The sequence below is a fragment of the Rhinolophus sinicus genome, chromosome 15 (assembly GCF_057876585.1).
Source record: "Rhinolophus sinicus isolate RSI-liver-muscle chromosome 15, RSI-T2T, whole genome shotgun sequence".
Taxonomy (NCBI): Eukaryota; Metazoa; Chordata; class Mammalia; order Chiroptera; family Rhinolophidae; genus Rhinolophus; species Rhinolophus sinicus.
This window is the reverse complement of record NC_142515.1, coordinates 111533549-111821906: the sequence shown is the minus strand read 5'-3', so window position 1 is coordinate 111821906 and position 288358 is coordinate 111533549. Positions and strand designations below refer to the sequence as shown.

The 288358-nt window shown below is 36.9% G+C and overlaps 4 protein-coding genes, 1 long non-coding RNA gene and 2 other non-coding genes across 15 annotated transcripts in view; 4 read left to right on the top strand and 3 right to left on the bottom strand.

Annotated features, from left to right (window-relative positions):
* Nucleotides 1–93716, bottom strand: part of LRBA (LPS responsive beige-like anchor protein) — a 561748-nt gene extending 468032 nt beyond the window's left edge. For both annotated transcript variants that reach the window (XM_019722880.3, XM_019722903.3), the window contains exons 1-17: nucleotides 93576–93716; nucleotides 92806–93229; nucleotides 38095–38326; nucleotides 37772–37872; nucleotides 33087–33182; nucleotides 28511–28632; nucleotides 28297–28423; nucleotides 27496–27615; nucleotides 25472–25618; nucleotides 23415–23612; nucleotides 23101–23234; nucleotides 21308–21416; nucleotides 20848–21000; nucleotides 16333–16501; nucleotides 14028–14107; nucleotides 12611–12673; nucleotides 10537–10634 (exon numbers count right to left, since the gene is read on the bottom strand). In XM_019722880.3, the coding sequence (XP_019578439.3) occupies nucleotides 10537–10634; nucleotides 12611–12673; nucleotides 14028–14107; nucleotides 16333–16501; nucleotides 20848–21000; nucleotides 21308–21416; nucleotides 23101–23234; nucleotides 23415–23612; nucleotides 25472–25618; nucleotides 27496–27615; nucleotides 28297–28423; nucleotides 28511–28632; nucleotides 33087–33182; nucleotides 37772–37872; nucleotides 38095–38326; nucleotides 92806–93021 (2165 nt within the window). In that variant the 5' untranslated portion in view covers nucleotides 93022–93229; nucleotides 93576–93716. The remainder of the gene's footprint in view (nucleotides 1–10536; nucleotides 10635–12610; nucleotides 12674–14027; nucleotides 14108–16332; nucleotides 16502–20847; nucleotides 21001–21307; nucleotides 21417–23100; nucleotides 23235–23414; nucleotides 23613–25471; nucleotides 25619–27495; nucleotides 27616–28296; nucleotides 28424–28510; nucleotides 28633–33086; nucleotides 33183–37771; nucleotides 37873–38094; nucleotides 38327–92805; nucleotides 93230–93575) is intronic.
* A 29245-nt stretch (nucleotides 93717–122961) lies between these two features.
* LOC109442603 (uncharacterized) lies at nucleotides 122962–137312 on the bottom strand. Of its 2 annotated transcripts, none has more exons than XR_002136639.3 (4): nucleotides 137165–137312; nucleotides 136510–136601; nucleotides 133207–133327; nucleotides 122962–123952 (listed from the first exon to the last, which is right to left on the bottom strand). It is a non-coding gene; the product is annotated as an uncharacterized LOC109442603 (long non-coding RNA). The 2 variants fall into 2 exon arrangements; XR_016019071.1 differs by having other exon boundaries at nucleotides 137135–137268.
* Nucleotides 137304–141568, top strand: RPS3A (ribosomal protein S3A). Its single transcript, XM_019722862.3, has 6 exons — nucleotides 137304–137462; nucleotides 138196–138299; nucleotides 138686–138873; nucleotides 140337–140545; nucleotides 141120–141229; nucleotides 141404–141568. Exons 1-6 carry the CDS (start codon nucleotides 137401–137403, stop codon nucleotides 141523–141525), a joined length of 795 nt encoding a protein of 264 aa, XP_019578421.1. The 5' UTR covers nucleotides 137304–137400; the 3' UTR covers nucleotides 141526–141568.
* LOC141572960 (small nucleolar RNA SNORD73) lies at nucleotides 139554–139622 on the top strand. The gene has a single exon (XR_012498549.1). It is a non-coding gene; the product is annotated as a small nucleolar RNA SNORD73 (small nucleolar RNA).
* LOC141572959 (small nucleolar RNA SNORD73) lies at nucleotides 140851–140922 on the top strand. The gene has a single exon (XR_012498548.2). It is a non-coding gene; the product is annotated as a small nucleolar RNA SNORD73 (small nucleolar RNA).
* A 4498-nt stretch (nucleotides 141569–146066) lies between the features above and the next one.
* On the bottom strand, nucleotides 146067–287976 carry SH3D19 (SH3 domain containing 19). 7 transcript variants are annotated; one of them, XM_088792576.1, is made up of 23 exons: nucleotides 287422–287500; nucleotides 225033–225114; nucleotides 224915–224954; nucleotides 193960–194000; nucleotides 189774–189814; nucleotides 188377–188419; nucleotides 186256–186394; nucleotides 185970–186123; nucleotides 184262–185263; nucleotides 175785–175892; nucleotides 173357–173469; nucleotides 169104–169165; nucleotides 167786–168050; nucleotides 165405–165473; nucleotides 165089–165229; nucleotides 161403–161475; nucleotides 160342–160472; nucleotides 158476–158534; nucleotides 156601–156803; nucleotides 156096–156148; nucleotides 153919–154105; nucleotides 153079–153176; nucleotides 146067–149616 (listed from the first exon to the last, which is right to left on the bottom strand). In XM_088792576.1, exons 5-23 carry the CDS (start codon nucleotides 189787–189789, stop codon nucleotides 149500–149502), a joined length of 3033 nt encoding a protein of 1010 aa, XP_088648702.1. In that variant the 5' UTR covers nucleotides 189790–189814; nucleotides 193960–194000; nucleotides 224915–224954; nucleotides 225033–225114; nucleotides 287422–287500; the 3' UTR covers nucleotides 146067–149499. The 7 variants fall into 7 exon arrangements, with proteins under 7 accessions (XP_088648702.1, XP_019578403.3, XP_074194548.2 ...); XM_019722844.3 differs by having other exon boundaries at nucleotides 153919–154108; nucleotides 287422–287496; XM_074338447.2 differs by lacking the exon at nucleotides 225033–225114 and having other exon boundaries at nucleotides 153919–154108; nucleotides 287422–287975.
* Nucleotides 256588–264339, top strand: PRSS48 (serine protease 48). The gene is given in 8 exon segments (XM_074338659.2): nucleotides 256588–256760; nucleotides 257658–257702; nucleotides 257864–258026; nucleotides 260197–260462; nucleotides 261619–261785; nucleotides 263871–264035; nucleotides 264038–264133; nucleotides 264136–264339. Coding segments are annotated over 8 exon segments (1149 nt in total). The 5' UTR covers nucleotides 256588–256717.
* Nucleotides 287977–288358: the final 382 nt, after the last annotated feature.

Here is a 288358-nt window from a genome sequence, read left to right as displayed (position 1 = left end):
ACAACTATTTGGTTCTTCCCCAATCCCTGGATTCCCATTTTTCAGTTGCTGCATTCCTTCATGCATCACAGTGCATTTAGGCTGAACTTAGACGAACTTATGAGCTGACGTTATTGAAAAACGATATCTTACACCATTGCCAAGGTTTGATAGCATCACTTCAAGAAAATGCCAAGTTGGTAACCACTTCCTTTCACAGTAAGCTCCCAGGAGACAAAGACTTTAGATTGTTTTTTGGAAAGGAAACCAAACAAAAGACATTCTCCAACCTCACTGGAAGGTTCCTGATCAGGTGTCTAAGTGCAAATGGAATCTACCCATCTACAGACATCAAAGATTCCTCAATGGCAAGAAAACCTGACACGAGAGGTAGACAGCTACCCCAAGGATTCACAGGTCCTGTATACCTATGGATTGATACTGAACTCAGAATCCATTTTGCTTGATTGTCTTTAACTGTGTACTCATATTAGTCATAATAATAGTTGTACTTATTCGAGATTTTTTTATGTAGTCCAACTGTTTTTGATTACTGAACATGTAAAACATAACTGTTACTACTCTTTTCATGGCTCATGTAAATGTTATTCTAGATGTCAAATACAGGAAACACAAATACAAAAACACAACGCAAAACTTGAATCATGATAGTTCACAGGATAGAAATGATCCAGAGTGTTTTCCTCTCCCGGCTATGAAGGCCATAGACCTGACTGCCTTCCACTTACCTGCCCTTCCCATTTTGGGAAAATTCAGCCTCAACTCAGACCCCATGGTTATGGGTCATGGTATTGCTCTATTCCCAGTGGTCAACAAGACAGCATGGATACTGAGACTTCCTAGGAATCGGCCTTCCTACAGTAGCAGTATGAGACCACATTATCTGACCAAAAGAATGGTCATCAATGCATCCTTTGGACTGATTTATGACCAAAAATGGGAACTGTCAATGATAAAAGGGGTTCTATGGAAAGTAACCTCACAGGCTGATCTGCTCATAAATTCCTAACTAGGAAGGTTAGGGTGGATAGTCACACCCCAGGCATGTAACTTCTACAGAAAAAGGTTTGTCTTTGCCTTACGTAAGTCCTGTCCATTGTTTCTGTGCATCTAGGTTAAGATGTCTTCGAAATAAACACCCTCAAGAAAGCACATAATCTTGTTAAGTATCTTGTAATCCAAGCCCCACTTTGCTTTCCCCTACACCTCTATGTAATATCCTTTACTTGCATCCTTAATTTCAAATTCATAAAAGAAATTATAAAACTATTATTCTGCATTTGAGATCTTATCCCCTAGAGTACGTCAGCAGTTTGGCTCAAATGAACTCTTATAAAAATTTTTCTTTAAAAATGAAAAAGATCTAAAATCAGTAATCTAAATTTCCACCCTAGGAAACTACAAAAAGTGGAGACAATTCAATCCAAAGTAGAAGAAAAGAAATAATAAGTATTAGCGTAGAAATCAACAAAATTGAAAATAGGAAATCAATAGAGAAAAATCAATAGAACCAAAAGATGGTTCTTTGTACAGATCAATAAAATCAGTAAGCTCTTAGCTTAAGGAAAAAAGAGAGCACACATCCTACCAATATCATCAATGAAAGAAGGGCAAAAAAAAAATAAAAAAATAAAAAAATAAAAAAGAAAGAAGGGCTACCACTACAGAACCCATGGACATACAAAGAATAATAAAGGAATACTACGACTCTATGCCCACAAATTCTATAACCTATATGAAATAGACAAAGTCTTTCAAAGATACAATCTGCTAAAACTCACAGAAGTAAAGATAGATTATTTGAATAGACTTATATTAAAGCTACTGAATCAATAATAACATTCCAAAGCAGATGGGTTCACTGGTGAATTCTACCAAACATTTAAGAAAGAAGTTATACCAATTCTCAAATATCCTTTGGAAGAAAGAAGCAAAAGGAAGACTTCCTAACTCATTTCATGAGGCACAATTACCCTACACCAAAACCAGGAAAAACATTACAAGAAAACTACAGACCAGTATTTCTCATTAACAAAGATGAAAAAATTCTCAAGAAAATATTAGCAAATCAAATTTTTAAAAAGTATTAAAATAATTGTATACCATGACCAAGTGAGATTTATCTCAGGTATGCAAGGATAGTTCAATTTTTGAAAATCAATTAATATAATCATATGAACAGATAAGAAAAATTAGTGATCCTATCAGTAGATGCAGAAAGAGCATTTGACAAAATCCAATACCCATTCACATTAAAAACTCTAAACTAGAAATAAAGAGGAACTCTCTCAACCTGGTAAAATCTACAAAAGAACCTACAGCTAATATTAGACTTAAGGGGAAGAAACTCAAAACTTTCCTGTCAAGATCAGGTACAAGACAAGAATGATCCCTCTTGCCACTCCTTTTCAACATCATACTAGAAATTCCTGCTAATGCAGTAAGCCAAGAAAAGGGAAAAGATGGTATGCAGATTGTGAAGGAACACATAAAACTGTGTGTGCTCACAGATGACATGACCGTCTACAAAAAAAATCTAAAAGAACTGACAAAAAATGCTGAAAAAGTGATTATAGTAAGGTTACAGAATACAAAGTTAATATACAACAGTAAGTTGCTTTCCTACATACCAACAATGAACAATGAAGGTGAAATAACACAATACCACTTACATTAGCACCCAAAAACTGAAATCCTTAGATATCCATCAACCAAAGTATGTACAAGATCTATGACAACTACAAAACTGATGAATACAACTCAAAGAAGAACTAAATAAATGAAAAGAAAAATCCATGTTCATGGATAAGAAGACTCAATATTCTCAAGATCCTTCCCAACTAGATCTGTAGATTCAATGCAATTCCAATGAAAATCCCAGTAAGTTACATTATGGATATAAACAACCCGTTCTGAAGTTTACATGGAGAGCAAAAGCCCAGAGAAGCCAACACGATATTGAAAAACATAGTTGTAAGACTGATGTTACCTGACTTTGACTTATTTATCAAGACTTACTATAAAGCTACAGTAATCAAAACAGTGTGATATTGGTGTAGAATACACAAAGAGATCTTTGGAACAGAATAGTCTAGAAATAGACCCATATAAATACAGTCAACTGACGTTTTATATGAGAGAAGCAAATGCAATATAATGAACCAAAGATACTCTTTTCAACAAATGATGCTGAAACATCTGGACATCCACACGCAAGTAAATTAACCCAAACACAGACTTTATACCCTTCATAAAATTAACTCAAAATGGACCTAAATGTAAAACGCAAAACTATAAAACTCCTAGAAGACAATGTACAAGAAAACTTACATGACCTTGGGTATTGTGATGCCTTTTTAGATACAATACCAAAGAACAATCCACAAAAGAAATAAATGATAAACTGGACTACATTAAAATTTAAAACTTCTGCTCTGCAAAAAGCAATACAAGGGGCCGACCCGGTGGCTCAGGCGGTTGGAGCTCCATGCTCCTAACTCCGAAGGCTGCCAGTTTGATTCCCACATGGGCCAGTGGGTTCTCAACCACAAGGTTGCCGGTTCAACTCCTTGAGTCCCACAAGGGATGGTGGGCTCCGCCCCCTGCAACTAAGATTGAACACGGCACCTTGAGCTGAGCTGCTTCCTGGATGGCTCAGACGGTTGGAGCGCGGGCTCTCAACCACAAGGTTGCCAGTTTGATTCCTTGAGTCCCGCAAGGGATGGTGGGCTGCGCCCCCTGCAACTAGCAATGGCAACTGGACCTGGAGTTGAGTTGTGCCCTCCACAACTAAGATTGAAAGGACAATTTGACTTGGAAAAAAGTCCTGGAAGTATACACTGTTCCCCAATAAAGTCCTGTTCCCCTTCCCCAATAAAATCTTTAAAAAAAAAGCAATACAAGTGAAAATGAAAGACAAGACACACACTGGGAGGAAACATTCACAAAAGACCCATCTGATAAAGGACTATTATCCAAAATACACAAAAAACTCTTAAAACTCAACAATAAGAACAATCTGATTTAAAAATGAGCCAAAGACCTTAATAGACACCTCATCGAAGAAGATATACAGTTGGCAAATAAGCATAGGAATAAATGCTCCATATCATATGTCATCTGGGAAAGACAAATTAAAACAAGAAGATACCACTACACACCTATAAGAATGGCCAAACTCCAGAAGACTGACAACATCAAATACTGGAGAAAATGTGGAGAATAGGAACTCTCCTTCATTGCAAATGGGAATACAAAATGGTACAGCCACTTTGGAAGACAGTTTGGTGGTTTCTTACAAAACTAAACATACTCTCATCATATAAGCCAGCAACCACACTCCTTGGTATTTACCCAAAGAAGTTGAAAACTTACGTCCACACAGAAACCTACACATGCATGTTTATAACAGCCCAAACGTGCAAGCAACTAAGATGTCCTTCAGTACAAAAATGGATAAACTGTGTACATCCAAATAATATTATTCAACCCTAAAAGAAATACGCTATCATGCCATGAAAAGACATGGAGGAATTTCAAATGAGGAATCTCAAATTTCAAATGAATACTACTAAGTAAAAGAAGCCACTATGAAAATGCAGTATGATTCCAACTACTACATGATATTCTGCAAAAGGCAGAACTATGGAGACAATAAAACTATGGAGACAGGGCTTGGGGGGCTGTGGGGAACAGATGAACAGGCAGAGCACGAAATACTTGTAGAGCAGTGAAAATACTCTACATGATACCCTAATTACAGATACATACCATCATACATTTGTCAAAATCCACAAAATGTACACCACCAAAAGTGAACCACAATGTAAACTACAAACTTTGTGCTATTATGATGTGTCAATGTAGGGTCATTAACTCTACCACTCTGGTTGGGGATGTTCACAATGGGAGGCTATACCTGTGTGAGGGCAGGGGGTACATGAGAAATCTCTGTACCTCCTTCTCAATTTTATTGTAAACATAAAACTGCTCTAAAAAAGGTGAAATCTTACAAAAATCTTGCTTGTCTCATGCTAGTTATTGTTTCTTTTACTGAAGACCAAGAAATGAGAACAAACTGGAATATTTAGAAACTATAGTAACTTTTCCATGCATAAACATATGCAATTGTATAACTGTATACAATTTAGCTGTATAGCTTGTATAAAGCTGGCTTTGAGAGACTTTTTTTGACTTATTACAAGCTTATCAGTGGCCTTTGGAGACTACCAACATTTTTTTTTAAACATCAATACAAAGAAATCACTGTTTAATGGCAGAACATATTTAAATTTGTAAATAATTCTCACCACGAAAAGCAAGAAAACAAAAACTGAGTAACAGGTAATGAATGATAATCAGAAATAATTACAAAAGAAAAAAAATTAAAGAGAAATAAAACCTGAAAACAAATTTCACATTCAATTCTCAAAAATTACATAGTAATCTAATTTAATGTTTTAAGAAATCTTTGAGGCCATTAAGCACCGATTTTAATATAAGCAAATTATAACAAAATTTGAGTACAATACAAAATTTGAGGACAAAGTTCAATTGATTCATTATAGCATTTCCTTCCTCATAAACATATAAATAAAAATCAGAAACTTTTATGATTATTTAAAATATTGCCAACTATCTTCCCTGCATAAAAATTTCAATGTTTAATAACTAAGTTTGAAAAAAAACATGAACAAAAAAGAAAAATGTTGATCTTCTAGTGAGCAACAGAAAAGGAAATACAGAAAAAGAAGTTTGATTCCTCTTAAAATATGAATTAAAAACATGCAGGTCCATAACACATTATGATCTCATAAAATATCTGAAACTAGTCATCTTTTAATTCAAATGATACTATGTACTACAACTGTAACAGTCAATCCTTAGGGCAACATTGATATGTTTATATTTTTCTTTTCTTCAATGATGTAAATCAAGTAAAATAAAAATTAAGTTGTTTGCAAAAGAAATATTAACATAAGTTTAATACTGATTTAAAAACCACACATTCTAGGATATTTCAACAGAGCAAAAGTCTACATCTGCTATAGCTTACATTAAAAAATATCTTTGGTTAAAATCACAATGGTTTCATCAAGAAGAACTCCAAATACAACTATCTAATCACTTTCAAATAATAAATGTTATAGCAACTCTGGATTCTGGTTTTCCATAAGTTATTGGCTTTTTGTCTGTTTAATAATTTGCCTTGTCTAACCTGCAGATTTTGTTTTCTCGATGAATGCAGTTTCTTCTTTCTCTGCTCATTTTTTTTTTTCTTTTTCTTTCCTTTTCTCCTTCCTCAGTGGAGCTAACTCCCAGTTCAGTTGGTGAGAAGTGTAGTTATAGTTAGTGAGAAGTGTAGTTTTACCAGTTTGGGGCTGGCAGCAAAAAGCAACAGTGAGTGTTACTTTCAGAGGGGCAGTCTTGATTCATTCAGAGTAAGGAATGAATACTCCAGTTTTTCAGCAAAAAGTTGCAGACTGAGTTATGAATGAAAGGGGAAAACCTGCAGCTTTGCTAGACAAGGTTGCAATCACAATGAAAGGTGAGGCCAGAAAGAAATTTAACAGAGAGATGGTAAAACTAAAAGTCACAGAAGGACTGAGGTAAGTTATCCTCACATACCTACCTAACTGAGAAAGTACATACATATTTACGGGAGAAATATTAAGTGAAAAGAAAAAAGGAAAAAAGAAAAAGAAAATAAGGGCTTTAAAACGTCTCAAATTTTGTGATAAAGAAAATTATAATGAAATTGCAGGTGGTAGAGAGCAAAAGAATATGTCTTCAAAGCAAGTACAAAAGCAAGTACAAAGCAAGTACAAGACATTGTATAATATTTAGCAAAGAAAGACTTGAATTGCCATAAATTTCTCATTAGAAACCATGGAGGCCAGCCGAGAGTGGGAAAATATTTTAAGGTACTAAAGGAAAAAACTAGAAACACAGAATTCTACATAAAGCAAAAATATCCTTGGGTGATGAAGGCCAAATAAAAATATTTTGGGAAACAAAACAAAGAAATTATGTTTGCAGGAGAACCGCTCAACAAGAAATGCTATAAAGTTCTTCAGGAATGAAGGAAGAGCAAAAGAAATTGTAAATATCGAAAAGAAAAAATTTTCTTCCCTTTAAGTCTTTAAACCACATATAACAAGTGAAACTACATAACATTGTCTAGAGAAGCTTATAATACATTAGATGTTAAAAGGAAAAATGGTGGAGGTTAACAAAAATCAGTACATTTGCAATGGTTCTCTATTTTATTTGAAGAGATAAAATATTAACCCTAAGTAGACTGTGCAATCTCTAGAACAACTGTTAAAAAAATTAGAAAGAAATTGACCAAAAACTGAATAGATTAATTTTAAAAGAATACTAAAAGAATTTAAATACAAAGAGCAGAGGAAAGGAGAAACACAGGAAAAAATTATACTGGGGCAAATAAGTAATAAAATGCTAGATGAAAATAAAACCAGTATCAATAATTACATTGAAAGTAAATAGTCTAAAAACAATAAAAAGACTGAGTTTCTCAGAGTACATTTTAAAAAAATAAAACTTCCGTCTACACTGAATGTACTACTCATTGTTTTCCACAGGAATGTGGAGAGAATGACACAATGTGCAGAGAATGACAGAGACACAGGGAGAGAAAGTGAGACAGAGAGATTAATTTATCTTAAGGAATGGGCTCACGCATTGCAGAGGCTTATCTAACCCATAATCTGCAGGGTAGATCAGTACTCTGGAGAGAGAGAAAAAAGTTGTAGTTCAAGTCCAAGGGAATTCTGTCAACAGAATTCCTTTTTGCTCGGAAGGCAAGTGTTGATTCTACTAAAGCCTTTAATTAATTTGATGAAGCCAACCCACATTATGGACAGAAACCAGTTTTCTTCAAAGTCCACCAACTTGAATATTGAACACATCCAAAAACCACTTTCACATAAATATCCAGAATAATGTTTGACTAAATATCAAGGAACTGTGATCCAGCCAAGTGTACATAAAATTAGCCATTAGACTCTGTCAACAAGAAATTCAATTAAACATAAAGACATAGCTATATTAAAAAGATGGAAAAAAGATAAACAATGCAAATCCACAGCAAAAGAAAGCTGGATTCGCTATATAAAGTCACAACAGATTTCACATCAAGAAACTTTTCCAGGGATAAAAAAGGAAGTAACAGTTATAAAAGCATCAATTTCCCAAAACATAACAGTCCTAAATACAGATGTACTTAATATCAGTTAAAATACAGGGAAACAAAAAATGAAAAAAAAAAAAAAAAAAAAAACTATAAAGAAAGAAAAATTTAAAATATATAATTATAGTCAGAGATTTCAATAATCATATCTCAATAAATGACAGAACACGTCATTTATTGACATGTAGATCAGACATCAGTAATGGCAAAGATTTAAAGAACCCTATTAAGTTAGCCTAACTGAGCCTTATGGAACACTCCATCAAACAACATCAGAAGACGTGTACTTTTCCAGTGTACATGGAAGTTTTACCCAGATACACCACATTCATAAAGCCAGCGTCAATAAATTTAGAAGGATTCAAGCCATACAAAGATGCTCATAGACCACAATGGAATTAGATTAAAACTCAAACATAAAAATATCTCTGGAACACACCTCTAAATAATACATGGATAAAACAAGAAATAAAAACAAAAAAATGAACATATTTTTAACTGAATAAAAATGAGATTAAACTAAAAGTGTTTAGGAAGAAATCTATAGCATTAAATGCCTATATTCAACAAAAAGAAAGGTCCCAAAACAATGACAAACAATAGATTTGTTCAACCTCTAACCAAATTGATCTGGCAAAAAAAAAAAAAAAGAAGATTATTAGTATCAGAAATGAGAGCAATGACATCAACAGGATGTTCAGATATTTAAATGGAAATAAAAACAACTTTAGACCAATAAATTTGACAATTTAGATGAAATAGAAGATTCCTTTATAGATACAAACTTACCAAAGCTCATGGAACAAGCAACAGGTAACCAAAATAGCCCTATATATGTTAAGGAAATTGAATTTGTAGCTAAAAACATCCCTATGAAGAAAATTCGAAACCTAGAGAACTTCACTGGTAAATTTTAACAAGGATTTAAAGAAAATAATAACTCTATACAAACTCTTCAAGAAAACTGAAGAGCAGGGAATACTCCTAAATCATTCTATGAGACAGCATTTACTCTAACATTTAAATCAGTAGATTTTGAGTAAAGCAGACTACTCTCCATAATGTCGGTGGGCCTTGTCCTATCAATTGAATGCCCTTAAAAAACAAAACTGACCTCCCTGGAGGAAGAGGGACTACTGCCAGCAGACTGCCTTTGAACTTGAATTGTAACATCAGCTCTTACCTGGGTCTCCAGCTTGCCAGCCTACCCTGCATATTTTGCACTTGTCAGCCTCCACAATTGCATGAACCAATTCCTTAAAATAAATTTCAGTATCTGCCACACACACACACACACACACACACACACACACACACACACGTCCTTTTAGTTCTGGTTTCTCTGGAGAACTTTGAAACTACACTCCTTAAGTATAATGTAAAAAGTCATCTTCTGTCTTACAAAGTGTTCGAGAATACCAAATAAAGGATTTGTAATAGAGGACTGATGTGGGAAATTTATTATAACTAGATCATCAAATTAGTTACTGTAGCTGATCATGCAGCAAAGTAGTTATTAAACTTTTGTGGCCCAAAAGCCTTCTCATTAAAACAAAAGTATTGTTTTGTTGCTGATGACTGTTAAGCACCGAATGTGTGCCACCTGTTCATATGTTGAAGCCCCAGTGTGGCTGTATTTGGAGGTGGGGCCTATAAGAAAGTGATTAATATTAAATGAGGCTATAAAATGGGTCCCTAATTCAATAGGCTTAGAGACCTTATAAAGAAGAGACAAGGGGCTTGATCTCTCTCTCTCTCTCCTTCAGTCTGTGCATACATCAAGAAGAGATCAAGTGAGAAGGCGGTACCTGCACCCTGAGGGAGAGCCTTCATAAGACACCAACCCTGCTGTCACCTTGATCTTGGATTTCCAGTAACGTGAGAAAATAAATTTCTGTTGTTTAATCCACCTGGTCTATGATATTTTGTTATGGCAGCCTGAGTACACTAATAAAATGGTGATTTGGACTTGTGGGTGGAGAAAGTGATATTAGAAAGAGGACAGAGATCTCTTGGATCACAAATGAATACTACTATTGTGGGACCTAAAGATAACGCTGCTGAACAATTCGACCTTAAGTTATCTGTATACCAGCCCTAACTACACAAAACAGTGGAATGATTCACCTAATCTCTCCTCAAGAATAGTAAGAGCCTCCACAATTAAAGATTTCTTCAAAAAAACATATGACAAAAAGGGATCTTATATTTTAACTCATCTTATCATATAAATTCATAAATACTTTTCATATCTAAGACTATCATTTCCCAACTAATCTCCACAATTAAACATATTAAAAACCTTGGTATGTTAAAACTCTTACCGTAACCCATTTCTTTGGTCAAAAGCAGGTATCATAGAGCTTGGATGTTCTGACATTAATGCAACAAGCAATTGTAGGACATCCATTAGATTGTCATCCTAAAATCATTTTAGAAAAAAATTTTAAAGTAAGGTAAAAACAACTTATTTGAATACTGAATACTTCTGAAACAATAGAAATTTCAACTTTAAAAAACTAAGTAGACATGTATACAATTATACTTGTTTTTAACAAATTGGTTTCTTACATATACATATTTGTTAGTATAACTAAAAATATACGTCACCAGTCAAATAACTTCTTAATCCAAGAAATAAAATGCCTCATATTATACTACATCAAGATTTTCTAAAACATATTCTATAGCTATAGTAGATATGACTTAACAGGATTCTTTTTGAAGGAAAACAAGAAATTCCGGGAAGGCGAGAACTATGTTGTTCTTTTTTATTACAGCATGACATAATAGAGAGCCTGAGCTAATAGAGGTTGTGAATATGGTGGTAGGATTGGGGGCGACCTATTACATATCATTTCTTAAACTTAACCCGAACAACTTTGTTCACTGAGTCTCTCAAGAAACTAGTTCCAAAAAAAAAAAGACTTTTGGGGCGATGATGACTGGATAGTTCTCATATGTTATCTTTCAGTATTAATGATAGAGATATCAAGTAATGATATAGATACTTTCAGTATTAATTATATAGATTATCAATAAATGTTTATTGAGTCAACATACTACTGTACGTCATGTAACTTGATTACATTTACAGAATAGCGCAGGAGCATTTATGAGCTCTAAAATAAAATTTCAGGAAAATTACTCACAACCTTTGTTGCATATTTCAGTATGTGTGCATGTCATTAGGGAAAACTTGTGCAATACTACCCCAAAGAGGGAAAGGGAAGCAGCAGTTAGCTTTTTCTGTTACCCTGCCTCTAAGGTTTTCATTCACGGCTTTTGATCTTTTGCTATGGTGGGTACTTAAGTACCTAATTCTCACTATAGTAAGTAAATGATCTAAGCTGGGGCACGTATGCTTTGGAAAAGTGTCATTTGAAGGACCAGAAAGATTCCTGAATTTAACAGATTCAGGGAACACAGAAGATTCCTATGACTTCCAGTTTCTCTTTTATACTTCAGTTCTTTAGGGTTGATAAAAAAAAAAAAAAAAAAAAAAATCACATATTAACAGCAGGTTACTAGGAAATCCAACTGAAAATCTTCAACTGTTACATTTACATTTCAAGGAAATCTAAAAATATAATAGAATACCCCATTCAACAGGAAAAAGAATTTACAATCATCAATGTTTGAATCAAATATGACCCAATCAAAAAATTTAATCCATTCTTTTCTGCCCCAATTAACAAAGATAGGTCCAAATATCTCTCATATATTAATGATTAAAGAAGGCACTATTTCATACTGTAACAGATATTTATTAACTCACAAGACATGAACTATAACACAAGAATGTAAATTATCATTTAAAATGTTGTGCTTTATATGAAATTCCAATTTCCAAAGTTTAACTATTTAAAACACATTTAATCAGATTATTTGGTTAGACTACATCTGGCATATGTTACATTTTCCCAGTGCTGCAAAATAAAGGGAAAAAATGCAGACATTTCAACCTCCTTTCAACCACGTAATTTTAAATCCCATTACAAATGAGTTGTTTAACTTAACAGTATTTGAACATGCAAAATCAACAGGAAAACTGTTATGCATTGAAAATTCTAATCACTCTTAGTCATATATTTTTAAATCTGTTTTTCCATTTTTTACACTGTTTCCTATAAATACACTGAAAGTATTCTTTGGTATACTTTATAATTAATTCAATGAGATATAATTTTTAACACTTTTTAAAGCCTTTCATGATATTTCTCAGAGCCCTCTTGTGGCAATAAAGGATATTTATATGAGGGTTGCAAAGATTTAATTCTAGATACATTTACTCCCCATTATAGTTCTATCATTAATGAAAGATTTAACTTTTAAAACAAAGAGCCCATAATACAGCTACAAGAAGTAAAACCCAAAAATATAAAATTCAAATGTTACCTCATGCATAGTGAGCAGGTAATTAAGAATGGACTGTAGTTCATCTTCCTTTACTCCAGAATCCTTTAAAAAACATAATACAAGTATCTTAAACTTACATATAAAGAAATTTTTAAAGGGAAACTATGCACATAGATTTATCAACTCGGTTAGTTGCTATAAATAGATAACATAACATAGAATCTAAATTTAAAACAAAAATTAGGGGAAGCACTAGAGACATGCAGTATTCAAGACTGTATAGAAGTCAAAAGAGGTCTGACATCAATATCCTGTTTTCGGCCCCTTATATAATATGATAACCTATCTTGTAAAGCTACGAATCCTGAAGTAAGCAAAAATAATTAATGAGAAATAAAAGTGTATTAGCCACACCTATCACTTCTCTAAATACAGAAAACAACTTTTCTACTTAATTTGTCTATTATATTTGGAAAATAAAATCAATAGTTTCTAAAATTACCAAGTTAAAATGTCAGGTGCTAAATATCAAATAGTAATTTCACTGGGAAAAACACTGGACTTTTAAATGTGAACTAAGTATGAAAATGTTCAACATACTGTATCAACTTATTAATCATAAAACAAAGATGCAATCTCAAAAAAGAATAGAGAATTGAGAAACAAAAAGAGCAGGAAAGAATAGAAAAACAGACAATTCAAGGGATAAACTTTTTAATAAATGGAAATAATGTATCTGAGTCTGAAAGATACTAAAAGTGAGGTCCACTTACCATAATAGTATGTGACAGCTAGTAATAAAGCATTAAATTGTAAAGAATAAGAAATAAAATAATATAGGAAAATATTGAATAAAGTATTGGCAACAAATACATTTTTATATTGCCAACTTATAAAACCAAAACATCTTCCTTAAAAAGTAACATTAAAATTTATAATACTCAACCTATAGTAGAATGAAATAGGACAAAATACAATCACTTCTAAAGGCTGACACACCTATCTGGTACATTTACACAGGAAAATTATTTCTCAAAATCTGAATGTCATGTACAAGGAGTCCCCTAAAAATAAAACCTCCTTGAGCAGCTTTGGTGACTACGGCATCAAGCAATGCCAAGAATAGTGGAAGTAATGGAAACTCAGTAAATATTTACTGCATGAAAGAATAAATACACTTGAGCTCCTACAGAAATTCATGTAATTTATATTACAACTATCAATCTCCAATTCTGCAATAATGTATATCCCCCTACATGCACAAGAAAGATGAAAAAAAAAAAACGAAAACATGTGTTTCTTTAAGAAATATGTTCAACAAGTTCTTTCAAAGTATTATATTTTCTAATGTGTAACCCTAGTAACAGAGCAAATAGTAAATAAACCAAGATTGTACTTTATCTGAAATTACAAGGTACAATACACACATGCGATAGGATAAGAAATATGAACTCACCCTCATCACTAATTGTTTAATGAACATCAATAAGAACGCTCTTAGAGAATGTATTTCTTTCTGATTAGGTCGTGGTCCATCTTTAAAAAGAAACAAAACATATATACACACACACTTAGTATTTCAAAGACCTCAAAGCTAAGTATAAAATTTTCATTCCCAAAAGTTTTTCCACTTATTTATAAGAAACATAAAGGTCAGTCTCTTAAAGAGTTTTATGCCTCTAGCAAGACAAGCATTCAATCTCATATGCAATTGTGTATGTAATGCTCCAAATGTACAAAATGAGTTATGCTGAATCAACCATGAAGAAGTTTGTTTCTGAATAATGTCAAAGGAGTTCCAACACATAAAAATGAGGTAATAAAATTTGTATTCATTAATAAAATGCAGTTATCTTTTGTTTTAAGAGACTCTGAGAATGTTACTATGGTAACATAGTAACAAGTTTACAAAGAAAAATACAAAGGAAAATCTAAACTTTTTATGTGAATTTATTAATAGCATGAAAAAACTTAACTCTTATCATTTTGTAAGCTAGCACAAAAATCTCAAAAAGTACAACTCAACAGCATCATTCGTGAAGAAGTGAAACAGTATGTTGACTACCTCTGGCATCTCGATCTCTTCTTGAGCAAGTCCTTGGTCACACATGGCTCACATTAAAGTCAATTTTCGTGTCTCAAACATGTAATTCCAAAGTAGAAAGCTTTTGAAACCAAACACCCATTGTTCCAAGATCCTAAGTTAGTACCTGTTTTCTGCAATTTTTCCCCAACTAATCACTATGTACAGCTAGTTCCTAGACCACCAAAGCATAGGACCACCATGACCTTGAACACATCAATGAAAATAGGAAGAAAATTGTTTAAAATTTGTTCCACATGACAACTCCTAGACAAAGAATAGGTTACAGAGTTAAATAGAATCACAAAGTTTGTCCAGCTCTCTCACTTGATGTATGAGACTTTCCCAAGGTCACTAATCAGTTATACAATCAAGATCAGAATTAACGCTAACACCCAGAACAGTGCACAATGCATCTGCAGGCATGAAACAGTCATCAGGAAATCGTGACCCGGTTCCAGATCTGCCACGACCTTGCCAGCCCCAACAGGTCATGTGACTTCTGCATGTCCTCACAGCTTCTACATTATAGACAGAATATTGTCTGAGAGTAAATCGAGTGTATTTGGAAAAGGATTTGAAAAGTATTGTAGAAACAGGAAACCTTATCTTTGTAAGTCACTGAACAGCCAAAGCTTTTGTGTAGACTCAGAACATATGTTGTTTAACTAACTCTCCACCATCTATTTCCTGATTTCAAGCAACAGCCCTCAATTTTTGTCAAGAGACGGAACACCCATCCTCACTCTCAGATCATATGTTTCAGAGGTGAGAGGGGCCTCCGTGTCTGGGCAATCTGATGAATACCTGCCACACATGATGCAATCAGAGCCAATAAGCAACAAAGACACTAAAAGAGACTGCTGCGGCTGGAAATGCCTGATACAGACAGATGCTCTTTTGCTGGATTTAAAGTTGTGAGGATGTGAAGGTAGAGTGACTGCTTGGAACTATAAAAATACATGAAAAGAGCCCACAGAGAAGAAATGGGAAACGAAGAGAGACAAACTGGGTCCAAGGGCCACAGTCTGAATCCTTGCACCAAGTGTCACTGAAACTGGCAGTTGATACGAGCTGATTAACTCCCTTTTATGATGTAAACCAGTTTGAAGCAGGTTTTACAGTACTTACAACCAAGAGCCACCATTTGTCAAAATTTTTACATTGATCCCTTCCACAAACTGTTGACATGATGAACACGATCCTTCTAGTAATTTAGTCCAGATTATACAGGAAAATAATTACTGAGAATTTGTAATTCCATTATACTATTTCTTAGAAGCAGATACTTCCTACTTCTGCAAGAAACCTCTCTCTCCCAAAAATACTGTTTTCAATGATCTCATGGTGACAATGGCCTCAGCATCAATTCTACTCACTAATACAGAATTTCTCATTTTCAGTGTCTTAAAACAAACATTCTAGTAATATTTGCTTCCCAAACAACTCATACCAGAAAAATCAGCATTCTTTTATGAAAATACAAAGTTATTAACTTCTGGCAACCACGATTTAGGACAAACTATAAAAATTATCAACAAGATTAAAATAAAATTTTGCCATGAGGAGATTTAGAAAAACTTCCAGAATACTCTAACAAGACTGGTTAAAACAAACAAACAATAAGAAATCCTGATTCGCCAACGTATAACATGATATATGAAAAGAGATGGCATACCTAATCCTTTGGGGGTGATGCCACTTCGATCCTGAGGGTTTACTGCCCAGTAGTAGAATTTCAGCGTATGCATGATGAGAAGCACTGTGCCAACTCTCCGAATGGCATTATATATGTTCACAGTACCAATGAACTCAGTGGACAGGTAAGTATAGAGTGTCAACTGGACCTAAAGAATCAAAATGAAGAGGTTAAATCAAAGAAATAGACCAGCATTTTATCCATTTGCAGTAATAACTCCAGGCTGACTTAAACCATAGTTGTTCCCAAAATTAAGATGCTAAGCTTGATAATAGCATCCGTGATAACAGATAACACATTTCACACAAAGACACACACTCCCTATAAAACTAAACCAGATAAATTCTTCTTTTACAGTACCATTATAAACAACCCCCAAATATATCCAATTTTTGCAGCACTATTCTATGAAAAAAACTGTTTGATTCTGATTTTGCAATCAGCAATTACTCATGAGCATGTGTAACTTCTTTATAATAAACTTACTATGGTACTTATACTATACATAGTTGTTTTAATAATCTATAGATTTTCTTTGTCTTGCAGAAAATTAGAAGCTAGAAGAACTTGAAAGAAAAAAAGAAGTAGGAACAGCTCAAAGGAAAGAAGTAGAAATAAGTTAAAAGAAACAAAACCATAGAAAAACATGTAAAGTCCATCTTAAGAAATACTTAATAGAAAACTAGAATTCTGTTATAATTGCTCATTACTACAAAGAATGTAATCGTGACATTGCAGTTTCTGAACATGTTTATCATCTCTGGGCCCCAGTTAGGGAATGATTCTACGAGTCTTATTTCTAAACACATAGTCTAAAAAAACACATGAGAACATATTAACTTCAAAACATAATCTCTTAATATGTAAGAAAAAGAAGATGTAAATGGTGCCGCAGCACATTTCATCTTAACACAAAATGTCAGTGAAATGTTGGCTCTAAAGCTCATCATCAACTATGTACTCTAGTACTTACACAGCCCAACGTAAGGACTGCTTTTCCCTACTCTCAGGTCGAAATCAAGAATTTTTCATTTCACTGCTAGTGGATATACTTCATAAACTGAATAACTTTAAGTAGGGCATGTATACTCTCCATGTAGCCCAAGTCCAAACTACTTCTTCCCCATATTTTGAGGGAATTTGAATTACCTTCCCTGCACTTTGAGGGCATTTTGATTTTCATCCTTTCAAGATACCCAGTGATTTCTTTAGAAAGAGAAAATCAGGTACCTATCATCCAGAAGCCCAATCAATACACAATTGAGGCTAAATGAACTAGAGAGTCAATCAGTAACCATAATGGTAAAGAGTGGCAGATTCTGAACCACTTAAAATTGAGGCTTAGAAGATGATTACCGTGTTTCCCCAAAAATAAGACCTAGCCACACAATCAGCTCTAATGCATCTTTTGGAGCAAAAATTAATATACGACCCGGTCTTATTTTACTATAAGATAGGGTATAATATAATATAATACCAGATATAACATAATACCAGGTCGTATATTAATTTTTGCTTCAAAAGACGCATTAGAGCTGACTGTCCGGCTAGGTCTTATTTTCGGGGAAACATGGTATTTAGAAAATTACATATACACTATAATCCGCTGACTTGCTAAAGATAACAGCTACTGCTGTTCAAATGGTTAGACCAAGTTTACTTGTCCTTAAGGCTATATGACACTTTCTATGACATGGTTCAAATTCTTAACTATGCTATTTCAGTCAACCAGAAAATATTTATATCCATCTATATGCATAGCACTGTATAATGGAAATACAATGGCATACACACTGAACTTCGGTAGCTGAATCCCAGTTAAGATAAAAAATACACACAAATTTAAATGAAAAGCCAAAGGTAATAAAGACACGTACAGAAACAAAGAAAGGTCAGGTGGCAATATGTAATTAATTATCAGTGGCAAAGATATTAAGTACTATGAACTCAGAAGCCAGAGAAATTATTATAAGATAAACTAAAATAGTCAAGAAAATCTTCAGTAGTAAAGTAGGTATTAAGGTAGGCTTTGAAGATGAGTAGTAAGATAGGTAGAAATAGGAAATTTCTAACAGAAAATAATGGTAAATGATACAAAAGGTTTCCCTACATCTAGAAAAATGGTTCTCAGTCTTGACTGTGCATTAAAATACCTGAAAAACATTTTTTTCAAAAGCACTAATACTTGTTCCACACCAATTAAATCAGAATCTAGGGTAAAGAGGATGGGATTCTGTTTTACTTTAAAAAAAAAAAAAAGACTCTCCTAATTCTATTGACAGCCAAGATTGAAAACACTGCTCTAGGTTAACATTTTGGTACCATTCTAGCCATTGAGGATAACCGAGCTTTTAAGATAGAAAGCCTAGAAATGAGAATTGGCATGAAAACTTAATGCTAGAAAACGGACTACTTTATACTGAAAACAATGGGAAACCATTAAAAGTTTGGAGGCTAAGAAATGACTTCCTGAGAGTGATATGTTAAAAACATACAGTAATTCTGGCCAAAAGTTGATAAATAAAAATAATGGAAAACTGGATAGGATTTAATAGCAACATACTGACATAAGAACAGAGGCCTCAAGCCTAAATTCTTTGAGGCAGGAATTAGCTCTGTCTTGTTCAACACTGTATCCATACACCTAGCATAAAGTTGCTACTCAACAAATAAAAGACTACTTGTACACAAGGAAATTCTTCTCTCTTGTGAGTTCATAAGACTGTCTCTGAGCAGATCAAACATAACTGGACATTATAAATCACTGTGAGCACCCTTTTCCAAAGCAAAGGGGATTCATACCTCCATACTCCCAAGGTCCGTAACTAGAAGTTAGTTTACCATGAAGATAATAAAGCTTGTACTTTATGCCCACTCTTCTATCAGGGTTCCTTCCAACACCCTAAACCTAATTTGGTATACATCATGTCATATTCTTTTTCTTAAAAAGCTCCTCCCTCTCCCAAATTGTATGACCTTCAAGTCGAACAAACTTTGGATCTGCCCTTTGTTATAACTACCTTCATAATAAACTAAAAGTAGATATAACTCCTCATGGATACACAAAGCAGATGGCTAAAACAGACGGAAAGTTTAACATTACCAAATCAACTGCAAATTCTAAACAGGAAATTAAAGAAAATTATTAACAAGGAAAAGGTAAGAAATACAGGGTAATAATACTAGGAACTTAAGGAAATGATATAATACAATTATAAAAACATTTCCCTACAACCAAATATTAATAAGAGGCTTTTTGACCACATCAAAAGAGACCCAAAGCCTTACAAATATACTGTTTAGTAAGACAAAGAAGTGTCTACTAAAAGGTTTAAAAAGTAACTTGAAACAATCATTGAAAAGATATAAGACTGAGGGTCATAGAGGAAAAAGAGGTCAAATTTTAACCCGGAGATAAAAGCTGCAACTTCCAGCTGCCTCCTTTGATTATTTCCAAATGGCAATCAGAGTCAGCAGCTGTTTTTCTCTTTAACATTTGAAAACTCCAGCTGAAAATAAGATACTATGACTCTAGAAAAGCAAAAAAGTCTGCAGACATTTTTTTCTGACAACTAAAATAAGTATGTGCTATTCTAACTTAAACAATGATAGACATTGCAAGTGGACCAAAAGGGACAGAGGAACGGGAGAGGAAATGAGTGGGTTTGAAATAACACATCTTCTAACAAAAACTGCAGATAAGAAAGATGCAATTATGCAATTTTATAAAAATTACTGCTTCAAGTTCTGCTTAACACTACCACTATTAATATTTTTTGACAATTAAATACATTAGGATTTATCAAAGGTTTTATTTATGTATTTTGTCATAAACTCACCTATGTTCACTTAGAATTAATTGGTTTCTTGTTATAGTAATAGTGTGCAAATATAATTGTACTCAATAATGTGAATTAATGTGAAATTTAAATGATTAAATGAGACCAGTATATCATAGAAATCTTTAAGAAAAGGTAACATTCCAGCAGGTTCCATAAGAATTAAACTCAGTAATTCATCACGTTGGTAGGGATATGTGTGCAAAGAGAGGGAGAGAGCACAGTGAGTTAAGGAATAAAAATATATACACATACATACATACATATATTTGCAATAGAACAGAACTACAGTTATAGAAAACATTATATTTATATTGAAACTGTCCAACTTTGATTTACATTTAGTGAATCAAAGTCTCTCTGAAACAAAATTTTATTTGACATAACCGAAAATAAAGACTATAGCTGTTTTTTAAAAATACTGGTATTGCTTTACAAAAAAAGATATACTGACTTGCAAATTTACCTAAAAAAAGAAATATGCTTAGTCAAAAAATGCAATCCACTTGCAAATTTACCTAAAAAAAGAAATATGCTTAGTCAAAAAATGAAATCTTACATAAAAACACATCTAAGGATAAAAGAAAATCCTCATATTATCACTGAAGTACAAAACCTTGGTAAAGATAATAAAACAAAATGAATGTATTTTTACCTTGGCTGGGGTATGAATCCATATAGCTGGGTTAAGAAGAATGTGATCACACAACTGCTTGAGCAGAGGCATCCCATTCTGCAGATTACTCAGATATTTTGCAAATGCAAGGCAAAGTTCAAGCACTGCTCTGCTGACATGGGATTTGGAAGACTGTGAAGAAAAGTATTTCAAAGGTCACGTACAACACAAGGCCAGGTAAGTAAAGTAAAGATGAACAATGTCAGAAAATAGTTGGCCCATAAACTATACTCAAAGTTAAATATGCCAGGAGACTGAGTACCATAGTTCTCTAATACAGCAATGGGGGCAAGGTAAAACAACAAAAGATTATTTTAATTTAGCTAATTTTACATGACCATGCGACACTTGCAGACAGACTATCTCGACCACTTAGGAGACCAAGTCCATGGCCTGCAGATAAAGAATCAAAAATGTGGAAAGTACTGCATACTTTTACCTTCTCAAGACTATATCCTATTACCAAAAAGCCCTTGCAGGCAAGCATCTGCTCCTGCATAGCAATTGAGTTCCGCAACAGCTCCATGATAAAAGCCAGCAGAGTTGAACTGCAATAAGAAAAAAGGCTATGGTTTGAAAAAACATATTGTATTAAAAAACAAGTGAGATAGATGTCATCTATCATTTATCTTAATAAAAAGTTCTCTATTTCAAGGAAATTGACATTCCACTAAAATTACCTCCAACATTATTTCAGGACTAGAATTTTAATGTAAGATTAGGATTTACTCAAAATTGGCCATATACTTTATCAAAAACATTGATAAGTGAATTACTTAGAAACGATATGACAAATATGCACAAAACAGAGAAAAATTAGCAATGTCCAAAAACAAGTAATAAGATAGCTAACATAAGTATATAAAGCCCTTAAAGAATGGATCTAACTTAAATCAGTAAGTATATTCAATTTTGGAGGGTTAGAGGGGCAAGATAGTTGGAGCGAACAGACTAAGGTAGAAATCCTCAATGTTAGGATTCCAGACTGGCCAGCTTTGAATGGAGAAGAGCATTCACAAAGGGGAAGACAAGAAACTACAGCTGAAGACAAACTTAGTCCCCAAACACTAAGTTATGAATTCTGTTCATTACTCCAATAGAAAAATCATAATTCAATAGTCAGTCAAGAAGACTTTGAAAATTAAAGAGCCACGCTCTTCCTATCCTCATAACTTTTAGAGGGACCCGAAATGAAATAAAATAAGGTCAGCTGTTATCTCCTCAAAGACTCTCAAAGATTCCCACAAAAAAAGAGAAAAATGACTATGTCAGCATCCTCCACAAAACTGCTTTCTTAACTGTCAGCAATTCCAATAAAGATGTGTAAAAGTTAAAAACAAATAAATAACCAAGTAAAAAATAACTATGCCCCATAACAAAGATTTTAGACCAGGATGTGGAACAAAAACAAACCAAAAAAAATGTAATATGCCAAGGATAATTTTAATTTTTTTTAAATGTAGTCAATAAACACTAGCTTTGATACTTCATTCCTTGGGGGGGAAAAAAAAAAAGTCATGCTGTTGCCTAACAGTAATCTGGAGAAAATTATTATGTCATTAATATGTATTACATATATACATTGGTAGTAGACAACAAGTTATGTATAAAAGCATAAATCAGAGAAAGATTTTTCAAAAGGGAGAATGGAAAACTCCTTTACTCAAATCAAAATTAAATATAATTATTTTTACCATTGTTTTACCAGAATATACAGCCATGAAAAATTAATTTATAAATCATCTCAAAAGTTTTATAACATCCTAGAATTCATAAGTCTCTGCCTTACTTAGACTCAACACTACAACAGAGGAGACAAATATGCCAAATATACAATACAATAAAAACGATTAAATCACCTATTACATATCATCAAAAGTTTTAGATTTCAATGCAATCAATAAGTATGAAGAGCTAAATTCCTGTAATAAATCACTGCCAAAAACAATTTTAAAAGCTTTTAATTAGAATGTGAGACAAAAATGTATTCATTTCTCATAAATCCATTATCACTATTTCTAACAATTAAAAAACTATTGTTTAGAGCTTCCATATTTCCTACTGACAAAGAATTTAAAATAATACATGGATTTGTGATAGCATAGTTCACAAATTTCTTTATATTCTCTCCTTTAACCCTACAACAAATTTAAAAGGAAAAAAAATATTGTGCAGCTCAACAGTGATGAAAGTAACTCACGTCAAATTAAAGAAAAAAACAAAGGCACTTACCAAATAGTCAAGTCAACCTCATCAGATAAGTATTGCCGATAATCTAACTGTGCAAAAAGCGGAAACAGCACTTGTACTCCTCCAATTGAATGCATAGCACTTTGGATAGAATGTGTTAAAACTGCCTTCACATCCTTATAAAACAGAACACAGTGAAAATTCCAATGATTTATTTTCCAAAACAATCCAAAATAAAGCATAACAGGAACAATAAAATGTTACATTGCATGTGTTTAACAGAAGTTACCAAATACACATCAGTAATACAGCAAAACCCACCATTAAAAATATTATTAAAAGAGTCTAGCTAGTACCTGAAGCATGAGTGCATGTGGAGAATGAACAAAAATTGAAGGGTTGTCCTTAGGGGATGATTCGAGACAGAGCTGGGCATCTGTAGCGCGTGGATTGTATGTGAATGCAATGGCACTAGACAGTTTGCCATCATACAATAAAAGTTTGTGATGCTCAGCAAGGAACAGGTCACTTTCTGCTTTGAATTTAAATGTACCCTAAGAATAAAAAGTAGAGCAGTTAAATATGGTATACCACAAAAAGAAAATCTAGATACAAATCACCACAGATAACAAAAATGTAAGGAGACATACCACTGATCACTTTCCTAACACTATCAAACAGGAGGAGCCCTGCACATTCCATTACTTCTGAAGTAAAATGAATTCATTTTAAGGATATAATGGGAAACAAGTCAAATTAAACTTAACATTAAAACTCTGCATTTAACAAAATGTAAAACTTAGAACATAGTTTGTCCCTTTTTTTCACTTTATTTTGTCTTTATTGTTATTTAAAAATTGTGGTAAAAAGCACATAAAACTTACCCTCTTAAATATTTTTAAGTGTACAGTACAGTGGTGTTAACTACTATATGCATACTGCTGCACAACATATCTCTAGAACTTTTTACATCTTGCAAAACTGAAACTCTATACCCATCCAACATCTCATTTCCACTTCCTCCCGTTCCCTGCCAACCACTATTCTACTTTCCAATCCTATGAGTTTGACTACTTTACATAACTCATTTAAGTGGAATCACAGAGTATTTGTCTTTTTGTGACTAGCATAACGTCCTTAAGATTCACCCTTCTTACAGCATGTAACAGAATTTCCTTCTTTTTTAAAGCTGAGTAATATTCCATGTATATACCACACTTTCTTTATTCATCCATCCATGGACAATTAGGTTGCTTCAACCTCTCGGCTATTATAAATAATGCTACAATGAACATGGGTACACAAATATTTTTCAGATCCTGCTTCCAATTATTTTGGATATATACACAGAAGATTGCTCAATCATATGGTAATTTTATATGTGTATACTTTATTGATGAATTATAATTTGAGTTGACTGTAAATCAACTCAATAAAGTTGATTTGTTTTCAAAGGAACACAGCAGACATTGTTTTCTCTCCCTGAAACCAATATAGCCTAACAACTTAACCTAAAGGTTCCCAAGTTTTCTTGATTCATGACACTCGTAGCTTCTCAGTAAATTTTTATGGTGCTCTAGACCAAAATAAATATTGAACACTTCTGTTTATCAGGTAGTTTGATCCAAACAAAGCACAGGTTGAAAGAAAAATAACACATTTGTTTCCTTCATTATTATATTAGCAAAATTACTTATTAATAGGGTGTCTATGCATCTTGGGCACTATAGAACTTCTCCAACTCTGGAATAGAATTTCATGCCTCATCTTCATTTCTTCCTGTTTCACATTCATTTCCACATGTTATTGCTTTCTATCACAGCAACTATTGAAAAATTAGCTGTGCAAAGATACACAGTTTCCCGATAATAGTTTCCCGAAAATAAGACTTAGCTGGACAGTCAACTCTAATGCATCTTCTGGAGCAAAAATTAATATAAAACCCAGTATTATATTATATGTTATATTATATCACATCATACTGTATTATATAAAACCCGGTCTTATAGTAAAACAAGACTGGATATTATATTATATCATATCATATTATATTATATAAGACCGGGTTTTATAGTAAAATAAGACCGGGTCTTATATTAATTTTTGCTCCAAAAGAGACATTAGAGCTGATTGTCCGGCTAGGTCTTATTTTCGGGGAAACATGGTACGACATCCTCGAAAGAAATGCAGCATGAACCAAAGTTGAAACTTAACCTAGTGCCCCACATATGACAAGTACACTACGTTTCCCCTTTGAAGTTAAAGTACCATCTGGACTCCTATGACTTCACGGTAGTGCCCCTGGTTACTATGACATTCAGTTGGTAACTCAAGGTAAGTTGCCCCATGCATCACCCACCTTTAAATCAAGCTCAACTAACACAGGTTAAGCAGTGAACAGCAAGTAAAGTACCTTGTATCCCAAGCCCAACTGATAAATAGCAAAAATCTGAGCTGCGTTAAGAGCTTCACTAAAAAGGTAAACTGCAGTCATCTGACCACAGAATACTCTGTTAGCATCTGCTGTTTCTGATGAGCCCAGGAAACATTTGTCAAAGGTCTGTGAAAGAAAACAGATTTTATTAGAGAAAAAAAGAAAAAATATCTCCTCCAGAAATGACAACCTATTTTTGGTATAAATGTTTTGTCCATTCTAAACTATAATCTGAATAGATTAAAATAATTCATTTAACATGACATTTCATTCACTCTCGTCTGGTGTAGAGATCAAGAAAGACATCACAGAAAAGGAAATAAGACATGTTTTCCATAGTACAATAAACAAAACTTAATGACAAAGTGAACATAGGAAAGGGAATCAGAGAAATCATTATGAAATCTGCAAGTTTATAATTGAGCAACGCAAGAACCAGATACAAGAGCAGGCTTTGGAGCAAGGAGAAAAACCATGAGTTAAGTTTAGGACCTAAATGACTCTCTCTTCTCTGTGAGCTAATATGGATGGACTCTCTCTTCTCTGTGAGCTAATATGGATGGAGCTAATGTGGAGGAAGAAGGAATTGCCAACAGGGTTCGTAAGTTTGGTGAGAAGTTAAAACTGTAAACACAGGTTTTTGCAGGCATCAAGATATTGATAATGAGTGAAGTCATGGGAGTAGATTAAATCCCTCAAAAGGAATGTGTAAATCCTGAAAGGCAGGTCTATGTTTTTTCTTATAACATAAAAAAAAAAAAAAAATCCTATTAACAACATCCAGGTTGCAAAGATCACATTTTAAAAATCCATGTGTACAACAAAAAGGGAAAGAAGTAAAGTTCTTCATATCTCTTTGAAAGTATCATTTTATACCTCGAAACCATCAGAAAGTTGAAAACTATGTATGTATTAACATTGGGGAATACAGAAAAGCTGTTAACACTTGGGTTCTGAAGACAAACCACCTAGGTCAAATCAGGGCTTCAGAGATGCTGATCTTGCCAAGTTACTAAAATGTCTGTACTTCAGTCTCATCAGGGAAAATGGAGATTATAATAGTATTTATCTTGCAAGGTTGGGTCTTTTGGAAAATAAAGGTATTTATTACAATAGCTGGAATACAAGAAGCACTCAATAAAGGAAGGAATAACAGGTTAAAATAATCCAATTATGAGAATAGTTTTTGAGCACTCCCCCAATGGATTTGTGAACAGTATCTAATTTAATTATCACATTAAACTTCTCTGATAGGTACTATTTTATACTCATATTTAGGTGGAGAAAACTTAGGTCTAATAGATCAGGTAAGGAGATATAGTCAGTAAGTGACAGAGCCGATATTCAAACCTAAGTCTATCTGTTATAACAACCTGAGCTCTTAAGGTTAGCATTGCACAATATGTAAATACACATATCATAGGATATAAAAGCAGGAGTTAATGGTGAATGGGTGATACAGTTTGCATTCATTTTCCTGATCTGCATTTTCTTAAATTTTCTATTAAACAATGTAATTAGTAGAGGGAAAAAAGAACATTTGAATTTAATCCTAACCTATGGAACTCTTTTTGAATCCTAAGAACATTATCATAGTAACCTATATCAGCTATAGATAACTATACAAACTAATTATATACAAAATTTATAAGGATGCATCATGTAAGTCAGTCATAAAAATGATCAGAACCCTGTAAGTTTACAAGTTTAATTTGATTAACAGACCTATGACATACCCTTTCAAGATATACCTAGAGTTACCAACAAATCCTTATCTCTACCCTATCCAGAATAATTTTATAACAAGGACTGAGTAATATCTTATGTGACATTAACGCAGTTCTATTCTATGAATACATTAACATACTAGCCAAACTATGATTACAAAACCCCACCACTATGGTATTCTAAAATTTGTATTAAATGTAAGATATATTTTTATTATTTGAAAAGTTCATGATTTTAAAATAACTTTTTCATTGTAACATTTTCAAACTACTTACATCACTGGTGTTGACAAACCATGTTATCTCTCCATAGGAAGCCAGCTCACCATTTACATAACATCGAAGCTCACTGTTCTTCCATCGGTTATAAATGTGCACTATAGTTACCATATACCACTAAATAAGCAAAAATAGTTTAAAGAGAGAGAGAGAGAGAATGATCCTGTGGTTAGTAACTCAACCACACTGATAACAAGTAAAAATGAAATGATAAATTACAATTAAAAATGACTACCTTTATTAAATTCAATATTCAACCTCTGGAACAATATTTATTCAATGGATAAGAACTTAATCATGAAGTTATTTTCCATCCAATGTTTTATTACAAAATTTTTTAATAAACCCAAAAAACTATAAAGTTTAGTACAAACACCCTCTTTCCTGCCACCTAGATTCCACAACTGTCAATATTTTGTCATATTAGTTGTTTCTATTCACCCATCTCTCTATATATGTGCATATACTCATTTTGTTGATAAACCATTTATTAATCCTCAAATTTTAAAGTACCAAAGAAAACACATATTACTACGACTACTACTACTAGTAACAGTACTAAAATAATTGCCATTGATATTTTCCCCTTGTATTTCCTTGAACTCTCTAAACTGAATACCACTCTTTTTATTATCCAAATTAGAGGTCAGCAATAATCCAGGGATTTATACTTCATTTTCTGAAGCAGTATAAACAGAGTTTTGATTTACCACATATTATGTCAATGACATTAAAATAAAGCATTCTGAAGCCTAATATAGCTTGTTAATATAATTATAACTCAGTAAGATCACATACCTTTTGTGGCTTGAAATCAAATTTCACACAGTGCTGAAAGCCTTTTCCTTTTGATTTTATTGACGTTATAATCAAACAACCCCCAACAAAGTGAGCAGAGTAACCCAGACCTTTGCTGGTTCTGAAACTATAAAGAATAGATTTTCGTTTTACTTTTAAATATTCTTTGCATTTTCAAAGTAAGAAAGTAACATTAAGGTACAGAACTACATACCAATACAAATATGGTTTATCCTTATCCACATTGATGTTATTTACAGGATCCATTCTAAGCCAGGTATGAAATGTAAAACCATTCTGGTATGGCCATTTGGCTATGGGAGGTAATGCAATAGCCTAAGGGGAAAAAACTCTGAGTTACTGACTCACATGAAAAACTTTATTACTGAAATCATGAAAATGAGATTCTATAACACTACGTATTATTCTGTCATGATTAAAATATCTAGAAGTCTCTTTATCTGGAAGATACTTTTAATAATTTCTAAATTTTCCAAAATACACAGTAATGATATTAATTTAAACAACAGAAACATTCCATGTGACCTGCTGGACACACTAATTTGTTTTATTTCTTACAATTAACATATCAAAGAGATTCCAATTAAAAGAGATACATGGTAATATCAAATTGGAACTTTGTTGCTGAAATGTTAAAGTAATAGAATACAGAAAGATGACTAAGAAATGAAAGTAAAAGGTAAGGGAGGGGCCGGCCCGGTGGCTCAGGCAGTTGGAGCTCCACGCTCCTAACTCTGAGAGGGCTGCCGGTTCGATTCCCACATGGGCCAGTGGGCTCTCAACCACAAGGTTGCCGGTTCAACTCCTCGAGTCCTTCAAGGGATGGTGGGCTCCGTCCCCTGCAACTAAGATTGAACACAGCACCATGAGCTGAGCTGCCACTGAGCTCCCAGATGGCTCAGTTGGTTGGAGTGCATCCTCTCAACCATAAGGTTGCAGATTCAATTCCTGGAGTCCCGCAAGGAATGGTGGGCTCCGCCCCCTGCAACTAGCAATGGCAACTGGACCTGGAGCTGAGCTGCGCCCTCCACAACTAAGACTGAAAGGACAACAACTTGAAGCTGAATGGCACCCTCCACAACTAAGATTGAAACGACAACAACTTGACTTGGAAAAAAAAGTCCTGGAAGTACAATGGTAAGGGAAAAGCTTGGAACGTGATTTTTTAACAGCAAATATAAAGCCAAAGAGGACTAGTTCGTAACACTTTTCAATTTTATTCAGAAGTCACTGTATAAATGACTTTACCAATTGATTTAAAATTTTATTTAAAAGATCATAGTAATGCAAAGGACCCAGGATAGCCAAAAATAATCTTGAAAAAGAAAAACAAAGTTGAAGGACTCATACTACCAAATACAAAACCTACAACACAAAGCTAGTATAATGAAGACTGTATAGCATTGGCATAAGAATAGAGATACAGAACAATGGAATAGAATTGAAATCCCAGAAATAAACCTTATATTTGTGGTCAATTGATTTTCAAGAGTATCAAGACAAGTCAATGAGGAAAGAACAATGTTTTCACTATTCAAATTCACTATTTCAAATGAGATAACTGGATATCTATTATACAAGCGAAGGATGAAGTTGACCACTTCCTTACATCATATACAAAAATTAACCCCAAATGGATCATAAATCTGAATGTAAATGCTAAAACTATGTATAATACTCTTACAAGAAAAAATAGGGGTAAGTCTTCATGATACCGGGGTTAGGAAAATCCTTAATTATGCCACCAAAAGTACAAACAACAACAAAATATATACATATATGAACTGATCTTTAAAATTTAAAATTTTTGTGCTTTAAAGGCTACCATCAAGAAAGTGAAAAGACAAGGCAAAAGAATAAAAGGATTTGCAAATCATGTATCTGATAAGGAACGTGCATCCAAAATATATAAAGAACTCTTACAATTCAATAATAAAAAGACAAATGTAATTTTAAAATGGACAAAATATCTGGAGACATGTCTCCCAAGACAGGCAAATTGCCAATAACGACATGAAAAGATGCTCAACATCATTAACCATTAACGAAATGCAAATCAAAACCACAATGAGATACTACTTCCACCCACTATGCTGGCTATAATAATTTTTTAAAAAGACATTAATAAGTGTCGCAAGCATGTGGAGAAAATTAAAACCCTCATAAATTGCTTCTGGGATAGTAAAATGATACAGCTGCTCTGGAAAACAAACAGGTTATACATGGTTATACATGGACAATATAACCCAGCAATTCCACTCGTAGGTACACACACACAAGAGAAATGACGACATATGTACACACAAAAACTTGTACACAAAACCCATTGCAACATTCCCAAAAAGTGGAATCAACTCAAATGACCACTAATTAATGAATGATTAAACAAAATGTGGTATATTCTTACATTAGAATATTCATCCTAAAATGGAATGAAGCACTGACACATGCTACAACATGGATGGACCATGAAAAAACAACACGCTAAATGACAAAACCAATCACAAAGGCCAGATATTGTATGATTCCATTTGTATGAATTGTCCAGAATAGATAAATCCATAGAGACAGAAAGTAAACCAGTGGTTTTCTAGGCCTGGGAGGTTGGGGGGAAATGGGAATGACTGTTAATGAATGGAAGGGGAATGGGGGAATTTGGGAGGTGATGACATTGTTCCAAAATTGATGGTGATTATGGTAGCACAACTCTGTGAACACTGAACCATTCAACTGTACACTCTAAATGAGTGAATTGTATGGTATATGTCAATCATAGCTCAATAAAACAATTTTAAAAAGATCATACACAAGCTTTTGCTTTATTGTTATTATAACTTACATACGCATTTCTGTATATATATGATATACATACTTACTCGTATATTCTTTTATTTGTATAAGATATTCCATAAAACATGAAAAACATCAGAGACAAATTTATGTAATAACACTACTGAGACTTCAAGAGGCTGACTTAAAACGAAAGTTGTATTAAGGGAAAAAAAAATAAAAGAATACATATTCAGAGTGTATATGTGTATATTTCACCAAGAAATGAGAGAAGATGTAAAAGCTTTATAAAAATAATTAATCCATGATTAGTTTAATTTCCCTTTAAAAACTATGTTTATTCCATTGTTGTTTCTTTGTTGCTTTCAGTTTTATATCCCACATAAGAGTGAAGTCATATAGTTCTTGACTTTTTTTGTCTGACTTATTTTGTTTAGCATAAGAATCTCAAGATCCATATATGTTGTCACAAATGGAAGTATTTCATCTTTTCTTATGGCCAAGTAGTATTCCATTGTGGAACAAGACAAAAAAACTCATAAACAGAGAAAACAGTTTAGTGGTTACCAGAGGGCAAGGGGTGGGGGGTGGTAAAAGAGGGTAAAAGGGAATCAAATATATGGTGATGGAAGGAAAACTGACGCTGGGTGGTGAACACACAATGTGATTTATAGATGATGTATTATAGAAATGTAACTTGAAACCTATATAATTTTACTAACCATGTCACCCCAAAAAATTCATTTCTTAAAAAATTAAAAAATAAGAAACTATGTTTAAGGAAAGAAATGAATCATTGAATATTTAAAACATCTATCCTCTGCAATTTCCAAAGTGTTTTACCTTTACAGTCCTACTTTCAAGATACATGCAAGTGGAACGGACACATTACAGTCTCAAAGAACTATAAATAATAAAATTATAATATGCATTCAAATAAGGTTAATCTCATGAGAATGCTTTTTTATGTTACAGACAATTGATAAGCTCAATTCCAACAGAGTCAAATTATTCTGGAAAGCTTCAAATCTAAAAAGCTTATGAAGGAGATACAAAGAAAAAAAACAACAACAACATGAGCAATAAAACTTTCCAAAGAAAGCCGTGTACTGTGTGTAAAACATTCACTTATCAAAATCCTTTTAAAACACTCTTCTTTCTACAGATATTCCCTGGCTACATCGGGTCTAACAAGCAAATAAGGTATTATGAGAACCAAAGTAAAAAGTGAATAAAAGGAAAGCTCAGAAAAAGGACAGGCTGAAATATCTTCAACAAAATGTTTGTTTCCTAACAGGCAGACCAACTTAATAAAGAGAAGGTCAAAAAGCTTCCATAAACACATTATATATAGCATATATATATATGTACAATATATATATATCATATATAGATATATATATGATATATACATAAATATTATGTCCTCCTATAATATTTTGAAACACTACAGATGTTACTACCATACGTAACTTTCTTACTTATAAACTGATCAACAGCTAACTGAATACTGAGAATACTGAGACTGATTAATATGCAAACTCACAAGTCAGGAAAACTTGCCTAGAAAGTTTAAATAGCTACTCTTCTTCTATACTCCAGGTGTAATAGAAACAGGAATAAGAAACTATGAGGTTAAATAAAGATGCGCAGAAAGATAAAAGTCAAAGTGTTACGCACAAATATCTGGAATGCAGAGATAAATCCATAAAACAATATGACTATGTTCAAAAGAATTGGGTTCTCATTCTACTGCTGCCCCAAGATGTGAGCTGGCAGCTTTTGTAACTTCTTTGCGCCTCTATTTCTTCACCTCTAAAACTGTTAGGAAAAAGTAACATGCACAATTGCTGTAAGGAGTAAGGTGGTCCAAAGTTTCCACCTAACACAGAACCTGTCAAGGCTGTTGACAGGGCTGTTCTTTGAGGAAGCAAAGGAAAAAAGAACTCCAAGCGATTTCGCTGTTAAGATTTACTTACTGCAGCGCTCTTTCCTGGAAAGTTGAAAAAGGCATCAGGACCATACTTCTGAGGCACATGCTTTAACACAGTAAGCAACTTCCCAGCATGTGGAGGCTATAAAAGTAACCAACAATTCATTAACTGTATTATTCACCATAAGACAAAAACACCTATTTTTAACATAGTCATCCCAAGAATAACCAAATAATGCTCTAAACTAAAAAGCATATAAAATAAATATAAAACCAAAGAAAGGTGATTTTCAACTATCTTAAAGAAATAAGCAACATACTCTATGCCATTTTTTTGTAATACTGTAAGACATATGAGGTGTTCGGTAAATATGAGCCAATATCGTCTGACACTTGAAACTCTTCACACTGCAGCAAAAATGATCTTTTACAAAATAAGTAAATAAAATTAGAAAGTAAATCAACCAACCACCCATCCCCTCTTCAAAACACTTTTTAATTTCACAAATAAATAATGCTTACTGTGTTTTACCTTTAAGGATACTTTAAAAACAATAAAGTATTTTAACCTTAAAACCACACCAGGGATTATTATTATCCCATTTTATAAAGGAGGAATTTGAGGCAGAGGAACATGTGTAAGGTGACACAGGTAGTAAGTGGCCAGGATGGGCTCAGAACTCAGTCTGACTCCAGAGCATGCATTTGACCACTACACTTTCACCTTTATATTATTCTATCTGTCCTGTAGCTTCCTATTGCCCTTAAAACAAAGATCAAACCTGCTAACACAGCTTACAAGACACTTTATCTACCTGGTAGCCTCTTTTGCATCTCAGTCTCCCCTTCTCTCTGTACTGCATCAACAATGCCTTCTCTGTAGTCTTCCCATAACAGAGCCTGAACACAAGCTATTCCCTTGTGTTTAAAATGTTCTAGCTAGGCCTACTTCCCTCCCCTCTTAACAAATCGTACCCATCCTTTAGAGCTCATCTTAATGGTCACTTCCTCAGGGCAGTCTTTCCTGCCCTCTGAAACTGGATCAAATCTCCCTATCAAATTTCATTCTACAATATACCCCTACTATTAGAGCATGTATAAAAGTTGTAACATTACATTTATTTGATTAATGCCTCTTTGACCCACAACCTCCTGTAATGCATTAAACAACCAACAGCTAAAATAAAAAAGCTCATTTACATTTACAAGGAAAAGGTAAAGGACAATCAGATATATATTATCATTTTAATCAGTTTACACGTAAATAAGGTAAAGTATAGTACATTCCTCTTTGTTAAAAGTTAAAAGTTCAAAACAGTGTCAAACTGCAAGTGAAATCACTGGCTTCCCTTCATCTTATGTAGGAACTATTCTAAGTTGTTACTGTCTAAAAGACTTTGGCAATTTTTCACCTAAACATTAAGTGGAAATCTTCACTCTTAAGTGATCAAGAAATTTTCAATTAGCCACACTGCTTATTATAAACGTGTAACAACGAGTAACTATAATCACACTGATTTTTCTAAATAAATTCCAAAATAAAATAAAAAATAACTGCTGTCAAAAATAAAAATATACTATTGTAGCATTTCCACCCAAAGAAATCACTCCTCTAAATTTCCTTTTCTATAAACCAATCAACAACAACAAAAAGACATTAGGACAAGCACTTTCCCTCCACACTCACTGCTGAGGGACTGCATACTAGGAAAGCCTTTCAGAAAATATTTACTCATGTTTCAGAGTCTTTAAAAATGTTCATGCCCATTGATACACATCAGAAAGGCAGAGGTTTAGATATAGGGATTTTTCACTGCGCTGAAGTGACAGCAAAAGCTAAATAAATGTAATGTCTGAGCAAGGCTGTTTCATTGAGAGTTCATTATTTGTTCCCTTTATTTCCTATCCTAATCCTATAAGCAACTACATTAACGTGTTTAATCTTTTTATATGCATTCTTTCAAAAATGTTTTTGTGTGATTGTACTTATTTAAACAATGTGAGATTAGATACATCATTTTTTCTTACTTTCTTCCCACTTTTTCCATGTATTCAAACTTACTCGCTGCATTGACTCTAACTGCCATGTAATAATCAATTCTATGCATTCAATCTATATTACCTATATACTCTCCTAACACTAATCACCCATGTTAACAATTCAATGCCATCACAAATATGCTTCAGTGAATATCCTCGTGTATTTCCTTACAGAATTATGTGAGAATTTCTTGAAATATGCAGTCAGGAGCTAATTACTAAGTCACTGGATATGGGTATGATTTATGTGACTAAGTGGTGCTAGACTACTCTCCAGGTTGGCTCAACTGGTGTTCCTTCCACCCAACAAGACACAGATTTAAAGTTACCCTCCCCCCCAATTATCCAACTTTATAATCCTTGATGTTAATAAATGGAACGTTGACATACCAATATTGTTTTAATTTGAACGTCTCTAATTATTAGTGATTTTATGTTTATTTGATTGTGGGAATCTCTATCTCTGTAAACAATGATCATATCCTTTGCTGTTTTCTTATGGTTGCCTATATTCACCAATAACAAAAATGTATTAATTATATATTCAGAATAAACAAATTATCTGAATATAATTCAAAACCAAAATCAAAGAAGTACACACGTCCTCTTCTGGACACGACACAGTAATAGGACCTAAACTTACCAACTCTATAAAACTGGGCAAAATGTATGAACCAAAACTGTTTTCAGACATGAAAAGAAGGTAGCTCAGGACTGTGATCCTTCAGAAAGGAAATAAAATGAGCCATGAGGTTACCCAGACTTTCTACCTGGAGTCATTTCTTTAGCACTGCACACAGACAGGGAAACTAAATACAACTTCAAAGTCTCATTGAGCTGATGAGGTAAAAACTGGAGTATGGGCGTCTGAGATAGTTAGAAGGTACAGGACAGAGTACTACGGATGAAAGAGCTATGCAGACAAGAAGCTGTGCAATGACTCTCAGGCTTAATACCAAACAGTTCACGTCTGCTTTAAAACTCAACAAGGTGAGGCCAAGGTATTAATGGCTATAAGTCAAAGAATTCCCAGAGCTAACATAGAGCCAGGAATTATTTAAGACCCTACCAAGCACCAGCAAGACCAGTTTATATTACCTTTTAACCCATGTCTGAGACTTAGGGTCACTCATATAGAGACCCTAGAAAAGTCAGGTGTGAATAAGGCTGAACTAGCTCTAGAGTATCAGCCAAACTAGACCTGACCACCCCCCCCCCCAAAAAAAAAAAACACTTTAAAACTAGCCTGGAAAGATAACGGTAATCCATAAGTAACTTATCTGCTTGCAAAACCAGTCTAACAATCTTAAAAGGACTATGACAAAATCCAGCACTAAACAAGGAATCACTCATTATATCTAACATCACTATGTCTAAAATCACTAGCATAAGAAGAAGGAAAATGTGACCTATAAGCGGAAGCAAAATCAATGGGTGAAAAACTGATCTAGAAAATAACAGAGATGGTAGAATTAATAGACAAGAACATTAAAAGCAACTATTAAAATATGCTAACTATTCCCAAAGACTTAAAAGAAAACATGAACATAATGAGGTAAAATGGAAGTTATTTTTTAAAAAAATGAACAGAAATGAAGTATATCTGAAATTTACAGAAATAAAAAAATGTTAAATTTTTAATGGATGAATGGAGTTAACACATTGCAGAAGAAAAGATAAGTTATGGTAAAAAGTGTAGAAAGAAAGCAGTCTAAAATGAAGCACAAAGAGAAAAGATTGGGAAGAAAGGTAAACAAATCTCAGTGACTATGGGACACTATCAAGAGGACGAATGTGAATGTAACTGGAGTCCCCAGGAGGGAAGAAGGGACCAAAAAAAATGATACCTGAAGAAATAATGGCCAAAATGTTTCCAAATTTGATTAAAATTATATTATAAACCCACAGATTCAAGAACTCTAAGAAGGATAAACACAAGGAAAACCATACCAATAAACATAAAATTCCTGAAAATCAGAGATAAAATCTTAAAAACAGCCAGAGAACCAGAGTTTGATTACAAACAAGCTAAAGAGTCTAACCATTTTAACACAGTATATGAGAGTGTATAATTGCAGAGCACAAATGTAAGTATGCTTACACACGGCTAAACTAAGGATCAGCTCGCTGAGCAGTTGCTATGGGCAATGATTTCTAAAGGACACTAAAAGAAGCTTAGATATGAAAACAAAAATAAGAGAAAATATTCACTAGTATTCCTCTAGGGAGTAAGCAGCTACATGGTAGAAAGAAACAGTTTGATAAAACAACTGGAGTTCAAAATAAGTTAACCACCACTACCATCCATGCAAAGGACCACTAAGTTTCATGTATGGAGGGTGGATCCAATTACCTGCAGAGCTTTCATTCACTGAGAGGGTTGCAGACATTTAAGGGCCACAGGTAAACTACTCAGATCAAGAGAAAGAGAAGCTAGGTGCTGCTATATAACACTTTTTTCTCGCCTTACCCTTTTCCTCAAAAAATGTTGAATGTATATTGAAGAATAATCACTTGAATAAGGAACGAAGTACCTGCAACACCCAATGCTCTTAGTCCACCCCTGTGTCGGATCATGGCAAAAGTATCTGTATAGCTCTAAATGTATTTTAGTTCATCTCTTCCCCTCAATTTGACATTTGATCCCTCTGTATACTTTCATATACCAAAGAGTATTTAGGATTTTTTTACCCATTGTCCTTTATCTCCTTGAAGTTTACTGAAGAATAGCTTTAGTTCTCGAACTGTCAAATTATAGCTAGCCAGCACTCCCAACATGTCAACTAAAAGATCTGGAAACAAAGAAAACAATAAAATCATTAAGCTACTTAGACTTCTTATAGGATTAAAATATACTGTGCTTTCTTAAGAGTTTGGACACTAAAGTTCCAGGTATAATACCTGTTAGATGCTCAAATATTTCTTAAATAAATATTACTAAATAAGAAATATACAGTAGTTAGGAATCATACTTTGTTTCTTCACATTCATTGTGCTATAGAAAAAAGTCATACCTGCTATCATGTTGTCAACTTTTTCAACTTTCCCAAGCACTTTTTCAACCAGGCCTACTTCAGTGCAGACTTGAAGATTTCGGATACTTTTCTTCAGAATGGCTGTAAACATGCTCCAGACTTCCGCTTGGCAAGTAATGTCACATTTTTCTAGGAGGTCCACCATGCAGATGATACTCTCACCTTCTTGGATAATGAAATTCATCTCCAAATCAAACTGCCCTCCTACCAACTTCAAAAAGGAAAAAAAAAAAAAAAAAAATACAAGCATTAGCACTTCTTCAATACAACTAGAGCACGCGCCTAAGCTTTAGATTGTCAATAACTACCCACACACATTCTTCCCTATCCCCTATAACATTAAAAGAGCCTTAAAAAAAAAATAAAGAAAAAAAACTCTAAAAATCTCAAATCTTTAAAATAGCACAAAGTCAAGCAAGATTTAGAATACAAAAATGGAAAATTTTTTAACAAATAAATATAAAATGTCTTAGGCAAATCCCTACCTACTGCCCTGATACCAATAAAGATCTAACTTAGCTCTATAGTTGCTTCTAATTCAATATTTCATTTATGAATTATGAACTCTGTGAACTACTCGCAGCAACCTAAAGGGCCTTTGCTACCTTTGTAAGGTATGGGCTCACAGCAAAACCGAAAAGCTGAAAGTGACTCAGAGTGGACACAAAACTTGGAGTTTATATTTGTCAAATTCCTGGTTTATTATGCTATCCATTTTGATCCCTCTCCTTACCTGTCAATAATCAGGACAGCTTAAACATAATTAGTCACACGCCCAAAGTAACTAATCAAGAAAATGCATGTCATTGATATGAGTAACCCCACCTTGCCATCTCACCCATAGCATCTTCCCAATTTTAACAAAGTCCAGTTGTTTAAACGAATTAAAATACTTTCACAATTACCTTTGCAGAGCTATCCTCTAAAACTAGTTTTTAAAAAGGTCACCTATACTTGTGTCTTTCTGAACACTTCTTGGTTTTTCATTATGCATTCCTAAACCCAAAAGTTAGGCAAGAATTAGGAGTGAACTTTACAAAACAAAATCCAACAGCACATAAAAGAATAACAGACATAACCAAATAGAGTTTACTCCAGAAAAACAAGGAAGGTTCACAATTAGGAAATCAATTAAAACTCCCTGCAGCCAGAGATGAATATATGTCCCAGGTTCTGCCAAAGACATATACTGGCATGAGAAAGAAAAAATGGAAAAATGAACATGAGGCGGTATGCGCATGTAAGGAGGTTACGAATTCCTGGCAAGCACAGTGGGAAAGGCTGTCGGTTCATCTAGGAAAGCTCTGGCAGAGGTTTTAGTGTACAAGTCTTTCATCATCAGTAACAAGCAACGTAAGAAAATGACAGCTGGATTTCTGCTAAAAGAGTCCCGTGGTGTGATTGGGCCAATTCTCCCAGCTACATGGTCCTGGCTATGCTTAGTTCCCTAGTCACACAAAAATTTTGTGAGCTACATAAAAACTCTAATATAAACTTTTTGGGGGTGGGGGGTGGGAGTGAATATTATTTGCTTGTTTCATCTTTTTTAATTCTTAAATAATTTCAAAGGTTACAAAGTTGCAAAATAGTATACAAGGTCTGACAATTAAGTTCGGGGCGAACTTGTTACAATTACGTTGCTAACCTCTTTTTGCTATCTGAGGGCTTATGCATTACGAATCCGTACCAACTGGACAGTTAAGCAAGTTTACTATTTGGAAGTGCTGACAAAAGCTGTGTGAAAAAGTTAGACGACCTGAACTTTTCGCCAACAATTCACGGCTCTTGCATCACAACAATGCACCAGCTCACACGGCACTGTCTGTGAGGGAGTTTTTAGCCAGTAAACAAATAACCGTGATGGAACACCCTCCCTACTCACCTGACCTGGCCTCCAGTGACTTCTTTCTTTACCCAAAGATAAAGAAAATATGGAAAGGAAGACCTTTTGATGACATTCAGTACATCAAGGGTAATACGATGATAGCTCTGATGGCCATTCCAGAAAAAGAGTTCCAAAATTGCTTTGAAAGATGGACTAGGCACTGGCATAGCTTCCCAAGGGGAGTACTTTGAAGGTGACCATAGTGATATTCAGCAATGAGGGATATAGCACTTTTTCTAGGATGAGTTCACGAACTTAATTGCCCAACCTTGTAGACCTCCTGTATGCCCTTTACCCAGCTTCCCCAATGTAAATATATTACATAAACATAGTACAATCATTAAAACCAGGAAATTAACATTGATACAACAGCATTAACAAATCTACAGATATTACTCAAATGTTGCCACTTGTCACACTAACATCCACTTTCTGATCCAGGATGAGTAGTATCCCTTAAGTCCTCTCCAAACGCAGACAGCTGCACAGGCATTCTTTGACTTTCACAATGGTGACACTATGAAGGAATATTTGCCAGCCATTTTATAAACTGTCTTCCAATCTCAATGTTTCCTTCATGTTTAGGTTCATGTTTACGCATTTTTGGTTAAAAAAAAAAAATACCACAGAAGTGATGTATATCCTTCTCAGTGTATCATTTCAGATGGTACCTCATACCAAAATTTCTCACAATTGGGGACATTAGCTGTGATCAACATGTTTAAGGTGGTATCTGTCAGAATTTTTCCTTTTTGAAGTTATTATATTTTCAAATTTTTTAAGCATCTTGTGGAGAATACCTTGAGACTATACAAATATCTTATTTCTCATCATACTTTTAAGAATCCATTAATGGATTTTACCTGCAATGGTTATTACTGTGGCATTGCTAAATAGTGATTTTATATTTCCATCATACTTTTTTTCTACAGTTATTAATGGGAAAAGACTTTCTTTGATAATAAAATACAGCAATCACACCTGAAAAGCCAGCATCATGCTCAAATAGGAAAATCTGAATGATTCTCATGAAAGTTAGCAACAAGACTAGGATGCATTTTCATCACGATCATTTGATAATATTCTGGAGATACACAAGTCACATTTAGTCAAAAGGCAGCAATGTGCATAAATATCAGAGTACAGGGATTTAAATTACAATTATTTTTACATGATATGATAAATATCTAGAAAAACAAAGAACTTGAGCGGAAAAATTACTATAAATAGAAAAGGTATTTGGTAATGAACTACTGACCCAGTTAACAATATGAATCAATCTCAAAAGAATTATGTTAAATAAAAGAAGCCAAACACAAATGACTACCTTAACCATTAGGAATTTATTCTGTAGGTATATTTAGGTAAGATGTTAGATAGAAGAACTTCATTTTAGTTTTCTTTTGAATAGAAAAATAGAATAAACAATCCCCCAAAGAAAACATAAGGTGATGGTTAGCAAAGTTGTGTGTAACTATATAATGGAATATTACGCAACCATTGAAAAGAATGAGGCAGATCCCTCTGACATGAAAAGATCTCTAAAATACACTGTTTAAGTGAGAAGATCAAAGTGGAAAAAAGTGTGAAAAGTAGGTGACAATTTGAGTGTAAAACATACATACAGACATATACTTAAGAATGGTAACACAAGAAACCTAATAGTGATTGCCTCTGAGCATTTGCGGAAAGAGAGCAAAGAGAGAGTTTTTAGTATATTACACCTTGGGACATCCTCCAAATAGATCTAAATAGATCAAAAACCTAGTTGCGGGCCGGCCCAGTGGCTCAGGTGGTTAGAGCTCCGTGCTCCTAACTCCAAAGGCTGCCGGTTTGATTCCCACTTGGGCCAGTGGGCTCTCAACCACAAGGTTGCCAGTTCAATTCCTCGAGTCCCGCAAGGGATGGTGGGCTCTGCCCCCTGCAACTAAGATTGAACACAGCACCTTGGGCTGAGCTGCCTCCCAGATGGCTCAGTTGTTGGTTGGAGCGCAGGCTCTCAACCACAAGGTTGCCAGTTCGATTCCTCGAGTCCCACAAGGGATGGTGGACTGTGCCCCCTGCAACTAGCAATGGCAACTGGACCTGGAGCTGAGCTGCGCCCTCCACAACTAAGACTGAAAGGACAACAACTTGACTTGGAAAAAAGTCCTGGAAGTACACACTGTTCCCCAATAAAGTACTGCTCCCCTTCCCCAATAAAATCTTAAAAAAAAAAAAAAACCTAGCTGCAACCAACTTAAAAGACCTTACCTTCACCTTAATATTACTTACATCAACATTTCATTTTGATCTGTGTTTATTACAATCAGTGGTTAACCACCCTTCCAAGAAGCTATAGCATTAATTTTTGTAAGTAATTTCCAAAAAACCCCAACTATTTCACCAGCTTTTAAACTGAGTTTATACTGTGAAAGCAGTACCCAGACAGCTGTTTAAAATACTTCTCAATTGCTGTAAATATAAAATATGCCTTTCAAGGAGAAAATTGATGGCAGAAATTGGTACCTACAGATGTGTGGCATATTTGATATACTATATGTATGCATATCTATTATACCTAAAAAGCATGCACAGGGTCTACAATGTGTCATGTTAACCCTTTTTAATAGTTATTTGAAACTGATCAACCTTCAAAACACAAATTTGCTTCCAATGACAGGGATCATAATCTAAGTCCCGGCATTGGCTAGTTATTATCTGAGCTGTAGTAATGGCTCTGTACTACAAAATGTAATCTTCCCAAATGTCACGGTAAGTTATGAATATCTGAGCAGCCTAATGCACTTTTACTACCCATGAAATGTGAAAATGTAATCTTATTACCTTTTTTATGGTTGTATTTTTTTTTTTAATAATGTAGCCTGGAAACTGATGAATAGTCTTTTTCTGCACTTTAGCATGATTTGGTCTCCTTTGCTACACAGAACATTTTTCAAAACTCTCCATTACAACATGTTTTAGTCTTGGCCTGAACTTCATAAACAATTTTTATAGCAACCTTCAGGGTGGCATTGCATGCTTCCTACAGGTTATAGTTTAAAGTACAGGTTTATGGAAATCTTAAAGATTATTCAAGAATCCAAATAAACCTTCACAAGTTTCACATTAGAACTTTAATTGGGTATGATGAGCATTTCCTTTTCAATGACTATATTAACAAAGTACACTGAAATTAGTAGTTAAACCTAAGTCACTTGTATTTTCAGAAAACCAAAATACACAGATAGACCAAAAATAATCTCTCTTCAAAAGATTTATGAAACTGGAAGTGCTGGAATACATAGCAAGTCCTAATACTTCAAACTGAAGCTATGTTTTCCCTGGAAACTTGCTAAATTTTTCCTCAAAGATGTGACAGGAATAAGGTATAACAGAAAAACTGCAAAGTACAATCACATCTTATGATTCTAACTAGATATTTGCTATTTCTTGTGATAAATCACTTTTTTCTCTGGACCTGTTCATTCATTTGTAAAATGAACAGCAAGCTTCTTTTATTTATGTGCATCCCTCATAAATGTATCTACTTTTTGTAAGTGCCAATCTCAAGGTATCCAATTTCTCGCTATGAATCCACTCCTGAGTGAATGTGACCCTATACTCATACATGTTTGCACTCACTAGAAACTTATTACTAGAGAGAAACTGAGGAAAAATTACAATGCTGTGGCATGGACTATAATGTCTCCTAATTTACATTTTCTTCTTCTTCCATAATAGTTTCTAATTTGGCACATGGGGTCCAGGCAAAAGATTTCACTTGCCAGCTTTCACTGAAGTCAACAACCACATGACCAAGTTCTGACCAAGGAGGACAGCAATATGTCCAACTTCTAGATACAACTCTTAAAAAAGGAAGGTAATATAACTAACTTCTCTTTGCAACTTTCCTTCTTCCTCTTACATAAGGTGCTGAAATAATGACAAGAGTTAGAGTAGCCATCTTAGAATCTATGCTGTAACTTTCATGTTGAAGATAATGGAGCAGAAAGATCTATGGATCCTGTCAATTACAGAACTGTCTCGGTAACCCTGGACCATTTAACTGCCCAAATTTGCACCTGAAGGAACAATACACTTCCACCTTAAGATCCTGTTATTTGGGGCCTCTCTATTGTATCTGCTTAAAACCTATATCCTAATATATATGCTAATGCTATTCATTGTATTTTCTCAGAAAATGAAAAATATGAATAACTATCGCAAGTGACACATCCCCATCACCATCTCTTACACTATAATAGCAGGTGTTAACTCATCAACAGTGTGTCTATTTTGAACTACTTTTAAAAGGTGGTGGTGAGCCCTGATCAACTTAGAAATAGCTCAGTCCTGAATTTTACACAACTGAATTTTTAGACTCCACATGTCATATTATAATACTTTCATTGTATATAAATAAAATACAGAATATTAAGAGATTAGATGTTATAATCTAATTAGTGTACAAGCCTCTCATTCAGCTCATTCCTAGCATTAAAGAAAATGCAGTAAGACTTTACCTTAGCCAGTTACTAGCAGAAAAGAAAGTTCAGTATGTCAGTAGCAACATAACCATCAGCCTTACATCAACCCTTTACTGAGAGAGTTAGCCAAAATAATATCTTACTCCTCAATCAACATCCATTGAAAGAAAGGCTATTTAGGCTTATAGATGTGTCACTCAGTAACTACAAGAGCAACGTACTACAATATACAATACTTAACAGTGCCAAGAAAGTAGTCACTGATTTAGAACATGAAATGTGCAAAAGTTTACTAAAACGTTCAATACAATTTCAATAAGAATTAAAATTTTCAATAAAATTTTACACATATTCTTATATCTCAGAAGTTCCTTCTAAGATGGTGACACTTGGTTTCAGCCTCATAGGGATTTTCTCAATCAGCCAAAGGCCTCTTTTGTATACCTCTAACATACATATTTACCGTGTTTCACCGAAAATAAGACCTACCCCAAAAATAAGCCACACTTAAGATCGTCAGCCAGACAGACGCATTTAGTACGTTATGACAATGTTCCAGAAAAAGATGAAATGACTGTATTTGAATCAATGTAGATTGTTGTACATGAAAAAATGAGACATCCCCTGAAAATACACCCTAATGCATCTTTCGGAGCAAAAATTAATATAAGACCCGGTCTTATTTTCGGGGAAATATGGTATAAGACCTAGTCTTATTTTGGGGGAAACACGGTATGCACCAGACTGTTACTGATGGTTATCTTGGTGATAGGGTTATAAAAGGGTTTCACTTTCAAAATCATACATTCATGACACATTTCAATTTTTCAAAATAAGTTATGTATTTTCTTTGAATCCAAAAGGAAAAAAATAACTTTAATATTCTCAATTGAATCACTGAACTGAATGTGGAAAACTGGACAGAAAAAAATAATGCTTCTTAGTTTGCACATTATTTTCAGAAATCAAATTGTTTGCATTCCCATCAAAACTCTAGCTCCTAGGCAACAAGGATGTAAAATGGAAACTAGATATACAACTGTAAAGAATGTTAAATGGAAATTAGATATACAGTATCAAGTATTATCTATGCAAGATAAGTAAAATATCATTGTTTACTTTTTAGGGTGATATCTTCATTTTAATGATAATAAAGTACTGTAATGGGTCACTCCCAAACTATAGTTTGACCAAGATCCATAACTATAGACAATAATACCTTGAGAGTTTTCAGAAACACCGTTCCTCTGAGGAACAGTCCTTAAGAGCATAGATTCTGGAGTCAGACTGTCTGGATTTGATTTCTGGTTCTACCAGATACCAAGTATATGGGCGTGGGAAGGACAGTTCACCCGTCTACCGGTCACTTCCTCATCTGTAAAATTAGGGTAATAATAGGACCCATCTCTTTAAAGTTGTTGTGAGGATTAAATGAAACAACATACCGCGTTTCCCCGAAAATAAGACCTAACCGTAAAACAAGCCCTACCATGATTTTTCAGGATGACATCCCCTGAACATAAGCCCTAATGCATCTTTTAGAGCAAAAATTAATAAGACCCCTGGTCTTATTTTGGGGGAAACATGGTAGATCTTAGATAATGCATAACCTCTTAGAGGAGAACTCACTCTTCCTTCTACCTACTGTTAAAATTCTCACTTTATGAATAGTAATGTCTTCACCTAATAGTCATGGTAAAGCAGCTGTATAGTCTGTCTCTTTCTTCCTAGTGAACTGTCCACAAGCTACAAATTGGCAAAGTTAAAAAAGCATATTCCACTTAAAACAAATTATCACCCTAATGTAATGCACTAACTTACCTATAACATCAGTGTAAGCTAAAGGTGACAGCTATTTCTGTTGTACTTTTATCATCCTAGTTTCTAAGTCACTTCTTTGTTATTTGATGATATAATCCATACTTAAATATTGAACCACAAAGTTTCACACTCCAGGTTTTTTTGTTTTGTTTTGTTTTTGCTCCTGTCATCTTTAACCATATGACTGTATTCCCTAAAACCATTCAACACTAAAAAGATACGTTTCATTCCCCAACACCTCATCATAACTCTCATACCACCATCCCTTTACTATTATTAATTTAATGGACACACGGCCTCTACTGACTATGATCTCCATGACCCTTCCCCCGTATCTTAGATACACCTCATTCCAAGGTGTACAAATGCCCTACCATTTTCACCTTTCAGAAGAGTGCTTTCTTCACCTACTCCACTTAATAACAATCTGACTCTCCACAGAGGTTACCACCACACAACCGCTCTCCGTTTAAAACTACTAGTTCTTTCACTCTGCACTGAACAGGAAGACAGAAAGAAGGGTTAAGGTTTTCATTTTTACCTCCTAAAATTTCATCAATATGTCCCTCCTTACCGTTTCCTACCATCACCAAACTAGTTGAGGACTCTTTCACTACACATACAACTATCAATACCGGTTTACTGAATTACATATCCATAAGACACAGAAGACTATATACATGGCTGTCACCATTGGTCACAGTCTAGGAAGACATGGGACAAAACTGGGAAGGAGGGAAAACTGGGGAAGGAGGACGCAGAAGAGAGCAAAGTTCAAAAAGAAAAGGAAAAAACAATAACCACATTTATAATTTTATACACGTGTTTATATAACATTTATGGTTTTACACAAAATTATGTATGCAACTATATGCATAAAGAAATGTTTATAACCCAAAGTAAATTTATTCCAAACTTTATACCTGAAGGCTTTTATGTATCCTATTTGCTCTATTCTTTACTATTAATGTTTTCTAGATTTAAAAAAAAAAAATCAAGCTGTTATTCCATTAAATTCAGTTCCTTTTTTTTTTAACTTAAGGAGCAAGTAATTAAGAGTGATATTGCTGTGGATTCTTCTATTAAGCTTCCGTTTATTAATCATGTTAAGATAACTGATCAGAGACTATTCCAGCCACTAAGTATGGAACAATGTATAAGCCAACATACCAACAGTCCCTATAAAAGAATGGTTCTTTGCATAATCCCACCGAAATCAAATCAATTTGGGAAAGGAAAAAAAAACACACTACATACTATATCCCCTCTGAAAAGTTCAGAATGAACATAAAGGCTTGAATAGGTTCTGAAGTAAAGACTCTCATTTAATCTCACTTGATCCAAATGATGAGAGAATTCTTATGCAAACTTAAAACTTATATTGTATAGAACACTTTTTGGGAAACAGAGTACATGCTATCAAACGACAACAACTGCAGCAAATTAAATATGGTCAATTATTTACTTGACTCAGACTTGAGCTGAGAGACTTTTACCTGCATCATTCTATCTCAATGACTTCAGAGCACCATCATGCCTATTTTTTTTTTTCTGGGGAGAGGGAGGGAAGTCCTTTGCCAATTGCACTCAATTGGTTAAAAAATGACTAAAAACGAAACCCTAATAACCCAAGTCACTTATGACAACCAACGAATGCAACAGACTCATATCCTCTCACGTCTTCTCCCCTGGCCTTCAGTTATTTGTGAATTTATTACTTTCACACTGTCAAGATTAAAAACATACACATTTTCTTCCCAATAAAGACACCATTGAACACACTAAGACATCTTGAATTTACATCTCAGCATAATGTTTTATATCATGTTATATAACATTATGATATAGTATTTCTGTTCAAGTTTCTGAATGTTTTTGGTCAGGCTAAGTAGATACCGACTTTATTGATAATTAAGAGAACACTTGTCCACAGCATCTATCAAGACCAAGGCAAAAACTATACAGCACGTAGTATATGTCTACACTGTACTCTCACCACTTTGTGTGCATTATTCTCCATTTGGCATCCCTTGTCTTCTACCCCCAGAAAAACAGTAATCTTGTCTTCTCCTCTGGACTCAATCTTCTTCCTCCAAGAGCAAAATCCCACCCAGATCTACACTCTATTAAAGTGCCCAAAGCTCCAATATTTTGTAGATAGATAGACAGATCAGTGTCTTCCACCCAAACTCATGATCTTTCCCACGAGGCTCTCCTCCACTTTGAGGAAAGAAGTGTCATTATGTTATAAAAGTAACTGTGCCTCCCTCAATAACTGACAGAACAATTAGACACAAAATCAGCAAGGACGAGAAGAACTCAACGCCGCCATCAGACAATAGGTACTTCTTATAGAAGACTCCACCCAACAACAGTAAAATACATATTGTTTTCAAGTGTCCATGGTATATATACCAAAACAGACTGTACGCTGGGACATAATACCAACGTCAAAAAATGTAAAGGAATTGAAATCATACAGAGTGAGTGCTCTGACCACAGTGGAGTAGAACTAGAAATCATTAACAGAAAGATAAAGATACTGGAAAAATATCTCCAAACACTTGGAAACTGAAAAATACACTTCAAAATAACTGATGGGTCAAAGAGAAACCTCAAGGGAACTAAAAAATTATCAAGAACTGAATCAAAATAAAAATACAACATATCAAAACTTGTGGGACATAGCTAAAACAGTGCTGAGAAGGAAATTTATAGTACTACATCTAAAATAAATAAAGAAGTCTCAAAATTCAACAACAAAAAAAACCAATTAGAATAAAAAGAACCAATGGTCAAAAGAACAGGCATTTCACTATAGAGGATACATAGATGACAAATAAGCACATGAAAAGTTGTTCAACATCATTAGCCATTAGAAAATTGCAAATTAAAACCACAATCAGATATCATTACACATCTATCAAAATGGCTTTAAAAAAGTGACAACACCAAAGGCTGGCAAGGACTCAGAAAAACAATCACTCATGTGTTGCTAGTAGAACTGTAAGGTGACAGTCACTCTGGAAAACAGTTTAGCAGTTTTTAAAAAGGCTAAATACATAACAAATATAGCCATTTAGAAAACACACTCCTGGCATTTTTTCCCCGAGAAATGAAAACGTATGTTCAAACAAAAACCTGTACTCAAATGCTTATAGCAGCTTTATTCATCACAGCCAAAAAATGGAAACAACTCAGATGTCCTTCAATAAGTAAATAAGTGGTTAAACTAACTGGCATACTCATACCATGGGAACAAACTAGTGATATACACAACAATCCAGATGAATCTCCAGACAGTTGTACCAAAACAAAACAAAACAAAAGGTCATATAGTATATGATTCCATTCATATGAGATTCTTGAACTGGCAAAATTACAGAACTGGAGAACAGACTGGAGATTGCCAGGGGTAAGGGGAGGTACAGAAGGAGGAAAGCAGTTGTGAATATAAAAGGGCAGTAGCAGGGATCATTGTGTGCTGGACATTTTCTGTATCCTGATTATCGGACTATATAGTTTGTAGCTTTTCCACTGAGGGGAAACTGAGAAAAGGGTACAAGGGATCTCTCCATGTTATTTCTTACAACTGCATGTTAATCTGCAATTGTTCCAAAATAAAAAGTTTGATTTTAAAAAATAACTGATATGAGATGTGACTTTGTTCATAGGAGTAATTGTTCCACTGATTATTTCCAATTGAAAAGAAAACTATATTAACCTAGGTAAATGTCTCATGGCAGGAAATGAGAGCCAAATTAAAGGACAAAAAAACACTGCCGAGCACAGCTTCTGAAACAGCCTAAAGAAATACAAGTCCTACTTTCTTTAACTGTCCCTTCCCTACCCACGCCAGAATGAACAAAAAAAGTGTTGGTGTATTTAATCATTTACCCTACACCTAAAAAAAGGTTTGCCATATGATATACCAAAAAAATGATTAAGCACATACTAATATCACATAGTTTCACTATATATTCTAACTGACTCAAATCAAATACTTGTATTATAGGATATGCAAATTTGAACCTTCAAACAGGAAATGAAATTTTCTAAATCTATTACATAACTTCAGATTCATGTGTGCACTGAAGGCTAATAAATCATTTAAAACTTCATATACAGAACCTTTTTAAATTTGCATTTATCTACAGTAAATACTGCCATGTTCTTTAATAGCTTGCTAGTTTAATCTAGCGAACTAGTGATTTATAGCAATGATATATTCTAAAAATCAGAAATCTGTCACTGGGTGACTACCAGTCAGAAGTCCACTGAACTTACATTACTCTAAGCAAAACATAGGATGTGAAAGAGATAGCAAAATGTCATGCATTCCATAATCGAATCAATTATTCCAGTATTTGAGTTTGATTATGTTTACGTATAACTGTTTAAAACTATAGAATCACACAGCTTATGAACGCTATTAAACGATCTAGCTCTATTATGTTATCATTCCCTCAATGCTTCCAAATTATTTTAAAATACATTGTTAAATTTCAGGGTATAATTTGAAGTCTCTGTAAGTTCTATTTTGAGAAATAACAAAATTTAGAATATATGAAAGATCTATGTTACTAACTCTTCTCCACAAAAGTGGACTTTTAGATCCTTATAATAATTACATGCCAATATTCTTTCATTTCATACCACTATTCTTAAGTAGGAAGATTCATCAGATGTGAAAATGAAACTATTCACAGAGAAATCAACTGGGAACAATCTAAACGTCCACTGTAATGGATACCTTTTTTGTGTGTACTGTACTCACACTTCCTTTAACCCTCCATTCCATTCATAGCATTCTTCAGGCAAAAAGGCACAGTACCTGCCTCCCAGGCCACGGACAGGACACTTAACTCAGGCCTGGCACATACAGTAATGCATTCTCCTGGTCACAGTGATTAATACAGGGGTGAAAAATGTAACCTGAATTGAGCCAATAAAAATCATACCAAATTTTTTTTTAATTGGGAGGTAGAAAAGAAGAACTTTTGGCCTTTTGGGTCAAAAGCTGAAAGGATATGTAAATTGGCAGCTTCAGTGAGACATCTTCCCTGGCATGTGTACAGAGAAACCCATCTGCACCATAAGTGGAAAAAGAATATTCTAACGACATCAACTCCCTAGTTCCAGGACCTAGTTCCAGAGCACCCTGGCTCTCACAACTCATTCAATGACCTATCCTGGTCCTACGGACCAATCAATCCTTTGTATACTTAAGCTAGTTTGATACAAGTTTCTATCTCTTGCAACAAAAAAGTCCAAAGTAATTGTAAAAATGGAATTAGCTGGGCAGCCATTTTTTAAAACGAAGTTTTCCATTTTCATTCATACTTCCCTACTAACAATCTAACTGTATTAGAGCTAATGCCTTCTTTTTACTTAAAAAAAATACTTTGTAACAATCCTATACCACCTGAATAAAATTCATATTCTGAATTTCAGCAGTTATTTTTTAAAAACTCAAAAATCAGAATGTCTTATAATCAATGGCATCATAAATTAAAATCAGTGCGTTTTTTTTCTTAATACTGCATAAAATAATGGCAAAGGTACATCTGATGACATCTTAGATTTTCAATTCCTCGACTCCCGCAAGGGATGGTGGGCAGCGCCTCCTGCAACTAAGATTGAACACGGCACCTTGAGCTGAGCTGCCGCTGAGCTCCCAGATGGCTCAGTTGGTTGGAGTGCATCCTCTCAACCACAAGGTTGCCAGTTCAATTCCTAGACTCCCCCAAACGATGGTGGGCTGCGCCCCCTGCAACTAGAAAACAGCAACTGGACCTGGAGCTGAGCTGCGCCCTCCACAACTAAGACTGAAAGGACAACAACTTGAAGCTGAACGGCACCCTCCACAACTAAGATTTAAAGGACAACAACTTGACTTGGAGAAAAGGCCTGGAAGTACACACTGTTCCCCAATAAAGTGCTGTTCCCCTTCCCCAATAAAATCTTAAAAAAAAAAAAAAGAAGTGTATTGGATACTCATACACTATTGTATTCCAACTAGACACTGTTCTTAATTCTTGGTAAAGTTCCAAATAAAGTAGGAATAGAAAATAAATAAGGAAACATAAACCTGAACTACACTTTAAACAAAATAGACCTAACAGACAAATACAGAACATTCCAACAGCAACGGAAAATACATTCTTCTCAAGTGCACACAGAACATTGTCCACGATAGATCATATGTTAGGCCACAGAACAAGTCTCAACAAATTTAAGAAGTCTGAAATCAAATCAAGTATCTTTTCCAGCAAATCAATCACTGGTGGAAAACTGGAAAATTAACAAACGTGGAGATTGTGCAATACACTCCTGAGCAACCAATGGATCAAAGAAGAAATCAAAAGAGAACTCAAAAAATATCTTGAGACAAACAAAAATGGAAACACAACATTCCAAAATGTATGGACTGCAGTAAACCTCTAAGAAATTTACAGCACTAAATTCCTTCATTAAGAAAATAGAAAGATCTCAAATATACAAACTAACTTTACACTTCAAAGAATTAGAAAAAGAACAAACTAAGCCCAAAGTTGGTAGAAAAAGGAACTAAAGATCAGAGCAGAAAGAAATGAAATGGAGGCTAGAAAGACAAAAGATCAATGAAACTAAGAGCTGATTTTTTTTGAAAAGATAAATACTGACAAACATTTAACTTGACTAAGAAAAAAGAGAAGACTCAAAATCAGAAGTGAAAGACAAGATATTACGACTGATACCAAAAAAATATAAAGGATCATACAAGATTACTACAATTATATGCCCACAAATCAGATAACCTAGAAGAAATAAATAAGTTCTTAGAAACATGCAATCCACCAAGACTAAATCATGAAGAAATAGAAAATTTGAATAGACCAATAACAAGTAAGGAGATTGAATCACTAATCAAAAATCTCTCAACAAAACCCTGGGACCAGATGGCTCCATTGGTGAATTCTACCAAACTTCTAATGATGAATTAATGCCAGTCGTTCTCAAACTCTTCCAAAAAACTGAAGAGGAGGGAACACTTCCAAACTCATTTACGAGGCCACCATTACCCTGACACCAAAGCCAGATGAGAACACTACAAAAAAAGAAAACTACAGGCCAGTATCCCTGGAGAACATAAACACAAAAATCCTGAACAAAATACTAGCAAAATGAATTCAACAGCACATTAAAAGGATTACACATCATGATTAAGTCGGATTTATACCTGGGATGCAAAGATGGTCCAACATATCAAATCAATAAATGTGATACCACATTAACAAAATGAGGAATAAAAATCACATGATCACCTCAGTAGATACAGAAAAAGTATTTGAAAAAATACAACATCCTTTCACTATAAAAAGTCCACAAATTAGGTATAGGAGGAATGTACCTCAACATAATAAAAATCGTATATGACAAGCCCAGAGCTACCATGTTTTCTCAAAAATAAGACCTAGCTGGACAATCAGCTCTAATGCGTCTTTTGGAGCAAAAATCATAGTAAAATAAGAATGGGTTTAATATAATATAATATAATATAATATAATATAATATAATATAATATAATATAATATAATATAATATAATGTAATACCGGGGATAATATAATACAATACAATACAATATAATACCGGGTCTTACATTAATTTTTGCTCCAAAAGACGCATTAGAGCTGATTGTACGGCTAGGTCTTATTTTCAGGGAAACACAGTAACATCATACTCAATGGTAAAAAGCTTTTTCTTTAAGATCAGGAACAAGACAAGAGTGTCCACTCATCACTTTTACTCAACATAGTACTGGAAGGCCTAGGCAGAGCAATGAGGCAAGACAAAATAGTAAAAGGCATCCAAATTGGAAAGGAATAAACAAAATTATCTGTTTGCAGATGCCATAATCCTATATAAAATTCTATAGACTCCTCCAAAATACTGTTGAAACTAAAAACGAATTAAAATTGAAGAATACAAAAATCAACATACAAACTGTTGAATTTTTATACACTAACAACTATTCGAAAAAGACATTAGGAAAATTCCATTTACAATAGCAATAAAAATAATAAACTAATTAGGAAGAAATTTAAGAAGGTAAAAGATCTGTACACTGAACTATGTAACACATTGATGAAAAACATCAAAGGCGGCGCAAATGAAAAGATATCTATTTATGTATTGGAAAGATATTATTAAAATACCCATTCTACTAGAAACAATCTACACAGATTCAGTGTAGTTTCTATTGAAATTGCAATGGCATTTTTCACAGAAATAAAAAAAAAAAATCCTAAAATTCAAACGGAACCACAAAAATAGCCAAAGCAATCTTAAGTACAACAAAGCTAGAGACACCATACTTCCTGACTTCAAACACCATTACAAGGTACATTAAATACTGTAATCAAAACAATATGGTACTAGCATAAAAACAGACACATAAACAAATGGAACAGAATAGAGTGCCCACAAATAAATCCATGCATATACAGTCAGCTGATCTCCAACAAAGGTGCTAAGAATACACAATAGGTAAAGAATAGTTTCTTCAACAAATGGGAAAACTGGATATCCATATGCTGAAAGTGAACCCTTATCTTACACCATAGATAAAAATCAACTCAAAATGGACTTAACACTTAAATGTTAAAACCTGAAACCGTAAAAGTTCTAGAAGAAAACCTAGGGACAAGCTACTTGACAATGGTCTTGGTAATAATATATTGGATTTGACACCAAAAGTACAGGCAACAGAAGCAAAAATAAACAAGACTACGTCAACTAAAAAGTATTTGCACAGCAAAGAAAACAATTAAAATGAAGAGGTAACCTACAAAATGGAGAAAATATTTGCAAACCATATTTCAGATAAGAAATTTCCAAATTATATTTTTTTAAAAAAAACCTACAACTCAGATAAAATAGGCTAAAGACTTGAAAAGACATTTCTCCAAAGAAGATAAACAGATTGCCAATAGTTATATGAAAAGATGCTCAAGTCACTTAACCATCAGGGAAATGCAAATCATAACCACAATGAGGTATCACTTCATGCCAGTAAAAATACTACTGTCCAAAAAAAAAAAAAGACAATAAGTATTAGCAAGGATGTGGAGAAATTGGAACCCTTGTGCACTGTGGGTAAAAATACAAAATGGTGCAGCCAATATGGAAAATATGAAAGTTCCTCAAAAGTTAAAAATAGAACTACCATATGACTTAGTAATCTCACTTCTGGCTATTTATCTAAAAAAATAGAAAGCAGGATCTAGAAAAGACACAGTAGTCCCCCTAATCTACAGGGGATGTGTCCTAAGATCCCCCCAGTGGATGCCTGAAACCACAGATAGTACTGAACCCTATGTAGACTGTTTTTTCCTATATATTCCTATGATAAAGTTTAATTTATAAATTAGGCACAGGAAAAGATTAATGATAAAATAGAACAATTATGAGAATATAGTGTAATATAAGTTGTGTGAATGTGGTCTCTCTCAAAATATCTTATTATACTGTACTCACCCTTTTTCTTTGTGTGATGATGTGATGATACAGTGCTTACATGATAAGATGAAGTGCGGTGTATGACCCAGGCATTATGACAGCGCATTAGGCTACTACAAGGGTTACTTGAACACAAGCAGTGCAATATCACAACAGTCGATCTGACAACTAACATGGCTATTAACAGATCGGTAGCCGTACACAGCATGGATATACTGGAAAATGGCATAATACATATCCCAGGTTCCGGGATGGAACGAGATTTCATCACAACAGCATGCAATTTAAAACTTAGGAACTGTTTATTTCTGGAATTTTCCATTTAATATTTTCAAAATCCAGATGACCACAGGTAACTGAAACTGTGGAAAGTGAAACTATTGATAAGGAGGACTATTGTATTAGCACTCCAATGTTCATTACAGCACTATTCAAAGAGCCAAGATGTGGAAACAATCTAAATGTCCACCAACAGATGAATGGATAAAGAAAATGTGGTATATAAATACAATGGAATGTAATTCAGCCTTAAAAAAGGAAAGGGGGATGGTAGGAAAAGGTAAAGGTGGGTCAAATATATGGTAATGGAAGGAGAACTGACTCTGGGTGGTGAACACACAATGCAATATACAGATGATGTATTATAGAAATGTACACTTGAAACCTATATAATTTTACTAACCATTGTCACCCAATAAATTTAGTAAAAATTTTAAAATATATAAAAATAAAAAAGGCAATCCTGCAATATGTGAAAACATGAATGAAACTTGAGGACAATATGCTAAGTGGAATAAACCAGTCACAGAAAGACAAATACTGTATGATTCCACTTATATGAGGTAGCTAAAATAGTCATAAAATCAGAGAGCAGAACAGTGGTTGGGGGAGAGCCAGGGACATGGGGGAGGGGGAAATGGATAGTTGCTAATGAATAGACAGTCTCAGTTATACAAGATAAATAAGTTCTAGAGAGCTTCTGTACAACATTGTGATTATAATTAACAATACTATATTGTATACTTAAAAAGTTAAGAGAATAGATCTCATGTTAAGTGTTCTTACCACAATAAAATAAAATTTAAAAAATAAGAAAAATGGGAAATAACCATGTGCAGCAAACATTAAAATATTCCTGAGACCACTTTTTTTCAATTCTGCACATATAAACTTAAAAATATACATTTAAGAAGAGGTGAAATATACAAATATTTTATATTTGTTTATAAAAACCTAGCAAAAGAAAATTCAAAGGATATGTAAGGTGCTAATAATAGTTATTTTTCAGGTTTTCTTTAGCAGCAACAGAATTAATTTTGGGGTGGGAGATGATTTGGCAGAGATAAGTGTGCTGAAAACATAACAGAGAGACGTGGGAGAAATATACATTTTTATTTTTGGTTGATGTATTACCTATATAAAATATTAAACAAATAAAAAAAGTCATATATTCGATAGCCCAAAAAATCCTGAAAAGATACCCTTCCACAGATCACTAACACTGGATCAGATACTAAAGCCAACTAAAGTATTAGTATCAGTAAAAATGGTCTTTAATACAAGATCCATCTTTATTTTCTGTTTTGTTTCAATATTATGTCGAGTGCTTTACCCCCAAAGAAAGGGAAAAGCAAAGTGAAGATTATGGTAGAAGATGAGCAGGGAAAAAGAATTTAATGGATCAGCTCTTACAAAATAAATGCATTAAAAGTAAAACATCCAAGTGGTGTTTTTGTAGCTCATTCTCATAAGCAGCCTTTCCTACTTGCTCTTACGTTGATATTTCAGTCTTAATTTTTCAAATTGGCTAACCAGCAAATCAAGATTCTTCTGATAGTGTAATACATCATAAAACCAGGAAGGTAAACAGTGCTAGAAGTTGAAATATTTAACAGAGGTAACAGATTTTTTCCCAGACAAGAGCACATTAAGAAGCCAATAAACCTGTATTTCCCAAAACACCTATTACTGTGTGTTGTCTATTAGCACAAACAAATGGAGGTACAAAGAATAGGGTTAAAATGAGATCGCTTAGGTAAGAATTAATATTTAAATGACTTCCTCAGTATCTTGCCATCAGAAATCCCAGGCTGAGGCCAGAGACAAGCTCATGGCCTTGAAATCTAAACAACATAGAAACATAAGCCTTCACCCAGCTCCTATGAGTTATTTGAGATCTACTATTCATTTAGCAAAACTAAAATACCAACTACAAACTGATTTTTAATAAAAGCCTAATTTACTTTGGATGAAAAAGAGTTAAAATTACTAATACACTAAGTACATAAAAGAATTTTCTCACCGAAAAAAAATTCCAATTTTGTTAAGAACTCTAATAGCACCACGTCATTACCACCATTATCAAGCTTCCCAAGAGCATTTTAACCATGTAATAATCCCACCACAAAAATCATCATGGCTCCTCATCACCTACAGAATAAATTTTCAATCACTTGGCCTACCCCACAAAGTCTCAAAAAGCCTCACTTCCCATTTTCTCCCCATACAATCTTACTGATCCAGCCAGTCCAGACTACTTGTTAAACCAAGGAACTTTAAAATTCTACTTCTTTGTTTTTGCTCTCCCTTCCTAAAACTCAAAGTTTAGCTCAATTCTCACCTCTACAAAAAGACATTGCCACATAAACCAAAAAGGAAGTAATGCTTCCCCACTCTATAAACTGTTAAAGCCTTGTCTATTGCAAAGCATACACATTTCACATTTACTGCTCTGGATTATTAGTTATCTCTACAAAATTCTTGTCCCCATCAGACAGTAAGCTCCTGAGAAGGAAAATTGTAGAAGGAACTATGAGTCAGGCACTATTTTCAAAGATTCTACCAATCCTATGAGGTTGATAGCATTGGTCCCAATTTAGAAAAAGATATAAAAACTAGATGGGAAAGATTAGACAGCTTGCCCAAAATAACAAACCTAAGAAGTGACAGAGTTAGGAATCAAAATGAAGTCTATCTGATTCTGATTCCATGCAAGATACTCTCTCTCAACACAGACAGACACACACACACACAGGCATACACTACTATAAAGCTCTATAGTACACAACATATTTTCAAAGGGTGCTCACTTATTTCATCTTTGTAGCAATCCTTAAAAGTGAGGTGTTTGTTATAGTTACTACCACCTTTCTCTGGAAAGCATGACTTTCATATTTCCTTCCTCTGGTTCTTTTGGGGAACTCTTCCCTTAATTCAATGTTGCCCTTGTAGGGATGTCAATCATGGTGTCCAATTTCACAGAGTGGCCTGAGACCCAGGTTAGGCAATCAGAATATCACGTACTGTCAGATATAGTGATTCTTTCTGTGGTAGCAGGACCGTGATGTAAGTCAGGCCAATTCTAAGCTTCTTTCATGATGTTAACAATTATTTCTACCTCATCCAGTCTAAGTTCACTTTTTCCAACTCAATACAACACAAATTTGATAAAAGCTCAACAACTCCAAAAGGAATATTTGGCACAAAGTTCACAACCCAGAAACATACTTGATTCCTCACGTCTTAATAAAATCGATATTCAAAAACTAAAAGAATTAGTAGAATGCTTTCAGTTTAGAGTACCAAGATCACAAAATACCATTCTCTTTCTAATCATAAGATATACTGAAATTTATTTAGCAAATAGCTACAGCAAGTGAAAAATTAAGAGCTCTAAATTTCATCTATTGTTTTATAAGGGTTACTGGCTTGGCTAACGAGGAAAGGGAAAAAGAATTTACATGTTATGAAAGAGAGATGCAATCTGAAGTTTAGGTTAAAGAAAGTCAAAATTAATGCATTTAAAGTATCGTTCATTTGAAGAATTACAGCAAATCAATGTATTATGTTAGCCAACAAGCATATTAGGGGAAAAAATAGAGAAATGTGATTACACTAAAATGGACAACAGATTTACATCATGCTGGCATAATGTACCTCCATACCATTATAATTACTGTGAAAATTAGAAGTTTATAACATATTTCTAGGTTCTCCTATGAGCATGTTACAAAACACCAATATTACAAAAGTGAAACAAATGAGCACCACCTCATGGGCATTTGAAGTAATATGTATAAAACCAGCCTTCACAATAGCTTTTAAAAGTCAGGCTATTTAGTAAAGGCTTGCTTTAAAAACTCACTTTTAAAATTTCAAATTTTGTACATACCTTGTTTCCCCAAAAACAAGACTGGGTCTTATAATAAGTTTTGCTCCAAAAGACGCATTAGGGCTTATGTTCTGGGGATGTCATCCTGAAAAATCATGCTAGGGCTTATTTTCCTGAGTAGGTCTTATTTTAGGGGAAACACGTTATATCCTAAAAGCTAGCAAATTGTTTAAATAAGCAGAAATAATATTTAAGTATTTAAAAAGCTTCAACAAATATTAAAAGCTAAAAAATGATTCTCAATGACAAATATTAAATAAACACTGTAGAAGAGTTAAATATATGCAGTCTCAAAATGGGAGGAAAAAATAAAACGATGTATCAGTATTTAACAAGATGAAACAGGTATTTAGATAGTTTTGGCAACTCTGAAAGTAAAATAAACTGACCCTTTCTTATAGTCACTAACAGATTTTCTATTAAAGAATTAAAAAGCCAGAAGAACTATCTAAAAAAAAAAAAAAAAGTTTCACATTTCCCCTAACGTTGTGCATTTAAACAAAAATAAGTACTTTAAGACTAAAGCAATTTTTGCTAGCTTCTCTGACGCCTTGTGTAAAATAAAAGTTCATTTTCTAAAAGCAATCAGTTGGAATATACTAACTTGACTACCTGACACCAAACAATGCAATTATTTCCTACCTGAAATTTCATCCAGTGGCAATATACCCTCACTGAAGCTTCAGTGTCGCATTCTCTCTTGGTTCAGATTACATGGACTCACTTTCTGTAAGCTAATAGTTTGATCAAGTATCTTCTTATAGTGTTAGAAGGAATGGCAAACTTAGAGGACAAAAATTATAATTTAAAAAAATATATATCAATGATTGGTCTTGTTATCAAGTCTAATCGTTTTGTGCTGCATGAATATTTTTCAAAAGAAGCAAAATGTATAAAATCAATACTTTAAATTATGTAGAGTGAAAACTTCTAATAATTCTGTTCTTATAATTGTGATAATTGTCCATGTGAATTTTTGCTAAATAAGCTATTATTCAATTCCCTTTAAGAAACCAATTTATTGTTATGAAAAATGGAAAATAAAGGTAAAGAATCTAACATCCTGTCTTTTCCTGTAGGTAACCAAATTATTGATTTTATAAAGTTCTTCATTATAGAAAATTCCAGCTCATGAAATGTGGAAAATGATAGATTTAAAACATTATCATTTGGAACTACTGATAAAATGATGGATTTAAGCAATGATTATTAATGAATGCTAACACGATTTTAATAGAAGGTGACCATTTCAAGGGAACTTGAAAAATACATGAATCAAGCTAACAATACCTAAACTCACTGGATTAGTAATCTCACACCCAATGAATCCTAGTATCACAGAAAGAGACACACCAGACTATATGTGCTTCCTAACGGGATACAATAGTAAGTACACAGCCTGTCTATAAGGAATTCTCCAACAAAAAAAACTTGAATCTGAATCTAATCAACCTTTGATCAATTCACAAAAAATAATCCAGACTGTGGAAAATTCTGTAGAAAATATGACCCAATTCTATAGAAAAAAGTAGATGGTAAGAAAAAAGGGAGGTGAGGGGAACCGAGAGACTAAAAAAGATTTAAGAGAACATATACCAAATGAATTGCATGCACATTATTTGATTCATGATTCAAATAACCTAACTATATTTAAAACAAAAACCTAATAGAACATGAGGAAATTTTGAACATTGAATATTTGATGAAATTTAGGAATTACTATGAATTGTTTTTTAAGAATGGTAAAGGTACTGTGGTTTAATTGATTTTTTTGAAGTCTTTATCTTTGTAAGGAATCACAGAAGACCAAAATAGCCAAATAGCTAAGCAACCCTAAAAAAAAAAAAAAAAGAACAACAAAACCAGAGGTATCACACCCCGACTTCAATTTATACTACAAAGTGACAACAATCAAAACAGCATGGTACTGGCAGAAAAACAGACACACAAACCAATGGAACAGAATTGAGTACTCAGAAATTATCCCACATATACACGGGCAAATAGTTTTTAACAGAGGAGCAAAAAATATACAGTGGAGAAAAGAAAGCCTCTTCAATAAATGGTGCTGGAAAAACTAGAAAGTCACGTGCAAAAGAATGAAACTAGACTGCTATTTGTCACCATACACAAAAATTATCTCAAAATGGATCAAAGACCTACTGTGTTCCCCAAAAATAAGACCTAGCCGGACCATCAGCTCTAATGCGTCTTTTGGAGCAAAAATTAATATAAGACCCAGTCTTATTTTACTATAATATAAGACGTGGTCTAATATAATAAATATGATATAATACAATATAATATAATATATATCATAAAATATAATATAATATAAAATAGAATAAACATATATGATGTAATATAAAAAATATAATACCGGGTCTTATATAAGACCGGGTATAATATAATACTGGGTCTTACATAATATAAGACCAAGTATAATGTAATATAACATAATATAATACCAGGTATAATACAATATAATATAATACCGAGTCTTATATTAATTTTTGCTCCAAAAAGTGCATTAGATCTGATGGTCCAGCTAGGTTTTATTTTCAGGGAAACACGGTACATATAATACCTGAAACAAAATATTAGGTTGGTGCAAAACTAATTTCAGTTTAGAAGGTTAAAAATGCAAAACCCTCAACTACTTTTGCACCAACCTAATACATACAAGAAAACATAGGTACTAAACTTATGGACCTTGGTGTTAGAGGAGATTTTTATTAATTTGACCACAAAGGCAAGGGAAGTAAAAGCAAAAATAAATGAATGGGACTACTTCACACTAAAGTGCTTCTACACAACAAAAGAAACCATCAACTAAACAAACATGCAACCAACCAAATGGGAGAAGATACTTGCAAACAACAGGTTTAATATCCAAAATATGTAAAAAACTCATACAACTCAACAACAACAAGAACAAAAGAAAACAAAACAACCCAATTAAATAGGCAGAGGACCTGAACAGACACTTCTCCCAAGACAACAAATGGCCAACAGCTATATGAAAAGATGCTCAACTTCACTGGCTTTTAGGGAAATGCAAGTCAATACCACAATGAGATAGCACCTCACACCTGTTACAATGGTGATTACTATCAACAAGACAAGTAACAAATGTTGGTGAGGTTGTGAAGAAAAATGAGAATTTAAAACTTCATCATCCAAAACGAGAGCACTAACTACATTTTTCCTGCCCACATAGAAATGTGACAGCTTCAATCAATCTTCAATAGCTCCAAATTAAAAATTAACCAGAAATGCTTTTAAGCATCAGCAATGAAGTTTAGAAGAACAGAAAACACAATCGTGTTCTATCAACAAACATTAATCAAGCAACAACTATGCACAAAATCAAATACAAGATTCACTCATTGATAAGGGATAATATTCATGCTACATGGGCAAAATTAACAATGAGATAATATGCAAAGTATTACAAAAAAAATTCATAGCACCAAAAACATATACTTTATTACTCATAGTACAGCGATGGCAAAAATTTTAAGTAACTTGAATTACTTAAGTAACTGAAGTAACTGAAGCAACTTGAAGTAACTGAAGACAGACCATACCTTAACATACTGTGTGTTCTTTACATCTACCTTATGTGGCGGACAATCAACAAAGGTATTTGAATAAATATATAAATGCATATATTTATGTAATGGTACAGTTAAACTTACACGCCGTCATGAGATTATGTAACAATATAAACCTTCTGGAGTGAAATCTAGCTATAAAATCCTCAAAAGTCTTAAGGAAAAATTTATACCATTTGATCCAGCAATAGGACTTCTAGAAAAATCTATCCCCATAAACCAAAATATTTAAAGGACTTTATACACAATAGTGAAGTTACGGTATTGTTCGTAACAAATAGCAACAAACTACTTCTATATCTAACAGTGGTGGCACTGTAATGTGTCAACTTGGGTAGGCTGAACTCTATTTCCCAGAACCATCTTTCCTGTCCATATCTAGGGTCGTCAACAGGAGAGATTCTTGGGGGAAACACGGAGGGTAGAACTGAGACAGCAGCCATTTTGTAGCTCACTGTTTTTGTTTTTGTTTTTTTACTTATCTGATGGCTCATTTCAATGGTGTGATACAGTGGCTGGGCCTACTGCTGCCCCGCCTTCCTCTAAATTTTCTTTCAGCTTCTTATACTTCTAGGCCAGATGTGTGTATTAAGTTTCATGACAAAGGAAACCAACTTCTGCAGGACACTCATACCATCAAGGTCAGAGGCAACAAGCAAGACCTTGCACGGGTTTTAGTCTGTCCTCATGGGCCCACCTTGCACTTGTGGACTCCAGCTTATTCTTGCTCTCCTTCACTTTACATCCATCTTCTCTTCCTGAATGTTTGCCTCATGAACTTCAAACTCCAGAATCAAACACGAAGAGAAGAGCCTTACAAAAACTGTTTAACAAGTTCCTATAATTAACGTGTAGTCGAATCTCTGTAACAAATCCACATTTAGAAAGTATTTGTGCGTGAGGCTTTTGTCAGATAATGTGAACCCCAAGAACATTCACAGGGGACTCACAAAGTTCATAAAAGAGGTATATATGCAGAAACATCAGCAGCTTGGGCACCAGCAGGGACAGGACAGAATGAGAAGAGGCCTTGGGACCCCCCAGAATTCTACTGGCAGGAAGCAAGCTGAGACTTCTCCTCAGTTGTAAAGATATGCCATCTTTCTGAAAAAGGAAACATGATGCAGATGCCAGAACAAAGAACCTAGAGGGCAAACAGAGAACACTAGAAAATTATTCCCAGCTTGAGACCTAACCGAAGAACTTTCAACATTTGCCTGGCTTGATTTCAGAACTACTATTGACCAGTGACTCCCTTTTAAACAAAAATGTGTGTAGTGGCTATTCAGTGCTAGTCCACCATTGTATGTTGGCGGGATGGGGGGCATATAACTTGTATCTAGTTTTATAGGTAAAAAGAGGTGGAGGAACTGTCCTCAAAAAGCTTTACTCAAGGAAGTACACCTACAGGGTCTTATCCATACTTGGACGTGAACTACATGATGAGATTCTGAACTATGTTGAGATATTGTAATGACGTAAGATGTAATGTGTGTTGTGTTTTAAGCCTCTCAATTTGTTATACTGCACAAACCTATTTAAACTGTTACATTAAAAAATAACTGAACAACATATCTCCCACTGGCCATGACAGAGTAACTAATACTCAATTTAACCTCTCACCATAAACAGCTAGAAAACTAAACAAAATATATAAAGCAACTCCTTTCAGACATCGGACAATAGGCAGAACTGGTCTGTTATCCCTAAGAGACGGGAAACAAAGTAAGACTACCCCTAACCTTACGCCTAGAGGCACTTTTTAAACTACTATAAGGGAAAGAGAACCCCAGCTGAGCACAGCAGTCTTGAAGAACTGAAAAGATGGCAGTCTCACTGAACTGAGGAGACAACAATCTCGTGAGTTAAAGGGACACAGATCAGAATTCAGGGAGACTGAGGTGGCTGGAATTCAAGGCATAGAGTATCAGAGAAGAATGTTACCTGAGAAATTGCTCCAGAAATCTAAATACCGTAGTGGTCCCCTTGAGTATCTGGATGAATACTACTAAGCTTCATAGACAGGCTTAAGGCGAGACTCAGAACACCACTAAGAGAACAAGTACTGGGGAGCTGTAAGCTAAAATGTTCTCCCAGATCACACACGGCTGGGGGCAGTCTTTCCAAAATAGAAAGATCCTGAACATGCAAGACTTTGACGAGAGACACATCAAAGGATCAAGCCTTAGGAGTATAGCTAAAGTCATCTTAAGGGCTACTCTACATGCACTACAGTCATCTTTAAAAGCAAACCTTGGCTCTGCTTTGAGGGAGTTGTACAGCAGAGTAATGAAAGCAGCAGCTAAAACACCGATGGAAACCCTGTCTTTTAAGCCAAACTAGAATAGGCTACAGAGGATTTTAGGAGTCCTGGAAAGCAGAAAGCTCTCTATGAACCCACACAACTCTCAGACTCATCCCTGAGCTATGCATGTGACAGACTCAAACGGGCAAAGCAAAATCTTTGATAAGTTAACTGATAAAGTCTCAGACTAACCCGAGCAGCACATGGACAGGACAGAAGCAAAGAAGCAAGGCAAACGTCTTGAAAACCAAACTGACATTGAAACCACCATATACTGAAAGCCAGACAGAATTTGTGTTCTGCTCTAACCAAGTTAATCACACACTAAAAAAAAACCATCAGCTTTCTCCAAGAAATAAAACAGGACTCAGGTCCTATCCATACTAACATTCACAAATTCTAGGATACAATCCAAAATTACCTGACATACAAGAGCCAGGAAAAGGTGATGAATTTCAAGAAAAATAACAATAAACAGATGCCAACACCTAGTGACTCAGATATTGGAATTATCAAAGATTTAAAACAGCGAACATAACTAAACTTCAGAAGGTAAAGAAATGTGAAATGAATGGGAAGATAGAGGTTCTCAGCAGAGAAATTTTAGAAGTGAAAAATCTATTGAAAAATATATTGAGTCTGGACAGGCTCATTAGCACAATGGAGATGACAGAGGAAACATTCAGTAAATAAGAAGATAAATCAATATAAATTACCTTAATCTGAAGAACAGAGAGAAGAAAAACTGATAAAAGGGAAAAGTCTCGGGACACATGAAACAATATCAAAAAGTCTGACATACACGTCCCTGGAAGCCCAAGAGAGGAGAGCAGAAAGAGACTAAGGCAAAAAATATTTCACTAAACTTGACTAGTTTGGTGAAACACATAAATTACTTTGAGTATGGCATCACTGGAGCTCAAACTTCACACAACTAACAGAATAGTGGCCCTCCAGGAAAGGGATACCTATAGACTCTAATATGATTTTTAAAAAAAAACAAAGTCATTGTATGACAACTTAAAAGCAAAAGGAATGCAAAGAATCCAAAGCTGGAGAATGCAATGCAAGCAAGGGATGGTTTGATCATTTCAGAAAGAGGATTGGCTTAAAAATGTCAAGATAAGAAAAGTAGTAGTTTCTGCCGAACAAGAAGCAGCAGATGAATTCCCAGACACCATTAAGAAAATCAGTAAGGAGGAAGGATATTATTAGCCTGAAGACGTTTTTAATTCCAATGAAAATGCCCTATTCTTGGGGTGGGGGGGATGCCACAAAGGAAATTCATTAGTACAGAAGAGAGGCATACACCAGGATTTAAGGCAGGAAAAGTAAAGTTGAACTGTACTGTTTTGTGCAAATGCAGCTGGGTTTATGATCATGACTGCTCTTATCTATAAAGCTGCATTGAAGGGAAAAGATAAACACCAGCTGCCAGTTTGGTTGTACAACAAGGTGTGGACAGTGAGAACGCTTTTTCTGGATTGGTTCCATGGATGCTTTGTCCCTGAAGTCAGGAGTACTTTGCCAGTAAGAAACTGCCTTTTCAAGTTCTTCTGATATTGGACAATGCCCCTGGCCACCCAGAACCCTGTGAGTTCAACACCAAGGGCACTGAAGTGGTCCACCTGCCCCCAAACACATCTCTAATTCAGCCTCTAGATCTGGAGGTCATAAGGACCTTTATTTCATTACACACAGTGCTCTATGGCAAGGATTGTCAACGCTATGGAAAAGAACCCCAAAATAGAGAAGAACCCCAAGAGTGTGGGAGGATTACACCACTGAAGATGCCATCATTGTTATAGAAAAAGCCATGAACACAATCAAGCCCAAAACAATAAATACCTGCTGGAGAAAACGGAGTCCAGATGTTGTGCATGACTTCACAGGATTTATAACAGAATCACTCAAGGAAATCATGAAAGAGATTGTGAATATGATAATTTAAAAAAAATAGGGTGAAGGGTTTCAAGATTTGGGTCTTGGAGAAATTCACTAGCTAATAGACACCACACCCCAGGGATTAACGAAAGACAACTTGATGGAGATGAGTGCTTCCGAACCAGTGCCAGAAGAAGGAAGACACATCGGAAGCAGTGCCAGAAAGCAACCTGGCATACACCATCTGGCACAAGTGTTCCAGTTATTCAAGGCTGCTTTTCACTTCCTTTATACCATGGAACCTTCTATGATATGGGCACTGAAATTAAAGCAAACACTGGAAGGAGGATTGGATACCATACAGAAACATGTTTAGAGAGATGAAACAGCAGAAAAGTCAAACAGAAATTACAACGTATTTTCATAAAGTTACACCGAGTGTGCCCGCCTCCCCTCCGCCCCATCCACCTTCTACACCTCTTCCCCCTGTACCTGCCGAGACAGCAAGACCAACTCGTCCTTTGGCTCCTCCCCCTCCTCAGCCTGCTCAACATGAAGACCACAAGGATGGAGACCTTTGCGATGATCCACTTAATAGTGAATAATCATCATGGAGTACGGTTAATAAACTTATGTTGTGTATGTCCGTGTCTGTGTGAAAATCTAATAACTGTACAGCAAGAACTGTGCGACACTTGTGTCGTCGTCATCGCCTTCATCATCATCGCCTAAGTATTCACTGTGTAGAACATCATGTTCAAGACCTGCATGGAAGTGAACAACCTATCCTTGCGCAGGCGTACAGTGAAGGATATTTAATATAAATGTGATGATGTGTTAGTTTCCTTATTTTATAACTTTGCTTTCAAAGAATTGCATTACTATACAAAATGTGTCTTTCTCTCATAGTTCAAGAAATTGTCAGCCTATCCTCATAGGCCTTTTTTTAATGTAACAATATTTACAATACTGTACTATGACTATGGTTGTATTACTGTATGCAATAAAAATTTTATAACGATTCACCCATTAGTGTACAGGCTAGGCTACTCTGACGCAATCACGTCAATTACACTAGACTATCATAAAGCAATCATATTGCTGCTGCTTCGTTATCAATGCATGAATCATTATACCCATAAATATGAATGTTTCACATTATCTTTTCATTTTTGATATCTAGTAACATCTATGTAACATAATAATACATGTAACATCTACAGTGTTTTGTATCATGTAAGAAAATACTAATGTGGGTGCTGACTGACGGATGATTCACCTTATAAACAGATGACAAATTTATGGTGTCGATATACAGTACAGTACCGTAAATGTACTTTCCTCATGATTTTCTTAATAACATTTTCTTTTATCTAGCTTACTTTATTGCAAGAATACATGTTTATACAATTATGCAACATACAAAATATATATTGATCCACTTTATGCTACTAGTAAAGCTTCCTGTCAACAGTGGGCTATTAGTAGTTACGTTTTTGGAAAGTCAAAAGTTTTACATGGATTTTCAACTGTGCAGGGAGTCACCACCCCTAACCCCTGTGTTGTTCAAAGCTCAACTGCATCGCTGTATCTTCTCAGTCTTGGACTGAGTATGGAGTTAAACTGCAAACAAATGCTGATTCTTTTTAATAGGTGGGCTTTTCGTGTGTGTGTGGTAGTGTTATACGCAAAGCAATTATAAAACTAATTTAGAAGTATTTTAGGACTGAGCAAATGAAATATGCAGATACTTCTGGAAGCCAGGGTTCTCACTGTGGATGAGATATACAAATAAGAAACGGGGGAGATAAGCAAGAGTCCTACAGGGATGGGCTGGATTTAGAGGTATCATTGTGAACTGACTCGTAAATTCTAAAATATGTATATGTCGTGTGTGTGTAACATGTAAGTATACAAAAAATTAGATATTAATGTGTATATAAGTACAGATATACTCATATTTACATATATAAATATTAATACATGCATGTTTCTTCTTCTGTCAATTGAAAAGAACCCAGAAGAAAAGGTGCCTTCAAAATCATGAGAACACCTAGCACCCAAATCTTGGTATCTAGAACCATTCCCCACAAAGCAACCTGGCTCATTCAAGGATAAGTGTAAGATTAGCCTGGAAAATATTACATCAGAATGTACAGAAGTACATCAAATTTAAGCATCAAAATAATTAAGGACAGTAATTAATTATAAAATAGGAATCTAAGAGTTTATATCTACAATAAATAGACAAATAGGGAGGACAGGTGATTCTTACTTATAGTAGAATGCCAAGAGCTGACTAGTAAATACGAAGGAAATGCTAGAATTTAAAAATTACCATTTTGCAACTATCATAAAGATTTGTTTAGGCAAAAATCATCCACAAATGCGACAACTAGGAGTAATTTTGCTGAGGAACAAGATAACTGCATTCTTTTAAAGTGTCTCCTCACAGATTGCTTATGAATCTGAAAAAAAGATATGCAGATATTTTTGAAACTTTTAACTTTGCAATTAACAAATCAGAAGTTTTTAAGAAGTGTAAGTGATAAGAAAGCATTGTTTCATAGTTTAATAATGTTTTCTTTCTTGACGGTACATAATGATGCAACTTATAATTAATAACATCTTAAAGAGTCCATGAAAAATAATAAGTGAATAGGCAAAAACTCAGTAAGTTTTCTTCATCCCACTAACAAGCTTTTAAGAGAAAACATAGAAGACCCATATCACACACTAAATTAAAACTACTTAGAGGTATAAGAAACTTGGTATTAGCAATGTGGTCTTCAAGCAATTGGGACTTTAAGTATTAACTGTTCCTTAAGTCTCACTCTATAATATATGTACTACTTAATTACAATTGTAAAAGTACATACGTACATTGTGAAATCAATGTACAGCTATTTAAAATATGTAATGTGCTTTTTAAATGGGCTCTAAACATTCAAAACAATAAAATGCCCCTTGAAAACTAGGCTTAGAGGGAACTAAAAATTGTTAGATTAATAGGTGACCATCCACAATTAAAATTGAATAAAGGACAAAAACAAGGGGATATATAAGATTGCAGTAAATCTGGGATTCAAATACAGTAAGTAGTAAAAATATAATTCAACTGTCACAGAAATCCCCATAAAAATATGATACATGCTAGGATTACCAGCGATTTCATGTTACTGTGTATTTGACAAAAAGAAAAGCGCACAGAATTAAAAATATAGGTTTCTTTTGTCTTTTGCATGATTTTTACTGCTGCATTTCTACTTCTGGAAGGAGCTAAAGAAAGATCACTAAGATGGGTCAAATAAATGACTACAGGACAGATAGTGAACAAAGAAGCCACAGAATGTAGGACAATGCTTATCAGTATAACCAAGTGACTCAGGAGACTATGAATGTAATGGAAGAAATTTAGGCAACTCACTGAGCTGGAAAAACAATCTGAAAACCCGCATTGTGACCTCTGTATTTACACAAATAACAGGTACATAATTGAAAAGTGGGAGAAAAAAACTGAGTACTAACTAATTTCCTAGAAATTATCCAGTCTGATGATCTTTCCACTTTCTTTAAAATTTTCCATTCCAACTTGCAGCTACCAAATGTGAATTCAGTGAACATCCTTTTTTTTTTTTAAATGCATTTATTTTGAACTATCAAATGTAGAAAAAGAACTAAAATAACATTGTTACATATGGTACCTCCAAGTAAGTCACAAATCATTCACCATAAGCTGGTCCAGCATTGTTCCTTCTAAGACGTCTAAATTTCTTCTAAGACATCAAAAATTCAATAATGTGAAAATATTTTTCTCTACTTTGTGTTTTAGTATAAAAATGTATTATTTGATTAAAAGAAAGTGATATGCAGAGAAAGAAAGTAGAATGATGGTTGGCTGGGGGTAAAGGGAGGTGCAGTTATCAATGTGTATAGATATTCAGTTTTGCAAGATGAAGAAGAGTTCTGGAAATGTATGGTGGTGATGGTTGTACAACAATATGAATGTACTTAATACCACTGAACAATATACTTAAAAATGGTTAATATGGTAAACTTTGTTACATAGATTTTACAATTTTAAAAACTGAGGGGAAAAAAAGAATAGTTGATAACGCAACAAGAGGTAAAAGAAATCCTATAGAAAGCAGACTAAAGAACCCAAAATCTAACAATCTCTAAATATTCAGCAAAAAGGTAAATTATACTAATTCAATAGTTCTCAAGAATATAATTATGTTATCAAAACAGAGTAACAAATATTCAAGCTAATAAGGTGAGTTCTTTCAAATATGGTTATTTTTGTTTTTAAATCTGGTGTTTAACAAAGTTGTCTTAGGTGCCTGCTGGGTACTGAGGAGACAGGGAGGGAAGGAGTAGGGGTGGGTATCTACTCTGCTGAGGAGGCCTGGCCACCTTTGGTGAACTCTATAATGAATTCGGGCTAGCAGTGGGAACAGAGGGTGACAGAGTAAAGCTCTGGCATGGACACCCCTATCCCTAGACATTTGACTGAAGCACTTGCCCCTAAGGTACTGCTGGCACACAAATCCTTCACCTCCTTGCTCAATTCTACACAGAAAGGTTATTTCTTATGGTTACATTTCACACCAATTTTGGAAACTTTTAGACCTTTAAAACTAGTATCTCCGGGGGGCTAGATGGCTCAGTTGGTTAGAGCACAAGCTCTTAACAACAAGGTTGCTGGTTCAATTCCCACATGGGATTGTAGGCTGCGCCCCCTGTAACTAAAGATTGAAAACGGCAACTGGATGTGGAGCTGAGCAGCGCCCTCCACAACTAGATTGAAGGACAACGACTTGGAGCTGATCGGCCCTGGAGAAACACACTGTTCCCCAATATTCCCCAATAAAATTTAAAAAAACAAAAAAACAAACAAACCAACAAAAAAACTAGTATCTAATGAAAAGAGCTCCTTTAAAACCTTTTGAGAAACATCAGTATGCTCTGCCTCAAAAGATGGGACACGTAAGGATGATCCTAGAGATAGAATTAAGAAATTAAGTAAGACAGAGGTAGTATGCAGCCAGGCTCCACAATGGCTCCCAATAATTCCCACCCCCTAGTATTCACGCCCTTGTACACATACTCTATCACTTACACACTGCTGGGGGGAATACAAAATGGTACTAGCAATTTGCAAAACAGTTTGATAAATTCTTAAAATGTTACCATGTTTCCCCAAAAATAAGACCTAGCCGGACCATCAGTTCTAAAGCATCTTTTGGAGCAAAAATTAATATAAGACCCGGTCTTATTTTAATATAGTATAAGACCAGGCATAATATAATATAATGTAATATAATACCAGGTCTTACATAATACAATATAAGACCGATATAATATAATACTGGGTCTTATATTAATTTTTGCTCCAAAAGATGGATTAGAGCTGATGGTCCGGCTAGGTCTTATTTCTGGGGAAACAAGATAAACATACACCTACCATATGATACAGCCATCCCACTCCTAGGTGTGTACCTAAAAGAAATGAAAGTTTCTGTCCCTACGAAGGCATATGTACAAATGTTCAGTGCAGCTTCATTTGTAGTGGAACTGGAAAAAATCTAGATGTCTTTCAACAGAGGAATGGATTGAAAAATTATAGTATATCCATATAATGAAATACTACTCAGCAGTAAAAAAGAATGGAATATTGATACTCATGACATGTATGAATCTCAAAATAATTATGCTAAGTGGAAAAATACCATAAAAATACATATTGTATTTATTTACATAAAATTCTAGAAAATGCAAACTAACCTAATTGTCCTGAAACAAAAGTAGACAGAAACATAATTGACCATCCACTTGTTCTCCTATATTACTTTTTCCCCTAAACTTGCCCTTTTTACCCACTTCAGATTTTCTGGAGCAGATACTTTTGTCTGTTGTTAATATATCCCAGCACTAAAAATGACCAGCACATAGCTGATACTCAGTAAATACACACTGAATTCCTCCTGCTAATCTTATTCCCTTTCGTCTCTTCCAATGTGTCACCGACCTACACATAGTTCTCTCCCTTAATGCTACCCTCAAGCCCTTAGTTACCTACTGGCTCTCCCACAAACATTTGTAGCTGTTTCCTAATTCAGTCTTTTAATTATTAATGAACTAAATAATAATAAAGGGAAGCACAGCTAATTAAGATACAACCGTATTTGATGAGCCTTACCTGTCAGATGGCAACTGAAATAGTTACTTTCTCTAAAACCAATCACGTGTTACATATATATGTATTATACATTTATAAATATATTATATATTTTTATATATATGGTATGTGTGCATAATTCTGTACCAGATTGATACCCTGATACCAGACAAAATAGCAATCCATTTTACACATAGTAAGTATATACTTAATGTAAATTACATTGACAGATGCTACAATGGGTAATCATGTTACCTAATTTGGTAAACTTTTCCCTGTTGTGGGGACAGAGTCCCAGAGAGCAGTTTCCAGGCTCTCAGCCTCACGTGGGGAGGTGCTGGCTGGGATGGTGAATGACCATCAACTGTGATTGGTTGGCATCAGCTGTAACTGGTTAGCCAATTGGCTACTGATGTAACTGCAGGGCTGTGTTAATTGGTTGGTTGGCAGGCAGAGAAGTGAATGGCAGATTGCGGATCGTGTGGCTACTACTGTGTGTGTCTCCAACCCAGCCGCCAGCAAGAATATAGTGGTATGACTCCCCTGTCTATGGCTCCGTGGGTGTTCCTTTTTGGCCTAGCCATATCCTGCGTTCTGATGTGGGGAGCAGAACCAAAGACCCCTCAGGTCGCCTCGCGTGACAAATGGCGCAGCGAGCAGGGTCTCCCACATGACACCTGTCTACACACATAATGCATAAAAATAATTCGGGGGAAGAGTAGGAAACCCACAGAAAAGAAGGGCTATGATACACGTAGCCAATTTAAAACAAATGAGGTTCGGGAGGGGGGGGCGAGGGGAAATGTGCTCACAATGAGGAATCATGCCTAGGTTTGAATCATGGCTCCACCTCTCAGCTGTGTTTTGGAATAGATACTATGGGACTAGTTGGGAAAACCACTTCATGAGTTTGTGAAGATTGAATGTATATAAAATGCTTAAAACTATGCCTGTCCAACAAGCGTTCAATAAATGCTAGCAATTATTGAATTTCATAAATATATTAATTTACTATTTAACAAATGAATTTCACTTAAAATAAATTATCAATTACATACCCAGAAATAAAAACACAAAGACTTGTATTAACTATCAGATTCCACCAAAAACATATGTGGAAAAAAATTATAAAATTCAAATATTTCTACCATTATCTTAAGAGATCAGAAAGTAAGGTTTTAATAACTCAGTGCACGTAAAATAATTTGATATGTTATGTAAGTATAGTTTAATTTAAATACAGTTTTATTATGACTAAAATCAAGAAGCTGCATTAGTGTCCTAAAAATCTAGGTATCCTTTAGTATGATACACTTTACATCACTTTTTGAGCAAATTTATGTTTTCTTATAAGAAGTTAGGAAATGACTACCCCCTTTTAAAAAATGCAATTTTGCTAGGATCAAAAGCAGTATGCATAAATGCTTTACAAAAGAAAAAAAAAAGATACCCAGGAATCTAAACCAGAATCCCTACTAACAAGTTCTAATGATTAAATATAGTCATCATTTAAGAAACAAATCTACTTCATGAAAATGAAAAACAACTCTTTCATAATATATGGACAGACAGCTATATATTTGCATCAGTTAGATGGACCTCATCCAAGTTCACAGACTTTTAAAAACCCAAGGCCATTAAGTCTAAATGGAGTTAAGTAAAACAAGCAAATCAGTGCCAAACCAAGAATCCTCCAGCTTTTAATATCAAAGCAAAGTATATATACAGTTGACTGAATTACAAAAAGGTATCCCCTTTGGGCTGAGATACTGCTAAAATACACCCCCTCTAGGAGCACTAAATACAAAAAAGACATCCCTTTAAAGTCTACAGAGGGCTGGCTTTCAGCCACCAGTAGCAATACTTTGGCCAAGCACACCCTGCACAACTATTACTTCAAGGCCCTAAATAAAAAGCGTAGCTGCTACGGACTGAATGTTTGGTGTCCCTCAAAATTCTTACGTGGAAGCCCTAACCCTCAATGTGGTGGTACTTGGAGGAGTGGCTTTTGACGGGTAATTAGGGTGGGAGTAAGTCATGAGTGTGGAACCCTCACGATGGGACTGACACTCTTACAAGAGAAAGAGCCTTGTCTACCATGTCAGGAGAGAGCCAAGAGGGCTACTTCATGTTAAAGTAGCTTCAGATTTTAAGAAGTGCTTTACCTACATTATCTCATCCAATCCTCACACAATGCCACAGGTCAGTTGGAAAGGTTTATTATCCCTATTTATTAATGAGGATATTGAGACAGAGTGATTAAGTGATTCAGATGAGGTCATGTTCAGTTTAGAAGTGTCAGAATTAGGTTTAAAACCAGTTATCTCTCCGCTGCATAAAGTTCATTTAAAATAAAAATGTATTAAAATCAAGTATCTGAAATTCTGTTACCTGGATGATACAAAAATATTCCATAAGGCAAAAGTCCCTAATTATTTTATGCTGAAAAGCTGCAAATGAGCAAAACTGCAGGCAGGTGGGAATTTTTTCCCCAGGACCCTCACCCAGATGATGGTTCTTTTTACTTTGAATTTGTAGCTGGGATTCTCAAAAAGCTACACATTACTGAGGGGCAAGAACTGGAGACTAGTTATTATCTGAATATTCAAGATACTTACTTTAACAAGATGTGTGGTCATGCCCATTTCTCTACCAAAAATACGCTTAAGATGGTTTCATTCATGCATGCATTAATTCATTCAACAAATATTTATTTAGTCCCTACCATGCCGCGCTTTTTCCAACCTCTAGAGAAGACATCTTAATGAAAGCCACAGGCCTCACTTCCTATACTGCTCCGGGACATAGCTCTAAGGCAGCTCAAACTTCCCTGAAGACAAGATGAGAGTGAACCACAAAGAACCACACTAGAGCCTGCCAATAAAACTAGCTAATTACATTCCACCTGTTAAAATCCAATTAAAGGGAAAAATAAGTCATACATAAGAACATTTTTGCAATCTAAATGACTTAATAGTTATGATTTGGTACGTATTAGGTTGGTGCAAAAGTAATTGTGTTTTTTGCAATTATTTGTAACCTTTTAAATCGCAATTACTATTATATCTAATATTCCAAAACAAATATGCAATTTCTTAACTGACATGCCATCTTCCACTAAAAAATTAAAATGGTAACCTGGTACAAATTTTCACACTAATCACAACTTCCCTTCATATGCTAGCATGCACATTTTCTTCTTTTTTGTGCCTTGACTTCAAACTGTGTGTATGTGTGTGTGAAACAGAGATTTGGTTTTAATATATTCGCACTTAAATGCAAAAGGGAGAAGTGGAAAAGGGAAGAAGTAAATGGAATCATAAAACTGGTGGAATAACTACATTGTACAAATTATAAAACCATTCTTGCTAGCAGCATCAAAAATCTTTAACACTTTATTTGCATACCTAGCTATTTATCTTACTCTTCAGAAAGTAAACTTATTTTTGGTAAATCTAAAAAAGCTTATGTTTTAAAGGATTTTCTTTTTAACAAACTCATGTTTACTTCTAAAATAAATCTTGTGAGATAAGCTCCAGGATGAAATTAATCAAATATAACTACTTTATGTTAGCTGGGTCTGCGTAAGTCACATTTTAAAGTGTTTTCATTTAGCATTATAGCCAAGACAAAATTTTAATGGACTACATGTTGAAAACTAGAATTCCACGTGACTTTAATGGACATAGTTTTATATTCTTCTGTTGTGGGAAAAAATGAGATACTCAAGAATGACAACTAAAAGTCTAAGTGATTCTTCACTAATCCAATTCCTAAACCAACATCAAAATTTTTCCAGTATGTTGAATACGTAAATTTTACAACTAAGTATATCTTAAATGTATAAAAGCACCTTTTTTTCTTACCAGTCACACAAGCATATTTACTTATTTACAACATGGAACTGAACATAGTCTGTTAATAGTGCTTTCAGGTAGCCAGAATCTAAAAATTATACATTAAAAAGAACTAAACTAGGTTAAATACAAGATAAAAGATAATGGTTTCAAATTTACTTCACAAGTAATTATAAAGACAATGAAGAGAAAAGCAAATCTCTTGTTTTTTGTCTTGTTTTGTTTTTTACTTACTAGGAAACAAGATGAACCTCTGAAAGTAATTTCAATCATATAAAGTTACTGTAAAAAAAAAACAAATAACAAACACTTCACATTTAGAAAATACCACCTCCATCTAAGTTTAGACTCAAACTCTAAAGACTACAATTTGTTTTATATAATTACAACCTCCACACAAATCAGATCAATTTTACAACCTTATGACTGAATAGATTTTATTATGAATGCCCAAAAGGACCAAGAGTAACATAAGAGTATTGGTTTTGCAATCTTTAACTCTTAGTCAAAGTTTTTTTGAGAAGTACAATAGCTGGATTAGAAACTAGAAGTTCTCAAATTTTAACTGAAGCTCTTTTTACATAAAAATCAACCTTGCATATCACCTTATCAGATACAAATTAAACTAGACAGAGAAAAATTATTTCCAAAACAGTGTTATCTCAGTGACCTGCACGCTATACATTACAGAATTACAAATGTAATATAATAATTTATTGTTTTCTTTCCTAATCTATGAGATTATTCATGACTGAGACCAAGCCTAATACGCATATAGACCTGAGATATTACAGACTTGGTCAACCTTCAGCCTCCTTCTTAACCAGCAGAGGATGCTAAAACATGGTATGAAATAGAATGCAGGCAGATTCGGTAAATCAGTAAGATGGTTAAAAGAAAGGGGGGGGTGGGGTGGACGTTATAGCAATTTTTTCTGAATAGGTGAAAGTCACCCAAGTCATGCTGATAATTTTTCTACACTAAGGGTAACAAACACATTAGAAAAACAAAGTAGAAATCTACTTACCTTGTAGTGACTGAGAAGAAAGATTTTACAGGCTTTTTACTTAAGCTAGAATGCCAAGGAAGCTTCCAATTTGAAAATACAGATTTCAAGGAAAAAAGGAGGCAGTCCAAGAAGGGTTAGTAGGAGGCGTGAATAACAGTCCTACTTGCCATAGGTAGAGGGAGAGAAAAGGTATCTTTGTGGAAATTTCCACCATCCTCTAAAGGATAGAAAAAATAATAGGATGTACCAATCAACTAACATTATACCCTGTGGGAGCAGAGAGCAGAGAGCAGAGAAGCTAGCTGAAAACATTCTCATTCAAGTCAAAATTTGACTGGCCTTAGGCAAAATTATTCTTAATATTTTGTTCCCCAGCAAATTTTCATGTCTTCAGATTTACATGGGAAGGGTTTTCTTCATCCATAGAATGAATGGACATTTCCAGATAGAAATTAATAATTTAAATTATGCAACAGTCCCAATGATTAGGGTCTCTTGGGACTATGATTTGCAATTAAGAATATTTTACCCCCACTTGAAAAATGACAAGAGCTAAAACAAAAACAGGCCAGTATAGGTATCAGAGCAACTGTGCTAATGTTTAAGGTTACTGAAGGTAAAGTACTTACAGAAGTATGCATATAAATTTCTATCAGATAGGACAAAAGCCAATTCAGTAAATTCACTCACCTTATTGAAAACTGTCCCTATAAAATCAAACCCAAATCAGTATGTTATCTTCAATTAGATTAAACTTCTATCTCAAATACTAAAGAAAAAAAACACAGTCAAACTCTCTGTATAAACACATAGTGACCCTAGACAATTTCAAATTCAAAATCATTTGAAGAGTAAAAAAACAAAATGCCACTGCTCTCAAAACCGAACAGCAGAGCCCACACTGGATCCTCTTACTGAGCACAGTACTATTGCATCCAACATACCACAGATACTCTCATCAGTTTCACATAAACTTTGACAGCTGACTTTAAAGTTCCTAGAAAACTGATCCCCAAAGTTTAGTCATCTTAAAGTATTACAATTTCAAAGAACAAATCATGGAGAGCTAAAGAAAACAAACATATAGAAGCCATATGTCATTGGTTAAAATGACATATTTAGACATGTAAAGAATTAAAGAATGTTGATAATGACTGAAGCTGGCTGATGGGTTCAAAAGAGTTCTCACACACTTTTACGTATGTTCAAAATTTTCCAAGTAAAATTATTTTCTTTTTATTGACTGACAACAGGTCAAATTTTAAATTCCAAAATGTGAGTTTTTGTTAGATGCTTATAAATGGTAAGGAGAGAAAAACAAGGTAACAATAAGTGGCGATTAGGTGTTTTAATAAATAACAATCCCTGTAAGATAGAATCAGCCCTAACTTACATTTTAAAAAATTGAGAATCTGAAGGGTAAATTTTTCTGAGACCATAAAAGAGCTTAAGTGAGATTCACGACCAAAGGAGGGAGGGAGAAATGGGGAGGAGAAGGGAAGGGAAAAAAAAGGAAGTCAATAGGATACTTAAAGGAAAGAAGGAAAAAAACACCATTGTACTAATACACAAAAGACAAAATTAGACAAAACAATTTCTAGAAAACACCAAAAGTTAAAAGATTCTTGTAAAATTATCCATAACGAGTATTCAAGGGATAAAAAAAAGACAAAAATACACTGTTCTTAAAAATATACAATTCTGTATCTGTAACTACTATTTTGTGTATTTTACTCTAGCTCCAACATACCAAATCCTGAAGAAATTCCATTTCTGCCATGAACCAGCTAAATACACACACACACACACACACACACACACACAACCAAAATTCCCCTAAATTTAAGTTAGTTATCTAACCACAAGTTTGAATACATTAAGAAAAGACTCTCAAAGTGTCTTAACATGTTTACAGTGGTATTTTATATTTGTAATACAGCAGACTTTGGTATATATATTCATTATATTTCAAGTTCACTGTACAAGTACATTACTCCAACCCTCCAATGTTACTGTGTGAAAATCTATTTTAAAGTATATAGACCTCAAAAAATGCTAGTTTCCCTCCTCACATCCTAACTGACAAAAATCTTGGTTCCTAAATTTGTATATAAAGTCAGAGTAGAAGAACACTAATTCTAGTACAGACCACTGATCTTCAGAAAGAAACAATCAGTTGAAAACTAGATATTAACAACTACTATGTGGCAACTTTATTCAGAAAAATCTATTATGGAAACCAATCAACTTCAAGGGAAGGTCGTTTGAATATTAGAGGTCCATTAACACATCTTGACAAATACTAAAGACACCATCTGATATTCTTTTCTACAACTGATTAATAAAAGCATCGTACTTTCCTATAAATGTGCTCAATGTAGTCACTATATAAAAGTCACAAAGAAGATGACTAAAATTCAACTTTCTTATAGGATCAATGTACAAGGTCATTTCAGTCTTGGAAGCTAAGCCAATTAAATCTTAACCATGACAGTAAAGAAGCAAACTCCAGCATCTTGCATAATGATTAACTGTCATTAATTCCATTCAATCTGAATAGCACATTCATTAAAGCCTCCCTTTTCCTAATATGCATTTTAGATTAGGTAAAGTGATGGGGAGGGATAGCTTCCATAAGGCAAATCTTGGTTATGTTAGGCAAGCTGTAAAAAAATCCATATACCTTCTCAAAGTCACTATCCAATTACATGATTGAAAGATGCCTTAAGCCACGACAGTTGACTCTTAACACGGACTTGAACTGCACGGGTCCACTTATATGTGAACTTTTTTCAATAAATACTCTAAATACATTTTCTCTTCTTTACGATTTTCTTGATAGCATTCTTTTCTCTAGCTTACTTTATTGTAAGAATACAGTATATAATACATACAACATATTAAAATATGTTTTATCAGTCAGGCTACCAATCAACAATAGGGTATTAGTAGTTAAGTTTTTGGGGAATCAAAGCTATACATGGATTTTTAACTGTGCTGCAGGGTTGGCACCCCTACACCTCGTGTTGTTCAAGGGTCGACTATATTTAACATTTAACGTTCTCTGCAATTATAAACCATATATGGCTTAGTGGTTAAGAGCTCAGTCTACATATTCTCTGAGTTTGAATCTCAGCAATATTACTTGCTCAGTGACTTGAGCAACAACTTATCCTCTCTGTGCCTCAGTTTCATCAATTCTAAAGTGAATATTATAATAGTATAATCTCTTCTGCTGTAACATGTATCTTTACTTTGAATTACCTCCTACAGAATTGCTGAGGAGGAGAAATAATGTAGAAATAGTGTGGAAGTCATGTTGGTTCATATGTAATTTATTCCAACAGAAATAAAGAGAAATCTTTAGCAATACATAAGTATCTTAAGAAAAAACCTGAATGTTTACAGGATTGCTTTCCTTTAATGCAAAGAGTACCTGATTTAATGACTGCAAGAACTAATGTGCTTTTTCCAGCATGTTAGGTATCTGACAATCTGCAAGTACAGATGAAGAAACGGCAAAGACATTTCCCCCTGCATTAAAACAATGAAGTAATGAAGAAAGCTACATCTTGCATCAGTACTGATAAAAATGTTGTTTATTAGAAGCTAAAAAAAAAACAAACAAACAAACAGGCCTACATCTCAAAGAAGGAAGCATAAGCTCCAGAGTTAGTCCCACAAAAGAGACTGTGATGCTAACATGAAAACACCAGCACATATTTAACCTTGCTAGTATTTTCATTAGGGTTACTACCGATTTTGTTAGTATTCTGGTTACCAAGTTCCACAGGTTTTGAATGGTGCATCCCAATCCTATTCCAACTACCCCCAACCCCTGTTATTTCATCCCTGGTATTTTTTGCAGAAGTCATTTTGGCACAAGTACCTATACCTATCTAGTAATTGTGAGAATCGTGAGAATTAAATTGTGTTAATACACACGTCAAAGAGAACGTGGCACACAATAAATCTTAGCTATTGCTAGTATCTATTATAACTCAAAATAATTAACTTCAACTGAAAAGCATCCCAATTATCAATATATTTTTCCCCTACCTCAAGAGCCATAGATCATCTCACCACCACTGTATATAAAATCTGACACCCTAAACCCCCCGCATCAAATACAAGACACCTGAAAATAGATTAAGAACCTTAAGTCCACCAAACGTCTTAGTAAACTAAAAAAATAACCCACTCACTTCTGGCTACAGGCAATACCTCATAATAAGGGAAATTAATCTGAAATGCTTTGGATTTTATGTCTGTTTGATGTCTATTAATTTTCACAGCAATTTGACCTAAGAAAATGAGTTGGTGATATTAATCATTTCATAGTTTGTTTATATAATTTTCTTGAATAATTAATCTTTTTCTCCATTGTAGATACCAATGAGATTCTTTAAATGAGTCCCTTGTTTCTAGAAAAGACGTTGACATCCCATTTCAAAGTGATTAAACTACTGTATTACTATCAGGATTAATTTTTTTGTTTTTTTCATTTAACATTAAATCAACACTTTTTTTAAAATGCTTCATATTAAAACATTTTTTTATACATGTATGTGTGTATTTATAAGCTCTAAGATGTAATGATTTTTATCCAAATTTTGAAGCTCAAAGATTATACAGACTGTATTCAACAAGGTATTACATATAGGATTTTAAGATATTTATATTACTTTATGAGAAAAGTGTTTTCACTAGAAACAAAATCCAAATACCTCACCAGAGGCCTAATTATGTAAAACTCCCATAGCTTTAAAAGATTTAGAGTCATGAGCCACTTAATGATGCAGTGCATCCCGAGAAATGTGTCAGTAGGCAATTTTGTCATTGTGCAAAATCAAGAATGTGCTTACAAAAACCTAGGTGGTATAACCTACCACACACCTCAGGCATATGGTATAAGAAAAAATGATTCTGCCTCTATCCTTCTATGTTTGTGGCTGAGACATCCCTGTAATAAAAGACAGATTAGTAGAAAAACAAAAGTTTAGTAACATGTATACCTCCTATACACATAGGAGAAACCCAGGAAAACTGAGTAACTCGCCAAAATGGCTGAAGGCACCACTTTAAATACAATCTTCAGCTGAAGACCAAAGGAAAAAAACGTTGGGAATGGGGAATCAGTTATGTGGTTACCAGGAAAAGCATGGGTATAAACAATACCAGGAAAAACAATGGGTATAAACAAATAAAAATGGGTAAGGTTGTTATGTAGATTTGTCTTCTTCAAGTCTTCCCCATGGATAAGAGGCACCCCCCTCTTCTTCATACAGACACCCTTAAAAATGAAAAGTTCCCTTACAAACGTAAATGTCTTTTAAAAGGGTAATTTTTACTTGGTTTTCAGAGTTTCTTCCATGTCTGCTGTTTCTTAAAATTAACCAGCCTAAGATAATCCTTACGCCAAAGAGACATATTGTGGGGTGACAAATCTTGTTTCTCTACAGCCCTAGGCTACAAACCTGTACAGCATGTTACTGTACTGAATACAGTAGGGAACTGGAACACAATGGTTATCCGTGTAATGCATTGAGCTACAACATTAAGACAGCTATGAGGTCACTAGGCAATAGGAATTTTTCAGCTCCATTATAATCTTATGGGAATACCCTCACATATGTGGTCTGCTGTTGACCAAAACATCATGTATAGCATGACTGCACTATTTAGTTTATAAATAAAAATTCCACACCAATGAAGTCATTCATCAAACAAAATCTTATTAGGCTATGAAAAAATCTTTTTCAGTTCTGAAGCAATACATTTATCTATAATAAGACATAACTAATTGAGACTTCATCAGTTTTTCATCTTTCCATAACATATATAGAAAATCCAGCGCTTCACTTCTCTCTAAAACTGCAATTTTTATAGAATATAAATTACTAAAAGACTGATGGGATAAGTCTGCTTAAAAGAACTCTGAGAAATAAATACAAAGACCCACATGCAACAGAGACAACAAAACTTAAGAGCATGAACATTAGATAGTTATATAACCTTAGAAGTCATCGGTTAAAAAAAAAAAAAAAAATCATTTGGTGTCCTCTACCAAAAGAATCCACTTTACAAAATTCCCAATTGCAATCTTCTAAAACTTCCAGAGACAGGAAATTCTCTACTTCACAAAGCATAATTCAATTACATATATTAATCTTGGACAATCCAACTAAATCTTTAAGGAATCAAAAAAAAAAAGAAAACACTAATTCACAGACAAAATCATCTTTAAAAATCTAAAACCAAGAGTGTTTTATGAAATTAGTCCGTTAGGATCCATATATTCTTAACAGCTTTTTTTTTTTTACTGTTGTCTTTATTTTGTTTTTTACTTTGTATTTTGTCCCAACAGCTTTTAAGCCAAAGACTCACTAGAAATCTACACACAAGTAGGTTTCTGAATGTATATCCCATTACATTAGAGCTAATGAACTAATATTTGAATAAGAGGAAAAAATTATTTTAAGAGCAGGTTATGCAACTATTTTGAAAATAAATTAATGATATTGCTCCTCTTAGAGTTAAAAGAGATACGGAGGTAACTCAAATTGGACAACGAAAAATACAAACTGCCTGACAATTATCTTCATAAGAAATAGTCAGAAAATAATAAAAGAAATGTGTACTGAGGTTTTAACAACATAACTTTGGCAGAAAATAAAAATAGATATCAGGCTTACTAATGATTATAATTTATTTGATGAAAAGATTAAGACGTTTTCATTTAACAAACATTTTTTAAGTATCGTTCACTGTGAAAAGTTCGAGAGGTACAAAGATAAATAAAACTATTATCTAAATATTCTGGACATTTATCTTTCAAGTACACAAAAACTATTAAAAACATTTTAAAGAATACAGGTGTGAAAGAGAGATACTTTATAATATAAAAAATATTTGGATTGGCACAAAAGTAATTATGGTTTAAAAGATTTTTAAAAAAATTGCAAAGACCGCAATTATTTTTGCACCAACCTAATAGATTAGTTCAGCTAGGTCAATATGAGAAAAAAGAAAAACTTAGTTTCCTTTTCTATTAATTCACAAACAGAAAAAAAAAAATTCTGATTTTTCAACTCCCAAATGATTTCTCGGTTTAAAAGGAACCAATTCTAATGGAAACAAGACTGTATACCGGAAGGAGCCTACATGATCAATACTATTAATTCTAAGAAACTATAAGGATTTTAAAATTTATCCAAATTTCTTTTAATTATCCACATTAATGAACAATCTAACAATATCTACTTGTGATCTATACAAATGTTCATATACTTTGAAATATTTATTTCTCTTCTAGAAATTTCAGTGCACAAAGATGCCTAGACACATTTTAATGACAAAAAAAAAAAAAAAAAAAACAAGAAAACATTAACTCAAAAATAATTCATCTCCTACATTGAAAACTACAAAACATTGATGAAATAAATTAAGGAAGACAAATTAAAAGACATTCTATATTCGTGGACTGGGAAACTCAATACTCCCCCAAAGTGATCTACAGATTCATTCAACCACCTCCTCATCAAAATCCCAGCCTGCTTTTTTACAGAAATTGACAAGCTGATCTTTAATTCACATGGAAATGTAAAGGACCTAAAACAGCCAAAATAATCTTGAAAAAGAAGACAAAAGTACATCCATCCCTATTCTAAAACTTACTACAAAGCTACAGTAATCAAGACAGTTTGGAAGTGGTATAAGAATACACTTATAAATCAATAGGAAAAAAAATAAGAATCTAGATAAATCCTTACCCTTATGTCAAGTGATTTTTGACAAAGGTGCCAAGGCAATTCAGTGGGAAACAATACCCTTTTCAACAAACAGCAGTGAGACAACTGGATATCCAAATACAAAATTATGAATTTAGACCCCTATCTTATTATTCTCTCACAGCATACAAAAAATTAACTTAAAATGAATCATAAGCCTAAATTTAAGAGCTAAAACTTTATGACATCTTGAACATAGGATGTGAAGTTCTAAAATGAGACTGTGATAATGCCTGCACAGCTCTGTAAACGTACTAAAAATCACTTAATTGTATACTTAAAACAAGTATACAATTAAAACAAGTATACATGAATTTCATGGAATATAAATTATACCACAATAAAGATGTTTAAAAATAAGTCACTTGTAAAAAATCACAATGGCGGTTAAACAAATTCCAAGAATTACACAGTATATTGCAGAGCTAATAAGGCTAATAGCTACATAGAAATTAAAAAATTGTAAGGTATGAATATGATGACTATAACTAAAATTACAAATATTACAATAGCAAATAGTTATAATAGCATTTAATGTGCTACAAATTATTTTACCTGCTTTACAAGTATTCATTCATTTAATCTTTACTACAATGTAGGTTCTCCCTACATTGGGGAAACTAAGACACTAAGAAGGTAAAAAAAACTTCTAAGAAGTTAAAAAAAAAAAAAAAAAAAACTTGTTCAAGATCACAACATGGCGTTGGGATAATGAACAGTATTTTTTCCTCTTCACATAAATATCTTTAACATTACTATTATATAATTATGAATTTGAAAAGGAGAACCGTGGACATCATTGTTTGCCTATCCAACATCCATCTACCCTTCCAATGTCTTAACCAGATTTTTGTGTATCCACCCCACCCCACACAGCCCAGGTAGTTCAGAGAAACTGACTCCATCCTTAGGTACAGCAGTTAGTCCTGGTTTCCTACAACCAATCCGTGTATTTCAATGTCTACAGTCATTGATTCAGTGGTCCAATCAGCACTCTTCTTTGGAAGACAGATGTTAGGACAGAGAGGCGCTCTCTCCCAAGAGATGCGAACAAAAATACATATGGCCCCAACTGCCACTGGCAGCCATACTACATCCATGAGAGGAACAGTAACAAATTGAAGCTGACATCACAGAAAGCAGAACAAAATGGAAAGAAACTGGTCTTTAATATTATTGTTACTGTAAGTCTTGCCCTACCTTTGGACTTCCAGATAAATGAATCTATAAATCCTTTTTACTGTGTTTAAAACTAGTTCAGGTTTCCTACTACTTATAACTTGAATTACCAACTGATATGGATGGAAGCCTATTAACAAGTATATTTCTAGAATGGATTACTCTTAACCCTTAAACTCATGAAAGCAGGTATTAAGGAGGGAATAATTCCAGATACACGTATCAGAATAAAAATATGTTCAATGATTATCTTTTCAATTAAGGTTCATATAAAAACTTGAAAAGTAACTACCTATGGATTTATGTCCCACACAGTACTTTTTAATATTTTAATGTTTTAAAATGTTATTTTCTAAGCTACAGATTTCCAATTCTTCCTGAAAAATCAAAAGATATTACACCATTAGGTCCATGTTACTGTAGCACAACAATCAGCTAGAATGGAATAGCAAGCAGCTGCTCCTTTAAGTCTACAAGTACACCCTCTGCACACAGTCAATACAAACGGAGCCTCTGTGTGATGTGCTCAACTCCTGTAGGTATGAAGATGCTGCACCATTAATATTTAGCAGGACCTATATCAAAAGCCATATAATCAGTACAGTAGTCCCACCTTATCCACAGGGAATGTGTCCCAAGACCCCCAGTGGATGACTGAAACCAAGGATAGTACCAAACCCTACATAAGAGGTCTGACAATTAAGTTCTCAAACTTTGTTACAACGATGTTGCTAACCTTTTTTTGATATCAGAAGGATTACTCATTATGAAATTGTACCAACTGGACAAATAGCTAACCAAGTTTACTATTTGAAAGTGCTGACAAGGCTGCGTGAAAAAGTTAGACGACCTGAACTTTTCGCCAACAATTCATGGCTCTTGCATCACGACAATGCACCAGCTCACATGGCACTGTCTGTGAGGGAGATTTTAGCCAGTAAACGAATAACTGTATTGGAACACGCTCCCTACTCACCTGATCTGGCCCCCAATGACTTTTTTCTTTATCCGAAGATAAAGGAAATATCGAAAGGAAGACATTTTGATGACATTCAGGACATCAAGGGTAATACGATAGCTCTGATGGCCATTCCAGAAAAAAAGTTCCACAATTGCTTTGAAGGGTGGACTAGGTGCTGGCATCGGTCCATAGCTTCCCAAGGGGAGTACTTCGAAGGTGACCGTAGTGATAGCCAGAAATGACGTATGTACAACTTTTTCTAGGATGAGTTCGCGAACTTAATTGTCCAACATCGTATGCTATATTTTTCCTATAACACTTTTTTAAACTACTTTTGCACTTTGAGGCCATTATTAAGTAAAATTAGGGTTACTTGAATACAAGCATTGCAATACTGACTAATAAAAGAGACAGCTACTAAACAACTAACAGTGGGAGGGGTTAAAACTTATGAATTGCTTATTTCTGGAATTTTCCATTTATTATTTTGGGACCACAATTGACTGCAGATAAACTGAAACTGCAGAAAGCAAAACTGGGGATAATGTGGGAATACTGTAATTAAAACTTATAATCCATCTTTTAAGGTTTAACATTGTAAGTAAAATCTGATACTTTTTAAGCAAAAAAAAAAATGTCATGAAAACATGTATCAGCCACCAGAGCATGAGAAACACTCTTCTTGAATTAAGCAGCACTGAAAACCTTTAAAATACCTGATGGAAAAAGCCTTAAACTCAGCATCAAGTTCCTGGAAACATGCCAATATATTTATTATTCTGGGTCCAAAAGTCTGACAAATAACGTTAGCATAAGACTAAAACAAAATAAAATGGTTTTAAATTGCAACTAGAAAAACGTAAAAGTTGACCAGAAATTTGAAGCACTTGAACACATAAGTGAACTATTAATCACAAACCTTACCTATAAAACAGATTTGCGAAACACATTACAAGGGTGGTCAATTTCAAAGGTATTTATAACAGAGTAAGGCCAAGATACTTTAGCAAAGTTGGGAGCAAAGTTGTACAGAAAGACCTCTGGAGTTATATGGCTCAACCACTAATTTGGACAATTCTGGGGAGAGGTTAATTTTAAACTTTATTATTTAAAGTAGGTAAAATGTAATCAGTAAAAAAGAATCAGTAAAACATAATCTTTTAATAAAATGCCTGAAAAATAGGAAAAAGTTGTAATAGCTATAAATAATAGTTTGAACTTTCTAATGAAAAATCCAGTGAAGACAGGATGAAAGAGGAGCACACATGAGGATTCAGTGATATCGGTAATATATTGCTTAAGCTAGATGGAAGGTTTACAGGGCTTATGTTGTCCTAGTATTTCATTACTTATTATAGTATTTCATGTTATTCTTCTGCCTGCATCCCATTTTTCATTTTAATTTTAATCCAATGTACTGACAATAAAAAAAGTTAATGATCAACTTTCTGCATTCACATTCTGAGTGAAAAAAAACAACTGAAGGACCAAATGTGTTTTGTATTGTTTTAATTTTAAGGTCTTCTTTAAGCCGTTTTTTCAAAGCTATCCGAAAGTTAAATAAGAAATGAAATGTAATCATGGAGGTTTCACCATCAACATTTAGCAGCACCAATGATTTCTGTGTCCTTACATTGGGGAAAGCTATACCTAAGCTATAAATACTTGCGTAGGGGAGCAAACAATTATACATCAAGTCAAGAGGCAGATATATTCCTGGAAAGGTGGCCAGTCTCAGAATCATCAAATTGTAGACCATCTATTTAAGCTGTCAGTGCCTGTTTCCTTTTCTAGAGAGTGAGATACAGGCATACTTAGGAGACATTGTGGGTTCAGTTCTAGACCACTGCAATAAAGTGGGTTGTAATCTTTTTGCCGGTGGAGGGTATTACCTTCAATTTGTAGAAAAGGCAACACCTGTGAAGCGCAATCAAGCAAAGCACAGTAACATGAGGTGTGCCCACATGAGGGAAGAATTAAAAAATATATGTACAACACCTGACCCATTCACACAGTAAATAGCAGTAACTTTTTAACATCACTTATTATTAATGCGATTCCCTTCCTTGAGATTAAAGGCTAGGGCTTACAACTATCAATTAGGAAATATTTAGGTGCAGCTGCATTAACATCCAGATGGATTAGCTCACCAGATTCCCAACATTTCGGTTCCCAAGGTTTTCTGAAGACTGGCCAAGACCCTAGATATCCACGAAGAAGTATGAAAAGTATGTACAGGAGAATGAAGAGAGAGGAACTAATCTAATCATCTCTGCAACTTGCTCTGCTCTACATGAGAAGAGAATGATGGTGATGAGGAGGTGTAACTGAACAGATTTTTCCCTCTCCTTCTAGCCAAACATCCATTACCCTGAAAAGCAGCTGTGAAGAACTTAACCAATAACCTTAAAATCTCTACCAGGCCTACAGTTCTGGGCAGCATATAAGCAAACCATTACTAGACAATTTGAATTTTCCTTAATGAGAAAACGTAAGTGACTCATGTTTGGTCATTCACAGGACATATTCTAAATAACAGAGGAGTTGGAATCCTCCTTCTGCCAGAGGAATGTTGTATTTCACACACAAAACAACCCATCATGGACTCTATCACTACCACAGATTTCTGTTTATCATCCAAGGCACAGGAGGTTTAGAAAAAGAAAAAAGGAAATCGAAAAGGAAAGTTTTCAAGTCTACGCTGAGGTAAAGGAATACGTCAATTTACCATTTATCTCCTTGAGATTCACAAACTTTTAAAGTCCCCAGACACACCAGATATCCAAAATGTTGATAATTGTTGCAATTGATGATCGATACCAGTGTTCCTTATACTAGTCTATTTTTGTGCACATTTGAACATTTCCATAACATATAGTTAAAAATATATGTGTATGACAAAAACAAAAAACAAAAAAAAAAACAGAGTAGAGAAATACCCTCTATTCAAAGATTTCATATTCCCAAAGTAAGTGAATTTCATCTAGCCACTTTCTCATTCTAGAAGTTGTATTGTAGGTGACTATTTAGTAAAGGTCTGGTGAAGGAAATAATTAACTGCCCTGAAATAAAATAAGTCTAACCTTGAAAACATAGAGGCAACAGTGAAAGGTGCTAAGCAATTATTACTACTGCTGATTAGTATTTGTTCTCATCTGTTATCTTCTAACAGGTGAGTAGGTGGTAGAGAGGAAAGTATTTTAAGATCCAATTTACTATGTATTGTTTACATTGATGGGCAACAGAGATTGGAATAAAGAAACCTAAAAAACCCCCTTAGAAATGATAATCATTTCTAAGAATGGAATAGAGGAAAAGGAAAAGTATTGCATATCTTTTAAAACTAACATTCACAGCTCCTAGTATAACCAGCAACTTCTAATGACCAAATATGCTTTACTGCTAGACATAAATTTACAAAAGAAATACTGATTATACTATATCTGCCACAATCCTCTTTTCAAATTGTCATTCAATTTTCACGATTTAACCCTAAATTCATCCCAAAATTTAACATTTGTTAGTTATGCCTTAAAATAAAACTAGTCAAAATTTAAAATAAACGCTAACTTTGCAGCAAATTAATCTTTCATCAGCCCTATGAACAAAACTTTCATGTTCAAAAATTATGGCAAACTTAGGCAAACTCCAACGAGTAGGTAGGACTACCATTTACATTATTTCTCAAGTCCAAAAAATATGGTCACCAGGACTTATTTAAAATGTCAAAGAGAAATGCAAACTTACTTATACATCCCAAGGGGGGTAAAATTACAGAATTAAACTCCAGTGGAAACCCCCAAAATACTTCCGTGGCAACAATTATTTTCTCAGCACAAACGTGATCTATGTGTTCACTTTCAGAAAAGCTGGAACATCTGAGTTTACATAATTCCCCTTAAATTAAAAAATACAAGAAATTGTTGCATTTAGGTCTGCAGAAATTTCTACCCACGGAAAAAGCGATCCTTAGTTTGAGTAAAGCACATGGCTACCCTTTAACATCTTGTTCCACAACCCACCGAGAATATATGCTTGTAAAATAGTTATCTACTTACCAGGTTAAAGACAGTTTCTACAATATCCCTATTGGATACTTCTCCAACTTCAACCAACCCCGTCAACACGGCAAATTTCATTCTGATGCCCCTGATGGGGAGCCCTGGTTTCAGGGACAATGCACCCTCTTCAGCAGAGGTTTCTTCTCCTTTCCCTCCACCTCCCCCGTCATCACCTGTTGGTGGCGGGGAAGGGACATTGTCTTCACTAGCCATCGCTAGTTCACAAGCAACTCGGAGTCACTCTGAATACAGCAATCGCTGCACTAGTGACAAGCACACGCAACGCAAAGCGAAAAGGGTCACTCTCCCAAGTTGTGGAGAACCCCCAAAAGCAGTTGAAGTGGAAAGTCCTTGGCGTCGCCCTCCTCTTGGAGAATATTTGTCCAATCTCTCTCCCCGAGGCTGACAACAACGCCAAACCCTATTGGAAGATTAGATAAACGTTAAATAGGCTAGGTTTTGTTTTAGGGTGTTTGGGGGGAGAGAGGGGAATAGTTATCGTCCGTCACATAAGTTACTAAAGGGCCCCCACTCCCAGCCACCCGCTCTCCCCGGCTCGAGGAGCTGGGTTCCGAGTGAAGGCGGGTTCAAGAGGCCCCTGAACAGGTTTACTCCTCCCCCACTCTCGCAGGTTCTAGGCGCAGGGCAACCTCTCCTCACAGGTGCACGAAAAGAGAAACTGTCGCTGGGAAAGGGGCGGGGGGGTGGGATCGGAGGAAAGGAGGGGGCCCCCAAGCTACACATCGAGGTAAAAAGTTACTCCTCACCCAGATACTCCGGACTCGTCCTCACCCCCCGCCAGGGAGCCGCGAGACGGAGGTGGCGGCGGAGATCCAGGGCAGGAAAAGGCGGGGGAAGGGGGCGGTGATTATTCTCAACGCTCGGCCCAGGGGGAGGAGTGGATCACCGCTCAGGCACCTGAGGTTCAACGGGGAGAGGAGGGCAGGTGTGTCGTGGCCAGAAAGGAGGGGATGCCCGGTGGAGATGGCGAGGAGAGGAGGGAGGAGAGAGAGGTCAGTGCACCTGGTCGCAGCCTCCAAGTTTCCCTAGTCCGCTCCCCGGGAGTCCGCGGCTGCACAAAACTCTTTGGCTTCCTGGTCCGCCCCACCCCTGCGCTCAACCTTTGCAAAAACAGCCGCTGCTGGTGCTACGGCCGCCGCGGCTGAGGCTGCTGGCGGTGCTGAGGATGCTACTGGCACAGCTCGCCCCGCCGCGGATCGCACGGCTGCCCCAGTGCCCACTGAAGCTGCTCCCCGCCGCCATGACAGCGCCACGGGCTGCCAGGCGCGGCGTGCGCCTGCGCGAGCGAAGGCGGAGGCCACCGCGCGGCGGGGTGGGGACGCGCGGGTGGCCTAGGGGGTCCGGGGAGGGCTTGGGCCCCGACTTGCTGGCAGGACAGCGTGTGAGGGCGGGCACCCGAGTAGGCGCGCTGCTCAAGTAGCACCAGGTGTGTCCCCAGCCCGGCGGGGAAAGACCTTTTTTCCTAGGAGCCGACTCTTCCCCTGCCTCCCACCCCCAACCTGGGAAGGTGCTTTGGCAAGTGCTGAGGCGGTGATTCTGATGCTCCTTCTGTTAGGTTCCCGTAGGGTCCCCCTGGCGCGGACGGAACCCGCCCCACGTTGCCAAGGTGTCTTCTTGGGTTTGGAGGACACCTGAGGGACCGCTACGAGCCAGCGAGGTGGCAGCGATGGAGCCAGCGAGGCTGTTGTCCTTGTCGAAGGGGCAGAGTGCCCACCGATGACTGCTGTCAGCTGCGGCCCGCCCGCCGCGTTCAGCGAAGACTTAGAAAAAGATTTCCACTGGGATGCCCCGACAGCTGCCACCGTTTGAAAGGGGGTGGGCGGGGGATGCTGTCCACGAGGAATGGAAAAGATTCCTTGCTTTGCAGCTGCCGCCCCACCAAACCTCTCCCACATTTTAAGGGAGGGAGGATTCCTGAGACAGCTGCTCCAAATAGCGTAGAGGCGGGGTTAATTTTGCCTGTAGATCTCTGAAGGGTTTGTTTTTCCCCCCCTCTCGTGATTTTCCAATGTGAAAGTTAGGTTCAACTCATTCTCAGATTAGTTTAAAAGGTAAATTAAGATTGAAACCAGCACAGATCATCATAATATGTCCTTCCCTTCCACCCCCACAATTAACAGTAAAGCATTCTTCCTGATGCATTAGTGAAAACCAAACAAATATAGAGAAAAGTGGCTTTTCACCCTTTCTGGTACTCTCTGACATTATAAGGCCTTCTGAAAAAATAATGTTTAAAAAACTCATAGTTCCCTAAAATGAAAGTGAAGCAAAAAGTGGGAGTCAAACAAAAGTTAGGAAGTACTATGGAGGAGTCAGAAGAAAAAAAATATTGGTTTGAGAGATGAAATAGTTTCCTAGAGAGTTATTTGCGATGGGCTTGAAAAGTCAACTGAATTTTAACTATCACATGGAAATTTGGGAAGAAGGAGGCAACACGAAAAGACAAGCAGAGTGTCTTTAGAAAAGTGTTACCTTTTTAAAATACTAAAATGAATTCAGCTGCACCAAATCTTATGTGGTTGCAAATGTTCGTTAAAGATTTGTTTTCAGTAAGTGGGTTTAAATACTGCAAAGATGAGGCAGACATTTTTCTTGTGGTCTGAATTCGTGGCTCGTGCATTGCCAGGGTAAGAAGCAACATCAGTGGCTTGCCATTCCTAAAACCCCTGAAAAAAAAAAAATTTAAACACCCCAGGTTTATATTTCACATGGTTAAATGAATAAGTCTGGAACAAGGGAGTGTGGTGTGCCTGCGGGAGAGAGACAACTTTCACTTGACCTTTAACACATCTGTAGGGAAGGAGGTAGGGAAGCAGTAAACAATGAGGCTTCTAATAGCATTTTTGTTTCCTCAGATTTAAGCAAATAGTCCAACCCTGAGTATGTTTATACATCCAGCTTATAAGTGCTAGTAAAGTATTTGTTAACTAAATAAATATCCTCCATTATGAAGGAGAAGATGATGGTAGTGAAAATGCCCTAAACACAGTGTGTCACAATTACTCAGTATAAATGATTTAGGGCTAAGGTTTGTGTCTATCATGAATTTGCCAACTTACTGTTAACACCGTTCTGGCAAAACAAAAGGGGACATAAGACAATTATACAAATATTTCCCCCAAAACTGTCAACTATATTTTATAATTTTTCAGAATTATTCAACATCCTGCTTTATTTCGCCCCTGGTTATAGTAAAATAGCAAAAACCAGAGTTTCACTGGAGAAAGAAGTATAAGGAAGGCCAAGGGGAAATTTTACTTCTAGCCAAGCCACAGTTTAGATACAATAGCTGTGTATTATTATTTATGTAAAAAGAATAGAACTGTGAAAGTGCTTCAGGGTACACTATACCTGTTAAGCACAGGTATAGTGCCTTCATGGCACAATACTTTGAATATTGCAGGTACTTCATGGCACAATACTTTGAATATTGCAGGTACACAAGACATACTATTTGGATTAAGTTAAAACTCTAAAGTGAACTTGCTTTAATTTTTCTGGCCTGAAAGCCCTCGCTTGAGTCTATACAACTACTATCAGAGGAAGGAAGATCTTGGTATATATGGTGATCTCAAAATGGAAAACAGTTTTACCATTTGTTAAATTTTGTTTATATTTCTCGATACTATAATGGAAGGTTTCTAGTCAAAAGTCTTCATATGAACTATCAACAGATGAGTTTATAGGACTGCCTTACTTGTATCCCTCTATCATACACTCGACTACTACCGTGTTTCCCCGAAAATAAGACCTAGCCAGACAATCAGCTCTAATTCGTCTTTTGGAGCAAAAATTAATATAAGATGTGGGGACAGAGGCCCAGAAAGCAGTTTCCAGGCTCTCGGCCTCACATAGAAAGGTGCTGGCTCAGGTAGTAAATGGCCATCAACTGTGATTGGATGGCCATCAGCTGTGGCTAGTTGGCCGTCAGCTGTAACCAGTGAGCCATTGGCCACTAATATAACTGCTGTGGCTACGCTAGCAGAAAATGGGGGCTAGCAAGAAGATGGTGGCTGAGCTAACAAGAGCGGATTGCAGAGAGGTGGATGCCACCAGAGAGAATATAGTAATATGACTCCCCTACTTATAGCTCCGTGGGTGTTCCTTTTTGGCCTCACCATATCCTGCGTTCTCTTGTGGGGAGCGGGACCAGAGACCCCGCAGGACGCCCTGCACGACATAAGACCCAATCTTATTTTACTATAATGTAAGACCAGGTATAATATAATATAATGTAATAAAATATAATATAGTTAATATAATCTAATACCGGGTCTTATTTTAATTTTTGCTCCAAAAGACGCATTAGAGCTGATTGTCTGGCTAAGTCTTATTTTCGGGGAAACACGGTATACAAAAATAAGGGGAATAAAGGAAGGAAAAGGAAGTCTCTTATAAAGCTAGAATCAAATTTTCTATCACTATCGAATTTGTATCTCTGACATCACTATCCTGACAGAATTAAGAACTGAAAGGCTTATCATAATTTTACTTGCCTTCAGCATATATTGAAACCATAGCAGGAAAAAAAAAAGTTGATTCAAAACAGGAAGGCTTGTGCATAACTCAGAGGAATTCAAGTGAAGAGAATGTAATTTTATAGTAAAATCAAGATTATTGATCTACAAACCCTCACCTATATTAAAAAAATAAAATTTTGATAACAAAGATGGGATGGATACTTCTTGACATTTTCCTAGGGTATGTATTAAATGATTAAACCTACATGATTTGCTGTGCAACTTAATGTATACCCCTGAATTTGGAGTTTTCTTCAAATTGTTATTTAGCATAGCTTATGTTATTTAGCATAAGGCTGGGAATTTGTGGCCCTAACTTGCAGCACCCTCTCTGTTAGGAAGTCAAACATTGCTTTCACTGTTCATTAAATTTTCCAAATGTTGAATAAAACTTCAAATGTGAGTAACCTTTATTAACAACATTTTGGGGGGCGTTAGACTCTGGAAATAATTAGAATTTAAGAGAAAAGACATTTCTTACTCTTACAGTTGGAAAATCAAAAGTTTAACATTAAAAGTTCATGTGATTATTCAATATCTAGCAATTCAAAATGATCCTTATCAATTTATTATATTTGGGGCACTTTTAAATTCTTTTTTTTTCTTGTGCATGTCACACAAAGGGTAGAGACATTGAGAGGGGCAACTTCATTTTCAACAAGTATGTTAACCAAGGCATAAAATACATATTAATGCAATATTTCATGTAGTTGACACGGACATAGAGTAGGTTGGTTGATTTGCCTTCTGTTTTCCCATCTCTATTTTGTTAAGTAGTGTGTAAATAGGTAGCCCATTTGCAGTATCTCTTACGATATAGTAAGATAGTAATTGTCATGTGACTTCAATGAAACATGCACCACCCCATCCCACTTTTGTAATCTATATAAGTGCATATCCCTAGAATGACTATTGGCACTGTCGGCTAAATTGTGAATCACTTGTCCATGGAGGTGTCTGAAAGGTCAATGTGTCCCCTCAAAATAGTAGGTTATCATTTGCGTCATCAAAATAGAAGTGGGAGTTCACATAAGAAATGAGACACGAGAAGATTGACTTCAAGCAAACAGAAAAAGAAACATTTTCTAGCCCTTACTGTCTGGGATTTAAACTTTGAATTGCTATTAGTACTCCCAAGTAGACAGAAAAAGATGACTTCTGTAATGTATAGGCTGGGGAGCGGGATGTGAAAGAATTGGGGAGATGTTTAAGGGTACAAACTTGCAACTAGTAGATAAATCCCGAAGATCTAATGCACAATATAGTAATTATAGTCAACAATACTGTATTATAAACTTCAGAATGGCTAAAAGACTAAATCTTAACTGTTCTCACCACAAAAAAAAAGAATGCTAATTATGTGACATGATAGAGATGTCAGCTAAATGCTACAATCATTGCAGTATTCAAATGTATCAAATCAATGTGTTGTACAGCTTAAACTTACACAGTATTATATGTCAATTATATCTCAAAAAAATAAGCTTCATGGAGAAAAGAATGCCTTGAAAGACAGGTATTCTGTCTTGAAAGACAAAGAGGATAGTATGATTTGAGAAAAATGTTCAAAACAAGTAGCAAAGTATACAAATTCCTAAAAGTAAAAAACAGCATGGGTTCCAGGGCCTATGGGACATCAAAGGGAAAACGTCCAATGTAGAATCACAAATGGAGTTGGAGATTAAAATGTATCACCCACCAGAAAGATCATCAGTGAAAGTGTGTAAAGTCAAAAGAGGAAAACAACTACAGACTCTGGGGTGTGTGGTAGGCAGCAGAATGCTCCCCTCCCCCGCCCCAAAGATGTCTACGTCCTAATCCCTGGAACCTGTGAATATATTACCTCACATGGAAAGAGGACTTTGCAGATCATTAAATCAAGATCTTAACATGGAAGATTATCCTGGATTATATAGGTGAACCCAATGTAATCACAGGGTCCTTACAAGTGAAAGAAAGGTTATAATCAGTGAGAAATTTTAAGGTGCTACACTGATGGCTTTGAAGATAGAGGAAGAGGCCCGTGGCTTCTGACCTCTAGAACTGTAACATAATAAATTTGTGTTGTTTAAAACTAAACACGAAAAGGAAAATATATTTCCACCTTTTTCATATATGCAGCTAGCCTCAAATACAGAAAATGACTTGGATCTGTAATTGCCTAGCTCTGTGGGTCTTATCCTTGGCCATGCTTTAGAATCACCTGGAACCTTTCATAAATCCCAATGCCCAGGACAATTAAATCAGAATCTTGAGTATGGCCCAGGCATCAGTATTTTTTACAGCTTACAGCTTCCCAGTTAATTCTAATGTAGAGCCAAGGTTTATAGCCACTGAACTAATTTATTTTTATTTGATTTCATAATACTCTTTTGATGGCATATATAATATTGTTAATGTTAATTAAAATAACTTGTGTAAAGATTTTCGTATCACTCATTTAGATTATTGGAAACAATCTACAGTGTCCCTAAACCTGGACAATCTAGATGACATATTTCTATTCCAAAAGCAACAGTCTTTAAATCAGGAGAGAAGAATTGAGAGTTCTGTGTAATGAAAAGACAGTTGCTAGATTTCATGTTAAAGGCAACATAGAAATAATGCCAACTTCAAAATGGTTTATTTCTAAAGTAAAATGTGGTTAGAAAATAAGAAGTTACTACTTAGGAAAATGTATTCTAATTTTCAGGGTCTAAATGAGATTACTGGAAGTTCTGTGATCAGCCACTGGAGGAAATAGCTGGGGGAAATTATTTTATGTTGTATAGTAAAATTAGAAAGTCTTTATTCCTCTGCTAAATCCAGTTTCTTAAAATGGGTGATTGCTAGACAGCTTAACTGTGTGTTTAAGCTTCAGAAAAACAAAATGTATTTTGCTTATGTCATTTTAACCAGTTGAGAAAAATCTAATATAGAAAGTAACACATAGCAGTACTGATCTAGTTCTAGTTCTGTGAGTCATAGTTGTAGAAGCTTAGAAGGCAAAAAAAACCCCAGCACTATTGCATTGAGGTATTGAGGGCCTGGAAAAATGAGGTAAGCCTAACTTAAGTGAGAACAAGTTTGCTAAGCCCCCTCCAGACTATAATACACATTTATTTCAGCCTCTCTGTTTTGTTCTTTACAGGTGGATGAGAATCAAGAATGGAATATAATTTCCTTTTTTTTTTTTTTTTTCAATTGTCCTTCAATCATTGTTAACGTAGGTGGTGGCATACAAAGTGAGCAGAACAAGTAAGCAAATAAAAATTTTTATTGTTGTTTTTTAGGTTCCCAAATATTTGACTGCTAGGAAACCAAAGTGAATTCACTTTTTCTTAGTACTAATAATTCTAAGTTGTGATAATTCAGACAAACTTGGTAAGTTTCACCTTTTCAATCAGAAGAATGAAAGAAGACCAGAGCCTTATCTTCTGAATTTTCAATTCCAAATCCAAAAATTAATACAACACCTGGCTGTGTGTGAAGAATGGATGGGGGCCCAGCAAAAATAAATGAGAGACCAGTCAGGATAACACTTAAATAACCTACACAAGATGGAGGCTGAAAAGGGGAAAGAAAAGGATTCCAGATATATTTTGACAATAGAACCAACAGAATTTGCTGATGTACTGGATGTGAAGAAATGAAGATGAGAAAAAGGGAACAATGAAAGATGCCTTCTAGATTTTTGACTTGAACAGCTGGTAGATATGCTATTGACTGAGATGGAGATGACTGGACTTGGGCTGGGGTAATTGTGAAAGCAAGAACTTGCCTCATTTGTTACTGACCTGACTCCTGCAGGCTTTTCCTCTGTGGTAGATGAGAAAAGAGACTCAAGGCCAAGTCTGGGGCTCTTTGGAATGTAAAGGGAGTTGAGAAGAGAAGGAACTAGCAAAGGAGATTGAGAAAGGGGAGGCTACTGACCTAGATGGAAAATAGGAGTGGGGAGTCACGGAAGCCAAGGGAGGAAAGCGACTCAAGAAGGAGGAAAATGATCAGGATATGACTGTGCTTACTCATGACTCTGGTTAATAAGATATCGGCTAATGGAAAAGTATGAGACATATCTGCACTGGTGGCTGCACCTGTGAAAGAAATCGCATTTGTTTTATAGCTGCATTCGAATGTTCAGTTCTTCCCACCCTTCTTTCCCCACCAAATTTCCGTTATCTGTCACAAAATTGATGATGGTACATTTGTTATCCCTCCCACTATATTTCTCGCTTTTACTTTAAATAACATTGAAGGTTCTTACGTAATTGGAAAAATAATGCATGTTAAGTGTAGAAAGTTTGGGAAATGCAGAAAAGTTCAAAAATGAAAAAGAAAAAAGTACGTATATACTATATACGCACCCACAATTGCAATACCCAGAGATACCATCTCTAACATTTGGTGTATGTATGTATTTCCACTAAATAAATGTGTAATCCAAATTGAAATCATGCTAAACATAGTACTTGTAACCTGCGTTTTTCACTTAGAAATACATCGTTACCATTTTCCATGTCACTAAATACTCTTTGAAACATGACCTTAACTGTATATTATTACATTACTGACTAGACCATAATTTAACCAATCTTTAATATTTTGCTATAATAAACATCATAAAACTGTGTACTAGTTAAGAGCATAGGCTTTGACACATATGGCTTATTCTACTTCCATGATTTACTGGTTGTATACTCTTGAGAATTTATTGAACAAATTACTGAGTTTCAGTTTCCTCATCTATAAAATAACTATAATAATAGTAACCTTTTAAGGATTACAGATAAAGTGCTCAGTGTAGCATCCAAATACACTTTGTGCTTAATAAATGTAAGCCATAATTACAATAATTAAAGCATATGTTATGACTGTATTATTAAAAATGACTATTTTTAATTTTTGAAAAAAATTATAAAAACTTTTCTGATCAATTTAGCTATTTACTATTCTGTTTTTCAGCTACTCTGGTTAGCATTTGGAACATCCATATAATCTTTGATTCAGTCACAAATTCCATTAGTTTCTTAGACCAAAAGAAGTAATTCTCGATAATGGGCTCTTTACCCACTCAGAACCATCAGGAATCCATGAAGCAAAACAATTTAACTAATTTTTTCAGAATCAGAATTTCAGATTCAATTCTCCCAAATCACATATAAAGTACTAATCTCTTAAAATATATCAAAAAAAAAATCTAGGACTAACTGGTACAAACTCCTGCTCTGCCGGCTCAGCTCCTACTGTTGCCTACTTCCTCTCTGCCACTTTTTTTTTTTTTTTTTTTTGTAGGTAGTGAAAGGAGAGAAGGCTAAACAAAGTTCATGTGGCATCTAGGAAAAGAATAGGGTTACAGAATTCCATCCTGCCTAACACAAACCCCCATCATCCTAAACCCTCCTCAAGCGCTCCCCAACTGCTCACCGACCGCACTAGTTTCCCAACCTCACCAGATCTTTTTCCTTCAGTGTCAACAAAGAACTATTCTGACTTGCTTTGTAATAAAATGAGTTCTCACATTTTAGTCACCTTTTTTATCACTGACAATTCTTCAGGATTCCTACACGTGAGCTATTTGAATCAAAACTTTTAGACAGGAGAGTTTTTGGACAAAAGCAGAAGCAGCCAGACACCCTCTCCACTCCCTAAAAAGACCTCTATTTTGTGGATTGTGGGGTGATCTCTTTCTGCTGGGTTCCTAGTGTGCCACAGAAACTAGAGAAAGTTCAAGTACTATGTTTACACAGCTTTTACTTCTATTTACAAAATCTTTTTGTGGAGTTTACAAAGTTTTTTCTTTCTTTCTTTCTTTCTTTTCACTGCCACACCTCTGGATCCAACTCTAACCATCAGCCGAAGAGCACTAAGGTCTGAAGTCAGTTTCTGATGGGGGAAGTGGGAGGGGTAGCCATCAAACTGGTTTGACTGCTTGAAGATGACTGATTACCCCAGTTTTAGAAAAAAAATGGAACATAAAAAACAACATCAGTCTTCAGATTTCTCAACACTAAAATGGCATTTGAGGGCTGTGAACAACTACGGATATACTCTGCACTTTTTATCCATTTTAGGACTGCCATGTAGACACAGCTTTAGAAAGCTGCATTATTCTCACCAACGTTACAGACGCTATTGTACCCTTATTCAAAATTTTTGTTTTCAATTATAGTTGACATTCTGTATTATTTTATATTAGTTTCAGGTGTACGGCATAGTGGTTAGACATTTATATAATTTATGAAGTGATCCCCCAATAAGTCCAGTGCCCACCAAACACTGTGCACAGTTATTACATCATCATTGACTATATCCCCCATACTGTACTTTACATCCCCGTGACTCTTCTGTTACTACCAATTTGTCCTTCTTAATTCCTTCACCTTTTCCACCCAGCCCTTCAACCTCCCTCCCACCTGGTAACCATCAGTTTGCTCTCTGTATCTATGAGTCCACTTCTGTTGTTTTTGTTTATTTGTCTATTTTGTTCTCTAGATTCCACATATAAGTGAGATCATGTAGTATTTGTCTCTCTCTGTCTGACTTATTTCACTTAGCATAATATCCTCTAGGTCCATCCATTTTGTCGCATCTATTGTACCCTCTTGGATTTAAAGAGGTATTATGTACCCAAGCACCTAAACTGATTGCTGGGTCACTTTGACAAGGAAGAAAATTAGTCATCTGTGTTAAATATAAAGTACTGAATCTGGGGGCCTGTGAGTCCATTCAATTTAACTGCTAGCATTTCGTTTCCGGATTTAGTAAAAACCAAAAGGAGTATACTTAAATAAACATTCTGTGTGTAGTTCCCTAAAGAATTCATTTCAAATAATGAAGAAAGGAGACTTTAATTCTATTTGAGGACAATTTCCTACATTCTTATTTAATGCCTCTGAGTTTTAATTTCATCCATAAAACAGGGCTAGTAATATCTACCAAATAGGATTGTTCTAAAGAGCAAATGAGAAAAGGACTGCCACTAGATACAGTAATCACTTTAAAAAGGAAGTTTTAATATTTATAATATAATGACCCAATAAAACAGGAGGAAAAAAACTATTTTTCTTTAAGAATCACACAAACTTTATAACCTAGTTTTTTCACTAAGCAATGGGGCATTAGTAATAAATGTAAATGCTATGAATGATTCTTATCTTCAGGGTCACTTTTAATTGTCCTTCCTTTTCACATCCAAATGTTTATCAACCCTACCTTTTTCTGCTTCGAGTTTTAGTTACTTGTCTACCAATCTCTTCCCTCCAAAAGACTGGACATTCCATGGGTCTTATCCCCCTTAAACCATCTAGTATGGTTTCTTGGATATAGTATATTTTCCATAAAAGTCTGTGATGAAATGAAAGAAGTTGAATATAGAACCTGTTGTAAGATCTGACTCTTTCCCATTAGCAGTCATATCCTGATTGGAGCCCATTTTTGTTCTCTGTCAATTGAAAAGGGACAAGAGGTAGGGGAGTATAGGTACCATCAGAATGAGTAAGAGAGGAAAGGGTTCCAAAAAAGAAGGAAGATTAAATTGTTGACTGACACAGGTAGGGAAGGATGAGGATTGATCAAAGCCCATTGGTTTTTCTAGTGGTTAGGAGTGAACTTCACTAGAACTGTCTCAGTTAAGTGGTAAGTAGGGGACACGGTTGTAAATTAAACGAGTCTTTAAAAGATTTAATCAAATGAAATGGATAATCCTTGATTGGATCCTGGACTGGGAAAAAAGAGCCATAAGGGACAACTGGGGAAAACTGAACATGTACTATATAATAAATAGTAGTATTGTAGCAACGTTAAATGTTTTAGAGTAATAATGGTACTATGGTTATGTAGTGATGGTTACTAATTCTTAGGAGATTCATGTTGAAGTATTTAGGGGTCAAGTATGATATCTGACTTCAGATGGTTCAGAAAAATATAGATACACCTTCAACCCTCAATATTAAGAGTTCCGCATTGTGTATTTAACCAACCTCAGATCAAAAATATTTTTAAAAAAATTTAATTTTTTGTTGTTGACATATACTATTAGGCTGGTGCAAAAGTAATTGCAGTTTAAAAGGTTAAAAATAATTGCAAAAACCATTTAATTACTTTTGCACCAATCTAATAGACCTATAATGGTTGTGTCTGTACTATACAGACTTTTTTCTTGTCATTATTCCCTAAACAATACAATATAACAACTATTTACATAGCATTTACATTGTACTAGGTATTATAAGTAATCTAGAGATGATTTAAACTATACAGGAGGATGTCCATAGGTTATATGCAAATACTACACCAGTTTATATAAGGGAGTCGAGCATCCTCAGATTTTGATATTTGAGCAGGTCCTAAAACCAATCTCCTGTGGATACTGAGGGACAACTGTAGACATATAAAGACAAAAGTAAAACAAATGTGATAAAATATTAACAATTGAAGACTAGGTGAAGGGTATATGGGTGTTTATTGTACTATTTTTTTAACTGTTCTGTAAGTTAGAAATTTTTCAAAATAAAAAAAATTGGGAGCTTTTTAAATAAGGAGAGCTAAAGCAAACAAAAAATCCCTGCCCCGTGAAAATTATACTCCAGTGGGAAAGCCAGGCAATATACCAGTAACACATAAATAATATAGAATCATTTACAGATTATAAATCCAGTGAAGAAAATAAATAGGGTGATATGATAGAGAGTAGGTGGGTAGATGGAAGGGCTATTTTGGATACTTGTTCAAAGAAAACAACTCTTTGGAGGTATCATCTCAGCTAAGACCCTCAAGATGAGCCAGCTGTGTCAAATTCCAGTAGCAAAAGTATTCCAGGATTCTAGGTTAAGGAAACAGCAATTGCAAAGGCAAATGTGTCATGAAATAAATTGGAGAGGTACAGGCAGGAGCCAGATTACAAAAGCCATAGGTCATTGTTAAGAGTTTGGATTTTAGCTAAAATTTAATGAGAGAATTGTGAATTGTACACCGTAAAAAGTGACTTTTATAGTTGAATTATATCCCAGTAAAAAGTTTTAATTGAAATAAAAATTAATGAGAATTCACTGAAGATTTTAAGCAGGACATGACATGACCGAATTTACCTTTAAAAGGTTCACTCTGGCTGGCTGCAACTTTCTTAAGTCACGTATCCTTACTGTCTTGTATGAAGGTTCCAAGTGTATCTGATATTCCCAATCATCTGTAAGTGCCCAAGTCATGGGATCAGTGTCCAATCTGTCTCTAGATTCTTCAGAGTGTCAAGCCCAGTGCCTTAGTCATGTTTTATTTTCAGAAAATATTTGCTAAATGTAATAATTACCAAAGGAAAAACCACATGTCAATGATAACTATATATTCTGTAAGTTTCATAAAACTTACATTTTTGGAGTCAAGAAATCAGTGTCCCAATATATATTCAATAAAGTTTATCATCAATTTCAAATATCATTGATCTAAAATATTCCAAGAAAGTTGCATCCAGTCATGGAATTGTTTATGGGTAACTTTATTTTGGTATATTTTGCCATATTTTTAACTTTCTTATAAATTAATTTTGATACTTTTATATTCAGAACAAGTGGCTGTTTTAAGCCCCTGAAATGTTCATCTCTTCTAGACTATAAAAATGAAAAAAAAATCAAGATCATTCATTTTAAAAACTGAGTGTACTTAATCCAAGAATGATTCCTGCCCAAATTTCAGTCTCTGTAGCACTCTTCCTCACCCCGCGGAAACCACTCATTTGTTTATTCGTCAATAAAATACTATCAGGCCAGGGCTGACAGTTACACAACTCTAGGGGCAGCACTCACACAGCACAGAAGAGTCACATAAATGGCTGCCCTTGGAGATGAGTGACACTAGGGCACTAAGCAGGTTTTGGTCCAGGCACTTTGTAAGCCCTGGAGGTAAAAAAAACACAGCAGTTCTTACATTATATCATAATTACATGTTTAAGCATCTATCTGTCTTCCCCAATATGTAAACCCTGTGAGGCCAGAAACCACATAGATTTCTGAAGGGGGTGATAACTAAGGAGTTTACCAAGAAGAGGGATAGAGTCAAAGAAGAGGAGTTTTGTCAGAAAAAAACACACACAAAAAACAGTGAGTGGGAAGGCAAGAGAGGCTTGTATTTGACAAGTTCTGTTTGGCTGGGGAAAAGAACAAAAGACAATGGAGAGAGACCCATCCTGGAGGGATTTGTGAGTCACAACAAAGAATCTAAACTTAATCCTAAAGACCAGGAGAACCAATGAAGAGCTTTAAGAAGGGAAGTGTCTTGATCAGATCTGTGCATTCCCAAAGCAGACACTGAATTAAAGGCAGGATCTGACTAAAGATAGAGAACCTCGTTTAGATGCTACAGCCTAAAACCAGGGGTACATAACTTGGGTCTATAGTAGACTGATCTAGGATGGGAAAAGAAAATCTTTATTTTTACTGATCTTCAAATTGAGGAATTCCTCTAGTTACAAATGTAGGCAATAAACCACAGTACTATTAACTCTATCTCCAACTTTACAACCAATAGAAATCAGATAATACATTCCAGTTACTATAGACATTTTCAAACATTGTTCATCCTCATTGCTACTGTGAAATCATAGTAATTACACCCACTGCTAGACCTTATTATTAATGAGTTAATAAAGAAATATATAAATTGCACTTGTATTCTAAATATTCTGATAACGGCACTACAATTATTGTTTCCTACTTTATACTGTGTTTCCCCGAAAATAAGATCTCACCGGAAAATAAGCCCTAGCATGATTTTTCAGGATGACATCCACTGAATATAAGTCCTAATGAGTCTTTTGGAGCAAAAATTAAATATAAGACCCGGTGCTATTTTCAGGGAAACACGGTACATGTAACAACATTCCTCCGAGAAGGATTCTTTGGCTTTACCAGTGGACAAAGGGAGCTGTGGCACAAAAAAGCCTTCAAATCCCTGCCTAGGCTCAAGTTCTACTGAAATACCTGTGATGCCTCTGAAGTACCAGGCTCCCCTATCTCACCTCCACCTATTTGCCCAATCTCTTCTTCTGCTTCAAATGCCAGTTCTTTTCTGCACCCTCAAACTAACAGCTTCAGACCTCACCTCAGGATTCCCTGCACCCACCCTCCCCCAATCCCACTCAGGTGTCCTTTTTATGTACTCTCATGACAACCTGTTTTTACCCCAAACACAGTACTTACGCCATGGGCTCGGCATCCCACAATTTAACATTTGAAGTTTTAAATCTCGCAAGTGGCCCTGAAACTCCGGGGCGTGTAATCTGTCAGTCTGCGGGGGCACGGACTAGGATAGTTACTGCTGAGTTGGAATCACTGAGCCAGTCAGAAGACTGACCACCCAGGGTCCATACTGCTGCGTGTTATTTACTGCACATAACAAAGCTATAAATGAAGTCATATTATCCCCATTTTACAGAGGAAGAATTTGATGAAATCACAAATTAGAGTAGAATTAGAGGATCTGGAGATTGTTCAACGTCTTTAGTCACATCTCTTTAGACCACTGTATTGTTTCTGACTCAGCCATAAGTAAGTGAGCTCCCTGAAGGCAAGAACTATGTCTTTAATCTTAGCACCGCTGGGCACATAGAGAACCTGATAATGACTATGTGCTCAATAAGCAGTTTCCTGATTCGTTAGTGGAGTCCTAAGAATTCAGCCTTCCCTCAGTGAAAGGGAATTTCCTGGAGGTCATGGCCTCAAAGGTGATGCCACTGAATTTCCAGTTCCTAGAAAAGTACCTGGATAATAAAAAGTAGAAGTATTTATTAATTCACTATTTGCCTAACTCTAATTAGCACTTGACACCTGACACACATTGTCTTGCATTGAAGGTTGTCTACAAATGTCTTTGCACAGGAAAATAATGTATAAAAGTATAACTAAGACCAATTTTATAGATAATAACTCTTTCACCTTTCAACTTTTATATTCTTTGGAATAACTTGAACATCAGTCACCTTGATTACTACAGAAAGTTTTTTCAAACTAATACTTTATTTTACAGATGAAAAAAATTGAGGCAAAAATAAGTATAACCAAGGGAAACTCTTAATGAAAACTTTTATTATATTAAACTGTAGGATTGACTTGTGCTTAAGAGTGTTTTTGAGAGGGATGTAATTGGTAGAATTTGAAGTCAAAGAAAGAAGGGAATGTCTTCTTTCATGTCTAGAATGTGTTAAATATATAAAAAAAAGTCCTATCTCAAAATGCTTCCCTTCCTGATGGATCCAGAAATAGACATATAAGATCCAAATGTGAAATGTACAAACTTCCTTGCCTTCTCCCTCATTAGCTTCAGCTGAACCGAGCTTGCTCAGAGAGTCACTAATAACTATGTGCCCCGTGTATATTTAGAAGCCACCTTGCAGAGAGGCATTTGTGTTTGCCACTAAGTGTAGCGTTTTAATCACATTTTATACTGTTTCTGACATATCACAAAAGCCCCGGCTTTGTGAAATTAAGCACTTTCACTTTTTTTTAAATAATGTATTTTCATGTGGTAAGGGATGACAAAAGCATTTGGTACTATGTCTTTATATGTTATGCAATAAAAGTAAATTTACTAATGCTTTTTAAAACAATTTATACAAATACGTGGATAAAATGTAACAGGAAAAACAGCTTCAGTTCCTCTCTCTGAAATTTGGGGATATGTTGACAAATGGGAACATTTTACAGAATCCTAACACATTCTGAGCCTACATAAGTGGTGTGATATAATGGGATCAAAATCATCTCCCCATCAATGTTCCATCAAACCTAAAAAGTCAACAATGGGATTAGTCAGTAAAGGTTTTCTTAGCATGCAAGCTTTTTAACTGTTAAATCACTCTGTTTGGGTGATGAACACACAATGGGATTTATAGATGATGTAATACAGAATTGTACACCTGAAATCTATGTAATTTTACTAACAATTGTCACCCCAATAAATTTAATTTAAAAAAAATCACTCTGTTAATTTTATCTGTGAATTTATTACTACTCCTGTCATCTAGAGGAAACCTTGGCCCTGAAGTAATGGCACATGTAACAGGTGAGTTTTTATGGAGAAACAGTTCTGCTAGAGAAAAAGGCCCACCTCTTCATATGTCAAAGTAGGACCCCAACATAGCCAGGAATGAATGCTTCACCATCTTTCTCTATACCTATTCCAATCACAAAAAAATAGTGACTTTGAGTTGGGAAAGAGGTAAATAAATTTAGCAAACAGTGTCAATCAAACCTCACACATATATCTTGCTAAGTGATGATTCTAAAAGACAAATCTCAAAACATCCCACCCATAGCACAAAAGAGGCAAAGATTTAGTTCAGATCTAAAGTATACTACAATCTTATAACTACATGAAATTAAATAAATTAAGAAAACATTTCCTAAATTTCTGAGTTAGGATGAAAGATCAAACGCATTCATTTTACTCTCTTTCCCAATACCACCAAAACTGAAAAAGTACAGGGAAAACAGATAGCAGCAGCAAATATTTGGAAGTTGAGAACAAAATAGACGAATGGTAACTGACCTTGGATTCAAGAAACCTGAATCCCAAGACATCAGGAAGACCGAAAAACAACTCAATTTATTCTACAGGATCTTCAAAAGACAGGGAAAGTGGCAACAACAGGAACTTCTGGAACTTGCAATTAGGAAGACTATGGTAAAAGCAGTTTGACCTCCCCTTTACAAGTGGGAAGCAGTTACTCTTTTTCAAGCTTTGTGGTAGATCACACATTTATTCTCTGAAGAAAGTAAAGCGTAAGATCTCTATACTATGAAAGTGCCTGGCACAAAGGAGGGGATAGGTCTTGTTACCCAAACAGTGGATTTATCAACTTTATGCATATTGAATGCTTATTGCAGAGACCCCCATCTCTATCCCCTCACTCAGTGCCCCAAATGCTAGCAACCAAGCACTTAAATACCTGGCAGGAGATTGGGCATCATTTTCCTGGTGAATCTAACTCAACAGTTAAACTTACCCACCCAAGTTACCCTACAGTGAAGTATACATAAGTCACTTTCACTCATCTTCAGTGAGTTTTTAAGTCCCTCATGCTTAATCTGGGAGTAAGTCCCCATGCATAACTGTAGGGTTTTAGAATCAAGGATTATCAGTTATTGAGGGGACCTTCTAAGGTGAACGATACAGATAAATGCAAACAGGAAAAGCAACCTGAATCAAAGGCTATTCGGGATGAAAAAACTTTAAAGAGAAATAAATGTCACTAATATCTTTAGAGTTAAAAATAAAAAAAAAATATGCAGCATCCACAAAAATGAACAGAATGTCATAGAACAGGAATTCTCAGAGAACAACAAGTCCTTAGGTATTAAAAGCTTGTTAGAAGAAGGAAAAAAAAATGTAAAAAGATGGGTTAGAAGATAAAGTTGAAGAAAGCATCCCTGAAAGCAGAACAGAAAAAAAAAAACACGAAAGGGGTGGGAAATAAGAGAAAAAAATTTTTTTAAATAGAAGAAAAAAAAGCAGAAAAAGAACAAATAGCAATCATCAAAATAATTCAAGAAAGATTATCAGACTTTAAGAACTTGAGTTTCAAGATTAAAAGAAGTGCCAAGGAACACCGATGAAGATGGATTCATAAGTCACTCATTGTGAAATTTCAGAATACCTGGACAAAGAAACAACTTGACTAGCTTTCAGGAATAAAAAGAAACAGGTTGGATACTCACAAAGGATAAAGAAATACAACAGTTTTGGACTTCTCAACAGCAGCACTGGAAGCAAGAAGAGAGGCTTTCAAGAATCAAGAGAATTACATTAAAAATGCTGAACAAAATGACCTCCAACCTAGATTCCTAGGCTCACAAATGATCAATCTGGTGAGAGGATTTAACCAATGTATTTTCAGACATTCAAGATCTCAAGACATTTATTTCCATGTATTTTTTCTTAAGAAGAAACTGGAAGATGTTCTTCACCAATATGGGAGAATCAACCAAGAAAGAGGAAGAAATGTAATACAGGGAGTTAGAGATCTAACAGAGGGGAAAGAAAATATCCCACATGACAGCTATGCCCCCACACATGTGGGGAGTCCAGGTGGGGCGGAATGACTCAAGAATCAGACACGGTCAACACTGTCATGACCAAGGTCCCCTTTGCCATTATGTCTTCTTTTAGCCTGAGGGTAGAGTAACTTCGTGAGACTGACCCAGGTACTTGCCTGTGTTTGGCTTGTCTTGACCAGGTATTGATGAAGTCCTGCTCTCCTCTTCACCTGAGAACAGTCATTTTACCCTCAAAGAATTCTGGCTTGACTTACTCCTAAGACCTTGTGGTAGGCCATCAGAGTGAAAAATAGAAACTAAAGAGCAGTCCTCTCTGTCTAACCAACTTCAGCTGTGTGACCTGTACCTGGTCCACACTACATCCACGTCAGATGGGTGGATGCTAATAAGCTCTGTTTCCCAGGATTTACTAAGGAAGAAACAAATTTGTAAACTCTCAGAGGAGCTGAAGCCAGACTATGATCCCGAGGCTCCGTTCAGCATATTTTTCTTGATAGCCTTCAACAAGTGATGACAATATTGCCTTTTCTTTATACAACGAGGTTTGTGATTGCTCCTCTCATTTTCAAAACTAAATAATATATTCTTTAGGGATATATACACAGATGGTGGAGCTCTGGGGAAAGCAAATGAATGAAGGACACAAAAGCAAAACAACAGTTGCCTCTTGGCAGAGAGAGGGAGATGTGATGGGAAGGGCACAGAGAGCACCGGTATTGCTAATGCTGTTTCTTTACCCAGGTGGTGAGTATACAACTTTACCATGAATATTTAAAACTATGCATATGTCGTTTATACACTGTTCTGTATAAACAAAATGGCATTTTATTAAAATGATTTAATGGCATTTTATTAAAAGAAGCTTCTATTTTTATCACCAACTTTGATTTCAGGTCTTAATCAAATCTGAGTGTTTATAAAACTTCATCTCTCCTGGTGCAACTATTTATTTCAAATAAAAACATTTCAGCAAAAAAAGAAAAACGTAATTTCTCCCATATTTATGGAACATTACATTACAAAGGAAATTAAATGATATAATACTGTTGCTACGTAAAAAAAACAGAAAGCAATTTCCTTCCAAACAAACAAGCAAAATGAAACACACTTTGTACTGGGTAAGTTTTCTTTCCCCCTGACTGGCAATATACTTCGTTATACTACAAATATAAAAAAATTAGGAATATTTGTTCAATATTTGTGATAATTCTATAAGTGGCTCTATAAGCTATTCAAATAAATATCAAATAAATTAATAATAACATTATTTAATTAGATAATTTGTTTCAAGTATATTAAAACCAGAAGATCTAATGTTGCCACTGATTTACCAATCTCAAGTACTATTTATCCTTTTTAAAACAAGGAAGTATACGAGGTCAATTAAGTTTGCAAACACATCCTAAAAAAAGTGCTACGTACCTCATTGCTGAATATCACTACGGTCACCTTCGAAGTACTCCCCTTGGGAAGCTATGCACCAACGCCAGTGTGTAGTCCACCCTTCAAAGCAATTTTGGAACTCTCTTTCTGGAATGGCCATCAGAGCTGTCGTCGTACTACCCTTGATGTCCTGAATGTCATCAAAATGTCCTCCTTTCAATATTTCCTTTCTCTTCAGGTACAGAAAGAAGTCATTGGGGGCCAGATCAGGTGAGTAGGGAGGGTATTCCAATACAGTTACTTGTTTACTAGCTAAAAACTCCCTCACAGACAGTGCCGTGTGAGCTGGTGCATTGTCGTGATGCAAGAGCCATGAATTGTTGGTGAAAAGTTCAGGTCATCTAACTTTTTCACGCAACCTTTTCAGCACTTCCAAACAGTAAACTTGGTTAACTGTCCAGTTGGTACAAATCCATAATGAATAATCCCTCTGATATCAAAAACGGTTAGCAACATTGTTGCAATAAGTTCACGAACTTAATTGGCAGAACTGGTACATTCAGATTTATTTATTAAAACAATTGTGGAGTCTTAAGTGAATCTACTCACCTTTGGTTTTGAGACTAGCTGATGAAATACAGTAATATTTTGATATCCCTGTTTTGGATTTTGGTTTGTTTTAATTTTAATGCCTGAATAATTGCTAAGGTCATTTAAAGGAATTTTACAAAGGTTCAGAAAACAGGAAAATATTTTTCTAGCTTAAATAACTATAGGCTATAGTTAAGAAAATTTTACTTTTCCTCTGGACACATTGCTTCAGGCAAATATCTACTTTTACCTATGCCCAGGGGTTGTCTGATTCATCACTCATTGAAATTGCGATTCGCCTCATACCTGAGAAATGCTAATTATATCTACTTTTTTCCTAATATGTACTGTAATTGCAAAGCAGGTACCAATCTAAAACTAAAAATAAGCCAATTGCTCTAGTTATCAATAGCCTAAGTACTTTCCATATAAATGCCCTTAATGGTAAAAAATGAGGTCTTGTTATTTAAATAATTAAACAAAAAGTTTATTGAGTACCAACTACGTGCCAAGCACTGTATTAGGCGCTTTTGATACATCAGTGTATAAACAGACAAAATCCTTGACCTCAAAGAGCTTAATTCTATTGGGGGCACAGAAAATTTAAAAAATATATAGGTAGATTATATATAGCATATAAGATGGTAAGAAGAAATGTGAAGGAAAATACAAATGGCAAGGAATGTGTACATCATGAAACTTGCAATTCTAAATAGGATGGTTGAGGACGGTCTCACTGAAAAAATGGTATTTGAGCAAAGCATTAGGTAATAAGAACATGAGACCTGAGATCTGAGAAAGAGCATTTGTGGCAGAGAGAACAGCAAGTGCAAAGGCTCTGAGATGGAGGTATGCCTGGTGAGTTTGTGAAGAAGGCCAGTTTGAGTACAGTGGAATCAGTGAAGATTGTTGTAGAAAATTAAGGGGCCAGATCGTGCATGGCCCTGCAGGCCACTGTGAAGAGCGTGATGGGAAGCCATGAGAGGATCTTGAGCAGACAGGACTGGCATAATTTTTTAAAGAGTCAGTCTGGCTGCTGGATTGAGAATAGGCTGAAGGCAGGGCAAAAGCGAAAGTACCAGGGCCAATGGGGAGAATCCCAGTAAGAGGTGATGACGGCTTTGAACAGGGTAGCAGCAGTGGCAGTGCGGAGAAGTGGTCAGATCTGAATCTAGTATATTTTGAAGGTAGAGATGATAGGTTTTGGATGTGGAATATGAATAAGAGAGAGGAGTTGAGGACAATTCTAAAGTGAGCTGGCAGAATTCAGTTGCCATTACTGAGATGGGGAAGGCCCCATTCTATCATGAATATGAGCCGCTGGGTTTATAAATGTTGTGAATTTATTTCTAAATAATGTTTCATTACTTATCAAAGAATTTTATGGTGAGAGATAATTATTTATAGATGAAAAGCAACTTGAATCAGAGTGTGATTTTTTATTTTTCATTCTGGAGGATCTGATAAATGGAAAACCATGCACAATGGTTCTTTTAAAAAGCACTTCTTCTACAATTAAGCGTGACTTGCAATCTTTGCTCTAGTTGAGCTGCTTAAGTCCTTGTTGTCTTATTCCGGTGATACATGCTGGTACTGTCTACATTGCACTTTAATTGTAGGAATTATCTCTTAGCCTCCCCATCTTCTGATTTTTAATTATCTTTAGAGAGTATTATATATAGAATTTCCACCATAATTACCCACTGTCCTACACTGGAAACTCCTAAACCTGTTCATTATGATGTAAATAAGATGACACTATGTTCTCCACTCCACTTCATAGGGTATATTTCACTGTAGTATCCTTTTTACAAATATTTATATATTTCTCTTCCTTTTTTGTTTCTTGAAAACTAAAATTATTTGTTTTCAGAGCTTTACTCTTATCTTTATAATGATTACTATGCTTGTATTTTACACTAGTATTCTTTAATGGAAAGGTATTGTTTAGTTCTATAAAGTGGGTTTTGTTTTGTTTTCAAGATTCTATAATTCTATTTTTACTGCCATGGTAAATAAGGGTCTGTTATATATTCTTTTTAACCTTAAAATTGATACGGAATCACATTTTAGAGTTGGTTGGAAGCTTGGAAGAAACCTGATTCAACTTAACGTCAAATTAAGCAGGTACCCAGGCCATTCATTTTAACCATTTCCGGTATTAGGGAGCCCCCTATACCACATAGCTGTCCATTTCATTGTTGAAGAGCTCTAATTTCTAGAAAGTTCTTTCTCAGAACTAATTCAAGTTGGTCTTTCTATAAATAATTCCCTGGAGCTACAAAAAGCAGAACTGCCTTGATTTAGATATTCAGTTATCTTCACAGGTCAGCCAGTGACTAGCCATGTGATGTCAGGTCAGAATCATAACCACTCTAAGCCTCACTCTTCTGATCTGTAAAGTGAGGGAGTTGGACAACTGAATACCTCTTCCAGCTCTCAAGTTCCAGGTTTCTCGTAGTTCTTCCATCGGAGCTTATGGTACCTGAGAGTAGCTATCAAATTCCTCCCTAAATTTACTTTTTTTCCACACTAATGCGCTGAGTTCAATCAAGGATTCTTTGTGTGACAGTTTTGAGTTCTTTCACAACCCTTATCACCCTTCTCTGGATAGACTTAGATTGTCAATACGTTTAAAGATAGCACCCAGAACTGAAGAAAATACATGTTCTTGATGTCGTCTGGGTACTGAATTCCATGGTACTAGTAGTTTATTGTCCTTGTATCAGTTATCTATTCCTACATAACAAATTACCTCAAAATTTAAGTTTAAAACAGCAACAAACATTTATTAACTCACAATTGTATGGGTCAGGAGTTCAGAAAGGGCTTGAGTGATTCTGGCTCAGGTCTCTCATGAAATTGCAGTAAAGTCATCGACCAGGGCTGTAGTCACCTTAAGTCTCAACTGTGGTAAAAGGATTTCTTTTAAACTCTTTCATGTGGTTGTTGGCAGGCTTAACTTTCTTAGGGGATATTGAATTTAGAGCCTCAATTCTTTATCACACCATGTGGGCCTCTCCATAGAACTGCTCCCATCATGATGCATCCTGACAGTTTTTGTTCACTATACAGCAAGTGATGGGAGGGAGTGGGGAGGAAGAGCGGGAAAGAGGAGAAACAGATGTGCCTTTTTTTTTTTTTTTAATAATATAATCTCAGAAGAAGTATCCCATCACCTCTGCAATATTCTTTTTATTAAAATTCTACTTATTAGAATTGAATCACCAGGTCCAGCCCACAGGACTACACAGATACATTGAACGTCAGGAGGCAAGAGACATTGGGAGCCTATCTTAAAGGCTACCTACTTCAATTGTGAACACCATCCTTCTATAACTGCAGCCTAAGATTGAATGGTGGTTTTGCACCAATGGTTCATGTTGCACTTGTGGTCAATTAAAACACAAAAAGTTGTTTTACACAGCCATTGATTTTGCACGTAGTTCTTTGAACCTTGAGGCAGGAATTATCTCTGACATTTTATTTCATTTATCTCTAATACCTTTTTTTTTTTTAAATTACCTCCTTTATCTTACAATTTAAAGGGTCACTAAGGGCCCTTTCAACCTGAGGACCCAAGCCTAGCAGGAACTGAATAGAGTTAATGTCTAGTCTACTTTCTATTTCTCTGAGTTACTTAAAGTCACAGTTATTTCTAACAACAAAAAATCTTACTGTTCTAAGTCAGCTTAAATAAGTTAATATTAGAGATAGTCTCCACTTGGAGATTTATCTTCTACTCGTTTGGTTTCTAATTGAAGTGTTAGCATACAAAGAGAATATACAAATTAAAAAATTATGACACAATCAATAATTTTTAGACTAAAAAGACAGCACAATTCATTACATTTTAAAATCAACAATATAAAAAATTTTTAGTATTACAAATCTTGTCTACTTCAGTTTCCAAATAATTTCTTTCTCTTTTATAGAGGGAAAAGAAAATCTAAAAAATAAATATGAATAAAGTGACATCTTTAAATGTAGCTGTGTTGTACTGGATTTGCTAAACACAAAACAAACATCTTTTGAACGGCTATTTTTAGTAGCACAGTACAGTTGTGTACTGTAAATTAAGGAAGTGCATTTCAAATCAAGAATCACTCATCTGACTCAGGAATCCAACCAAAATAAAATTGCATAGGTTTTTGATAAGCGGGAAAAGCAGAGGTTTCAAAAATCTTTTCCCCCTTTCAACAGGAAGAACCGTTTTATTAAGAATCAGAAGACCAGGCTCTGGACATAGCACTACCTCTATGGAACGACCTTACACCAGTCATCAATTCCTCTTTAGCTTGGTTATTGGTCTGTAAAAGGAAGTGGTTGAACAAAAGTTTCTTTCAGATTTCAAAGTTTCTGATTCTATGAATTTCCTACAGTTCTGACTCTCTTCTCTGATCATTCTAATCTAAAATTTTAAGGAATTGTAGAGAAGGGATGCATAGGCAAAATTAAATGTGCATCTGTGTCCTGGTCCATTGCTATACTTGGCAATTTTCATTCCTTTATTTTTTTCTTTTAAAAGACTTAATTTTTTAGAACAGTTTTAGGTTTATAATAAAATTGAGAGGAAAGTATAGAGATTTCCATGTACCCCCCACCCTCACATATGCATAGCCTCCTCCATTATCAACATCCGTCACCAGAATTGTTTTCCAAGGATGAACCTACATTAACACATCATAATTACCCACAGTCCATAGGTTACCTTAGTCTTGGTATTGTATATTTTATATACAATATAATAGAATTGTATTGTACAATTTTGTATAATAGAATTATACAAAAGCGTAATAGCATGTGAGTATATGTATCATTATAGTATCATATAGAGTAACTTCACTGCCCTAAAATCATTAATCTTTTAAAAAAAGAAATACTCTTTTTGGATTATGAAATGCATAGTCTTTATAAGAAATGCAAATATTTCAGAAATGTGTAACTTAGAAAATAAAAGTATACTATAACAACTCCTATTGGTAATTTCTGATAATTTTTGCACAAACCTCTAGATTTTAAGTGTACATTTTAACCTAGATATTAATTAGTTCTAACCTATTCTAAATATTTAATGAGCACCTATTATGTACTAGGATTATATGAAATTATATACTGACTTTACAAAAATGCAATATTATTCATCCAATACATCCTATTCAAACCACTTTCTTTTTTCACCTAATGAGAAATTAGAATACTCACGAGGAAACAAAATACGGTATTCGTTGTCCCATTAATGGATTATTGGGTTGTTTCCAATTTTCATTATTATGAATAAACTTCCAGTAAGTATTCTTGTGCTTTTATCTTTGCACACTTGTGAAAATATTTATCTAAAATAGATCCTTTGAAAAGAAATTAATGAATCAAAGGGTATACATATTTAAAATTATAATCAGCATCGCAAGTTACTATCCAAACCAATCATACCTTTTTATTCTCACAATAAGATTAGAGTGCTTCTTTCCAAATATTCTCTTCCACACTAAATATTCTCAATCTTTTAAATCTTTCCCAGTCTGGAAGGAGTGAAATTAATTCTTGTTGTTATATTAATGTACACTTCCTTAATTTTCAGTGAGGTTAAGCATCTTTTCATAATTCATTTGTGTTTCTTCCATGATCCATTTACTATGGAATTCTCATCTACATTTACTAAGGAATGGTGACAAACTTAATAAACAGCAAATTTAATTGGAACCTAAAGGTTCTAAAATGTCTCCCTTTTTAAGAGTCTTACTGAAACAGAAGACAGAGACTGCATTCTTTGGATGATAACTTACACTTGGGTTCTTTTTGAAATCTCTTTGAGGGTTTGGAAATAAATTGGTTTCAGCAGATAAAAATGAGAGCTAAGTTTGATTCTCTCCCCAGTCAGTGGCAATAGATGGGCTATTACTTTAATTGAACCCTTCACCTCCTCAAGGACATTTAGAGAGAATTCTAGTGGTAGTTGTTATTTCAATGCAGAGAACAGTACTTCAGGGGAAACAAATGTGTGCAAATCAAGGGGAAAATATTTGAGAGAGTAAAATGTGAATTTGGATGATTCATCATTGTGGATTATTAATATTTTTTATGTACTTCTTACTTTGGTTCTGAATATATTTCTAGAATTAAAAGTTTTGTTAAATAACAGAACATAAACAGGTAGAAAATTGAATTGCTTCCATATTGAGATTCTACATAATTTACATATCATTCAATTCACCTTTTTAGTAATTTTTAGTATATTCAGAATTATACACCATTATTTAATTTTAGAATATTTTTATCACCCCCCCAAAAAAAAAAAAATTCCACACTTACTTGGAGTCACTCGTTCTTCTGTCTTCCCCCAGCCCTGGCAAGATCAAAGTGTTTGCAAATTTGGTTCTTGGTGATGGCCCTCTTGCTGGCTTATAGATGTCCACCTTCTCACTGTCCTCACATAGCAGAATGAGGAAGCTCTAGTGTCTCTTCCCTTCTCTAAAAGGGCACCAGTCCCATCATGGAATCTCTACTCCCATGACTTTATCTAAACCTAATTACCTCTCAAAGGCTTCACCTCCTAATATCATCACATTGGAAGTAAGGGCTTCAACATATTAATTTGGGGGGAACACATTTAGTCCATAATAGGACCAGTAATATTCCATTGTATAGATATACCACATTTTGTTTATCCATTCATTAGTTAACAGGCATTTGGGCTGTTTACACTTTTTGGCTATTATGAATAATGCTACTATGAACCCTTGGATCCAAATTTTGTGTGGACACATATTTACAGTTCCCTTTGGTTTATACTTAGGAGTGGAACTGCTAGCTCATATAGTAACTATGTTTAACTACTTGAGGAACTGCCAATCTGATTTCCCAAATGGTTGCATCATTTTACAATCCTACCAGCATATGTGAGGGTTCCAATTTCTCCAAATTCTCACCAACATTTGTTGTTTTTTTTGTTTGTTTTTGTCTGTCTTTTTCATTATAATCATCAATCCTAGTGGGTATGAAGCGTTATCTCATTGTGGTTTTGATTTGTATTTCCCTAGAGACTAATGATGTTGATCATCTTTTCGTGCGCTTATTGGTCATTTGTGTATCTTTAGAGAAATGTCTATTTGAATCTTTTGCCCATTTTTAATTGGGTTGTCTTTTTATTACTAAGTGTAAGAACTCTTTATACATTCTGGATACATGTCTCTTATCAGATATGTGATTTACACATATTTTCTCCCATTCTTCGAGTTGTCTTTTTACTTCTTTGAAGCACAAAAGTTTTAAAATTTTGATGATAAATTGCTTTTTAAACAAGCCTTGGAGATCTGGATCAAGCATAATGTTTTCCTAACACATAATGAATAGTTTCCTAGAATTTTATAACAGGTAAAAAAGTAATTCAGGAGTATATTACAAGAAGAATTTAAAAAAAAAACACTAATTGATAATTAAAAGGAAAAGTATTTTGATGGGTAGGAAATTAAATTTCACATAGTTAATATATAAGAATAAAGGCTCTGTAATATATTTTGACTTCTTTTCCTATGTGTAAATGCACATAAAGCAGATTGCAAGAAGTTATTTTACAAACACAAGCCATAGAAAAATCTGTGATTACCCCTAAAACTGACTAAATTGAACTGAAGGGAAAACAGAGGTGATTGCTCAGGTTAATGGGGTGTTGTCTATAAATGACAAATGGCTATATTAAAGAAGTTATTAACCTAAAATAGTGAACTATCGCTAATGATATTTTAATTAAATAACAGTCACTCTTGAAGTAAATCTTTTTGGTTATTTTTTCCTCTCTTGTTGGAAACTATGGTAGTTAAACAAAAAAAAAAAAATTAATTCAATATGCATCTGAAACTTTTACAACAGTTCATGCAGAGCATTCAAAGTTAACAGCTTATAAATTCTCCTTACCTCAAGAAAACAGGCATAAAAAAGTATGAACCATTATTGTGGTCACTCCTGCTGAAATACTTCTCCAATGTACTTTGGGCTAGTCATTTCCTTTTTGTAAATACTTTTTATCATGCTGTAAGTAAACATGAAGACATGGAAAGTCAGAGAAGGAATGGATCAGGAATTCAGGTAGGCAAGTGAAGCTTAAAAAATGAGGGAGCTCTTGAAGGTAAGCTTGGAAGTAGTCTCTTCAATTTGTGTCTGTAACACAGGAAAGAAGGGCAATATGGAATCAGAAACCTATTCAAGCAATCTAGTCAAAAAAGTTCAGAATGTAAGCAAAGTAACAGATATAGGTACCGGCAGCAAGCAGGATCTTGACACCTGGGAACTTTGATATGCTTCTTGCTAAGGAAAGAATTAAATTCTCAAACCTGGCCTGAGTCTGCAACGGAGGTCAGTCACTAAAAAGGAGAAAATAGCAGCTTTTGACAGACATAAACTAATCCTGACAAGATACTGAGGGCTAGGTACCTGGGAGTTTCTAAAATTTTGAAGCCATGTGTATTCTCCAGAGGGTTCTCTACACTGAAAATTTAGGAGGAGTAGAAGAAAGCATTTTAGCAGCATCTAAGGAGAATCAGTGTTACCATGTGACACTAACATTCACTAGATCAGTTAGAATGTGGTAGCTGTAAATAATTAATAAAACCCAGTAATACTCAAGCAATAAGAAAATTTATTGTCATGTAACAAGGAAGTTCAGAGGTAGGGCAGGGTTGATAGATGCAGTTGCATAACCATGTCATGAAGGATCCAGGGTTCTTCCGTCCCTTTACTCTGTCATCCTTCAGACAGAGCTTCATCCTTCAGGTAACAGTTTCATCCTCAAGCAATAGAGAGATTACAGCAGAAAGCCTTGGCATCATAACCCAGGCATCTCAACATCCAGAGAAAGAAGACCACTCTTAGGAGTGAGGGAGTATTTCTAAGAACCCTGGCACAATTGGTCACATGCCGAATTTTGAACCAATTACTGGTAAGGGAATAGAATAATCATGATTGCTTTAGAGGAGTCATCTGAGGTGGATTAAATTTCAGTCAATTATTTACACTCAGTAAGATTTTTGCTTTTGTTGGGATTTCCTTAGTTTTCCCTAAAATGCCTATAAATTGTTATAAATTATAATTATTGAATGATATCAGTAAAGAGATACCAGTTAATGTTTTTGTTCTGTATGGTAAAGAACTTCCTCACCCCACCCCAACCCCCACAAGCCATGAAGCCATAACCAAGGTGTTGTTGTTATTGTGGTAAATAGATATATCTGAGTACTTGGCTTATAAAGTGATGAAAAATGTCTGAGAGATAAATGAATTCACATTAATTATGGCATACATATATGAAACAGTTTAATCACATGTAACTCAGTATGATTAAGGTTCAGAATTTATGGTATAAATACTTGCTATTGAACTCAAGGGAACATGGGCATTGTGACCTGTCCTGATCCCAGAAAGATATTTAAATTATAGAGTGACACTTCAGTTTATCTAGCATCACAATAAAGACTACAAGGACCAAGCAATTCAGGAGTGATGAGTAGTAGTTCATTGTCTTTAGATTACAACTGGCAGTCTTTCAGGTGAAGAATCTCAGTGTCCCTGTCGATCAGCAGGCATGGGTGAATCCTGACACAGATGTGACTCCTGAAAGAAGCAAAGAGGTTAAAGAAGTTCAAATCCCACCAAAGATCAGTATTTCCAGGCACCTAACCTCACCAGCAGATTCCTGGCAGGCCAAAGAAAGGTGTTGACAGAGCTGTGAACTACTAAATAGTGCAAAATTCCTGAATGAAAGCACCCAAAAGAATTTTTTTAAGGGAGGTTATGTTTTACATGTGTTAAAGGGAAAAATCTGTGCGTGTACAAATTATAAAGTAAAACAACAAAAAATAAGGATTGTAAGGATTTTCCCCCTTGATAATCAATCCTGATTTCATTAGATATGTGTTTGTTGCACTGGTTTTCAAACTTTTCTAATCATAACCCACAGTAAGACACATGTATGATGACCAAACATACATACATGCATAGTTTTTAAAAACTGAAACAAAAGCTCAAAAACGAATAAACTTTCTAAGTGCATGATAGTTTTTAATCGTATCTCATTTAAAAACACGTGCTGACTGACATCCCCCAATTAATTTCATGACCTACTGATGGCTCTGACCTGCAGACTGAAAAACATTGTTCTGAGGTGAATAAATAAGGAATCCCTGGTCCTCTTAACACAAATCGCGTCTCCTTAACAGTGGAAGGCAAGAGACCATCCCAAGGACAATGATGAGAAGTGGCTGGGCTGTTTGACTCCCAATTTTGAAGTCTTGGGTTTTAACTTCCCTTTAGGAGCTCACAATTAATGCTTCCACCACCAAACTCGACTCAAGGGGGCCTATTCCCCAGAATCGTTTTGCCTCTGGTCTAAGTTGGACAGAGCTTTTCTTTTCTTTCTTTTTTTTTAAACCTCCTATGACCTAGTTAAATCAGGCTGAAACATTTAAATAAGATTTTACCAAAGGTCAAGGGATAACAAGAAGAAAATTAACAAAAAGAGTAACATGAACCTAGATAATCTTTTGTTAAGATAAGGCTCATTCATCTTCAGCTTTGGGGCCTAGGCCTGTCTGTCACTGGGCTGTAGAGGTCATCTTTTCTTGTTCTTCCAGGAGAGCCTTGAAATAAACTCTCAAGAAAACAACAGAATGACTCACAGCCAAATACCTGCAGTTCCCCCTCCTGGCCCTCTTGCTCTGGTTTCCTGTTTCAGTTCCCACCTCTTCTGATACTTTGCACAGTAAAAACCCAACTCATTGGTGGAGGCCCTCACCCCCTACCTCAGGAGTATAACCTGAAGCTTTATCCTTCTCAGCCTATAATGCAACAGCTTAACATACTTAGAAGAGATGCACATAAATAAGTCTTTTTTGTGAGTCCCCAAAGGACTAATTAAAATAAATACGTTGAAACGTCCAGAAAGCAGTAAGCTTACCCTGGCCCTTCTGAAAGAAAAACTATGATAAGCTCAGATGGAATAGAGAATGACTAGTTTTGGCCAAAACACCATGCTTCTCAATTTTAATTGCCCCTCCTCCCCCCGCCCTTTTTCCTTAAGAGCACAGGTTTTGGAGTCAGGTATGAAGTCCAACTCTCCTTATCTTAAGGGACAACTTTCTTCTTCTTTCTGAACTCATTTACTCATCTATAAATGGACCTAAGTAGTACTCATCTTACAGGGTTGTAAAAAAAGATTAAGTGAGCTGATCAGTACAAATGTGTAAGTCACCTAGCAAATGATTAGTAAATGATAGCTGCTGCTTATCTTAGGTCAGTTAGAGATAGACTAAGAAAGTAAATACTGTCAACTCCTTGCTTAGCAAACAAAGAAACAAACAAAAAACATTTTAGGCTGCTCGACATTTCCTGGTCTGATGTTTTCCTTGAGAAGTTATAGATATTCCTGTATCTAGAAGAATACTGTTATGTATCTTCTGATATGCTAACTCCTGCTACAACAGAAATCTGATTGTATGTGCAGTGGATATAAAAGAAGACAAAAGGTCAAATACAGTCTTTCATGTTTCTTTCCATTCCTACCATGCCCAATTTAAGGCTTCAAGGGGCTTTAAATTGGACCTCATTACAAGAGGTCTGCCTCCAGTTCATCTCTCTCCAATTAATCTTGTGATGCCAGATGGATTTCCTAAAACAGAGTTCTGATTGTGTCACTTCACTGCTCAATAATTTACCATGGCTCCTCACAACCTACCAAAGGACTCTGAACTATATATTTTGGCATCTGGCATGCCATATGCAGTAAAAAGCTCTAAGTTGCTTTAAAAAAAATTTAAAAATCCATTTTTATTATTGAAGTCAGTTTGCTTTTTATATATATATTTAGAAAGGTTTATTTCTTAAACTGTATAGTAGGTACATGGGTTGCTGCTATTATTATTTTTGTTGTTGTAAAATACAAATAAAATTCACCATTAGTGTCATTTAGCATATTTACAATGTGTACAAATGTACATGTACAACCATCCCCACTGTCTTAATTCCTGAATATTTTCATCATCCCAAAAGAAAATCCTGCCATTTAACAGTTACTCCTCATTTCTCCCTACCCCCAGCCCTGGGGAACCACTAATCTGTTTTCCATCTTCAAGGATTTGGCAACTCTGGTTATTTCAATAAATGGAATCATACAGTATGTGACCTTTTGTGTCTGGATTTTCAGTTAGCATGATGTTTACAAGGTGTATCTATGTTGTAACATGTGCTATTTTTTATGGCTGAATAATACTCCTCTGTATGGATATGCCACCTTGTTTATCCATTTATCTATTATTGGACTATTTGGATTATTTCTACCTTTTGACTATTGTGAATAATGCTATGAGTATTTGTGAGCAAGCTTTTGTTTGAACGCATGTTTTCAATTCTTTTTTTAATTTATTGGGGTGACAATGGTCAACAAAACTACATAGGTTACAAGTGTACAATTCTGTAATACATCGTCTATATATTGCATTATGTGTTCACCACCCAGAGTCAGTTCTACTTCCATTACCATATATTTGACCCCCTTTATCCTCTTCTATTATCCCCTCTCCCCCCTTACCCTCTGGTGACCACTAACTTGTCTATGAGTTTATTTGCTTGTCCTATTCCTTTGTTGCCTTCAGTTTTATATGCCATATATGAATGAAGTCATATGGTTCTCAACTTTTTCTGTCTGATGTACTTCACTTAGCATAATGATCTCAAGATCCATCCATGTTGTGTTTTCAATTCTTTCGGTTATGAATCCAGCAGTGGAACTGCCAGGTCACATGGAAACCCTAGGTGCAACATTTTGGAAAACTGCCAATCTGTTTTACAGCCACTGCACAATTTTTCATTCCCACCAGCAGTGTATAAATGTTGATTTCTTCACATCCTCACCAACAATTGTGGTTATCTGACTTTTTGATTATAGCAATCTCAATGGGTATGAATATCACATCATAATTTTGATTTGCATTTCCCTAATGACTATTGATGGCATTCAGTTATACATGTGCTTGCTGGCCATTTGTATATCTCTTTATATGAGAAATGTCCACTCAGATCTTTTGCCCATTTAATTGGGTTATGTTTTCTTATTGAGTTATTTACATATTCAAGATACAAATCCCTTATCAAACATATGATGTGCAAATATTTTCTCCCATTCTGTGGATTTTATTTTCACTTTATTGATAGTATCACTTAAAGCAAAGTTTTAAATTTTGATGAAGCAGAATTTATCTTTTTCTTTCGTTTTTACTTGTGCTTTTAACCAACACATCGAAGAATCAATGAACAAATTTGAGGTCATGTGGATTTAACTCTATTTTTCTAGGTGTTTAATAATTTCAGCTGTAAAATTTAGCTGTAAAATTATTTCATTTCATTTTGACTATTGCCAGTGTATAAAAATATATAATTTTTGTATACTGACTTTGAATCTTGCAATATTACTGTACTAGTTTATGAGCGCTCATAATTTTGGGTGGATTTCTTTTAATTTTCCAAAAACAAGATCATATAATCTGTGATTATAATTTTACTTCTTTTCCAGTCTGGATGCCTTTTATTTTTTTCTTTTTTGCCCAATTTCCCCGCTAGACCCTCTGTATAATGTTGAATGGAAGCAGTGAGAGTGGAGATCCTGTCTTATTTCTGATCTTAGGGAGAAATCACCCAGTCTTTTACTATTAAGTATACTGTTAACTATGGAGTTGTCACAGATGTTCTTTATCAGGTTGGGGAAGTTTCCTATTATTCCTAGTTTGTTGTGTTTTTATCATGAAATTATTTTGGATTTGTCAATGTTTTTTTCTGCATCTATTAAGATGATCATGTGGTTTTTGTTTTTGTGTTGATATGGTATATTACATTTATTGATTTCAGGTATTACATCAATCTCACTTTCCTGAAATATATCCCATTTGGTCATGATGTATAATTTTTATATGTTACTGAATTTGATTTGCTAGTATTTTGTTGAGGATTTTGCTTCAGATCCATGAGGATTTTAGTTTTCTTTTTTGGGGGGTGCATCTTTGTCTAGTTTTGTTGTCAGGGTTATACCAACCTCATAGAATGAGTTGGGAAGTGTTTCCTCATCTTCCATTTTCTTTCAAGAGTTTGTGATGAATTCATATTAATTCTTCTTTAAAATGGATGGTAGAATTCACCAGCGAAACTATCTGGGCCTTGGCTTTTTTTGTGGGTGGGTAGACTTTTTTTATTACCAAGATATTTTTTTATGGGCCTATTAAGATTGTGTCTTCTTGAATCAGTTTTGGTAGCTCCAGTCTTTATAGCAATCTGTCCATTACACACAAATTATCTAATTTATTGGCATGCAGCTGTTCATAGTAATTCTTTCTAATCCTTTTAATTTCTGTAAAGTCAGCAATAATGTCCTCTATTTCATTTATGAGTCTAATAATGTGAGTCTTTTTTATTTTTTCTTGGTCAATCTGTTTGTCAGTTTTGTTGATGGTGTCAAAGGACCAGTTTTTGTTTTAAATTATTTTCTCTATTGTTTTTCTATTCTCTATTTCATTAATTTCCTCTAATTTTATGACTTCCTTCCTTATGGTTGCTTAAGATTTAGTTTGCTCTTCTTTTTCCAGTGTCATAAGGTGGAAGGTTAAGTTTCTGATTAAAGATCTTTCCTTTTTTTTTTCTTTTTTAATATAGGCATGTTCAGTTACCTTATAAGCACTGCTTAAGCTGCATTGTATAAGTTTTGGCATATTGTACTTTCATTTTAGTTCATCTCAAAGTATTTTCTACTACCCCTTTTGCTTTCTTCTTTGACCCTTTGGGTGTTTAGGAATATGTTGGTTACTTTCAACGTGCTTGTGAATTTCCTCAAATCCTTTCTGTTATTGATTTTTAATTTCATTCCACTCTTATTAGAGAACACACTTTGTATTATTCCTATCCTCTTAAGTGTTTAAGGTTTGTTTCATGGCTTTAGCATGTGGTCTATCATGGAGAATCTCCCATGTACACTTGAGAAAATTGTGTATTCTGCTGTTGTTGGGTGGAATGCTTTTAAATGTCCATTAGATCTAGTTGGGTTACAGCATTGTTCAATTCTTATATTTCCTTATTGGTTGTCTCTCAAGTGGTTCTATCCATTTTCAAAGAGGAGTATTGAAGTATCCACCTATTATTGTACAGCTATCTGTTTCTCCCTTCATTTCTGTTTTTGCTTGAAGCATTTTGATGATCTGTTATTAGATGTTTACAATTGTTATAGCTTCCTGATAGATTGACTGACCCTTTGTCATTATGAAATATCCCTCTTTACCTCCAATAGCATTTTTTGTTAACAGACTTTAAGTCTATTTTGTCTGATATTAGTACAGTCACTCTAGCTTTTTTTTGTTGTTTGCATGATATACCCTTTTCCATTCTTTGACTTTCTATTTGTATCTTTGAATCTAAAGTTTAGACAGTATATAATTGGCTCTTTTTTTTTTAATCCAAATACCTGCCTTTTGATTGGATTGGTTAATCCATTCACATATGTTATTGAATTGGATTTACACTTGCCATTTTAATTTTTGTTATTTATATGTCTCATGTGTTTTTTTGTTCCTCTTTTATTTTTAGTGCACAAAAAAGGAGTGTGTGTGTTTCAAGAGAGATAACCTAAGTTGTTCCCTAGACAGTATATTCTGGGTTTCCAACCCAATGTTTAATGCAGTATTACAGATACTAAGTGATAAACACAGCAGTTTTGCCCAGTATTTCTTAAAACATGTACCCCAGACCAGCAGAATCAACGTCATCTGGAAATATTAGAGGAAAAAAAAGTTAATCTCTGTGATCGAACTTGAGTTTGAATCTCAGCTCCTCGCCTACATCTCTGTGATTTGGGGCAAATCTCTAAACTACTGAGTCTTGTTTCCTCATTTAATAATCCTATCCTACAGCACTGCTGTGAGGATTAAAAGAGATTAAGTGAGATAATGTGAATAATTCTATTAGAACAGGACTTCCATAACATTTTCTTTCCCATTGCCATAATAGAAGTGTGTCCCTTTTTCTCAATGTTTTCAGTGTAACTACTAGGGACCTAAACACTTAAACTACTTTTCATTTCAACAATTATTAGAAAGGAAAAATGCAGACAAAGAAATAGGAATAGAAAACATGAGGTTATTTGGTAGCTTAACAAAGAAAAAGAGAAATGCAGTCTGAGCTCATCTTTCAAGGAGCTCAGAAAAATTAGGTGACCATTTAAATATTACCCTGGATGCTGGTATATGCTCAAGGCCCAAAATTAGTTTTTTCCTTTTCTTTTTTCTTTTTTAATCACTGTTCTGTGTATTTTTTACTGAGAGCGGCAATAATCCTGTGAGGTGGATAGGGCAGGCATTGCTATCTGCATTTTACAGGGGCCTGTAGCTCAGAGGGATTAAGTAATTTGCCAGTGATTACAAAACTAGTTGGAGGGGAAGCTGGTATTGAAGCCATGCCAATTAATTGCAAATTATACATACATAGTATCAAAGTTTTTGAGAAGGTCTCAAAATAAAGGACCTTTATTTTGTCTTTATGCATCTAAATAATACTATTGAATAAATAAATATCTGATTTACAAGTAAAAATCTGTTGCAATGAATACCATTGCTGAGATCCCTTTTAAGAGGATCTCTATGCTATTTAAGAGGAGACTCTACACAATTTGCAATAATGGACTTTGGGAGCAGGGGGTAGGAAGTGTGTATGTGGATATTTATTCTGACCAAAAGTTTAAACAACATGCATCATGTTCTTGAACACTTTGTAATTTGACTTGGTTATGCCTGGACTTCATGGTAGTACATCCTCTGTTGTTTTACTGTCCTATTTGAAGGTGTCACTGAGTAGAATCCATATATAGATTAGGCAATGTGTAAGTGTACAGGCCCATATTACTTACTCTCCTTAGCATGCTAAGATTCTTGAAGGCACAGCCTATGTGTTTCCCCCATTTCATAGTGCCTACCACTAATGAATTACTAAATACGTGATTAAATGAATGTATTTTCTTTAAAATCATCCTTTGTTTACTCCCCATCATGTCAAAAGCACTTTTCTCTATATCTGACCCTTGATGTTGCTATTCTCTCCTGTTAATCAAAAATATTTCCACCCAAGCCCAGACTAAATTCTTTCCAGAACCAAGATCCTTTCTTCTCCAGACCACTAATTTATCCCCTAAGTGACAGATCAAACTTACTCTCAGGGACTATTGGGGTCCCTGGAACTCCTCACAGAAATTTGCCTATAGCCGTTTCCATTATTATACTCAGTTGTTATAAACCAAGCTTCTGATCTAAATCAGCACATTCAAGGTTCTTTCTGGTGCTTCCCGTCCAAGCTTTTTATTTCTGCAATCATGTATTCATTATAGTGTTATTTATTTATGTATTTACTTTTTTATTTAAAGAAAGGTAGTCTGCCACATGCAGCACCTCATTTGGATATGTATGGAGTCTCGGAAACTTGACTATCTTATGTTCTTCTACAAACGAGCCTTGAGAGCTTGCTTGGAGGTTCTGCAACAAATGGTGCCACTTGACAAGGTAAGGAGATTAAGACAGAGTGCAAATCAGCGTACTTAATAGACAAAGTTTTACTGGAGGAAAAAAGTCAGCTAAACTAAACAGTGTTTAGTTACACAATTGATTTCATTCTGTCAAAAGCTCCTTAGCTCATTACCAAATGATAACAGTTTGTTGACCTGTAACTGTTCTGATGACTGTGCTTTGGGAAGCACTAGTGTAGAGTACATTTCAATAATCCCATTTATAACAACTCTACAATAGAACTCATTATTATATACTATTTTTACCTTATGAATAGAAAAGGAGAAAAGCTATATTCCCAAAGAAAATGGGTAATGTGTTGTAAAGTAGTAATATTAATTAGCATTCATCCATCCATCCATCCATCCATCCATCCATCCATCCATCCATCCACTCAAGACTAGCATATAAAGAAAGATATTTAGGACATAGCCTACCTTATGCCCAGAGGGAGTAGGGTAGGTAAGCACCAATTAAAAAATATCATTTTAATACATATGATTATCCTTGATTCCTCTTCTTCCCACACAATTCACCAGCAAATTCCGTTGGTTGTTATCTTCAAAATACTGCCAGAAATCTCACTGCATCCCTCCACCCAGGGCAAGTGCATCTCACAACTCCAGAAGATATTATTTGCATCTTAGTCTCCATGAATGATGCCCTGTTTCCACCTCTCTCCACCTTCTGCACTTCCGCCTCTACCTCCCTACACCATGCTACCACTGTCTCTTTACCTTCTTGATTCTACTTTTTCTCTACTACATTGTATTCACCACATAGCAGCCAGAGTTATCACTCTGCTGCTCAAAATCTTCTAGTGGCTTCTCATCCCACACAGAAAAATATGCAGAGTCCATACAGTAACCTGCAAGCCCCACATTATTTGAAGTAGGCAGCAAGGTCATTGTCTAAACATGAAAAGGGATAGGACTGAGGTGGGGCTGGGAGGAACATGTGAGGGATTAAACAGTCAGTCATTGAGGGGCAAAGAAAGAGTGGCTGACAGGTAAAAGGACTGTCAGGGGCCCTAAAGATGCAATTGAGATGTGATGCTATTCATTTCTAATAGTTCCAGTCAGAAATGTGAACTTTTTTCTAATCATGCTATGAGGGTAAGGGTAAATGTAAGGATGAAGAAAAATGTATGTTTTTGCTGCAGAACAAATTATCCCAGCATTTAATGACTTAAAACAACAAACATTTCTCAAGATTCTATGTGTTCTGTCCTGGGCAAATTCAGTTGGATTAAATGGTCTAGGATGGCCTTATTCAAATGCCTACCTGATGGTTGGTAGGCTGTTGTTCTGGAGAGACCTCAGCTCCGTCTACTTATTCTGCTTCAAATGAGCTCTCATTCTCCAGCAGGCCATCTCAGCTTTCTCAAGTCAGTGAGCTCAGTGTTCTAAGGAGCAGAAAGAGAGAGCAAGCCCTGTGTGTACCAGCATTTTTTAAGCCACCACTCAAGTCATAGTTGCTAATGTCCCTTGACCAGAGCAAGTCACATGAACAAGCCTATAGTCAGTGTGAAAGGGGACTGCATAAGGTTATAGATACAAATAAGAATGAAACAACTAGGGGCAAATAGTACCATAGAAGGTAGCTTCATATTAAACTAGGCTTAGGGTTTTCAGAGCAGGGTTGGAGAAGGATAATGCTGCAAGGAAGTAGAGAATTTTGGTGAGAAAACCATGGGCTGCAGCTGAGAAGGAAAGAAAATGAGATCAGGATGTATTTATAGACTGGGAGAAAATGATGTTAATTTTGGAAACCATTCCTGTGTGTGTGTGTGTGTGTGTGTGTGTGTGTGTGTGTGTGTGTGTTCCCAAATCAACAAGCAATTCTGACACTATCTACCCATAGATCGTGATTCACGTCTACGAGACTGCTGCTCCCCTTCAGATGCCAATCTCGAGTCCAGGTTATCACCTATGCTTCTGATCGATCAGCTATAGTGGAGGTCCCAATGACCCCCCCTCCTTGGGTTTGACTAATTTTCTAGAGCCACTCACAGAACTCAGAGAAACATTTTACTTACCAGATGACTGACTTAAAAAGGAACAGCCAGATAGAAGAGATGCATAAGGCAAAGTATGGAGAAGGGGCATGGAGCTTCTAACCCTTTGAGCACACAGCATTTCCATGTGTTCACCAACCCGGAATTATAGCTGGGTTGGAACCACATGAGTTTTCCAGGAAGCCTAAAGCCAAAAGCTCTATTATTAGGTTGGTACAAAAGTAACCGTGGTTTAAAAGGTTAAAAATAATTGCAAAAACTGCAATTACTTTTGCACCAACCTAATAAATGCCTGTAGGACTCTAGCAGGATATATATATTCTTTCTGGGAGAGAGTATCTTCATCCTAGACCTCAAACAAAATGACCACTACACTAATATGCAACTAGGGGCTCAATATAAGTAGACTTTTGTGAGGGAGAACCAGCACAAAAATAGACAATAGAAAAACTGGAAGAGACTTCAGATACTATTATTATTATACAGTAACTGTAAAAGAATTCTGCTGACTGGGTTTAAATCTATCTGGGTTTAATGATGCCTGCAAAGAATAACTACAAAATGATATAAATGGAAAAAGAACTAAATGGAACATTTAGAAATAAAAAACACAGTAATCAAAATTCCAAAATCATTGAATGTATTCAATAGATTAGTCACAGATGAAAAGAAAATTAATGAAATATTGACACCTTACTAGGTCTGCTATATTCTGACATTTTTCTATTCCGTTTTATTCTATCTTAATTTTAAAATTATCAGATAGTTGAGACCTTTTACACCACCATGCTGTCTTTTGTTCAATATAATTAAATTAACACTGATGATTGCTCCACTTAATGTGTCAGGGAAATTTAATTTTTTTTAAATAAAAGCTTTTATTACAAAACAAAGTTGAGAATTGAAATATAGACCTTCGATAAATCCCTTTGGTGCTGGTGTTGCTAGAATGAACTAGATGCAGCTGACTTCATTAAGGCCTCCCATGTGGCTTTTTCATTCTTCAGCAGAAAGAAGAAACAGACTAGCAAGAAGGCAGATTTGGGTTTTATTCTGTAGTAGGTAATATGGGAGTCTATAACATTTTCCACTGGGAAAGTTTAAATTAGTGAACTGCCTGCCACCTATGAAGTAAACCTAGTCAAGGTTACTATAGGTATAGAATTAATACAGAGTTTATTAGACTCAATATTATATTTGGAAGGAATCATTAACTCCCCTGGTCACTAGTTTTCACCAGTCTGCAATCAGACAAGAAAAATAATGTCTGTAGTTTTTCATAAAGCTGATTTATTTATTTAAAAGGACCAACCTTTTAGAGGATATGTTCTTTATTTTTATTTTGGGGGTCAAAATAATAATTTTAAAATGATGCTGATAATAAATGGCAGTTGTTTTCTGCTTTTGTTTTATAACTTGGTGAAATTTAAAACTTTGTCCTGTTGTTTCCCAAAATTATTTTGAAAATCTGGATTGATCCATAAAGTTTGAAAACTGATGGAACACCACTGATATCATCTATCTCTTATGTGTTCATCCAACAAATATTCTGAGGGCCTACTATGTGCTAAGTGATGGGCATAAATATGAAAACGACTGTACTGTGTACCCTTGCACTCACAGTGAGAAAGGGACAAGTTTTATCAATAGTTACTAAGAAGTTAGTTAAGTAGTGCTACGTCTCCTGGGAGCAGGTCTGAGGGCAACCATGTTTGTCTGGAATCAACCTCTTACTGAAAGAAAAAATTGAAGCTGATCTGTCCTGAAAATGCACAGGTATTTGCCTGCTGATGAGGGAAAAGGAATGAAGACAAGAGAAAACCACCATGTTTCCCTAAAAGTAAGACCTAATCGGACGATCAGCTCTAATGCGTCTTTTGGAGCAAAAATTAATGTAAGCCCCCGTCTTGTATTATACTATATTATACTATACTATACTATACTATACTATACTATACTATACTATATTATATTATATAAGACCGGGTCTTATAGTAAAATAAGACCCGGTCTTATATTAATTTTTGCTCCAAAAGACACATTAGAGCTGATTGTCCGACCAGGTCTTATTTTCGGGGAAACACGGCATTTTGTTCAGGTAATTTTAAATAGTTCTGGATGGCTGGAGTTGGAGTACCTGGTAAAGGTTAAGATAATAGTGAGGATGAAAAGGGACAAGTAAGTAGGGCTTGATAAGAGTTTTTGTAGGCTTGGCTAAGGACTTTGATTTTTTTTTAATTGTGGTAAAAAAACCTAACATAAAGTTTACCCTCTTAACCATGTTTAAGTGTACAGTTCAATAGTGTTAAGTATTTTCATATTGTTGTGAAATGAGAACTTCAAATTTATCCTATAAGCAACTGAGATTAATGGAATTGTTGAAAGATTTTAGGATAGGACTGGAAATTCAGGAATATTGTTTTAGAAGGTGTGGGTAGTAGGAGGTGGAGGCTAGAAGAACTGGACAGGATTATAGGACTTAAAGGCTTGTGGGGCATTGAGTAGGAGTTTCTGGCTTGGTCACAGGGTTTTTTGCCAGAGGGCTAGTTAGAAAAGGGAACTCAACATACCACGGGCTGAGTACCACGCCTGTATGGGCCGGCTTCCAGAGGCTGCGCTTGGAGCTAGCGGACATCTAGCCAGGATGTATTTTGTGAAACCCCTACAATTAAGACAACATTTTTGATTAGTTGCAAAAACTGAAAAAATTTGGAGATTTCATGCACACAAAATGGCCAACTTTTCTTGAAAAAACCTGGGAACACCGGAACCACAGTCCCTCCGGGAAACAGTCAGCTGAGTTCAATTCACTTAAAAACAACTATATATAAATGTTTGAGAAACATTAATAAAGTATACAAATAAGAGTATAGCTCATGGGTGTTCACAAAGCGAACATATCCCACTAACCAGCACCCATCTCAACAAGCAGAACATGACTAGCATCTCCAAAGTAATACTTATTAAATCCTACTAAAAATCTTGTGAGGTAGATTATATTACTATCTCCATTTTAAATATGAGGCAACTGAAGTCTAGACAGATCACAAGGCTAAATATTGTTGAAAGTAGCATTTGAACTTGGGTCTCTTGATTCCAAATCCCATGCTCTCGAAAAGCAACACGTTTAAAGGTGAGATGGTGAGTTCAGCTTTGGAAAATGTTGAGTGGGCATCACCTTCCACGGAAACTTACTCCCGGGAGTCGGTGACCCGAAACCTATACCTCAGGCTGCCAGAGACCGCGCCACTGGAGCGCAGATTCCCACGGAGGAGCCTCCCTACACTTGAGGGCGCTGTCGCAGCTACAGTCGAGGGAAGACGTCTTTCTGTTGTCGCGATATTCTTCAGACCGAGAAAACGCAGAAGGTCAAAGGTTACGTAGACGGCGCTTCCCCGCCCCGTACGCCTAAGTTCTCGCGCGAGTTGTATTTCCGCCTTTTTGGCTCTCTGAGCAGCACCATGGCGGTCGGTAAGAATAAGCGCCTTACGAAAGGCGGCAAGAAAGGAGCCAAGAAAAAAGTGTAAGTGGCGACTCTCGTAGCCTCCCGCTTTTTGGAGTCCTGCTGGAGTCGGCGGGCGGGTTCTGGGTCGCGGCGTGGGCCGGATGGCGAGGATGCCAGTCGGATTGCACTGGCCGTGTCGGGTTGCTCAGCTCCGAACCGCTGCCTGGCAGACCTGGGTGCTGCGTCGCGGCGGCCGGCTGTCTTTCTTCTGGGCCGTGTGCGTGCCCTTGTTGAGCTGGAGTGCCGCCGCGACTCCTGGCGGGCGTGTGTCAGTGTTGTGGGCTCACGGGCCTCGTAAGTTGCACGGGTAATCGATGGCACTCCAAGAGCTGGAGTTGATGAAGCCACCCTTCTTATCCACCGAGGACCCCGCACCCCCCAGCTTGGGCCGGGTGGAACCCGAGAGCCCCAAGCAGCTACGCGAGGCCCTCTGAAGAGCCCCCATTACCAGTGTTTGTCTTCTGTACCAGTGAAGTTAAAGAAGCATGCATGCTATTTGGAGGCAGTGTAATGGAAGGACCGATTGGGGTGAGGAGTGTATACTTTGTGGCTTGGTTTAACGTGTCTGGCCTGTACAGTGAAAAACAGTGGGGAAAGGTAGATTTACATATGCGCCCGAGTTCACTGTTAAAGGAATAGTTTACTGCAGTGTTTATATGCCGTTTAGTGCTTTAAAGTCGTTCGAATGAGGAAAGTAAAGTCAGTATGTGACCTGCTGTAAAACTCAACCATTTTTTTATTTTAAATCCAGGGTTGACCCATTTTCTAAGAAAGATTGGTATGATGTGAAAGCACCGGCTATGTTCAATATAAGAAATATTGGGAAAACTCTAGTCACAAGAACACAAGGAACCAGTGAGTATCTTATTCTTGGTTTGTATTTTTCTTTAACTGAGATGTGTATGTATCTTGGTCTACTAATGATCTTGCGGTGGGAGACCAAGGAAATACCAGGTCTTGTTGCAGCTCTGGCCCCCGGTGGTGCTTGTGTTTGATACAACACTTGTAGAAGCAACGTGGTACTTTTATAATTAATAAGAAAGTTTGCATAGGTAATTTTGAGCTGATGAGCCCTATCAGTCTTTGGTGTCCATGGATTTGGTTAACGAATGTTAAGGTCTTTATATAATTCACCATTTACTTCTTTACTAAGTTCATCTTCATGCATGAACATCGTTTTGGTTGGTTTGACTTTGCTTATGTGGTTCCTAATTTTAACGAGACAATTTCTTGTTTCATAGAAATTGCATCTGATGGTCTCAAGGGTCGTGTTTTTGAAGTGAGCCTAGCTGATCTGCAGAATGATGAAGTTGCATTTAGGAAATTCAAGTTAATTACTGAGGACGTTCAGGGCAAAAACTGCCTGACTAATTTCCATGGCATGGATCTTACCCGGGACAAAATGTGCTCCATGGTCAAAAAATGGCAGGTGAGAACAAGGTTTCGTAGTGTACATGGTGCTGTGGCATGCGTGACCAAGGTGTAACGTCTTGTCACTGTATAATGACAAGGAGCGAATCGTGCCCTTGAGGTTTAGATTTAATTTTAAATCCTTGATGTTTTCTTGCTATAATTGAGTGCCGATTCTGGGATTGGCACTCTGAACTTGAGCAACAGCAGTGAGCAAACCATGATCTTCCTATTTATTTAAATTATTCAAGGTTTAACATTGGGTTCTCATCAAAGTAAGTTTTTGCTGCACAGATTTGTGGCTGACTGAAGAATGTCTAGATACAGGTTTGCCCTTTCGCCTTTCTTCAGACTATTTGGACCTCAAAGTCTTAACGAATTTTAAAATGGAAACAGTGGTTTGGGCTAATCTTGATTCCTCTGGCAATATAGGATAATAGGAGTAGCAGAGCCTGTGGTGTGAAGCTGAAACTTAGCTCCATTTTCCAATTGTGTTCTCTTTGGCAAGTAACTTGTAGCTTGCTAAGCCTTGGTTTCTATCTGTAAAATATATGTAAGAGTATCATCTCATGGAGTTACGAGGTAAAATAAAAAATCCATGTAAACATGCTTAGCACATTAATATGATTATTGCAGGAAATTGCATTGGTTCACATGTGTCCAGCTGATCATTCAGTTTTGGGATATTTTGTTTATGGAAGTGAATGATGACAAAATGTTTCAGTCCCAGATGATAAATACTGATAGTATTGTTACATTTCTGACATTCTCCTAAGGTTTTATGGTTGTATTTCTGGGACTGTGTTAATGTCTTTTTGCTGTAATTATATTCGCTTTTTTAAACTAAGATACAACATTTACAAAATGCAAAGGAGGCAGTTCAGTTTTTGTTGCTACATAAGATTTTTTTTTTTTAATTTAGGCAGTAATAATGACTAGTTACGGACTTTCTATTACGTTTTAGCTGTAAAATCGAGTATTAATCCTCGGCATGGCTTTAGTTGGAATGTAAAGGACATTGAAAAGTAATAAGCATTTCGTGTTATTACAACATCATCTATTCAAAACACATTTTTTTTAAAAGATGGAGTAAGTGTAGATGTCCATATTGTAGTTTTCCTCTTGTCTTGCAGGCGTACAGTAGATTGGGGGAAGGGCAGGATGTTAAAGACTGGCATGTATATGTAAAAGGTGTGGGGTGGGTGCTGTTGCCAGTGATATTGGGGATAGAAAAGTCACCTAGAGAGGAGTAAGGAAGACTGTTGAGAGGACTTACTTAATTGGATATGAAGCATAGTAACAATTTGGGGTAACTTAGTGCTACGTTAACTTCAAGGAAGTTAATTCTGTAAATTAGACGTGTAATTTATACCTTGTATGTGAAATGAGTACTTGACCGTCCTGCCTTTTTATATTAGAATTTGAGGGATAAAACTTGATTAAATTAAGACCTGGTATATCTGACAGTATCTTTTTCACTAGACCATGATTGAAGCTCATGTTGATGTCAAGACTACCGATGGTTATTTACTTCGTCTGTTCTGTGTTGGTTTTACTAAAAAACGCAACAATCAGATTCGGAAGACTTCTTATGCTCAGCATCAACAGGTCCGCCAAATCAGGAAGAAGATGATGGAAATCATGACCCGAGAGGTGCAGACAAATGACTTGAAAGAAGTGGTCAATAAATTGTAAGTATTTCTCCTCACACAACACAACCCTGAATCTCCCATTATCCCTTCGATGAGAGAAAGCATATGAGACGGGGGTGAGGTCAGACCTGTGCTTAAATCCTGTCTTTGAAACTATCTGGCTACATTCCTTAAAATAAAAGCATGCTGAGTGCTCAGTAAATGTTGATTTGGCTGCTTTATCCTTTTTTTTGGATAAAGTTATTTCGTGGCACTCAGGGATACTTGAAGCACAGGAAATGCTTTTGCCTTAATTAGAAAATGCACTGAATGGACAAAACCCTCCGCAATAAATAATGTATGGGAATGAGTGATGACAAAATGTTTCGGTCCCATATGACGTCCAGTGATAAAACTGTAAACATTTTTCTGATATTCCCATGCAGTAGGCTCAGAGGGTATAATGGAAAAGGCACGTAAGAGTTAGGCTCAGAAGGTTCAAATGCTAACTTTGCTACTAAGTAGCTGTATAGTTCAGATCATTTCATCCTCACCTGTAAAGCTATCATACCTGAGATTTGTGGGGTTTCATATATGTGTAGATTTATTCTAATCTATCATTACTGATTTGCAGGATTCCTGATAGCATTGGAAAAGACATTGAAAAGGCTTGCCAATCTATTTATCCTCTCCATGATGTCTTCGTTAGAAAGGTCAAAATGCTGAAGAAGCCCAAGTTTGAATGTAAGTGAGAAAAATCACAGGGTTCCTGAAAGAAAAAAAATGTGTGGCCAAATACATTATTTCCTTTTGGTTTAGGGGAGGCTGATGGTTTCTTTTTTTCTGTCTTGCCTATGTAGTGTTGAAGACCATTGTTGCAAGGTATGGTATGCCATAACAATATTTTCTTTGTTTTAGTGGGAAAACTCATGGAGCTTCATGGTGAAGGTAGCAGCTCTGGAAAAGCTACTGGGGATGAGACAGGTGCTAAAGTTGAACGAGCTGATGGATATGAGCCCCCAGTCCAAGAATCTGTTTAAAAATCCGACTTTTCATGGTGACAAATAAAACCCGTTGATGTTTTGTTTCTGACATTTTTTTTAAAAAGAATTGACAGCTTGGTGCATCAGATGGTCTGAATTGATAGTCATGAACTTTTCTGCTTTGTGTAGATTTTATCTGTTGCTCTAAGTAGTTGAGAAAGGGTAGCGAGTATTTTAAGCTGTAGTGAGCTATGGGTGTTCTGGTTGGTTAATAAAAGGAAACACTTTCTCAACATCGCTTAAGTTTTTAGATGGTTCTTAAACCACCTGGAAGGCTTGTTAAAACAGACTTGCGGGCTCTGCCTGCACAATGTCTGATTCAGTAGTTCTAGGGTGAAGCCTGAAATTTTCATTTTTGACAGTGTTTCAGGTGATGCTGATGCTCAGGGACCATACTTGGAGAACCACTGTGCTAGACTGACTGAATAATGGAAAGAGCCTAGTGGCTCTTAGCTTTTCGTTTTCAAATTCAAATGCTATCACTGTAAAATGCTCCACTGTGCACCTGCCCTGTAAAGCTGAATGTGGCTCGAGAAACTGGTTATTGGTCTGTTGATAAGGGGGCATTTAAAGCTGCTCACTATCCATTGTTTCCTCCAGTCACTCATTCTTTTCCATACCCTTTCTCTCCTCAAACCTCTTCATTCTCAGCTGATGACCTTGCTTATTATAATCATTAAGAAACTTTAAACCAGGCAGAAAAGATTCTCACAAACCCCTATGACTTCCATCTATACATGTATTCACATTTTCTGACTGCCTTGTCACTGGATGAATTGTGCCTAGGACAGCATTCCTATTTGAGCACTGGATTCCCTGCTCCTGCCTAATCAAGCTCATGGCTCCAGCAGTTACCTTTATATTCTACCTCAAATCCCTACAGCAAAGCCAAGAGTTAATCATATTTTTTTGTGTCTAATTTTACTTGCATCTGCCACTGGACTCAGCACCACCGCTAAGGAAGCTGTCGCTCTCTAGATTACTAGTGGCTTTGTTGCTAAGTCCAACGGTCTTTTCTTGGCCTTCTCTCATTTGACTTACATTACTGACTTTTGACATGATTGCCTCCTGTTTTTCTTAACTTCACAAATCTCACCTCAGCATTTTCCTGCTACATGACTGGCTACTCCTTCGCTAGTTCATCCTAAGACCTTAGTATTGGGCTCAGTCCTTGGACTTTTACCAGTGCTCACCTGAAGTGACCTGTACCCCTTTTGGGGGGAAAATGGGTCATGAGATGTCTCCTTTTCAGATGGGTTTTTTAGCCCATCTGTTGCTATCTAGTCATCAACAGTGACACCAGGGATTAGCAGGTCAGTTTAAGGGCTGCAACCCCCTTATGCCCCCTTCCCATCTCCACTAAGTTGGCCCAGTCTTGGAACCTGGAGAGAATGATGTCATTACCACAGCTTGGTCTTATCTGCTTTGAGTCTTAAGGATAATGTCCTTAATTAAATGTGTGAGATTCTAACCTCAGATTAATCTGGCTGAGTCGAGTCGTAAAAATTCTAGTTGGCTAAGAATGTGTCAGGCTGAGGAGTGAATTGTGAGAGGCAATCTGCTATAGAGCCTGAGTATCCAGGCAAGCTCTCCTTAGGTACGCCGAGAATACAATTTCTCTTTATCTGGGTCATTTCTCAGGGTTGTGTTTGCATCCTTGAGATTTGTAATGTCTTTCCCCAGAAAAGCAGCCTCGTTTCCACTTACTGTAATAGTGCTAAGCCTTAGTGTTCCTCTTCTGTGATGCAACCCATGTGTGATGGGTCCTTTACATCACTTGTGGAATTTGGGGGGCATGGGAAACCGACACAAAAGACCCTGGAATCTCATGTCTTCCATCAGCATCCATGCCACTGGCAGGCTAACTGTAAGCAAAGGGGTAAAAGATGAAGGGGCACAGTTCCTGACACTTTCCTCCCCAATTTGAAACAAATTTCAGATATCAATTCAATATTTCAGCATGTATCTCTAAAACGATTCGTTAAAAAGGTAATGCTATTAATACACCTGTAAACTTCTATAATTGCTTATTAAATATCCAGTCACCAATTCAGTGGTTAATTGTTGGGTATAATGTGATCAGCAATGCAAGTGTCAAGGTCAAGGAATTACTGCAGGTGTCATTAGCTCTTAGAAATCTTTGCAGTACTGTAATTGTTTTGAGTCAAAATGTAACTGGCTGAAACTGACACTACGAGTAGACTGATAAAACCAAATGTTGGTGAAGATGTGGAGTAACTGAAACTCAAACATCACTAGTGGAGTGTAAAATGGTACAACCACTTAGGGAAACCAATGGCTTTTATAAAATTAAACATTTTACCACTTAATTTTACTCTAAGGTAAATTTAGCCAAGAGAAATGAAATCCTATGTGCACAAAAAGACTTAAGAATGTTCATACCAGTCAATTCTATCTGAAAGCTGGAAAAATGTTCATACCAGCTTTATTCATAATAGCGAAAAACTGGATAAACCCAATAGAATAAACAAATTGTAGCATATTCATGTAATCAAATACTACTGAATAATAAAAGGGAATGAACTGTTACAACATGGATAAATCTCAAAAATTTATGTTGAGCAAAAGAAGCCAGAAGAGTAGATAATTATGCCATTCCATTTTTTAATTAAATTCTAGAACAGGCAAAAATGCATCTGCAGTGCTAGGAATCAAAACACTGATGGCCTCCGCATGGGAAGGGACGGGAGAAAAGGAGGACGTAACTGACTGGGGAGGTAGGAGCAACTTTCTGGGATGGTGGAAATATTCTGTTGACAGTTGTATGAGCATATAATTGTCAAAACTCAGAATTTAGTATCTACATTTCATGCAAATCATCCCAATTTTTAAATGTGGGTTAGTCAACTAGGTCATGAACTTGCATTTTTGTGTCTTGTAATCGGGTATGTTTTCCATGGCATGAACGCAGATATTCATACCTATTTAAGTCAAACCAAACCTAAGTACATTTTTTTTTTTCTGTCATGGGCTTCTTGGTTACCATGCTATTCAAGTCCTTGACTTCACATTACAGTTCTGCACGGTGACCTGGGCACCACCTACAGGAATCAAATCACCAGATCATGATGCCCAAATTGCAGGGGTCCGGGCCAGTATTCTAGGCATCTATGGCCCAATGGTAGTGAACCTCACTGCCCAATCGTAAAGACGAAAATCTTAACTTCCTGCAGCTGGATACCAGCTTAAGTGATTTATTAGCTGACTTTTTGGGGAACAGTGTGTAGGGTCTTCCCAGCCGCCCTATTTGTGAATGTGATCCTGATTCTTCCCTCAGCTTCTATGGTCTCATTACCCTTATTTACAAAGTAGATCCTCCTTGTGTCCATCCAGTAGAATATAGAGAAGCCGCCCATCCCCATCCAGCAGGAATAGCCCAACACACCTGCATAGAGGCAGTCCTCCCACTTGGTAATTAATCTTAGAGACGCACAGTGTCCTAGAGTCCTAGTTTCTTTTCCTCTCTGACCTTACCCCCAACTCGCTCACTGCAGTGGACAACTAGGCCTTCTCAGCCCACCCAAGCCCCTCTGACCAGCAACGATGCAGGCCTTTGCCTGCTTCCCCACACTCATCTTCCCCTAGAGTGCTCTGTATATACAGATGAATTGGGTAACTTTTTAATCACTGCATATTTATTTTTAATAGCTTTGACGTTTCATATATCAAGAGAATACACCTAGAATAGTATAATCTTAGTATGTATAGTACTGCGCTGAAGGATTATCCACAAGCTCAGAGATTCTTTGGAAGTAACAATTCTCTTCAAGCTGTTGGCCAACTGTGGGCCTGGGGAACAATGTGGTTGGTGGGCCTCAGTGATATTTGAGTTAGTGCTCTATCCAATAAACTTGGACATGATTGGAGAAATAAATGTAGCTGTTCATTTTGTTAATTGTAAAGAACTAAATATGGACTGATAATTTGGTATTAAAGATTGTCAGTCAATTTCTGTTAAAACAGACAGCTGGCAGAACTTTCCTTTTTTGAATTATGAATTTGAATAATTATGAGAAATATTTCCTTGAGTTATTGCTTAATTTGCAGTATTTGAAGATAAATAGGCAACCCACGGTATATATACAATGAAGATTTCTTTTTTAAAAAATTCACCCTGTTTGACGAAAGCATCCAAGGAGCTGGTTTGGGAAACAAGGGTATTTTGAAAACGCTTGAATACACTAACCATCATTTAACTTTCCCCAGGCTGTTGATTGACATTGGATCCTGAATTTCCCAGCCCCCACCCCGTCAGCTCTGCTCACTTCAAACTGGCCAGCCCCCATTAGCCAGATTGGCACGTTGCTAGTTTCTTGACAGGGATTTTGTACAACTGGTTTTGTAGACGGACAAGTTTGAAAGTCAGCAGGTTGTGTCTTCCAGGTTGTGACACCTAAAAAGGTGTGAAGTTTATACTACCCCCTAGATTCTCAATTCAATATACTCTGCAATGGCTAAGAGTAAAAATAAAGTGAAAAGTACCCAACCCCCCACCCCCCAAAAAAATCCAGAATGTGTTCCAGAATCTGAAATACAAATTTATTAGCTCAACAGTGCTTGAGTTAATCTATTAGACTCCAAAATACTAAACTGTGTTTTGTGCTACATGTATATGAAAAGCTAGGTTTAGGATTGCTCTGCGGTTACCAAGAGCACCGCCCTACTGTCACACCTTTTCAAGATCTGATGTTCCAAGCATTCAAATATCCCCTATTAAATAGAAAAGTCCCTACTAATGGATCAGTTCACTTTCGCATTTCTAGGTAACATTAATATATATTGTCCATAATAAAACTGAGAAGATGAGCAGGAGTTTTCTTGAAAGAAATTAGTTCAAGGTTTTAATTTATTCTCTGCAATTTGTTCTAATCCTGTATTATATCTGAAAAGCTACAACTTTTACAGGCCAATAAAAAAGATCAATTCTACCTGTTTAACTACTAAAGAGAAATGTATCACTTTAGCACAAGAAATGGGAAAAAATACTGAATGGGGAATAAGTAGAGCTAGGTTTTGCTTTAGGCTCTGCCATACCTGTATGGCCTTAGGCAAATCATTTAACCTCTGCTGGTAGAGCTCTGGTCTGCACTCTTCTGTAGTTTAACAAAGATGAGCTTGCCATTAGGTGAAAGGCCCCTAGGTGGTGCTGTTGTTCTGTTTGTATTTATTTTCCCTCTATAATTACAGTGAAGTAAAAAGGCATAGATTAGAAAATGATTTCCTATTAGTTCAGGAAAAAATTCACTATTAAGAGTTCATTCAATGACATTGTATTATGAATCATATGGCCAATGTGGATTTGACATTAATTAAAAGGAATAAACCAGTAATGATTATACCAAATATCCCTTTAAAATAGGCCCATCTATCCATCAATATTTCTCTAGGTATATTTATCTAAGTTTAAGAAACTAAATAAAAACTAAACAATTATTGTTGAGTACTGATGTATAACAAACCCTACAGAAAAAGGATATTTTGTTGTTTTCAAATGCTAGTTCTAACAATAAATGTTGATAAATGTACTGACTTTTTTCATTTGGAATGTTTCAGACTGTATTCAAAACATGATTTCCATGAGCACAGTGAAAGATATATTACATTACCCCTCCAGCCATGTAAACAAAGACATAGTCATGTAAACAAGGGCATCTTTTAACAAAACCTGTCACTTCAGTGTTCAAAAGGGTAATCAAAAGGGTAAGAATAATACATTAAATTACTTCTCTAGTTTTAATCCACCAAAGAAAAAGGATTCAGAGATTCTACTTTGAGGAGGCTTGGATGAATAAAGTCAGGTTTTCACCTAAAATTCCTGAAAGGAAAAAGAATACATTCCTATTGCTCCCCTATGAAATTCACTAAATATAAAAATTATGCTCAATCAATATATAGAGCAAGAAAGTACCTATGAAAATCCATACCAAGCTACATTTTGGCTTCTTGTCAGTTGAGCAGACAATAAATGACAAGCTAAAAATGTAGCATGATGAAGTGAAATGATATAAAAACCAAGTTTTGTTTCAATAAAGATTTTTGTTAACAAATTAAAGAAGAAAGATAGTAGATTTTGGTGGATCCAAGATGGTACTGCTGTGTATGTAAGTCATCCATCCATCCAACCATCCTTTATTGAGCCTATATGGTGGAAAGGCCTGGAGATATAAAGATACCATTTCCATTCACAAACATCTCAGTCTAGTATGAGAAAAAGACTGCGAAAAGTGCAGTTCAGTTTATTACAGTGTCAAGTAGATTTACAACTATTGCACTTATCATTCTGCTGACAGAAGGCCAAAATTTAAAAGGGATATTTTTCTCCAACAAAGCTAGGTTTTTCATGATCTTCGATATAAGATGTTAAAATTACACAAAAAAGTATTCCTCACGTTCTATTCCAGACACACACCCTGCTTACTGTTGTACAGCTTGCTGCAAATGGGAATTTAGTTGGGATAATGCTTTAAGTCATCCAATTCTCATGAAATTACTCCAGTAAAATTTGACAAGTTTTCTTTATACTGTCTTGACACAAAACATGTAGAAAAAACAGCCCCTATATCAATTATAACCATATAACTAAGAGATGACCTTTAATCAAGACTAAGTAAATATATCCTCCCTTGTAGAACCCCACGTGGGTTTTGGGACAATGGGAAACAATAATAAAAGCTAAAAAGTGGCCAGTATATGAAACATTTCAAAAATAGAAGAAAGTCGTGAACATTGTTGGGAAAGTTTTACATTTCCAATGAAATTCTATTCCATTGATCTGTTCGGAAGATTGTCTTCGACCTATTTGGCTTTTTCAGCCAATAAACTAATTGATTCAGTCCTATAAAGAACCACTTTTATTTTAAGTTGGCATGCATAACAATGGATATAGCAGGAAAGTGTTTTTTTTGTTTGTTTGTTTGATGAGCTGTGGGAAAACCCAAGAAAGTATCAGCCTTCAGTCTTCTTAAATTATTTTTCATTCTGATTATATTGGGAAGCAATGAGATGTGGGAGTTTGCATTGTTTTCCATCTTAATAGTTGCTCTGTATTCTGAGATATATGTGATTCATAATGTACCTTAAACAAGACATAGCTTTTAAATATTACCGGGGTAATGCAAAGAAAATGAATGTTTCTTTGGGTAACATTAATTGTCAAGAGAATGATTGCTGATTCAGAAAATGTGCTTTATAATAACCCTGTTAACATAAAGTATAAATGGAGGAAAGAAAGAAGTACAGCAGGTACATGAAAGGGTTAGTCATATTAGCAAGGCATTTCAGGATGGTTTTGTTCTTTTGACTAAGATGCATACAATCAATTGTAACCCGCTTCAAATCCTTGAGCAAAGGGGAAACAGAAACACAGGAGTACTTGGTGAGCATCAGCAGATTCACCCCATTCTTACAAAGACTCTGACCAGTCATAAATGACCCCCTCCTGAAGCAAGGATTTGCCCTGGTAAAAAGGATAATGTGCTCAAGCTGTTAGAATTATCAAAAATGAAATTTAGATTACTAACCATGTCCTGATAGTTACAGCATGTAGAATATCAAACGTCCTCTTTTTAAACTAAAGTAAAAAATGAAGAAGCACGGTTAATTTACTTTTGCGGATGAAAATAGATGTCCAAGTGCAACTTTTGCTTGGAGTTTCCCTGTGCTCGATGTCACCAGAACTTCCCGGGGGGGAAGTATTTCTCTGCCTTGCTAACCCTGCTTGATGTTTCCCTTGGTAGAATACTTGCTCATGAATTTCCACATGCACGTTTCTACTGTGAATGACATCTAATAATGACATCTAGATATTTTCTGCTTTCAGAAAATTCTAGAGTACAATGTACAGCATAGATATTTCTTTCAGTTTAAAAAAATAGTGCAAAAATGTATCTGATAGTCAAAGTGATAGTTCAAGTGAGTTCTTGTGCCAAGGAACACAGTCAAGCTTCACCTTTAGCTGACTTGTAAAACCTGAACGTAGTTTTGGGGAAATATTCCAGATTTTCCCATTAGTTCTCCACTCATCCAGTCGTCATCTACAGATTCCAGCTCTGTTATTATATCTCCAGCCTGTAAGAAAACAGGAATTGTAAAGAATTATTAGTTTCTGTTGAGTAAAAGTGTGGTAGGCAGCCCATCTGGAGAGGCATATATAATCTTCTCTTTAACTTATCATGATTTGCCGAGAGGATTAAATGATACATCACAAAGACGATCTATACCTAACGATGCCATTTACTTGTATGCCTCTTTTCCTCAAAGCCCATTCCTTTGCCAGTGTCACTCCTGTTGCACTTCTATTTTCCTGCTTGTATTTTGTGCCCCCCAAATTCACCATTCCTAATCCAAAATTCTTCTTTAATAACAATACCAACTATTATATATCTATATCAATACCAGCTATTTTATATATGTATACACACACACACACACACATACACATACAAAACACACACACGGTGCCAAAAAAATGTATACACATTTTAAGAACGGAAAAAACTGTATTAAAATTGTAATACTTAATATATACCGGTAACAAAAGACAAAAGATGAATACAAGTCATGTGTATACATTTTTTTGGCACCCCAGGTGTACGTGTGTGTGTGTGTGTACGCGTATAAAAACGATTAAAAAAACTGAAAATTACTCTGATGGTAACCACTTTGAGCACCTCTTGTAATTGCAGAAGTCAAATGTGACTTGTATTCATCTTTTGTTATTGGTATATATTGAGTATTATAATTTTAATACAGTTTTTGCTTTCTTAAAATGTGTATACATTTTTTTGTCACCCTCTGTATATACTGTATGTATTTGTGTGTGTGTGTGTGTGTGTGTGTGTGTGTGTGCGTGTGTGTGTATTTCCCCCATCTAATAATTATTTACTGAGTGCCCACTATGTTTCAGACACTGTTGTTCAGTTCATTACGGACACAGCAATGAATAAAAGATCTCATTCTAGAGTAGGGAAACAAATAAATATGCTGGCAGAGAAAGACAGACAGTGTGGGGTTGCCATCTCATTAGTGTGGTCAGGGAAGGGCCTGCTGAAGGTGATATTTAAGCAAAGACTTAGAGATAAGTGAGCCATGTGCTTACTGTAAGCCTTGTCCTATTCTATGTACTTTATAGGAATTAACTCATTATAAAATACAGCAGTCCTAGAGGTGGGTACTATTATTCTTCCCATTTTAGAGATATGTGTACAGATTTCCTTATTTTAAAGAAAAAGAAACTGAAGCTCAAAAGAGAGATTAAGTAACTTGCTCAGAGTCACATGTCTAGTTAGTGATAGGGACAGGATTCAAATCTAGTGTGATTTTAGGACCTGTATTTCTAACCATTAGGCTGTGGAGCCACCACATTTTTACAATGGACCTCTTTATTTACAACGGCTTTTACTAGAATTGCCTTTTCTCAACATCCTGAGCATTTTCAACTCTGCATTTGTTTTTCCACGTAATGGTATTGTCCTCTACCATTTGGTTTATTCCATTCCTCCTTGGACTCAGTATAAAATTTTCATTTTTTCCTGTCTTAAAGAGCTTCAGTCTGACTCAGAATACTGATTTTTCCTCATCAGGTTAGTCAAAGGGACTGTGTGTGAATAAAAATTCCTCAAAAGATCACATAATTTTTGAAGTTATCTCCTGAAACCATTTTGTTCTTTATTATTTCTAACAATTTCTTAGAATCTGGGTTTAAGATTCTATAATGGTCCAAAATGACCCTGGCTACTTTTAAGAATATCTTTATCAAGCTAAATGGATTTATTTGTAGCCCTAGTACATAGCCCTCTGGAAAAAATGGTTTGATTTAAGGCCTTTCTTATGGAAAATGGAAAGGAAAAATGCTGACTATCAAATGTCATTAATTTACTTTACTCTGCTAAAAACTGTAAAATTTCTGGCCATTCAAAGTTTCTATTATAAGTAAGTTCCTTCTGGTTTCTAAATTATAACATAATGGTTCACTAAAACTATTCTTCTCAGCTTTTACGTACATAGCATGACAGTTTTCTGAGGGCTAGGACAATTTTAAAAAAAGTTTTATCTAATATTCTGTGGATATTTAACAAAAATATTAATGATCAACGATACTGAAAGCAGTGCAGAATCCTTTAACTAAAAACACTGTAGAACTATCCTGCTTACAGTTAGTCATTTGTAAAATGAAGACCACTTATTTTCTGGAGGACACTGAATTCTAACTTAAATGAAGGCCAAAATAACATCCAAAAAGTTTGAATCCAGGTTGTTCACTTGAAGTAACAGTCTAAAGATAAAAGGAATGAATTTTGAGCCACTAACTCTCAAAAGACTAGAAAGGACTGACGCAACAGTTTCCAAACATTTGGGTTTTAGGTACCAAGAATTAAAAAAAAAAAAAGAAAGTGCTATAGGGTTACCAAATTATAATTTTCCGTAAGAAATATCATTTACTAACAATCATTTATTTTTTAATTTCATTAAATTTATTGGGGTGACATTGGTTAATAATATACAGGTTTCAAGTGCAGAATCCTATAATTCGTCATCTGTATATTGCATTGTGTGTTCACTAGTATTTTATAACAGAAATGACATTTTAATATGAAAACAAAAAAAATATTGTCAGAAGAAACAAAAACTCCATCACAAAATGGGAAAGTTAGCAACCTTATAACTGACATATCTCTCAGCATGCCCCAACTCATGACTCCCCAAAAGCCTGCACGTACCCAATATCACTTTGTTTTCCTTATTTTGTTTCCTCATTTTGTTGTGGGTGCCTTGTTTGGCACCCACTGCTTTAAGTCTCATCTTGTCCAATCACTCCTTGATGCTTTCATTCTCCCTATGGCATCCCCGCCCCTGATCAAACGATAGAGAATTTACTGCTATATGACACAGAACCTTCTGCGAGCAACGACTACTAAAACCACCCTCCATCCTCTGGCACAGTCTCAAAGTACTACCCTGGGCGCTTTCCTCTGACCATGGTCCAACTATGGATTGGGGAAATAGGATCATGGAATTTTTCCTTTAAAAAAAAAGGAAGTAAGATTAGGATTAAATTTTAGATGCTAAAAAACCCTTTGCAAAGTAGCTTAACTTTTGAGGTCCATTCCCCACAGCCGAGTCCATATCTGTGGACATAAGGCACTGGTGCAGTGGCCAGTTGTAGTAGGTACGAACTGATTTCTCCACTGATTTCAAAGACATGATAAGAGCAGGCTGCAAGGGCCATGTACGCGATCATCCTTTACTAGGGCCACCAGTGAAAACTCCAATATTACTGAGATCTGATGCTAAAAGGCCAAGGAATAAGGAATTTGGGGATTGTGGGGCTATCAAGCCAATAAGGTTTAAGTACCTAAACGCCTTATTGATAATTTACATTTGCCTCGTTCACTTTCTAATCTTGTCCTTTAGAGTTACGGTGTGAGATGTGTTCATTCTTGGCTAATGATCAATATTCCACCCTTCAATGGAAAACATTTCAAAATTTATACCTTCCTAATACAGTTACAAAAAGACACACATTCTGACCTTGAAGGAAAGTTCATCTTCATTCTCCCCATGGAAATCATATAAGGCTTTGGCCTTCCTCCCCTTCAGTGCTAAAGCAGACATACTTTTTGCCTCAGCTGTGGAGATACAAAAATTCAAATACATAGAAAGACATTGGACTAAAGCACAAATCAAACATATTAAGAAACCCCCTTATCATTCCCAGGGCAGAATATTTTCAATTAATTTTGAATTTATTTAATTTATAAAAAGATGAAAGATGTTCTCTTAGCAGGAAAAAAAGATAGAAAATAAATTTAGTGGACAAAATTAGCCATTATCAAGTGAAGGCATTTTTATCTTTTTTCCCCCTTAACTCCAAGAAAGTATATGAATAAGAGAGTTTATAAAACTTTATAAATCAACTCTTTCAAACTTAGGCAAACAATTTAAACTGAGCGTGGCCAGAGGGAAATGAAACACCCTGTTTCCCCGAAAATAAGACCTAGCCGGACCATCAGCTCTAATGCGTCTTTTGGAGCAAAAATTAATATAAGACCTGGTATCATATAATATCATATCATATATCATATCATATCTGGTATTATATTACATTACATTATATAAGACCCGGTCTTATTTTACTATAAGGTCTTATAGTATAGTATATCTATATAGTATATAGTATAGTATAATATAAAAGATATATAGTATATCTTTTACTATATGGTCTTATAGTAAAATAAGACCGGGTCTTATATTAATTTTTGAGCTGATGGTCCGGCTAGGTCTTATTTTCAAGGAAACACAGTATATATCATTTTAAAAGTCTCGGGCTTCCCCTTAGAGAGTAAGAGTCACTTCCTGTCGTTGTCATACCTGGGCAGGGCCGCACAAAGACTGCTGGGAAGATCCCCTCCTTGCCACGCATTCTGCCCTTGTACCAGTCGGAATCCAGACGCTGGAGGATCAGGATCCGGTCCCCCCTCTGGAAGGATAAGTCATCACCTGTCTCTGCCGTAAAACTGTGAAGAGCTTCACACCATTCTCCAGAAAGACTGTTATCCTGCTACAAATCAGAAATTTGATAAGAAATGGGAGATTTTATTTGAAATTGATTTCTACAAAGGTTGAAAAATAGTAGAAAAAAAGCTAAGGTGTCATAAGATTTCAAAGCCTGAAGGTTTCTTTAAATCACCTAATACTTTATGTTGCTATCAAGTTTTAGAAATAAAAACTTCCAATAACTTTTTTTCTCAAAATATAAATCTATATGACACATGTGATAGAATTTGTGGCTCTTCTGCTTTTAAAAGATATATAATATTTAAGCAAAACCTTCTTTCTAATTATGTCTATGACAGTTATATTTAAAAACCTAGGTAAAAACATACAATATTTATGTATAGTATTTATGACACTATGAACAAATTCTAGTAATATAATTTCCAGTGAAGCTCCTCTAAATTATGAAGGATCCAATGGGCATTCTATTAATTCTCAGGTCTTTACCTGATTCAGAGGCTATCAGATTCCATAGTATAGGGCTTCATTAATCCATACTTTTAATTTCATGAGGTAGTTATCGCTAAGGCTGGCAGAATAACTAAATGTGGTGGGCTAGTATGATGAAATGCTCTAACATATCAGAGGAAGGTTCTGCTCTATGAAGAGGTGTTTCTGCCAGGTCAGGATGAGAGCCCTATGTTTAAAAAGCTCAGGTAGGGAAGGAGAGGATAACGCTAAGAGCAAAGGCTTGAGCCAGACAGGCCTGGGTTCCACATCCAGCTCTGCCACTTCTTAGCTGACATGGGACAATATGATTATCTTTTCTGAGCCTCAGCTTCCTCTTAAGGTTGCTGTGAAGATTGTGAGATAATAATGCATGTAGAACACTTAACACAGTGCCCGGCACATCTTAAGTTCTCAACAACTGATGGCTCATAAAACAAAAACAAAAAAACAAGCAAACAAAACCTCCTAACCTTAGCCCTCTTGCTCCTGCACTAGGGTAAGCAACCCTAAAGAATGGTCCTTATCACTCCCAAGAAATAGGGGCAACGACTCATTTCCTTTGGAAATCTGTTACTTTTTTCCCTGTTTGACTTGATCAGTAGGTGGGGATGGAACAATTAAGAGACACACAGCCCAATCAATTTCCTGTTACATTCTGATAATGACTCCATGAGGCTCACTCTTTTAAAACAGCTCACAAAACACAATGGAAGTCACATTCCTGTTCAGTTTAAAAACTTCTCAAGTCATGTTACACATGCAAAAATGTTAATCCAGTTTTTTCTCTTTCCTGTTATAAAAAAATAACTCAAATGTTCCTTAAATATTTGACAAATGTATGAAGAAGTAGGAAAAATACCTACTAATCTATAGTGTTACCACATAGGGGCAACTGAATGTTAATAAATACATTTTCTTCTAGTCTTTTTATGTTATATATTCAATTTCCTTTGAGGCATGTTTTCCGCTCATGACATTTATTTTCTAAATCTAGTTTTCCCTGGCCTCAGAACATTCTACCAATAATGGTGACATTTAGGTTGTCTTCAATTTTTCCTATTATAATAACACCACTACGACTATCTTTGTGACTAAAACTTTATCTCATTTTATCCTTTCATAGGGTCAGAAAAAATAATAATTATTTGTAATCTCTTTTTTAACACTCACATAATTACTTTAGTGTTGAATTGTAGTCAATCTTTGTTAACTGGATAAATGGTATTGTATTGCTGCTTTACGAGGCATTTTCTTGATTACTAGTAAGGTTAAACATCTTAATATCTGCCACTTAATACTATCTCTTTTATTCTCCAATCATGTCTCTTTCCTTATTTTCTATCAGGGTTTGCATGTCTTTCTAATCCATTTGTATGAGTTCTATATGCAGAATAGATATTAACCACCTCTTTATTTCAAACATTTACTACACGAATTGAAAAGTGATTTTATAACATTTTCTTTGGAAAATTATGATTTTAATATTCCTCCCAGAGTTAAAAATGTGGCTTTCACTACAGTTATCTATTCAAGGAGCTTACCTGAGAATTTGCTCCACAATCTTCCTTTTTGGTCTTCGATGGTACATTTGTGCCTATGTTAAAAAAAAAAAAAGGTCAAAACTTCAGATGTAAAGACCATACAGTATTGGAGAAAAGCTATAGGAGAGAATGAAAAGTCTGGGATTCCAGACCAGTCTCTTCATATTTTGAAGAGACCAGACGCTACCCTCTCTGGGTTTATCTCCTTTTACTGTAAAGTGAAGGAGGATATCCATTGATTATATACTCTACAGTCCATTTCTGTTTAAAAGTCTATGATTCTTCCCCTGCCATTTCAGATATGAAGCTACTACTAATTACCTAAAACACCAAAAACAGCTCTTTGAGAGATTACCACAATAATGTCTATCCCACACAAATGACCATTTTAAAATCATTTCTTTTTCCCTTAAAAAATATGACAATTGGATTATTATGTAGCGTAAGTATTATCCTATTATTTGGTTTACTTGAATTAATAGAAAACAATATTCTCTATACTCACTTAAAACATTTGTACCAGAGGCGGGATGTTCCTCAATGAGCTCCACAAAGTTAAGGGGGAAAATCCCAGTTCTGTCTTGAAGTTCTCCTCTGGCCCATTCTTCATTCACATATTCTTTAAGAATAATAATTTCTCCCTCCGAGAAACTTAACTCATCCTTCTGGTCTCCAATATATTCAAACCGAGCAATACATCTCGGACCTCTGAACAAAGATCACATTTGTGCGTTACACTAGAGATTACGAACTTTCAGAATGTGTTAAAACCTTCATTCATTTTTTCAATAAATATTTACTCTGTTTACTATGGAACAAGTTATACTGGGCATAATTTAAACTTCTCCATGAAAAAGAATAAGCTACATTTCTAAATGATAGTCGTTACTTTTTAGATCTGAACCTAGTTACTCTGAAAGGCAAAAGTCAATATCACAGAGACATGCAGAATTCCATAAGCTGGTGGTCAGTTTACACTGTCATGTCTTCTGATTACCTTTACTTCATTACAGAATCTCCCCAGTCTCTATGTCCTTGCATTCCTGGGCCAGTCTGAACTCTCTCAATTACAGATGCACTGAGTTGAGGAGTGCTAAGCCTAGGGATCTCGGGGCAAGCCAGCAAACCCACGGGAGAATGTAAGGGCATCAGCTGGCAGTGGTGATGCTCAGCATATGTTGAATCAGTCAGCGAGTTGTATATAGGGATGAATGGTCTTCAAAACTAGAAGGTTCAAAGGAAACAAACTCGGCATATTATCTTACAATGCTTAGTCTTAGACCCAACCCTGTTGTTTTAAAAATGATTTTTGTATCTTCTTTAAAAAAGCTCATTTCTGAGAAGTAGAACAATCCTTAAATTATCTGCAATTTTGACTAAAATGAACATAAACGCAGAGATAAAACTGTGTCTAGAAGGCATGATTTAATACCAAATTTTCAACTTGAGGCTTTAGAAAGGAAGTTTCAGTAGCAATGGGCTAAGGAGATGGAATTGTCTGAAGAGAAAAGGTTGGTACTGACTCTAATCAAATTCTGATTTAAGTCAGGTCAATGGGTCAATGGCTGTGAAAGTCCACTTTAAATTCAACCTGCTGAAACATTAAATGCTGCTTAAAAACAGGAGAAAAACTGAAACAGTTGAAATAGAATTCAACTAATGCGGCATCAGAAGTTTTCTTATTTGTGGTAACCTTTGCATTTATTTTCTAACGTCCTCAGGGAGCATCTCCTTATGTCTGACCTATTCAAAGACAGGTTTACAGTCTTCAGCAGGTAGTGAATTCTATTAATTTGCTCATTTAACTGGAATATAAAGTTGCACTGAGGCAGCATTTTAAATCAAAGAGTTACAACGATGCATAAAAAGGTGTTCAGACATGAAGGCAGACTCCTCCCCCTTAACTCTTCCTTTACTGTCTTCTAGTTCCTCTTAAAAACAAAATAGTACAGAATATCTAGCAGTTTTTGTAGGGTTCTTATTTCTACAAGGTTGAAATATTTTCTGTGACAAAAATATCTGCACCTCCTAAAAATGTGTTGGTAGATAAACACCAGTGGGCCAAAATAAAATACAACGAAGGACAAAACCATCTGTGCTCAAGCTCAGACCAGGCTGTGGGAAGCGTCTGTTTGTCGCTGTCTTTATGTCCTGAATTGATATGGAGAATTGCCTACATCAGCGTCCATCAGCATGTTGCATTTTCATCAGAATTTCAATCCACTATGGCTTTTAACAAATAAAGGTTTCCTTGTAATTAAAAAAAGACACACTGAGAATCAATGACCACACATCTAAAGTGTTTAAACGTGGTAATTCTTTAAGATATAAATGCTTGCCTTTTTTGTATTTTGTGCAAAAGACCACAAATAAAACTTACTTAATACAATGAGATGAAACCGATTCTGTTTTCCCATTTCCTCCTTCTGGAACATCAATCTAGTAAAGACAATTGTATATTTTCAGATTTTAGTAAGATACATTTAAGGGTAGGTAATTAGGCAATGCATGATTAAAATTAACCAGTTTAGCTAGGTGGGAAACTGAGGAAGTGGTACCCTAGGGGCTAAAAGGTTAGAAATCCAGAACTTGGATTTTGGGGAAAAAAGTGTGTAACTTGTGATTCAGTCTTCCTTCAATAGCCAATCAATCCTTCTCTTATTTGCTGGAATAAGCACATTAATATCATCCTACCCCTGACTGAGTTTTCTCTATCCCATACCCTCTAAGATGGAAACTTCACATGAGGAGGACTTAGGATAAAAACTAGGCATCAGGCATTTGGGCATTATCGTTACTCAAAGTGCTGGAAGACTTCTGCAATACTATCCTGACCCCCAACTAAAACATTTTAATCACACTAGTGGGCTCTCTCCATTTTCATAACCCTGGAACTTTTTTTTCTCTTCAATGTGAATAGGGAAGAAAGGAATTAGTACTCGGTGAGTATCTACTAAGTGGCAAGCACTTTATATAATACCTCATTTACAAGGCTCAGTGGAGCTGGATTGTAATAAAATATTTGACCATAATGCATTCAGTCTGAAAACTACTGAAGGCATTGAGGTTTATATTAAATAAATCACTGCCCTTCTTGATGAATTCTAAAAGCTCCAAGTTTTAAAACAAGTTTTTTAAACTTGTAGGCTTAGAAATAATACTTATACCATAAGGTGGCAGATTCAGTGTAATTGATTTCAGTATGGTAATTGTGCTTTTAAAGTACTACTACCTTGGGCAGAAAAAAATCAGGAAGAGTGCTAAAATTAGCCTTATTAATATTAATTTAGAGAATGTGGTTGGATTGCTCCAAAGAATCAGGGTATATAAATACTGAACAATTGTTAAGGCCCACGTTTTATAATTCAAGAGAATCAAACTCATTTATACTTGAAAAATACAGGTTATATTTGTTTTCTAAGTTTCTGATATAATAGAAAATCATTTACTTCCCTGTGTCCCCAAATGGCTGTTAATGCTCAACTATTTAAGCTAGCTTTATTGATGTTTTGCAGTATCAGTAAGTTATACCAGAGACAGAGTCATCCTCTTCCTAATGATATGAAGTAGCAGTCTGATTTTATCCCCAGGTTTCATAGCCACCTGGGCTTAGCACTTAGGGCTGGACCATACAAGTCTGCTTTTACAAGGTAGGCTGTGAGGGTATATAAAATTCTGACAATTTAATATAATTTTTCCCCAATCAGATTTGAAATTATCATGTGAAAAACCATTAAGGGACCACTACCTCCAATAAAAGTACTTTAGTATTCCTACATCTATTTTTTAATTAAAGATGGAAATAATTGGGAATGGAAAGAATAAAAGAAACCAAAAATAAAATGTACTTCAAAGAAAAGGAGAACTGGTACCTTAGAAAACATTCCTTCAGGACAATCTAGTACCATTTCAGTCTTGTTTACTAAATGTTTCAAGGAATTAACATATATCCTTATGTGCTTACCAATCCTCTAAGAATGCTGATTCACCAGTTGACCTATAGTGTTTTCTCACTTTAGGATTTCAGATAGCATTTAGGAATTATGTTCTAATAGTTCATAATATAAGTAATCATTATTTAATTGAACAAACCTTTATTTTTTGAACTTTCCAAATACCAAATGAGTCAGTGGAAGACAGATAACTAGAATCCAAGAATCTAGGCTTCCGGTTACTTTTTCCCAACTGCCAGTTATGTGGAACTGATTGAATACATGACAAATTTAAACAAGCATGACCCACTTACAATTACTTTGACATAGTTGGCAGGAAACATGCCAGTCTGGTTTCTGCATTTCCCTCTGTACCAATCTGTACCTATTTTTTCCAGAAGATAAACAATTTCTCCAGAAGTGAGGTTCAAATCATCAACTTGTTCTGTAACATAAAATTATAATGATGTGTGATAAATTATCCTGGTTGCAGATTTGATTAAAGCAGAGCACAAAGTAGCATTTAGTTCTGTCCACTGAGGCAGAATGTTCTATAGATTCTGAAAAACAGATTTTCCTAATCAAATTGCCTTAAAAATATATCTTTTTTTAGATATTGCTGTTATGAGCTTCCTCTTTTAAGATCAAATTATATACATTTACCATGCATTGATTGATGGAAAACAGTTAAAAAAAAAACAAAAAACATTGTGTTGGACCATGATTCCTACTATGCCAATATAAACCTTACGCTGAGTATATATTTAACAATGAAAGGGTTTTATAGATATGGTATATTTTTATTATTCTCAATCATGCTTAAAAATCATTTCAATTTCAAAATATTAACTAAGACAATGCTACAGCTCTTTAGTAAGTAAATGTACTCACCCTAAAATAAAAATCAGTCTACCAAGTGGATAAAATGAGATTATTTTATAAATGAATCAGGAGTTTATTTGTAGCCTTGGATATAAAAGGTATTTAAAAATTGATTGAAAAAATTTATCTTTTCATCTCATAAGTAATAGCTGAGCAATGTGTGTAGGTTTTACAATTGTTAGGAGAAAAGAACTTCACTTATGTCAACTGTTTTGAAAGAGTTAAAAAGTTTGCAGCTGGTAGATAATTTGCTATTTGTTCATCTGTAAGGGAAACATGCCCCCTCTTCCCAATGAGTTTGAAAGGCAAGGCTATGCAGCTCAGCTTTCTGGGATGGTTGGGTACAATCGACCATTCCTAAAGGCAGGATGATTGATAAGACGACCTCTCCAGTCCAGGACTCTGCTGCACAGAGAATGAAGAAGGATGTCCTTGAGAGATGAAGCCAAGGAGGAGGCCTGCTCCTGGATCCCTTTACTATTTACGTCCTTACCTGCTGGAAAATCATGAAGAACGACAGCATGAGGAATGCTACAGTCAACAGGCTCCAGAGCTTGGCTTGGATCCTGAGGGGGGAAAACATGGCTGTAAATGAAGTGCGCAGGATAGTGCGAGATTTATAGCCACTCGGAGACCAATTTTTTTCTCTCATTAGAGTCCTCTTGACATTATGAGTACAAGATGCAAACTTGAGCCAAATAAGAGAATCATTATCAAGTTGAAAAGGCATGTGTCCTTGCCAAGTGAGGACAGAAATAACTCTCAATTATAATATCCTCTAGCATTTTTTTTAACCAAAGGAGTAAAACAAAAGAGAATTACTTAACTTTTTTTTTCTTTTTCCACCTATTATACCCTGAAGTAGTGGTTTTTGACCTCTTTGTCTTTCAAGGGTAGCTTTTTCCTAAAACAGTGGTCAGGATTAATTCTTAAGAACAGAAATTTTAAAGTTGTGTCTTCATTAAGATGAGCAAAGAAGAAAAGTACTGCAATTTATGCTCTTGCCTTTCATAATGAAAAGAGCCAGTGACTTCCACAAAAGCATAATTCACAAAAAGTAAAACCCATTTCATTTATTACCACTTAACTGAATGTTTTCTCGAATTTAAAAGCCAACATTACTTCCTCCTATGCATGGACTGGATTTCCTATTTAAACTCAATGGTTTATTCAACAGCAATTCTAAGTAAATTAGCAAAGAGAATTCAATATTCTCTCCCCAACTAGCCAACTGCCACAGATTGGCAAGAGAGGAGGGGAAAGTTGAAGAGTGACCTTTTCTTATTAACAAGCAGTTGTTATTCTTAGTTTCTTTATATCAACAGACAGGCTAATCCACATCATCTTCATCATCAAATCTGACTGAAGGATAATATTTGAGTTACAATTTAAAACTCTTCAACACGCGCAAATCTGCGAAATAAATGAAGGCAGATTTTTGTGCCTCTTTTTACCTCTTCACATCCTTTAGTGACTCTTGCCCCTGAATGGCTATTCCCACACTTCTATTCCTCTGCCCCTCCTCTAGCCATGATGCAGCCAGATGATCAGACTGCAGTGTGGATACCGGTACACGCTTCTCCATTTCCATCCTGCAGCACCTCTGCTCAGATCTACTCTGACTTCACCTGCTCTTTCAACCAAAATGCACCTGCGGAGGCACACTGCATTCTCTCAAGTTAGGCAAACGGAAATACCAATTTAGGTCAAGACAGTAATGGCGAATGGCAGTTCACCAAAGTAACACTGGCATTTTCTTAGGGGCTGTTGATTGCTTTTCCTTAAATAAATGAGCATCATGAGAATTTCAGGGACTGTGGAAAGGAATTGTGAAATATTTCAAGTCTGGAGGGACTTTTAAAAATGATAATTTACATAATTTAATATATGTGTGGTTTTCATCTTTTTTTCTTATTTACATCTGTGGAAAAAGGAATGACTATTCAATCCATGGTGTTAGGGTAGATGGTTATCCATTTGTTAGAGGCCTACCCCACAGCAAACACAAACATGAATCTCCAAATGGACCAACAATCTACACATAACCAGGCCTGAGAAGGCAGGAGAGGTGGGGTGATCGCTTGTGCCTCCCAGTTAGCTTCCCTTCTCTGCCCTCAGTGATGCACAACCGTGCCAATGATGCTCATCAACCTGGCCTGGCAAGTGTGAAGGGCAAGAAGAAAAGGCTCAACAGGGCTGGCCACAAGGGGTCAGTACAACTCAGACCACACCATTAGGCTGGGGATCTGGTAGGTAAATCTTACTTCAAAGCTCTTCCTAATATGACTCTAGTTGCTAATACAAATGAGTAATAGTGATAGCTAATAGTCATTGTTCACTCACTATATGCTACTGTGTTAAACACCTTATATGCATTAACTAGCTCATTTAATTTTTAAACATCTTTGAGATGTAATTTACGTATCATAAAGTCCACCCATTTAAAGAGCAGTTTTACTATACTCACAGACTTGTGCAACCATCACCACCATCTGAGTTTAGAAGTTTTCTTTTTATCACCCCGCCACCCCAAGAAAACCCCTACCCATTACAGTACTTCTCCATTTAACACCCCCTCCCTCACCCCCCAAGCCCAAGGCAACCATTTTCTACTTTCTGAATTTGCCTATTCTGACTTTTACATAAATGGAATCATACAATATATCAATTCTGAAAACAATTCTGTGAGGACATATTATACCTATTTCATTCACTTAAAACATGAAGTTTAGAGAGGTTAAGTAACAGCCTAAGGTGTGGAAGGGAAACTGAGACCCAGTTCCCTGAAGCCCAAACCTGTGCCCGCAACTGGCTACCAATTTTCCACTTTTCCCCCGATCTGCAGATTCAGCCTCAACTGATAATGTACAATATTTTCTGTTTACTCAGATAGCAAAAAGTATAACAAAGTTTTAGATATCTTTACCTTAAAAGTAGGCTTTCAAATAAGGTAAGTTTTATTTTTCTAAAAAATGTAATGCTAGCCTAAAATAGGCTTCATTTTAGTATTACCAGTAGTCGGCCAGCAGAGGCTAACTCTGCAAGTCTATGGTACAAGATGAGCGAGGTCATGCTTAACATGGAAAAAACTTTCGACTGTTGAAAAAGAACAACTTCTTTAAAAAAAAATAGCTTCTAATTTTTGTGGCTTCTAAAAGCTTTTTCCTAAAGAAAAGCTTTAGGCAGTTCAACTCTCATGGTCACCCATCAGTGGGTTCTGAGAGGCAGGAGAGCAGTGACAGATGGAGAATGCTGTGTCAAAACAAAGAGACAATGAAGACAGAAGAACTTGCCCCGTGAGAACTAAATTTAGAATTTTTAGTATCCTAGCTGCAACTAGCTTAACACACATCTTCTCTGCTCTCCCAATATACAAATTTTCGGTTTCTCAGTAACTTCAAAACATAAGGTACCTTATAAGGAGAAAGAATTGGACTAGATTATGAAAACAAGGATGAATGGTAAACCAAATACTTCATTTGGGTTAAATGATTGGTGGGTGTAATTTTCCAGGTTTGCTACATTAACTGATAGTGAAAATTTAACTGGATAACTTAAGCAGATCTTTTAAAAATATACCTGTATACATTTCGTTCAATGGCATTTTTCTTGCTCAACAAATGGCCTTCAATGATCACTGTATTCTCCCAGGCTCCACAAATTGCTTAGGCCTAAATTGTGACTCCAGGTTGTTGGATTACATTTCATTTCATTATTTTATGAGCTATAATCAGAGAATGAGGTTTACACGAAGCCTAAATCTTAAAGGGAAGTGCTTTTTTATGTCAGACTCAGCATTTATAGGGTCCCTTCTAAAATAATTATCCATTCTGCTAGGAAACTAATCTCTGGCACTTTACTAAACATCTTTACATTATTTGAAAAATAAATGGCCATCACAGTTGTAAATTAATGACTGAGCACTCTGGTTGCTGTAAGTCAGCATGATATGAAGAAAGCAAAACATGTGGTAGTCACTGTATATCAAGGTGATTAGTAGGGCAGTGGCAAGTCTCTTAGAGGTAATTTATTCTTAAAATGGAATAAAAATGCTACTGTAATTTTTACTCTGGTTAAAATAAACATGCTAATAAAAACCTGAGGATGAGGTACAATGAATAGCTCTACGAAACGTGCTGCCATGGCTGATATGAGGGCTGTACAATATTAATTTCTTACGTTTGCTCTGCTTCTAAGATGTTCATCAAGTGGGGTGATAATCTTCATCTGAGACAGGTGAACTCTGCCAGTGTCTTCTCCCTTTTGGCATTCCAAGTAATTGTTTCCCGCCGGCTTCAGCATCACAAGTACGTCCCCACGCTGTAAGGTACAATACCACTCTCTGAAGCAATTATTATTTAATAAAACATTATTACTTTTTCCACATTTTAATCTTTGGAGCCTAAAGCATTTAATAATGTGTAAAGCAGTAACAGAGGCCAGTTTTTTTTTTTTTTTTTTTATGTTCCTCAGTAAAGAAAGAGCTCTACTTTACCTTACAAGAGAGTTCTCCGGGGTTTTGCGAGACAATGTCTTCATTGGCAATTCCATGAGGCACAGACAGCTTAAACATAACCAATGAAAGGATTATTCACAATCAAATAACCTCCTCACAAATTGCTGGTCACTTGGGGATTTGGCACGAGAGCCAGCCCAAAGTGCAACCTCTCCAGCAAACACTTTAACTGGCTTCCTCATGCTCTAGATCCAGTGGGGCCTGCCATATCTCATAGATACTAAGAGTCACTGGGGGTGTGGAGTCTCTTTGACAACCAGAACCAGGAAGTTCTATTCTATAGGACAAGGTCCACCAAGCCCCTGGGTGTCTGAAGGATGAATACTCAGCACCTGACCTCACAGCTGTCAAGGCCCACCTTTAATTCAGGCTTCTCAATGGCTGTCTTCTGAAGGCTGACCAGGGAATCACGCCTCCTTCACAGTGCTCGATGGACTGCTTCCATTTGCCTTGAATCTCATCTTCTAGAATCTCTGATACCAAGCATCTACTTAAACCCACTTCATTGCCCAACCCCAGTCACTTACTGGCCCACTCAGCTCTGTCTGATCTTAGAATGGTTTTTACATCTGTACCCCACCCTGGCCAGGGACTCTGTTCCTTACTGTGGTAAATTTTGGATAATGAGTACAGGTCCGAGAGACTTTACAATACAAAAGACATACTGAGGAAATGTGATTACACAAGCTCACTTCCAACAAGGAAAGAGGGGCTGCTTGGGCCCTTCCATCACTCAGGAACAAAGATGGAGAGAGCAAGGGTATGACCCTATAAGGCTGGGTTGGGTGGTACTACTTCCCAGCATCTCTGTCGGAGTCCCAGGTCTTGCAAAGTACCAGATCCCTGGTGAGCATTTAATGGTAGGGTAGCCATGGAAAAAAGGAGGGATTTAAGGAATTATTTCATAACGAGACACACTACGCTAATACACCATTATGTTGAATTTATTAATTTGAGTTTTTCAAATGCTCTGTTGATACCACACAGCTATGCTAAGAACCATAGGCAAAATTTGGTTTCTCCTGAATGTGGCTCTTAACATGGAACGGCCAAAACAAGTATAGACTTTACAACTAGCAACACTATTTTCATAGTACGGCTTCATGGTTAAGAGCATAGGGCTCAGAGCCAGTTGATCTGTGTTCAAATCTTGGCTCCACCGTTCACTGGTTTGAACCCTGGACAAGGGGTATTTTCCTCATCTGTATACTACATGTAATAATAGCACCTACCTGACAGGGTTGGTGTGAGGAATAAATGAGTTACTTTAACATATATAAATTGCTTTGAACAACGCCTGTCCCATAATAAGTACTCAATACATCAGCTACTATTTTCATTTATTATTTTTAAGTAACCTATCCCAAAGAATACTCCTAGGTTTTAGCAATTAAGATTTTTATTAGGATAAACGAACATGAATATATACGAATATACTACCTCTTTCTTATTCTTCTATACCCTTCTCTTAGGAGGATTTTGAAAAATCCAAATGGCTTAAAGTGAAAACAATTTCTGGCTCAGTGATGGAAATGTAGCACAATGTAAAATTATTAATGCTGTTCTTGTTAAGAGCTACTATCATACAATTGTTTAAAAAATACAAAAGTCCTGCTCTCCTTATTTTTATTTGTTCTAAATTTTGTCAGGTTAACCTGACCAAAGTAGAGAGTGCACATTAACTCTGTTTATTTTTTTATTCTTTTTTTTAAAGGAGGGCGCGGCTCACAGTGGCCCATGCGGGGATTGAACCAGCAACCTTGGTGTTATTAGCACCACGCTCTAACCCACTGAGCTAACCGGCCACCCCCAATCTCAACTCTGTTTTTAAGCAAGGGAAATGGAGACAAAGGTTTAAGATCATATGATAAGAAAAGTATTCAAAGAGAACAAAATTATTATCTCAACTATCTCAATTATTGATGAAAACTTCTAACTGGTAGCTATTAAATGGACAGTGATAATTAGGTTTACAAAAGGGGAAAATGAAGGGAAAACCATTCATCTATTATTAATAAGACCTTTCTTTCTACTTCATTTAAAATTTTACTCTGTGGGCAAGGGATATAAACTATAAAATCTGCCAGTTACTCCCAGCAGTCTAATCTACTGGGTCAGGTGTTTCAGAGTTTGTTTGGTTAATCCCTATCTGCATTGCTTCCTTTCCTACATTTCTAATAAAGAAACCCTGATTTAAAGACCTAGGTTTTATTGTGGCCTCCTTATCTAAAGCACTCTTAGGGTCAAGGGTCAAGCCCACATTTGTCTCCTCATCTTTTTCTATGGAATAACGAATGGATCTTATATATACTTTAGGACAGACCTTTTGACCATGAACATTTTTAAAAAGCTAAATTTACCATGTATTTCTTGTAGAGACAGTGTCCTGGTTTAGGGCGAGGGGGTAGCACCGGATTTTGACTTTTAAAAACTTGACTCTTGGCTTTTGTGAGTCCGGATGCCAAGTTACTTTGTTTTTTCTGAAGATCCATGTCAGAAGAAGACCGATTAAAAGGCAGTTTTTTATTTGATGATGCGGTTGTAAAAATTCTGGGGGGAGGTGGTCTCTCAGGGGCCCCCTTGGGAGGAGGCTGTCGAGCTGGTGTGACTTTTCCATTTATAGGTCTGAAAGTCAATATAGAAGCTGTGAGTCAGTGTTTGAGTAATATCAGGTTTTGTTATGTCCGTACACACATGCACACGTGAGTGCACGCGCGTGCGCGCGCGCATACACACACACACACACACACACACACACACAGCTTTCTGCTAGTGTACTACAATATACACTGAAACATGCAGGGTATGCTATTTTTGAGCAAATGCCTGCTGCAATAAACATTATATTATTAGAGGAAAGGCCACGGTGTTTCTGCTTCCTCTTATCTTGCACTAGAGATTCATTAGTTCAATACAAACAAGCATTTACTCTCATGAGCTCTCTAAGGCCCCATTTACTCTTAAACACACCATGACTATTTCAGGAAACTAAGCACTTTCTACCAAAGTCTGAGATGAAAATCTTATAATAGAATATCAGATATATGTGACGTAGTCTAGTACATGATTATAGAAAAAAATGAAACTCCCCTAATAGTCATGTTATGGGAATTATTATTCCAGTTCTAACTTAGATTAATAAAGTTGTTTTGAAAATAGGATAGGACAACCATTACTGTGAAAGCCTTTCCTTAATCCTTATGATAAAAATAGTTTCTAATGTAGTAACATCTTCTGATGGCTTCGCAGATTTTGCTCATGTAGTCCTGGAATTCAGAAGGGCAAGTCACCTCTGAGCTAAAAAAGCCTATCTCCCAAAATGGGGGATGGGGGCAGAGGGAGGAAAGAAGGGAGAGATTCAGAGTTCATTCCAGAAGTAGAGTTGTTTCAGGTTCAGAAAGGAATCTGTTCACTTGAGGAAAAGTATCAGAGATCCACGCTCATGCTCTGCGAGTTTCTGGATTGTGCTAAAAGAAAGAAGGAGCAGAGATTTCTGCAACCTGCTGTCAAGAAGCAGACTGTAGGCTAGTGGTCTGGGTGAACTTGTGAGTTTATTGTACCTCTAAAAGAAGATTGAAGGACAACAACACTCAGTTTTGATGACAGAAAAGAGAGCCCAATCACTGAGTCATTACTTGTTCTCTAACTTACACTTTTGTAAAGTTTTCCCACACTTACCTTGGTGGCAGCCTTGGCGGTCCTCGCACAGGACCTCCTGTTTGACCAACATGGTCGGATTCCTGCAAGTGTCAGAGAATGGGTTTTAGTTAAGGTTAATCAGAAACAAGAGCTTGTCAAGAGGAATTTTGGACAGCTTTTTGGCTGGATCTACAAGTGGAAATGCAGCTGAGTTAGAGAAAGGAAAACAAGTTAGAAAGTTAGACAGTTTTTAGTCTTACTCATTATTCATTCGTTCCTACCTAAATTGTTCATGTCCCAATAACAAAGGAAGACAGAGGAGACTGGGCGTGGGCGGGCGTGTCTGCTATTGCGAACCATGGCCCAACCAACCGTCCTGCATGGTGATACATTCAGCAGATTCATGAGATATTAAGGATGATATCTAGATCATAATACTGGTTACACAGTAGCAATTTAAGCGGGCACTGTAGGGAATTAAAACATATATATAAGGCCTTTATTTATCCCATAATGACACATAAGATATGCACTGCTTCTAAGTTTAAACAGATAAAAAGTGATTAGTTTGTTTTGCTTAGAATAGGCAGATCTCTCATCACTGGATGATTTGTACATTGTGTGTTCAATGTACATTTGTACACTGAACTAGAATATGGTGGGAACATAAAAGCCTAAGGGATGGCCTGAAAGGAAGGTGTGTGAGGAGGAAGAGAAAAGGCCCAAGAAAGCAGAGAGCTTGTACCACTATAGCAAAGGGGCTGGATGTGCTAAGAAGAGTTTTGTAGGAAAGAGTATAGGGGGTAACGTGAAAAATAAAAGCTAGGTAGAGTCAGAATGTTTTAGCTTAATAGTAGATGAGAGAAATTGGATGTTTGGAGATCAATATGAAGATTTCTCTAGGGCAAGGGATTCAAACTGTGCTATTTAAATTGCTTTTCTGAACATGTTATAGGCCAAAGATTGGGAAATGAGTATAACGCATGGAAAATATTTTCAGATCGTCTGTTGAATAAAAAGTTAAAGGATTTCAAAGCCAAACCTGATTTTGTAGGAAAAAGTTCTCACTAAATTTTTAAAATTCTCATTGAGTCTCTCTCTCTCTCTCTCTCTCTCTCTCTCTCTCTCTCTCTCTGCATATCTTCTACTTTCTAAGCCTCGACCCTGACATCCACAAAACAATATTTCTCTAACACCCCATAAGGGGGGGAAAATGTCAGTCTTTTAAAATTACACTGCCTTTTTTTTGTGCAAAGGAGGTCTAACTATAGCTTGGGGATTTCTGTGGGTTAATTCAGACTGTTTTCTTCCTTCTCATCTCATAAATGAGTTAAAATTCACTTCCGTGGTTTTTAATTCAACCTGAATATTTGTAACGTTTCCTTAAATATCAAATGATTAATTGCCAATAACTGTGACTGTTGAAATATGTTTCAATGTTTTAAAATCCCATTTTTAAAAACAAATTAAGCTTGCCCTTAAAACTTGGTTGCACTAATGAGTTCAGTTAATGTAGTGAGGCGAGTCACCAGCTCATAAACCCTGCAATATTCCAGACTATAATCCATGCCTTGTAAATACGCTACTGCCTGTATTTCCCTCTGACAAATACTGCTATGATACTTGAAAAATTGATTTACTTCTTTGGCCACTTTTAAAATTAAAACAAACAGGAAAACACTCTAGCAGATAGGCAGAAACTTTTTGCTTTTCTCAAAATTATAGTTGTTAGATACCTTAATAATTAGGAGCAAATTTTTAAAAAGACAGATGTATAAATTTGACATGGAAAGTTACAGATGATGTACTGCAATAAATACATGCCATAGAATCCTAATTCTGCACCAAATACTAGCTGTAGTGTTCTCTGGGTGGTGCTATTTTATAACAATCAAATATTTTTTTCTCAATTTTCTACAATGAGCACATTCTAAATGGGGGGAAAAAAAGAAAAAGGCAGCATATGCAAATCCCCCATGAATGTGAGGCTCCTTTTGGAAGGCCCCCCTGTATCAGACACCCTTCAAATCCTGAGGATAGGGGACTGGGTCCTGCAGAAGCCATTGTCTTAGTACGTGCTCAAATGCAGGTTTACGCACAGGTTGGGCCAACTATCTTTGGAAGATTATTGATAAAGGATTTCTTCCTCTTCAATATTCCACATATAGCTGGGGCCTCTTTGCATCTGCTTTGTGTAGTTTTTATTTTTTATTTTTATTTCTCTAGCTCTGACATCCCTGAACTTTGGCTTTTGCTTTGTCTGGATAGGAATTTTAGTTCCTGGAAAAGTTGGTTTTTCTACTGTACTGTCCCTGTAGATGCCATCTTTTTGTTCATTTGTACTGGAATGGTTTCTTACATTCTAATTTCAAAATTAATTCCCCGTTTTTTGCTATATTTTCAAAAGATAGACATCTCTTTCAAGACCATGCTCTTGTCTGTTGGAATTACTGAGCAGCCTTTGCAGATGTTTCTTCTCTCCTTTCTCCAGGAACCGGTACCAAATCTATGTCCTGAATTCATTAGCTGACTTCTGTGCTATAGCTGGGATTCCTTACACACACAGGGAGGTGTCTTCTGACTCTCCTCCTGTACCAGCTGGCAGCCTCCTTGGGGGAGGCTCTGGGAGCTGTGGGTCCTTGTGGTGGGCAACAGGCGACACAGAAACATCTGTTCCTGCTGACAGAATGGTTCCAGTGGCCCCTCGTTTCAGTGAAGGAAGTGAGATTGTGCAACTACAGCCATGTGTCCTGAGGTGGAAAGTCGCTCAGCACTCACAGCAGGAGAAATAGCGGAGGGCTTTTTCCCTCCTCATCAGGAGACACAGTTGGCAAAGACCAAGCTCATTACACTGGAGAAATAATCCTGGAGATCCTAACCCACACCTGAAGCCTTTATGGCCTCTGGTCTAAAATCCACTCAGTAATTGTAATGCTCAAACAAAAGAAATTTCTCATAGATTTGACTTCCTGGCCCTGGAAATTTCTCTGTGTGACTTCAGCCGAATCATTTAACTTGTGGTCTGTTTCTCATCTTTTCTTCTGTCGGACCCAGTGTGTCTATTATGGTCTGTATTATAGCACAGCACAGAATGCCTTGACCCTCTCTCCCTTTGTAAACAGTGTAGGACGGAATTTTCCTCATGTTGTTCGCAACAATTATGAATATACTACTTCTCCAGATGTCTTACTGTATTCTAACGTCCTTCTCTTTTTTAAAATGGGAGAGTTGCTTTGTGAACTGCCTAACACCAAATGTAGCAATACCTAATATTTTAATAGTTTGATGGCTTACAAAGCCTATTACATGACTTACTGAACGATATGTACGCCTACTCATCACATCCTCACTCTCTTTTACAACCCTTTACAGTGGATGCCAGGAACCTTCTCAAGTAACTTTTCCTCCCTGCAAATTTGGGGTTTTCCTATTCAACAGTAGTATGGTGGGGGCCCTCACATATTCTTTTGCGATTTCTTGGCCCAGTTTTAATAAAAATTCATTATCAAGTACTTTGAAAATCCAAGTGATCACTAAATTTTAATTCAGCCCACAGGAAAGTCTCATTAACTTGGTATCGGCTAATTCAATTTAATGTCTTCTTCAAAGAAATGTCTCTTCAACTAGATGATTAGATGGTTTGCATGTAAAATAAGCATAGCTAATGCACAATGTAAAATTACTATAAAATTTGAACTGAAAATTTGGTGAAAGACTTTAAGAATTGGTGTTTTTTGAAACAAATCTTAAAGATAATCTATCATATGGGAATTTCAGAAAGTATGGGGAAATGCTATTAAGGTTGTAAATATATATATTTAAAGCTCTTTGACTACCATCTATTAACAAATACATGGTAAAGCACTATTTTTTAAATTTAAGAAATAACATTTCCCTAAATTTCCGATTAATGAATGCTTATGGTAATTATCTTAAAATAATGTCACTAATAGCTATTTTAAATAAAAATCGATAACTAAATTAAATCTACTTTCAAACATATTATAGGTTTTTAGAGATTTTCAGTAACTTATTATTAGTGCCATTTAAAGAACAATGTCAATATATTATTGGTATAGGACAAATTATTTTATGATGAAGTATAATGAGTTGTCCTATAGGGATTTTAAAAATATAGAACATCACATTAAACAAGTACATGGGGCTTAGAAACTGGTTTGTAATAAAAGTTTTTTTGTTTTTGTTTTTAAATAATTTAGACATAAGCTGAGTATTTAAAATTAGCGCATAGCTTGGTCTTCAACCTAGGACAATCTATAATGACCACTTACCAAGTTTCCCATTCTGTCAACATTACTGAGTTTTCCAGATACTGCACAGTAAGTATTTCCAATAGGCTTTGCAGTGGGGAGAGGAGGTGGACTTTGTGGAGCCTCATGTAAACCTGGAAAAATAGCAGTGATTCATCAACGATTTTTGGTCTTTGGGGATTCCCAAGGATGAAATGACTGCAGCTTGTTTCCTTAGAGAAATGGCTATCACAAAGAATGGCTAGCTTAGCAAATGAGAAAGAACTCCCACCGAACTTCAGAAAAAGTGATAGGTTAGTAGACATCAGTTAATTTTACTTAATGCTTTATAGAGAGTAAAAGTAATAGTAAATAATTACAACAACAGCCAACATTTTTGAGACGCTTCTATTAATATGTGCCAGGCTATTAAGTTAAGGCACTTTATTCATATACATTTCTCCAACCAACATCTATCTATGTGCTAGATCTACGCAGTCCACTAGCTAGTAGCCACATGTGACCATTTAAACTTAAATCTTAATTATTTAGAATTAAAATTTCAGTTTCTCAGTTGCACTAACCCCATTCCAATAGCCACATGTTGCTAGCACCTACCATATTGTACAGTGCAAATATGGAATATTTCCATCTTCGAAGAAAGTCCTATTGGGCAGCACTACACTAGATAATATCCTACCCATTTTACAGATGAAGAAACTAAGAAGAAAATATACCAGGTATTCAAGGTCTTAATGCTAGTAATTTTCAGAACCAGGGTTTTGAACCCAAGAGCCTGTGCTTAGTGTAATAAGCGTGCTGTTTCTTAATAGGTGGTGTATCCAAGCCCATCCATACAATTAAATGTGTTTTCTGATTCATTAGCTCCAGATTAATGGGCATCATTGCCCCTCAATTTAACAAACAATATCTTTACATCCCAAGTACATCCTTAACTCATTGATAGTGTACCCTCAACTTAAAAAGAAGAAAACAAAGATGACCAGATTTAATTACTGACAGCTAATTAAAACTGGTGTGCAAAATCACTTGGAATGTACAACTGTAACATACAAAAGGAAGCTAAAACTATCTTTTACACAGTGACTCAGGCATTTAAAGGAGATGAGAATTTTTCTCATTCTTTCAAAAGAACACTCTCTGCCCATTTCACATGAAAAACCTGTAACAAGAGGATGATTTGTCAGGTTGTTGTTTTATCCACGGACAACAAACACTCTCAAAAGCAGGAAAACAATGATTTAGAGACAGGCAAGTGTTTTTAGTGACAGGCAGTAGTAGCACTGCGCTACTCTGGGACTTAAGACACACACTGGAACATTCTAACTCAGTCGCTGCCTGGAAGACTTTCTCTGTGCTGCAGCTTCCTTATTCTTAACAAGGAAATAATGAATCATTTAGGATATAATATTGTCATGACAAACAACTAAGGGTGTGAAGTAGTAACAATATGAAAGTAGAGAGGAGATAGCTGACTGGCAGGAAGGGACATAAGGATTATTCTGTGTGTGGGGAGAGGTAGAGATTTTCAACTTCAAGTAACATGGTCAGCAGAGGTCTCAATGAAAAAAGCGGCATTTGAGCAAAACCTCGAAGGAATGGTAAAAGAGGGAGCCATGCAGGTGTCTGGGAAAGGAACATTCTAGCCATAAGAAACAGGTCCCCAGGGGAAGGAGCTGACAGGTTCAAAGAAGAACAAGCAGTTTTGCACCACAAAGCTTTTTTTTTCTTCCCTTGTCCATTCCAAATTCTTCAGACGCCAAAGGTCTTACTCAAGTTTTCCTCTACAGCATATATGTATTGCTTTGTAACTATAATAATACAATTCTGGGGAACTGGTTTTTTGATATAAATAGAAGTAACTTTCTAGAAACTGTCACTTCAGTTCTCTCCCATATAGCAGTATAGAGTTCATCTTCCTAATAATAGTTGGAGCTTTGTCAGGATAATAAATAAATAAAGATGCTTCCTCAATATACACTTTTCAGGATTTCAGGACTATTGATCCAATTTGTAAGTGTGCAGAAAAGAGTAAACATAACATAGCTATGGTTAGGTCAGACTGATTGCAATAATATACTTCCTATATATATATTGGAATAATATACTCTATACGATAGACATATGCAACTTTGTTTGCTACCAGTTTCAATTACTTTCCTACCATATCTTTACCAGAAGTACTAAGAAAGGATATTACAATTACTCTGAGTTTCAGTCTCCCTCTATTCTCTCTACCTAAAGACAGTGTTAAAGAGAAATGAAATCTAAATTTACTGCACTAATTGTCTAAAGAATTGTTAAAAACAATTTGCTTTTAAATTTCCTTCACTATGAATAATAATAATAAATGGCCAGTTGCACATAACTTCAAAAGTGGACATTGATAAATTTGCATATATTTCTCCCAGACTCTTGGAGAAGCAAATAAAGGCAGAGAAGTGCTTACATTTTCCTGGTTTGGCTGGAATTCGAATCACAGTGGGCTTCCTGGTGAGTGCTGGTTGAACCGCTCCTTCTTTTGTTGGTTCTGTTTTTGTGGGGAGCTGAAAGGGATCTAATGAAAAACACAGTTTATTTTGCATGTTTTAGTTAACATGGTCTCAAACAAAAAACCTCATTCATAATTAAAAATTCATATTTTTCATGCCCCAGGGAAAACTAGTCACGGGTAAACAAAATCTCAGTTTGCAGAGACAAAAACAAAGTCTGAGCTCATGAAAGGAAATATCTTGGTGCTCTGTAAATAATTTATATGGCCTTTCTTCCTCTCTGATGAGAGAGATCCAGGACAATCTTGAATTATGTAGAAGCTATCTTTCATGGGAGAGCAATCATTTCATAAATGTCTGCCTGAAAATGAGGGGCCATGGAAATGAGGAGACACTTTTCCCCGTCCTCCGAAGGCTCCCAGATCCTCCATGAGGGAAGGCCTCTCCCACACCTCTGTGCCCAGTGGAAAACTTACCCATGGGGCTCACCAAGGGCCGCCATCCTACCCAGCACTGTGCCTGGCACAGGTGGGTGGCTCAGCAGTCTTGTATTGAGTACTTTAGTAAAACTACACTTCAGTAACATGAAAACGAAAAATGTTTTATCCTGCAAATAATATAAGACATCTCCCTTCAAATATTTAAACTTGGGGCAAGGATACATGAGTCGGCATTTCTCCATCTTAACTGATTCATTAAAAATGGGCAACATATGCTTAGAAAAAGTATTTTAAACAAAAGCATAACCATCAAATTATTTTTTCCTGAAAGAAATGGTCTTTTTTTTTTTCCTTTAATGTTAATATTCTTTTCAATAGTTTGGGAAAATGACCATAATTTTTTTTTTTTTAAAGATGAGAAATCTGAAAATAAAATAGATTAGCAAAAGTAATACAAAATGCTGTACAATGGATACTCCATAGAGCACACAGGGTCTCATGAGGCTGCCTTTGCCTTTATTCAACAAGAAGCAGAGTGAGTATAAGCTGTAATTCTGCACCTGTTCTGTGAAGCTTGCCTGAGGGAGACACTCCCTGTAAAACAATGCCCGTGATGAATACCATTCATGTTCTGCCTGTTATGAGCTGCAGTTCAATAAGCACCTTTTGCTGACCAGCTCTTTGTAGGAGACGTGAAGAGCTGAGCTAAGGACAGGAAGGCCTGTCGGCCCCCTGATACTTCCCCTTCCCTCCCACCCAGCTCTCAGGCAACCCCACTGTCATATATCTACGAAAGGCAATACTCACTCGCTGGCCACTTGCTCATATATGTACGTGTATCATGTGCCAGTAACAGTGCTGGGTGGGGAGATATGACTGTCAAGTACAGTCCTATTTGAAGTTCATTATCTGCCACCTAGGAAGGCACCCAGATGACATGCCAGGTAAAATAATTATTATTAGCCTACTGAGAAAAAAAATTAGATGACCCCTCTATGGAAACCAATCAGTTCACAAATGAGGCAAGTCTTGTCTAAGTTCAGAAAACCAACTCGAAGCTATCAAAACAATATCAAACTTTTAAAAAAGACACTTGTAATAATATAATTTTCTTTCACTGTAACTTAAGTCCCCCCAAACAAACAAAGTTCCTCCTTTTAGGTCTAACCAAATCCTTTAATTCCTTATTTTGTTATAACATTATTTTTTACTTCCAAGGTAATGTTTATTGTAAAAATGGGAAACATTAAGAACTATATGCTAGACAATCTCCTGTAATCTCATCCCTTCCAAAATAACAATTACCTAAAATGTGGCGTATCTATCGATATTTTTTTCTATATTGCATGTATTATTAAGCAGGTATTTTGCAAAACAAAAACAGGATCATTTTATATCCATTTCTTTGCTAATCTGCCTTTTCACTTTTGTTTATTCAGTATTGGTTGGGTTCCTGCTACACATCAAACACTATTCTAGATGCTGGGGATACTTCCCAGTAAAGGAGGCAAAGAACTCTGTCTGCATGGCACTTCCATTCCAGCAGGGGGACAATAAACAATAAATGTAACAGATAAGTAATTCATGTTGTACAGTAAAAGATGAGACGTACTACTGAAAAAGGGAAAAGTAGAGCAAGGTAAGGAACTTCGGGTATGAGCAGAAGGGCACAGGTTGCAGCATGAAACAGGAGTACAGGTGGCGAGGGGCGGGGGGAGCCATGACCATCTTTCCAACAACTGGATTTGACATATTGTAATAGTTCTTCCACCTTGAATAATACACATCTGATCTGCAGGAAACAGTGGTGCCAATGGATAAGAAGGGGTAGGTACACTTGTATTAAAGCCCATTTTGCAAATATTATCCAAATCTGAACTCCCAGAATGGTTCATCTATTCTGAGTAACTCTAGCTAAAATGAAAGACTTTGAAGACCCCATGTAATCTTGGCAGATGTTTTATTCAAACACAGAAGTGTATCTTTCCTCAGTATGTATCCTTCCTTTCTGTTCTTTCTCTTCCCTGCCATTGCCTCTGTTCTGCCCCCTTGGTCCTTGTAGGAACCCAGTGACCTCCAAGGAGCCACCTTCCTTTCCCAGCTGCTGCAAAGACTTGACTATTCAGGGACTTGTCTGTCCTCCCTCCCCTGAATCTTGGTTGTAATAGCCCATTCTCTCAGGGTTCTGTTATCTGCTGGGAAAAGGACCAAAAATTCAAGAAAAGGATTTAGGCTCGTCATTGTTCATTGTCTTCTACCTTTCAAGTGGCATTTTTACGTTAACGGCTGCTTTTGGTACCTATATTCTGTTGGTAGTCAGGATAGTTTTTAGTTGATGATGTTTTGTGGGGGTGGGCGTGGAGGCGGAAGAAAATCTTGAGCATGGAATGGCTTCAATTGCTTGCCAATTCATACCAAATTCTGGGCCAGTATACCACCTACAGTCTTTCCCTCACATTCCAGGAGTGAGGGCCCGAACAAGGAGGACAGGGAAAGGAGAAAAGAGGCCAGTGAGTGCCCTTGAGGGGTGAGGCCGAAGGGGCGTCCCTGTGCTTGCTGTTGGCGGACTGGCCGCAGGGAGCCCTGCCACAACCTGCAAACTGTGACTGCATGAAAGGGTCCAGTCATTTTCTTTTTTTTTAAACCTGAAGGATTTAAATAGAAGGAGCATAGATACAACTTAAATATAAAGCATTACAAGTGTTCTCGCTACCCATTTTTTTCTTTCTTTTCTTCTTTTGTTTTTATTTTTAATATCATTAGTTGCTCTTTAATACCTAGCACGCATATCATGTGTAATTATTCCACTATACATGGCTGGAAAACATTTCTTTCTCAATGCAGTGAAATAAGGAAGCCTTAGTGTTCCAGCACTGTGGGCTGTTTGGCAGGAGTGGTTCTGTTTAAATGTCCTACCCTAGCTGTGTTCACTGAGTCAGTGAGCTTGGCACCTGCCTCCCTGTCTGCATGCTATCCTGGGCTGTGATCCAGACGAGGCTGCAGACGAGTGGGGAGGACAAATGGCATCGCTTCGGTGAGAAGGTGGAGCCAGAGGCCAGTGTTTCATCTTGAGGATGGTGTGCAAGTTTCTCCCTCGCCGCACAATATGAACTTGACTTTTCACGTCTTTTCATGAGAGGGGTATTTTTTCCAATACAAATGTGGGTGGCCAACATAAAAAGCAAGGATGGCACTTCATGTTTGGGAATTCCAGGCACTGCCAGGTGGGAAACTGCATTACTGGTACTATTAGAATGTTTCAAGTTCATAACCTTTGCTCCAGTAGTCCCACTTTTGGAGATTTATTCTTCAGAAATAAAAGCACTAGTAGAACTGAAAATCTTTACAAGAGTGTTTACTGCAGCATTTTTCACAGTGGCAAAAAAAAAAATATCCAAAAAATTAAAAACAAACAAAACAACTCAAACGTCCATCAACGGGAAATGCTGAATCAACTACGATGCACTCAGGCAGGTGAAAGGAAACAAGGACTAGACTTAGAGCTGCTGGCCTGAAGAGAAGTCCATAAATCTCATTTTTAAATGAAAAAAGCATTGCTTCTCAGCCTTTTGGCTAAGATCAAGTATAAATGAAAAAAGCAAGCTGCTGTGTAATGGGTATAGTATGATAAAATGCTTGTAAAAAGCAGGAAAAAGTACAAGTATACGTATATGTTTGTAAGCTTTGGTTTGGAATGTCCAAAGGCACAGAAGCGTACATACAGCACTGCCCACACTGTTTACTCTAGGGATTGGGATGGACTGGAGGGAGATTATTATTATTTTTGTTTTACTAAACATTTATACCATTCGACTTGCTAGAGCAAATATATGTTATTTTGTAACTGAAAAAAATCTAATAAAATAAATTCAATGACAAGAATAAGTTATAAGATAAAGATGAACTAATTAACACCCCTGCCAAACAAACCAAAACAAAAACGACTTAAAAACGGGGAAAAAAGTGAAAAGTCTTCTCCCTTTTGTTGCTTTTTGAAGGCAAGGATGGCCATAAAATTTCCCATAAAGTAACTAGAAAAATAAAAACTCTCTTTTTGATACTATTTCAGTGATTCCATTTAATAGGAAATAATGCAGATATGTATTTTTGAATTTGTCCAGTTCAGACCTATCTAGTTCATAATAATTAGCTTTTATTTGTAACCTTGAATAATATAACTTTAGAAAAATCCTATTATTTTTTTAAAATTTCTACTCATCATAAGGCTGAAGATCAGGACAGGATGTGCTGAGACAGAACGGCGAGAGGTAAATCTCAGTTTCTTTCATCTTTATTCTGCTATGTTCAGCTATTTGAAAAAATAGGTTACCCATTCTCTCCTGCCTACCCAGTTCTGTCATAAAAGACAACCTCTGTTAACAACTCTTTCTACATCTTTCCAAAGACATTGCATGTTTGTGTGTATGTGTGTGTTCTAACACCAACAGTAGCTAAAATACCATGACTCCTCTCTGTGCCTCACATTTTTCACCTACTAATATCTTGGAGGCTGGTCCACAGCAGGAGATAATAGGTGGTCTATCTCCTTTTGATTTACTGCACAATACACCGTATCTATTTCAGCAGTCCACTGAATGTTATCGCCAACATTTTGTGGTAGAAGTCCTTAATCTGGGGTCCAGGAATAGGCTCTGGAAATCACCTCCAATTGTGCATTCACGAGCTCAAGGGCTCTTTTCAAGGGTGGGAAAAGATTCACAGGCTAATCAGATTCTCACAACTGCAGTGCCGTAAGTCTCTCTATCACAGACTGTTTGTTCTTGCTTCTATAGAAAAACACAAAGCACTTCCAAAAGAATCTCCTATCTAAATGTAAGGAAAGTCAGTGGCATTTTCTCTACTTTTATTTGCAGTGTTTATTCTGCCCGCCTTCTAGCCCCTCACAACCCCCGCCAATTATTCTCCACCTGCTGCCAAACAAGCAGGCCCCTTCACACCTATATCCACATGCTCTTCATTAGTGGGCTGAGAAAAACATTGATGATAATGTAGTTTTCTGCCCATTACCTGTCTCTAATAATATGCTTGTCATCATAATTAGTTTCACCATCCTTGGCTTGCCTTTCTGTCATTTCTTTCCCTTGAGTTCTGTTAATAGCAGGAATTGGCTGCTAGACTATGACTCTGGTCTGTGTAATGGGGCTGACAGCGGAAGCATTCTGCCTTTTTTTTGACAACTGGGTATGATTTGTAAAGGTGTGAAGAATTGCTAGTACCTCTCAGCTCCATTACATTAACCTGGACGGCATTCTACCCACAAAATGAATCCAATATTAAATTGCTGTTTTATGAGTTTTCCTTTAATAATTTTTCTAATCTCTACAATGTTTTCATAACTTCAGTATTTTCTGATCTCTATTTCCTGAGATTAATACAGCAACTTCATTTAATGAAAACTGTTTTATTAGATTTCCTTTATTTTTGAGGGAAGAGAAAGAGAAGGAGAAACATATTTGTGAGTTTCTCTCCTTTCTCCTATGCTCCTCTGCCAGTTTCTGGTTGATGCCAGGATGATTAAGCAAGGTTTCACAAAGAGACCATAATCCTTTATTTATAAAGACAGTAAATGATACTGATATCCCATCAAAAAGGCACAAAGCCCAAATCAATAAATAAACAAAAACCCCTCTGCATGTTGAGGAATTCAGAGGTGACCCTGGGGGTCTCTAGAGGACAATAGTCAGGGAAGCAACAAGGTCCAATGAACATGCCAGTAAAATCGCTTGGGTAGCCACAAGATGGGTTTGAGGAAGAAGCAGGGACTCCACTGCAATAACCTGGGCATAAAGGCCTAACGTGGGGCAGCAGCAGGAAGGATGGAACTGAGACGAAGACTCAGGAACTATTCAGAAGGTAAAACCAGCAGGAGTTGGTTAACTACCTGGATGTAAAACACAGGAAGCAACAATCAGCGCAACCTAATGAGCACGTACCATGTTTCAGACAACGTGATAGGGCTTTCCTGCAGAATCACATGCAATCCTTGCAGTTCCTCTACGAGGAGTATTATTATCGTGTTTTATAGATGAGGAAACCGAGGCACTCACAGAGTTAAGTAAATTACCCACGGTCACATACCAATTACGTGGGAGACCTCGACCAGTCTGACTCCAAGTCCAAACAACCAGCCACTGTGCTACAGGTGTGAAGACTCAAGGATGATCTCTAGGACTCTTCTCTAGGGAAGGCTGGATGTGTGATGGTGTCGCTAAGTGAGGTGCAGAATACAGGAAGAGGAGCAGGTTTAGAAAGAAGAGAAAGCGTTTAGTTCAGTATAACTCCACAGCCAAGAGCAATGGTTAAAGTCTGGTAGGGCAAGCAAACTACACATTTCGCTACAAGACTGCCTCGATAATTACATGTTGTACAATGAAGCGGTAGAAATCAAAAAACAGAAAAGGCTGAGGATGAAGCATGAGACTGTATTTATGTTGAATGCATACCGTTGACCTTCCTTTTTTGGAGATGACTGTAATTATCTGCTTAATGACACAGAATAAATTCTCAGTAGTTATTAACCAAGTTGCCATCCCCACAGAATCTACGAGGTTCTACAAAAAGGAGGTATTTCTTTGGCCTGTACTGCTTCTACCCCTGAACAGCTTCCGGCTGTTGGATTTACTCATCCCTGTGCTATCCTGAGCCTTGTAACATCAAAAAGGTTTAAATAAGAACATGATAGGACAAAGACTTGAAAAGTTTTTAACATGTCGTTGGGTTTAAGGATTCATGAAATGGAGCAACATGATATAGTGAAAAATAAACTAGACTTAGAATAAAATATTGAGGTTGAATCCTGCCTTGAAAAATTGTAGTTTTGTAATACTGGGCAAGTTACCCATTGATACCTCTCAGCCTCATTTTCGTCATCTGCAAATTGAGGCTAACGATACCTTGCAGAGGGTTACTGTAAGTATTAGATGAAATAATGTGTGTCAGGTATCTAGCAGAGGGCTTGGAACCCTGCAGAAACTCAATATATTCTAACATTTTTCCTTCCACTCCTTATGGACAAGAGGCATGCTACAGCCAGTTACCATGTTGTATGCATGATAAATATTTAATAAATATGTTTGTTATCATTTAAAATACAACTGTGCTGTGCAGAATCTGGGTTTGAATCACAGAGCTTATACCATTTTGATACATGTTAACCATTCATAAGGTGACAACTAACCTTTTGAAAATATTATCAAGATTTTCTGTTCACCAACTCTACCCAAATAAGTAAACAGCAGTAAAAGGAATCTTATTAACGACAAGCAGAGCAGCTTAGTTTGACAAAGCAAAGATAAGCTTTACCGTCACACCCTCCATCTGAATGTTGTGAGGAAAAAAAAAATATTCCCTGCCTCTTGGGAAATTTAATTGTCCCGATGTTGGCAGGAAGCTTACATCTGTTATATTTTATTTACAAAACTTTGCATTCCCAAGGGAAGAGGTTCTGTGAAGATTTGGGGAAAAAAAATTTACAACATATGGCTGGGTCCTCATTCCTCGCACTGCTCTTGCCAGAGGCCTCCCCAGGCTGGTCCCTCTCCTGGCACTGCCAGCGGGCTGCTGCCATCCAAGGAGCCCCTCTGGGGTCCCTGCATGCCTTCCCATCTGTAAGAAGCTCCCCCGCACCTTTCTAAAGCCTGAATCTCCACCTGCTAGAGGAAGGGAGCCAGCCTCACGTCTCGTTTATTCCCTAGTCCCAATCCGCTCATTCCTGGCTCATATAGTAGTAATCAATGTGTGTGTCCCCCCTTTCTCTGTCTCCATCTCCCCATCCCATATCTTCCCTCCCCTTTGTTTCCATCTCCTGTCCAGCTCCGTGTTTCTTAATCTGTTTCTCTCTGCCTGTATGCACACATGTGCACACACATGCACATATATACCTCAATAATTTACCTACTAGAAACAAAAACAAGTGCCATTGAAGATATGCTATCATGAGTTTAGATTCCCCTCCACTTCTGATTTTTACTCACCCAGAACCATCTCTGGACCAACAGAGTCTTCACCCAGGTTCCCGGATGGGATGGGTAACACATCGTCACCGAAGCTGATGAGGTCCACGTCCTCCGGCGGCTTGCTTTGCACACCTGGAACTGGCGGGTTGGCTGAGGGTCCTTCGCTCAGTGACCTGAACGCTTTGGCGTGGGACACCACGGGGAGTCGGGGAGGAACAGTGACTGGTTTCAGCAAAGCTGCCCCACAGGTGGGGTTTTCTGAGGAAACTGATTTCTTGGGCAGCGGTGGCCGAGGAGCAGGAATTGGGACTATCTTCCCGCTGGCAGGGCTCTCAGCCACGGGCCCTCCTCCCAGAATCTCAGGATTAACATTTCGTATAAGGCCAGGATTTGGTTTCTTTGGCAATTCAGGTTTGGTTACTGGGATGCTCCCGGCTTCTCTCCGTGGAAAGTGTGGGGTGAGCCCTTCCCTGGAGGCCACCTTGAGTCTGTTTTCATTCCAGGAGTCCAATTCTCCGGAAGCTCTACTGGCAGCGGGTTTGGGAGCCACCGAGTGTTTCCCTGAGGAAACAGTAGACCGTGGGCGGAGTGCGCGGGGCGCAATCTCTGGTTTCTTGGGCAGCCCTGAGGTTTCTGTACTTGTGTGACTGTCAAAGGCTTTGACTCTGGAAACACTATTTTGGCTTTGTTCTGTGTTCATAGTGTCCATCCCTGCCTGACTCTGCAAGGTGCTGGTGCTGTCCAACAGGGACTGGGGCCGGCCCGGGGAGGGCGCCTCTTCTGGGGCCGCCGGGCTGGTTTTCTGGTGATTCTGCTCTTTAATGGGGGTGTCTCTGGCTATTGGTCTGAGGTTGCTTTTTGTTCTTGGTTTTGGCACCGGACATCTTGTAGCACCGGGGTTTTCTGGACAATTCCGCTTTTCAGAAATGTCACAGACTATGAAAGGCGCCACATTGGTTGGCGGATCGCTGGCTGAGACCGCTGGGGGGAGCTGAAGAGGTTTGAGAGGTGCCTGTAATGCTACCAGATCAAAACAAAAAGAAGTTGTAACGTTCTAGTTTAAAAGGGAAAATAAGAGAAGGCGCACAGATTTTTAAAAATATCCATGTAGAATAGCAAGAGATTTTGGTTTCCTTAATTAGTGAAAAAAGGTAATTCCAAAATCAGCGGGGAAATGTTTATACTCAATTTCCTACAGGAGGGTTCTTCAAGTTATACCTGTTCATATAGGAAATAGTCACTACACAACATTTCAAAACACCATTAAATTTCTCATTCTCAGGATACTTACCACGTGAACCACTTCTCTCATTGTCAAAAGTCTGACAATTCTTGCTTTACTCATCTGTCATCCTAATACAATACTTTTTAAGAGCCTAATAGGACCATCACCTTCAGCATCCTATCAAGTTGCAGTTGCTAAATATAACATCTTTCTCAATGGGAATAAAGGCCATCAATAGAAATACCAACCACGAGTTAAAAGGATGATATTTTTGTGATGTGAACTAGGGTGAACCCAAGAGACTCGGGCTGTGGCTTGTGAGAACGAGCTCTTATAATAATCACAGCAAACACAAATAAAGCAAGCGTACACGATCATACTGAGTGGGAAGCAGAGCTCAATGAATTACGTACAAATTGCAAATTATTGTAAAGGCTGGAGCCTACTGATTACTTCCCTAGAACTAGGTCAGAATTAGGGGAGACAAATTACTTGCATTACTTTGAGGCAGATGGTTGTCTATTTCTTCTGAAAAGTCAGTCTGAGTTGCAGAAGTACTAGTGTGCCTTGGACTGGCAGCAGCATTATTATTATTTGTGGTATTAACTTGAACTTGGTTGATTTCTCTTATGACTTGCTCATAAGATGGTGGGAGCTGCAAAATAGAGAATGATTTTAAACATCTATGGGCAATAGCCAACATGTTAATAGTCTCACTTTATCTGTTCTTATCTTTGAACTTCATTTTAAAAGTGAAATGCAAAGAGATAACATGGTACTTATTCACCTCAGCAGGAACCAGCTCACTGGGCCTCCAAGGACCTGCTGCAGAGGATGGGGGGAATCCCAGTCCTGGGGGTGGGGCTCCTGCAAACCACGAGGCCCGCCTCAGTGGCTCAGCTGCCACAATGGTGATCTCTGGGCGCCTAGCAGACAGAAGCCTCAGTGAGAATTTGCAGGTTGGTAACAAGCTATTGTCTATTTGCAAATGTTTACAGATTCATGAAAACAACTACCACCCAAAAAAAGTTACATAAGAACGACCATAGTCACAGAAATGACCTGTCTGGCGTGGCTGTCTCTAATAGTACAGCCAGGCCAGCTTCAAGGGATCAAGTGAGAGTGATCCTCTATGATTTTGGCCTCAAAAAGTTAGAGATGTACCCTAAGCACTCTTGGCTCTGCCTTGGTTGATAAGAATAAGGACTAAGTAAGGCCCATACAATCTCTTCATGCTAGGGCTCTGCTATCTAGTCTATAGCACAAACATAAATACCGAGGGTGCCAAAAAAACAAATGTATACACATTTTAAGAAAGGGGGAAAAAAAACGGTATTAAAATTGTAATACTCAATATATACCCATAATAAAAGATAAATACAAGTCATGTGTACACATTGTTTTGGCACCCCCATAAGGTAGAAAAGTGCACTGGTCAATTAGAATTGTTTATCTTTCTGTTATTATAAAGTATATACTCTGAAATGATACCATATAATTAGAATATCCTCTTTCTCCTCACTCTATCTCTGTCCCAATTCAAAGTGATTTTTAAGTGTTTAGTGTTAACACGTTGCGTACGGCGGGGTTTAAATCCCTCGTGAAGATTCTCGTGATCCGTACACAACGTGTTAATATTTTCACTTCTAGACTCTGATGTGTGTGTCTGTGTTCCTTGTCAGTTCTGTATACAAATGTGATGATTAATCTTGAATACTGAGGAGTCACAGTGATTTAGGCATGGCTTCTTTCATCATTTTCTGAACTTCATTCTATAGTTCAATGTACAAATCCTACCTTCAACCTGATTTCCTAACAAACACCAACTGTGTGACTCAGCAAATCAATCAACCTCTCTGAGCCTCAATTTTCTCATCTAACAAATAGGGATGACGATACCCTCTTCCTTTCTCTAGCACTCGATGGAAAATAAAAACAAAAAGCACTGCCATTTTCAAAATTGTGCATAAATACACACTCTCATGCTAACCTGTGAAACAGTAAAACCTGCTCACTGATTAAATGTGAATGGCATTACCTAAGAACCTCTGATTATTGCTTTTGTCTAACTAAATAATAAGAGTTACTAGTTAATAAATGTTAACCACTCTACATGCACCCATCCTTATGACAACCTTATGAGATAGGTACGGTTAGCGCCATTTTAAAGATGGGGATATTGAAGCTAAGAAAGGTTAAGTAGCTTGCCCAAGGTCACATGGTAAGACAGTCAAGTCAGGATTTGAACTTGGTAATGTCAAACTTCAAAGTCCTTGTTCTTCAGTCCCCTATATTATAGTGCAAGAAATTTGAAAGCAGGGACCATGTCTTATAAAACCCATCCATCTATTTATCTACCTGTCTACCTTTCTATCCATTCAACTTTCTATCTGCCTGTCTATTGGTCCTTTCTTCTACCTATCCGGTGACTCATTCCTCCCTCCTTCCCTCTTCTCTTTCTCCACCCACCCATCTAGCCATTTATTCATTTAGCTATCTATCCAGCCTGCCTGCATCGTTTCTTTTATCCTTTGATTCAATTTTCTATCCTGTCATCCATCCGTTTATCTACGCATATGTGACATTTACTAAGTAGCTATGAGACACAAAGCATTTCTTTGAAGCCGTTCCGACAATGCTTTACACATAGCAGTTGCTTAATAAACATTTTAAAATTGCTGTCAGTAAATAATTACTGTCAAAAGAACATTTTCAGGTTTGTATTGCTTCCTCTCTCAAGAAAAGTCTTCATCATTCAAACTTACAGATTAATTCAGGAAATGTACTGATGAAGCAGAATGCTATACTATACTGTTTATGAAAGAGAAAGATTTAATTTGCTAACTGATAACACACTTTTATTTCATTATTAACAGAACATATGCCCCTATTATAAATATAACCATACCTCCTATCTCGATGAAGCTCACTCTGAATAGAAGTCCGAGAAGCTATAAAAGAAAGAATAAACTGATATAGTATAAAATTAGCACATAAATAAAGGTTTAAATTTTATAGGGTATATTATTGGAAAAAATTAACTTGTACTTGACATCATATAGAATGTATGGATTTTAACATTCATAGTAGAAAAGCAAATCAAAATGATTTTTTCATATGGGGTAAAGTTAATTATAGTTATATATTTGAATTTCATAAGAAAACATAGATTTCAAAAACTCCCCAAAGCATATTCTGCAGTTCTGAAAATAATTTAAAGAATGAACAGAGAAAAGAAGACAGCTTTAAGTTGAAATTGCATGATAAAAGCATTACAACGACATGAAATATAACAATGGGCAGAAAAATGTTTTTAATACCTATTCTGATCCATGACTATACTTCTGTAATGTATGTTTATAACTCTATTGTAGAGGGAGTGAAGGTGGTCAAATTTTCATCTATTTTCTAACTTTTCTGGAATTTTAAAACCTTGTAAATTAAGAGATAATAAATGCAAAGAATGTTCAAATCATTTTTATAAACATGTTTGTAGCATATATTACTATGCATGCAGCACTGACTTTCCCTTCAAACCTCAAACTCAAAAATTAAATCATTTAATTTTTTTTTCAAAATTGATTTTAAAATTAAATTACATCTTAATTAGATGACCTGCAAAATATGTCACATATAGGGTCACATATTACACATATGTTCAATACAGAATATTATCCCTAGTTTCAAGGAACACATTCCAAAGATATCTTTTTAAAATTTTTTCAAATACTATAGTGTAATGAGTTATGCACAAAGGGAACTTGTTTCAGATATACACTATTTCTACCAGTTGCCTTCATATCTCTCCAATTCTCTATTTTCTCAATTCTTCTGATTTGAAAACGTTGCAGGTATGAATCTTTACTTTTCCCCTCCTATTAACTTCTTATTCTCTCTGAACAAGGAGACTAACAAAGCGAGGGAGGCGGGGATGGAGGTGGAAGGTGGGAATAGAATTTAGGTTGGCGTTGGAGCTGTGACGGCTGAATCTACTCTGGGTTGGCAAACTCAACCTTTGAAATCAAAAACCTTGGATCTCGATTTAGAGGATGTCCTGTATTCATATCACCAACTGGTTTGACTGTTAACATTTTTATCAAGAGTTACCCCAAGCTGAGGTGCATTTGGGCTACTGGAATAGGAGGACAGAGAGGGTAAAGTGGTACGTCTGATTTGTAAGAACAGTTTCATTAAGTCAGAGGCTCACTGAGTGTGCTGCCATCACATCAGCACCACCTCTACAGCCAGAATCAGCAGGCACAGCGCTTGCAAAAGACAGCATGTTATTTATTGTCACAAACGTACCTCTTCCACGGGGCATTTTTGCTGTGCACTATTCATGAGTGCTAAGGGAAAAAAAGAAGGGGTTACAGAAGAGGAAAGGGAGAAAAAAAAGAGTTGCCTATGCTCTAACAGGAATTCACGAGCAAGACTACGGGTATCTTGCCATGCCACTGTTTTTCTCCACTCCGCACACTTCAACAGAAAGGAAAAGTTGACGAATCATAGTTTCAGGGAGTAAAGAAGTACCTTGAGGCAAAGACATGTCTTGTTTGTACAGACCAGGATATCCACACACATAACCACAATAAAAAAAAAAAAAAATCTACCTATAGATCTTAACGACAGTGCAAAAAAGATCTAAAAACCATTTTGCAAAATCAATTTGCTACTTCAATAGGAATCAGTTTTAAGATAAGACTAACACTTAAAAGGCAATTCAGTAGTCCATTTTCTTTTAAATCAGGGGCTTTTCACTTGCTTCTGCCCCTTCACAAGGTCATTAGTAACAACCCCCACCTCACCGCCTCATTAGCAGAGTGGCCTTCCTGCTCTGAATGGAGCAGATGAGGGGTGAGCAGGTCTTCCGATCATACTTCCAGATCTCCACATCCTTGGAGAAGCACGGCTTTCCCCTCTCCTACTCTGATCCACCCCCCACACACACACACACATTCATTCATCTATGAAATCTCTTTTCTCTCTTGATCCTTTCAGAATGGCTGGCACTTTTTGTCAGTGGTGAGCAAGTTTAGCAGCTAGAAACACTTTAGCTTTTCATGGCAGATTTTCATGTAGTGAGTATGTCACACTCTTCCTGCTAATTTCTTAACTGCCCGCTCAATCTCATTCTCGCTTTCCCCGACTAAACAGATTTCATGTAGCTGCTGCCAGGAAATTGGAATGTGCTACCAATGCCCATACAGAGCAACATGCTCTTTGCAATCCCTACCGCAGCTGCTCATCTCGCATGCATCCTGGAGTCAGGCCACGGAACAAAGGCAGTATTTCCAGCTAAAGCTATATCGTTTCAAAGAATGATTTTCAAACTTTCCTAGTTCGTATGGTTAAATGCTAAGCACAAAACCAGTTCATACTCAGGTGTTTATAAAAGATTGAGATCTGGGTTTGCAGCATTAGCACAAATAAAGAATCCATGTAAGTGCTGACAGGATGACATGCATGAAAGGATCCTCCATGATCGTCCTCCCCCACCTTACAGACCAGGAGGCTGAGACACAGAGAGGTTAAATGAACTATCCCAGAGCACGCAGCCCAATACAGGAAGGGCTGGGAGCAGTTTGTTCCTGGAAGCGGTTTAACTCCTTGTGGGTCCAGGAGAGCTGGATGCTGGTCCTGATTCTAAATCATTCAAAAACATCCATTAAATGATGATCAGAAGAAATAAACAGGTAGAAAAGTTACATTATAAGCATTCTTGCTGTAACACTCACTACCTTACCAATGAAAATCACAAAAATAAAAAGATAACTCACTAACTACATTTGCTTGAGGTTGGGTATGAGCTACATCCATCTGACATGATACTAAGAACATCCATGGCCTTGGAGGCAGGAAGTGTAAGTTCACATCTCGGCTCCACCTTGTGAAGCCATTTAACCTCTCGGGACTCAGTGTCCCTACGCTCTGTAAAATGAGGTCAACACCTACCATGCAGGGCATTATTTTATAATATAGGTGAACAGCTCATGACTTACAGTAGGCAATGACTATGAGCTAAATCTGAATCTCAAAGAATAATTCTCTTTTAAAAGGTTAATGAAAGGAAAAGCATGAAATTCTAGACATATCCAGTTAGAACACTGTTAAGATCTTTATCCCAAGTAGCCTATGGCTCGTTAAGAATAAATGCAAAAAGAAAGACCTCAAGGCTTGACGGGAACCAGACTCATTATGAAAGAATTTAAAATACAACTATTTAAGGAATATCGCCTTAAAAAGGTAAAGTCTTTCTCCTTGCTAGTGTTAGATGACTTGAGTCTGGGATGGTAAAGCAAACATTTCAATGGGTTGGGTAAGAAAAATTGCTTACAACTTTTTCTTATAGAATGGGCAAAACGGAAAAAGATAAGGGACAACACAATTCTTCTTCATTCTGCACGTACATGGTATCACGTGAGGATCTGTTTGGCCTTCCTGTGTAAACATCAGCAGTAACTACAATCAACAAATAGTTCCTTAGTGTATACGAATCATACATATAAGAATTAAAAGACAACTTGGTTAGCGTTTTAAAGACAAGATTCCTCAGAGCCAGTTTTCTTTGTTTCGCCTCCTCCGTCCTCTCTGCTAGTGCTTCTTCACCCATTTCCTCTTCTCTCTGGCTCAGTCTGATCTCTCCACGGATTCCTTCCCTGCTGCCCACCAAGGCCTCCAAGCTTCCTCTTCCTAAACAGTCTGTGAACACGTTCAGATCTCTTCTCTGCCTGACCCTGGTTCCTTCGCAAGCTACAGCCCTTCCTTTTCCTGTTTACCACCCAAGGTCATAAAAGAGTAGCCTACCTCAGCTGTCCCAACGGCCACATATTCCTTTCATTGTTCACACTGAAGTGAGGCTTCCAAACATCAGTGTTCTGCTGAAACTGCTCTCTCAAAGGTCACCGCTGACCTCCTCAGAGCCACACACAGTGACCTATTCTCTGCCGCCTTTGCCTGACCTTGCTGAGGCAGCAAGAGCTATTTGTGGTTCACTCATTCTTTTCAAAAACCTTCTTTCCCTTGACCTCTAACACGCAGCAGTCGCCTAGTTTTTCTATTATACTGATCATGCTTTTTCAGCCGTTTTTGCCCACTCCTCCATAGCTGCCTTCTCCTTTAGCCTTGCAAGACACAGGGCCTCAGGGTAAAGGAGATCCATCCCGAAGGATCTGTGGGAAGTCGGGTACAGATTACAATCCCCAACAAAGAAGTCCTGAAACCAGAGAGGAAAGATGAGAAGCCAGAGAACAAAGACCGGGGCCAGCAGACAGGACTCAGTGAGAGGAGGCGCTCCTCGGCAGGGTTGCGTTTTTTGGGTCATGCCATCTTTTGCCCCGTGACACTTTAAAGGCACAGCCTGGCCCCAGACATCACTATTTCCCAAGATGCTGTCCTTTATTATCTTCTTTATTCTCTACACTTTCTCCCTAAATGTTTGACTACTCCCAAGATTTTGCCTATAATCTCAATTACCTCCAAACTATATCTCCAGGAATAAATTCTTGCCTAACTTCCAGACCCTAATTTCCTACTTAAATTCTCTCCCTACCCTTTCTCTCGCTCCACCCCAAGGACTCTAAGGCATGTAAAGCTATCATGAAATTTTCATTTTCATATCTGAATTCCCTTCAACATACACTGTGGCATTCCCACATTTTTATAATTTACCAACGACAACAACAAAAATGAAACACGGAGAAACGTGAAATATCTTTCTGTATCGCCAACTTACAAATTGTTCACTGAAATGAATTCAAATGCATGCTCTTCACAATCAGTGGATATCCTAAATTCATACTAAATAGTATAAATTATGTGTCTGAAAATAATATACATTCTTTTTTGGGTGGTGATCTCAGCTCAAATAATGTGAAACCCCTTCCTTATCTTTTTTTTTAAATAGGTAATCCATGTTCTATTTGGAAAGGGGATCTTTGCCGAACCTTTTATTAAAAAGGATGTTAAAACCCAAAAGTAAGTTTTATAACTTTAACCAAGAGGCAAAGTTAGTAAGTATGAATCTGCCATTCTGGAGAGAACTCTATTTCAGCACTTCTATTAATACGTGCAAGTGTGAGCTGAACTCCATAGGCATTTATACAATTAAATAAAAATACTGTGGAAGTAAATGAATAAAAAAGGACAGGGTTTGATAATTTTTTCAACCCATCAGATGTTTCTACCTATAGAAAATGGTTACATAAAATTTATATTAGATCACAGAAATTGACTAGATAACCCAAAAAAAATGTTTGACAGTTTAGTTCTATAAGAGAAAAATATCGTTCTGAACTGGCTTATCAATAAATGAAAGTTGAAAAGACGGTTGAAAAACTAGCTGCATGTCTGAAATGGTTTATTATTCCTTAGGAGAAGCTGCTCTTACTGGTTTCTTTGTAAGATTCATCAAGTACAATCACTTGCTAGAAATCTAAACCATCATTTAAAATTATTACAGAGGAAAACACAGAGCAGGAAGAAACAAACTTACATCTCTTGATTACCGCTCTAATGGATGACAAGGGTCCTTGGCTAGAAAAAGAAAGAAAGAAAACATATTAAACATTCATTAATCCTTTTGAAGAAGAATAATTTGTCATGCCAGGTCATTTCTGAGACTCAATATGGCATCAAGCAGCAAGTTTGATACATTAATTACTTGTCTATCCTCTTTACAAAACACAAATTAAAAATCTTTTCAAAATTGCCTTTGATATTTAAGACGTTCTATGGGAGGTTAGGAGGCTGGTGAAGTTTATCTGTAGCATAAATAAAATTTTGCCTTAACATCGCTTTTACAGCCACCTACACACTGCATCTTCCAGTGACGTCTGGACAATGCTTGAAGTCTGGTAGCAATTACAAGGTGCTCAGAACATTGGGCTCTCCCCTCACCCCATCTCTTTTGTGTTTGGCATTGGAATTCCTGTCTTCTGAGATCAAAATAGATCATTTTTTATAGTCAATTTGACTTAAGGACCAACAGCATTTTCTCTTAAGATTAGAATTGAAAACATCAGCATTTAGAAGTCTTCTGCTTACTTTGGTTTCTGTTCAATAGGTGGTCAGTCCTGGCTGCCTCTGACTGTGTGATCTTGGGCAAGTCACAGCCCTTTCCCAGCCTCTGTTCACTCATTGTACAGAACCCTCTAGGCTATAAAGGTTTATGTTACTAGTTTGTGGGGTTGTTTGTTTTTTTCTTTTATCCATACCAGCCGGACTAATTGTTTTTGGAATAATTTAGAAAAAATGTATAACCATTAAAGTTTAATGATATGATTTAGGGGGGGAAAAAAAGCTTCTTGCTTATTAAAATTCTTCACTTTTTCTATGAATTTTTAAATTTGTATTTATTTTCAATTTACACTCTTTTAAAATTTGTTTTTGAGATAATCTATAACTCCTCTTGGTGTTTCTTAGCTAGATACAACAGGAAGATACAATAGAATACCAGTGTATTTTATGGGAGGGACACTTTAAGAATACACTATTCTGCCAGACATGAAAAAAAAATTAAGCTCTAGGAGGTCTCCAATACCATGAAGCTAGAACCATAATTTAAAAATGTAAGCAATACTGATTTTTAAAAAATGCTCTTGATGGTTTTCTGTAAATGACTACTTGAAAAAAACAGTATAAGGTAATATATTAGAGGTAGCAGCGCTGAAACACAAATAGGTTGACTAAAGGTTTTAGGAGAAACTTCTTGGAGCAAATCTGGAGAGTCTCTGCATGTTACTACCGTGTCTGTTGACTCAGATACTATAATTAAAAGAGCCAAAATCAGTATTCAGAAGCAAGGACAAAAAAGCCAAAGTTCCCTACAGTGTGCCTAGGCAGGGCATGAGGGACGTCACTGAATGTCTACATCATAATCTCCGTGCTTATTACCATTGATTTGGTGTGATGTTATTACTTAAAGACACCCTTTGTTACCTTTGTGAAGGAGGAAAGTGTACTGACTGGGTGGAACATGGGGAGTATTTGGGTCAAACCCCCCCGACACCCCCAAAAAAGATATGTTGAACTCCTAACCCCTAGTACCTCAGAGTGTGACCCTATTTGGAAACGGGCATTACAGGTAACGTGTTGCCCCGGAAATAAGACCTAGCTGGACCATCAGCTCTAATGTGTCTTTTAGAGCAAACATTAATATTAGACCCAGACTTATTTTAATATAAGACCCAGTCTTATATTAATGTTTGCTCCAAAGAATGCATTAGAGTTGATGGTCTGGCTAGGTCTTATTTTCGGGGAAACACAGTATAATTTGTTAAGATGAGGCCATGCTGGAGTAGGGTGGCTCCTAATCAAGCATAACTGTCCTTAGAAAAAGGCCATGTGAGGACAGGGACACACAGGGAAAGTGCCATGTGACAATGAAGGCACAGCCTGGCGGAACGCAGCTGTAAGCCAACGAATGCTAAAGACTGCCCACAAGCCACCGAAGCTAAGACGAGGCAAGGAAGGATTCGCTATGGATTTCAGAGGAAGCATGACCCTGCTGACACCTTGATTTCAGACTTGTGGCCTCCAGAACTGTGAGACCATCAATTTCTGTTGTTTTAAGTTATCCAGTTTGTGGCACTGTGTTATGGCCGCCCCAAGAAACTAGTATGGGGGGGTCTTCAGGGGTGCTGAGCAGATGTGATAATTCATTGAGCTGTGTAACTTTGGGCACTTTCCTGTATGTTATACTTCGATAAAAAGTTGGGAGGGGTGGAAACCTTGGCACAAAATAGAATTTTGACTGAGGTCAGCCCAGGATCTACAGTTCTCAAGATTTGCAGTATCACGTTTAGACTAGATCTATACACCAAACCAACCAACTAACCGTCTTATATCTAAAGCCACATTTTCTAAACTCTATAAAGTTTTAAAGTTCTCCTTCAGAGGTTAACAGGTTTTATGGCAGGGAAAATAAAAAAGAAGGCCTGTGGTCAAATGCATCTCCATGAGAAGCAGTTTTGGGAGAGGCTGGAGTAGCCTCCTGGCTGTACAATGCATACAATTTCTGTATCTCAAATGTAGCTATGGATGTAAAAGCTGTGGTTTTGAAGATATCCTTCATCTCCATCTTTCTGCAGAGCCAAGGCTACAGGTGTCTTAAGAGAAAACCTCATGAGAGTCCTCCCTCAGCACAAGATCAGGTTCATGTCTCAGCTGGGAACCTTCAGGAAGGATGCCCACCCTGGGACAGTAACCATGGCCTCATGACCACTGCTCAGAGCAGGGGCTCTGGGGCCTGCTGGTGCAGAGAGCTGGTTCTGGAGTCCAGTCGTCCCTATCCCCCCCTGGTGCCTCCACTTGCTGGTTGGGGTGACACTGTGCAAATTATTTAGCTTCTCTAAGACCCCTTGATTCCTCAAGTATAAAAGCAAAGATAATTCAACTTCTTCATAAGGTTCTTATAAACCGTAAGAGGGAGTATCCATTAAAGCACTTTACACAGTGCACGGAACAAAGCGTGTGTTCAATAAATGTGAGATGTTATTATTAACGTTTGTTCATAATCTTCAGGGGCATCACAAAACCTCTGACAACACATATAACCCTTGACAGAGTCTCCCTTTGGGGTCTGATGTCATACAGATCACAGGCCTAACAGTTTGTTTTTAAAAGATGTTTTTCTTTAAGATTCACTTTGCTCTCCTCTGGTTTCTGCTGTTCAGAGGGAACCTGAGCTGAGGCCACTCTATGACAAAACACAAGACCGCAAAACTGCCTCTTCATGTGACTCGAAAACGTATAACCTATGTCCTGGCCCTTGGCAGTTACTCCAGATCGTCTGCCTTCCACTCTTCAAGCACTGCAATCCCATTAGCAGGGACTCTTATTCTCTCTCAATGGGGCAGATAAAACCTCTCCTGAAATGCGACAAAGACCCTTCCCGGAGGAAAATGAAGGGTTAGGGGAAATGGCTTGCAGATCCTGAGGAGGAGAACCAAAAGCTGGGGTCAGGACAGAACTGTCTCAGGTCTACCTGCCTGGTGACTTATCTTCCTCCAGGGCTCTGGGGCCCTCCAGCTGTTGAGTCCCATCCTCGCCTTTCCCCCTCTCTTACAACAAGCCCTCCTCGGTCTGTGCTGCAGGACCACTCACTCTCTACCACTGCATTTGCACAGAACCTAGGTTAGTAGTTAAGAAGGTGTTTTTAAGAATGGGAATTGCATTTTTGAAAAGTTTCTTAACCAAATGAATTTCTAATGATGAGATTTCAGCGATGAAGATGATGTAGAGAACAGCTTATTATGACGTGTGCCAAACACACGATCCACTGAACAAATGAAGAAAATGAGGCTTAGAGTTTAGGCATCGTGTCTGCAGTCACACAATTGGTAAGTGAATTCACTACTGTCTGACTAGAGCCTAGAAGTCTGTAATTCAGGTGCGGGTAGATGGGCAAATGTTTCTGGATGTTCCACAAAGTTCAATATGTAGGCAAGTACACCCACATATAAAGCTGGCCCCCCAAATTTCACAATAGCATCTCATGCCAGATTCTGCCATTGCAGAGAAACAACAGCTGCCAGGGATGACATTTTGAGGCTGTCAGAACCATAGCAACAATGCAGAACCACAGTGGTCATTCTGTACCCCACCTAAGAACATCCAACCTCTCTTTTCCCTTTGAATCATGTTTTAATTTATCATACGACAGATTCTAAAAACTATTTATTCAATTTTCCAAGCCATGGCTTGTTTCCAAGTGTAAAGTCATTACTACCCCCCGCCACCCCACCCTCTCTCTTTGGTGAGGAAAGAAACCTGTTTTCATAAACCAGTAACTAAAGTTGCTGGACCTGGCTTGTTTGGTACACGGATCAGAACAATGCTCGGACGTACCCATCGTCACCATCATCTCTGGTTTGGGAATTCCCTCTGTGTACGGAGGCAACTGAATATATTTTTAAAAACACGTTCTTTGTAGAAAAAAACAAAAGAAAACAGAAACTCTCAATAAAGGGCCTGAGCATACGATTAAAGCCCCAGTGAATAAAGCCACTAGCTCAGCAAGGAGGTAAGCTAACATGACCTGGAGGTGCAGCCCTTTGCTGAAGCTGAGACGCCTGCCAGTGAGTATAAACTTTATCCCCTTGTACCGTCTTCTCCAGGGGCTCTCAACATTTACACTGACTCACCTCCACTTCCCAAAAGAGAGTTTGAACCAGACTGTTGCGGTTTTTGCCTTTGCTCATACCTGCAGTCCTTGTTATACGGACAATACATGCCAGGCACAGGGACCCCCGAGAAAGCACAGGCTCTGAGCTCAGTGAGAAAGACAAGTCTTTCAGCTGCCTTGCTATTCATAGTCCATAGGGGCTGGCACAAGGTGCTATGGACGCAGAGAAGGTATACATTACTTACTCTTGAGTTCTGAGGAAAGACTTCCAACATGTGGCGTGTGTCTTGGCTGAGGACTGAAGAATGTGTCAGAGGAAAGGTTCTGACGAGGGAGCGTCAGGCAGCAGGCGCAAAAGATCAGGAGTGAGGAGACAGATGAGCACGGTTCGAGCAGAGCGTATGAAGAAGCCGTGCTAAGAGAACTCAAAGCCACGCCAGAGGATAAATGGGGACGTGTTATAGAGGGCAGCGTTGGCAGCTGGCATCACCAGCCAGGTTAAACACTAAGATTCCAGGGGTCAGGGATATGACAGCCAAGTGTTTTGGAAATGAGTGGGAATTTGTCTAGGACATATCCCTGGAACAAGCGCTGTCGGCTGCAGCTGGTCTGTATGCATTAGCCATGGCGTCTGTGGCACGCCTGCCTTTAACGAAGAATCTATGAATAAACCCTGGAGTGCTGATTTGTAATGTCTTGAATTGTGAGTAGATCCACATTATTAGAAACTAAATATATGGATAATAAGATTGACACACTAATATTTTATAAGATACATGATCAGTGGAGGTAGGAAAGAGAAGACAGACGGGAACAAGAGGAGGTTTCTGGAAGTGCCAGAGGGCACTAGGGAGAAATCTAGGGTGTCTTATTCACGCATGCATTTATTCACTTTGGGAGCTCTATGTAGCTGGCATTATACCCAAACTAGGCACACTAATCTAAATAATACACAATGTCTGCCTTCAAGAAGTATGCAGTCCTGTTGCCAAGATCAACAAATAAAAGGTAAAAACATAATGTGAAAAAAATCTTATACAAAGTATTATGGGAGCTTAGAACAGGGGTGTCTAAATTTAGCCCTGGGAGAGTTGAAGAAAACATAGAGCTGATACTTGAGTAGAACTACTGCAGGCTTTTTGTGCTGTTGATCTTTGTTAAGGCGGGCGGAGGAGGTTGTTGTGTAAGATAATTAGCAGTATGCTTGGCCTCTCCTTACTAGATACCAAAGACATACCTCCCCCAACACCCTGCCAGGTGTGACAACCAAAATGTCTCCATACGTTGCTAAATGTTGCTTGGAGGGAAAGCTCGCCCTCAGTTGAGAACCACTAAAGCTAGTGGCAACAAACACAGTACCGAGGATTTATATGGATGGGAAAGAAGCTGGCTTTGCCATTTCTAGTAGCCATGTGGATGGTGACAGTAGTGGGATAAAATCGGGGGCTGGATGTGAGGGAATAGGACAAAGGCAGTGATGAGGAGAGAAGAAGTAACAAAAATTCCCAGCACCAAGAACAGTTTTGGAAAAGTAGTACGATGGTGATACTACTATAGTTCTATGGTGATAATACTACGGTGAAAAAATGATTCTTTCAATGAAGAAACATAGAAAGTCAGTCATTCTATGAAAAGAACCTTTATAAGTCAGGGGTTTGGAAATCAAGGATTACCAACACTTTTTAAAAACGATACTTATTTCAGGACTACACTAAACAGAAGTCCTTAACTTTTCCAAAAAAAAATAAATCATCACATGTATTTTTATAAACAAAGCTTTGGACCAACCCTGATTTGCTTCTCAAAATAGAAAGCAATAATGTTATAGAATGTAACACACAAGTATTTTCATCTTGTGTGTGCATTAGTCAAACTTTTATCACCCAATATTACCTACTAAATTAAGGCAATAGTATGTAGTGTGAGAACGTTTGATGCCATTTTAATAGTGTCTAAAGCGTATCATCACAATATGCAAAACCAGATCTGATAAACTCTGTGGGGTATGGAAAAGAATAAGAACAAGTGTAGTTACTTGAAACTAATAAAAACAATTTTTTTTTTGTTCTAAAACTCTGATGAACCTCCATAGTTTACAATTTGGGTATGGCCAGGGGTGAATTCCTTCTTAAGAATTACAAAATAAAAATTAGTAAAAAGAAAAAAGAAGTGAGATCCAAGTGGAATGGCTTTTGCTAACGTTAAAAACTGTAATAAAATGACAAAATACTTCTATTAATACTCTGAAAGCTTTAGGGAAAAAAGTTATGAGTTCTGAGTTCACTTATTTTTTTCATCACCATGACAGCTCAGTTATAATCATTAAGATCTATAACATAGCATCAAGTTACATCAGGTATTTTTCTACTTAATCTTTTTCAAGGACAAATAAATCACGTGTGCCACCTTTACTTACACATTTCATTTCAGGACAAATAAAGCTAATACATATTTAAATGAGTTTCACGAACACATTCTAGCAATTATGAAATGTGTGAAATGAGTTCTATTTACAGTTCTATAGGTGAGCATGAAGAATGTGGAGGACAGGTAGAGAAAAAGCAAATAGGGTACTTTATGGACCTCCTGAGTACCATGACTGTAGTGGGAAGAAAGAGTCCAGAATCTGAAGCCAGCCAGAGACCTATCTTTCTGTCTGTGTGAGCTTGGCCAATTTCCATACTTGCTGATAAGGAATCATTTCCTTACCTGTAATAGGAGGATACTAATGCCTATCTTTTGACTTGTTACTAAAACTGAAAAATCTACATAAAATATGCAGCACAGTCCTTGGCACATAATAGAGTCTCAAAAATGTTAGTTATACTTCCTACCCTATTTTCCAATAAATAAATCTCTATACTCTATAATTATATGAGGCTGAAATATTGGGAGCTATCCTGCCAACACCAGTTGAGTTGCCTATAGTTATCATAACCCTACCTTATAAATTCAAATAATTGACCATTGGCATTTCAGTTGCAATTATTATTCACTACTTAAAACTGAATTTCATAATGCATATTTCTCATATACCACACCTCCTTCAACACCCAGGCAATAACAAAGTCAAGAGAAGAAAAAGACCAAGCTTTTATGAATACTGTATTATCTGTCCCCATTGAGAACACAGATCTCGGTTCCTTTAGGTCATCCTTCCTAAGATGTGTTTCACTAAATGGGCCTGGCGACCAGTAGCTCTGCAGAGTTTCAAATTTCTTCAGCTCTGTTAAGCAAGAAATTCCACAAACGTCTTCAAAGGTCCTGGAAGAGGCTTTCAACTCTACTGATAATAACTACAGTACATTTAAAATTAGAATATGTTGCCCTAGACTTCCAGATTCTTGAAGTCGTTTTTTTCCTTTTTCTTTTTTCCACACAGGCATGCCCTGACTTCCTAATTAGACTGCAAACTTCTAAAGGAGAAACTGTGTTCTGCTCATTTCTACACTACAACTCAGTGGGACTGTATCGTGTGCTCATTGAACTAATGTGAACTCAATCCTACTCACAGAGAGAATATAATTTGAATAGCACAGATGATTTTACCTACATAGGATCTATTTAATAAGCAAATCCCCAGGAATCGTTTTGCTGCTGGTTTCAATTCCCAGCTACATCTTGTTGTATTCACATCTTACCATAAGTGTTTGGGTCTAATGTTTTAAAAAACAGGTATTTTTCATATAAGACGTCAACTTGATGAGCATCTGATGCTCAATGAAGTATAGTACTCTCCTTTAATAGTAGATGGAAAACTGGCCAGGTTTCCCTTCCTTAGAGGTGGTGCATTAGACTCCAACATGGCACCTAATTTGGCAACAAATACTGTACTTTTTGTCAATTAGTGCAATTTCAGCAGTAACTCTGCCTATTCACAGTTTTGTGGGGGTTTTTTTTGGTATGCTATCTTGAGAATCTGTCTTTTTAGAAGTTAAACCTCTGGTAATTCCCAACGAATAAGCAGCACAAGTCTTCACGGGGGTGCTGCTAGATTTCAAACCAAGTGTATACTGCACAGTCACATGCAGTGATCTTCATCAGAGAGAACTGGTCCCCATGGGTTATGTTATATGATGCAGAGCAGGTACAATTTATTTTGAGAAGAGGTTTAGGACATAATGTCAAGTCAGCACCTAAGAAAGGTGGCATTTACTGCAACATGTGAAAACAGAATCTCTTCCAATATGAACACAAAAAACGTTGAAAACTACTAAGGGTCCAATGTATAACTGTGTTCAGTAGCATCTGTTGAGTGAATCCAGGAATTAATAACCAGAATAAGTCTTTCTTGGGGTTATATCTTAACTCCACAGTCAACTGAAAATCATCTAAGGAAGTTTACACAGAACATATAGGAAGACAAAAAAGAGCTAAAATCCAATTGTCTCTTTTCTGGATATATAGCAACACAGTATAATTCAATTTTTATAATTAGAAGCTATTTGTTAGTAAAAGACATCAAAAGAATAGTATAATTCTAATGGGGTATCCATTATATGCCAGGAGAAAGTGAGGGAATAAATAAAATGTTAGACAAATATATGGCAGTTTCCGTTTGAAGCACTCATTAACAGCCAGAGATTTGATTTTTCCAATTTTGTCTTATTAAGCTGATGATTTCTGTATTTTTTACCAAAAGGCACACATAAGAATGAATTTTAATTTTCCACCAAGAAATTCAATGCTTATGCTACACCAGGCATTATGCTAGGTACCAAAGAAACAAGATCCACTGGGACATGGAGTCTGCCCATAAAAGGCTCACAGTCTAGTGAGAAGCCTGCAGACAAAAGAGCTTACAATTTGTGTGTATGTCGCTTTTCTTAAAATTAGGATTTTCATGTACTTTTTACCTTGTATTCGAGGTGTTTTGGTGTATTATTCCCTCTACTAGACTATAGACTTCTTAGGCAATGTACATATTGGACTGGTGTTGAACGTAAAACTTCAATTTTTAAAAAACTGTCGCAAATTTTTTAAAAATTAAGTTAATTTGTAAAGTCCTCTTAGTATGTTCAGATGCCATACCACAAAATATTTTAGATCACATGTAAATAACAAGCCTCCTAAAAACAACTGATTCGTCCATTATATCCTATTTAACAATGACTATTAAAGAACATCAAAAGAAGTTCTTAAAACAATTACAGTAACAATAGAACACCCACACCCTTCTGTAAAACCTATCATCCTGGTTTTAAAAACTGTACGCAGCAGAGCTTCTGCCAAAAGAGGTTGGCACATCCCTTTGGACAGACACTTCCTTACAGATATTCAGGGAAAACCTGGCTCAGGGAAAACTCCTGCGACAGACAGGAGACTAGGATGGGATATTAGGACACAGGAAGCTTAGTGGAAATCCAAAGAGTCACTTGGTCACACTACACAAAGAAAGAAAAATTAAAGGTAAATGTTTCCTACATCACAGTCCATAAACACAGTCCTAACACAGACCCCATGGGCAGACTCCATGTCCCAGTGGATCTTGTTTATTTGGTACCTAGCGTAATGCCTGGTGTAGCATAAGCATTGAATTTCTTGGTGGAAAATTAAAATTCATTCTTAACAGATAAATGCATGTGTGCCTTTTGGTAAAAAATACAGAAATCATCAGCTTAATAAGACAAAATTGGAAAAAATCAAGTCTCTGGCTGTTAACGAGTGCTTCAAAGGGAAACTGCCATATATTTGTGTAACATTTTATTTATTCCCTCACTTTTATAGTAAGAAGTAAACACCAAGTAAAAGCCCTCTTACTCTGTCCAAGAATGAAAAAAATATTCCTGGAGAAAAGAGAAGGAGAAAACGTTTCTCATAACATAATCACCTACCTGAAAAAAATCAGCTTTACGGCATTAGTTTGCTTTTTACTAAATATGTGTATATAAATACTCCAATATGTGGGTTCTCAGAAAATCATATAACCTATTTTTTTCCCCTTGGTCCTATTATACAAAAGGATAGAAGATGGTGAGATATAAAAAATGGTAATGATAATACCTGCTACACTTGCTGCTGTAAACTTAGACGCATACCTGGTAATCCTTTTTGATGTCAAAGTTATAGAGAATACCGTGTTTCCCCGAAAATAAGACCTGGCCAGACAATCAGCTCTAATGCATCTTTTGGAGCATAAATTAATATAAGACCCGGTTTTATTTTACCATAGTAATAATATAATATAATATAGGTATAATATAATATAATGTAATATAATACCCGGTCTTATATTATAATATAAGTATTATAATATAAGACCCGGTCTTATTATATAAGACCGGGTCTTATATTAATTTTTGCTCCAAAATTAGACGCATTAGAGCTGATTGTCTGGCTAGGTCATATTTTCGGGGAAACACGGTAGCTCCTAATTCTAACATTTTGGGCTATAGTTTCAGTTATCTTTTTACTTTGTTACTGCATGAACAAACCTAACATGTAAAAAATAACTTGAAATTAACTCTGTCTTTGCAGACATTGAAAATCAAAGGAACATATATGTAGATAAGTTACAGACAGCATCTGACTAACAGATTACTTGAATTTGAAGTCATATTAAGGATACAGGAGAAGAGGGTAGGAAGAATGAAAGGAGAAAAGGAGGAGTTAGACTTCATACACAACCTGATAAGTCCATCAGAGTAAAAGTGAGGGGACCAATTACTTAGGGGAGGTACAATTAGTACAGACCAATATTTTTGGTCTTTGTTGTCACATCATTCCTAACTCATTGTGAATCATTCAGTATTAAAACCTAAGAGATAACCACATAGCATAGGTACCTGGCATCTGCTGATGATGTGGCAATCAAAATCAGCACCAAAATTCCAAAGTTTCCGAAGAAGCAGCTGATATTTGGAACTGCGCTAGTAACAAAGTGTTACAAGCAAAGGGCTCTGCGTGCATATGAACATCTGAAAAGATGCCTTCAGCTCAGCATGCGGTCGTTTTTAAATGAGACCAAATTCATCTCAATTAAACAGTGTAATATTCTCTTGTAAAGAATAAAACCTTAGTATTAATAAAAATGTGGAAAATCAGTGGGTTTAACAGAAGGCAGCAGGGAAACAAAAAAGGTGAGAAACATGATTTTGTGTTTCTCCATTTTTTATGGGTTTAAAATAAAACTGCAGTGAAGAATGATAGTTTGCTACTTATCACTGCAAAACCAAATAACATATTTTAAGCATCTGAAAGTGGTCAAAATATTAATTAAGTGACGCTTTCAACAAGTTAGAAATAAATTAGGTCAGTTTGAAACCCTGACTTTAAAATCTAAAAAAAGTGTAACTTTCAAATAAAATTTTGAAATAGTGAGGCAGATTTTTTAAGTTGGGTTTAAATGTTATTCATAAAAATGCATAAATTGTTTAAGTTACGAGACACTAAAATTTTCCTACACTGATAATTTTTTTTAAATCTTTTAAAGGTAAATACCATAGCCACCAGTTTCTTAAGCTTTGTAATCACTTGATCAAATGTTCCGTGTAGGCTAAGCCCTTCATTTTACCCGTTTAGAGCTTCCTACAGCATTACATTTCTATCTTTTAACCAAATCTCAGTGATGTCTAAGCCAGAATAAAATAGGCTCAATCAAGGGTGGGGGGTATAACAATAAAGTGATAAATACATACAAAACAGCAAAATCTAAGGCCTTTATTTTATTAATAAAAACAAATCAAATTTTAAAAATTCATTTAACCAAGCCCTTCAAAACCAGACATTTCTTACAAGAGTTTCTGTCATAAAGCCAAAGGCTTTGACCAAGAATGTAAAACGAAACACAGAAACAGCTGAGTTCATTTTAACAACACATGGATTTGTTCTCCTCTGGGAATTGGAAAAGAAATTTCAACAGTGGGTAGGCATGAAAACTTTTACTGCAAACCCTCAACAACTTCCCCATTATATAAGGAGTGCAAGCAGTGGCCCCAGCAGCCAGTATCTGTATTTTTCAAGGTCACTGGAAAACTTTTCCATTGAATATCAAGAAAACATCTGGTAACTAAAAGACTTTAAAGTCATTTAAAATTATGAGCACCAACAGTTACATGAAATTACCCAACAGGTATAATCAATTTCTAGGTTGGGAAGCCCAAAGAAAAGCAAGTTTTAGGAACATATTTGAGGATACCTTCATTTAGTGTATGACTGTTCATTTAAGCCTGTAGACATTGAGTACAACTGCCCCCCAAAAATAGTTCTATCTTTTCAGCATTTTAAAAAAGATTCCCAGAGGGCAAATTTGCCTTCCAAAGGCATCAAAAAGAAGCAGAAATGAGGGAAGCAAGAAGATGCAGGAGAGAATGTAGGACAGAATGAGAGGTACGGAGTCCAGATGAACAAGGAATAAAGTGCTATATCATGGATGAGAGGAGCAAGGTTTCCAAACGCTCTCCAGTGTGGACTCTGCCTGAGGAATGATGAAGCCCACGCTGGCACCATACTTTAAAATAGCCAGCGTGCCACTCAGGAGATTTATGTTGTCCCTGTCCCCATTCTCTCCTCTTCTGTCCGAAGAGGCATTTTATTCATCCATTCTTACCAATCCCGCTTGTGACCAGCTTCCCTCAAACCCCCCAGCTGTGAAATGGCCTGAGATGTAGTCTGGCAAAGCAACAGAGCATGACCAACTGATACTGGAATTTACTTTTATGAGGTAGATAAACAAGCCCCCAAACTGAATATTCAGTATGCTCCCAATCTTATTTTAAAATCTTACTTAAAAAAACATATACATACACACACAAATATATATATATATATATATATATATATATATATGTAAACACATATTTTATTTTATATTTATACAAGAAAAGTGAGAAGATATCTATCCAGTGATGTGCTTGAGCCAGCTCATGCTGGCTCAAGAGAACTGACAATTAAATTTTCAGAAACTTTGCAAGCCAGTTGTTAAATATAGCCGTTATTAAAAATTACATAAACATTAATTATATAAACTTACAATGAAATAAATCGCACAAAAACAAAGGCAGTAAATACTCAAAACTCATCATTTCCTAATTATTTTACCACCTTTACTACTATGTGTGCTCTTGAGATTATTAACATCTATCACGTTTGTGTGGTGGAAATACTACGTAATATGTGCTACTGTACATCTCTTCACGATTCATTATCAGTGGTGTCATGTTGGTAGCTTGAAATTGGCCCGGGATAAGACTATTTACATCACAAATTGACAAAATAGAGCTTGATTTATCAGTTTATTGATTGTCTCGACTTAAGAAAGTGATGGAGAAAATATTAATGATGCAGATTCAACTTAAAAGCATGTTGTTTATAACTGTTACAGTATGAATAGCACAAAAAAATAAAAAATCAAGGAAACATTCCTCCAGTATTTGAAAACTAGTATCTGAATCAGCAAAGTTGTTCATGTCATTGACAGAAGGAGTGAACATTTTGACATATGTTTTGGTTGTTTCACTTTCATCTTACTCATTAATATTAACAAAAATATCAACCAACATTCATATTGGAATTACACTAAGGGAGCTGGTTGTTAAACATTTATCAGCACATTACTGCATATGCCCGAAATGTTAACGATAGTTGGTTCTGAAAAGTACAGAATTATGATTTGTCATCTACCTGTCTCTGTATTTTCCAAGTTTTATATAATATCATTCATTTTATAATTTTAAGTTATTTTTAAAAAGATTTGCTATGCAAAAAACAAAACAAAATGTAACTGGTTTATGTCAAATTCATGACCTTTGAATAATTAAAATTACATTCAAACCAGCAGATAATCAATTACTTTCTGGAAATAGTAGGTCAAATCTACAAGCCATTAGAGGGGTGAAAATCCCCCAGAATCCTAGCATGAACAGCGACATACATACAACTTGAAACAGCTTACAAGAGGAAACGATCTACATACCCCACAACTCATATTACTCCAACATAAAATAAAAAACCAAGGAGTTTATAATCATATTAAATGCACATAAACATATAGAATTTAAAAAATCATTAATGTAACTATTATTTCCTCAGTGTCTTCTATGTTCCAAGGAGTCTCCTAAGTACTGACAAGAATACATAAGATGAGCCCCTGCATTCAAAGAGCTTACAGTTAAGTGGAGAAGACAGAAAAGCAAACAGGCAAGGTTTTGGTTTTTTTTAAATTTCTTTTTAAGCTGGCAATTTTCATACAGATTAGGAAATGTGGAACCACCCAAGGATGTCCGAGATCTTTTATTTTATAATGATACTCTTTTATTTTATAATGATACTATTTTTTGTATCACAAATATAGAACTAACCATGAATGTCAATTCAAATGGAATACAATTGAAAAAGAAAGTAAAACATAACCAAACTTTTAAAAAAATAAAACAGATTCTCACTGGCAAGACTGTGCAGATATGAATAGTAGTAACATTTACCTTCTGGCAGCAGCCAAAACCCGAGTCTCTCCTCCACTTCCAGCTAGTCCAGTGTTGGTGTTTTTGAAACTGGGTTGGCAGGCCAGTCCAGTTCTAATTCAAACTTCCAGTGGCACTCAATATTATGCTGCTCACACCTGCCACCAATGGCTATGTCACCTTATGAATGTCTATAAGATATGCTAATTGTTTCTTGGGCCACAGCCCTTCCTGTTATAAGACTTTGTAATAATAGAAATCAACTGAAATGGATGAATGGATGGACAGATGGATGAACAGATGGTAGGTAGGTAGACAGATAGGCAGATGGATAGATAAGACTTGTTTTTTTCTTAACCACCTTACTTTCAAAAAAGAAGATACATTATCTAGTAATTCCCTCTACCTGTAGGTCCACCTGTCTAGGTAACAAATACCATTCCTGTTTTATTGATGGAGTGGCAGAGAGATGAAAGCCTTTCTTAACACCCGAAACTGGTGTCATAAAGTTACACATTTTGCTTCCAGACAAATACTCTGACTGCTAAAACCAGGCCACTATTTTCCTAGGAGAGATACAAAATTCTTCCAGGCTGCACTGCACACAATCAGAGGATATTGGGGATTCTTCCAGGAATGTCAGAAGAGAAGATGGAGATAAAAGAGCAAAGAGAACTGTGTTGGTGGTGGGGTTAGAATCTAAGACGTGCTTCCAAGCTCTACTCCTAATTCCATCTCATTCTCACAAGCCACAACCCTGACACCGAGGGCCTCAGAAAGACTGGGTGAAATTCTCATGACAGGACAATCAACAACAGCAGCAAGAGCTCCCCCATCATCAAGAGTTTACCAGAAAGTCAGCTGATGTGGAACAGTCCTCGGTAGGAGGGGAGCAGGGCTACTGGCTGATTTTAGCTGCGTGAGAAAACAACAGTGTGTGAAGATAACCATCACACACATGCAAATCAGAATGCTTTTCTCTACCTCATTTACGTGTTTACTTTTCCAAGTAGCCTCACAAAGAAATACATTTCTTGAGGTCCTCAGATTTCTTGCTGTTTCTAGTTCACTTGGAAAGTGTCTCCGCACAAATTAGGAAACATTAACTGATGATCTTTCATCACTTCAGGGATTTATTCACAACATACAACATGTCCATAGTGTATGCAAATAAGTGTTTGGAAATTCATGGGTCTGCTGTATTTTGGGTGGTTTTAGGAGATCCTACATTAAAGAGGTTTTCTGTTGTTGTTGCCTTTTGTTGGTGGAAAAAGACCGAATGATAAAGGCTTCTACTGCTCACTAAGGCACAGATCTGATGGCAGTGTTCATAAGACAAGCAAAACATTTCCTTCTTCACACAGTGTATTATGTGGCAGGGATTTGATTTGTACGTAAATACTTTAAAGTACTATTCTGCTCTGTTTCGTCAATATATTCATGGTACCCTCACCTGTGTGGAAATAAATCCTGAAACAAGGCTATAGTCTTGGTTAGTCCTAAAGCCAGTGTAAGAATGTTAAGTACGAGGTGCAATCAAAAGATATGGTGAATGTTTAAATAAAAAGAATGTATTACAGTAAAAAACACACTGCCATTAATCCCCCTCAAAATACTCCCCCTCACTTCGTTCTTGCCACTTTCTGAAGCAGTTCTGGAAGTCCTCTTTTGCGAGTGTCTTTACTTCATCCTTCATCATGACAACGCTCCATGGTATACATTGCTTCTGATACGACAAGTTCTGTCAGATAAAAACATTATGGAGTGTCCTCATCCACCTTATTCACTGGACCTGGCACTGTGTGACTTCTGGCTCTTCCCCAAAGTCAAAATGACCAGGAAAGGTAAACATTTTGAATTGATTCAGGACATCAAGACAGCCACAACTAAAGACACTCACAAAAGAGGACTTCCAGAACTGCTTCAGAAAGTGGCAAGAACGATGGGATAAGTGTGTTTGAAGGGGGGGGATGGGGGAGTGGGAAGGGTATTTTAAGGGGGATTAATGGCACTATGTCTTTTACTGTAATAATTTTTTTAATTTAGACATTCATTGTATTTTTTGATCACACCCTGTATGTAATTTTCATTTCTAAATTATAATATTGTTATTGTTATCTCTTCTAGGGCATTATATTATCTTCTGAGGTTAAAAGCAACTGAAACACCTTTAAACTCAAATTAAAGAAAAGGGGTTTTAACGTTGAGCATACAAGGGTATCTCAGAACTTTCCACAAACAGGAGGTAGAGTTAACCTCATGCAGCGCTGGGCAACAGGGTGGCTTCTTGCACCAGATCTCATTCTTCCTCACTGTCTCTGAGACCACACTTTCTCTGCTTTCCTCTTCAAAGCTCCTGCTACAGGTGGACTCTCTCTCTGCTTGCTCATCAAGCATGTGTGGCCAGTGTTCATCAGAATATATGTCCCACCAAGCCCAAATCTAAATAATTTTCAAGCTCCAGAAACCCTGACTCTCAGCTGTATCTTTGAAGTTTTAAGGGAAAGGACTTGATTATCTCAGTGGAGAGGTCAGAAGTCCACCAGCTATGGCCAAACAGGGTAAGGCAGTGTGGAAACCTGGTCACAGGAGTCTATCCTTCAGCTGGGAGGCGGTTTTCAGAGAAGTAGGCAAGGGCTGGTTGCACTGCAATCGCCATTACTGCATGAGGTAAGATTTAGTAGGACTGCACCATCACCCCAGTGTGCAAAACTATGGAAACAAACCAAACACTGAAATGTAGGCCTACAGAGTCCACAAGAGGATCAACTACAGGTATTGTTTCCAGAGCTACTGCTAAACGCTTTGAAATTCAAGACCACCAGGAAGTCCTAACAATGTATACTGTGCTTTTTCCATGAGCATTTTTTACTTCTGAGTGGCCAGTCTTTTCCTACTTTGAGTGAGGGAACAAAGAAGACATCCTCCAGTATTCAGATTGAGAGGAAGTAAGGGTTTACTATGCTCAAAGGAATGCAATTAACTTCCCCAAAGGAAGTCCATCTGCTACATGGAATCTGCTGTGAAAATTCAGTGCTCGTAAAAAGAGAGGACCAAATCTATACCTTTTCTCTAAGTAGTCAAAGCCAGGATCTCGTGACTATGTCAGAAGCCTATAGGATCACTCCCCAGTCCCTGACAATCCCAGACCTAACCAGAACACACAGAGCAGACTCGTGTGGCAGTGTGCTCATCCATGCATGGACGGGTGACACGAATGTGTTAAGAACAGTTGCCATGTTGTGTTTATGCAGACGCCAGTTTACGTTCCTGCATAGATTCCTGCCACGACCAGGCCTTGGCTCCAGCAGAAAGAACCTTCAGGATCATGAATGATGCAACTGTACAGTTACTTATGACAAAACTAACAGATATCAAACAGACCTGTCAGAAAGAACTTCTGGGTTATAGATACTCGAAGAGCCCTGAGCTTGAAAAGCAGAGGTAACACGAAAACTCATTCCCAAGTGGGGTTAGTCTGCTTAACAGAGATCCAAAGCAACTGTGACGACTGATCAGTTTTAAGTGTCAGCTTGGCTAGGACACAGTCCCCAGTTATTCAATGAAATGCCAATTTATGCATTGCCATGAAGGTATTGTGTAGATGTGTTTCAAGTTCATTAGCTGACTTTAGGTTTGGGAGATAATCTTAGATAATCTGGGTGGGCTTGATTCAATCAGTTGAAAGGCCTTAAGAGCAAAACAGAGGCTTCCTTGATGAAGAAAAAATCCCGCCTGTGGATGGCAGCTTCAGTCCATGTGTGTAAGTTCCAGCCTGCCCTTCATGGTGATCTGTGTAGCCAGGCCCCACAATCACATAAGCCAATTACCTACAAGGCATTTCGTAACATATCTCTCCTACTGGTTCTGTTTCTATAGTTCAACTCTAACTGGTACAGCAAATAAACAATCATCATAATAACCCTAAGAGGTTTATTAGTACAGTGTTTCCCCAAAAATAAGACCTAGCCGGACCATCAGCTCTAATGCGTCTTTTGGAGCAAAAATTAACATAAGAGCCGGTCTTATTTTACTATTTACTATTTTATATTTACTATCTTACTAAAGACCGGGTATTATATTATATTAGACCTTGTCTTATATTATAGTAAAATAAGACTCCGGAATGCCCTAGGACAGGCCTCTGAAAGGCTCGGGGAAGAGAATCACCAGGGACTGTGTGGGGGTACAAGATCCCTTTGGGAAGTATTGTTTGGGTCCCGATATAAAAATTACAGAAATGGGTCATCGGTTATTTCTCTACTGGTTCATCCATAAGCAACACAGAGCAGCGGAAGATCTTTAAATAATGTGATACTAGTAAGAATGCAACCTGTACTGAGGCAATTTGGTAGTATGTACGAAAAGTCTGAAAAAATGTTTGATCCTTGAACTTTGATCTATTAATTTCACTGCTAGGAACTTATCACGAGGAGGTTATCAGTGATGGTCCATTAAAATGCCGGTATAAGAATCTTACCACAGCATTGTTTATAACAGGAAAAAATTGGAAATGACCTAAATGTCTGACGATAGCAAAATAAAGTTTAGTATACCTACATGATAGACCATTAAGAATCATATCATAGGAAAACGTTTATAAACTATTGTTTTGGGACAGCCAGATGGCTCATTTGGTTAGAGTGCGATCTCTGAACAGCAGGGTTGCCGGTTCAATTCCCGCATGGGATGGTGGGCTGCGCCCCCAGCAACTAAGATTGAAAACAGCGACTGGACTTGGAGCTGAGCTGCACCCTCCACAACTAGATTGAAGGACAATGACTTGAGGCTGACGGGCCCTGGAGAAACATATTGTTCCCCAATATTCCCCGATAAAATAAAAACAAAACTATTGTGAAAAAAGGCAGTTATATACACTACCACGTACAGTATGATCCCAATTATGTTTTTTTTTTAAAATACACCAAGTAGGCACAGAAAAAAGACGGAATAACCAATATACCAACAATAGTTATCATTCAGTGGTTGGACTATGAGTGATTGTTTTCTTTTCCTTTTTTTTTTAAATAAACTTTCTATAATAACACTAGATTGCTTTGTAATAAAAAATGTTATCCCGATTTATAAAAACTACTAAAATGGGAAAGTGTTCATGATATAATGTTAAATGAAAACAATAATTTAAAACAGTATATTCATGAACCTCTATGTTAAAATTATAGTATCTGTATGAAAAGATAAAAACCAGAAAGAAATACATCAAAATACAATAGTAATTAACTATGAGCAGGTGGGATTATAAATGATTTTTTTCTTTTATATACTTATTTTTTTCAAATTTTCTATCATGAACATATGCTACTTTATAACCAGAACAAATGGATATAATTTCATTTAAAATAAGAAAAGAACAATGGTGTTAAAGATAGGAATTTATCATATAGAAAAATTCTGAGGAGTGCAGTTCTGCTTATAAGGACTTTCCCTACTTGGAATTTCTCTTTAGAATCTGTAACCAAAAGGGAAACTACTGGGCAGTAGATGGTGATAAACCTTAAGCCCTGCTTGTCATCCCTTGATAGCATCCCTGGACTACCTGTCAGGCCGTGTGCCAGGGACAATATTATCTCCAAGAAACAGGTTAACAACTGAGAGGATGTTTGTATTCAAGACATAGTGTGTCTCTAAGGCATTCAGACAACCAGGCAATCAATACATTCCTCATATTCTTTTTTTTTCTTAATTACCAAATGGTACTGATTCTCAGTGCTACTTTCTAAAAGGAGAGGGAGTCACACACAAGTCCTTCTTTGGCATGCCTGCCTTATTTTTGCTGCATTTAGGAGACAGTACAGGGTGGGCAGGTTTACTCTGCAAGTCTGGAGAGACGCTCTACAACTGGAACGAGATCAGAAGTGACAAAAGCATGGCACCAGGGCAGAACTAAATGCTCTGATTTATTATCTAGAGGAGCGCCTAGTCAAAAAGGAAGCCAGCCCCCAACCCTAAAATTGTGTTTTTGAGACCAGGCCTGATTTCTGGTTTTGAGAAGCGTTTTATATGTAAAGGACAAGATTAAATTCTGACCAACAGCTGTTCTGTTAATGTGACAGGAGGTGACTGGGCTACTGAATGATTGGTAGCAATTCTGTCCACACTAAGATTTTTCAGGAATTAGTTCACTTCTGTGGTTTATAATCCTAATCAATACATTTAAAGAATGTGATATATGCTGTACCAGTAAGAGAAAACACTTTTTTTAAATTAAAGTCCAGTTGTGCAAAGATATTTATTAGCTGGGGTAAAACCATAACCTAGGAACAGAATGAAATCCACAGAGATGTATACAAAGTTTACTCAACTAAACGCTACTTAATAGATTTTGTAGAACTTGTGTAAATAAATCACTGCTTCTGACTTATACTGCAGAAAAGTAAAGAACTAACATAAAACACGACTAACCCAAGAGAAAGAGAGGAAAGAATTAGGATGAAAAAATTTAAGGGCCAGGAGTTCCATGTGCTCCCTGGGCTGCTGAGAAACGGGTGGCCACATAGGCCCATCTTGAGAACAAGTAATAAAAAGAGAACCAGCTGCTGCTGCAAAGTTAACTCCTGCTGATAGTTTAATTTGAAATACCTTCAGAGAAGCCCCCACATGAAATATTAAGTACCACACTAAGCTGGTAGTGATAAGGCCAGCTGATAAAACTTTTCAATTACCCAACTGATATACCACATAAATGCTTAATTTTCATTCCCATCACACCAGGGGGAAATGCTAAAGTCACATTTCTTAAAACTACAATAAAGCAACTTTATACACACACACACACACACATATATAATACATACATATGTATACACACACATACATATATATATATATATATATATATATATATATATATATATATATATATGTATTCTCTGTAGACTGACATAAAATGTTAATCGTTCCAAATCTCTTATGGCAAAAGGCCTTTTTTCTGACAAAACCTGTATACACTTTAATTTTCACCTCGTTTATAGCATTACAGATGCTTCAGCAAAAGTAATGTTTCTCTTATAGCTTAGGAAACATAATGCCAGAAAGTAATTACACATAAGCTATAGCTTATAGAGGTACAAGAATCAAAACATATGGGCAGGGAAATGCTACAGAATTACAGTAGTTAAACTAAGCCCAGCAGAGCGTGACATTTTAATAGACAAATTTAGAAAGAAGAGTAAAAACAAGTTAAATCTTTGGCTTTTAGCTAATCTGTTTAAACCATAATGTGCCGATGGTAAAGTATCAAAATAAAACCCTCAACATTTTCTTTTTTTTTGAAGATTTTACTGGGGACTACTAGGGAACAATGTGTTTCTCCAGGGCCCATCAGCTCCAAGTCATTGTCCTTCAATCTAGTTGTGGAGGGTGCAGCTCAGCTCCAAGTCCAGTTGTGGTTTTCAATCCTTAGTTGCAGGGGGCACAGCCCACCATCCCATGTGGGAATTGAATCGGCAACGTTGTGGCTGAGAGCTCGCGCTCTAACCAACTAAGCCATCTGGCCTCCCCTCAACATTTTTATAACAATAACAGGGTGTCAAGGCAAGAACAGAGACTCCTTCAAATTTTAATGATCAAGTGGTTGCTATAAGTTTTCACATCACTGGTTATTAATTCTTGGTGTACTGAACTATGTGCTGCAAATATTCTGCCAGTTTAGTCTGAGTACTGCCCTGTGTAGGGGGACATTTCAGGCCACTTTATGGGGAGGTGGGTGTGAAATGGGCCCTACTAAACCTGGAGTGGCACCAAACCACCATGAAACAATCTGAGACTTGAGAATAGAAACATACGGCATATAAAATTTTAAAAGTTAAAATAACTGTGAATGAGAATAGGAGTTCAATAGAAAGTTGAGGAAAAAGGTCTATCTTGGAAGAACCAATAGAAGTTTTCTTACACGTGTATGTATACACAAAGAATGTCTACAAAGATGTTTATTGCAACATCATTTCTATTATGAACTGGAAACAACTCATGTTATCAATAAAAGAACTGGTTAAACAAATAACTACACTAGAAAATTCTATGTAGCAGTTTAAAAAAAATAATGACGTATAAAGTGACATGGTACTACTATCTAAAATATAAGTGAAAAAGGCAAGCTGGTATAAATATATATATATATATATGTATATATATGAATATATACACAAACATATATACATATAAACCTACACACTACACACACATATGTCCCCATTTATTTTAAATATTATTTGAACACACACACACACACACACACACACACACACACACACACAGAAAGCAGATTAGGATAGGCATTGAATCACCAGACTCTTAATAATAGTTGCCTATGGAATAAAGGCAGGTACTACATATTTCTGTACTACTAAAAAATGCTTTCATGTGTTACCTGCATAAGTCTTAAGTGCTAAAGTGGGATAAAAATCCACAAAGCAACACATGGTGCTTTGAGTAAAGGGAACTACAAGAGTAGCACTGAGGAGAGGCAAAATGGGAACAGTATTTAATCATGTTTTTCTCTGAAGATTCTTGATTACTTTCTTTTTATTTTCTTCTTCCAGAAATAAAGAAAATTTCACTCAATTTATGTCCATGTCCTATAAAACCATCTTTATCGGTGCCATAGGACTTCCAAGGTCTTTTTGGAAGCCTTTTAAATTATGAAAATTTTCAGGATTTAAAAAAATGTAGATAATACTGCAAAGCCTATCACTTAGCTTAAGAAATAAAGCAGTATAGATACACTTAAAGTTCCCTATGCACTGTTCCCTGACCCATTCCTTTGATAATCAATATCCTAAATTCACTACTTACCACTTTCATGCATCTTCTTATACTTTTATAAAAAGAGTATGCTATACATATAAAAATACATAAATATACATATATATGTAACCATAAACATATACAATAAGCAACATATTGTGTTTTGCCTATGATAAAGACTCTGCAAACTTTTTTTTTTTAATCTGGAGTTCACAAGCTTTTTCTATAAACGGTCAGGGAGTTAAGTGTTTTCAGCTTTGAGGGCCATATGGTTTCTATGGTAACTAGTCAACTCTGTTGCTGTATTGCAAAAGCGGACAGACAATATGCAAAGAAATGGGCATGGCTAAGTTACTATAAAAAAAATTTTTTTATTGGTGAATATTGGGGAACAGTGTGTTTTTCCAGGGTGTCAAGTCATTGATTTATAAAACTTTATTTACAAAAACAGGTGGCAGGCTAGATTTGGCCCTTTTGTTGACCTCCGCTTTATATAAATGGTGTAATAGTGTACCTATCCTTCTAAAACCTGCTTTTTATCATCCACAATTATGTTTCTGAGATTTATCTACGTTATCATATGTACCTGTAGTTCCCTTAATTCAAATAGTGCTACTGTCGACAGTCTCATACATGGTTCCTTTGAGACATCTGAAAGAATTTTTCTAGGCTATATAATACCTGCTGAGTTGGATGGTATGCCCATTACCAGATAATACTCAATTGCTACCTAAATACAATTGAGCAATATCTGGTAAAGCTGAAATGATAATGATAAATATGATGTATCAAATTATTCTCATACAGACTTGTTATTGTCAATCTTCGAGATTTCTAGGCCAACTCAATGGAAGTGAAATGGCATCTCTTTGTCATGTTGCTACACATCTTAATAGTAGCAAGATAAATAATCTTTTTACATATTAGTTGGCTACTTAGTGTCATCCTTTGAGTTCTCTGCACCTATTTTACTGAGCTATTTGTCTTTTTCTTTCTGGTGTATAATTTTTTTTTTATGTTGGACCCTAACCTTGGTTGCCTAAGTGCAATGCAGTCATGACTTGTCTTTTCACCTGCTTTCGATGTCTTTATGTATGCAAGTTTTAGACTTTTTTCACATAGTCAAATTCATCCATCTTTTTCTTTGTGGTATGTATTTGTTGAGCCTTAAGAACTCTTTCCCTACCCCAAAGTCATAAAGATAGTTTCATATATTTCTTCAAAATGTTTCAGTTTTACTTTTGTACTCTTATAGCTTTAGATTCTACCTCACATGATAAAATAAAACAAATTCTATCTGGATTTTTATACATATAGATAATCAGTTGTTTCTGCACCATTTCTTGGCATGTCCACTTTCATCTGCAATGCCGCCTCTATCGTAGCACATGAAACAGGACTGTATGAGCCCATCTCTGTCTGTTCTGTTCCATTGACCTATTTCTCTGTCTGGCGACAAAATACTGTCTTAATTACTTGTAAGAGTTCTCCTCTCTCTCTCTTGATCTTCAAAAATGCCTTGGCTATTCTTGCTCTTCCTTATAAATTTTAAAATCTCTGTGCTGAATTTAAAAAAAATTTTGTGATTTTTACTGAAGTTTCATTGAATTTTATAAATTTGTGATTTTTACTGAAGTTTCATTGAATTTTATAAATAGGTATCAAAGGTGATTATAACACGGTTTCAAGAAGGCTTTAGAAAGACTAAGACTCAAATGATAATTTTTGAGAAACAGATTTAGAGATTTCTGTTTTGCTGTCTTCTTTTTTTGCTGCTGTAACTGATTTCCTTATAGTAGGTAAAACATTTAAGACAAAGTAGCTGGTTTTGCAACTTGCCTAAGTCATTGGGAGGTATTATTCAGAGCTAGTGGGTTGGTAAAAAGAGCTCCTAATTTTCCACTTTTGGCACCAATTGCCACAGGGCTTAACTTTATTATCTTTAGCTCCTATTTCCCTCTCAATTAGTTTCCCAAACTGCCATTCCATAGTAGATTTTTTTTCTAGATGTTATTAATAGCTATGTCTGGAAAAGGAAGTTATAAATTCAAACCAAAAACATGTAAGTCCTATATAGTAAATCTCTGACTTGGAGTTTTATAATGTACTTTAGTATATCACAGTAAAGAAATATCTCTAATTTTGTTATAATTTACCATTTCACAAACTTTTTGGTACACAAATGTTTATTTCTTGCATACTGATTAAAATCCTACAGAAGAATGTTCCACTGGACATCAATTTGGGAAATTGTGTATTTAAACTAATAAGGAAAAGACAAGAAGAATTCAGACATTTTTGACCTCCACATTAGTCAGTCATCAATAAGCAAAATTTTTAAACGCCAACATCAGAACAAACTAATCAAAAAGCACCCAGCAAGACTTTTAAAAATGCTTAAGTATTGTTTTTCAGTTCTGGGTCTTAGCATTGGCCTATACCTGATAAAACTTTTCCTTTAACTTGACAAGAGTTATGCTTGCCTTCTTATTTCAGCACTAAAATGAAAGAACAGGCAGACGTCCCTGATTTATTGATCTCTCACTGTGAAAGCTATAGCAGTGTTTGGTCTTATAAAAACACAAACAAAAGAAATGCATTTCTCTTATCCTTGCTGGGCTTTTGAGCCCATCATTGTTGCTGCTGAGTGGCCTAAAGAGAATCAACAATCATATCAAAATTAAGTTGACTTTTGGTTTGTATTTTCTTCTTTCTGCCCTGTTGATGCAGCAGGTATTAATCTGTTTATTGTACTGCTGCCTTGGTGGGGAATCCCTGCTCAGCTGAGGATGGCAAGGAAAGCACAGATCACTGCCAATCCCAGCAGATACCTGGATAGAAAACAATGGCCTGTCCTGGGAAAATAACTGTCCTTTTTTTGTAGGGTATTACTTCTTGCTGTTGCTGTTAACAAGCATACTTAAAACAGTCATGGACAATCTTTTGAGAGCTGGGATCTTCCAAATTTCCAAGGTAAAAATATTGGCATTTCCCTTTATCTCTTGGAATTACACTTGGCATTTATTCAACACACATTTATTAGGTGCTTATTGTAGACCAGGTGCTATACTGAGTGCTAGGGTTGGTTACTAAGACTAGTAGCATAGCCCTTGACATCCTGACAGTGTAAATCAGAGGTGAAAGAATAAACTATTTTCTGAATACACGTACCCTCAAGAGTACCAAAGCATTGCCGGAAGCACAGCCATGAAGACTTGGATCTGACTTTAGAGTACATAGGCTCTCAGAGATTGGGAGTGTAAACCCAAAACAATGTCTTTTTCTTGTTTTCTGTTGTATCCTGAGCCTGGATTAGGGCCTCTCAACAAATATTTATCAGCTGTTGAATGTGCAAAGGGCCAGAGTCACGTGTGAATCTTTGTTTTATTCCCAGCATTGGCTTGTCTAGCTTTTCCTTGACAGCCTTCCCTCAGAGTGGTCCATCCTATCTCTGACTAGCCCTGTCAGGAAATCTTTACTCACATTCTGCAGAAATCTACCCCTCTCAGTGTTCTACCCACAGATTCACATTCTGCCCTGTAGGACTCCAGGAAACAACAAAACAGTTCCCTCCACGGCTACTTTGTATTTTGGAAATTTCAAGTCTACAGAAATGTTGAAGGACAGTACAATCAATACACATATACTTTTCATCTATTCACCAATGATTAATATTTTCCCATATATGCTGTTTTATTTTTCGATATTTGTTGTTGTTGCTTCTTCTCATCAATCATTTGAGAGTATGTTGCAAACATAAGACTACATCATACATAAAACTTCTCCTAAGAATAAGGACATTTTCCCACATAACATCATTCCTATTATACATCTAAAAAAAGTAAAAATAATATTAATAAAATATTCTCTAAAATAAAATTCATATAACAATTTTCTTAATTATCCCCAAAGTATTTTGTTGTAAATTTGGATTTTAAAATTCCAGATTAAAAAGAAATTCACAGTCTCTTTTAATCTAGAATATTTTCCTAGCCATTTTGTATTTTCAAGGCCTTATGGACCAGAATTGGACACAACATCAAAAGTGTGGTCTAGAGCTGTTACCTTTCTTATACTGTACACTATAGTTCTTTCAATGTAATTAAATCAAAGTTAACATGGCATTATCTTTTTCTGCCAGGACAACTACTACATAAGTGACATCTGCGTGTACAGCTAACGTATCATCTGGAGGCACATATTGACAGGTTGTCTCACTAATGATGATATATATAAGTTGATGACTTGATTAAGAATGTGCTCAGCAGGTCTCTTCATTGAAAAAGTACATTTTCCCCGTAAATGAATAATACATTTAAAGACAGTATGAATATCTCTTCCTGCAACAATTTTTTACCCAAGTTTTAGGAGCCATGAATGATCCTTGTGTGAATCAACCATTACATTGAGCATCCCTGTATTATGATTTTCTGTTTCTGTTATTTCTTCTACATGGATTCTTAAAAAACCCAATGTGTTAGAATCCATTATCATTTAGAATTTTTTTATACTCAAATTACGCCCTATTTGGCTAGTGGGGTCCTCCTGAAGCTGCCTCCTAAGCCTTTTAGACATGACTCCATTATTGGAACATTTCCTATCTGTTTGTCACATCAGAAGTCCAGATTCACTCGCATTCTCTCCCGTTCCCCAGACCTGGAATCAGCCCCTCCTCCAAGGATCCCTGTTTTCTCTTAGTGGGAAATATAGCATTTATGAGGACTAATTTTGCTAATCTCTTCTACATGCCAGCTTCCCGCATGTTTGAAGCCAGTTATTTCTGTCCCATACACTTCCCAAAACGACCACACCTAGATGAAATTCACCCAGTTCCTTACATAGTCTCCCTGTGACTTAGCTTTGATTTCTACTCTACTCTTCTCTTTCATTTTCCATGTCCCACCTCAGCTGCTGTCTTCTATTCCAGTGGTTCCCAGCCTGGCTATACATCACAATCACTGGGGGACTTCTTCCATACATAGACTCCCCCACTCACTTCATACTTACTGAATGAGACTCTCTGGGGATGAGCACGGGGCTGTTTTTTGTTTGTTTGTTTTTAAGTTCCCCAAGTGATATCAACGACTGCATGCTTTGAATTTTCAACGCCTTATGGACCAGAATTGGACACAACATCAAAAGTGTGGTCTAGAGCTGTTACCTTTCTTATACTGTACACTATAGTTCTTTCAATGTAATTAAATCAAAGTTAACATTTTTGGGGAGGTGGAGGCAATGACATAAAAATTTTCACTCATGATGAATTTATAAAGAATTAGATACTCAGGATTTCTTCAAACATATTGCTAAGTCACATCTCCCCCATCTCCTTATGTTCCATTGGTCTTTCAGATCTAAGTGTAAGGATTTACATTTGTTCCAATAAAAACTATATTGCTTGATTCAATCAAACCTTCAGTATGTCAAAGGTCTTATGGATCCTGATTGTATCATCCTAAGTATTTTTTACCCTTTCAACTTTCTGTCATTCACAGTTAAGTATGCTATCAAAGTGCTCTCTTACATTGTTTTTATTCCATTATTTTTTTTAAGTATAGAAAACATCAATCTCACAAACTTTTCTATGATTGTGTTAGTAGTCACATAACTACTGTGTTTCCCCGAAAATAAGACCTAGTCGGACAATCAGCTCTAATGCATCTTTTGGAGCAAAAATGAATATAAGACCCGGTCTTAATAAGACCGGGTATGATAGATATGATATGATATGATATAATATAATACCAGGTCATATTAATTTTTACTCCGAAAGATGCATTAGAGCTGATTGTCTGGTTAGGACTTATTTTCGGGTAAACACGATATATGTGAAAGCTATTTGTCAAAACTCATAGAGTCATACACAAAAAGAGTGAATTTTAATGTATATGAATTATACCTAGAAAAAAAAATCAGCCTTATATTCTAAATATTCAGTTATATTTTTCTCCCAATTTCTACAAAATGTATTGTTATTCAACTAATGGAGTTTTCACAGATTTTCTATTTTTATTTATTTGAGATCAATGCATTCTAGGGTTTGATACCTTGCAAAAGCATCAGTGTTTGATTTATCAGGCCAATCAATCCAATGAATGCATTGTCATCATTTTATCAGTTCCTACAACACAAAATGTGAAGCAAGTGATGGAATGTGAAATAAGGAAAAAATAATATTAGAAAAATTACAATCCTTCACAGAACTGGGTTAAAAAAATTGAATTCTTGCATAGAAGTGCAAGTTAGACAATTTTCTACCTATAAGCTTGACAAGGATTTTTTTAAAAATACACTTCAGTACTGGTAAAGATCTTGTGAAACACTCTCAGACAGTTTGCGTAAGAGGTTTAAGTGATATATAACCTTCCTGGCCATTTGAAATTATCTAACAAGAACTTAAAAAATTCAATTGTAATACAGATATACTGATAAAAGAAATCCAGAAGCAATTATACCAAATTTTTAGCAGTAGCCATCTCAAATTGATGGAAAACAGGCTATGTTTTTTCAATGCTTTGTATTTTAAAAAATATTTTCTTTCTTTCTTTTCTTTTCTTTTCTAATTAGTTTCAGATGTCCAAAACAATGCAATAGTTAGATATTTCACCTTTCACAAAGTGATAACTGCCCCCCCAATCTATTGCCCCACTGACATCGTATATATCTATTACAATTCCATTGACTCTATTCCCTAAGCTATACTCCATATCCTGTGACTATATATAAATATTAAATTATAGATGACATACAATATTATTCAACTTCAGCTTCAAAAAAATATTCTTAAAAATTTCTACAATGAGCCCATGTCAGTTTTATAATTAGGAAAAAAGCAATACATATTTATAAGAATACTGGTTCAAGGGGGGGGAGAGAAATAAACCACAAAAGGGAGGACATAGGGATAAACTAATTTTTTTGTACAGATTTACCTGTCATTGATAGGAATTCTCAAAATAAAAATGTCTTCCAAGTAGTCAATAGTTTTATAAAGAATTTTTGTTCAGAGAATGACTATTTCCCTTCTAAATCTTCTCTGAATGCCATAGAAGGCTCGAATATACACTCACTCTAAAAGGGACACTTGCATTGCCTCCAAACAATATTTTACAAATGAGAAGCTTTACACAGAATTATTAAATACTATAAATTCATACCTTGAAGAACGATGCTCTGGCTTATTTTGTTCGTTGCAATCTGTAAAGAAAGAAGATGATTACATGTCAAAGTGCTCTTTAGAAGCCCTGGAAAGTTCTTAAACACTAGCTGCCATACCATGAGATTTCACAAGGACTGTTCACAAGGTTGCTGTGTCTTCCCCTGCATAAAGTTCTTCATCAGAGTTGAGAGGTTTTGTCTGACAGAGAAGGTAGAAAGGATACAAAGAAGGACAGGCATATAGATTTTATGGTTAGTTAAAATAATCTACTTGGAAAAGATATCATTACATGCATTATTTCTTTCTCAGAGATATTTGCTGTTTTGAACACTTTGCTAAAACCAAAACAAAATTTAGCTAAGGAAAGAAAGTAAGGAGGCTGAAAAGCCACGAATTACTCAGCTCCAAAAAATCATTCCATGAATCATGGTTGGCAAAAGCATCTAACAGAATGGGGAGGGGAAAAATGAGCAGTCAGCTACAGCAACATCTGCAAATACACTAAGACCCGTACTGTCTCATCCTTAACCCTCCATCACCCAGAACATTCCAGAACATGGATCACAATGTTTCAAAGATAATTAGGTCTTATGTGCTATATGGCAGTGGTTTCCAACCAGGGGTGATTTTGCAACCCCTCCCTCAGAGAACATTTGGCAATGTCTGAAGACATTTTTGGTTGTCACAATTGGGGAGGAAGGAGCTACTAGCATTTGGCAGGTACAGACTGGGGATGCTGCTCAACATTCTACAATAAAGAATTATCTTGCCAAAATGTCAACAGTGAGGTTGAGACGCCCTGTTATAGGGTGAGAGAAGAGAATGTGGCTGCTTCAAGTTTTCAAAAGTGCCATTTTAGACTGCTGTGAAATGCTGTTAATCAACCTGAAGACTATTATATACAAGAGAAAGAAACGAAAAATGCAAAGGCTGTGTTTTTTTTGACTCTGAACTTTTTTTTTTTTTTCAATAAATGTTTAAAAATAAATAAGACGAAGTAAATAGGTCTCAGTGTTATGGAAAAAGTAACAAAAAGCAATGTGTAAGCCATGATAAAATCCTATGCAATGACTCTTTTAAAAAAATAGTATGCAATGTTGTCAAAATATGGTTTTCTAATGTATCTTCTAAATTAACACTAACATGACAGAATTTAATCCCAAAACAAAGATTAGACAGGAATTCTTTTTCTCCCCTTTAATTGTTTTGCTGGTGGAGCAGCATACAGATAATGAAAATACACTGTAAAACTTCTGGAAAGAATTATGGCAGGAGAGGAATCAGATTTACATAGTTAAATGTATAGATCAATTCTTTCTGAATGGGTTCATAATAAAAAAGAAATGTTTCTTAAACCAAAGAGTTAGTACACATGAAGACACTGTCCTCTGAAAGACTAACGAGGAGGAGGATTAAAACATGTTTAGATAAAATGCTCTCCAAAGTGCACATTGTTAATATGTTTCTGGGTCCAATTTCTCTATACAGTGACTTAGTTACTGCTCCTTTTAAAACGTTTGTTTTAATTTAACTTTGTTTTACTCTGCCATTAAATAAAAATATCATGGTTTTTCATTTGTTGAGTCCTAAAAATTTAAAGTCACAGCAACACAATGCACATTTTTATCATTTTTTTCAATCGTTCCTCTTCAGCTTTTAGCCTGCTAGTTGTGCTACAAAAAGTAAAGTATAATGTTTCAAAGTACAGCTAGAAACTGGGTGCACATCAGCCATCTTCATATAACAAAGCAACGTCCCTTACCTGTGGCTAAAGATGAACTCAAAGGCTGCCCGTAATACAATATGCTGTGGCTGTGATTCTAGTTTCCTATAGTTTATTTAGGCACGCAATCTGAACTCCCCCACTAATCTCCCTAGTGGTACAATACATAAAAGGAGGGAGAAACAGAGTCACAATGCATGTAAACAAGACTCAGCATCAGAGGGCTTCCCTCTAGAGCCTGTTCTGATTGGCAGATGTGCTATGACCAGTCTGCACAGCTGGAATGCGGCCATGCAGGAAGCGAATGGCTTGTAGTTTTCCTTCATTCTTGTTAAAACAGGGAACTTGACAGTCATTTTTATACTTTGTTGTGAGAAAACACAAATGCCACCCTGCAGTACTTTTCTATCGAGCTAATAATTAAAATTCAAGAAAATAAGTTGATAATCTGTTGAAGGACATTTTAACCATTTCCTCCCAAATTCACTCAGTGTTATAAGTGTTACATTTCTATGTAAATATGCATCCAGTATTTGTCACATGTTACTCCTAAGTACCATATATTTGATAATTTGAAGGTATGGGCAAATTATCCATTACAATATTCCCCCACCCCCACCTCGACATTAGAAAACAAACTAAAATACATGTTCTTGCTGTGATTTTTTTTTCTCAAAATACACAAATAATTGGATTTCACATTTTGCCATAAGCCATCTTTTAGCTTGAATACAAATAAATACGTAGTGTGTGTATGTTATATATCTGTATAACTACACATATTTTCATATATTAATTTTAAGCAAAGTAATTTTCATGACAGTCAAGAATATTATGCAATTGTCAGGAAATACATTACTGGTAATGCTGAATTTCTGGCAAAATAATAAGTGGTTATTATTTTGGCCCAAAAGCCAAGACTGAACAAAACATAACACTGAGAATAGATTCGAGACCTGGATCTTGCCAATAACAATAAAACATTTGGATAACATCCCCTTAAGAAAAACAAGAACAGATCTACAGTAAAATGTTAATTTCATCTTGACTATATAGAGTGCTGTATACATATGGATTTAATTTATTTCAAATCAAATACTCTTTGGCACATCCCCTCAAATTATTTTCAGTTTCTAATTTTTAAATAATTAGGAAAAAATATACTTGCAAAGGCTTCCTGAACTTTTACGTACTTAGAAACCATACAAATAACTTACTAGCCCAAAGTCTCAAAAAAGTTTTTAAAACTAAGAATGCCCTAACTCTAAAATTTAGTTGTCAAATGTTACACATTTACTGTGGATAATGATCTAACTCCAGGGGCCCACCAAGCTGAGCATTATAATTTAGGTCACTCAAAGATCAGCAGCACATTCTCAATGTGAGAGTCAGCATGGCTGGATGGCTATTATCAAAGTCTGTTGGTTTCGCAGGTGTATTTCACACACACACACACACACACACACACACACACACATACACACACACACACACACCATGAGCACGAGAGCACTTGCATTCCCTGTCCCTACTCATCCATGTGTCCTGATTAATACAGCTAATTGAAGAAATGGAAAAAATACCCTGCAAGTAGAACAAAGGCAGAAAATAAGGTTGTGCGTGTGTGTAAACGTGGGGAGATGTAAAGGAAGCAATGGGGGAACCAGTGGCACCTCAAAGGGCCTGGAATCAGGAGAGTGGTAGGAAGCTACATTGGGTGGGTGGCTCTGAGAACTCCAGATTACCCCAATTTTCCTGCCATGATGACTTCTGGTTCTAAGTAATCTGCACTTACATAATTCTAATGTTTCTATGTGTTCAGGTGATATACCACTTATGTAGAAATGGGCTCCGGTTCTGGCAGGAAATGGCTAGACAGATTCTACTGATGTGTAACCACTCAGGGTGATCCTGAATCTAATAATGTGACAAATACTTTGAAATGAAGATGACAAAAATGCAAATGTCATCTTTTGCTTTGATTAAAACTAAGAAGAATGGCCAACTTAGAACTCATTAGAATCTACTGTAAGATATGCAGGCTTTAAGGATTTGGCTTTGATCGCTTAACTGACGAGAACATCAAACCCCACTGGGTAGGAACTTACACTGCTAACTCAAGCTGGAAGTGAAAGGTCCGAAATCATTCTTTGAAATGAGTGGGAAGATACCATCTATTAAAATGAATATAGACAGACAGACTGAGGATGGAGTAGGAAGTGGTACAAAGGAATCTGCTTGCATCTCATATTGGAGTACTAAACTCTCTCTTTATAATGAGCATGAGCATACTCCCAAGCATTACTGTCAAATTCTCGCTTGAGCATAAATATAGTATTTCATTTTTTTTTAAACTGATTAATTCTACATAAATGTTTTTTACCATTCAGTATTAACTAAAGGATCCACACATTCTGAAAAAGAATTCGTCGCGGCAACAATATCATTACCTGGGAGTGGTTGAAGAGGGTAAAGAGGATCAAATATATGGTGACGTTGGGGGACTAAACTTTGGGTGATGAGCACACAGTGCTCACATGTGTACAACATACAGATGATGTATTATATATAGTATTGTATACTTGAAACCTAATATAATCTTATTAACCAATGTGACCCCAGTAAATTTAATTTTCAAAAGCACAGAATTGGTTCTCCTCAAATAGAACATGGATGGAATTTTCCATAGATTAGACGATCAGAGTTTCACAGGTTTTTCTAAAATTTTCAAATGGTTCTTATATTTGGGCAGAGAAAATTGCAAATCTATTTCTACACGAAAAGAAACTAGTGTTCATTCCACAATATTACTGACACCAACAAATACCTACTCACCTCCCCTTTCTAATTCCATTTCGCCACCCTTGGTCAGGTGTTTCCAAACTGATTTTTAGTCACTTTTGATGAATGACTAAAAATCAGTGATTAGTATATTGCTCTTTTAAATGGCAGGTTTTCAATAAATACATACTTCTTATTGTTGTACTGAAGTGAGAAGTTACTATCGCTTGGTTTAAAACACCAGGAAATTAAAGACAATGTCTGTGAGTTATCACTGCAGGAGAGAAATGAGTGAGGCCTGTTATAAGGAAGTTGGCATGACCTCTGCCCACACTCGCAGTAAGTGGAAAAGTCTGGTCTACAGACTCTGTCAATACTGACACCTTCCACGAACTGTAATTATCAAGCGCCTAAACTCATTGAAATGTAGTACCCTAACCACACAGCGAGGGAAATATTAGAGATGGAAGTGAAGTTGTTTCAATACAGGAGTTACATAACTCAACAAAGAAGAAGATTGTCTGTGGAATCCGTCTTCTCCTTCACATGCCCCCTGTTTTTACCCGCATTTTAGGTTCTGATCGGCACTTAACTGTTGTGTCTTGACTGGGTTTTCTGGTTCCCGCCTCCTCCCCTCCAATGCAGCCATATTGCTGGCCAGATAAATCCACGCCCGGAAAAGTTACAAGTCACTACACGCCACAGATCCTGAGAGGATTACAGGAGATAACGACACCTCAGCACCTTGCCTGTGCACAGCAAGCTCCCAAAATATGTCGGCTTCCATTACGTCGTTAAAAGGCAGCTACTGACCAGGACCGCACTGCAGTGATTGCACAATTTACTGAGCCTCGCTGAACCTCAGTTTTCTCATCTACAAAATGGGGAAAGAGGACTACTTTTACAGTTTTTGTGAGGATAAAGGAATTGAAGAGTATAAAAGGCTTAGCTCAGTATCTGGAACATAAATTCTATGACTTTAATTCTGTTACTACTACTCTTTGTTTTAGTAGTGGACAGTCAATATTATTTTAGTTTCAGGTCTGCAGCATTAGTGGTTACACATTTATATAATTTATGATGTGATCCCCCTCATAAGTCCAGTACCCACCTGACATGATAGTTTTTACAATATTATCAATTAGATTCCCGATACTGTACCCTCTCGTGATTCTTTTATAACTACCAATTTGAACTTCTCAATCCCTTCACCTTTCTCACCCAGCCCCTCAACCCCCTCCCATGTAGTAACCATCAGTTTGTTCTCTGTATCTGAGTCTGCTTCTGTTTGTTTATTCTGTTCTTTAGATTTCACATATAAGTAATATCATATGGCTATTTGTCTTTCTCAGTCTGACTTATTTCACTTAGCATAATAACCTCTAGGTCCATCCATATTGTTGCAAATGGTAAGATGTCATTCTTTTTTATGGCAGAATAATATTCCATTGCATAAATGTACCACAATCAGATATCACCTTACCTGTCAGAATGGCTATCATCAATGAATTAACAAACAACAGGTGCTGGAGAGGATGTGGAGAAAAGGGAACCCTTATGCACTGTTGGTGGGATTGCAGATTGGTGCAGCCACTATGGAAAACAGTATGGAGGTATCTCAAAAAATTAAAAATAGAACTACTTTTGACCCAGCTATTCCACTCCTGGGTATTTATCAGGAGAAATCCAAAAGACTAATTTAAAAATATAGATGCATCCCTATATTCACTGCAGTGCTATTCACAATCGCCCAAAAAAAATGGAAACAAGTGAAATGCGCATCAACAGACGACTGGATAAAGGAATTATTACCACTAGTCTATCTTGAATACCTGGCTCAAGAACCACCTTCTTTATAAAACTGTCCCTAACTCCTCTTTCTCTTCATCATCGTTGTATTAGTTTCTTATTGCTGCTATAACAAATTACCACAAACTTAATGGCTTAAAACAACGTAAGTTTACTACCTTGCAGTTCTAGCGGGCGGAAGTCAAAATAGGTCTCGCTAGGCTAAAATTAAGATGTTTGCAGGGCTACATTCCTTCTGTTCCGTGCCTTTTCCACCGTCTCACGCTCACCTGCATTCCTTGCCTGTGGCTCCTCCTTCCAACAATGGAGCATCTTTAAATCTCTCTGACTCTGACCTCCTCTTCTGCCTCCCCGTTTCACTTTAAAGGATTCTTATGACTACATTGGGTCCCCAAGATAATCTAAAATAATCAGTTTATGTCAATGCCAGGTGATAAGCAACCTTAATTCCCCTTTGCCATGCAATATAACATAGTCACAGGTTTCGGGGATTAGGACCCAGACATCTTTGAGGGAGAAGCATTATTCTGCCTGCCACATCCTATCTGAACTCTCATACTACCTGTGCCACTCACCTGACACTTAACACATGATAGTGTGCACTGTGTGTCCCCTAATCTAATCAGTGGTTTGATAAAGGCAGGACTCTGTTGGGGCCTCTGCTTCACAGTCAGCCCTCTGTTGATAATGGTAAAATCCAAAGCCTTCCCATTCCATTTTTTCCCTTGCATCCTCTAGCTGGTTCATCGATATATCTGATATTGCGGAAAAACGTGTCTTGTTAAGAATTCTCATACATATTTTTTTTTTTTAAATTTAATAGTAATTTGAGTCACCTTTGCCCTAAAACAATCCACATTTGGTCTATTCTGTCTCAAAGTAGTTCTCACCAAACCAAACCACACTTAGGAGGAAAAAACTATAGCACATTCGAACTGGAAAAAGAATCAGCTATTTAGTGATGGGCTGCTACTTCTTTTTAATAGTTCTTCTTTAAAATGGTTCAACTGAATCACTTTGATTGTTGAGTTTAACCAACTATCGAATCCGGCTTTTTGTGATTTGGGTCTATTACGTTAGTAGTTTCAGAGATGAAAATTCAAAGCCACCATCTATCTGCACTGCTCTTTTCCACTCCAACATGAATTTGGTAGAGCTTTTAGGAAGATGGACATTTCATCAGCTCCACTCGGGTCCTGGGAAGCAAGATAGTGAGGGGAGCAGATATGAAAGCAAGATAGTGAGGGGTGCAGAAATGGAAGCAGGCTTAGGAACAGGGTGCAATCAACCCTCCTTCATGTTCCCACCCTCAAGCTCCCTAACGGTTCTCTTTTCCTAACAATTACTTCCATACCTCTTTTTGTTACAAAATCTCACTTGTTTCAGCACATGAAGCTTGTGATCTAAGGAAGTATAAAAAGACCTTTTAGTTAAATATAAATCTTATTCCTCCAACTGCCAAATGAAAACTATTAGGCCCATAATCAAAGTATTAGGCCATTCCTAAGGGTTTTCTAAAAGAGTCATAAATTTTACCTGGAATAAGATATGCTACAAGAAAGGTAACCTGAGAAAGGAACCCAATAACAGAATTGCTGTCTGTGTTTCCCAAATTATAATAATCCTTTGGATAGTCACAAAGCATATGAGTATCTTAAAGGCTCTGAGAAACTTTTCAGTTAAAAAAATGTAACTTTGTTTAACAAACACAGCATTTCCCAAGCTAATCTGAGGACAAAACATTTCTTCCCAAATCAGACCTGCTATCTGGTACCTGAGCATGAACAATGTTATCACATCATCGCTATCACTCCCCTGGGCAACCAAGGTCCCTTAGACAGAGCTTGGTGTTTGTCACCTCCTTGTCCAACACCATGCCTGACATGTAGGTGGCACTTCTCTAACGAAATGAACTCCAACTGGTGCAGGGCCAGGCATAAAATCCAAACACAAAGGGGCGTGAGAAGTAATGACAAATGAATCTCCCTTTCACTCCAATCAGGTCAAACCCTGATCTTTTAAGATTGTATGAAATGTGTCCTTTCTTTAATCCCATTGCTTATCTTTGATTTTGCTCTGTTTTGGTTAATTTTTGCATTTTAGGATTACCAGTTTCCACAAAGGTGAGCACTTAGTCCCCAGGTATCTATGACGGGGTCATACCCATAATGAGAAATCAATAAATATCTAAATATGACAACTCAGGCGGAGATGAGGAGCACGAACTCTAGTTCAGATAGGCCTCGTTTTAAGTTCTTGCTTCACTATTTATTCCTGAATGACCTTAGCAAGACATTTAACCTCTGTAAGCCTCAGTATCCATATCTATAAAAGGGGATGATAACAGTAGTACCCATCTCATCAAGTTGAATGAAGATTAAATGAAGACACGCAGAGAAAGGATAACCAGGTTGCTGCCTACGATAAGTGCTCAACCAATGTTCATTATGAAGATGAGAATATCAGGGATACAAAATATGTGGCGAGTTCATAATATTGTGAATACAATTACCTGAGAGATTCTCCTTTGTCCAGTATGGAGTTTGTAATTCTGTAAGACTGTTTTTCTTGCTTGGTACTGGTCAAGAGGACGGGAATGTGCTCATAAATAATTTCCAAACCCTCCCTTATCCAAGGGCTCCAGCCTCTTTCCTTTTCTAGCCCTTTGAACCAAGGGCTACTATGAAAAATTTTCCCTTTGCAGCTTCTGACAGAAGTGATAAATAAGCCCTAGAAGTAAGCAGCGGAAGGCAGACAGAGGCCGTTCGGGCAGGATGAAAAATGGTGCCAAGCAACAATCAGCATCCCTCCCATTCCTTAAAGCCCATTCCTTGAAGTCCTTCCCCATCCCTATTCATCCTGTGGGTATAAGCCCTCACGGTCATTTGTGAGAGTCAAGAACTCTAAATAATACGGATTTCCTGAGTAGGATCAATAAGTGGTATGAAGAAAGAAACTAAATAGATTAAATATATTTTCCTTACTTATGAAAGTACTGAAATCTGCCTCCATATTTTAGAGATAGTATGGATTTCTTTCACAAGGACCCAGAAAACAAATATTTAAATTGTTATTTCTGGTGACAAAGGATGGATAACAATGTATCTAATGATAGGTTGCTTTTTCTGGTGTTAGGGTAAAAATAAAGATAATTTTTTTCCCTTAAAGAGCAAATGGTCCGTGCTTACTCTGTATTCTTCCTTTATTTCTGATTAATTCACAGGTATCGTAACAAAGTTTTACCTTGTACAGCCAACTTTGCAAAATGAGCAAATATCAGAAACCACTATAGCCAAGAGACTCTAGTATCTGCTGAAAAGCATGAAACAAAGGAAAAATCATGTTATTCCAATTACTGGGCACCTCCTCACTCTGATGTAAGAACACTCGGCTATGCAGACCTTTCCCACACGCTGAGGATTTTTCTGATTTGAGTCTTCAAGCTGAGATTTTTATCCACAGTGGGGCAGTCTTGGCCTCTAATCTAGAGTGATGAAACACTTTTTTTCTTTAAATCAGGAAAAGGTAAGGCTATATGCAGGTCTTGCCACATCACCTTACCTAGGGATAGAAATGTATTCGCTGTACAACACATTACGTCTTGCAAATTCAAGCCCACCCACTTTCTTCCTCTCCATTTTATTAACAAACTTCCATCTACAGAATCATCTTCAAAAATCTACTGGAACAAAACAAGAATGCCCAACTGTCCCATTCTATTCTCCAGCTGTGTAGAATGCCTCTAAAGGAGGTGCTCAGTTCTAAAGCTACATGGGATCTTTCAGTGAGAAGAGACCCAAGAATACCTGCCATTTCTGCTGGAAGCCTTATGTCATTTCTCACAGGGAGAAATGCGCCCCACACCCTTCACCCCCCACACACAGTGCCTAGCACCTATTGGCACTTATGATATTTGACTCACGTTATAATTCTCTTTATATGTTTTACTGTTTCAACTATCACGAGTTCCATCAAGACAGGGTCTTGATGTATCTTGTAATGAATGCCTGGCATAGCACCTTACACACAGTAGGTACAACATAAGTACCTGTCATTGAATATAGTGGTATGGGTCCTCTCCAACACCTCTGCAAATTGGAAAGCAGCTGAGCTAATAAGCCTTTAGGTTGTTTGTGTTTCTTTTGAGGACAGCGGAATGGGAGGTGGGGAAGTTGTTATTAATTCATAGAGAAAGAGATTGGGCCTTACCAGGCAAGCCTTCAAATAATTGAGCTGGAGTGAAAGCATCTTGAAGTGCTACTTCAGAGTTGCAGAATTAGTAAAAACATTATACTTAAGTAATGAAACGTACAGTGTAGGTGGACGGTGCGGGTGAGGGGACAATGCAGTTACACAAAGAAGCACAGGAGGACACACAAGGGATTCACTTCTGTGGCTCCAGGGTAACAGACGACAGCTGAGATTAATTCAAGACCTGGCTATCAGCATAACCACAACAATAAAGACAGCTATTATTCATCGAGTGTTTACCATGTTAGAGGCATTCTTAATACATTCCCATTTAATCTTCACAGAAGTCCCATGATGCAAGTCTTTTCTATTGCATTAAAGAGAAAGAGTAGTCTCAGAGAAGCTACTTAAATAAAAAGGGAGTATGAATTTTCAAGCCTGGTTGTGAAAAATGTTAAAGCCCCTCCTCTTTCCACACATGGGAAGCCTGGCAGTCCTGCTCATTTGATGAACTACAGGGTAAATGTGTAAGAATGTTGTTCACCACAAACCACACTTATATTTCAGTGGTAGACAGTGTGTCGCTTAGAGACTGAATCTAGGGCCTCAAATTCTTTCCAACTGTCGGAGGATTTCTTCAGCTCCACAAAACATACAGACACCCTCTCATACATTCCTAAGAATACAGAAGATTTTGATTTGGGCGTCTTATGCCAAGATATCTGAGCAGGGAGAATGGTTCCAATTCACTATCTCGTGCTATCAATAATCTTATGCCACTCATATATTAAATGTGTGGGCTCAACAGAGTATGGATACAGGTACATAATAGGGACAATTCATTATAAACTTAACAGATTATAAGGCAAGTATGAATTTTGTTGGAATATTATTTGTTGTTACTTCCTATACCCTCAGAACAAAATTAAAAAAAAAGAATAAATTCATCTGAAATTATTTATATTTGTATAGGATACCGATTGGGTGTTGATTTTCTTTTCAAATACAATTAGTCACCTTTTATTGCAATGCAAGGTCCATTCTTAATAATGATAGTTAAAACACACAAACATTGGGTGACAAGGTAGAACTATAAGATATAGCAGCCACATACCAGATATTGGCTCTAGGGCAGCTTATGTGTCACTTATGCAAACCAGACTCTCAGCTACCTTGGGTTTGCCCATCATTGCTATCTAAGATTCCCACACTACTTCACACCCAGATTCATTAACACATGTTGAAATATGTTTGTTTGCATCCTTCATGGATTAACCCATGGACCACAGGCAATTAAAAAATAGGCGTGAGCAACAGGGTGATCATTTGGTCATGGGACATTTCCAGCAATAGAGAGATGAAATATAGGACCTATTCTACTTTATCAGAAACCAAAGTAAGGCACGTTGTGTGCTTTCTTTCCACACAGCCATGGATGAAACACCTGCAAATACAGGTGAGCGAGGTCTAGCTTGGCCATCCTCAGCGTGCTGTTTTGGGTCATTCCCATCTGGCCCAGAGAAAAAAAGAGTCAAAGATAATGCTGACCATCACTGAGGAATACAATTGGAAAACAACAAAATCTGCTTTCAACAAACTTACAATCTATGTTGAGGTGCAAGAGCGAACGATTTCTAACGCATACTGCGAGTACAAAAAGTGTACAAGAACCTTAATATTTTTGATCGGTATGTTGTAAGAATTACAAGAATCTGCAAAATCTTTAACAAAAATATTTGCACAAATTCCAGACCTCTCTCAAATAACAATTTCACCAAAATTAATGTATGTCTGGGCCTCTCTTTATAGCACGAGTTAACTGCATTTTCAGCTTTGCCTAGTTTTATCAGTCACTTGGACTGGTGTACTTGCCTTGCGGCAGGAATAAAAAGTTCCTGCATCAGCTGGCCTGCCAACTAGTAGGACTTACAGGGATGCTAGTGAATGATCACATGATGCATATTAAATAAATGAATGCCCAGGAACTACTGAAATATAGAATTATAAGGGAAGATTTAGTTTTGACTAAGAAATCTTCAAAGGCTTCCCATAACAGAGAGCATTTGATTTGAGCATAACTTATAGTTGGTAAATTTGAGAAGTAAATATGGAATGAAGGGCATCTAAGTTTAGAAAAACCATACACTGTCCAAAAGAACGAAGGTGCAAAGAACTGAGGGAACATGTTGAACAATCCAGTTGTAGAGAGACCTCACGGTATAAGGACAATATATTGGGAGATGACAATACAAAATGAATTCAGGATTATTTGGGCAATTATGAATGTTATGCCTTAGCATTTGCACTTTTCTGTAGGCAATGGAGAAAGGGAAACTAACCTGCTGGGATGGAATGGGGTGAAGCGGTGGAGAATAAAAACAGAGAGACCATTAACAACAGTGCAACAGGATAAAAAGACTGACATAAGAAAAGAATAAGAGGAAATGAAGTGAGAGGGTTGAATGGAAACAGACAGGATTAGGAACGGACAGGATGTGTTGAGGGAGGAAGCAGGAATACCTGGAAGTACTAGTACCTGGTGCATGGTATAGGCTACCATTAACGGGGGTCAGGAACAAGACAAGATGAGGAAGAAAGATGAGAGAATGGGTGGGGATAGATTATGATTAGGATACATTCAGTTTGAGGCTTCTAAGTGAAAAATCACATAGAAATGTTTACTTGACTCATTCAAAATGGCCGAATAAGGAGTTATTTATCCACCTCCTCCCTTTAAATGTAATGACAATAAAATAAAAATTTGACTGGAACCATAACAACACTAAAAAAAACACCCCACAAAAAAACAAGGAGACAAACAAAGAAACCAACCAAGAATGAGAGTCATCAATAGATCAGACATCCTGAAAAAATTGAAAACAGGGACCAAGACATCAGAGGTTAAACATGAACTCTCCCTAGAGAGTTCCTTGTCAGTTGAAAAATAATAAGTGGGCCCTTGGGCAACCATGGAGGGCAGGTCATTAAAGAGCCGCATTCAGATAGTCAGATCCAGCTCCTCAGCATTGCCCAGCACCCCCTCCGCAACTAATCACGTCCAGTAGCCAGTCAAGGCTCCCCTCCAGCTAAAGGCAGAAAATTGCTATCCATGTAAAGTTGGTAACCTGCCTGGAAAGAGTCCCAGCAGGGGACTTTGGGCTTGAGAAGGAAAAAAGAGTAGAGTTGAAGGGAATTTAGAATTGAAGGTAAATTCAAACCCAGAAATTGTTGGGAGACAGAGAGGAAAGGCAAGTACTGGAGGTTAAATACAGTAAACCACTCCCATTCCAGACACATCCCACCCCTAGAATAACAACTTCCGTATTTTGACAATTTTGGTGGTCTGAGCTTGCCTTCCTCCTCCCTTTAGGAAAGGCCCCCCCCATTGGTATGCCCCGTTAATATACCCATTGACATAATTATCTCATTCAGAGGAAAGCATTTTTACAGGAAAAAACTCACTACTTACTTGTATATCTGTCAATTTAGTCTGTTATTCATAAATATGTACCTACAACCAATGATAAACATTGAAGGGAAATTAGTAGTATAGTAAAAAGAAAAAGACCAAAATGTAGCATCAGTTCTGGATCAAAGAGAAAAAGAATTTACGGAATAGAAAAGAGTATTTAAGATATTCTAATTGGTATCCTTATAGATGAAAAAAGCATGTTACATCTGTAAAAGAAGAAGAATCTGCCATGAAAAAGGAGTGACCTGAGAACAAGAAACAGTTCTTGGAAATTAAATATATGATTGTTCATATGAAAGATTAAGCAGATAGGCTGAATAAAAGAACACAGCTGAAAACTGAACTTGTCATCTAAAAGATAAGTTGACAGACTTTTTAAAGAACACAAAGAGATGGAAGATATAAAAATTAAAAGAGCAATGGAGAATAGCCTCAGGAAATCCACATCCTTCGTAAAATTAGCATTTCAGGAGAAGCGAAGAAAGATAATAAAGGGGACAAGATGCTCAAAGAAATGACAGATGAAGAGATATGAACAAAAGAAATAATCTACCTTGAGAACTTAGTACACAAATGCCCAAAAGTAGATTTTAGAAACATACTCTAAAAATCTGTTAGGGTAAAATCTCTCAAGGAGAAGGATGGACAAAGGAAAGACAAAAAGAAAAGGTGTCATGTATCTGTCTGCTCGATTACAATATTGATAGAGAGGGAGTGCGGGCGGAGGCTTGATAAGCCCAAAAGAACTGCTGGAAAAAGAAAACTGAAAATCAGGAGACAATGAGATAGACATCGTAAGAATAAGGGGGAAAGTCTGTGAAAGTTCTTTTCATGAGGCATCAATAAGGAGAAGACTCTGCAACATGAGGCTTCACTTCTCAGTCACTCTCACCACTGACCAGATATTACCAAAGCGTGAGCAAAATGACTTTTATATATTTAACTTTATGAAGCTGCTAAGAATCCACAATGAAATACTATTTGACACCGACTAGAAAGGCTATAATCAAAAAGGCAGATAATAACAAGTGTTGAAAAGGAAGTGGAGAAAATGGAACCCTCATACTCCGCTGGTGGGAATGTAAAATGACGCAGCCACTTTGAAAAACAGCCCGAGAGTTCCTCAAAAGGTTAAATACAAAAAGGTACCTATGACCTAGAACATCCACTCCTAGGTGGATTTGTTTCCCAAGAAAAATAAAAACCCATGTCCACACAAAAACTTGTACACAAATGTTCGTAACAGCATTATTCATAATAGCCAAAAGGTAGAAACATGCAAAAATCCATCACTTGATTAATAGATAAATAAAATGTGGTATATTTGTAGTCATACAATGGAATATTATCCAGCAATAAAAAGGAATGAAGTACTGGTCCATGCCACACACAGATGAACCTTGAAAACATTATGTAAATAAAAGTAGCCAGTCACAAAGAGACCACATATTGAATGATTCCATTTTATGTGGAATGTTCAGAATAGGCAAATCTATGAAAAGATAGAAAGTTCATTAGTAGTTGCCTGGGGCTGAGGGAGGATAAAGGGTGAGAGTTAAAAGGTTTAGGGTTTCTTGGGGTGATGGAAATGTTCCAAAATTGATTATGGCGATGGTTGCACAACTCTGTGAATACACAAAACCCCCCACTGAATTATATACTTTAAATAGATGAATTGCATGATATGTGAATGATATCTCATAAAGCTTTTACCAAAAAGATTGCTAAGAATACAAGCCCTGATTAAATGAGTGAATGGCTGACGTTTTCAGAATAATCATGTAAGTATAGGACTACATACATGGGAACTCTGAAATATATGTAATTTGGTATAATATTCAAATTTTAAAAGTTCAGATTTCAATTTAACAAAATTCTAGAAGTGGATCCCTGGTTCTTTAAGAAAAAACATTTATGAATTTCACCTAGTGGCCGGACCAATCACGTCTATGCCAGAGTGAAAAGTAATGGTAATAATCAGAGCTGTGTTTACTGACTTCCATTCTGCGTGCCATGTGCGTCAACTCTAATCCCCACAGCCCTGCAATTATTCCCATTTTAAAAGGTGGAAACTGAAGTTTCCAGAAGGGAAGTAACTTGCCCAGGGTCACAAGACCAGCGAAGGGTAGATCTGGGACTGGAACACAGCTTGGTCTAACTTTCACCTCATGTTCAAGATGGCTTTCCACAACAGCATATTCCTGCCGTATTTTTTAAAATAAATAGTGAAAAAGTAAAACTATTAACAAGTCAGAGTTTTGCTTTTAGGGGGAAAACCTGCAATAAAATAGAAAGGGGAAGGTGTATTTAGAAGGACAGATTTTCTATGACTTTACATGGTTCTTTACACCCTTGGGTGACAATTGATTGGGAAATTAATGACAACATTCTAAGACAGAAAAGCTCTGGTATAAGGTCTTCAAAAGGGTTGTGCTTAACTAGGGCTATAAGATTCTCAATCTCTAAATATGATACATAGGAAATAAGATAAATGATCTTTCAAAAAAAGTTGTAGGAAAGTCTCCCAAGTGTAAAGAAGAAGCTGAACAGCGACTGGTATTACAACATTGATAGTCCGACTAACTAAGCTGTAGAAATCAAGAGGGAAAGCAGAATAAGCAGAAGAAATTTCCTAATAATAATTCCAGGTTGACAGACACACTGATAATTCCAGGGGAGTAATTCTGACTATTAGACAAGCTGTAAAAAGATTTAGAAATGATAGAATATCTCCAAATTTCTCTTCCATTTCCCCAGAAACAAACAGCATTGTAAAGAGGAAAGATCTCTCATTATCTCTCCTCAATCTTTATGATGCCAATCAACTAAGAGGACATAAAACTGCAATCAAGAACTTAAATACTTCCTGAGTAATCTGAGTCCAAATATTTACAAGAAAAATCACTGAGTATCTAAGTTAAGAGAGTACTCTATAACGATCAAATAAAAAGTTCAGTAAATAGCAAATACAAATATAAGCCTTTATACTATAAAAGGGGAAAATAAATGGGAAGAAGGAAAAAGAAATATCTCTTGCTTTCTATTTCCCTCCATAAATACCATTAAGATGTGGGAGTCACACTGTACAAGCTGATGTCATGGACCCCAAAACAAACACGGGGTCAAGACATCCTCTGGTAAGGACGTCACAGACACGAAGTTCCTAACTCCTTTAGATGTTCATATTATGTTGCCCACTGGCAGAAATTAAGTCATATGAACAGACTTACTGCACTGTTGTTTACAATAGCAAAATCCAAATGGCTAACAACAGGGGAATGACAAATGTTGGCACATTTATAATTTTTAATGAACTATGCACTTATTATCATATTCAACATTTATTGAGTATCAAGCACTTACCTAAGTGCTTTACTCACTGCGCCTTCACCAGAACCCTATGAAGTAAGATCTCGTATTTACTGGCCCCATTTTACTGATGAGAAAACAAAGAAGTCCAGTTACTTTGCGAAGGTCACAGAGCTAGGAAGTGATGGTACTAAGACTCCAAACCAGTCCAGCTCCAGAGCCCAAACTACGCAGCACTATAATAATTGCAGTTTTGGGTGTTACTTTTCAAATGAGATACTGGATTCTATTTTATAATTTTTCTTTCATGGAATTTTTGTTTCAATATTCACAAGCACAATTAATCTCTGGTTTCCTTTTAGGAGAAATATCTTTTCCATGTTTCAACATCAATGTTATTTTCCCTTCGTAAAAAGGAATTTGGAAAATTACCTTCGTTGCCTATCTTCTGAAACAGTTTAAAATAACATTGGGATGGATGATTTGTTTCTTAAAGTTATGGTAGAATGTCCTTGTAAGCCAGGAGAAGGGAGGGAGGTGGCTTTTTAACCATTGTGTCTATTTCATCAATAATAAATGTTCTTTTAGCTTTTCTGTCTTCTGGGATCACATTTGGTCATATATTTTCCACTTCATTAAAAAAAAAAAGTTTAGCAGCTTTATTGAGGTATAACTTACATGCCATAAATTTACCTGCGTGAAGCGTATAATTCAATGATTTTTACTAAATGTACAGAGTTGTGCAATCATCATCACCATCATTTTAGACATTACCATCACCTTAAAAACCTCCCTTATACCCATCTGGAATCAAGCCCTGCTGTTATCTCCAGCCCTTCCATTGTTTCAGCGGGACAACTCTGTAACCCTTAATGCATATGAACATATACACTCATTAAACATGGGTTAAATAAAATAATAGTCGAATCTTGGATATATTGCATATAACATGACTATATTATAATGCACAAGTGGTATAATTTTCTTATAGCTTATTAAAGCTACCTGGTACTTATGGAAAAAACAGTATGATTATGCTCATTTTCCTACGTTCAGTACTGAGACTTTCGTAAACATGTATTCATAATAGCCCCAATGGCAGCAAACAATAGGAATCAAATACTAAAATATGGTCATAATAACCCCCTGCCTCCAGACATAACACAAATTGTCATTTTTTAGTTACTTCATGTAAAACATATTTTCTTACCATAAGATCGTTTTAAAAGATTTTCTTTTTCTTAATTTATTTTCTGAATCTTTTCAATGAGAGTCTAGAAAGTCTAGCTATTTATGAATTGGACCAAGTGTTTCATGTGTAATGTTCAGGAATTTAGTGCTCAGAATTAAGCCTAGCTGACTACAAGTCCAGGCAATAAATTTTTAGTTAGCATTGAAGAAAAATTTCTCTCATTAGGAAGCATTAGTGTCATTTGATTTCTGATTCTTGCTTCAAAGTTCTCCCCATACAACAGGGAACATTAAGTATGAGATTAACAACAAAATATTTTTACATGTTCAAACATGCATAATCCATTCAGTAGCATAGTTAGATCTAAGATTAGGAAAAACTGCTTTGAGCATTGAAAATTTCTTCCAATGATAAAGGTCAAACAGTTTTGGAGAATGGGAAGAGCACTGACTTTGGAACGATAAACATGTCCCAATCTTTCTTTCCTCTTTCTCTCGTTCCTCCCTGCCCAGCAGCCCCCACCTCCATGAAAACGAAACAAAACAAAATGCAAACAAAAGACTTCAGTTGAAAACTCACTGCCAAGATTTTCTTAAAGTGAATTTATACCGGTATAAATTTTTTTTTTCATTCAGGAACTAAAGTTACTAAATTAAGTTGCTTCCTTGTCAACTTAATAACCTCGTTGGCCATCTGTTACTTTTCTATCCTCTCAAAGGCATAAACATCTAAGAGCGTATTACAAGACTGTTTTGAGTTTTAAACAGATGCATCCTTACATGAAAGCCTGACTATAAAGTACTCAAGGGTATTTAAGTCTTGTGCAAACAAGTATGAATTCACAATAAAGGAATCTGAAACATAGATATACTCATACATAGTCAGAGTCTGTGTATGCCCTTTGTCCTAGGTATATACTCATTATATCCATAAAATTTAAAACTATTTTCTTAGTTAAATAAAAAAAAAGTTTTACTTAGCTCTTCTAGGATCATACCTAAGACTTGTTTTCAAATGTTTCTCTGAAAAAAAGTATTGCAAAGTTATCAAGTCATCAATAATAAATATGAATTTTAACTGGAAGGAAATCATAAATGTAGTAAGATCCTATATAGAATAAGCATGAGAAAATGAAAAAGCAGTACTAAATCTGTACTATTACATTTAAATATGTACTATTACGTGTCTCCCCAAAAAAGGTCACAGTTTAAAGATCTGAAAACCTATTAGTGATGTAAAATCTGAAATCTATACCTTATAAAGGTTTATCAGAGAACTTGAAATCTTTGCAAACTTGCTGTAAAACAAATATAGATTTGGAAACATTTTCAGGAACAGAAAAAGAGAAATCAAGTCTGTCCTTTTATTTTGACGACCTCCATTACGCTCCAGCCTGGATTCTAATCACTTTCCTCTTTAACTAAGGAATTACTTAAGGCCCTCTCTGTGTCAGCTAAGTCTTAAAATTTGGAGACACATTAATATTTACCCTCTGCATAGGAGTAAGAATTAAATATCTTCCTATTTTTCTTATTCCCCAATTTCAGTTATCCACCCCCAAATTAATGCAGTATTGTTTGTTTAAAACCCTTTCTCTTTAATAGTCCTATCAGAGTGGCTAAAATTGGGTGGGGAGGTGGGGGGTGGAAAGATAAGTAAAATTGGGTGGGGGGTGGCTAAAATTGGGTGGGGAGGTGGGGGGTGGAAAGATAAGTAAAATTGGGTGGGGGGTGGGGGGTGGAAAGATAAATATGGAGGTGGGAAAAGGGATGTTCTCAATCTCTATAAATTGGTACCATCTTTGTGGAGGATGATTTGGCAACAGAGATCAGACTTCAAAACACAAAGTCTTTTCTTTAGTAATTCCATGTCAGAGCAATTCATGGCAAAGCAACTGCACAAATACATGCGAAGAGTGATAAATAATATTTATATTCTTTAGTATATTCGATAGCATAATCTATCATAGCAAAAAATAAAGAAAAACTAAGTGTCCGTCAACATGGACATGACTTTCAAGTTAGGCTCTACTTCTGTATTGGGTACTGCAAGGCGGCTGTTCGTCAGGTTGGTATATACCGGCACGGGAGGGCTCTGAGTGGAAAATCTTAAGCTGCATACAGAATACTTTCATTTTTTTCCTGTGATGTAAATACACACACACACACACACACACACACACACACACACACACACAAATATATGTCTATGGATCCCACATAAATATATATGTATAGGCAGAAAGAGAGGGAAAGACCAGGAGAGGTCTGAAATGTTGCCGAAAAAACAACCCATGAGGTGCTAGAAGTAGACGGTGAAGAAAGAAACTTCTATTTTCCTTCATACATTTCTCTTGTTTTCATTTTTTTTTCAATAATTGCAAAGAGAAAACAATCATATACTATAGCCAGCAAACTTGCAGAAGAGGGAGACAGGCCTATCAATATTTTAATAGTAACTATGAACTTTAGATTTCTTTCCATCTGCCTGCCTGGAAGAAAGGGCATCTGCTCTCGTCATATGTGCACTAGACTTAGCACAGTCTCCCACGATGATTCTGTGAACTAAATAGAAAACTGTGGCTGTAAAACAGCAATTTGGTTAGATTAATCGCCAGTGGAAGATCAGTGAACAAAGACGGCTGACTGACGGTTCCATTTCAGCCTCCAGTTTCCGTGGCCCTCCAGCCCGGGTCCTGGTGTTCACACCCCCCTCTGAAGGACTTGGGGAAAAGTGAAAGTAAGTAGAGCCACACACGGACCTCTGCATGCTCCTGCTAAGCCTCCCCAGCATTCACTGCCTTTCGACCACAGTCCCCCTTCAGGACGAAATGATCTTTCCCCCGACCTCGGATGCTGCTTCCCTGGTCTTGGCATCACCAATAACTGCAACCTCTCCATCTCACCTTCCCAGCACATTTATTATCTTTCTTGCACTCTTGACAGCAAGCGTACCAAGTCCAATCATTTTCAACCCTGCTAGGATTTATAAGCCACTGATTTTACCTTGCTTTACGCTCTACAGCCCCTTCATTCCTTACTCCCCTCCTTTCCAGCTTAAATTTATGATTTATGATTATAATCACTCCCTTGCCCCCTCCCACCTTACCACACCCACTGCAGAAGACCTGGTTATAGGCAACCCTTGGCCCTCTCTATGCCTCCACACATGCTTGTCAACACACAACTATGCCACTTTCCCTTGCAATTCAAGGGGATTCTCTCTGCTGCCCAGCAGTCACTTATTTCTCTGGTGCATTCATCTTCCACACTCACGTGTGACTCCCTCTTCTTAAGTCCTCAACACTTCCCTTCCCATCCCCGCTCGATTTCTATTTCTATTGCCCTGAGGAAATGGAAATAATCAGCAGAGAACTTGTACTACCACGTCTCCTACCAATTGGCGCCTGCATCCACACACTTGCTGTCGCTCCTGTTGTATCACAGACCTGGTTGCTCCAATCTAAGCCCCTCACCCCACTGACCAGTGAGCTTCAGTTCCCGCCTGTCTGCTCAAGGACACCAGTGCAGCAATTCTCTAGCTTTCTCTCCAGCAGCATCAATTTCTCTCTCTTTACTGGATAATTCCATGAGCACACAAACATGATGTAATTTGTCCCATCTTAAAACAAAACAAGAACAAAAAACCCCTGCACCACCCAGGATCTCCTGCCAGCTCTTTCTCAACTTCCCTTAACAGCAAAATTACTTTTAAAAACTGCTGACATTTGTTGTTTTCAACGACTCCCCTTTTTCTCTTGAATCCATTCTATGACGCTAAATCCGATGGTCAGTTCTTCATTTTCTGCAGCATTTGAGAGACGATCACTTCTTCCTCCTCGAAACACTTTCTCTACTTGGCTTCCAGAATACTCCTATCCATTCTCTGCTTACCTCACTGTTCTTCTTTCAGTCTCTTATTGGTTCCTGTTTATCTCATCTCAGCTTGAGTGTGGTCAAGCCTTACAACTCACAGTGGGCTTTGTTTATACTAACTCCCTAGGGGACCCTATCTCATCTCGTGACTTTAAATACTATTAGTGACACCCTAATCTAGCCCTTCAGTTTGTGGCAATCTCCTGATTCCAGATTCATATATTCAACTGCCTACTGGAATCTCCAGCTGGATATCTTTCAAGCACCTTAAATTTAACATGGCTATAAACGGAGTTCTCATCTACCCACCCAAAACCTGCTCCTCCTACAGTTTGCTCCATCTCAGCAAATGGTCATTCCACCCTTCCAGTGGCTCAGGCCGAAAACCTTACTCATTAGTGACTCCTCTCCCTCTCTCACATCCAACCCATCAGCAAGTCCCATTGGCTCTACCTTCAAAATGCAGCTAGAATCTGCCACTCCTTCCCACTTCTGCTTCCACAGCCCTGGCCCAATGCCCCCATCACCTCCTGCCCAAAGCATTGCAACCGTTTCCTGATTGCTCTCCTTGCTTCTACCCCTAACTATTCTCAACCCAGTAGCCAGTGTGACTCATTTAAAACTTTACATCAGATAAAAAACCTTCTCCTACTAAGAATGAAAATCGTCACAATTGCCTACAAGGTCTGGCCCCGTTCCCTGCCTGACCTAATTTCCCATCACTCACTGTGCTCTAGCTTCAATGAGGAAGAATGCAACCTCCAGAACTATGGGCTTTGCTATGATACTCGTTTGTTGCCTCTCTCTCTCTGTCTCTCTGTCTCTCTGTCTCTCTGTCTCTCTCTCTCTCTCTCACACACACACACACACACACACACACACACACACACACACACACACACAATCCCTAAAGCCAAAAGCCCTACGAGAGCCAGATCATGGCTAAATCTCATCTTCCCAGGAGATGTTCAACACTTATCGAAGGAGCAATGCTTAAGAACTACGGGCTCCGCTATGATACTCCACAGCAGAGTAAGTAGAAATCTATGTTATCTGTTCTACTTCTCTTCTTCTCAGGTCTAAGGACACCAGAAAATGCACAGTATTGGTGGGGTCACTTCAGATCTTTGGTCGCCCAGTCTCCAAAACAACAGTAACACCTGTGTCCAGGATTATTCCCTTCCCTGACTTGCAGGGAAACACATCTGGAGCCACCGCTGGGGCAGAACTGGCCTACCCTTCCTTTCAGCCCCGTCGTCCCGCCCGTCTGCCTCCCCTCATTGGCAGTCCAGCTGAAGAACTCAACCTCCTGCTGGGTGACTGGACGGGGCTACTCTGGGATACACCAATATGAGGATAAGTAGATTTTCTGACCTCTATTTCCTCAGCTGACATTCTCTCCCCACACACTCTGTCTAACCCCTAGCACTAGATATATTATACTCTCTAGGCAATTAATCTGAGGTACTGCAGACTTCAAATTCTCCTTGACCCTATACCTTCCCTTTGCCTCCTTCATATGTCTTCTGCTGTAATCTCTTTGTTTATTTGTATCTGCTTTTGCTTTTGTTTAGCAATAGTGGTAAGACCTTAAAAGTGAAAAGGACAGGGCAATGAACTTTGAGAGGATAGTTCTCAGTGTGAAGAGTAATACAGTTCTCCCTCCACTTCTGGGTAGAGTGTGTGTGGGCAGGTGGATAGGGGAAGCAGATATAAAGATGTGTTCAGAAGGTAAGGATGCTACAACAGAGCTTCATTTCTGTATCAACTGTCTTCATTCTTTTCAGTATATTAGATCCACCTCTTTATATTCTTTGGAATATAAAAATATATTCCAAAGCCAAACAAATTCATTCCGTATCATTTATTGTTTTGGGTTTTCCTGAATCACAAGCTTTTCCTATTATTTGTGCTATCTGAGCAGGGTAACTGCCCTCAACCTTGTTCGCACCCAGGGAACTCGGCCTTTAGGCTATTTCTCAAAGCCCAAATCAGAATGCTATCTAACAGGGGGCAGAATAAAGTCAGAGTTATCCCTGAAAACCAGAGGCATGAAATCTGTATCCGTGGCTGAAAGCTGCTTTCTAATTTTTTAAGACGGCTTTGATTCTTTTTGACCTTACAGATAAGAAGCCATCTGATGTGCTGAAGGAGCTAAACGTGCCCACCACTGATCTCCCAACATGCAGGGCCTCCCACCAGAAAGAAAGTTTGCTGCATGATGTCAGCCTGTCACCAGTGAAGCTGTGATGTGCTCCCAGCTCCCGGGGGGGCAGAGGGATCAGTGCACAGTAAGGAGCCATCCTGAAGGCACCTTTCAGAGCCCGTCCCTTCCCCATTGTACTCCTCACGTCTCATGTCTTCAGAGTTCCTGGGTAAACCCAGGAGCGCCTGGAAGGCCCATGTCCACAGCTCTTGTCTAAACGATTAGACAGTCTCTCCCTTTGCGCTGTGTGTGGCTTAGCCACCTTTCCTCTTTCCTCGGGGCAACAGAGGCCATCCCCTGATGTGGAAAGTGGAGGATTTCTGGGTCCTGGCAGGAGCGGTGAGCTGGGAATCAAACTGCATCCAAACCAATGAGCCTGAAGTATATACAAACATCAGTTTCTACAAAACCTGGATTGAGACGTCAGCCGTCTCGCATACTGACTTTTCTGCTACCCTCAGTCTGGATTTCTCTGGGCTCCTCCCTGTTATGCTTCTGCCTGGGGCTAACCTAACTGGCTGAGGTCGGTAAGGCCAAGATCAAGTGAGAATTAAGAACGAGGGAGAAGGGGAAACTCTGGAAGTTGAGCATTTTGAAGATTCAGCAAGACAGATGCAGTTCTGCTACCTCTAAGCATATCCCCCATTAGTCTAGTATGCTGTTGCCTTTTCCCCCAGGTCAATCAACCTGGAAAGCAACATCCCCAACATGAATAAAGTTTGGTTGATGCTAACTATTATTTCTCATATTCAATTTCGTAATGAAATTGGAGACTGGGGAAATACAGAAGCACAGAGCTTTAGGGCTTAAAACTTTAAGATCTGGAAATCACTTGGCCCAAGCAATCCCTACATTCTGTAGACAAAGGAGCTGGGGTCCAGAGAGGTTAATTAGTTGGCCCTTGGCTGAATTCAAGATGAAAACCATCTAATCTGGGACTAAACTGGGTTCTGAAGAAAAAGGAGGACCTCGGAAAATTAGGAAGTTTCAGCTGAAGCATGCCAGGCAAGAAGAACCTAGGGCAGTGTTACTAGATACCTATTGCTGACAACACATTACGCCAAAACTTACCCACTGAAAACAACAAACACATATATTCTCACCGTTTCTGCGGGTCAGTAATTAGGGGGAGCCTAGCTAGGGGGAGCCTAGCTAGGTAGCTCTGGCTCAGGGTCTTTCAAGAGGCTGCTGCTGTGCCAGCCACAGCTGTGGTCAGCTCAAAGCTCAACTGGAAGAGGATGTATCTGCTGCCAAGCCCATGCGTGGTCGGTGGCAGGTGTCAGGGGCTCGCTTCTAAGCTCCCTCACACAGGCCTCTCTGCAGGGCTGCTTCACTGCAGCTGGCTTCCCCAGAGTAAGGGATCCAAGACAAAGTGAGAGAAAACCCATGATGGGAGCCACCATCTTTCATAACCTAATCTCAAAACTGACACCCCCTTACTTCTGCTGTACGGTATTCTGTTCTTTACAAGTGAGTCAATAAGATGTGAGTATCAGGAGGTGAGGCTCATTGGGGCCATCGTAACGGCTGCCTTCCATAGAAGGAGTGAGGGAAGGGTCTAGACTAAGGAGCTGGGAGGCAAAGACTGACCACGTTTAGTAATCACAGATAAACAGAGGCATGGGGAGTTTAAATAGAGGTATTCAGGGGGGAATGCCTTCCTAGTCTCCCATTAACCCCACCCACTGAAAGCCCTGCACGGTTGTGCTCACAGTACATAGAGGTTAGAGAAGGTGTTTGTTACGGAGATTTCTAACCCGTAATATCCTGTAACCAGAGGGTAGCCTAGGAATGTGTCTCATATAAGAGATGTATGGCTGCTTTATCCCTATCCTTTTCCTGTGCCTCTGGTACAAACACACTGGTTAAGAACATGGGATGTGACACCGGCCAATGCAGAGTTAATTTATGGATTTCATAAGATGCTGATTAAAATAATAACAGGATACTCTGTATTTGACAAATAGTGAAAAATAATTGGAAGAGTTTTGGCAAGACAGTGGAATAAGCAACAGCAAAGTGAACATCCCTTGCTCAAATTTCATTAAATACTAATAAAATCATTGTTTGAAAATGAAAATTTTCATTAATAACTACAAAGATAAGGTAATTACATAAAGATAAGTAAATTCAATCTGGGCCATTAAAAAGCTTTCCATACATATGAAGAAAATAGTAAGAACTCTGAAAAAAATTAATTCCCCCAAATGCAAAAATTATACAAAGTATAAGCTGGATTCAAAGAATGTTTACAATTTATTCTCAAAAGGACATTGTTCATATTAATAATGTTTCCTTGGGATTTTTTTAGATGACAACACCACAGAATTGCAACCAAGGCATAACTAATGCTGTGGAAGATGCTTCAGCAAAAGAAAAGATGAACATGAGGAATTCAAAATAAGTAAAAAAGACAACACAGTGTGAGAAAAGATGATGGATCTAGATATTAGAGCCAAGAAATCCAATAAAGGGATAAAAGTAGGTTTTAGAATCATAAAATAGTTGAAAGGCACCTTACAAGTAATCCGATAAAATTTTCAGCTCAAAGCGTAAGTTTCTTTGTTTTAATAGACTTTTTACTTCTTAATACAGAAGCATTAGAAAACTAACTGTTGGGGATGGGAGATGGGAACTATTTTCAATACATAGCACCATCCCACCCTTTGCCCACCAGAATCCTCTACAAGTAAAATATACACATAATGGGTGAGATGGAATGAAATAGTTGTCTGTATAAACAACCCCCAAAATTCAATTTAATACATGCCTTATGTGTTTTAGGAATAAGCTAAAATTGTAGATTTGGGGATAATTTCAAAGCAACATACCAGAAATGAGATCATCCTTGCAAAAGCTTAAATCTAATCAACAATATCACGTACTGACTGAATAACAACAGTATTAGGAAGAGGAATGGTCGGCATGGAATCTCAGAAAGCAAAAGCCATACTGCTGTGTGTGATCATACCCTAGGCTATTAAGAGAGACTCTGAGTGTGATGAATATAAACTTCACATTTATTTAGAAAAACATGTTCTGTTAGGGAGAAGGGCTCTTTCACCTCGTTTTGTAAGGACAGAATATTTCATCCTAGTAAGTGAAATGCTTGTAGAGATTAACTACTTCCGTTTGTTCTGATCTGAAACCTCTTCAAAACCACTTAGTAATTTGGATTCCCTACTTACATAAAGAAGGTGTGCCCTGATTGGGGAAAATGAACATTCTAAATAATGAAAATAAATAGCCCTCATTGCAAAAAACATGCTGGTTTCATACACAAGTCTTAAAACTTAGTAAGTCAGTCTCTTGAATTTGATCTACTCTAGGTGCTCTAACAAGCTCTGAATTTCATAAGCTACAAAGCTAAGGGCCCAGAGCTTAGATTGAGATAACCTCAGCCAAGTCATGTTGCCTGTGAAAAGACCTGCCTAAGTGGATTCTCCGGGTGACATCGCCTCTTTATCTCATCTCTAACTACGGCAGGAACTTATATTTACTTTATGCCTCCTATGCATTAGTTACTACACTGGTTGCTTTAAATATCTTATTTAGTCCTAATATCTCAAGAAGGTATATTTATCCCACTTTTACAAATGAAAACACGCACAGATTCACACAAAACTATGGTTTAGAAAGGTTAAGTAACTTGCCTACGATCACAGAGGTAATATTTGGTTAAACAGATTTATCCAGGACTGTCTGATTCAAAAGCTTTGTCTCTTTCCACTATACCAAGTTACCTCCATTCACTGTTAGAAAGTAAGGCTCTTCCTTACACTATGCCAAAATAACATCACCCTTTATTCATAGCTATTCCAGTTATTTATAGCTCCTGCTATGCTCCTAGTCTCCGTTTGTAATTACTTGGGTACACATGGATTTACTTCTCCTGAGAACAGACTTGAGAAGAGAAACTGCTGTCCTATTCATCTTCCTGATCTTCCTTCTAGCAGCATCCAGCATAGTGTCTTGTAAACAGAAAATATCAAATCTTATTTTCTGAATAACAAAATAAGAGCTACAGACTATAGAAAGCCAACTGTCAAAACCATAAGGAAGAATTCCTTTAGTATGAGTACAAGTGAATAAATATGAAAAGTGAAATATGTTTTTCTTCCAGTTATCAAAAGAACAAGACCAACGCCTGCAAAGGGGACTGGTTAAAGGGCAGTAGGCCCTGGGCAAATAGGATGAAGCTTAGAGCAAGACCAGTACCTGTGGGGAAGGTGAGCGCAGGCGAGGGAAACTGCAAACTGGCTGATAAGGCAAAGAGCCGGGCAAGAGGAATAATGTTGTCTCTAAAAGGCTGTCCAGGCGTGGCCCTGACATAATGAATGCCAAGTATATGGACTAGTTCCAGGACATTCTGGCTAGTGGAACTAAAAGTTGGGCTAAAAGTTTCTTGTCCGAATTGGAGTACTAAGACCAGACTGGATCTTTTAAAGAGGGCACAGGGGTCTACTGCTCCAGAGGACAGAAGAAGCAAAAGCCAGGCTTGCCACACAGGCACTAGAGACATCAGCGGTTCCTTAGGAGACTGTTTTATAAGGCATTTAATCATTTTCCAATATAATAGATGAATCCGATGGGTTGAATTAGAAAAGAGACAACAGAATTCATTTGCCCTTCATGGATAGAAAGTTATGAAACTTGCAAATCTACTGTCTCTGTTTTATTCTCAGGGTGCTCATGAGAAGACTGCATCCTTGAAGTGGCATCCTTGCTCTACAGGGGTTCTGCCCCCCAGGAGACATTTGGCAGTGTCTGACGGCATTTTGGGTTGTCAGAGCTAGGGGTAGGTGGTACTCCTGGCATTTAGTGGGTAAAGGCCAGGGTTCTGCTTACCATCATACAATGCACTGGTCGGCTTCCCCCACACACACAACACAGAATCATCTGGCCCCAAATGTCAGTAGTGCGTGGTATACAGGCACCTTCAACATCAAGCTAAGCCCTCCCCAAGATGACCTGTTTGTTCAGAATGAAGTTAATAGTTAAAACTGGGATATTAGTTCAACCACAACAACAGAAACAGCAGCTACCATTTATTCCTACATGCTTAAATAAGCCAAACCCAACCTAAATACTTGCCCTATATTTCATTTAATTCCTACAAAAATTTTGTGGGGTATTATCATTCCCATTTTGCAAAGATGGAAAGGGTATAACTTAACAATAGCCACATGGCAAGTAAAAAAGTTCTTAACCACCAACACCATACTGTCATTTCCCAAACCAGTAATTATTGTGTACGGCAGAGGTATTTACAGGTAACTTTAATGAGAACAGGGTAATGATCTGAAAACAAAGAATCGAAGATCTGGAGACAGAGCATAATGACAGAGGCAGACAGCTAGAAGAGCTATCTTCAGGAACGTCGATGGCCATTCCAACTCCTTGGCACGTTCTTACCTGAGACGCAGTGAGGGAGCCGTAAAATGGCAGACCCAACCTGTTTCATGATTGCTAAACCAAAAGTAAAAAAATATTTGTAGAGGAATAATGAAGGCAATAACAAAGATAAAGAAAGATAAATAGATAAACAAGCAATGCATAATTTAATGTTACATCTATAAAGAATCTTTGAGATCAACTAGTTCCAGTGCCTTCATGGTACAAGAGTAAAACACAGGCCTTGAGGGAAGGGGAAAGATGACTCAGCCATCACCAAGAGAATGCTGTGGGCTGAAAACCAGGAGATTTCTCTAATAAGATAAAGGAGGTTAGCTTATATTTAGAAAGGATTCATAGGTTCCAACTCTCTTTTAAAATGGGTATTTTCTATAAAATTCAATGCTATTATCACACCTATCAAGATTAACAACCATTCCTTCACGCCATCTAATGCCCAGCTCATTATCAAATTGCCTTGTTATATCAAAATGTCTTTTTAGAGTTGGTTTGTTAAATCAGGATTCACACATTTTGTTACTCTGAACTACAGCTTGGACAGGAAAAGCAAGATAACTATTTAATCCTTTTCTTTTACTTTCAATTTAAGAGCAAGGAACTGGTGTCTTAAGTTACTTCCAATAAAGTTTATTTCCAACTAAACTGGAATCAAAAACCAAAAAAAATTTTTTATAAAATATTCAAATAAAAGGAAAAAGAAGATATTCTGCAAGAAATCCAACTAACATGTAAAGAGCATTAATCACTGACTTCAGATTTGTCCAGGGATACAAAAGTCTGAAGATCTAAGACAACCACTGACCCTCAGAAGGAAAGGAGTATCTGGTCAAATGTTGTCCCTTTGATAAATCAATAGAAAGACCTGTTCAGAGCTTCAGTGTCTTTGCAAAATGACTACCTTTATACTTCAAACATGACTTGAAGGCAAATCTCAAACTGAGGTCTGACTTTTAAAAGCTATACTTAAATAAGTTGACTAAGTATGAATAGTTAAAATGGCCTGTGAATACCACAAGTTAATTGGAATACCCACACAGACGGTTGTGATGTGAACAAATCTCTTTCTTCAATTAAATGAGCAGGACAAAATCACAGGTTGCAATATTAATTTCAGGAAAAATTAACCTGAAAAGTACTTAACAGAAGCCCAAGTGCCTAGCCTCGTTGATTCAGGTCTCTGAAGGGCCACCCCAGCTCCAGAGACACTTGTGGGATTGGCTGAGGCCTCTGCTGCAAACGCATTACAATTGGACTCTCCCCTCTGCCCAATCCTCTTTCCACCCCCCCTTGAGGTGCTGATCCTGAGACCACTCCCCAATAAACTCCTTGCATGCAAATCTGTCTTAAAGTCTCTTTCCCAGAAAACCTGACTTATATATTGTATGACTAACACTGTAACAAAGATGAAAACAAAAAATTAGATAAAATTAGCCAGGTGCTGGGTTCATTTCCTTTTTTCCATTTCTTGCTTTTGAAGAATCTTGTCCACCTGTCCTTACTAGAGAACAGGGTCCTATTCCTTGCTGTGCCCTCTAAGGGGCCTGGGCTGGCAGCCCGCGCCCCCGTCCCGTAAGACCCCTCCCCCCCACAGGCAGACACCCTGCTCTCCCGACACAGCAGGGGGCGCCTCGGGCCCTAGCTCCTCCCCCGGGGTCCTGCCCCTGCACTTCTCCAGCCTGGTTCCTTCAGTGCCTGGCCCTGAGTGACCGTGGAAGGAAAGGAAGGAGTAAAGCAGAGGAATCCATCTCTGAGAAGCTGCTCCCCAGCTGGCCTCCACCGGGGAGCTTGAGTCCAGGAAGCAGGAAGTGCTGGTTCTGAGGACAGAGACATGGGCCCTCCCGGCTGTGTCTTCCTACTGTCCCTTCTGCTGGGTGAGCTCCTGGGGTCCGGAGGGGAGAAGGAGTTTTGGGGCTCCAGAAGTCATGCTATAGAATAACAGGCCACTTCACCCACAGGCTCTTATGAATAGTGTGCCCTGACAGGATTTTTCTATATGCCAGGCACCTTTCCAAGTCTCTCAGATCCAGTAATAAACAAAATAAAGATCCCTGCCCTCATGGGTCTTAAAATCAACGCACATATTAAACATGTAAATTATACAGCTCATTAGAAAGTCATAAACACTACGAGAGGAAAGGGGTATCTGGAGTGCAGGGACAGAAGGCGTGCTGTAATTTTAAATAGGGTAGGTTTCATTAGGAGGGAGTCCTTTGAGCAAAGCCCTGAAGGAGAGGAGTGATTCAGCGAAGAAGATCTCGGAAAAGAGCATTTCAAGCAGTGGGAACTGAAGTGCAAACACCATTCAGTGATTTCAGGCATAAGCCTGTTCATTTACTTTTCTGACCCACCGTGATTTAACACCAGGGTAGGCTCAGAGGAGCCAAGACATAATCAGGGGCAAAACAGAAAGAGACACAAATACTGCAAAATACCAATTCAGTTAAAAAAAAACAGGTCAAAAGTGAACAGCTTATAAACCTCAAGAGCATCTGAAGGCATCACTGTAGTTACAACCTATCATCTTGATATTCCTGATGACAACCTTGAATCATCAAGTAAAAATGAGATTCTGTTCCATGTATGCTGCTAAAGAAGGCAGGTAAGTATGTAATAATTATCAAGATTCCCACTAATGGGTAAACATTTATACTCATAAAAATTTGGCCTTTAACACCAATCTGAGGAATTTAAGTATGTGGCAAGCTCTGTTCAGTGAATTCAGATAGGATGTGTTATGATATAGTAATGACATGGTGTGTCTGTCCTAGGGTCTTGCCCATGCTCTTCTCCCAAAAAGAAAGACCTGCAGTCGGGTGAGTGGTTTCCCCGAGGACCCAAGACCACTGGGCTTGGAAGGCGAATCGGATATGGAGGCTGGGGAGGAGTCAGGTCCTGGGAATGGATGGGAGTTTGGGGATGATGAGAAGATGGGACAACACCCACAACCACTCTGCCCTCTCTCCTCTTTCTCTAGTGTGTGGACGACCTGTGTACTCAGGCCGCGTTGTGGGTGGCCAGGAGGCTGTCAGGGGGCACTGGCCTTGGCAAGTCAGCCTGCACTTTGGGGAGACCCACATCTGTGGAGGTTCCCTCATCAGTGAGCGGTGGATACTGACGGCAGCACACTGCATAAAAGCGTGAGTTCTCGCTAGTGACTAGCACACAGATAGGGTCTCAATAAACATGTGAATGACTTCATGAATGAACCAACAGACAATGAAAGTGGCAAGATGGATCAGCAGAAGGAAACCCTGGGTCACCTTGGTCTAGGGCCAGGACGTAGAGCTAGAAAAATAAATAATGGAAGGAGGCACTGTATTAGAACCTTTTCTGACTTTTTGCCAAATTACTTCCTAAACACCAGTGAGGGAATTTTGTCTTAAGCTTTCTTGGGGTCATAAACACAAGCCAAGTTTTCTGTTAGAACGACTGTTGTGCGAGAAGCAAGGTGCCACGTGGTGGGAGCCCTGGGGAGAGGCCCATGTAACACTAATGCTTCCAGCCAATAGCTAGTGAAGACTAAGCCTGCTAACATACTCGTGAGAGCCTGGAAACAGGTCCTCCCGGGGTTGGCCCTTGAGAAGACTGCAGCCCGCCCTCACTGCAGCCTCAGGAGACCTTGAGCCGGAGGCTCCCAACTAAGTCACACTGGATTCCTGACCCACAAAAACCGTGAGACGAATGTCAGTTTTAAGCCTCTAAACTTTGTGGTGACTTGTTATTCAACAATAGAGAACTAATATATACGGAAATCAAATAAACAGGACTTTTCCGTAACACCGATGATCGCTCAAAGAAAATAGAGTAGTAACTTTAAAATACTGAGAGAAAATTATTTCCAACCTGGAATTCTACCCATATAGAAACTACCGATGGAGTGTGGGGGCAGACATAAGACATTTTCAAACATACAAAAACAGCAAAAATATTACCTCTCATGCACATTTTCTCAGAAAGCCACAGGAGAAAGACCTTCACCAAAATAAAATGGGGGAAAAACAGGAAAATATGGGATCCAGAAAAAAGGGGACACAACATAGAAGAGAATATCCAAGAAAACCATAAAGAAAAGTGCCAAGAACCTGTGGAAAGGGAGGGGGGTGGTAGATGAGGGTAAAAGGGATCAAATATATGGTGATGGAAGGAGAACTGACTCTGGGTGGTGAACACACAAGGGGATTTATAGATGATGTATTACAGAATTGTATACCTGAAACCTATGTAACTTTACTAACAATTGTCACCCCATAAACTTTAATTTAAAAAAAAAAAGAAAGAAAAGTGCCAAGATTGGAGCAGGAGGGCAGAGAGCACAGACACAAAGAGTACTGGGAGAATGTTGATAGATTTTAACACACTGAGAGATTTGCACTCTGGCAGAGAGTTTGGGGGATGCATGATGAGTTCATGACAGGTACATAGAAAACGATGATGACAAAGAAGTGAGAACACATTATTAACTCCAGGACAAGCAAAAAGTTTTATAGTGTATTCAGAAATGTATTCAGAGTACCCAGGATGGCTTAGTAGTGAATAATGGTTACATCGTCATAAGAACACTCACAGTAAATCCTGATCTAACAAAGTTATATTACTAGGTTAGGAGGATGGTGAAAAGGAAGCAAAAGGTTGGCAGCAATTGTTACCTCTGTCCTCACCTTTCACAGCAGGAATACAATATTCTAAAACTGAAAGAAAAACTTTAATAGCAATAAGTAGGATTTCTTGAAAACACTAGGGAACATGAAAAGAAATAGCTAAGAGTTGAAAGTGATTGCCTTTGGATAGTGTGAATTGAGGGCAGTAAGCAGGGCAAAGAACTTTTGTTATTTACTTTGTACATTTTATCAAACTACTTGACATTTTACATGGTACATATATAACTTCGGTGGTTATACTTTGCTTTAAATTGTTATTTAGAAATAAAGGTCTAATGCTCAGAAATCAAAACTGGCAATAAGAAGAGACGAATGACTATTAAACATGCAGGTGATGGCTGAAACCATGGAGAATGGGAGAAGTGACCAAGAAAACCAGGAAGAAAACACAGGACAAAACTGTGGCCATAAGCATATAAGAGAAGACCACAGAAGCAGTAGACAACAAAATAAACAGTAGTCAAGGAGGGAGGGAAGGAGAAAAGGAGACAAACCAACCCTAGTCCAAGCTGGAAGCAGACTAGTTAATTCCAAGTCTGTTACCCTCCTTTATTACCTAGAGACTTCCTACTACACCTAGGCAGTTAGTTCTGACCCAGCTGTAGTACATAAGCTGCTCCCCTTTATTCTCCTCTTTCTCTCCCCTTAGGACCTGGATTCCTTTGTTATATACTGTGTGGCTGGGATCAATTAAAATCGGCTACTCAAATAATGGTGTGAAACATCATGTGTCCAAAATCATTATCCATCCTAAATTCCAAGATGTAACTGCAGACATCGCCTTGTTGAAACTGGTCTCCAGAGTCACCTTCACTTCTTTCATCCTGCCCATCTGCCTGCCCAGAATTACAAAGCAGCTGACGATTCCTGGCTCTTGCTGGATGACTGGATGGGGAACAGTTAAGGAAAATGATGGTAAGAATGGGTAGAGAAAGGGGTTGTTTTATACATTGCCCTCTTGTACTCCACAACATTCACATTCTACTATGTTTCCCCGAAAATAAGACCTAGCCGGACAATCAGCTCTGATGCGTCTTTTGGAGCAAAAATTAATATAAGATGGGATCTTATTTTACTATAAGACCGGGTATAATATAATATAATATAATATAATATAATATAATATAATATAATATAATATAATATAATATAATATGATATATATAATAAATGTAATGTAATACAATACAGTATAATACCTGGTCTTACATAAGACCAGGTATAATATAATATAATATATAATAGCAGGTCTTATATAATGTAATATAACATAAGACCCAGTCTAATATAAGACCAGGTATAATATAATATAACATAATATAATACTGGGTCTTATATTAACTTTTGCTCCAAAAGATGCATTAGAGCTGATTGTCCAGCTAGGTCTTATTTTCAGGAAAACACGGTAGACACATCATTACTAAGGCAAATATTTTTCAACAAAAGCAGATCAGCCTATTGATAATATCTATAAGTCTTCAAATAAAACGTCTTTTTTGACATTTATATATTTACTCTTATATTGTTTATTTACTCTTATGTCCTGCCTAGAATCTAGCTACAGCTGCAAGAGCAGATACTAACACTTTAAACACATGACTACCTCTCTGAAACAGAGGTTAACAAACTTGATTTAAAGTTTGGAGAGAGTCCAGTGTTTCTTCAATCTGTTTTTAAAGTATTATGTCAACTCCTTTCCAGTATGGAGTAAAGACAAAACAGGAAATGATCTGGGAGCAGAAAAGTGGGGAAGGAAAAAGTTTTAGAAGACTTTAGAATACACACATCTTTCCTTGAACAAAATGTATCTGAATTTCTCTTTATTTGGAACATTAGGAACACCCCACATTGGTACATTAGAAAAACCTCACACAAACAGAAGTAATTTTGAATTATCCATTGTTTTAGATTAAGTGTACCAAAGAAATTCTTCTACTAGCCAAATATGATTGGAAAGTGACTGTATTCTGCTTTTTTGGATTCCCATTCAGAAATTTGACACATCCTGACTGAATGCTGCCCCTGTACCTTTCCAGATGGCTTTTCCTTTCATTCCTGTCTGTCTCTACAGATGATTTCACTTCCACCCTCCAGGAAGCAGAAATACCCATCATTGACCACCAAACTTGTGAATATCTCTACAACCCAATCCATTCCGTATTGCCAGAATTAGAGCCAGTCATCAAGGAAGACATGATTTGTGCTGGTGATACTCACACAGGGAAGGATAGTTGCAAGGTTAGGCTTTGCTCTTGAAATTTTTTAACATGAGATGTTAATATGGATCCAGGTTTTCCTATCTGTGAAAAAACAGTGGATTAGGAATCAGGAGACAAGGGTTCTGACAGTAATTGTGTTACCATGGACAAGTCACCTAACCTTTATCTGTGAATTTATTCTCTTCAACTCTTCAACTGTTGATCTGGAACAATGCCAACCACTGGTCATTGGGTTTTTATAAACTTGTAAATTTTTATAAATATATTAAGAAGTCGATACAGAAATGTCAACTTTTTATTTTTTTCAAGTAATAACATTTCATTCTACACTTAAAAGATGTCATTCCATTGTCTCCTGACCTTAACTGTCTGATGGAAAATCAGCCATCGTTTGTGTCTTCTTCCATTGAATGTGACATGTTGTTTTGTTCGGACTGTTTTCAATTTTCCTTCATATTTGATTGTTAGAAGTTTGATTGTGCTAGGTATGATTTTCTTTATATTTATCCTATTTGAGATTCATTTGAGTTTTTCTTTAATCTATTCTTTTACCTTTTATCAAAACTTAAATTTTTTCATTCATGATTTCTTCAAATATATATTCTTCCTCATTTCTCTCTTTTCCTCTTCTGGTTGAAACCACAAATTTATAAATTATACCTTTTAATATTTTCACACAGTTCCTTGAATCTGTCCATTTTATTTATTTACTTTTTCTTCTTCAAATTGGATATTAAATTAATCCATATTCAAGATCATTGCCTTTCTCCTGTCATCTATATTTTTCCTGTTTCAAATATTTTATTTAGTTCTAGAATAACCATGTAATTTTATTTCTTCTCTCTCTCTCTCTCACACACACACTCACACACACACACACACAAACACACATTTTTCTATATCTCTCCCAAGATTTCCTATCTGTATATTCATTATTTGCAAACTAAACAATGAGACATGGCTTCACAGTCACTAGGGTGGCTACAATCAAGATAGATAATACATGAGTTGACAAGGATGTGGAGAAATTGGAACCTTCATACACCTAGCAGGAATGTAAAACGGTGCAGCCACTTTGGATAATTTCATACTTCCTCAAAAGGTTTAGGTACAGAGTTACCACCTGACCCAGGAATTCCACTCCTAGGTGTACACACACGAGAAATAAAAATGTATGTCTATATAAAAACTTATATGGACACAAATGGCCATAACAGCATTATTCATAATAGCCAAAAAGTGGAAACCCAAATGTCCATCAACTAATGACTAGATTTAAAAAATGTGATATATCCACATAATGGAATATTATTCAGCCAAAATAGGAACAGAATACTAATACATGCTACATACAACATGGATGAACCGTGAAAAGAGTATGCTAAATGAAAGAAGCCAGACATAAAAGGTCACATATTATATTATTCCATTTATACAAAAATGTGCAGAATATGCAAATCCAGAAAGTAGATTACTGGAAGGCCTAGGGCTGAGACGGTTGAGAGGAAATGAGAGTGACTGCTAATAGGTATGAGGTTTCTTTTGGGGGTGATGAAAATGTTCTAACGTGGGTTGTGGTGATGGTTAAAAACATTATAAATAGACTGAAAATCATTGACTTGCACACTTTAAATGGGTGAATTGTATGTGAATCATAACAATAAAGCTGTTACAAAAAGAAAAAGCAAGATTGAAAGGCATACCACCACATACTATCACTATCATTTTATATAAGAAAGGATTATTTTTACACTAAAAATAGGCAATAAGAACCTAAGAATAGAAAATTACGGACAATTCATTCAATTGAATAAATTTAACTTTAGTGAGAAAACTCATCATATTATTATTTTTAATATCACAGATGATTATTTTTTTAAACTACTGATATATTTAGCTAAGTAAGATCTCTGCCAATTTCAAATTCTATGATTCTAGAACACTCGTGATCTCCCCCTAATGCAGTAGGAAGTTCAGATCCCTCTATAGTTCTATAGCTCCCCTGGCTCCACTGCCCCATTCTAAGGAACTCTCCACCTCTCGTAACCACTCTTCTTTTCATGGTCCCTTTTCACTATGCTCATATCCTGTATCTCTTCCTTAGGGCGATTCTGGAGGGCCTCTATCATGTCATATTGATGGTGTATGGATCCTAATAGGATTGGTAAGCTGGGGAACAGAATGTGGTAAATCTCTTCCTGGAGTCTACACCAATGTGACCTACTACCAAAAATGGATTAATGCCACTATCTCAAGAGCCGAGGTTTGGGGGCCAACAATCTGGACTTACCTGACTTCCTGTTCCCTGTTGTATTGCTCTCTCTGGCTCTCCTGGGACCCTCCTGTGCCTTTGGGCCTAACATCTTACTAGGAGAGTGGGCAGCGGAGCTGAAACCACTGGCCAAGTACAGGGCTAGGAAGGGGATGCATGGGGGAATAAGCACCGGGGCGGAGAACTCCCAGGACAGTCACTGGGAACTCTGGATAACTTCATTAAAATAATTAGAAATGATTCTGTTTTGAGGTTTTTGATTTTGGAAGTATGTCTTAGTGGTTGTAATGTGAACAGCTGAGAAATAAGGTGGCACTTCCATGCATGGTATTCTTTGTCCCTGACCATGCATCTTGCAAGGCAAGAAGGATGCCTTACAGGGTTTCCGGGCGGGAATTCCTTCCCCCCATTCCTGGGATTTTTTTTCGCTTTCCTGTTGCCAAATCCCGAGAAAAGTTGGTAGGGAAATCGAGAAAATCAGTTCCTTGAACCCAGTAATACCCACAATGGGAAACAAAGGTATTACTCACAATGTATCTCTTAGACATTTTTCCTATTTATCGCTATCTAAAGTTACATTGTGTGACCACATTACATGCCACCAGACATGCACACGAGATACCAGAATCAGATATCTCATGACCAGCTAATTTTAGCTCTTGTAAATCGAGCACATTTGATCATGGAGAACAGAAAACAGTCTGAATTTACACAGAGAATTATTCATTTTCACAACCCAGGATTTGAATTCAATGTCATCTTCTGGTGAACTAAGGAAATCTAAGGTAGTTTACCTTAATAAGACATTGTAGTCAAATCTTGGGTTGTGAAAGTAATAATTTCTCTGTGTAAACACAAATGGTTTTTTGTTCTCCACGATGAATCGTTTCCACAAAGTGACAGACGATACTACCAACCACCTTCGATCAGTTTGTTTGCAGCTGACGATTGTGATGTATATGAGTGTTCTTGGCTCTCTCAGCTGCTGTGGGTAAGTCAGTCTATTCAAAAACTTGTACGGCTAATATTTTATTCCAATATTACAATAATTTCCAATCTCATATCGTAATGTTTTGCAGCACTTTTTAGCTATGAATATTGACAGCACAATATAGGTCTTTTTAAATTTTTTCTTAATGCTTTTAAAGGAAATAAAATTTGAATTGGTTAAACGTAGAAATAGAGATCTTGTGTGTCTCACAAAGAACTTGAGCAACGTTAGTTGTCTATGTGAGATGGGAGAAGATGGATTTTTTTTGCTTTGTCAAGTAAGAATGAAATTGCATGTTTGGCGAAGTCATTAATGGAAAGACTTTTTAAAGGAACATTTACAGCAGAAGTTCCAAGAGAAGAAATAAAGGATATCCTTACAGAGAGTTCTGAATCTGATCTGAAGTGTGAATTGACTAAAGCAATATCAATATCGACATCAAAGCCTAGCCCTATGCATGCAGACAAAATTATTTGCTTCTCTAAGGAAGGAAATGAGCTTATATGAAGCAACGCATGTCTCTCACTCCCAACTTGAAGATGCTTTTAGGTGCGCTCATAACAATTCGACCAACGTCTACAGAAAATGAAAGAAATTTTTCCACATCAAGTATATTTGTTACAAAGCAAAGATCATGGTTGTCTGATCGGGCAATTAATGCTCTATGTTTCTTAAACTTTCATTTTAAAAATGACAAATAAAAACTATTTGAAGTATTTTTTAAATTTTCAAACGAATAATATTTGCTTTTGTTTTCTATTAATGTTTAATAAATAAAATATTTAAATGAGAGTGGGACTGTTAATACATTGTGTGATATATGTAAAAAGTCACTGTATACTATAAGGTTTGGTTAAAGTTTTTATTAATTACATTGTTTATATTTTGAGAAAACCTGAAATACAATAGAAACCTAACCAAAATGATACTGTAGTGACACCTGTTTAGCGCTCAGGGCAAGAGATGCACTAGTCATGAAATTCCAGTTGACTTCCATTTAGGAAATTTTATTTACTCAAGTTTTGCGTCGACCTTTTACATATGAGTGTCTCGAAACCTCTGAAAGACTGTGCCCGGGGCCAGGAACCCCAGTGGCTCCACCTTTTCTACAGTTTTTCTGTTTATTAACATTTACTGTTACAGCCATTATTACAGCTCATCAGCAAAAATTAAATTAAAAAGATTATTTTGGGAATTCTCAAGAATTCTCGGGAAATACGATTTCCCGTTCTCGATTCCCGAAGGTTCCAAAATGTCAGGAATTTGGAAACTCTAATGCCTTATATGAATAAGAATTTATAGGCAAATCAAATGGCTACTAGAGAGGCAGACAAGAAATAATCTGAAGGCAAAAGTGAAGGTACTCAAGGAAATAAATTAAGAGTTCACTTCGTGACCATGGGTTGCAGTAAGGACTTCTTATCTGGCATATATTTTTTACCTCTTGTACTATCCTACGCTTTCCCTCTGTAGCAAGGTGCCTAATAAGAAATGCATTTATGTAGTTCAGCACTGTAATTTTCAGAAAATTTTCCTCTTTGAAATGCCAGTGTAACCTGCTACCAAAAAGGGATTAATGCCATGATCTCAGGAGCTGGAGTCTTGGGTTTCAATAATCTCGACCAATCCAGGTTGTTTAATGTCACTTCTATAGGAAAGCAGTTTAAATGTTTGTAAGGAAACGATTATATATCCCTTCCTTAACTAGCATGCTTCGTTTTGTTAAACAATCACATGACCTATTCTATTTCCTTCTCTGCCTGGGCTTCCAGGAGCTCAGAACTGAGTTTTAAACTTGATCTCAGTCATCATTTTTATCCTAGATTATCTGGTATCATTCCACTCATACCCCTTTTTATTTAAATCATCCTTCATTTCTCTTTTGAATGAACTTAAGTTTTATCACATCTGTGTAACTCAACATTCAAAAACAATTTTGGCGATAAATCAATACATTAATAGGAAGTGAGGGTAGGTTTGGAAACTTAAAATCTTTGCAACCCTTACCTTCACCTCTCGTCTGGATTGCCAGCATAGCCTTCTAACTGGTCCTTTCCCTCACTTAGACTCCTATGGTCAACTCCGTTTATTCTCCACAGTATTCTGGATAGTGTTCTAAAAATAAAGGTCTGTTTTATACCTTTCTCCCCCTCCCCCGTTTACAGCACTTCAACTGCATCTATCCATTGCTCATAGAATAAGGACCGAAGTCCGTAACAGGACCCACAAAACCCCATAGGATTTGACCCCCGACTGCCTCCTCAGCCTCATTAGGCCTCACTCCATCCTGCACTGTATGCTTTCACTTCCTCAAATGCTCCAGGCCCCTTCTCAGCGCTGCATTTTTGCATCTGCTTGTCCCTCTTTCCTGCTGCTTTTGCCCAGTTAATTCTTAACATGCCTTCAGGTCTCAGTTCACCCTTCACTTCCTTAAGGAAGGTGTCCCCAGCTCTCCTGACCAGAACAAATCTCCCTAATATATATTCTCACAGTGCGATGGAGCTCTCCTTCATAGGACTCCGCACAGCTGTAATTTAACATCCATTTCTGTAATTGTTTAATTAATGTACATTTGTCTTACCAAAATGAAGGTCCATGAGAGTAAGAATTTTTGTTTGACAATCACTGTACCCCAATCTCAATAAATATTTGTTGAATGAATGAATGAATGAATGAATGAATAACACTCAACCTCTTTGTCTCCTCAAATGAGAACCTGGGGGTTTTGTTTACTGAGGTAGCCCAAAATCTGGCACAGTGTCTTACACAAAGTAGGTTTTCAAGTATTAGTTAAACAAATAAAGGAAAAAAATAATGTTTCAGCTCCATTCTCTTTCTCATAAGGAACAAAGGAGAGAAAAGAGTACACAAAGCAGGTAAATTGAAAGGCTTCTCAGAGGCAAGAATTCAAGCTAAGCAAGCTCTAGAATGACACAGAAGGCAATGCAAAGTGGCAACTGAGAGAAATGAACAAGAGAAAGAGAGGCAAGGAAGGAAAATGGAGGCGAGAGGACAGACTAAAACAAGAACCAGAGACAAAGAAGAAGAGATAACCCACAAATGTATGAGTCAGGAGGACACAGCAAGAGGACATAAAATAAAGTCAAGAAAGCCAAAATACTTCCCCCTATCATTCCTCCAGACCCTTAGGAAGCAACTGTTCCACAGCATGGGAACAGGCAAATTTTTCTCATGAACCTAGAATTGAAACTTAAAACTTTTGGAAGGACCAGCCCGTTCAAGTGGGAAGAAGGGGCTACTGAAAGAAGAGGACCACATGACTTCACTGTCCTGGCCACTAGTGGTTCAATGTATCAAGATGAGAACCTGATTTAACAGCTGCCTAGGAGGTGGTGGGGCAGTTGGCCGAGCATCTTACCCGACAGATGTACTCAATACTTGACAACCCAACAGGTCCCTTCTCCTGAGAAGTCTGAAAGTCAGCATGTGTCCAACAGTATTAAATGCCCACCATGTTCCAGGCGCTGTTCTAGGCACTAAGGATACTGCAGTACATACAACACACTAAGCCTGGCTTCAAGTGTATAGTCCCGTGAGGGAAAGAGAATAGAACCAACTGCAAAGTAAATGTTTATTACAATGTCATATATAGGAAAGCCTGATAAAGTGGTCAGGGAAGTTTCTCTAAGGAGGTGACATTTTATAGAGGCCTGCATGAAGAAGGGCAGAAAAATGAAAAACGCTGGGAAAGACCATTCAAGGCAGAGAGAGCAGCAGATACAAAGACTCTGAGGTGCACGGATGCTGGATGTGTGTGAGGAAAAGAGAGGGCAGTGCTCGCACGCTGTGAGCAGAGGGGGGAGCCCAGCCCTTCCTTCTAAGAAAGAAACGGCAGCTGCTCCAGCCGGGTGGGCCTCGTTGAGATGAGAAGGCACTGGAGGGCTGAGAGCAGGGGAACGATGCAAGGATGGCAGAAGACAAAATCGCAATGCTACTACTGCTCACAGGAGTATGCAAAAGCCATGAGGGGGCTAGGATGGGAGAGGGTATTCAAATGGCAGCAGAGTTAGAGAAGAAGCAGAGAAGGAGAATCAGCTACCAATGTACCAATGATGACAACACTGGAGGGTTATGGTACCCTGAGCATCAGTAAGGAAGATTCTATGGGGCCGTGGGATGCTTCTTGTCTCCCCCATCCCTTAGAATAAGTGCCCCATTAATGGAGAGGAAGAAAGGCAGAAGCCCACGTTTCCTACCATCTACTTTTTAAATTCATCACTAAGACACCTACCGTACTCCTATTTGTTTTTTCTTCTCACCCAGACCGATGTTCTTCTCATTCCTTCATCTCATTTCCACCTTAAGGCCTTATTTTATCTGCCCTTTGTACCTGGAATAGCTTTCGCTTCTACACCTCCACCCACTCATTTCTCTCCATTGACTGGAAAAGGAGGCAGTAAATATCTGAAAACCACATGGAAAGCACTCTAGAAAATGGTTTTTAAAATTAACAGGGAATGGGCCAACTATAGTATGTGAATTGTATCTCAATAAAGCTATTTCTAAAAAATGAACAGGGAAGTTTTTCTCTCGAACAAAAAATGACTAGTCAGTAATGTATTATATTTAGAGCTCTCTAAAGATTTAAATAATTCTTGTAATTGTGTTTGGGAAAAAAAGGCTCAAACTAACTACATACATTTTCTATGTCAATTGCTAAAACACAAAATGTAAAGCTTAACCCAATACATGAGATACAGCACCTGGTAACACATTAACTGGAGGAAAAGAAAAATCGATAAACATTTGTATTCACAAAACTAAAATGTCAAGCACTTATGGTAACAAATTTAATCATTGATACCTCAACTGACCAAATAAGGAGGAAATAAATAGGGACACCTTTATACTCTACAATGGAGGGGGCTCAACAGCATTTCTGCCTTAAAAATCAATTTTAATTTGCAGAATACTTTATTCCTTGGAATATCTGATTTAATATGCTCCAATCTTCATTTTCACATCTTGAGGAATTTTAATTAAGGTAGGATTTGCTAAGGCCACACTTAACAAATAAAGCTTTACACTAAGGCTGCTGAAAATCCAATCAGCAATTTTTCCCTTAAAAGTGGGGGAGGAGTTATACAGTTACTGCTAGATCTTTTATTCATATAACAAATAAACGATTTCAAGTAATCATCCATTTTTTCCTTTTATTGCACTAAATTGTAGCGTCACCCCCCAAATGTGGGGACATTCCAGAAAAAGGATGCAAAATAATAAATGTGGATGTTATATTTTGATATATATATTTTTAAGGTTGTATACTTGTCTTATTTAATTTTAGAAAAAAGTGTATGTAAGTAAGGTGTACAACATAACAATTTGATATACATATACTTAGTGAAATAGTTACTATAGTCAAGCTGAGTAACGTATCTTCCCTCACATAGTTGTGATATTATTTCAATGGTTGAGTATTTTACCTTTTCAGATGCTTGACTTCTTTCTCAAGCTATACTATTATTCTCCCCCACCTAATTTGACTATGTATAGTTTATTTACATACTAGAAATCAGCTTCCTGAGAATTTTGTTAAACATGTTCCTTCTTCTGGAAGGGGAAGAAAAAGAAGAGTCATTCAAAATAACCAGAGATTAGGTTCATTTTATTCCCCACTTTCAATAATTGAGAGTAAATGGTCACTATCGTAAGAATAAGAAAGATTAAAATCTTTAATGGGAAATTCCAATTGCCTTTCAGGATAATTATCCTCAACCAACTCAAATTCTCCCCACAGTGTCTTCTACCATGTAAATCTTCACTTCCCATCATCATGTGATTGGAATAAAGGGATTGGGGTCTAATTCTGCGGCACTTTGTGCCGGTCTGTGACACTAGCTCACACTGCCTTGTACCATAATTAGCTATGAACATCCAAGAGTGAAAAGAATAGGATAAGATAAGGCCCAAGGATCCTAAATGCTAGAGGCACTCGGATATTAGTAGAAATGAATGAAAAGAGGACAGATTCTAGATATAGTAGAACTGAGAGAACAGTGCTTCGATTTGGACTGAGTTGATGGACGGATGTGGCTGGTGGGAATGAGGATGGTAAGTGGCAGAGAAGGATGGTAAAGATAAGGATTTAAAAAGAGATATCAAGAATGACTCCCAGGGGACTGGCCTGACAGTGGTCATCCTATTGAGTGAAATGAGGAAGGCTAGAGGAGGAACAGATTTGCTCGGCTATCAAATCCAGCGATAGGCTGAATAATGGCTCCCAAGGATGCCCGTGCCATAATCCCCAGAACCTGTGAATATGTTACTTTACCTGGTAAAAGGCACTTTGCACATACGATTAAGTTAGTATCTTGAGTTGGGGGGATTATCCTGGATTATGTGGGTGGGCCCAGCATAATCACAAATCTTCTTGTAAGAGGAATGCAGGAGAGTCCGAGTGAGAGGTGCTTATGGGCCTGCGCAGAGGACATAAGGAAGGAAGAGCGGTGCGGAGGCTCCTCTGTGCTGCTGGCTTGGAGGATGGAGCACGGGGCCACAAGCCGGGCAGTGCAGCCAGCAGCCAGAAGTTAAAAAAAGGCAAAGACTGATACTCCCCCGAAGGCGAGGGATGGAATGCAGCCCTACCTCACCTTGATTTTAGCCCTTTGAAACTGACTTCACACTTCGACCTCTAGAACTATAGCATAATAAATTCACGTTATTTAAAGCTATACGAAATTTGTATTAATTTGTTATAGCAGCAATTAAAAAAATACATACATGTTAAATTTGAGACGCCTATTAGATATTCAAGGAGAGAAGCTGAGTAGGCAGTTTGGCACGCAGAGAGGACAGGACTAGATAAATAAAATCAGAAAAATTTGTTTGAATTATGGACCGTCATCCCCACATCACTCTAACCCTGCATCCCAAAAAAGTGCTCATGCACTAACATGTTTTTCATGTAACTGCAAGATGTTCAAGAATCCATATACATATCTACATATATATGTAGATATATATATATTTTTTAAGTTTATTGGGGTGAAAATTGTTAGTCAAGTTACATAGATTTCAGCTATACAATTCTGTATTACATCATCTATAAATCACATTGTGTGTTCACCAACCAGAGTCACTTCTCCTTCCATCACCATATATTTGACCCCTTTTACCCTCATCTACCATTCTCTCCCCCCTTACCCTCTGGTAACCACTAAACTATTAGAATCCCTATATTCATAGACCCTCCAGAATATTGTACGAAATCATAAGGTAGCCTGTTCTAATCCTGATAAGATCGCTCCCTAAGGAGGAAACCAAGTAACTTTTCGTTTTTTAAAAAAGAAAAATGTTTCCCCAATTCTGCTTATTTAAAAAAACCCAAAATGTTACAAAAATATCTAACTTAAAGTTCAAATCCCCATGTAAGCATCTGTGCCTCACTCTCACCCTTTACACTCTCCCCAGGCTTAAGGATGTGTCAATATGCCTCTGATTCCTTTTTAAATGTTTATACAAATATAGTTTTTTTAACCTTGCCTTTTTAAATTGAACTTGTGTTTTAAAATTAGCTTATGATAACAGAAAGCCGTGGTTACAACAATAGCAAAGCTCCAGAGTTGACATTTGATTCATTTAATTAAAAGTTCCATGCAACTAGGCTAGATAAAAAGAAAAGATAGCAGTTGGCTGATCAAAGAAAGTTTGTGTCAATGAATTTTAAATAATGAAAACATGTGGGCCTTAAAAATTACAATTACCAGAGCATCTTCAAAGGCAAGTATTTAGGTTTTAGAAGAAACCTCCTATTCCCCCGGAGTTCAATGAAGCTATTTTTATTTCTGCAACAGAGAGCTAACATGAAAGACCACAAGGAGGTAGTATTTTTTTTTTTTTTTTGCAATGCATTTATTTCGCATTCTTTTGTCCAGAAGCTGCTGAGTTGGTATCATAAAGAAAACTGTTAGCTCACTTAAAAAGGCCCAATAAACAGCTAGTCCCAAAATAGGCACATTTTAAACTTCTAAAAACAGGTCACAGAGAAAGTGAAACAATCACCTTTCTTTGGAGCTCATCTGGCTTAGCCAAGCCCTTTTAAGAAGGAAGAACTGAGCATCGGGATGGAAGCGTCCTGTTGTTGGACTATGCTCAGTACTACACACCGTCAGCTTTGCACAATACTATTCATCAAGTGCTTGAGTCTCTGCAAGTGGAAAACATCGACCAAATACTGTGTAAGTTCGAAAAACATGCTCTAGGAAAACCTTTCTAATAGGAAATTATATTTTTTATAGCCATGAAAGTAAACTGAGCATTAAAGAATAGACCTGGGAATTCCCAGGGAAAAAGGTGAAAGCTCACGTGAAGAAATTTAAGCTTTAAGAGGAGGATACAATGTATAAGACACTGAGAGGTTTGAATGCAGGGTAAGAACACAATCAGTTTGCATTTTAGGGAAATCACTTTGGTGGTTGTGCAGAGAATGGATTACAGAGAAGCAAGTCAGGAGGTAGAAAGGCCAGTTACAAGGCTGTTGTGAATCGTGAGATGTGCCTGGACCAGGACAGTAGCAAGGAGGACAGACAGAAGTGGACAGAGTCAAGAGCAATAAAGGAGACATATCAACAGAATCTGGTAACTGATTAGACGTAAGTACTCAGAGTGAGAGAAGAAGTTAAGAACTTCACCCAGGTTTCTGGCTTGGGCAACTTGAGTTGTGCCTTTCAGTGAGATAGGGAACCTTGGAGAAGATAGCTTAGGAGTAAGAAACAGAAGTTCAAGATACCAAGAGTCTATGAAAAAGAAATACAAACAGACACATTACATTCTTACATTGAGCCGTTTATTAAATAAGCAAGTTGAGAGAACGGGAATCTATTCCAAAAGCTCCAAGGGGCCAAATTCTAGTTCCTTAGCAGTTGCATAGAATTCATGAAAATTAACACACAAAGAATTCTAAAACCAAGCTTTTGCTATTCATTCCAGTCTGCTTACACTAGAGGACCTTCTAAGAAGGTTGTGTCAGATGTTGTTACCAGTGATTCACTCACTGCCCTCCCTGTGGAAGGACTCCCCACCCACTTGAAGTACAGCGTCACTTGCACTAGTGCCTGCAAAACGATGACACTTCCCTGCACCACTAACATCAAGCTTGCCAAAGAAATGAGTGGAAGTGACATATGCCGCTGTTGAGCTGAAGTCTGACAAGCTGGCACATGGTTTATCCATTGCTGTTTTTCCCAGGTAAGTATTGTTCCTTCGGCCAGGATCCCGGAATGAAGAAGACAAGTGAGGCTGAGTTGTGGCTCATCAGTTGAATAGAAATGTTCTACAAAGGATATAGGTGTCTAACAAGTAATAATGTATGCTTTACTTGTGTTTTCCCTCTTTTGGTAGGGTTTTCTGGTGACCTGCTAAGCAGCACTCTGATGGGGGGGAAAAAAAAGTTGGCCCAAGCATCCCAAAACGAAAAGAATGTTGAACCTGAAAGGAAACGTGGTATTCTGGAGTCAGCAAACTTTTCTGTAAAGGGCTAGACAGTAAATATTTTAAGCTTGCAGGCCACACAGATGCAGCACCAAAGCAGCCATAGACAATATGTAAATGAATGAGCATGTCTGTTTTCTAATAAAACTTTATTTACAAAAACAGACGGTGAGCCAGATTTGGCCCATAGGTCTGTAGTTTCCAGAATCCTGATCTAAACCCTTCATACTGTCATTGAGGAATCTGAGACCTAGAGAGATTAAATCAAGGTCAGATAGCTAGCGAGTGGCAGGTTGAGCATCAGAAAGAAGGTCTCCTGACTCTAGTGCACTAGAATAGGTTCTGTTTAACCACAGATAGAGGTAAAATACGTAAGAAAAAGCAGAGATCAAAGAACACTAAGGTGGGTTTTGATTATGTTAAACAGCTTTTAACAGTTTTTTGTTGTTTTTTTTAATAAATGAGGATTTACTTTTCAAGAGATGATGGCTTTCATAAAAACAAGTGAATGTTATAAAACCAAACAGGTGAACAAATGATAAATTACCGTGTTTCCCCAAAAATAAGACCTAGCCGGACAATCAGCTCTAATATTACATTATATAAGACTGGGTCTTATAGCAAAATAAGATCAGGTCTTATATTAATTTTTGCTCCGAAAGACGCATTGGAGCTGATTGTCCGGCTAGGTCTTATTTTTGGGGAAACACTGTAATTAGTATTTGAAAAATGACTTTCAGAGAAAACACAATTATATACTATCATTTCCTCGAACAATTTATCAATCATTTCTTTTATCCACAAGACAGAATTTGCTATGATCATTGCAATAACTTAGGTTAAGGCAAAACAGTTTCTAAAAATACCATAATATGAACAATAAATACACTGGACCAGCAGGAAATTATTTCCCATGGTATTTCAAATTTATTTTTCTTTCTTTTAATTGCCAAAGTCATACTTATTGGAGGAAACTCAAACAATACAGAAGTATATAAAGTGACACACTCCATGCCCTCAATTCCATTCCCCAGAGTGTTAACACATGACTGAGTTATATCAGAAGAGTGCAATACAGCTACTTTCTCTGAGCCACACTTAACAACGAAGAGGAATCTGGAGTTCCCCTGGCCAGACACCGCTTGGAAATCACGTTTTCAAAAGCAACAGAGCGGTTCGGGGGCACCTGTGGCCTACACATGAGAAAAGCAAGCTGCTGGTGCACTATAACCATGAGTGAGGCTCCTGCACAGAAGCTTTGATAAAGCTTCTGTATGTAGGAGGTACAGACACTTCAAAAGAGAGGAAGAATATCCATTTCTTCTCTTTGGGTATTTTATGCAGGAAACTTGGGCCAATTTGTTCATAACAAGACCACAATCTTCATCTGTTTTTAAATCCTAATACTTGAGTGACATCAGCAAAAGCAGCCGAGTAAGGAACTCCAGAAGTCCATCCTCCACAAAAGCAATAAAAAACTGGCAGAATCAACTCTTTCGGAACTCTGCAAACTAATCAAAAGCTTGCAGCCATTGCTAGATGCAGGTAAGTACAGCGAAACACTTAAGAAAAACTAGCTGGATTTTGGTTAGCATAGTGAACTTTGTGGCATTGTAACATATCCTGGTTCCGGTCCCCCATTCTCCAGCTCAGTGGTAGTCTTGAAAAAAACAACCTGCCTTCCTGGTACCAGTACTAGTACCCTTACGAACGCAGAAAGACCTCGTTCACAAACAATTATAATAATGTGTTTTGACTTGTCTGGTGGTGCTGTGGAAGACTGGCACAAAATATGACGTTATCTTGCCTAACTCAAAACTCTCAAAGTGCTAAAAAGTGGCCAGCTAGAGGGAGTTGGTTGAAAACACTTATAAGAGAATAAATAGTTGTTGCTACATGAGGCAATGGATAACAATTGGGACATACAATAGACGAACCAAAGAAGTTGGGAAGAAAGGCTGGAGAATAAAGGTGCTTTGGTGAATAAGGGCTTTGAAAAACTCCCACATGTTCCCAGGGTGGGCGCATGCTCAGAAAAGACCTGAGAAGGCCCTAAGCCCTCATCTCTGGCTGACCTAAGCAGAAGCACAAGCAGAAAGTGAAGGCTAAGGGAAGTGGTCCACTGCCTGGCTGAGCGTTGGAGGTGTGTGGCCATACACAGCCCATCTGCAAACTGCAAAGACTAGGAGGGTTTTTGTTGTTGTTTGGTTTTAGGCATTTAAGGAAAACTCTCTCCAATCCCTAGCTGACCACTAAGCTAATGAAACTGAGACTTCAGTGCCACACTTCACAAAGAAAACACACTTTACAAAATTAGTTCAGGAAAGTCACTAACAACCATAATAAGCAGCAAGAACAAACCCTGGGGAGGAGGAAGAATCTCATTTCCAGAGTTGCTACATTGTAATATTCAAAATGTCCAGTTTGCAACATAAAACTACAAGGCATGGGGAAAAAAACAAGAAAGTATGGTCCCACAGAGAAAAAAAAAAAGTAATACAAAGGGTTCCTGTGAAAGCCCAGACGTTGGACTTACTAGACAAAGACTTTAAATTTGCTATTTTAAATATATTGAAAGAGCTAAAAACACTATTAATAGAAGTAAAAAACAAAAAATCTGTAGCCTAGGAGAAGTCTTTTCAAATTTCATATCCAACAAAGGATTTGAATGCAGAATATATCAAGGATTCTTAAAAATTACACAATATGGAAACAAAAAACCTAATTTTAAAGTATCCAAAGATATAAACATTCTTTGCCAAAGATAATATATGTGTGGCACGCAACCACATGAAAAGATGCTCAACCAACGTTATTACCCATTAAGGAAATGCACAGTGAAATATCACTACACACCTATCAGAATGGCAAAAACAAAACAAACATGAAAAACCTGGTAATACCAAGAGCTGGTGAAGATGTAGAGCAATTGGAACTCTCACACATTGCTGGTTTTAATAAAGCTCTAGAAAACGCAAAACTATCGAGACAGAACAAATGAGTAATTGCTGAGGGTTAAGGGTTTAGGGAAGGTTTGACTACAAGGGGCAGCATGGGAATTTCAGGGTGATGAAACTGTTCTTTATTGTGACTATGGTGGTGGTCACGCGAATCTATACATACATTAGAACTCATAGACCTTACAGCGAATACTGTCCTGCATATTTGAAAGTCACTAAGAGAATAAATCTTAAAAGTTCTCATTACAAGAAAAATAATTTCTAACTATGTATGGTGACATCTATCAACTAGACTTACTCTGGTGATCATTTCACAATATATATACGTATCAAATCACTGTTGTACACCTGATACTAATATAATGTTATATGTCAATTATACCTGAAAAATTCCTAGAACCACGTACCAAAAGAAGTCAATTGTACTTTATTTAAATTTATGGATGCAAATTTAAAAATTAAAGGAGGAAAAAAGACGTCAGGGGTTCAAATCCCACTTAACTTTGCTTTGCCTCATTTTCCTCATTTTAAAAACAGAACCTGCCTTTCTTTGTTAGGATTACATAAGTTCCTGACATATATTACGCACTAAATAAGTGATTGATAAATATTTTGTTCAGACATGCTAAAAAGCTAGTACTTAAAAAAAAAAAATTTACAGGAGTAAGAAATCCAGCTCTCAACTAAATGCAAAGAATGAAAGAATATTGAAATTAAAACCCCTAATTCTTCATTATCTTCGTTAAACATTCATTGGAAACCTAGGGAGTGATTATTTCAAATTACGTTTTACAAGGTTTACAAAATCCTTGGGCACCAGGAGGTATTGAGAGGTTTCTTTTCCACAAGTACCCGTCATTATATTTAACAATAAATAACAAGCGCGCTCTAATTAAGGCTTAATATTAAATGTCCGGTACCATCGCGCCTCTCTTGGAGAGGTTGTCACATAACGACTTCCTTGTTCCACGTCAGGAACCTTAGCAACGTTGCACTTGTCACTCGCTTCGCTGCCCTCCATCCCATCTGTCTCTAGACCGGCCAATCCTTCCTCAGAAATTTCTTTCAACATCCATTCTCCACATCCTTCCACACATGACAGGGTTTGGGGTTTTAAGAAGCAGCAGCTGCTGCAACCAGTGGCGACTCCTACCTTCCCGGTGTCTCTCTCCTTACCTGAAAATTAGCTTTCTCTTTCGGGCCACGTAACCAACTAAGCGTTTGAACTTTATAATCAGATTCAACTGGGACCCAAGGTGATGACGCCGCGGGCGGGGAGAAGCCGCTCACACGGAGAAGGAACGACTGACAGCTGAGGGCCGCTGCGCGCATGCGCACGCACGTGCACAGGCGTCAAACAGGCGCGTGCAGACTGCAGGGGGCGCAGGCGCTGCCTCGCTGAGAAAGGCGCTGGGTGCCCGGGGCTTCGAGGCCCTGCGGAGCCTCCAGGCCCGGCTTCACCGCCCCGGCCGAGAGAGCCTGAAGGGAAGACATTAGGTGAGACACCGGACACTGGCCTTGACATTCATTTGCTGCCCCTCAGCCCAAAGCCTGGCACCAGCTGTACTGATGGCACCACGTGGCAAATATCTAAAGCTCTTAAGACTAAAAAGGAAACGAACATGTGCATTTCTTGCGTGTCACCGCATATTGTTTCTTCGCAACAGGGTAAGCCACGGGCAGAGTAGGAATTCGCTTTCCGTTATTGTGTACAATAAGGAATTGGGTTAGAATCAAATGTAATCAAATTAACAAAAAAGACTACATTAAATCCTTTTTTTAAAATTTATTCTATTTGATAGACATGTATTGAACATATATACCAGGCACTATTCTGAGTTACGGGGCTATAACAACGAATAAAATAAGTTCCCTCGCGGAACTCATTACTGAAAGTCGGAGTGTTCAGGTCAGGCACGGAGTCTGCCAATTTTATCCTGTCTCCCTTTTAGGAAACCTTGGAACAGCCCCCTGGCCCGAAGTCCCATTTGACAGAAACAGCTGCTGGTGATCCTCAATTCAGAATGCAGGTAGCCTGGTGGGTACCACAGGACCCTACCATCCTCCCGCAAGAGAAGGAACCAGGGACGAGTGTGGAAAGGTAACTGTGTATAGTTTGTCATAGGCCTCTGAGGTAAACTGGCATGAGAACCCTGCCCAAAAGGGGCACTCTGCAGGTTGGTGGCTGGCCAACCTACTTAGAGCCTCTTTTGGAGGGAGGCTGACTGTGGGGAAAACAAGAAAGCCAACTACTGAGTAACTTCAGAAGCCATGGAAGCAGAAATAAACTGAGTCACAAAAATGGGGGCATCACTGACATAAGGAGTAACAGGCATCCCAATTTACAGAGGAATGTTCTCTGGAGTAGCCGTTTGCTGTCAGTTTCCCAGAGCTACTCTTATTTCCAAATGACTTCTGAAGCTATTTCCTGTGTCTTCCAATTTACCCCTACATCCTTATAATAAGCCTCCATCAGCTGTGCTTAGCAGAACAGGCTTCTATTTCCTACAATCCGAAATAATATAAGTATCACATACATCGCTTACCAGTTACTTTAATGGTAGTTCCTTACACCATTCTTTATGTTCCGCTTTCTTAGGCTATAAGATAATAGGGGGATTGACTAAAATCCATGTGTAAAACACATGGTGGATTCTGTTTATTTATTCTGTTTGCCTAAAATTCATCACAACTTATGATGAAAAAGCATAACAGTACAAATTACAAGAAATCACACTGAAACCACTCAACATCACATTTTTTAACAGAAGGCTAAAGCCAAGTCTCACCTCAAGTAGAACTTCAAACATCCAGCTCTCCAGCAATTACTCCAGAAGTAACTGATCAGGAAATCACGAGAATGACTTTTTAAAATCTCCTCAGTTGATTCTGATGCCCCGCCCGCATTCAGAACCCTGGCACTGAGCTAGAGGTGAGGGTCTTGTTACTCAAAGTGTGGTCCAGCGACCAGCAGCCGCAGTAGCAGCGTCACTTGGAGCTTGTTAGAAATGCAGAATCTCAGGCTCCACCCCAAACCTACTAAATCAGATCTGCGTTTTTATAAGATCCCCCAGGTGATTTGTAGGCATGTTAAAATTTGGAAACTACTATTTGGAGTTTCCATTGCTCTGTAGAGAAATCCCATGCCATGTTATAAAGTTGAATACCTCAAGAAATTTTCTATGAAAAAGACACAGGAATAGAACAGCATACGAGAGCAAATGTTTGTGATATTAGGCATTTCATATTATTAAGCCTCTAATTCAGAGTAATATTCAAATGAAAGTTTCCACATTTTAAAACTTGCAATACCACTCCTTATTTCAAATGAATTCCACTTAGAAACCATATCCTCCACTGAGTTATAGCTCCACTGAGTCACACAAATCTACCTTGTAATCTCCAAATAGCTCCAGTTATCTCCACTGAAACTAGTAGTGTGTGTATTGAAAGGGAGTCCTTGTGAGGAGATAAAGAAAAGGGGCATGGTGACAAGACAAGAAGGGATCATTTACATGGGTGCCCCCATGCTGGGGGACCTGCCCATTTTTGGGGTTTGTATGAACACCTCAGTACTAGTTTCAAAGGACTATTTGGAAATGGCGATATTTATTGCCAGAAAAACTAATTCTCCATATGCCGTGCGAACATTTTCTTTTGTTCTTGGCCCCTTGTTCTTGGCCAGCTCTCAGAGGAAAAGCATTTAGCTCTCCTCCAGTATAGTGATTCCTTGATTAATGTATCTTCAGGAAACAATCCTCCAGTACAATAAAGGCAGCCATATTGAAAACAAATGAACTCTGAATCTTAAGCAGCAGCCCTGGCATGTATTATAGGGCTCATCAGCAATTGTTAATCTGTTCCTATGCATCACAATAAGAACAAAATCACCTCCCTTCACAGCTTCTATTTATGTACTCAGACCTGTCATTAGGCAAAATGACAAAAATAGAATACTGTTTTCCGATTCTATAGATTTCCTTTTCAGTATCACACATGAGAACTTGAACTTTAAGAGCATGTTACCCATCATAAATTTGTAGAATAAAGAATGAATAATTCCCATTCAAAAGATGCAAATAAAAAGGGGGAAGAGGAGCTCTTTTTTTGTCCAAGGTTACATTATAATAAAGTACAAAATAGCAACAGGAGTCTAGCTATCCTAAGGGAACTGCATGTTAACAAAATGGGTTACAGCCTGGTGGTAAGGAGAGAGAGAAACAAGAAGATCAAGTTAGAATCTGTATCAGTTAGGAAGGGCATTCAGCTGCTAGTTATAGAGATATAAGATAACAGCAGCTTAAGCAAGACAGAGTTCATGTTTTCTCAAATAGAGGAGGAGGCAGGCAATCAAAAGCTCAAATGATGACTGTTATCATTGGCAACGGAGATTCCATCTACTTTTCTGCTCCACCATTCCGCAGTGCATGGAGTCCATCCTCAAGGTAGCCTCATGGCCCAGGATGGCTGCTGTGAGCTACACTACACATCCTTGTTTCTGGTAGGAGGGGGAAGGAAGATGATAAAGGAAAAAGAATATTCTGTGCAGTAGAGTCCTGTTTAAAGAACTTTTCTAGAAATCCCATTCAACAACTTTTACTTGTATCTCCTCAGCAGGCTGATAGTAGTATTATAGTTTTGTAGGTGGGTACACTGATTCAGGAAGAACTGTGTGAATACTGGGTAGACAACTAAAAGTCTCTGCCACAGAATCCTATTGTGTCACTTCCTACCATGTTTCCCCTAAAATAAGACCTAAACAAGCCATCAGCTCTAATGCTCCTTTTGGAGCAAAAATTAATAAGACCAGTCTTATGTTAATTTTTGCTCCAAAAGGCGCATTAGAGATGATGGTCCAACTAGGTCTTAGTTTCGGGGAAACACGGTAGCTGTGTGATCTTGAGTAAATTTATTCCCTGTAGGCCTCAGGTTCCTCATCTGTAAAAATGAAAGAAATCATCACACCTACCTCATAGGATTGCTACAAGAACTAAATGAGAAAAATACATGTTAAACATTTAGAATACTACCTGATACCCAGTACACAATAAATATTAACTCATTATTATTTGATTGTCCTCGTCCGGCACTTTTCCAAATTCCTCTGCTAACTACCTCTTCATTTCCAAAATGGGAAAGCAATTCCTATCAGTCATTTGTACCTGTTGATACCCATAGGTCACCTCAGACAGACATATGGGTGAAAAATGATGTAAACGGAGCTACTCAAAAATGAAGTTGGAGCTGCCATCCCAGAGGAACTGCCTTGCATGTCTTACTCCCCAAAACTTAGGAATGTTTAAGGGGCAAAATAACCTTTGGACTAGGCCAAAGCGATATCGTGTCCCAAAGAACTGTTTGAAAAGCTTATAGGAAAGCAGACATTCTGACTACAAGACCAAAAATTAAGGGCATTCTTTAGAATTAGCACCACCATGTATAGCTAAAGAATAACTTAGCTTGTTTGCACCTATAGCAATTCCTTCCTTGACTTATTAACACCAATAGAAATTCCTTCCTTGTATTCATGTAATTATTCCCCTTCCCATTGTTATAACAACCCCTCTCCTTCACCTCATAATTGGAACACTATTTAGGTTTCTGCCTGAATCAGTGCTTCACAAATAGCTATTTTTTTGGATCTCAAAGAAACGCTTTTTGCCTCTCACTTCGGCCTTTTATTCTTAGGTTAACAACATAAAGCAATTCTAATAACTTTACAGGCATTTACTATGTGCCTAGCTGTATTCTAAGGGTATTACATATACCAACTCATTTAATCTTCAAACCTTCTGTAACAGGTGTTATTGGTATCCCCATTTTATAAATAAAGAATGGAAGTACAGAGAGGTTAGGTAACTTGTCCAAGATCACACAGTAAGAGGTGATCAGAGAAATGAACCAAGACAGCCTGGGTCTCTTATGCTAAATTCCAGTCGATAGTCACCATGAAGTACTTTATATTCTTATTTATCTTCTTTAAAGTGTATTAATTTTACCTTCCCTAATTCTATGACACATTCTTTAAAAGCAAGGAGACTATTTTATATATCTCTTTGTATTCCCTGTATTTTCTACACCTGTATTTTCTACACTAATTTTGCATACATTATATTGATGGAGATAACTAGATAGGTCTTAAAGAACTTGGTGAGTACAGGATTTTTAAACAATGTGTAATATCTCTAGTTTCCATGGGACTTATAACTTTCTCAAAATAAATTAGACAACTTTGGAATTCTAATAACAAAAACGTTAAGATGGTGGCCCAGAGAGAATTACTAGTTTTCAAAATTATTTAACTTATTACGGCCACAAACTCTGCACCATATGTTACATGAATCAATTCAAAGAAACTATAGTTTATGACTTGAAACACAATAGAGGTTACTGAGGTGCAGTTATACCTAGTTATATTTTAGATTAAGTCTTGAACATTTCTGAGTCTCAATTTACTCATCTTTAAAATGGGAATAAAATGTACATCCTTTCCTCTTGGTGTTTTTTTTTTGTTTTGTTTTGTTTTGAAGAATCAAGTTAAATGAAACTGAGAAAGCCCTTCCCAAGCTGAAAAACACCAGACATAAAGTATTTCTAAATATACAACAAGTACCATGCAGGTATAAACATGTCGAGCATTAATAGCAATTGACTCTTATTAGCCAGTGAGAAGCAAGGAAAAACATGCACTTTCAAGTCAGAAAGCCTTGGTGCAAGTCCCCATTCTGCCATTTAACTAGCAGAGGGACCTTGGGCAAGTTGCTTAAATATTTTTGAGCCTCAATCTTTTCAATTATAGAGAAAATAATACCTACCTCACTGGGTATAACATAACATATAAGAAGTACCTGGTTCATAGTGAACACAACAAATTTATTCTGGGCCTTCATACTGACAGTATTATTTTACTCAAAACACATCACAGAAGTTATATCAGCCCTTCCAGAGTTTACCATAACAACAGCAGCACATAGAAATAATAAATTTATTCAGTATTTATGAAACCCTATTAAATGCCTACTACTCTTCTGGGTGATTAGGGGAGAACCTAGAATTTTGTATTTCCTGTCTTTGGAGAAACAATATAAAAATGCTGTAGGTTGATCAAAGGTTCTCAGGTCCAGTTGGGAGTCTGATGAATGTTACAACAACTCTATCCAAAGAAAGTCACAAAACTTTTAGAAGACAATACAGGAGATGCAGGAGAAAATCTTCATGACCTTACAGTAGGGACAGCATTCTTAACAAAGGAGGACAGTGAGGAGAAGAGGGACGTTATAAAGAAAAAGATTCATAAATACACCTATATTAAAATTAAGAATTTCCACACCAAAAGAAACCATAAAGAAAAATTTAAAAATAATCGAGTGGAAGATATTTGCAACACATGCAACCAAAAAAGTTGAGATTCTGGTGCAAAGAACTCCAAAAAACCAATAAACTATGATAGACAAAAAGTGTGATATATTTATGAAAATAAACTACAGCTGCATGTAACAAGATGGGTAAATCTTACAAACTTAATATTGAATCAAAAAAGCATCACACTAAAGAATACAAACAGGATGATTACATTTATATGAACTTGCAAAATAAGTAAAATTAAATAATATTGTACAGGATGCATGTTATGCACATGCACACAGGTAAAACTCATAATCGCAAAAGTCAAAAAAGTGGAAGGAAGAAGGATCAGTCTGCTTTTAGGTTACTGACAATATTCTGTTTCTTGACTTGGACACAGGTTACAAGAGTCTTATTGAGCTTTGCTTTATTGTTCTTCACAGATGTTGCATTTTTTTACGAATTGAATGAAGGGAAGACCCTCCTCCAGCAAAAAGTTATGACTCGCTTTATTACAGTGGTCTGGAACCGAACCCACAATCTCTCTGAGGTATGCCTATATTTTATAATTGATAGGTTTTATACACTCTTCTGAATGTACATTGCAAAAATAAACACACTTCCACCACCACACTTAAATTTAGCAGGGAGACAAGGAGTTCACAGACTCCCTCAAGTCCATAAACACCAAATTTATGGTGTCAAGTTATGTGAGATCAAAGAAAAAGAAAATCTTTATATTGTGAAGTGGTAGGAGACGTAGGGAGCAATGAGATGAGAACAGAAGATGAAAGACCGGAAAGAAATGTTCAGCAGAAGAAACACTAAGCCTCTGGGTCAGTTCCTAGCCTCACTTGGAGAGAGCACAACATTTAGCATGTAAGTAACAAATGCCCAAGCTTGGTAAGGAATGAGATGGCGGTATGCTGAAAACACCGTAAGTAATGAGGGGAATGAGGAACACAGATTGCAAAGAAATGTAAACTATTAAAGAACATATCTCAAAAGAAAGAAGACCAGTCATTCTAAGTTTAACCCTCTACTCACTGCTTAATATTTCTGTTCCTCACCCCTTAATGGAGACAGGGCATACTAAGTAGTTATAAATTGCAAACACCAATTTCTGAGTGGAAAAGTACACAAAGTCATGTCTCAGCAAAATACTATCACAGAACGTAGGAAAAGCCATGGGAAATTAAGAAACCAGTAAAAACAAGTTACAAAAATGCCAGCCTTGGAATAAATATACATATCTCAACTAAATGATAAATATATACCTGGATCATATCTGGTCTGACTTCCAATACAGCTCTTCCTAGTACAGTCCCTCGGAAGAGAGTGAAGCTTTTTGCTGAAGGTGATAGGACCCCAAGGTAGCCTACACTGTAATTCAGTGGAGGAGGTACATCTTTGTCATGTTCCATTGTATTCTTGCAAGAAATATTAACTCATATCCATTTTTTCATTAAGTCTGGGTTTATACTGAACAAAACTATCAATGATTTTCAAACCAGATGGTGTTCATGTAGATAGTCGAATGCCTTATTTTGAGGAAAAGTCCTACTAATGGGCATAGGGAATTATTTTTAAGGTTCCAAGATCCTATCTAAGGCATCAAATTGACCATTTCTTCATGTTCCACTTAAATTCTTTCATCCTATCTTCTACCCTTCATTTGTTCCCCCACAGACCCATTATCTGCTCTTAATTCTCCAACCTTCTCTTAGGTTAAAGGGAGCCACAGAAAAACTTCTCCATGACTTGATGGAATGAATGTTGACTATGGTTTACTTTCTAAAGAGGCTTTAATGGATCGTTCTCATCTGAATCTCACTTTTCTATCTCCCTTTTATTGTCAATTTCCTAGGTTTGTTCTCTCTCGTTTTTTAGATAACTGGCTTATCTGGTTGGAACCAAAGGCCAAAGAATTTCCTATTATGTTTGACTGATACTTGGCAGCAGGAGGAAGCGGTGTGGATCTATAATTGCTTGCTGTTCCTTTTGTATGCGCCGAAGTATTGATCCATGCCGCCTCTGTGCACCCAAAAACACAATGCCATACAAGTAATTACAGGCCCAGAAATGATTCTCAGCCCCCCAAAATTGCCTTTTGGAATGAAATCTTATGGACTAGGGTCTCACAAAATAACTCCAAAGTCAGTCCTATGGAAAAACTGATGAACTCCGGCGTGGGGGATGGGGTGGGGAGAGTCACTGGTCCAAAGTTCAGAGACACCGAAACTAAGACAAGACGTTTGGCACGTGGTTCTACCTGGTTGCCGCAGCGCAGGTAACCCTATTGGAACGAGTCGGTCGGTCGTTCTCCACCGGCCTCTGACTCATCCAGAGATAAGTAATCACCTGGGCCACAAGTTTCAAGCCAGAGCTCCTGGATTTCGTGTGCACGGAAAATTTGTAGTTTGACTCCTGGGCCCTAGCAGGTAGAGACCAGGGTGAATAGCCTCAGACTCGGCCAGCCAGTGATGGTGAGGATGTGAAAAGCCTCCGAGAGGTGCTGGTCCCATCTGGGCAGCTGAGAGAGCCGTTGCTGTCCAGAGCAGGACCCGCGCGGCCCCAAGGAGCACAGCCCTCGGTCCCGGTCCCGTGTACCCCTCGCGCTCCGCGCACCCCTCACCTGCAGCGAAGTAGCACGAGAGCACTCGGCCCCGGGCGCGGCGCGGCCCCCCGAGCTCGCGGCGCTCGCGTAGCTCTTCCTCCTCGTCCTCCCGCCGCCGGCCCTCAGCCATCGGCGAGGCACAGATGAACACCGAGTACTCCCACGCCAGCACCCTCGCGGCCTGGAAGGTGGCCCCGGGGAGGAAGTGGCGACTCCGGCTGCGCGGGTGGCTGCGGAATCGGCAACCTCTGCGGACTCCACCTGCAGCCGGCCAGGGAGAGGCCGGTGCGGGCAGAGCCGATTTCCCCGCCTCCTCCTGGCAACGCCCGTGGCCTCTTTCTGCCTGCTTTCTCTCTCCCACTCTCTTCCCCCTTCCTCTTTCCCTTCTCCGCCCCGCGGACTTGGATCCAGGGATCGGGCGGGCTCTGGACGGGCCTCGCCTCCTCGGGGAGGGGTTAGGGGCCGCCCCTCAGTCACACACGCAGGAACCACCAGCTCGACCAAAACAAACCTGTACAAAATCAATAAACAGGCTAGGAAGGGATTGGGGGGGAGGTGGCCTGGCCTCTTCCTGCCCTTTCGCTCAACATTCCGGTGTCAACAGGAAACCCATTTGCTTGACACTTAAACAAAAGGAGGAGGAAGTACCTGCCCCTAGCGGGACTAGGAGAGATGGGACAGCTGGGAGTCGCTGAACTTGGGAAAAACTTTGGCTCGGAGTTTGGTTGAGTCTCGCGCAATTTTTTTCTTTTCCTCTCTTTTCGCTCTTTAAAATCGAGGCTCACCAGAGCACAGAGGATTTTTAGGGCAGTGAAACTACTCTGTATGATACGGGAATAGTGGATCTATGTCATTATACATTTGTCCAAATCTATAGAATGTACACGGTCAAGAGTGAACCCTAATGTAAACTGTAGACTTTGGGTGATTACAATATGTCAGTGTAGGTTCCTTA

Excerpts from the sequence above, each read along its gene's own strand:
- RPS3A (XM_019722862.3), top strand. The coding sequence starts at position 137,401 with ATGGCGGTCGGTAAGAATAAGCGCCTTACGAAAGGCGGCAAGAAAGGA. Across the intron at positions 138,300-138,685 it reads CACAAGAACACAAGGAACCA|AAATTGCATCTGATGGTCTC; the intron begins GTGAGTATCTTA and ends CTTGTTTCATAG. Across the intron at positions 140,546-141,119 it reads AAAGAAGTGGTCAATAAATT|GATTCCTGATAGCATTGGAA; the intron begins GTAAGTATTTCT and ends ACTGATTTGCAG.
- SH3D19 (XM_019722822.3), bottom strand. The coding sequence starts at position 287,533 with ATGGCTGAGGGCCGGCGGCGGGAGGACGAGGAGGAAGAGCTACGCGAG. Across the intron at positions 156,149-156,600 it reads CTCTGGTACAAATGTTTTAA|GCACAAATGTACCATCGAAG; the intron begins GTGAGTATAGAG and ends TTTTTAACATAG. Across the intron at positions 154,109-156,095 it reads ATTGTGGAGCAAATTCTCAG|CAGGATAACAGTCTTTCTGG; the intron begins GTAAGCTCCTTG and ends TCTGATTTGTAG.